This window comes from Xiphophorus hellerii, chromosome 10 (assembly GCF_003331165.1).
Source record: "Xiphophorus hellerii strain 12219 chromosome 10, Xiphophorus_hellerii-4.1, whole genome shotgun sequence".
Lineage (NCBI taxonomy): Eukaryota > Metazoa > Chordata > Actinopteri > Cyprinodontiformes > Poeciliidae > Xiphophorus > Xiphophorus hellerii.
Window position 1 is genome coordinate 14,575,177 of NC_045681.1, and position 275,296 is coordinate 14,850,472.

Here is a 275,296-nt window from a genome sequence, read left to right on the forward strand (position 1 = left end):
TTCACAAGTTGCTGGCAAGGCAGTTTTTAGTATTATTATTATTATTATTATTATTATTATTATTATTATTATTATTATTATTATTATTATTATTATTATTATCAATTGGTAATGTAACCAGTGTAAGTATCTTCTCCATTTAGGCATCCTAAATGAGAAAATCCACATTTATTAAATAAACTCTAACTTTAATTGACTGTTGATTCTTTTTCTTTTTTTCATTTTTCTTTTTTAGCATCAGTTAGGTATACAGCGCTGTGAAAAGGTTTTTGCCAAATTGCAAATTAATTCTGCTTTTATTCAGTTGTTCTGTAATGTGACCCTAATCAGGCCATTCATGCTCAAACCTTAATGTGTCTGAATTACAACCAACTCTTTGAAGCAAAGTGTAGCAAAATTCCTCCACACAGACGTAAAAGATTCAATGGCAGTTATAGGAAATAATTTTAAAAAGGACATTTGTTTTTACTGTGTTTATCTTTTGTAAGATATAAAATTGTATGTGATCATTTAAGATATTTGGGAGTAGCAAAAAAGCCAACAGAGAAGAAAACTTTGGCAAGGCAACTTTTTTCCCTTTATTGCAGATTGATTTTTTGCAATTGGATTTCATCAGAAACTGATCCTCTGCATATGATTGTTCTTACATAGTTTGAAATGATGCATGTTTGTTTAACTGATTACACTGAAACCTTCACTTAAGCCAAAAGGATTTGTCATTTTTACTTGGCGCTTCACAGATCCATTTCATGTCATGTATTTGTGTATTTTTAATGATGTAACATGCTCTCTGGGGACGTACGAAACCACAAACTTTGTCACAGCTTACATTCAACAGAACCTGAAGAAAGTAATAAATCAGCTTTTTTTTCAAAGGAAACTGGGTCTCTTGTGAACTTGCTGACCAGAAGACCAACATGCATGTGCCACACATGTTCAAGGAATTGCTGGAGATGTTTTTTTTATATACATTTACCCACAATCTGGCTGATATACAGTATCTGTTGGATTTTCATCACTGTTGTAAATCTAAATGCTCAGTGAAATAGAAAAGGTTTGAACAGTTCTTATGTGTCGCTACCTGTATTGGGGGGATTCCATGGTCAACCAAGCTAAGAGCCGGGATTGAAGCACAGCGGCTGGGCTTGTTTACTCAGCTGTGGGGCTCCCTGGGTCCAAGGGAAATAGGGGATGTGTTCAGGGCCTCATTAATCATGGCAACCTCGGAAGAGATAAACAGGCACCACCCAGCAGGGATGCTGTGGTGAGGTGGATGGAGAGGTAGCACAAGAGGAGCTGGGGTGGTTGGGAGACCAGGAGGCGTGAGGATGGGGGGACGAGGACAGGAGACAGTACACTTGGACACTGGGGGATACAAAATAACACTTGCTCTTTGGTTCCACATCTGCATAGCTATGCTGGCTTGTAAATCTGCTGTCCAGTCCATGTCTGGCAGGATACAAATGCAAAGGCCAGTCCAAGTGAACAAACCCACTGTGTTGAATTGTTAGTATGCAGAAGTAGAAATATTGGAGTGTTTCTGTGATGCTCCAGGATTCAGTTGTTCTGTTTGTCTTTGAGCCATACACTTACAGCTCATTGCAAATGACAGCTGTCCATTTAGAAATTCAACATTCTCATTTGTTTACTCACAACTCTGTCTCTCTCTCTCTCTCTTTGTAATTTACAATGTACCTTTGCCTTGACAACAAAGAATTGTGGATTTAGAACATGGCTTCCAATTGTATAGATTGGAAGCCATGTTCTAATTTTGAGTCCAAAATTTGGAGTCATTATGGACTCAAAATGAGTAAAAATATACATGGGTAATGAAGTATGCATTTACCATTAGGTTTTTTTGTTGTTGTTTTGTTTTTTTTACCAAACACAAACTTTCTAAAAGTTAAAAAAATCCTGCTAATTTTGCTTTGTGGGCTATCAATAAGATTACATTACATTATAAGAGATTTTGGCAGACTTTGATATAAATGTTTAAATATTCAAGTCACATTTGGGCTACAAGGGATTCAATCCCTACATGTTTTAGCCGGAGTTTTACTGCAGTGACCTCCAAACAACAACAGATGCTGCTGTGGATGGAAAAGCAGGGTTGGAAGAAACTTTAGATTTTTAACTGGTAGCACTTCTGTTTCTATTCCTATTTGAGTTATTACACTGGATTTGTGCCCTTGCATTTTTGTTACAGAAATGAATAAATGTCACATTCTGCTTGCATCATCTTAAACTCTTAACTGCTTTCCCAGTACACCGCTTTCCCAGTGCTATGATCTCAGCATAGCATTGAAGTGCTATGCTGAGATCATAGCACTTCAACCCACCTAGACAATCTCTCAATGGGATATTTTATCAGAATTTCTTCTCTCTGGTGTTGACTGAAATGATGGTGAAAGCATTGTGGGGCTAACTGGTGTGGCTGGTTTCAGTATAAATCTGTGTAGAGATCGTTTTTATTCATTTCAGCAGGTGGTTGTGCAGGTAGTGTCTCTGGCACATAAAAATGCTCACAATTGAAATATATCGCCCAGGCCCTGGTTTTACAACAACATGTCTTGGAATGATAACTGCTGCGCTTTGATAATTAAATCTCACCATACCTATGTACCCAGGTTCATCGATTTTTGCGCATTTGCTTGAAGGCTTTGCCGAAGCTCTGGTAACACATCTGAAGAAGGAATTTGATCAAAATAAATCATGAAAATAAAGCTGCTTCTCCCATGGGTGTAATTGATTTTACAGAAAGGTTTGGTGAGTAAGTTCTAAAACACAGAGAATTCTGGAATAGGTATCACTGCATATAAGCTGACAAATTCTTGACTCAATGCATTACTCATGCTTAGAGGAATATACATGACTTTCACAAGTGTCTCTTTGGGGCTGAGATAAATTGAAGTGATAAACTGTCCTAACAAGAAAAGAGGAGAGATGATTCAAATCCAGAACAGGGAGGCGTTAAGGAGTTATGACAAGCACAGGACTTTTATTTAACACAAATATTCTGTTCTAGCACGCTCAGAGCACCATTGATTAAAAGTAAACTTCACAGATGGCAGTAACAAAACACACAAGAATCTGACAGCAAGCAAAAGGAAATTGGGATTAAGGAAGATGACAACTACAAATCAAAATTAGGTAGAGGAAACAGCTTCTAGAAAAAAAGTTAAAAAAAATAGGAATTAAACGATATCCACAGCCAAAATTAGAATGAACATGTTTTCCCCCAAGATTGCTATCTGACCACGTAAGTATTTAAAATGATATTATTTAAAATACTTATCAATGATTCAAAAGCTTTACATATGCATCATCCCATTTTTTTTTACAAAACGTCTTCCTCTTTTCATGAGTCAAACACAGAAAATCAATTAGAATCTTTCCATCTGCTTTTAAACATGCTGAGACAAATGTTAAAGTAATAAACTAGTTCATCTAATAAAATTGAGGTGGAAGATAAAATGTCGATCTAGGAATCAGCCCAGGGTTTGACTCGGGAGCTGTGATGCCTCATAACCAAAAGGTTTGTGTTTTTAAGAAGTGAGCAAAGTAACAAGTGAAGTGCTCTTATGGATGTAGGTGCATATTTTACAAGATGCATCTAATTCTCTCTGGGGTCTAGGTCAGGTCAGGATGCTAACCAGGTAAGCCTCATGGTCTTTAAAACATCCATCCATCCATCCATTGTCTGTACACCCTTGTCCCTAGTGACATCAGGAGTGGCGCTGGTGCCTATCTCCAACCAACGTTCTGGGACAGGTCGCCAGTCTGCCGCAGTCTTTAAAACAGGTATTGTTATTTTTAGCAGTGTGACCAGGGGCTAAGTCTAACATCAGTACCTCAATCAAGTTTTGCAGCTCAATCTACCCAGCAGTAAATGCTGGTCTGGCCAGATGTCCGGTCTGGCCTTTGACTTGATAAAACACTGCAGCAGATGACATGGCTACCAAATCATCACTTACAGTCCATGTAGCTCTTGAAACTCTGAGTTTAGCTGCAGTCTCAGGCTTGTTTATCTGCCACATACATTTCTTTCCCATTTCTCTAAAGGCTGTGATTATCTCAGTTGCTTGTGCACCACAGTTTTTCCTTCCTCTAAACTTTTCACAAATATGCTTGGATTCCGCACTCAGAACAGCCAACATCCTCGAAGAAGATCTTGGTTGTAGCTTAACCACTTTTTAGAATGTGACAATGGCTGCTGGACAACTGTCAAATCAGCAGCATTCCCATGATTGTGTAAGCCATAATCCCTGCATTAAAAATGTTCTTTCTTGACCTCATGAAATAGGTTTTCAAAATTTTGATATGAAGACAGTTTTTGTAGTGCAATAAAATGTTCATTAATCAGTCTGCATTGTAGGACAAGACCGCTGTGATAAAAAGCACAAGGCCTGCTTCACTGATTAATGACAACTTCCAGCTTTCAAAACTCTAACCACAAATATTGAGCTTATTTAATGTCACTGAAATGTTAACTCGACCCTCATGGCTTGAATCCCACCAGATCTTTCCTTTTTCTGTATCACTTACATGCTTCTCCTCTTTCTCATTAGGAGAAAAGTGTATTCATCTGTGAAATAAAGGACAGAGGAGAAATAGTGCTTCTGTCAATCTGTCATGAGGACGAGACACACGGTCACAGCACCGTTATTCTATACCCACGCTCCCTCAGAAGAAGAAAAAGAGGACCTTGATGAATTTTTTAAAAATGTTATTGCTTGCTGCTGCTCGACTCGGCCTGCACTCTCTCATCCTGACAAGCTTTTTTTCTTTATCAGAGCAGGCAGGATTTCACTCATCTTCTGCTCAATGTTTCATCAGAAAGAGGAAAAAAGAAATTTCAGCAATGGGGTGAAGAAACACAACCAGTCAGTTTTTGAGAGCTGACAAATGCAATAAACTGAAGGTTTATTTCAGAGCTCTCTCAAAATGGGTTTTAAGATATTATATTACTCTGTTTATATAAGTATTTCTTAATTATAGTGTGTGTGCACATGAGTATTTACGTGCCTCTGTATGAGTCTGTGTGCACATGTCCTTGTGCAAAACGCTAATTGCTCGTGATAGGCTCGGAAAAGTGACATCATTACCAGATTGCGTGGATTTCCTCCAGAGGTCAAACGAGTGGGCGAGACCGAAACGGTGCTTCGAGACGTGGAGAATAAAAGCGGAAATCTGGAGGTAAATTATAGGCTGCGCGTTCTGATATATTCAGTGGTGAAAAGGAGGAAACTATTTTTGATTCTCTTGCAATCTGTGATTTTGTATTTCTTGAAATATTCACAAATAAAGGAAAAGTTTTCTAATGCATCTTAAAAAGGAAGAGGAACAATAAAACCTTAATGATTTATTAATATTACTTTACTATTAAGAAACGTCCAGAGCACCTAGCAGTGAGCTCATTTATTTTGTTAAATTTGCTCAAAACTTAAAAACAGAGGGATATACAGTATACAATGTTGCACCTACAGTTGTTTGTGACCCCAGGCTGCTCTAATTTCAACAGTAAAGCATAATGAACGATCAAATTGTATTTAAAAAATGTTGTTTGCATCTAAATAAATATTTCTGCCTCAACTAATAAGATCCCCTTCTTAACCAAAAGGAATAAACTTGAACACTAATTAAAGTGCAACGTCAAAGGAACTAAGGTGAAACATTAAGATACCCAGAAATAGTTTTAACACATAACCAGATGTAATTGTATTTGTTTTTGCTAAATGTTGCATTTTCAGAATATTCTGTTCTATAGTGTAAAAAAAGAAAAAAAAATATTAACTTATAAACACTTAAAAATAATATTTAAAATTTTAACAGCTCAATAACAAAATAATCACAATTTACTGGTGTCAACATAATATTTTTTTCAAATGCTTTTAAAGTGTACCTCTGAGGTACCTGATTTTATTTTTGTTCATTTTCATTTCTATGCATAACATAAAAAAAGAGTGATTAGAATCACTATAGAAGTAAAACAGAATAGGTAACTGAAGTAGAAAATGTAACTTCATGTTATTTAATTTCTTAAATAACATGAAGATAGAAATGACTCATACAATAAATGACTCATACAATAAATAGAAATGACTCATACAATAAAAGCATGTTCACAACCAAACCCCTGAATAAAACACAGTGCAACCTATTGCCTTCAGAGATAATGTTTTGTTGAAATGCAAACCTATCAAGACATTGACTTCCACTTAAACTGACAGGCTGGGAAGGAGAGCACTAATCAAAGAAGGAGCCAAGAGACCGATGGTGACTCTAGAGGAAACCTCCACAGCTCAGGCAGAAGAATCTGTTGACAGGACAACTATTAGATATTAGTCATGCACTCCACAAAATCCGGCCTTGATGGAAGAGTGAGTCAAACATTGTTCCAAACTGTCTGCTGTTCAGACAGTTTGGGCGAACCTCCTTCCCAGTCTTGTAGGGGACACAGCAAATATGTTGAAGAGAGTGTTCTGTTCAGATGAAACAGAAATCCAAAATGCCTACATGCAAAATATTTTTCATGACAAATACGTTTTGTCTCCAAATCACCTTGAACACATCATCCTCCTGGTAAAACATGGTGTTGGAGGTATCATGCTTTTGGAATGTTTTTTTTCTTTCTTTCTTTTTTCAGCAATACACTGAAGTATGTTTGTAACATAACAAATTGTAGAAAAAGTTCAACACTTTTGCTAAGCAATTTTTGTGGATGTATGTCTGTGAATACTTTCATTGTCTCTGTTCAAAGTATATCATAAATTATATAATAGAAACAATGCAATTACCTTAAATAATAAGTCTATAAGACTTTATTTTCTTTCTATCACTTTTTGAACATGATAGGCCAGTTGCAGATTTTTATTGGTTGTGATTATTTACATTAATTCTATGTGGATTTTTCTTGCTTTCCATACCATTTCATCATGTGTCCATTTGTTTTGTTTTATTTCAACGAGCTAAAAATAGATATCAGGCATCAGTCCTTTAACAATTTCTAACATAATTTCCTATCTTTCTTTGAACTAAAAATATTTTCAGTTCCATGTTTGTCTTTTTCTGTGCCGCTATAGCTTTTGAATAAAAACATCAGCTTTTAACAGTACAAAACCAATAGTCATATAAAAACTAGATTATATTTGGATTATGGTCCAGTGAAGACGATAAAACCCTGTTAGGTAGAGTTCACTCCTTGACCCTATTGATGTTGTAGAAGGAAAAGAAAAGAAAAGAAAAGAAAAGAAAAGAAACAACATTAAAAGTTGTTGCTGTTTTCCTATGGCTCTTGGGTTTCTTTTACTGTTTAGCAGTTCACTGATGCCACCTAGTGTTCAGCAAAATAACTGTGCTTTTGCAGGGGCACAAATGAGCAAAAACAATTACATTATTTACAGGATAGAATAATGTACAACATACAACTGTGATGACTGAATGATATACAAGTTGGAATTTATTCTGGATGTTCTCTAATCAGCGCACTTTAAAATTTAACAAATAAGCTATGCAATTAACACCAGAAATGTAAATAAACTTTTTAAAAGAGCCTACAGCTATTTTGTTTTTAAATAATAATAGAGATAATAAAATAAGTTTAGTCCCACAGAAAAGAAGGTGGTGTCTTTATACATGTAAGTATATGTGGTTTCAATTTTACATACAGTACCAACGATATTTGGTTAAATGTCTCTTAGCAGGTGACATTCAACCACTTGCAAATCTGAATATGTTTTTGGAATAATTCTGGTTGGATATTTGACCTCTCCTCTTTGCAGAACCGCCCGGAGTTCAGGTTGATTTCCTGACAAAGACTTATGCTTTATGCATATTATATAAATCTTCATCAGTGTTGAAATCAGAGCTCTTCCACAAACCTAATGTTACCCCTCTCATAAACCAGCTGTGATATGAGTTACAATGGGAAGGGAGGAGGGGAGGGACAGAAAATGATTTAATTTCAGTTCATTATGTCCTGTGACTCATTCATTCATTTTCAACCATTTTGATAAATTTACCTTCCTAAAAATCTGTAGATTCTTCCCTGCGAAAGCCTTGCAATTTACATTTGCAATTCAACACTTATAAGTCAACTCACACAGCAGTTTAAAATCAGTTTTCACCGACTTTATTTTTCATAAATTATTGTTTACTACTGTCTAAGGAATTAAAACACTGCCTTACCGAGCTGTTATTGAGTCAGTTTTAACTTTTTCTGTATAGTGTCATAGTTTGAAAGCCGGTCACTAATGGAGAGGAGAACACTGAACCAGCTGGTTTAATGGACAGGAAGGCTGATTGGAAGTCTCACTTGGGGCTATGGTCCATCAGTCTGGTCGTAATATAAAGACTAAATATTACAGGGACAGTTTTGTCCATGCTGAAATCTTGTTTTGAAATAGATCTTAACTGAATTGTGCTATTCTTTTCTCACTTGTTCTTAGACTCTGGAGACACTTTTTATTTATTATATTTTATTTTACTCAATGTTCATTATTACTATTTAATCACACATTTTAAAATATCTGTGTCAGTAATTGATTTTTTAAGTATTTTCAAGAAATGTCCGATATTTTTTGTTGTTTTGCATGCGTCTGATTTTACATACATATTTAAACATAATCTGTTCTCTCTTATCTACAATACAACTTAACCCATAAAGTCACCTTACCTTACTTTTGTTGTTGTTGTTGTTTTTGAGATCAGGGCAGGTTGTGTAGTTTCCCATTTAACTAGACACACCTTTAATCTGTAACCAACACAACTTATTCAGTATCAGTTGTTTTCTTCTGATCTATTTCTTAGGTTGGATTGGGTCATGTCAGTTAGACGTCTGAACCCTAGGTGGCATCAGTGCACCACTTCACTGTAAGAGAGGCCAAAGGAAAATTCAGCATCACATAAAAGTTTTAGTTCAAGTATTTCAGCAGTGGCTCAGCAATGTTTAGTTAATGCCACTGCAAAGGAAATAGCATTTTTGAGGCTTTACCAGGAGAGCCAATCAATGTGACTGGTTGTTTCTGCAAGTATTCTGTTAGAATTTAGCTGCACAGCAACGTAAGAAAAACATTCGAAATATATGATTTCGAAATCAGTCTCTAGTTTGAGTAAAAATATTTTTTTTTTTTTATCTACTTTCTTTATTCTGTGGCAAATTTTACCCCCATCCAATAGAAATTCTGCAAAACAGAAAGTGACCTGACAGAGGCATCTGCTACCACAATTTGTTCACAGGCACAAGTATCAGCTTCTCAATTTCCTTCTATAAAATTGTACCATAATACATAGAGTATTATGGTATAATGGCTGGTATGGTAAAGCACCAGCCATTAACAGGAACACTGAACAAGACAGACAGATTTGCAATCTTCTATTTTCTAATAATATTTACTCAAACCAAGTATAACAGCGGTGGTTTATGTCACATTACATATCGTTGCCTGGGGACGTCACCATAAACTTTATCGCCTACCTTTACCATCTGCTCTCACATTTAAAGCTTGTAAGCCTCCTGGTAAGGTTCATTCTACAATCAATGGACTTCACTGAAATGCAAAGCAGATTTTTCTCAGAAGAAATGTATTTATAATTGTTGGTCACTCTCTAACTTGACTAGACAGAAGGGGTTGTCAAGGCAGAGTCCACCAGGTGTGATGATCATTGAGGTTCTGATCATTATGCTTTGTCAGGCACACCACTTTGTGAGAAACAGCAATTAAAAGACAAACTCTGACTTTTCTTGGGTGTTTAGAATTTTACCTATTCTGTGAAACCAGAAAGGTTTAATTTGTTTCAATTTCTGTTTCAATAAAACATTGCTTATTGAAAGATGAGTTCGATTTTAGCTTCCTTGTGTCATAGTATGTACATTGCTTTCTCATTTACGCCCCTTTTATCCTTTTATTATAAATTTATGTCCATTACAATATGGTCACTAATCCAGATTATAAATTTTTTTATGGATAGCAGATATACAGTATATATATATATATATATATATTCTGTTTTTATATTTTGTTTTAACATTTGTATTATATTCTGATTGTGTGTAAACTCCCCTTACAGTAAGATAGCACAGTATCCATGCATTTCTAGCTTTTCCGGCAGCACTGCATTCCTCAGAGTAAAGAGAAACCATTTACTAAATAGAAGTTTCTTGAAGGTTAGTTAGTTGCTCTGGATTGTATTTATGAGTGTGAGAGAAATGTGCTGAAGACCTCCACCATAATCACTACTATATTGGTCTGTCACATAAAATCACAAAATTAACACTCGTTTGTAACCACACAAATTTAAATGGTGCCAATACATTTGAGAGGAACTGTATCAATATAAAGTCCCTCCCAGCAAAAAAAATAACAGCCACAATATCTTTATAACACAACAGTTCTCCATGTGAAACTTAATACCAAACTCAATCAGCAGGACAGTCAACGCAGTTCCTCCAAAGATTTTAAATGTCAAGTGCATGAATGGCTCATAGAGAACCATTTGTTACGCAATGAAGCAGGTAACAGCATAGCAGAGACACAATGTTTTCACTGAACCCCTCCCAGATTAGATGTCCTCTCTGACATAACTACAATTCAATGAGTATCAGTGGCATGATCAAACACTTTTAAATCAGAAAGACTTGAAAGAAAGAGAATTTAACATGTATCTGTAAAATTGGGCAGTGTGACTTCACTTCAAGTATAGACGTAAAAGGGTTTAAACATCTTTAAAGTCTCGTTTAATTCATAAACAAAAAACAGGTAACGTGAGATTTTTCTGGATAATAGGGGAATATATCAATATTGAGTGAAATTACTGGTGTTAATGACAAGGTTTGATTAAATAAAATAAAATTTAAAAAAACATCTGCACCGTTACCGGCTCCTTTTACCAGTGTGCCACATCTCCCACGGGAAAGCAGTGCAAAGGACATGTGATATACCTGCTCTCATCTCTGTAGAATGCTCTGACATATGACAGGAATGTGTGGGAAACAAAAAGAACGTATTAGTTGAAAGTGGGAACAACAGAGCAAGCAAACATCTTGATGACCTACAAGACGAAGACATGATTTAATATCCTCTCACTCATTATCTTATGGGAAATTGCTTCACCTTGAGGATATATTGGAAATAAGGCCCATTTTGCAACTGTATGTATACTTCAGTATCCTGCTCTGCAACTATGTGTGAGATCCCATGTGCATTCCTTCCTCTGTGTTGCCAGTAAGGTGATTACGGAGTATCATTTCCTCTTACTGTTGAAATCCATTTTCTGGGTCAGCGGACCCTACAAAGGACTGATTGAGTCTTAAAAAGGGATCCCCTCAAGCGTACATTTGCTCCTCTTGTAATGGTGAACGCCAATGGAAAACAAAGTAACACCAAAGGAATTTAAGTCACCAACACTTTCATCTTTGATATTTTACCTCCTTGGTGTTGGCCTAGTACATAAAATCCCAATAAAATACAATGAAGTTTGTGTTGGCAACATGACAAAATGTGAAAAAGTTCTTCTGACAGGATCATGAAAAACAAACAGATTCAGTCAAATTGAATCGAGTATCAGTCAGTCAGAACTGTAACAGAGAATCCAATTTGATCTAGTTCCAAGCAGTCAGTTTGAGAAATCATGAAATGCCCTAGTTAGTAAAATGGCATTAATGGGTGAAGCAGGCTGCACCGATTCTTCATTTCACTCATTTCAGTAAAGTCCCTCATCCTATGAAAGAAGAATGGAGCAGTTTCCTTTCAACAGTCATAAATGGCCCAGGATGAGATGAGATTGCTTAGTGCACTTTTAAAATTCAATCATGTACATGAATATAAATACAAAATTATATATATATATATATATATATATATATATATATATATATATATATATATATATATATATATATATATGGTTAAGAAATTGATTTGGAGAAATCATCAAGTAAGTTCTTAGAGTTCTGTTTCTTTATATGAAATGCCAAATGCTAAGGAGTATTACAAGCTAGAAAATACAGACAGGGTTTTGTAACTCTTAGCAACACTCACTACTCTAACAATGTCATTTGCAAATAAACGGAAAATTTAAAACATTTTCTGAAATGTCCTCACTGCATGTTCCTGACTTTGCTTTGCTTAAATAATAAGCTTCTTCTTTATTCAGCTGCTTGGTGTTACTTCTTTCAGAGTCTCAGTTGCCACTTTGTATGAATAATTAATGACCTTTCATTAGCAAAAACACTAAGTAAATAGTTTTCTGTAATTTGGTTTTGTGTATATTTTAGTCTGTGAATCAGAAGATGTTTTCTCAACTCCAGTTTCTGTGCCACATCCTGAAATGTCATTGGGCAAGGTACTGAACCCCTAGTTCCCTATAATATTGCGTATTATGTGCATGTTGTGAGTGCAGATGTATAGATGTCACTCATGGTGTAAAAGTGTTTTGAGGAGTCTTTATGACTGGAAAACCACTACTTAGTTCATTTATTTAAAAAACGTAAATCCAATAAACTGTTTAGTTTCTGTCATCATTTCTGCCTCAGAATCAGTGATGTGTGGCTCCGGCAGTGGCGAAGAAGGAGGAAGAATAGGAGGATGGGAGGGATCCATTGCTCCAGTGTAACGAGATTCCCAGCTAATCAGTGACTTTCCTACCCTATCTCTGCTATCAGGACACTCTGGAGGCTCGGTAACACAGGATGAGCTGATGTCATGCTTAGATGGGCAGAGAGGGGGAGGATGAGTGTGTATGTGTATATGTGTAGAGGGGGCAATGTGCTTTGCAGATTTTGTGTTCATGAAAAGATTGATTCCTGTCTGTGTGCATGTTTTTTTTTCTCTTTTTTTTTTGTATCCACAGACACAAAGTTAAGTCATGTGAGGATGACTAACCACCCACATGAACCACATGACGTAAGACAAACAGAACTAGAGAAGTGATTTCAAGAGTGTGTTTGAACTCACAGAGTCAACACTTCTGGATTGAGTTGATCGTTTGGTTTGTACACACACAAACCATAATAGTTGTCTTAATGGGGGGGGAGATTGTTAGGTTTTAGAGGTGTGCATCAGATTAAAGGTGTATTATATAATTTGATTTTTGTCAAATGCTCCAACAAAAATGGACAAAAATTAGCATTCTTCTCTCAAGGAGGCAAAGTGTCCCATGACCTTGGAAGAGGTCTTGATTGTTAATTCTTCTGACTTTCTGAAGTCTGAAAAATGATCTGTTTGAATTATTCAGACTGAGTATTTTTTTTAGGCTTTGTGTACTTTCTTAACCTATTTTACTTTGTTCTAATCAATTATGACTTGGTACAGCAGCTAAAATATTTACTCAAGAAAGATTATCAATATTTTTCAAATAATATTATTCAAGTACAAGTGAAAAGGTGTTTTTCTTCTCATTTGTACTTAAGAGTAAGAAAGGTTCTCAAGACAAGACTACTGAAGTGCTGACTTCAGTGTGGAAAAAGACACGCAAGAAAATTCTCAAATTCTGATATTTTAAGCAATAACAACTTTATGCACAAAAACCCAACTTTCCACTTCCTGTACAAATCTACTGAAGGCAGTATCTAAAATAGATGAGTGACAGTGAAGTCTAAAATTATTAATACCCAAAGTGGTTTTAGGTCTCTTTTTAACAATCTTTGAATTTCCCCCAACATATTTTCTCTAACTAGAAATAACAATAATGCTTTGGAGTGGCCCAGTCAAAGTATTGACTAGGTAGAAAGATCTGATTGAAAATCTGTGGAGGGAGCTAAAGATTAGGGTTGATGCCACAAAGAGTTTCCAGATAAAAGGGAAAAACATAAGCCTTGTAAGCAGTAATTTTAAAGCCTCTGTGCTCTTAGCAGTGTGTATATGGATCCGCAAAGTAGTCCATAATTTTGGTGGTAGCTCCTGCTGGAACCCAATATTATCGTTCTATTTCAGTCTGGATATGGGAGCATTGAAGAGAGACTGTCTGGTTGATTGAATGCATTTTACTTGTGTGTGGATGTTGAGGAGATTAGTGGAGTAAGATGGGACTAGACTACCAAACTTTAAAACCTATTACCAACATTTTAACTAAATAAGGAAACAGACAGTAGACCATTTTAGTATAGTTAGGTATAGGTAGTTACTTGCATGTGGAGTAATGTGTTCATGCTTCTCAGGGCCAGGTGAGCTGCAGTAGTCTGTAGAGAGATAACTGGTCCAGATTGACGTACAACTTCATCTGAGCTCTTTGAGAGTCTGAAAATTGACTATAATGGTGATTTATTTGTTATTTACTATTGCTAGAAAGATCTTTCCTTTTTTACTTGTTTATTATTATCATTAAGGTTTTGCCATACGAGTTCATTACTTGTGTTAAGATTGTTAGGTAATTCTTATGATCTATTCCCTGTGGAATTTTACTTGTATTCTTAGATAGATGTTAGTTGTTTCCCCTTGGTTTGCAGTTTTTCTGTATCTAGTTCAACTCTCTTTGTGTTCTCCGCTCATTCACAGTTGTTCCACATTCCTCTGGTGAGCCTCACCTGAATCCAATGTCATTCTCCACCTTTACTTCTAAACTATCTAATTTACTTTGTTTGTCACTGAAACTGAAGTCAAATTTCTTGCTAATGCAAGGCCAGTACTACCAATTCTGCTTCTAATTCTGGTTCATCCTGTGACATTGTCTGTGTTCTGTGTACTGTTGTTTTTGTTGAATACCTGTATTGTTTTTTTTTTTTTTTTTACACCGACTAGCCTGTCGATCCCTATTTCTTATCTGCACTTTGGTTCTGATTTTAACACACATGGCAATCATTTTAGATTTTATGAAACCTTAGAAGCACAGTTAATGAACAAAATATGTTCCAAAAATTGGGCTATAGCTACCTAATTTACCAGGTATACATTACACAAAACCTTTCTGTTGGAAAATTTGTGCATAAAAATCATAGAGTCAGGGGAAATACCAATCGAGTTAAATCCAAATCCTTTCAGGCAGATAGTCACACATGCAAATTAACAAGATGGTAGACAGAAAAATATGTGTAATGGCAACAGGTAGTTAGGTAGGTCCACAGTGAGACAAAAGGCAGAACGGCAACATATCCCTGGCTTCAACTAGAGGTGTCTATTACACTGGTCCACATCACAGTAAATGGAAAATTGATCTCATCCCCTCAAACACCACTGACTTAATACCCTGACATGAGGCTGAGAGAGGCCTGATATCAGTGCAGATCTACCTGAGCAGAGCAAATAGTGTGGCATTCGACGGGAGCTGCCTCCTGTCTAGAGAACTTAGTTTTTTTGTTTTTTCAGTAGAGAACTATTGGTTCTCTATTCAACTATTTCAAACTGCATACTCAAGAAAAACAGACCAAAAATGATGAGAACAAGATAGACTATTATTTGAAACTGCTGAATGTTGCTGTTTACCACTTCTTTATGTCCAGACTCAGCCTTTTCACTAAAAAAAGATATATTTAAGATATAAATCCAGTAACTGCTATAACATCAGAAATGTTATGGATAATGAAATGAAAGGACATCAGACTTACATGCCACATTTCAACTCTCAGAGGGTTTTCAAAGATGCTTTACAATGAAAGTAGTCAGAGCTAAAAGTTTCAGTGCCAGTTGTGGGTATTAGGTGGAGTTAGAGTCCATTCAACAACCATATCATCATTATGCAGAAAGTGAATACCTGATACTACCAACATATGCAAAACTGAGAACCAGTCTTTGTGGAACTTCAAAGATAAGTTTATTTTTGTTTGTTTTTTGCTCTGGTAAAGCAACAGCAAAATAAATAAATAAATAAATAAAATAAAGAACAATATATAGGGCTATTTTTTATAATCTCTAAGAAACTTTTTATAATTTGAATTTTACTTTTTTCCTTAAGAAAACTTGTAGAAAAGTGTCACTCATAGGTGGAATCTTCCAAAAGCCTCAATTATTATGAATGCTGTGTTCATCAAGGTAGCATTTGAAAACCCCACAGGCATTAGCACCCTCAAGGACAAAGCTTATGGTAATGGAAGATAAACCATGTCATCACTGCTCCTGCTCGATGATCAATGTGTGCTCCTTCAAAGGCAACCATTGATGTTCTTGGCCCAGTAAAGTCCCAGATGGTAGATGATGGCACAGGTGCCAGCCACACATACCCTGTTGCTAACTTCAAAGGCAGTGTGGAGTGTCAAGTATTCGGTACATGTAGGAAACCAGCTTGTTATTACAGATGCAAAGGGTCACCTTCCATGTTTTGCTTTGGCAGTCACTGCGCTATGTTGAAGGTCCCTATTTTGATTAGAAGATGTGTAAGTACAGGACTGTCTGGCATAGTTCAGACTGTCTGGCATAGTTCACCCTCATAACTTCTGCCAGCTTACAACCATTTTAGTGGTAGAAAAATACAATAAGTGTTCATTAGGTTGATTTCAGAATACCTTTGTCTGACATTGTTAGCATTTGAAGATATCTACTCACACCACTTGCTAACAGTGACTGCTGAGAAAGAAATTCTTGAGCTATTTTCTAAAATACTAGGAGTTGTCAAAACTATCAGAGAAATTCCACTGGACAGAGATTCAATGAAACAGAGTGTGTGTTCGTAATAAATAAATAAATAAATAATGTTCTGACTTTTTTTGCAAGAATCTTGTCAAGTCTCATTCTTGAAAACTTAGTGTATCCCAACTGCATATAAATTACATCCTAAAATATTTATATATACATATAGTATCATTAGTTATTTGATTTTTTGAATAAAGATATGGTAATTCTAAAGTTTGAGAACTAGGTTTTCCTATGGTGTTGTTATTATCGAGCCTTTATTTTTTAAGGATGCCAAAAATAAAACTTAGGGCTGCCGAAGTACCCTAATAAATTTACCATAGCAAGATTTTATAGATACTCAAGCTAAACACAACTATCCATTCATGCACCCATTCAAGCAGTGGTGTGTGTTGGTCTGTTGAGAAGATCTGCTTACACCACAGAGTTTACAAGGCTTGGAGTAAATACAAGGAAAAGTACATCTACACAGAGCAAGAAAACAGTCCAATAAAGTTTTGCAAAGCCGTGAAACCTCAACAGAAAATGTCAGGAACAAGCTAAAATAACTTGCTGTTAATCTGTTTCTTTTTTTCTCCCCAAATCAGTGCTAACTATGGCATCAAGGCAAAACCATAATAGGCATCTTTGTCATCAGTTTGCCAAACGGGCCAACCATCAACGCGTCCTGCCTTTGAATTAACACAAGCAGTTTTGATGTAGGAGAGGCCATGCCCTGCAGGCTATCTCACTGGTTTTCCCCTTTTTTAGATAGATAAACCAGCTGCATCACTATAAATGACATAACACTGGCTTTTTTTGTCCTCTGAAATTGGTATGGAAATGAAGTGGAAAATGGGATATAAATGGAAATGTGGGTTAAGAGGGTGCAGGACCCAACAATAGGATGGTTTACTCAAAACTGGCACTATGTGAGCAGTTAGTGTGAGAAGGAAAGACAGAGATGTCAACAAAGCCCCTCTGTGTCTTTTTACAGCCATCCAATGTTTGGAATCAAACACTAGCTCTCCCAACACTCTTTAGTCTCCAAGCTGTTCCTCTTGGTCACAAAAGAGGACTCCTTTATGCTGTCAATATCTAAACATGAATTCGTGTAGATATTTTCATGTGTCTGTATTTATGTAAACATTTTACAAATGTAAAAGTAGGGGTTTTAGCAAAACTAGTTATAATTATTTAAAATCAAACAATCCAATGGAAATATAAAACAAATGTGGCTACTAGCTCACACCTGTTCAGTTTTGTTTAATTTATTTCGTTTCCATGCAATGACTGTTTTTGTTGTTGGTGTTTTTTCTTCAGAGTTGTTTTGAAAGAGTGAAATTTGTATTTTTTGTAAGCAGGGTAGAAGTATTACAGCCTTCTTTTAGTCAGCTGAAGGGTTGTGTGGAGCAACAGTTGGCTTAGTGGCTGTGCTAGTTTACTCTAGAAATCACAATAGATTATTAAAGTTTGCAATTAGTTAGCAATGAGTTAAAGATGTTCTCATTAAAGGTTTGTAACTTCCTTGTTATTTCAACTGAAGACTTCAGACATATGCTGTCATCGAGAGTGGATCCAAATGCATACTGACTGAGGTATTGAGTTGATGGTCAAGATTTAATGAAAATATAAGAAAAACTTACAAAAATCCATGAGAGCACAGAGGGTCAGAACAAAAATCAAAAATCCAAGTGAAGTAAACCAGCAAGGAGACATGAGGAGCACACAGGACTGAACAGAAAGGTAACAGGAGGAGCCAGCAAGGAGTGACTGAGGATGAGGTACTGGGAGGTTGAATGCTGAAATAAAGGACCAGGCTAATTGACTAACAGGTTACAGATGTAAAAGGAGAGCACAGACAGCAGACTGGGGAGAGAGTGAGTGAGAAAATGGCACATGGGGCAAGAGAAAATACACTGGGGAACAGGAAATAAATCTAACACTAAAGAATAACTAGACTTAAGAAACACAATTAGAGTAACTAAAAATTACTGGAAACGAGAAGTAAACATAACTTGAAACACTAATAAGCACTGAACTAAAGCAAAACAGAAGCAAGACTGATCTAATCAAAGAATACAGAATAATCAAGATAGAATGAATAAATCAAACTCCAAAACAACTAAACAACTAGGGATCATAACATATCTTGTAAAAGAGACAAATAATAAAAAAAAAAACATCTGCAGATATTAACTGTTTGTAAAGTTCAAACAATAAACTCTCTGCATAATTTCTAATTAAACAACTCTGATCAGTGAAAAATTTTTTTTAATGACTTTAAAAATAAATCTTGACAACTTGGTATTGATGCCTTTATGTTAAATTCTATTCAGTTCGTGTATATAGCCCACATTGTCCAGACGTTTTTTAAAACATACAGCTCTAACTAATATAGAGATATGCCTATTAGTAAATACCTTCTGCCTAACTTTCAGCTTCAAATTTCAACACTGTAATAAAAAAAAACTAACTGATTCAGAAACAACACATCCCAGCTAGCCTATATGTGGATCAAACCTTTAAATAGAAAATCAAATCAGCATTTTGATTGTAAAAATACATGTTAGCATGTATTTGTACATCTGTGAGGGAGCGGTTTGACTCAGCTTTTGTGTTTGTGTTTCTGGCAGCTCAACCGGGCCGGTGCAGCTGCATGGCAGCCTTAATTCTACAGGGCCACCAGTCAAAAACACCCCTATAAATGCTATTGTGTTCACCTGATTGATCTTTCACAGGCCCAGGGCAGGCCAGACAGGCTGACTTAGAAGCGGAATGGCAAAGGAATGGATGGTGAACAAACAAGCAAGCCAGTGTGTGCTAGAGGAGGTTGGGTCGCAGGTGGCTAGAAGGCACGCTTGGTTTGGCGCACCAGCTCTCATCACATGCCAGCAGTGACATTTCTGGACTATGGCTTTTACACAGGCAGGAATCCCAGCAACGGTGCAGTGCAATGAGGGAATGAAGAGCGGGACCTTGGGACGGTTTTACAACTCACACGGGCAAAGAGGGAGGAAATGCACACATCTATAGAGGCATGCATTAAACATGAAACGGACAGTTTCTCATTTTAAAGATCCCTTTCAGTTTTGTTGTGCTTTCTTAAATGCACGCCAACTGAAGGAGGACAGAGGCAAGTGCAGCCTGTTAGGAGACTGAACAGAACTGCCAGAAATTTACAGGGTGGTGCATGAATGGCAGTCACATTTTCTTCTCTAGCCAAATTCTATTACTGGGATCTATAAATTAAATTTTCTGGAATAATGTTTAAAGTCTCCACCTTTTATTCTTACACTTTGATCTCAAAAACAAAAAGTCAACTGTTGCTGTTCCAGCTGCAAGGACTTGCGAAAGATGCCAAATCTGTTAAATCTTTTCACATTTTGTGAACTGCATTTTATTGGGATTTTATGTGCATAACAGACCAACACAAAGTAGAAAATGGGAAGTCAAAGTAAAATGATATGTGGTGTCTAAAGTGTTATGCAAAATGTAATCTGCATGTGAACAAAAACTATTGGATGTATTTGTATTCAGCCCTATTTTCCTCTGATACCTCTTAATAGAATGTAATGAAACCACCAACCAGGCACCTTCAGAAATCACATAATTACTAAATTAAGTTCACCTGTGTTTATTTTAATCTCAGTATACATCCAAATTAGTGAACAAATAGCATTATTAAGATCAATGGAACAGAGGACAGGGATATTAGGTTTCGGTTATAAAACATAACCTAATCATCTCACAAATCTCTGATCAGTACATCATTTGAGTGGAAAAAGTATGAGATAACTGCAAACTTACCAAGACAGGCATGATTCTTGTCTGATTCTGATGTCCAAATTTGCTTTTTTATATATATTTTTACTCATGTTAACTATGTCTGATTTTAAAAACTTTGGATATCTGTTTTATGAAACAGAAAGATAAATATGTAGAGCAAGGGTCTCAAACTCCAGTCCTCGAGAGCTGCAGTCCTGCAACTTTTAGATGTGCCTCTGCTGCACCACACCTGAATAGAATAATTAGGACATTATCAAGGCTGGGAGAACTGATCTACACAAGGAGGAGGTAATTAAGCCATTTCATTCCAGCGTTTTGTACCTGTGGCACATCTAAAAACTGCAGGACAGTGGCCCTCGAGGACTGGAGTTTGAGACCCCTGATGTAGAGGATAAATATTTGTTTTCACAGAACTGTATCTCACAAGACTTGCAACTGTAATTATTGCAAAAGGAGGCTTTGAAAAGTACTAATTCAGGGAGTCTAAATTCAAATGTGCATCAAGCTTTTCAGATGACATTTATGGAATCCCTGAGGGAGGTTTTTATTTTACTATCTACTGTATACACTTGCCAACACAAAAAGGCTCTTCTGAGAATATCTGTATATATGTGCATTCCAAACTTTTCACATTTTTGTATCATACATTGTTACTCTGTACCCTGTGATATTTTCCTTCAACTTTGCAACAAAGAACTACTTTGTGTTTGTCTGTCACAATAAATCTCAGTAAATTCCTTGAAGTTTGTGGTTGTAAAAGGATCAAATGTAAAACTTTAATACTTTTGAAAGGCACTGTAATGCACTAAAGCATGTCTGCTTAGAGCAAATTGTTGAGGGGCAACATGATATGCAGTGTTTCTTTACCTTGAACAGAGGAATCTTTCAGGAAGGTCATGAGTTCAAATAATTCAACTTGGCTTTTGAAGGAAGTGTTTGGAGGGGGAAAAATAATGCAACAAACAGAGCGATCTCTATTTTGACTGAGGTTATTTTAAGGTGTGTATTGTTTTCTTAGGAAACACTGTCCTGGGTGTAAACCAAATACTTTGTGTTTCACACTGCAGGCAGGACATAGGACAGCCCTTGGGGTCAAGATTTGGCAGCAGAGATGTGAGATATTTGGGAGCTTGCACAGAGGTGTTATTATTTTTGGTTGTCTTGGAAAAGAAACTATCCAAAGGCTGTTTTTGGGCACCGATACACAAGAAAGGCACAAGGGCATGTGAGACTCCTGTGCTATTGTTTCACACAAGTATTTGTATTTGCAGCAACTTTCCAGGTGGAGTGATACGAGAGAGAGAGGTTTCCTTCTCTTTGCTCATTCCAGCCAGGACAGACTTTCTGACCAAGAGTTAAATGTGACTGCTTGTTTTTTTGGAAAACATGGGCAAAAATAATATGAGCTGAAATAGAGAAACATTATCTCTTTGTAAGTAAATGGGATAAAAAATGTTTCATTCCGCACCAAAACACACACAATGTGATAACGCCTCTGGTTCTAATACACAAAAGAACGATTAACAGAAAAACTATAAGAAGATTCCTAATAGCCATTGAAAAAATGAGTAAATGCTCTAATAATTTAACACTTCTGGGAATAAAACAGCGTTTTTCCCTCCCAAATGTAAAGCTGGACACAGCTGTGATTACTGTTGCCTGGAACGTGTGACAAATACTGGTATATTTTGTGATATGGCGCACTTCTATGGTTTAAGGAATACAAAAAAGAAATAAAAACGCTACTAGTGTACGATCTGTTTTGTAATGGATGCATATTCCTCTTTTTAGTTTGGTTTTATTAAGGAATATTTGAAGTTTATAAGAGACCTGAACAAAAGAAAGGCTAAATCACTTGGTTCTGTATTTGAGAAGATTCATTATGTCTTTTAACAATAAATAGTTGATTGTGAAGACAGCACAAAATTATGAAAACAGAAAATACTTCATTGTATTTTGAATGTTATTTATGGTAATGAAAGGATAAATTGGAATGGACTCAAATCAGTACCAGTGCTTTTCAACTTTTACAAAATCAGAGAGCAGAAACCATCCACAAAATCTCTCACTGATGCATTTCTAATTGTTAAAAATCTGTTGTGGTTGTGACTGTTAAGATTGTGCATTATGCTTCCAGTAAATCTGTATGTGATGTCCTTCTATTGTCAGGAATCCTCATTTGTATATCGGTCACCATCAGCCTTATCGGGAGAACTAGAGGAGGAATGAAGACTAAAAGCTTCAGATAGAGAAAGAGACCCGAACCCAAGAGGTGTTGTCGACAAGAATTTCTCACCGCATCCTCCCCCAACGCCTCACCTCATGAGTCCTCTCTTTAAATTTCCTTTTCCAATCACTCTGTGTGTGTCTGTCCAACCATTTCGCATCAAACTTGACTTTTCTTCCTAAGTTTTTCATTTTTTCTGAATGTCTTCACATTTTGCCTCCATTTTCGACACTGTGTCTCTCCATAACTACAACGTTTGAAGCTATAATAACATTTCATCCATCCATCAAGCACAGCCAGCTTTGATCAATAAGCACTTTGAGTCCACTCCACAGCGCTGCACGGGTCTTAAAATGTCTCCCGTCTGTCTCCGTCAGTACTTATCTCACTGCTGACGAAGCTATATTAGACTCAAAGGTGGATGACTATTACAATAGATTTCACAATGCTTTTCAGCACTTTGCGTGTGTGCGTGTGTGTGTGTGGGGGGCAGGGTTCTGTAAATGAAATACATGGGAATCGATCGATAGCCACTGCCAATGGTCTTCACTTTTACAATTCATCCTAAAGGGTCTAAAGATGTTGTAAATCTTGTGTGATTTGTAGCAACATGATGTTGTCGGGTTAGCGGCATATATCTCGACAAGTACTCGTGGAAAAGGCTTTCTGCTTGCTTTTGACTTTCACTCAACAAATACAAAAGCACACAGTTCTGACAGCTTTGGTTTAGATTTTAATTCAGTTTTAGTCAGGCTCTTTACTCATGTGTATTAGTTTTAGTCACACTTTAGTCTGATGCTGTGTTTTTAGTTTGAACACTTAAAGAAATTATTTACACAAAGAAAAATAATTTACAGAGGATCTCAAAGTGTATACACCCATTTTAAAAGGCCAAGTTTTTTGGGACTAACCAAGGCCATTTTTACGTTGTTTCATGACTTTTATACACACATTAATGTGACTTTTATTCTGTACAATTTAACTCTAACTAGGATTTTGTTTTATTTTCTCACCAAAGGGCCAAGTGTATGGCTCCAACGGTTAAAGCAAGTCTTTCAGGTCTTGAAACCACATCATTACACTGTTACCACTGTTTAACTGTTATTAAGATGCTATGTTATAATGTCTTCTTCTTAAACGCTGCAATAGATTTTACATCAGATGTAATGGAACACACAGCTTCCATACCCATATTTTGGCCTACTTCATGTTGACAGAAATATCCTATTTAGATTATTTTCTTGGCTAGCAAAATTTTGGAAATCAGTTTCGCAATAAATGTGTTTAATCACAGTTCATTCAAAATTCAGAAGTACAGGAGGTTATAACCGTTTGACATTTGAAAGCAGTTTTTGGGAGTGCCCATAAAAAGCTTGAAAGTAGTCAATACATTGTTTGCAGCTTTCCCATCAGCTCAGGCAGGAACAGCAGAGTTTTTAAAAGAGATATGACGTAATAATAATAACCTTAGTTTACCATATATAAAACCTTATTGAGATCTGCAACATGCATTTGTTTTGTTTGAAATTCTTGGAAACATAAAATGATCAAATTAGTAAATAAGAAAACATGACCAACTAACAAAAGCAATTGCAATTGACAAAACACTCTTCTTTACGGGATTTGAGTTCACCAAATTCTCTATCAATTTCGACTCTAACTGAAAGTCCTTTCACACAGACGGGGCAGCATACTGCAATGCTTTTTTACCCAGATCTGTTCTAACTCTAGGAACAAACATGTGGACGGGAAAGAGGACAATGCCAGGTTTGGGACATAATAATAAAAACAGTCAAGTAAGTCGTCTCAGTATATATAAAGGAGCACATGTGACTGTCTACAAACAGAGAGAGAGGGACGACGAGCAGCTGCATACAAATGACAATAGTGAACATAATATCCACAAAATAGTTCGCAACAATACAATTTCTTAATATATTGTCCAGGTGAATTCATAAACATCAAGTCAATATAGTCCAAAAGAGGAAGGAATGTTGCTGAGATGAAATAATCTTGGACTTGTTGAGTAAAACAAGTCTTATTTCTGTAAAAGAAACATAGTTTAGAAGAAACATAATTCCATTTATTTTAAATCTGCCTTGCACGGTAGGGAAATGCATCAGCCATAGTTGTAAAGAACAGATCTGATTCAATATTTATAGCCTGTTATATACATCTAAATGGGCATCTAAATATCATTAAACAGGAAGTAATCTGTACAGTGCAGATGGGAGAGGAGGAAGGGTAAGACACAGATGGTCCTAACGTACTTCATGAAATATCTCTGAATCTCAGTCATAGCTGAAACTGAACGCAAATCCAATCTGAACTCTTCTCTCCACTGGTGCCATGAAGAGGGAGCCGGTAGGAATTAATGGCCAGTCCTTTAAATTTATTGCCTAAATTCTCTGCTTCCCTCTTTCCAGAAAGTCCTAAATGCATATTTGTACGCGTGAATGGTTCAGGAAAAGTCATTTTTGTCAGGTATTGCTAACTTATCAGAAAAATACAATTTTAATTATTAAACTCAGTATTGTTCCTTCTAATTGCGGCATCTTTTTTCTGCTAATTGTTCAGTTTTGGTAGATAGTTTTCTTCCCATTCCATTTAAATAAAATTCTTTGTTGATTATTTTCTTGTTTTTCCGACATATGTGTCAGAAAAACATGTATGTCCTTTTCCAGAAGGAAAAAAATACAATTATTACACAATTTTGATTCTGACTTACATCCAAAGACTTTCAACATTTATTTATTTGTTTGCCAGTTTTTCAAAATCAACAAAACAAAGTTATCTTTCTTTTGTTGAAAGTTATTGAAACTATTGACAATTTTTTTTTTCCTGGAACCTCTCAAAGTAGCTAACTTTGGCATTTATCTACTTGGGATAAAAATACCTTCTTACAAATTTGTAAGAATTTGAATTTGTTTAAACAAATTCTTATGAGAATAAAGATCTCTTGTTTATGAAACAATTTGATGCCTTCTGGTTTCGGTGTTCACACCAAGACTAAGGGGCCCCAATTTGACCACTAAGCCCAAAACTTTCTGGAGTCACCCTGATTCTCTCTAAGTTTTTTTTTTCCTTTTCTTTTTTATTTGTAAAAAGAAGCTCCTGAAACAGGTACAAAGTTGGACAAGCTGGAAATATTTCACTGCTCTTTTGTATAAAACCTTGGAATGTGCTTTCACTCATGGCTCAGTGTGGGTCAGCACCAAGGGCACCATCATGTCATAGGACAGGAAAATGTGTTACTGACAGAATCTAAATGATATGGTTCTACACACACACACACCAAAACAAGATTCCAGTGATTACTCCTGTATATGCAGCCAGAATACATCATTTAAAAAGTTTCTCTTGTATTTACTTTGGTTATTTTTGGAGATCAGAGACGTATATGGGGAGCAGGGGCAGAAAGAGAGGGCTGTCCTGGGCCCCATTCACACAAGAACTGTCCATATGCATTTTAAATGCTGTGGTTTTCTTGTGAGGTAGACTTAAGCCACAAAAATGGGAGAATGCATATCCCTGTGCTTCTAGGAGTCAGGTTTAATGTTCAAGGTTTTTCTTCCAACGTTCTGATAACAGCCTGTCATAACTACAGAGCCAGGGACCTGAAAGCAGGTAAATAACAGGAGATTCTTTGAGTTTTCCCATGCAAAGGCGACAAAAACATGTTAAGCCTTTCATGCCAGGGCAAGTTTTTATGAATGGACATTTTTTTTCCTTCTCTCTCGCTCCCCTCTTCCTTTTTTGTGAATGAAAAACAACTGGAAAATCCAGTAGAAAAAGCCACAGTCTGCTCAGAGCTCATTGGCTGCTCGAGTGTCAGCCCCGCCCATCGTTGCTAGGACCCCGACGATCAGGTATCTGATTGGCTCACACTGGGAACCGAGACTTCATTCAGAAGTCGGTGAATTCAACCGGACAAAAGCGAGAAATTCGAGCCCTTCAGAGGAGACCCACCAATCAGAACCGTCCAGTGGAGCCGACCTGGCAGAACGAGTCTCACCAAAATTAGATCTGCTGCAGAAATAACAGCTCACTCCACACTTTCAAATCTGTTCCACCGAAAGCTGATCAAAATTCAGATGAAGTTGGGGGTAGGGGTCTCGACGTGAACGCAACATCTGTTTCTCTTTACACTTTCTGGACTTGGCTGTTTCCAAGAACAAACCCGGGGCAGACGTGGCAAGAAATATTGAAAAAAAAATGTTGTATGTAGTCGGCAAAATGCAATCATTCCGTATTTCTCACTATCAGAAAGGCGATTTGTTATGTAAATAAAAAAAAAAAAGTAAAAGTCGCGTTATTTGATGAATGAATGCGGGGGAAAAGTGGTTGTTTATTTGCTTGTGAAATCAACGCGCAATCACTCACTCACACACACACACACACACACCCGCATGTGCACAAAAGAGATTTGTAAAGAGGGCCGCAGCCCGCTGGGTAATCACTCGCCATCACTTCCCCTCGGCATTTTTTGTGAATGGAGCTCATTATGCATGCAGCCTCCACGCAGCTCCATTCACAAACAGCGCTCCCTCCTCTTCCCTGCAGCCTGCGTGGATCCCACTCCAACTCAGCGCAAATGACCGCAAACGGTTAAACGGATGGATTATAAGATGGATGGATATTTGGACCAGCAAGTGCCTTACCCTTTAGCAAATGTACGTATGTCTCAACGCGTTTTGTTGCTTTATTCTATAAATGTGTTTGTTTTTTTTGCCTTGTTGTTTCGCTGCTTGTCGCGGCTTTATTCGTGTTCGCGTCGCGTCTGCACGAGTTGCGATAGAAAAAGTGTTTGTCTGCACTGATTGCAACTGCCAGGAAGGAAAAAAGCCTCCACTAAGTTACGCCTGTGCGCATTTAAAAGTTATTGTCAATTTATTTTGCTGGTTTAGTTTGTTTCAAATAATTATTTTTGGTCCAAAGGTCCCCCCCCACACCCCCTAACTGACACATGCGATATTGTCTTAGGCACGATGAGTCCTTTTAAAATATGCATCACAAAACATATTGCTGCTTTGTGCGCTTTCATGTCATTTCCCGGTCAGATGTGCCCAATTGGTGGACAGTAAAGGACCGCCGCGAACTGTTTTGATACTTCTGTTGTTGAAGTGCTCGACTGGATTCTGTTAACATCTATTGCTTTTGCAGAAGTCGCAAGGAAATGGGCCCCTAAATAGACTGTTGATGGCAGCAAAAAGGAAATTCATGGACACAGAATTACCCCCTCAGGAATCTGAAGGTAAAGGACGCAGAAACAAACAGATTTGGATTTGGGGCTTCCAGTAGCTGAAACGATGTCAGTGTGTGAGAGCGTGAAACGTAATTATTTTCTGTTCTATGAGAAATATTCACTCTTGCCTTTCTTTTCTGTTTTCACACAGACCTCTTCCAGGATTTAAGCCAACTACAAGAGACTTGGCTCACAGAAGGTGAGACATCTCAGTGTTTTGTTTTTTTTTATTTAATTTTATTTTATTGTATTTTTTTTTTATCTGTGCTGATTGTGATAATCATGCAAACTGATTGAATGTTTGACACAAAAACTTGAGGATTTGAAGTGGTTCCTAGGCATTGATCTGAGTCAGTCTTGTTAAGAAACTGATATATCCTATTCTGATGTGACACACACACGCCCCCCTCCCCCCCACACACACACGGGGCTGGTCGGACACATACACAAACTAAGAAAGCTTGAGGCTGTAGGTTATAAAAACTTAGCATGCTCTTAAATTTAAACATTTAAATGTATAAATTTAAGTATAAATATAAAAATAGAGGCTAAGTTTATAAAACAAATTAAAAAACTGTGAATAAACATATACAGTACAGACCAAAAGTTTGGACACACTTTCTCATTGAATTCAATGAGAAAGTGTGTCCAAACTTTTGGTCTGTACTGTATATTTTTGTATTTATGTATCTTCATTCACAATTGGCATGTAATCCTAAACATATGGTTTGATAGCTGTGTTAACAATAATAATTTTGCATTTCTGATCCTCCTAATTAATGAAACACACAATGTTTTCATGTTTAAGAAACACGTAACATGATCACAATATGACTACACCAAAATTCACTTTTAAAAATTTTTTCTTTTACATTTCTCAAGCTAACATGTAAACATTTGACGTATGAAAGGTGTGCCCCATGTATTTTCTGCCTACTACACTGCGTAATGTTTCACATGTGACACACAAAGGAACATCTATCAAATCCAGAAAGTTTTCATCCATGTGTTTTATAAGTAAGGACACAAAAATATTTACACATGTGAAATACCTGCTAAATTGTTACTACACAAAATACTTCACATGTTGTTTTAAAGAAATGATTAATTTCACATGTAGAACTCTTTCTCACTCTGCAGTGCGTGCAGGGGAAGGGGGGTGAGATGCATAGTGTTAAAGTGCTTTGAGTGGTTGGTGTCACTAGAAAAGTGTTATAAGTTAAGTCCATTAAGTATTTTACTGTATGGGTTTTTCATGGGAATTAGCTGGAAGTAAGACCAAGAAGCCCCTTCTGCTTAGGTCTCCATACAATCTTGGGCCAGCTCTGCTCGCGCACACTCACAAACCACAATCCCTCGTTTTCCCTACTAAAGAAAAAGCAGCCCAAGTGAGCACAGACAGGACATTATTAGCTTCGAGCACATCCTACTTTGGCCATGTTGGCATGTGAAGTGCGTGCCAAACTGCAGCCAATGCAAACAAACTGCCTGTTTGGCTTGTGTCACTCAAACGCACATAGCAACGAAATGAGGCCCAGTCAGAGACAACTGTCACTGAGCTGACCTAAGAAGAGCGCCGCTGACGTGAGCTGTAATACAGTAATTATGCCGCCTGTGAGGAGGGAAGGAAAAATACCACAAGATGTGGGTCATTTGGAGCATTTGTTGTGGTGATCTGGGCCCAAGCAGTGATCAGCACTGAGACTGTGGACGTGTGTAAAAGAGGACCATAGTCTGAGGTGTAAATTTTGCTGTGTCTGTTGCTTTGATGTGCTTTGATGTGGAGATTTAAAGGGTGAATGCCGCTCAGTTTTGACATTTATATTCAAATGTGAACCACATCAGACTCTTGAGTCCTGTTTAAAGTTCCTTCTACGTGTTTTTTATTCAAACTGTTGTTGTCTCACTTGCACAGTGATGAATCTGGCTGTTTTACATTCTTGTGCCTATAGGAGACTGATCCTTTGTGCTCACCTCATGTCTTAATTGAAAGCACATGTCTATGCATTGTGACCCACAGAGTTTCCGTTAATACGTTTGGTTTATATTTAGAAAATACCTACACTGAAGATGAATTAAAGGCTGGGGGTTATTGTGCACCTTTGTCAATTTGTACATCACTTTCATTATCATGCTTTGCTATTTTTTCACTAGCTCCTTTCCTTCTCATAATGATGTAATAAACTATAATGTACTGATGTATTACTATAAACTAAAATTCACTGTATTTTAGTTTTTTTCCGAATGTTAGTTAAATATACTCACATCTCATACAAAAGTGTGAGGGCCAATTTAGATTAAAATGTTTCCTGGTACACTCAAGTGACCTATTGAATTGCAAATGTCCAGTGATCTTTTGTCTTTTATAAAATGAAATTCCGGTGTTGAGTCCTGAAACTCATAAAAAAAAATTGTTAATTAGAGACAGAAAAAATGTATATATTTTAATGGTTACCAGGGTAGAAAAAAAAAAGATTATTAAATATACTGCAATCCCTTATATCATTCTTACATATGTTTTTTATTCCTCCATTTCCTTTTTGTTGAAAGAACTGCATTCCTGGAGGCCTCAACATTCCCCAAAATTCATGAAAAATTGTCCTAGCATTGATAATGTGCATGTATTAAGTGCAAAAAAAGTGAATAATTCCTCTACAGCACCCCCTATAGGTTATACCCCACTGGACCGGTTTAATGCATAGGTATGAAAATTAGAACCAAATATCAAAAGCAGTGCAAAAGCTAAATTAATTGCAAGTGGTTTTTTTTATCTTCCATTTCCATCTCTAGCCAGACTAATTGTATGTTGAAGAGGCTAGATCACTGCAGAAAAACAGGCTGAAATCCTTCATGATTAGATGCGAACTGTTACCCCTTAGACCTGTTCAGAACTATGAACAATAATATTCAGATTTAAATAATATTATTAATGTGTGTTAAATTAAATAAATAGCATTTTTTTTAAACTTTCAACAGTCTTTAAATCTTTGCACAGCATTAAGGGTGGATGAAAAAAAAAAGCCTACTAAGGATTGGGGTGGGGGGAGAATAGAAAAAATGTTCCACAGTGCACATTAAGCTGGGATCCCTTGCACCAGATTTACCAAGAGCTGTAAAAATTGGTACTCATCTAGAGCTCTCCAAGATCATACAACAAAAATTATTTAGAGACTTGCCCTAAAACAAAGAAGAAGTTGGCCATTTTGAACCAAACCCCTAATTTTGAGGTTCGCCACATGTCTCTTCATGCTTTGGGGGTTTAGAGTTTAGCAAAGTTTCAGTTTTTCAAAGACAATCTGGGCCCTAGCTGATGACAGACTTCTTAAACTCTTGCCATGAAACTTTAAACTGCTATTCTCACTGATAACACTTGACTCTCAAACCTTCCCTGACTGACGTTAACCTGGTCTGCAACCACACTGCACGTACATATTCTGATATTATCTAAACTATGGTTTTGGCTGTAGCGTGGGTCTGTAGCAGCATGGGATGCTTAATACATCTAAATTCCAACTATATCTTCAAAACTTTGAAAAAATTGCATATGAAAAATATTTTTCCAATCAGGAACATATATTTATGCATATATTCATTGGTAGTGGCAAAATGTAGTTACAGCGCCCCCTAGAAGATTTCAAGCAGTGAGTTCCTTTCCGTACTCTGACTAACATTTTGGAAACTTGACACAATTTGATAAATGTCAGAAAAAAAGTCCTTTGGAGCCATAGTTCGAACTATGTTAGCAGACCTGAAAAGCATAATTAGCCCATTAGCAGGACTTTGTACTATGTGAGTGCATGAGGAGGTCATTCAAATCATTTGATTTAGGCTTGTTGGATGTTTGACACATCCAAAGGTTGCAAGACAACATCCTTTGAGGAAGTTTGACACCCCTGCTCTGAGGATCAAAGGCAGCATTTTGTTAATGTCCATTCAGGCCAACTCTTAAGAAACTTCTGCTTAGCTCCTCAACAATGAATCAATATCTTCTAAAAGCTTTGGTGACTAAAACGGTCGATATGTGAAAGATGTTCTAAAAATTCCAACCTGTTGGGGTTAGGGTTTTGCCAATGCTGAGCTCAAAATCATTTGACATAAGCATTTCGGTATCCTTTTGCTATGCTTCCATACTTAAAAGTGATTTAATCCCAATAAATGTATACATTTTTAATAAGAGAGAAAGACTTAATGGAGTTTTAAGAATTTATGACCAAGTAATTTATTAATAAGCAGAAGAGTTTTTAAGATGTTTGAATACCAAAGTCAAAAAGCTTGAACTTATTTCTAACCTACTGTGCAGTTATGACCTAAATCACTGCCTTTCTGAGGATGTCCTTGTACTATCTGTGTCATGTTTGCATATAAGTAGATACTTTTAAATGACTATTTTGGGCTTTAATATGTAACACATCCTAACAACATTCCAAACAGTGTTTGTAACCATTTGAACTTGTTACATAAAGCCATCTATGACTCTTGTGAGATTTTACAGGTAATCATCAACTACACCAAACAGTGACAAGGAGTATTAATCTCTTTCAATTTTCAAATGATCCAATGTTTCCTGAAGAACAAGAGACTGAAAACAGAGCTGTAGCTCTTTATTTCCTCTCCCATTAATCATCCAAACAGTCTTGGATTAATCTGGTGTCACTGTGAATCCAACTTCATACCAAGCAGTTTAAGTCGGCTCCACTTCCTGAAGTTTTGCGAACAGGTTGTGTCTTGTGCAGCAATTAAAACCATTACTTCTAATTGTATAATATACGAAACCCTTTTTTCTGATTTGACCTGCTAAATAAGTGAGTGAATAAATCAGTTTGAAGCACATCTTTGGAGGAGTTTGTAACCTTTGCGGCAGTTTTAATGTGTTCTGGGGCAGAGTTTCCCTGTTTTTAAAGATAATAAAATATCAATGGTAGTATAAAACAACACAATGGATTGAGAATGAGTCACTCACAGCTCACTGGCAAATCAGTAAAGTTAAGCAACAGAGATCAGACTTTGTGGAAGTGTCTGCGCCATTTGAACTCAGCCCATCTTAAGGGGAAAACAGTGCAGCATCCACATTGACTTTTACACCTTTTCTCATGCAGTGTTGAAAAGCTGCAAAGCCACTTCACACCAGCATCTGACTCAGACAAAGACCAGAGTCATAAAGCTACAACAATAGGTGTCACTTCAAAGGTGTCTGTAGACCTCTCTTGAAGGTTCAGATAAAAAAAAAAAAATCACTTTTTAACTGAAAGTTGCAAATACAGATGCCTCTATTGCTAGTGACATCCCTGATTAGAACACATAAAAAGCCTTAAAGGAAATAGCTGACATAAAGACTGGCTGACTCCAAATTGCGACTGTTTTATTGTGTTTCTCAAGATAAATTTCCTCTAACCTTGTTTTTCACAGTGATTACGCTAATTGTAGATATGTTGTATTTTAAATAAATAACCATCTTTTTGCAGCTATATTACGACTTTTGTAGATCAAGATATGTCTGCCATATTTGAACAACATTTTATCCTACATTACATCCAATATCCTTATAGTAAAATCAAAAATCACTGGCTTTATTATTCATAGTACAGTTACTGAGAATTGCATGTCGCATTTGTGCAAATTATCAAATCATCCTTATCCTTATGGATATAAAATAACAGATTTTCTTGGTGATCATTAGTGGTCAGTATGTCATCTGCATTGCACAGAAGTCATAAAATACAAAACTTAGTACAGTTTTGATCCCTGTTTTTTGAAATATGATTATTTATACAATGACTACTGTTCCCAGAGGCAGATAAAAATTACATTAACTTTTCATTATCAAAAATATTCTTGGAAAGAATATGTGCAGCCAATAGTTTGGCCCTTCAAATTTGGGGATAATAGTTGTTGTCAGTAAATTTAGCACTGATATTTTTTTTAACAGTTTGACTTTATTCTAAGTTATAAGTTGGATTATGTATTTTATTTTATTGATTTATCACTTATAGTAAAGATCAAAAACCCTTTTTTCCACCACTTCATGGCTTATCTCAGCTTTGGATTAGGTCATTTACAGCAAAGGGGGGAAAAAAGTATTTTTTTAATGCCTTCAATGGAAGAAATAATCACTTTAAACCCAGTAATAACATGCTCTTTTCATCTTTCTGATGCTTAAAAGTCATTATTTCCTATTATTGAACAAAGCAGCCTTTTAAAGGATACAATGTCTTGAACTCACAAATAGTATGATGGCTTATTGTTGAGTCTTAGAGAGTGATCAAGGCAACAGAAAGCAGAGAGATGGAAGTGTAACCCTATCAAAGCGTTATTTAACCCTAAGTACTGGCTTGTTTTCAGCTTCCCCCGGCTAAGACCTTTCCTTTCCTGTTGCATTAATTAAAGACCCTATCATGACTGATTGCAGTTGTGACGGATCCACCGCAGTTGTAAAAGCTGGTTAGCTAGAGGGAGATTTTCTTCTTTTTTTTTTTCTTCTTGTTGTTCACCAAATAGGGGAGGAAGCGAGAGAGAAACGGAAAGGGCGAAGTTCTGAAAGACAAGAGTTCAGGAACTTGTCACATCTTGTCTCATTTTGGCCTTTAGGTTTATATGACTTTGGCTGCTTGACTCCTCCCAGGATCTCCTGCTGGGAAAGAGGGGAAAAAAGTTATTCAAGGTGGTTGGAAGCATCTGGGAGAACATGCGTCTGGGCTCATATAAACACACTTCTCTTCTTGTGCTGACTTGCATCTGAAAGCTCCTGACGGGGTGTTCCTGGAAACAAATCAGATCCACGTGCATGCTCGCACACACACACACGCGCGTGCGCACACCCCCCCCCACACACATTCAAACTCAGGAAAGTGTACAGACACAGACAGTAGAGGTTGCGATAATGTCTGAAGTTCATCGTTTCTTTTCTGCTGCCTTTAATTTTATGGGGTCCAGTGTGTTCTGTTTTGGACATGTTGAAACTAGTGGAAGTGATTGATTGGTGGGCCTGCAGAACTAAATACTGGCCTTTGCTCTGTCACATGCAGGCCTCCCCTGAGGGCAAAGGACTAAAAACTTAAAAGGAGATAATATCATTATAATATAGTAAATCACAGGATGCAGCGTTACATAAGAAATCTATGTGATTTATCAGAACATGCTGCAGAGCGGAGTCATCCGGTTTCCTCTGCAGAGGAAGGAGTGTGACGACATGAAAGTGGATTTGAATTTCTTATTTCCTCTTTTTGTCCTCTGTCTGCGAGTTTTGGTTTCTGCATTGTGTATCATTGTCTGGAAATCCAAATATTGGCAGAAGGGAGAGAAATAATTTGGCTGGGTCAGATTTTTGCCTCTCTGGTGAGGTTGCAATTATTGCAAAGTCATGGATGTGTCATGGACTTCAGAAGTGTTTGTTAACTCTGAATTGCTTTAATTTATTTTCATTTTTAGAGAAAAAGACAGATTGATGTTGTCGGGCTACTCTTCTTACCACAAAAAAATATAGTTCCAAATACTTCAGACGCACCAATAAAATAAGCTGTCTTAAGTGGAAATATAGATGGAATGAATTAAAAGAAGCACAGACATCTTGTTTTCATAACTGTGGAGGCAGAAAGAGTGTTATGCTCTGCTCCAAAAGTCAACTGAACTGAAGTCAACATTTAATGTGGAGTTTGTTGCAGTTGCACCTTTGCATGGAGTTTGGAATGGCATTACATGAGTTATAAAGCGTAGTCCCTGTAACAGAATCATCAGTAACGGCTTTACTGGGGGGAAAAACATTGCTTTAATTATTGAGATTGGTCTGATTTCACTGCTTGTAATGCATTCTGGACTCTGCTGTTAGACAGTAATCAGTGTCGGTAGTCCACTATAAAGTCTATACAATTATATCAGCAAGTCCATTTAAGCCTTCATCTTGAACAAAGACATGCTATAGAAAGCAATTAACAACTTGCTTCCTCTTCTACTCTGGTAGAAGAGCGTTGGCATATTTCAAATGTAAAATTTTGCCATTTTAATGTGCTCTAAAAAAATTCAGGAAAATGCCCTTGGCGCCCCACGCATAAAAGGTTTACCAGATTTTACCAGATTTTAGTAATTGATATGAGCCTGAGCATGTGAGATGTATTTACTTTGCTTGTGATTAAAAACTTAAATTTCAACTAAACGTACGCGTTTTGTTTATTTTCATTCATCCTAAAACTCAACTTGTTTTGTGAACAACATTTCAGCTCATTAAGCCATAAAATGTGTAGCAAGTAACTTAAAGAATATGTCATAAAAATGTCAGAATGATAATAAGACAAAAAAGCAAAAACGATTGCTTTTGTATTTATTTGAAATACAAAAGTTTTCTTTACACACTTTCTGTTTTCTGTAATCTAAACACAGTACAGTAAGTAAGTAAATGAGTGATCTTATTGCATGTTTTCCAAACTTACCCCAAGTTTTCTGCAGCACTATTCAAATTCCCAAACCAAATTGCTGTTGGTTTAAACAGTATGTAAGGTTTGGCTGTTATTTCAATGAAATGGCCTTGCCCTTCACAATACTAAAGGGATGGTGACAAATAATTTAGGCTTTTCCTAATGAAATGGTGAAAACAAAGCCCAAAGCTCCAGAAAGATCATCATGAATAGGATTTTGAATTAGAAGGTGGTGCAATAGTACTGCTGCACCTGGCCTTGGCCTCGCCAGCTTTGCTTATTCAGTGTGATGAGTTTCATTGTGGAAGAGTGCCTAATCAGGGCCTCTGAAATTCAACACCACTGCAACAGCATCATACGAGCTAGATCAGTGTATTGATTCATCTATTTTTACAAACTGGTGTAAGGTGGTCTTATAATATTTCCTGACATATTTATGTGTCCTTGAAATAAATCTTAAAATAATTCCTGCCCGTTTGTCAAAAATAAATGCATATTTGTGCATGTATATGTATCCAAATAACTACTCTAATTTGTCATTTTTGTTGTTTTTTGGTAGAGTAGTATTCATAACATTACTTATTTAAAATTTTCTTTTTTTCATTGTTAGCATTACTTTATCTATTTATTTGTGATACACTAATATGCTAAAAATGGAACCCCTTCTCCATGCGTATACATGATTCCTGATTTATTTTTTGTTTGCTCTGTTTTTGTTGTCTCTTCCATTTTCTCTCTGCAGTAAAATAAAAGGGAAACTTTCTTTTATGGTCACCGCTCACCTCATGACTAACTTTACCAGTTCTAGTTTCTGTCTTATACACGCAGAAGACAAAACACCAACTATTCTCAGAATTTTGTGCTCCAGCAGTTTTCCAACAAAGAAAGGTTTCTCTCTGGTTTAGCCTGAACCCCCTGTTTTAGCCCTCCTGAGCTTTTGCTGTGGAAATTTGCAGAATAGAGTAAAAATCACCCACAGGTCAAAAATAACAATTTTTGTTTTGTGTGTTTATACAAAAAAAGCTGTTGTGTTTTAGAAAAATAGAAAGCTGATGGAAGCGTTGGAGCTCTCAGCCCTGTTTGTCAGGTTGACAAAGATATCTTTGTGAAATAGACACCAATACAGGAACATTTCACAGTAAAAATGAACAGTTTTTTAAATGTGAGCTGCAGTGGGAAAGTTACATGTATGATTCAATAACTTGTTAGTTGACTATGTCACATTTAGTCCCTCTATGGTTGGTGCAGCTTGTGTAGGTAAAAATGTGTGATCCGTGTAAGAGCTCTGTGGTCTTTTGAATTGATCTGTCGATTGAAAAAGCCGCTGCAAGCTGTGAAAATCTTTTAGTGGAGGTCATCTGAATGAAGCCAAGACTCAGATTTCACAGAGCAGAGACAGTAAGGCGGACTGAGGTCAGGGTGTGCAAAGAAATATATTAAAGTTAATTTTTGTTTTCGTTTCAGCTCAAGTTCCTGACAGTGACGAGCAATTTGTTCCTGATTTCCACTCTGAGAACTGTGAGTACTTTAGTTTTTTTTTTTTTTTTTTGTCTGCTTGGAACTATAAGTGTGAACAATTTGCATTTGCATCCAAAGCTGCTGTAACATAGAGAACATGTACTTAGCACATCAAAAAGCTTGGAGACAAAGGTGCAAAGGAGAGAAAATGAAGAGAGTGCAATCCAAACTACATGAGAGAATGAACGTGTTTGTTTTAGGCTCTTGTTGATATTCCTTGACTACAAATAGGCATAGAAATAGACTCTTCCAGATGTAATGATGGTATTTAAGTCAATTGAAGCTGAAACAAACTGCTGGACTTTGGTGTTGATGTTCACCTACAACTTGGAACATTTTAAAAATCTTTCTGTCTCTTTGTTGTCTCTGAAGTGTTATAAAGAATTATTTTCCCAACTGTCTTCCTCATTGTGCGTGGCTGCAGGATAAACCTTAGTATTGGTCTAAGTTATTGCTCATATTATTTTTCACATTCATCCATTCGACTCTGGTCAGCTTTGAACTTGGGAAGGACTGCTGAAGCAATGACTCACTGATGTTACAGTAACCTCTTTGCCAGGCAAAACTATACAGAGACAGAAGGCCTAATGACCCAGTCATCCAGTGAATCTGGATCCCAGCGATACGCGCCACCGTCGTTCATTTGCATACCTTTGAAAAGCTGAATGGGTCACAGCCCAGGAAACCAGTACACAATTATTCAGGGTGCAGGTACAAAGGTGGTCCCTTTGTACCCATCGGAAGGTGCAAAATGGAAAAGCAAATTCCTTGGCCCTACAACTGAGCTGCTATTTGAATGAGTTTTCCTTTCTTGTTGTTCGTCCTAACAATGGCGATTCAGGATCTGGGTGGGAGGACGTGTTGCTCTGCAAACAGTTTTTTTTTTTTTCCAGCGTCCCCTACTCTAGCATGGGTGCTGAAATGGTAAAGGGAGAACTGCAAGACCAATCCCTCCTCCAAAGTGAAAACTGTCCGCTTTGGGAGCTACCCATTCAATCAATGGTTCCGATTGAAACCATGCGTCTTTTATTTCCAAACACTGGAAGATGTTTTTTTCCTTTCTTGCCTTTTTAACAATTCTGACTCCCTACTGATCAGCCACTGGGTGACACATGCCCTGTCTACTGTGGCTGTCTACTGGCCAACAATGTGGAGGAGGAAGTGCAGATGAACCTCAGGGCAAACAAGGGTCATGTCGACTTAACCCACTGGCCTCAACACCCAATCAGCTGTCAGAGCTTTCTAACGGCTGACCTGAGTGTGATTTGCAGGGTCAGAAGGGCTCCGGTTTGACGGGCAGCTCAGTTATACACAGCAGAGTTGCTCCTGTGGTGAAACTTTCCCCTGCTGATTGTTGTCAATAACAGAATACCGATCACTTTAAACTTTGATGGAGAATTTTAAGTGACAGCTGCATATGCACGTACATGAGGCATAATATTATGCCTCATGCATCAGTTTTGGTGCCACAGCTACCTGTTAAGGTGTGCTGCGGTATCTGGCAGCAAAATGTTAACAGCAGATAAAGCCTTGTAGGTTGCAAAGTTGGATGTCCATGGAAAAAGCCTTGTTCACCTCACAGAAGCACAAGTATATGGCCCAAATCTCTACAACTAAAACTTTGTTAGATTCTTTAAAAATGTAATCATTTTCCTTTATAACATTCGAAAGAATAAGGTTAGCATTATTCCACGCATTAGAGTCCTGTGTTTTGTTTTTATATACATTTTTATATGTATATAATCTCAACCAAAGCAAAGTTATCAGTCATACAAGTTCGAACTTAGCAGTTTATTTTTTTACTTTTAAACCAAAATCTAGCATGATGATGGGCTTTCAATTACATATAGAGGATCTGTCAAACTGGGTTCTTTGATAACTAAAATTTAATTTTCTAAGGGATCAAAGGAAATGTGATTCACCAGATGGGACTTCTTCCGCTGCTTCAGGGTTTTGGGGGGTTTTTTGCATGATTTTTGATAGATATTGTCCACTGCAGACAGGGAATACCTCACTAGACCTGCCCTGATAGAGATGTTATGATCAAGTAGTCTACCCTTCACAATTTTTCTCTGATACAGTTGCTTACCTTCTTACTGTTGTTAATTTTTCTGTCCTCTAACAGATAAACTTTTAAATTGGTTATAATTGGTGCCATAATGAAGAAGTGGTCCGCGTATATTGGTGTGCATCTTCATCATTGCTTGTTTCATAACATATTTTTTTAATCTGTTAACTTTGTCCTTTCCCATACCAAAGTAAAAGGCTTTCTTACCTTCGGCTAAACGTTAAAAACAGGTGACTCACCTGTTTTGGAAAGTCTAAAACACACACAAACACACCAACACAAAAAAAACTTAGAGCAGAGCATTAATCCCAGGTGACCGGGAGTATAATTGAAGCTTCCATTGAAGGCTGTGCCTTGTTAAAATAAACATTGTTGTTTTCTGAGTCAAGTCTTTACCTGCATGGGTGTGGCAATGTTAACGGGGGCAAAGAGAGATAGTAAGAGAGAGAAGGGGAAAAAAAAGAGAAATAAACACATGTTACAGTGCTAAATTAAAGAAGAGGCGGGGAGAAGCAGGGGGGTAAAGCTAGGATTGAGCAATACTTTCACATCTGGTAAATCCATCTCTTCTGGTCCTTTAGTTCAGGGCTAACAAGCGAGCTCTGTCTGGAAGGTTATGCAAACAGCCATGCTGTTTTTTTTATGTACTTGCAGGGCCGCCTTTGTTTATGTGTGTTTTTACTGTAAACTAGCGCTCCATGTTGTTTCCACTGGTTTAATGTGATTGCTCTGTAAGTGTTAAAAGAGAGATTTGATTATAATTTTGTGCCCATGAAAAAGCGAGAGAGCATTAGGGGTTTGTCTGTGGAAGCCGACAACCCCTTCAGGGCTTATCCGCGCCTGACGCCAGGCTGTCAAGCAGATTTCTTTGTCTGTTTGCCACCTGCAGGGAGGAAACAAAAGCTCGCAAAGGTGTCTTTAATTTATGGCTCAGAAAGTTCATTAAAATAGTTTGGATGTGTTGCTAATTTGGTGTTCTTTTTTTGTGTAAAAAGCATTAAAACGCACAGTTGGAGCGCTCAATGAGCCTTTCCCTGCATCTCGAGCCTGCTCTTCTCCGTCCAACTATGTTGTTTACACTTGGAGCAGCTCGAGAGATGTGACCCATTCATAAATTTTCTTCACTGCGTGCGTAAAAGGAAGTGTGCCTCCCCTCTCTCCCCTCCTCCTCTCCTGCTTTCTCCCCATTGCTCCTCTGCAGAGCTCTCCTTCAGTCTCCATTCATAAAAAAAAGAGCCCTACAGTAAAACTCCTGCTCTCCAACTGGATACTCTAAAACCCTCCCTCCCTTCCTGTCTCTGTACAAACTGAGTCAAATTTAAAAATCCGACACACACACACATGCACACACACACTCCCCCGTCTTCCTCCCCACCCCACCACCCCTTTCTCTTTTCTCTCGCTACCTCTTTCAACGCACACACACGCTTTGAGCATTCCAAGATGTGAACTAATCCTGTGTTTTTCGGAGTTGTGTAGGGTGATTGTTTAGTTTTGTGCCTTGCCGTAATTATATAGGAAGTTGTGGCTATAGAATGCCGTTACACTGTTTCCCTGAGAGCATAGTTGGTAAGGGGAGGATTAAAAAAAAAAAGGAGAGAAGAGGAAATGAAAGTAAACTCCTTCACTACTGATAATATAGGATTCTCGTTAGTGTCGCTCCAGTTGCACAATTCCATGCTCTTAAATTCGTCTGGTGATTCATTGAACTGGGGTTTTTGTAAGTTGCCATTGCAAATTTCAGTTGACTTTCTCATTAATAATTATAACTAACAGTGTTCACATTAACCTTCCTGCCATGTGCTTTAAGCAGCGTCCTGGTGGTAGATATTATTCATGGGAGTCATAAAATCACATTTCCTTTCAGTGGACTGCATCCAGATTACAGAAAGTTACTATAAATGGCTGGTTGTAAAGTTTGTGTTTTAAATACCTAAAAAAACGTTGACTAGAAACTACAAAATGGCAGGAGATGGCAGAGGTAAAACAACTTGCACCTCTGAAAAGCAATGTAATGCCTGTGATATTGTTGTTGTTTTTTCAAGTAAAAGCATTTTTAGTGAAAATATATTTGCAGGTGTATTTTAAAGTCCAACTCATGTCTGATTGTACCTCTTCTGCATTTTATAAAACAGCCTTTCTAAAAGTCCAGATGTAGCAGTAAAAGCTGTCCTGAGACTCTGACAGTACAAATTATTGATCACTGTCAAAAGCAAATAATCCTAAACATGATAATTGGAGAACTAGAGCTGTTCAACATATTGCAGCACAATTATTATTGGGATAGTGAGTGCAATTCTGCAATCACAAAGGACAACATGTAGGTGATTTGGTAGAATGTCATACTGAAAGTGACATGCATGCAAATTCAGGATGCCACTGATTTGTTTGAACTGTTGTATGGGCTCAATGCCCACACCTGACATATTTATGGAGGCTGAGACCTTTGCAAAATAATTTAAATGCCAACTGGTTGTTCTTCTAATTGTTGAAATTGTAAACAATAGTCATATGATTGCATGAATTTTAAGATTAAAATCGTGTGTTTTCTTCATTGAACATAGAATTCTGCAGAATTTGAAAAAAAAAACAGACTTCAGAATTGTATGGTGTCCAATGTTTTATGCGACTCATTGAAGGCAGGAAGTATCTTTTTTCACACTTAGCTTTAGGGTTGCTGTTTCTAAATATCTGTAAGTTTTATCGCAGCTGTTTTGATCATATAGCGTTCTGTTGTATTTTTTTCCCTTATACTTGTGTGTAAAAACAAGAGGCATGATGTTTATTAGAGCATGGAAACTAATAATCCTACTTGTTTTGCAAATTTAATAAAAGCGATTTATTCATAGATAGTTGTTGTTTCAGACCTTTGACTTTACCTAGAAAATATGAAGATTGTTCCACTTACAGCTGGTTCCTCATTGGTTTTACCTTTGTCTCGAGGTAGAGGTTATTGACTACATTACTAATGCTAAAACAAATGGAAGAAAAGTATGTGGTGCTGGGAGAAGAAAGGCATTATGGTTCCAGTGACTCGTGCTCTAACTAAACCTTTTTGTCGTTTTGACTCCGTGGACTTTGCTTTGTCATGAATTCTTATCCCTTCCTTTTCTTCTGGGTGGGTTTTCTAGATCAGAACTAGAAGCCTCTTCACCTCTCGTATAAAGAAAAAGAAAAAACATTAGCCTCTGTGTTCTGCCACTTTCCAAAATACAGCTGCTATGCAACAACGTCTGCACAAACACTCAGGTGACTGCCAAAAACACACAGATTTACTTCGGGAGGTGAGTTGAATTTGTGCTTATTTTCAGGGGGAGTGAAATAGCTGATTTCTCTCACGTGAGCAGATGATTTCTTTTGACAACCCCTCATCCGCCGGTGCACACACAAACACACACTCCCTCTTTTCACACACAAACCTCGTCCCCGCTGTTTTATGAATGGGCTGGTTGTGAAAGACTGGCTGAGGAAGCACATTGAGTTAAGGGGAGTGAACCTTCATTCATGACATTGACATGAGTTATTTCTCCACCAGCAGCACCTATTTGTGTAAGTGTAGAATTGTTTTCTTTTTCTTTCTGTCAGATAATGTCTCAGAAATTTCTCATTTTCTGCACATTCTTTCAAAGTAAAAATATAACTTCAGCTTTTTTTTATTTGGTCTTGTCATCATTCAAATATTTCCTTCGGAGTCTCGGCAAACATGCAAAGCTACATGACATTTGCACCTTTCCTACCTATGTGGTCTGGTCTTTGGAGAATTTGATGGTCAGGCATATATTTGTTTTACAGCTTTCAATGAGGGAAATAAAAGCCTCTCAGAGTTGATTCAGAGTGGCGTTGTCAAAGCTGAGGGTGGGGGCACGAGGATTAGAGCCGGCAGCACAGCTTTGTGAATGGATGGCAGTGTGCGCTTCATTACAGGAGAGTTGGAGGAGGGAGAAGAGACCTTTTTCATGCTGTTTATCCCCAAAACAATCAAAGAACTGTTGATGTTCTGCTGTGCATGTTGTTGTGGATTAAGAGACTTTCTGCCGCTGAAGTTTTGTTTTCAGTGAAAATAAGCAAAGACCAAAGTTAGAGGATTCTGCAAAAATAGTAGTAGTTGTATTAAGAATTTTCTAAAGTAGTGGGATATATCAACAATTTAGCAAATAAATGATAAAAATAAAATATTCTATTTTTGCACAATATCACAGGTCTGCTCTCCTCCTTTACAGTTGTACTCTCTACACTTAAGCATTTTTGTTAAGCTCACAATGTAGAGCTGTATGGGGATATGAACCTCTAACTCACTTTTTCACAGTCTATGAGCATAAAACTACAAATTTCTGTGTGTTTTATTTGTATTTTATGTGATGAACCAATGCATAATTAATAAGTGAAGGGAAAAGGATGCATAGTTTTCTTTTTTTTCATCTTTACTGATAAAAATGTGGAAAGTGTAGCACACATTTTTATTTCGGCTCTTACCACGTTGTAGAATACTAAACCTATGACACCTATTACATACACTAAACACCTACAGCTGCAGGAACAGCTGTAGGTGTTTAGTGTATGTCCACACCAGCTCTGCACAACAAATTTGAAGTCTTGCCACAGAATTTTACTCCAAACTTTGACTGGGCCATCCTTTGGGCTGATCCATTTAATTGCAGGTCATTTTCCTTATGAAAGTTGAGTATTTTGCGACCTCTAACACGATTCTTTTTTTTTTGTAATATTACTCATATATGACTCCATCCACTTTCCCATCAACTCTGACCAGCTACCTTTCCAATGTTGAAGAAAGGCATCCCCTCAGCATGATGCTCCAACTGCCATGTCAACTGGTGGATGCCGTGCGTACAGATTCATGCGCAGTGACATAGCAATTAAGCTACAAAGTTACCGTATTTGTCAAATTTAAGCACAACATCCAAGCATACTAGCATTAGCACCTTAAACACAACGTGTGCGGCAGTGGATGAACATAATCATGGCCTGCTGACACCGACCAGAAGGTGTTCAGGATGAGATGAGAGCCATCCTACAGGGATATTGATCCAGGAGCACAGAAGGAGGAGATGGAGAGGGTTGATAGATGGCTTGATAAAGATAAAGCTCAGATAAATCAGCTTGAAAGCAGACGAGGGGAAGGAGAGGGGTTAAAAATGTGCCACGAAGAGTTACGGCTGAGATCCTGATCGAGAAAGCGAGGGTCAAACTAGAGGGCAGCTGGGGTGGAATTTGCAAGAAGAAGCTGTGGATGTGGCATTTATGCTGATAATCCTAAGCAAGGTGTTCCGGCATGGATCCATTATCTCTTGTTGATTTCATTACCTCCGCAGGTTGCACCTCATAGAAAACCAACACACACACCCCTTCGACACATGTAGCACACAAGGGTACACAGTTCATTATTTCATTTCAGTAACAGTGTGGGGACTAATCGATGGCTACATTAAACATTAAGAGGGGGGACAGATATATTGGGGGGAGGGAGGAGGGATTGATTGAGAGCAAAGAGTCAATATTGAGGCACATTAATTACATCCAGGCCTCATCTTTGATGGGACGTCCCTCTCGCTGCACGTGTCCTGAGACAGGGATCTATTGTATCTGGTCCACTAAACTGCAGCAGGGTAGTGAGATTTATAACCCAATGGCCATTTATAAAAAGCTAACGCTGCACAGTTGAAAGTGAATTGGACAGCTGGGAAAACATAAAATGGCAGAACGTGTACAGTTAAATCTTAATTCTCTCGAACCACCAAGGAGAGTGGGAATGAGGTGAAGTTTCCGGGTTTAAGGAGCAGGAATCGTTCTGAGAAAAACCAGAAGCATTCTCATTGAGGAAGAAATGTTCTCACCTCTCAAGAGAGAGAGAAAAAAAGAAAACAGTACTGCTCTCTGCTTCGAGTTCATTAAAAGGAAGTGAAACTATGATGTGTGCAGATTTTATTCTTCAGCTCCCTTTCCCAGGATTAGTGTCATTCACGTCTACATCCTGTTTGGTAACGCGGTGAAATGTCCCATGGGTGTTTTAACAGTCAACAATGACCCAAAAACGTCTCTTCAGGCCTGTTGTCTGCTTGGATGTTACCGCTGCACTCTTCATCAATCTAGTCAGGCTTGTTTGGCATGTATCTGACAACCATTCTTTAAAAATTCAAGGGGACTGAACCATTATCAGATGGGAGTGGACGATCCGTAAATCAGATAGAGCAGACACTAATGGATCCAGCACTCCAGATAGATACTGAAGCGGCTCTCGAGCCTGCTGGCTCTCAGAGACGAGGATGAGCTCGTTAGTGCTGCCCGGCCTGTTTGTGTCTCTCTGAATGTGCAGTGACCTGAGAAGCATGCACACATGTCCAGCACATGTTTCCATGCACCAGTGGATTGGCTGGTCCGCCTCTGCAGCTGAAATAGTCTGGATTAGAACTGTTTCCTCAGTTACTTTCTCTCTCCCTCCTCTGGTGATACACATCATTTAGCACACGCTACAAACTTGGGACCTTTGTGTAAATATGACAAATTTCTGCTCTTGAATTCTCGTGAAAAGAACAGATGCTTATGGAAATCTGTGATTGAGCTGTTAGTCATTTGTCTGACTGGCCTAGTCTACATAGCAGCAAGGCAATATTTTAGCAATACTGCAATGATTATTGCTTACTATAGCTCTAATGTGTCACAGTTGAAAAGTGATGATGTTGAATAATAAATTTACTATTAAATAATGTAATTTGTCAGAAAGATTAATGACGAAGATCAGGGCCTCTGGTCTAATGTTCTTTGGTGAAATGTCCCCAAAACACTAAAACAGAGGATTTGATTGGCATAAACCAAATATAGAAACGAAGAGCTCCAGACAACTTTAAACCATTGAGGTGCTGCAGTCATTGTTTGGGGAATATTTGTTACAGCAGGATCTGGCCGGTGTGGTTCTTGAGGAAAAATGTGACGCCATTTGTAAAATAAATAAATGAAACTGGACCATTGGGCCATGCTGCATGATAATGATTCAAAAGGTGGCAGTAAATCCTCCAAGGACTTGCTGAGAATTACAAAATGGGAAGTCCTGGGCTGAGTCAAAAATCATATCTTAATTTTTTTGCTCTAGAGAAACAGGATGTACATGCAGGGAACACCTCAGACATCTTTCATTTGGCACTTCAAGCACAGACTTACACAACTTCTTGTCACCTCAAAATTAAACCAATCACAGTCAACCAATCACAGTTTATTTTAAGGACACCTTTTATACATTCAGGTGTAACACAAAGTGCTTTACAGAGGTCCAGACAGCACATTGAATATTTGCCCATGATAAATGACCCACGCTTGTATCACACTTTATCAAGTCTGAGGACTCCAAAGTGCTTTACACTACAATCAGTAATTTATCCTTTTAAATACACATTTACACACTGATGGTGTAAGCCACATTGTAGCCGCAGCTGCCCCGGGGCAGTCCGTAAGAAGTGAGGCTGCCATTCAATTGGAACCACTGGGCTCTCTGGTGGTGGTCAGAGAGCCCAGTGGTTCCAATTGAACCACTTATCTGTGTACTTGGGCAGATGGGCCAAGTGTCTTGCCCACCGCTTACCGAACGAAACCCCTACTTTCTGCACTATTATGATCAGAGATTGAAAATGTCTCTAACCTCTATGTATTAAGCTGGTCAAACATGACATTTGCAACATCTGTGACTTAACATCATCCTTTTTATAATCAAAGTCTCATTTTTATTATCCTTCTATTTACCTACCTCCAATGGGAACAACCCCATGTGTCTATATCACACACAGGCTGTGTAAAACATTACATCATGTAAGATAAGAACCAGATCTGGAGATAGCTTGAATCATATTTGTTAAACCAGACTTACTGAGAGTTTGTTGGGGGTTTTAACTGCACAGTCGCATGCTCTGCACTTGACACTGATGCTCGCTTCCGATGATTGATTGTGAGCAGGGCTGTCGTGCGCTGCAGAGTTCCAGGGGCTTAAGACTTGGCCAAGCTGGAAATAAACATCCAATGTAAGACTCTCCAGATGCTCTGTGTCTTCTTGCTGGATTTCTGCATAGTGAAGGCCCTTAATGGGAGGAAATAATCTATCCAGAATTAGATGAAGTTGTTTCATATTCAGTCACTTTATAACCACAAAACTGTTGCATATTTTGTTGAGGTTTCATGTGATAGAGGAGCACAAAGTAGTGCACAAATGTAAGGTGGAAGGAAAATGTTCCATGGTTTTTAAAATATTTTTACAATCTGAAAAGTCTTGTGTTTGTATTTACCCCACTAGCGCTTTATAGGGGCACTATTCACTACAAGATATTTGTAAGTATTTCTCTACCAACTTCACAGATTGAGGCTGAAAATTTTGGTCTGGACTTTGACTGGACCATTTTAGCACATGATCTTAACCATTTCTCTGTAGTTCTAGTTTTATGTCCTGCTGCATTATAAACCTCTGCCCCAGTCTCAGGTCTTTTGGATCCAGCAAACAGGTTTTCTTCCAGTATTATCCTGTTTCTAACTTCATACATATTTCCATCTACTGTCAGAAAACTGTGCTTAAGGTTATTTTCAGAGCCAGATTTTTTGTCACATATAGCATCTTGCATGAAAGCAAATAAATTTAGTTTTGCTGTCATCTAACCAGACCACTGCCTGGCCGCTACATGGCTTGTTGCAAAATATAAACAGATTTCTTATGACTTTCTTTTTGTCTTTTCTGTAAAGATCACCTGCTTGAGTGGAAATGAATATCTGATTGGTAACTAAGAGTGACAGTTAAGAATGGAAAACAAAAGCCATGTCTTAGTAGGTCTGTAGGGTGACTGTGGCTCAGTAGGAAGAGTGGACAAGACATTTAACTATGTTGCGTAACAATATAGTAGGCCTGTCGCGATAAACGATAAATCGATTAATCGTACGATAAATTAAAACTATCGACGTCATTTCAATTATCGGCATTATCGTCTCTCCCGACCTTTTTCTCGTTCTGTTGATGACACCGAATGAAAAAAGGCTTAACTCCGGTGCTCTCACTGACTCCTTCCTTCCTCATTTCCTTAGTGTAAAGCCCAGCGCACACTACACGATCTTAGAGCTGTCAGCCGATTGTCGGCCCATTTTCAAAACCTGACAGACCACACATGAGCCGACAGAAATCCTAGGTATAACGGTTCGATCGGGTTCGTTCCTGCCGTGTGGTGTCCAACAATGGGCACAAAATAATGGCTACAAGTCCAGTGAACTAATTTTAAAACCAGGCATTAATCAATGCTTTACTACAATCTACCTGCAATGCATGTGGCTAGTGTCAGCGTAAAGTCCTGACCGAATGAAAATCATTATAACCTATTTACGTCACGTTAACGAAGAACAGCTGAAAAGTTACCGGGTTTATCAACTGCGGTAGCAATTTCGCTCCAACTCCTCCTCTTGTCATTTCTATATTCTTTGCATGTTGAATAAACATTAATGTTGTTTCCACGTCGGCTGGACTTCGGGTTGCGCCGTGTCAGCTGTTTGGGATTCCCCAACGTAATTTCCCCTCAGAAAACACGGAGGAGAATCCGCGCTTTCTGATTGGCTACCTGTCACTTTCAACAGGCTGCGTTAAGATCCCAGTCGGGGAAAACCCCTGATTTAGATCGGAGCGGCAACGAGGATCTACCGTAACACACCACACAATCTTAGGAAGACCAAAGGTCTAAGATTGTTGTATGGGGAAAAATAGGAGCAAAAAATCGTTTAGTGTGAACTATTGCATCAGGTAGTCGATGTGCCCGTCTTCTCTATTTAAATCTAATTATTACTGAAGGGCAACATAGTATACAGACTTCATAATCTGCACTCTTTGGGTTGAATGCAGTGTTTATTTCCACTTTGGCTTTATGTTGTTTAGTTTTTATCAAGTACATTTTTTGTTAATGGAGACTGAGAATCCATTTTGTTTTTGGTTGTTTTGTTTATTTAGTTTATCAGCTCCAGTGTTAAGTATTCTTTTGAAAATAAAGTGTATCTATCTTTGGCAGGAAATCACATGCATTATTACGTCATTTCCATTAAATCAGTGTAAAAAGGTCTTCAGACAATATTATCGTTTATCGCAATAATTTTTTGAGACAATTAATCGCTCAGCAAAATTTGCTATCGTGACAGGCCTAAATATGTGCAACAATGTATGAACCTGTGTGCATGTGGGCTAGAATAAGGTGATTCTAGTGTAGAAAATAACCTGCTTTAAACTTCTTCACCTTGACTGTTCTGCTGTGTTCCTTGCTGTTTGTTCTCTAATGTCCTACAGTGAATCTCTGAGTCTTTCACAGCTGGATTTATACTGAGTTTAAACTAGACCCGGTTAGACTTCTGAATATGTTTGTTTGCATTGGATTTGATTTGGAAGTATTAAAACAAATCGGAATGAACCCATTTGCCCACACCTTTTAGCCTTTTATTCGCATTTGTTTTAAAACACAAAAATTGGAAAGACTTCTTTTTTTTTTTAAGTTTTAAAAATTCAACATATTACAAATTGAGTGGATATTTTCACACCACACTTGCATGACTCAGTTTAGACCCCTATTGTACAGAGAAGAGCTTGTGTGCATGTGTGTGTGTTTGTGGCAGGGGGTGGTTGTTGAGCATCCCTGTTCATGCAGTCTGTTTGTGGTAGGTATCTACTGAATGGGAGTCCTACCCGTGTAATGACCCATCTACTTCCTAAAGCACTCAACCATGACCATCACCTTTCACCCTGCATCCTCCCCTGTCAAGAGCCAGTATTTACATATGTAAACGTCCATCTCAGCCTTGCTTGTTGCAAGGGGGGGTTAGGGTGTCACTACTCTACGAAGGAATTAAAACAGGGTGCAGAAAGAGACAGCAAAAAGAGTAGCACAAAATAAGGAAGGTGGAGATAAGATGGGCTTTGAGTGAGGAGGGGTCTCTGACCTTATCTTATAGGAGGTGATGGGAAGCCGCTACCTTCGTGACACAGTGCTTTGTCTGTATTATTTCAAAATTGTCCGCGTCAGAGGGCAACAACCATTGTGTTTGGAATCTGTCTTTTCACTTCCAAACACCCTTCACTACCTCAGGGCTCAGAGTGCGTAAGCTCACACAGAGGCCCTTCACCTTGTGTGAGGAAATATGAGGATCTCTTTGGAAGGGTAATGTAACATGTCAAGAAAAAACTGTGATAGGAGGTCATATTGCCCCAAAATAAAAGCAGGAAGAGAAGGAAACCTGAAGAACATAACTTTGCCTGGATCTGTTTACAAGACTGCCAGCACTTTATAAACTTCAGCAGCAAATCTGACATCATTTAGACAGGAATATTTACTGTAACATGCACGACAGTTTATAATAGTTGCTGGAGACCAGAGCTGGTATTATTCTAAGAACTATTTGTGGACGTGGCTGCAAGGTTACTGTTCTTTGGAAGATTTTAGGTTTTATAGATGTTTAGTTTTAGAGATGTTCTGCAGAATATGGTCTTTTGAGGACACAAAAAATATATCCTAAACCTCAACCTGCTCTGAGCTCTATAAATACTGAAAGCTATCTAAATAGTTGCTACAAGCTTATATTATTTCAAGCGTTTAAATGTAAGATTTTTTGAAAGAAAAATATTACCAATCGTTAGCATCAATGTACAGTACAGAAATATAAGCATGGGTTCAAAAACTGCTTAACTGCAACATGTGATCAAGCAGTGGGAAGAGTTTTGTTGAAACAGTCCAAAAATGTCAATGATAGAATAGTATCACATGAACTTCTAAGGATGTAGAGCAATGTACTTTAAAATGTACCAAAAGTTGTTTTTATTCCAAAAATCTATATTTGGTCCTAAAAAGCATTAGCAGGGCTTGTCTAACTAATTTTAAGGTTTATTAGATTATATTAATGTTGCACACTGAACATTATACATTTATTTTATCACTCTTACTGATCAAAGTCACTGGCCAGTGCTAAAACTGCCCTAGCCCAAATAACAAATAGAAAGACGAGATACTAGGCAGGTTAACCAATCAGATATAAGCATATATTTGCTGTTTAAATTTTGACATTTAAAATTAAATGTAACTTGAAATAATAAATACATATCATTTTATCAAATCACTCAAAATCCACATATAATTATTGAATGATATATTAGTGAAAGTGTTAACAAATGTCTACTGCACTTACAAGAAATTCATATCTTGGAAGCTTCATGGTTTAACATGGAGGTTTTATAGAACTGACACATGGAGGCTGCAGTTTGAAGCAATCTGGGGTTCAGCCTCTTTTTCCAGTGCATAATAGTTGGGAGGAGTCAGAAAATAAACCAACAGCCTTGAACTGAAAAATGTGTATCAGAACCGTTATAAAAAGGGGAAACATTTGTGTTTGGTTTATTGATGTTTTGTAATTGTTAGGGAATTATGAAAAAAACATGTTGAGCTTCAAAAACTTGGTAGAAAAAGGCTGTAGGACAAAGAAAATATTCTGTTTAGTTAAAATGACATATATCTTCACTGAACTGGAACCAAGCTGCGCAAAAAGTATCAAAACACAGAAACATTTATGGTACCATCTGACATTGTTCAGGTTAAACAAGAACATCTTAAACTGAGAAGGGCAACATCAAGGGCAACATCCCTCCCAGTCGTATTAGTTTGCTCTGCACTGTGAGTCAAGTTGTGCACACTCCCTTTAAGGATTGTTTGGAGTTCATGACCGTGCCTGAGAAGAAAAGAGGGGAATGTCAACAGACAAACACACTCATATTATTAGAGCAGCAGTCATGTGCCGCCCTCTGTGTGAACACACCGGCAGACGCTGTGCCGGAGATTCAGAGGAGGCAGGAATCCCCGTCGTGTCTGTCTGGGAAATCTGGGTAAATGCTCTCTAATCCTGTTGATCCTTGGCTAAAGCCAACACTTCCTCACCTGCCCGCCTGCCATGGGAGAGTGACTACAGAGTAAAAATAGGAAGGTCACGATGAGGAGAAGTGCCACTCGACTGTCGGTTTATTATTAAAAATGTGTGATCTTTCCAAGGCAAACTGATCAAAGTGAAATGAAAGGAATGTAAGAGCACACATTCTGACGAATTTGTTTATCTAGGGTGGCAAAAATGATTTAAAAATGAAATATGATAAATTAGTATGATGAATTGTGGGGAGTTGACATTAAAAAAAACAACCTCAATCCAATATGTGACCGGTTGCCTTATTGAAAAAGTACAATATACCTCCTGAGCCTTTTTACAGTTTGTCACATTACATCTACCAAAGGTAGTGTACTTTGTTTGGATTTTATGTAACAGAGTACCACAAAGTAGCATATAAGTATGAAGTAGAAAAGAACCATACATAACAGAAAAATTGTCAAAGGTTGTCTTTTGTTCATATTCGTTCCACCTGGATCAAATCACTTTTTGCTTCAACTGTTGCTTTATAACATCACTCTATTTTTATTCTTTCCACCTTGCAGTTCCCATGTTGTTTTGTGTTTGTCTGTCGCCTCACAAAATTCACTGTACCATGTAGGTTTATAAGAGGGGACAAAGTCCAAGAGGTGTGAATGGTTTTCCAAGGCACCATTTAATCTTCTGTCCTGCTTTCCTTCTCACTTTCTACCTCACAGCCATTTTGTGCTTCATTCAGTGAGCCAGATGTTTTTTTCTTCTTTTTTTTGTGAATGGAGGACATTACTTTGTAATTACCTGGGCTGTGCTTTCAGTGTGGCCTGTTCTGTCAGATCCACGCCCACGGCAGACACACACACACGCACACCCCTATTCAGCAGACAGATGAGCTGACGAGCGCACACACACCCCCACATACACGAATGCATGCCTCCCTTCCCCAGCTGGAAGCGCACAGCTGCTGCTGTTTACCCTGTCGGGACCAGAAAAACATCCTGTACAGTTCTCTGGGTGAAAACCTCCCCTCACATAATAAACACGAGCCCTCTGCACAGTTTGAAGCTCCACTTTGGGTGGTTTTTGTGGCCATCGAGGCAAAAGGTCGCCTCCAGCAGTCGGGCTTGATAGACAGTTCAATATGTGGCCGTTTGAGGAGACTCTTTATGGCGCATGGGACTTCACCGGGTTATGTAAGATTATCTGTCAATGCAAGGAAACAAAGAGATGGTTAGCATCTGGTTACAAACAAGAAAGAATGCTGAGCCACAGATTTACTGTATGTGCCCTTCTGAAAGAGACGTGACGTTTGCTTTCATCGGCAATCAGGCGTCTTTCTGGCCTCCATAGCTTTCTTTCTGACTTCGACAGAGGAAGTTTTGGCTGCTGTTGTGTCTGGATGAGAAAAAAAAAGTGGGCAAGGACACTTCGGGCTCCTGGAATGCGGTCGTGTGCAAGCATGTGTGCTTCCTCATCCGTGTTTATGTAACTGTGTATTTATACGTGTCTGTTTGCTGCCCTGTGCTTCCACTGACAGTCGCTTAAATGTTTTTGTTTTTTTCCTTTTTGCTGGCACATAAAAGACATTCCAGTGCAGGCAGGAGAATTACCCTTTTGCCTCAAAGCTCAGCGACAGTAGTATCGGGGCAGGGTTGAATCACAAAAGAATCTATGAACGTCTATTGTTAGTGTGTATGAGCTAACCTTGTGTCTGCTTTCTGTTTATCGTCTCTTGTAGCAGTGGCATTTCACAGTCCTCCAGTCACCATCAAAAAGGAACCACAGAGCCCTGGCTCTGACCCCAGCCAGTCCTGTAGCCACAAACAAACCTTCAGCTACCCCAGCGGAGAGCAGTGCCTTTATGCCAGGTATCATGGTTTGTTGCCTTGATTTGCAGAATAAAGCCAAAGTTTCCATGACCATCAGCACTCTCTTTGGAAAAGTCAAGTACAGCTTTGCTTCTTCTGTAAATTTTAAAAGGACAAGTAACTGTAAAGCTACTTGTATTAACTGTATTAATAGATTATGCTTAGCGTGAGCATCTCCAGCCTCCTGCAGGTGCTTGGCAGTTGGGTGTTACCAAAATGCCAGTGTGAAAAGACATAAGAAAATAGACTTATAGAAGCAAATGTTGCTGTCCATCACTCTGGGAATAGTTTTAAGGCTATTCTCAGACAATTTGAAGCCCATTATTCTCCAGCGAGAGAAGTTATTCACAAGTAGAAAATATTTAATATGGATGCTAATATTCTTGGAAAGTTCTGCAAATTCTCTGTGCAATTTTCCACAGACATTGCAGAAAAAATTTAAAGTTCTGCCTCAGACTCCACATTATTAAATAAAGCAAACAGCTACTCAGTTTGCTCTTTCTGTGCAGCAATGGTTAGACATGAACACTACTAATGGTGAGCATACATCAACAAAACTAAAACCACACATTATTGACAGAAGAGCACTAACCCATCTCCCATTAGCGCTGTTTGTTGTATTGACTGCAACAAAAAATAAATACATTGCTCCTTGTTGTGACATGAATTCCTGTATGAATTTCTGTCCTTTTTATTAACAGTGCCTATGAGCAGAAAAGGGCTGCGGGAGGAGCAAAGAGCTCCTGTCCAGGGACTCCCATGTCCCCAATGCAGCAGCATTACTCCCCCAAACCTGCAGCAGCTGGACGGCCCGACGCCGGCTACCTGAACCCAGCTGCCACGTCCCAGCCCCTTCCCAGCAACAATTACCACATTAACAACAGGTTATAGAGGAAAAAATGCATCTTTTTACTTACTTACTTAATTTTCCATGTTTTGTTACATAGATCCAGTAAAGGATCTAATATAAGATCTTAAAGTTGAACGACGTGTTTTTATCTTCCAGTTCCAGGTTTCAGGGCACTTCAGCAGACCCTATGTGCCCCCAGTTTCCCCAACCAGCACAGGCCTTTCAGCGCATGACGTCTGCCCCAGCTGGACATGGCACTGGAGGATGTGGCGTGGGAGGCGGTGGAGGTCCAGGGAGCGGCGGTGGCGGGGGCGGTGGTGGGGCGTATCATCGGCAGCACTCTGACCCTTGTGTGCCATACCTGCAGCAAAGCTTTAAACAAGAATACCTGGACCCTATGTATGAGCGAGCAGCTCACATGGCAGGACCGGGCCAAGGACAGGGTCATGGGCACGGACCCCACCAACATCCGCACTCACATCCACAACCACATCCACACAGGTTTCCACCAGCCCACATGATGGTTAAGCAGGAGCCCACAGACTACACCTATGAGCCTGGTGAGTGATGATGTCTCCATACTAAACTGTTCAGCTTTTAGAATATATGTTGCCGTGTTCAGATGCAGCACCATGTAAAGTTTAGTACCTACCTCAGAAACCCTTTGTGTAACAGAAAACTAACACTGCACATCACTCTGAAGCCTTGAGACATTGTGTGTTAGAATGACCCGGTCAAAGTTCCAATTCAAGAATCTGTGGCAACAATAGAAAACTGATTTTGACATTTTTCTTCCATATGGCTTTCACCAAGACTTCTTATAACTTTCAATACTACTTATCCATAAGGAACAGCTTTGTTGACGGAATACCAAATTGCAAGCAAATAAAGGCAAACTTTAAAGCCATTATCAGTTTTCGAGGAAATATTTGAAAATGATTTTGAGACAAGTGAGATTTTTTTTTCTACTTAAAGAAAAAAATTTAATGCGAGCCCTATAAAATCAATCAATATTGGTGAATACAAGAATGTTCTTGTGTAGTAAATCCATATTTTGGTCGCTTTTTTCAAGTTTATTTTTACATTGAGATGAAAGGTCCATGGTGAGCGTGGCTAACTAGAGAACAAAATGTACAAGAGGAAAACAAACTTTTCCCCATGAATGCCGACTGCCTCTCAGCCTCTAAGACTCCTCCTTTCAACTCTCTGACACTCTGCAGCGAAAAGAAAAAAAAAAGTTTAGTTTCTTCTTTTGGCCACAGCTTTTCTCCGCCCTCTGTGAGAGAGAGGCAGAGGAATTTCATTGAGAAAATGGAGGGCACTGGAAAGACTAGAGTCCCTCGCGGAGTGCTCCGGGGTTTCAGGTTGCACCAGTGGCTTCCTTTTTCTGCAGGCAGATGAACTCATAATGGAAAAATGAGTGTGCCGGCGGTAACTCAAACCTCTCACTGGCTGGTCTGCAGGAGAGGGTGTGTGTAAGGAGGGCAATGCTGAAGGTGGGGCGGGCGGTGGATGGGGTGGGGTAGCCAGCTCAGGCACTTTAACGTCAAGCCGTACAAGCAGGGAGCTCATCGGCTCGCTTCTTTCTGAGAAATCCAACACTTGGCACACATTCTGTCCTCATTCACCTGCATTCAAGATTCTCCTTAGCTGACTGGGAACCTTTCAGTGCAGATCGCCTGCACTGACTTGAGTTGAATCATAAAGTAAAAAGTGTTCCTGCTGTGCTGAAATCACCATATTTGAGACAAACATTCACAATCTTAAGACAGGAGGAAGAGGAAATTACAGGAGGATGATTTTTTGTGGATAACAGCTATGTGGAGAGATTTGAATTTGGTGGGGTTTCCTTAGAGGTGTCTCTGATTTAACAAACTTCAGTGTCCAATGTCAAAAAAAGGTTCATTGTTCAGCGTAAGTTAAATAGAGAGTCCTGGTTAAAAGTTTCATTCCTACCCCAAACTTGATTATTCAGATGATATATAAATATTTCTATTTAAATAATGATTAAGTGGCCTGATTAGTGATCAGAAAGGTCAATAATGTGAATATCTTGTTATACAGTTAAATCTTCATTTTTATTTTATTTTATTTTTATTTTTCACCTTCTTGTCAAGACAAAAGGGTACTATAGAGGAAGCTAGTTGTGACTCCAATCTGCCTTACATATGGAGCCCATGTGCATATGATACTTTAGTTTGGAAAATAAATAAAACAAAAACCTTTTTATCCCAGTGTTTTTAGTGTGTTAATACCCCCATAGCTCTATTATACTTCTGCTTTTAGTTTTGATGGCATAGAAATATATTGTTAAATCATCACCTACTAAACATTCAACACAGTAGAATGTATCATTTCATCAAATAAGCCAGACTTTATTTTCCAGACTTCTACCACAGCAGCAGAATTGATCCAACTGCAAGTGAAAAATCACAGAAATAAGCCAGTAATAGTTTTACCTCATCTAATGTTGTTTGCACTAATAAAGATTTACTGAGCATCCCTTGGCAGAATGCTTAAAACTTAAAGTGTAACTGACAGCATGATCTTTTTTCTTGCTAGCATTTAAATTTCATTACCCCACATTGTGAGCTGATCCTTAAATATGGAAAAACTAATAACACAAGTTAGTGGTGTCGTGGCAAAAGTAACGTACCCCTTTCTGAGAAAGGTGAACACTAATCCCAACATAAAAGTGGAGCACGTCAAAAACAAGACAAACATACTGCAAAGATGTGCCAGGACTTGATGTTCCACAAAATCCCCTTTGTTTTCCCACATCTAGACGTGTGGAACATGTTTTTTAACATGCCACCATACATGGCAAAGTAGGCCATGTTGTGACAGCAGCTTATCTGGGTGATTATCATTCAAGGCTCCAGATTGATGTACCTTTAAAGAAAAAGTAAAGGACATCGGCTTTGTGTGTTGTTGTTGATGTGGGCTGTTAACATGCTGTTTAAATGGGAGGAAAAATGCATCCCAAAGCTTTAACGTCATCCTTTATAATGGAAAAATAGTAATGAGGCTGGGTTTTTTAGCAAATGGAAAATAAAGGCCGGACGCTATAAACAAAGACGGACACATGCCACCACTTTGCACTCCATTTTGAAAACAGAGTCATTGCAGTGTTTCGTCACTGCTGTCGTGTCACTTGAAAGACACAAACGGTCTTTCCACTCAGTGCACAATTAACCCCGGTGCTCTCACTCACACCCTAATCTACCCATCACTCCCTGTTGTTGCCAGACATATCATTTACACTACTATCCAAAGTTGCTGCCCCGGAATGGAGGGCTTGATTTTCCCCAGTGGCGTCTTATCGCAACCGCAGTTCTGCAGCTGCATTCCCCCGGAGTGAGTCACTACAGTGAGAGCCACAGTCAAAGGGCTGTGCATTTCAGTTGATATCCACTTGCTTTTCTCAGTGATGCACTTGTCGGATAGCTGAAAAAAAAGAATACCAGTAAACACACAGAATAGCCACTGACTCATCGTCTTTGTGTGCGCACAGACAGGTATAGAAAAGGAAAGCACACTCACAAAGGTGAGCAGCTCAGGTAAAGGAAATGAAGCACAATGGCTTTGTGTAGCGAATGCAGCTTTTTGAGTCAATCGATGATGTCCCCTGACAAGGTGCAAGAACAAGGTGCAAGAAAAGTTTAAATATCCTGATCCTTATTTAAATATACCCACGGCAGCAACAGGAGTGAAATGATGTATGTTTCATTTGTTCTTATAATACTAGTGGTGTTCAGACAATAAATGCTTATTACACACCACATACTCTTTCTCAAATGGGTACTGCAACTTACTACTGTTTAATAATTTTTTCCTAACTTGTCAACATTTGTAAAGACATCTGTAAAAAAAAATTTGCAGATCTATAATTTTGTCCAATTTGGTTTTATGCTTGTACTGTAATTCTGACTCAGCTCTGTCTTTGAGACTGAATCCCTTTACTACAACACCTTGACTACTAGTGTACCTTTGCCCAATTCCAATTTTGAATTTGATTATCATAGCTGCTACCACTACTGCTTTCTTCTGTGAAGAAATAAACCCCACACGTTCTTCAGAAACGTTAACAAACGTTTCTGAAGAACATCAATGAACATTAATTTCAAATCTTGACACAGATTCTCATTTGGCTATTCTAACATGAATATGTTTTGGTCTAAACAACTAACTCCCTGTCTTTGCACAAGAAAGTGCTCTCTGTGGCATGTCACTTCCACTACCTTGCTTAATATTGGGGATGCTATGTTAGGGTGATGTGCAGTGTTAATTTTCTTCCTCAAATAGCATTTGTACTAAAGAGGTCCATTTTGGTCTCATCCAACCAGATCAGGTTTTTAACATGTTTGCTGTGTCTTCTAACTGGCTTTTGGCAAACGCCAAACAGAGCCTCCTACGATTTTTTTTTTCAATCAATGGCTCTCTACTACCCACTCTTCCAAAAAGGCTAGACTTGTGTACTACGCAACTAATAGCTTTCCTATTGCTGCTGATTTTTGCAGCTCGTCCAGAGCAACCATGAGCCTCTTGGCTGCTTCTATGATTAATTCTCCTTTTGTCCAGCATGTTAGCTTAGGTGGACCGCCAAGTCTTGTTTGGTTCAGAGTTCATCCATGCTCCTAGATGAAGGAATGCCATTGGTGCTATTAGATCATTAGAGCTGTTGGGATGTTATTTTATATCCTAACTCTGCCTTAAACTTGTTCTATGTGTTCACTAACAAAGTCTAAGACTGTCACAGTACATCGGCATTTATTTATTTATTTACTTAGTGGTATCAAAATAAAAGGGTCTGATTGTGATTTCTTTTCACACTTTTAGATATCATCCTTGGATTGGACATTTATTAACATCAGACCAAATGGATGTTCTGTTCTTGCAGTACATCAGTCTTAACTGAGAAATGCAGCTCTATTTTGGGGGGTATCAGTGATACTGAGTGTAGTCGCCACAAAATTCCGCAAACTACATATTACAGTGTTTAACCCCTGGGCATAAATAATCAAAATTAAGTTTAGGTTTAAGAACAACAAGGGAGGAGGGGATGAAATAAGATCCATCTTGTGTTACTGTGGCTCTTTCTGTTTCTGTCCCAGATGTGCCTGGTTGTCCCTCCATGTACCACCACACCGAGGGTTACCCGAACCCCCAACACAGCAATGAAGGTAACAATGACTTTTCTCATTGTCTTGATCGACTTTTATTGCAAAAAAAACTCTTTACATTTTGTCATTAAACTCTTTTCCCATTTTAAAATCTAAAAGCGTTACAGCTTCACGTAGCCAATCGTCTCTTCTGCATTTCTTTCTACTATGAACCTTCACTCATTACAGCTCTGTGGTCATTGGGTAACCAGTCAACAGTGTCCATGTTTCCATTGGCCAACCAGTGGTGTGTTCATGTTTCCATTGGCAGAGGCTCAAAGCTCACCCCTGCCTCATGAATCCTTGAATAAACACAACTCCTGGAAAAAGCAGAATAGTTCCCCAGCAAAAAGGAAAACAGACCCTCCCTTTGCTCCCACTGTTTGTTGGACCATTTTTGGTCAAATTCGGCGTGTCAAAGCTTTCTTAAATGCCTCAAAAACTACTTCAACTACGAAATGTGCATTCCTCTTTTGAAAGTATGTTGTGAGAAGAATGTTCACATTTTCCCTCAGTGTTATTCCAGTGTGAATACAGCCCCTTTGTATTTTTTGTGAGATAGTATTTAAGGTTTAGCACACATCCTGATTGCACAGTTGAGTTCTTCTCAGATCAAGGGTGCTGGAAACTCTGACACAGCTCCCCTCTTGTCTCTCAGGCTATCTGTTCGAGAACGACTCCCGTGTTGTCCCAGAGAAGTTCGAAGGTGAGCGCACACCCTTCATTCCCGCACATTTACACACCTCAGTCCCAACAGACGAGCTGTTAGCTTAGGGCAGCAGGTACCTCAGATGAGGTCACTCCAATCTCTATGTCTGCGTTGTAAAGAAACATGAGATCCCTGACTGAGATGTAAACAGGTTTGTGCACTCCAAAGCTTTACTAAGTGGATTTGGTTTCATCATGTGGAGCTCCTCTGTCACACAGACAAGCAGTTTCCCATGGTGTGGCTGTTTGTTGATGCTAGAAGTGATTGAGTGAAAAGCCTGAGGTGTCAGCGATGGTTGAACCGGTGAAGCGAACGAGTTCTATGAGAGACAACGGCGGTAACTTAGCCACAGTTCTCATGTTGCTACAGTTGTGTACAACATATCCAGTAACAAGTAAACAACTTGAAGCAAAACTGGAACATGGGTACGTTAACCTACTTACAGCTTTGTTCAAAACTGAGTTTTTTTCCAGTTCTTAACCATGCTACATTTAGTTTTATGTTCTCCAGTCTTTTCTGATCATTTGTCAAATTCTGTCTTAGTACAGCAGTTTGATGCTCTGTATGTAAGCCATACTGCCTACATTGGGAACATATATAAAATATTAGTTAACATCAGGTAACTGATGTTGCATCAGAAGAATTTCAGACTTGCTCATGATCCATAAAGGTCCATTTGATGCTTGATTGTTTTAGTAACTCTTAACTTTGGTTCAAACTTCTTGCATTCAGTGAAAAACAAAATTAACATTGACCTTCATATTTCAGACAAGTTTGATCTTCACGAGGGTCACTTTCTGCAGAGGTGTACACCCTTTGCTTTGTTTTGGTCTTGCTAGGTGATTACATAAATTACTCTCATTAAACTGCTTCCATCACCCTATTTCCCCACATTATCAATGAAAGTAAAAAAAAATGGTGGTTGGAAAGATAATTCATGAAAAAGAAATAAACAATAACAACATTTTTAAATATTGACACTGAATACAGCATAACATAGTAATGAGTTTTATTTCAAAGTGTTGTTTCTAAACAATTGAGAAAGTCCAACACTCTTAAGTAGCTCAAATGCTGAGCTACTTTAGAGTGAGAGCTTTTTGGTTTGTTCAGGAGAAGGCAAAAAAAGTCAATGTTTCTAGAAATTTTTTTTTATTAATGTTTTATGGACTTTAATATTGAAATAATTCACACAATATACATATATATATATATATATATATATAAGTGTATACGTTTGGACACACTTTCTCATTGAATTCAATGAGAAGGTGTGTCCAAACTTTTGGTCTGTACTGTATATATATATATATATATATATATATATATATATATATATATATATATATATATATATATATATATATATATACTGTATATGTGTGTGTTAGAAGCCTGGGAATGACGTAGAGAAGCCAAGACACCCGAAGCATCATAAAAGCACCTATGTGTGACTACAATGAGTCCTCTCTGGCTACTTCTCCTAAGACTGAAGCTTTTTTCTATGTTCCTCACGTCCAGGTGAGGTAAAGCAGGAAGCAGGCGGTGTCTTCCGTGAGGGAACGCCTTACCAGCGACGCGGCTCTTTGCAGCTCTGGCAATTCCTCGTTGCCCTTCTGGACGATCCGGGAAATTCCCACTTCATCGCCTGGACTGGCCGCGGCATGGAGTTCAAGCTCATTGAACCAGAAGAGGTAGATTTGAATTTTGAATTTACCTCAAGAAAGCAAAGTTGGACGAGCCATGAACAGTAGTTCCAAATGCGATTCTTACCACCAGACTTCAAAGTGACTCCTCAAAGTCACAAGGGACATTCCTCAAGTCTCCCAGAAGAGGCCCAAACTTCATCAGTTGCCAATTTCTTTTAAGCAAACAGAAACAAAGATATTAAACTTTTCTCCATTTCATTTGAATATGCAGACCTTGTTCGCTATGGATGACTGGAGGAAACAGATAGGATAAAGTAAGAGCAGGGCAAAGAGGGAAAATGGAAATCACATGTAATTAATCACTTTGTTTTGATCAATTTTATGTACAAGGCATTTTTTTTTTTTGCTTTCAGCAGATGGTATTTTTCCTGTGCAATCCAACATAAACGGTTGTGGTCTTTGAGAAAGAAAAGCTATTTGCTAGTGCTGTAATTTGCATACATTTCAATGGACATTCCCTCAATCCACAATCCCTCATTTTAATGTAGGCAAACTGAGTCAGCACATAGAGACACTATTTACATGGTGAAGCTGTTTTAAGAGCAAATCTACATCTAAGTTCATAATCAACAGAAACACAGGACGTGGGAAAAAGTGGAAGTACAGACTCCCCAATTGTATTGTGACAGTCAGCAAAGATCAACTTGCTATTGATGACAACTCATCGCACGATCTATATACAGCTCTCTGGAAAAATTTCAAGTCATGTCTCATTTCTGTTTATTCTTCTTTCAAGCAGTCAGACTTTCTTATGAACCTGGATGGTCTTGCTCAGTAGTCACCCACACTTTCTAAAGGTTTGTCCAAGGTTTTCATTGGACTTGACATATTTAAAATGCTATGAGCGTTTAAATCATTGCGCTCAATACTGTAGCTGCATAAGTCTTCAGATTTGAATTAATATGGATTCGGTTATGTTTGTAGAAAGAGATGAATAATTTAAGCATTCAGTTTCAGGCCCATTACTGTACAGCACTCTGTTCACAGTTAGAGTTAATGGCATTCATGACTAATGTACAACAGAGATATGAGCAGAACAGAGAAGTTATTTTGGGATTAAATCTTCTCTACTTTTTTATCCAGATTTCAACTGTTCAGAGTGGCATCAGTCCACCTCCCCTCACCGACTCTGATCCCCACAACCCGCTCCCCTACCCGCTACCCATTTATTATTCATCATATGAAACACTGAATTGATAAACAAAGGACAACCACCCCCAATCTCTTTCACCTGAGAGACATTTACACAATGTTTAAGTCTGCAGTTTGATTGGTCCATTTAGGTAGGGTTTTTCGTTCTTTCTTCTTTTTTTTTAAGACAAACAGGTCCATATTGCGTTTTCCATTATCTCTTTACTGTACATTAAAAATGAATGGGCTAAGAGTTTTACAGGAGCAATTAGGCCTGAGAGCGTACTGAGAGATCAAACGGGGCAGCTGGGTGATGAAACTCGTCTTCTTCAGTCGAGACTCTTAGCGCCCCCCCCATCCCTTCCCTCATGATTCCTCTGAAGTGTTTGTCTCCCTCTCTCCTGTGTGTTCTACTACCAGCTCAGCTGAGAGTTTAATTTAAGACTGTAGCTATGTTTTACAGCTGTTCATTGACAGCCATTGCTCCCTTTTTCACTGCAAAACACTGCGGGACTCTGGTTACATTCAAGTGGTAATGGGTTACATAAAAAGGAAGTGAATCCACATGTGGGGACTCGCCCCAGTCTTGGCATGTTGACGCAGTTGAACTTAAGACCAGACGGGAGTTTGGTTTGCCACTGGGGGCCCTTAGTGGTCATAGTGTTGAATTACACCTGTGATTTATGAACATTAAAGGAAAGAAAACTGGAAAGTGGATGACTGATTTTTCTTTTCCCCAGGTGGCCAGACTGTGGGGCATGCAGAAGAACCGTCCAGCCATGAACTATGACAAGCTTAGTCGTTCTCTGCGCTATTACTACGAAAAGGGAATCATGCAAAAGGTACAAAAACACACCTGCTAACCGGGAATGCAAAAAGCTTTCATAACCTTTAAAATTTTCCACATCTTGTCACATTATAACGACAAACGTCAGTGGATTTTATGTGACAGAGTAGCGCATAACGGTGTATAATTGTGAAGTGGGGATAGTGATGCATTCTGTCAGAAATGAAAACTAAAAGGTGTGGCATTCATACAAATTCAACACTCAGTTCTTGAATACGCCTAAATTAGATTCAGTGCAACCAGGCTCCATAAGAAAGCAAGTCATTCATATGTTCACATGTCTGTAATTACATTTCTGTATAAATCCACCTGTTCTGTGAAGTACCTCAGATGTCAAGGAGGAAGTTGTGGAGAAATTTATAAGACGGCTAGGTTATAAAACAGCATTTCAAGCTTTATTGGTTTGTGAACATTTCACAAATCAATGTTTGTTTCATAATCTAAAAAAAATTAAAGAGTATGATGCTGCTGCAAACCTATAAATATATGGTGGATGAGACCAAAGGAGGCTCAAGAGACTTACTGTAAAATACATACAGCTTTATTGCAATGAAATGTGGTGCTACAAATTTGTGGACATCTCAATATAAATGCACCTTGATGGATTTCATTTTAATTTGTAAAAAAAAAAAAAGTGAAAACCACCTGTAATATTCCTTCTACACTACTATTATCCACCACTTTGTGTGGGTCTATTGCATTTCATCCTTACTAAAAAAAACATTAAGTTTGTTGTAATGTGACAAAATGCCACTCAGTACAAGGGATGAGGAGACATTTACAAAGCCTTTCTGTTTTATTCTACGCTGCTCAGCATTCATTTTTCCCCCATCATACAATCTCATTTGAGTTCTCACTCTCTCTCCAGGTGGCGGGGGAGCGTTATGTTTACAAATTTGTGTGTGAGCCCGAGGCGCTCATCTCCCTGGCCTTTCCTGACAATCAGCGGCCGAGCCTAAAGGCCGAGTTCGAGCGCTACGTCAACGAGGAGGACACGGTGCCACTGTCGCACCTAGACGAGGGAGTGCCCTACACCCCAGAACAAGCCCCCCAAAACATGGCCCACCAGCCCTACTCCAAAGGCTACATGTACTAAAGCCAGCCCACCCGCATTTCCTTCTACACCCACTTTCAGAAAATCCCTTCTCTTGTACCAACTCATCATCAAGCACACCCTGATGCCCCACCATGCACCTCTTGCACATGCCCACCCATCCACTTGTATATAAGGCTATGGTGTTTTTGTTTAAATTAATCTCATTAGGGATTTTTTTTGTTTTGTTTTCTTTTGTTTTTAAAAGCTGCATTCCTCCCACATCTGAGGCCTATTCAATACTTAAACATTAACGTGGTTCAAGAGATTGCTTAATAATAAATACTCATAATAATACCCCTCAATTTGAGTCCAGACTGTTTTTATTCTAGTGATGATTTGGATTATAAATAGGTAAACAAAGGCCAACCAGACATTTTGATTAAGACATGGGGGTAGCATACGAGGAGTTAGAAAGCAAAAACAATTTCCAGAAATTTTAAAAGATTCCACTGTAAATGGCCACATTTGCCTTTTGGAACCCATAAAAACTCCTGGTGTAGAAGTGAACTACATGTCAGCCTTTTCTATCTGAACAGTCGATTCGCCCAAACCTGGCAATAAACTTCCTTCTGAAGTTTTCTGAAGGATAAAACTTCAGAAATATATGCTGAAGATTGCCTGCTGATGGTCAGTCCTAAACATTCACCACGTAAACTAGAAAAAAAAAAACTACCTAAAGATTTACCTAAATAAATTAGGTAAATCCCTAAAAAGATTCAGCTTGTGGACCAAAGATCTGCAATTATGTCTCATTTAATGATTAAAGAATTTTATCTCTATTTATGAAGGCATCTATTGTATTTTTCAGTATTTCATTACGGAAAAATGAATTTTAATATTCATGCATGTTTACTGAGATGCTGGTATACTGCTTAATCTTTTCCCGCAGTCTGTCACATTCCAACCACAAACTTTAATACAAATGATTTGGAGTTGAATGTGATAAAGCAATACAAAGTGGTGCATACTGTAAGTATTTTTATTTTTAGTAGTTATATATATATATATATATAAAATGTTTTGTGCATTTGTATTAAACACTTTTACGCCTAAGGCTCCTAATTAAACGAAATGCATTTTAAAGTCACCTAATCCATACATAGAGTTCACTTGTAATTAAATCACTGCATAAATCCAGCTGTTCTTTGTAGGGTTAGGGGTTTTTTAGAGAACTTTAGAGAACAAACAGCAACAAGAAGACCTAAGAACACCACAGAAGTGTGGAAAAAGAATAATCCAGGGCTATAGGTTATCAAACATTATTCCAAGCTTGAAACATCTCATAGAGCACTGTTCTATTCATCATCTGTAAATTAAGTATGGAAAGCCTACTAAGACATGAATTTCCACCTAAACTGGCAGGTTGAGCAAGGAAAGCATTAGTCAGAAAAGTAGCAAAGAGGTCCATTGTAACTCTGGAGGAGCTTCAGAGATCCACAACTTGTGGAAGAATGTTTTAGACACACCAATTAGTCTTGCACACTTTGACTCTGGGGTCAAAGTGTGCTCATTACCTACAGGCAGAGGTGACCCACCACCTGCTGGTCACTGTAGGTATAGCAAATTCTTTTAGGTTTCATCTCCCTGAAGCTTACAGCCCTTTCTCAAAAACGAAGAATTTCTGAGAAAACTATAATTCAGTTCATAAACAGAAACTCATATTCACTATAAAAGGAGGGAAAGCAACAAAGAAGCTGAAGAAGCTGGCAGTCCAGAAAGTGCTACATCTATGCTTGTTTAGTGGAAGTTAAAGCACTGGTTATAAAAAGGAATGCAAGCAGCAGAGATAACGGCCTTTAAAGGATTGTGAAGGTTCCAGAGTCCGAAGGAAGAGTGGAGAGGCACTGAATTCAAATGGAAAGTGTGAAGGCTGACAAAAACTAACAGTGTTGTTACTTTCACCGACTTCAAAAATGTTTAGTTTCTTCTATTAAAAAAAACTTTTTTCCCCACCCCTCACAAAAATCAACAAGATTCCCTTTGACAAACATCCCTGTCTTCCTCTGTACATGACAACAACAAAACGGACCAAGTTTAGGTTCCAGCAGAGGTCTGCAGTGTTTTCCATTCTGTTCCATCAGGAATAATTCACTTACCAACAGGATTTTGCAAAAGTCAAACTATGAGTCAGATGGCAACCGTGGAGTGGAGGGAGCTTCCCCTGGGGTATATAAAGACTGAGTCATATCTGTGTTAACTGTCTGATAATCATCTCCAGCTGTGACATGGTAACATTGGAACAGGCCCACTGCAGGAAATCCAGTAAAATAAAACTTATCTTGACTATTAAATATCGGATACAATAGATTAGTTTAGCTTTTTAAATTACTTTACAGCTGGAAGTGGCAGATGAGACGAAAAGATTTGAGCTTGTAACGCTGATGCTGGAAGAGCATTTTGGAGATGGTTGTGGCTGACGAGAAAGCTCCGAGTAGTAAACTGGGCTCTTAAAACTTTGGCTAGTTGTTTACCCTCACCTCTCTGCCTGAGTGCCGTTGAAAGGAAGAATTTGTAACATTTTTTCCGTAAATCATGATAAAAAACCTTAATTAGAGCAGGTTTACCCCATGAAGACCAAACTTACACTCATCTTAACCACTTTAGCTTGTAAATGTGGATCTTTTTTTTCTGTTGTTTCTCCACAAATTAGGAGACTAATTTCAGTTTTCCCATCACCTAATTTGGGATTCTTGACACTAAATCACTAAAATATATGGTTAACTAGTAACAGCAATAGGGTTGAAAAATATTTTCAGTTTGTTGTTACGAGGACAAACCATAGTATCAGGATTTTGTGTAATAGACGAACACAAAGAAAAGGCTGCAGAAAGATTAAGACTGGCTTTACCATCCAACAAGATGATGACGGTTAAGACCAAAGGATATTATGGCCTAGTCAAAGTGCAGACCTAAATCCGAATAAGAACTAAAAACCATGTTCAAATTTTTTTCTTCCACTTCACAGCTGCACACTACTTTGTGACGGTCTCAGATATTAATAAGTTTGTAATTAGAAAAAAATAGACAAGGAATAAGCAATGCAAGGAATTAAAATGGTTTTGTTCATTTTAATAAAAATGCAGAACATGTCTCCACTGATCTAATTAGTTTCAAAAGTACCAATTAAAAAGATAAAATATGTTGCAGAGAAACAAGTATGATAATCATTTGAGATATTTTGACAAACTAGAAAACCCAAATATTCATATTTTGTTACACCTATTTCCTACTGAAATTCCACTTTTTTCTTTTTACTTAATGACAAAATCAGATAGGCTTTTTAAATTTTCTCCATATAGTGGGGTTGGGGAGGAAGTCATTTGTTTTACAGTCATCCATACACTGATGAAGATATTTCCCACAGTTATTATACAACATATCACACATTTGACCATCCTCTTGTTTTGAAAAATAAGAGCTAATCACATTGAAGATAAAATGCCAAACTCGATTTGCATCAGGACATTCTTTGGACTCAACAGTTTACAGAGTAAAAATAAATAGGTCGTCACTTTGGAATATGTCCTTATTAAAGACTTGAACTATTTGCAAAATAAAAATGCTTTCTAATTGCTGTTTTGTTTCTTTAATAAGTAAAAAACCTGACATTTGCTGATATGACATGAACATTTCTGACTAAATTTAAATCATTGAAAATTTTCGAGTCAAAGAAAGAAAATTTACAGTTTTTACAGGTAAAAAAATAAAAAATAAAAAAAATAAAATACAAACCACAACTGAAAGCTGACTTGTGATGGGGAACCCTAAACCCATCAGTGCTTGTCCAATCCTGGCGCAGCACCACAGTTCTGGAATGAAATCCATACTGCGGATTAGCGACGTCTGAAGGCGCGCGAGATTCTCCAGGCGTTTGGCTCCTCGTATCGATTGTACAGCGGCTCGAGGCGCTGCTGCTTCTTCTGCTTGCTGAGGCGAGTGGGATCGGAGACTTTGAAGAAGGCGGGCGCGAATTCTACAAGCCAGCGCGGATCGATGGTGGTAACCTCCCTCATGTACTCCTTGGTGGTCAGCACCAGCTCATGGTACACAACCCTGTTAGAAAGACGCAGGATGTTAGACAACGACAGCTTTAAACGCATTTTGTTTTCTGTATTATAGAGAGCTTTGATTGCTGTTCTCTGGATGTTTAAACATGTTAACAAAACATTTTCTTATAAATGTAGACTCTTTCCAACGGGCATATACAAATGCACCTAGAATTATTCAGAACCCAATGCAAATTAGACTTATTAGCGATTTTGCAATGACAAAACTACACAAGATCTGCTTAGACAGTTGAATAAACCTAATATTACGGAAGTTTTTCTTAGTTCAACTCATAATCCTACTTTCAGTGAGTGCTGCTGACTCAACGTGATTTCCCCCTCTCCCCCGAGCAGAATCCTTCACCACGGCAACCTTTTGCTCATTTTCTTTGGTCTCACACACACCTGATGCAACCAATAAATGTCTTCATTGTTACATCAAGTATGCTTGAGAGGACTCTAAACCACATGGAAACATTTCAGAAATGACGAAGACATTTATACCCACATAGAGGACTGCCAAACAAGGAAAGAAAAAGGCCCTGAATGTTCCTAAATAACTTATTGGAAGTACAGAATAAAGTTTGAAGTCATAGGAACTGTGGTGATGCCACCTGGTGGCAGAAAGAGGAAGTTATTAACCACTGCCATCAGATTCCTGAAGAGACAGATGGTCAAATGCCTCCTGAGAAGGACCTGGAGAAAGACAAACAACATTAATCCACTTCAATTTGCTCACAGCTGCCATAATATGCAAAACAGGTTGCGTGATTCTGTTCTGTTGAGAAATGTACGAGAACCACTGCAGTGATGCTCTGAAGCCACATTAGAAAGCTGCGCATAAGGAGGGAAAGATTGATTCTAACAAAAAAAACGGAAATCCTGGAAGAAAATGTCAAATCTTAGACTCATCAAGCCTTCAAACAAAGCAATGATGCCAATCATATATCAAAATCATCAAAAGGATTACCGTAATTTCAAAAAAGGTTCTAGAAGATGCTAGTATAGTCACTGTAATTACCTGACATGACCTCTGTTGAAATCAAAACTATAAATTGGAAGCTTTCGCTAAACACCCTGCCAGGAGCTAGTGTGAATCACTCTGCAGCAGCAGGTCGCAATAGTGAAAAGCAGTTTTAAGCCTCAAACAATCATGACTGGGACTGCAGTACTCATCAGAAGCAACATCAGGAGGAAAAAGTTGTGAAGTTACTTGTGATGAGCCATTCAACTTGTTCGTGTTTCATTTATTACAACTGTTATGTTCTATATTTTGCCAATAAACCTAGGTGACAATGTCTGCCAGCCAGGGCCAGCCTGGCTGTGGCACAGGAGGTTCCATAAATGGGGAAAGGAAAAAAACACTAACTATAATTTTTAAACTTCCATCCATTTTCTTACACCCTTGTCCCTAGTGTGGTGAGGAGGTGCTGGTGTCTATCTCCAGCTAACATTCCAGGCGAGAGGCGGGGTACACCCTGGACAGGTCGCCAGTCTGTCACAGGGCAACACAGAAACAGACAGGACACACAACCATTCACACACACACTCACACCTAGGGAGAATTTAGAAAGAACAGTAAACCTGACAGTCATGTTTTTGGATTGTGGGAGGAAGCCAGAGTACCCGGAGAGAACCCACGCATGCACAGGGAGAACATGCAAACTCCATGCAGGAAGACCCCGGGCCGGGAATCGAACCCAGGACCTTCTTAGGCAACAGTGCTACCAACTGAGCCACTGTGTAGCCACTTTTTAAACTTAAAGGCAATAACATAATTTCCTAATATTAAAGATTCTACTCAAGTTGGCTGAATAAGAAAGAATATGAAATACTGCATTTATAATAATGATACTTTACTTAGCTCCAGCTCCTTCACAGGTGAAGAAGGTTCCCGCATAGATCTAACTGATCACAGTATTTTTAATATTTTTCATGTATTTTTAACTTATGTTTTAGTGATTTGTTTTTTCTAAACTAAAACTTCATATACATATGTAAATTGGTGAAACAGTTTGGGGGGGGGCAAATAAAATCTTTCCTAGGGTGCCAAAGTGGCTAGAGTCAGCCCTGGTTCCCGTCCATGTGTAGCGTTTTTTACCGCCTTAGTGTTCATAATGTAGATGGAAAGACCTGCAAAGTTGCTAATAACGAAAAGATCTAAATTATGCTAACTGAAATTAGCATAAATAGACACTTCGTTTCTATGGAGATCTAAGATGCGGTCGTACCATTCAGGCTGTCTGTTGAACAGGGCACTTGAGGGATGGATGTAAACAACTTGCTGGTCTATGAGGGTCCTGTAGCCCTCCTGGGGATCCTTCTTAGCAGCATTCCTGAAGAAACCGCTGCAGATAGCCTTCTGGACCCGCACCGTGGCTTTGCCGCAAGACACCACATCCAGTTTATGTCTGGAGGAGGAGAAAGACGTTCGATAAACTCCCAATCACACAAACTAGCATTCTACCATTTGACAGTGAAGGTAAACTGAACCTGTCCATAATCCCCAGCATCTGTTTGCGGATATCCTGGGCTCGGCGCAGGGAGCGAGCCTGGATGAAGTTCTCGTAGCACCAGGGGTTGGAGAACTTGTTGTTCTTCCAGGAGTTGTAAACGGCCAGCAGAGTGAGGTGGTCGCCCTCAGGCTGGTGGAACTTTGCCTTTTTCTGGTCAGCCAGGGCCTGCTTGTCCTGCGTTTAGGAAAATCATTATTGGGTTAACTGGGTTCAACTATTTCACATAAAAAACTAGACGATGTAATGGGTTTAAGAGAAGGGTCAACAAAAGGATTCGCTTGTGGATTTGCAAAGTATTACAATTATTCCCTCCTGAGCAAATTTGTTTTTCAGCTATTTTTTTCAGAATCTCAATGTGAAAAAAAAGGGCTGAACTCATTTATCATGCACTGATTTTTACTTAAACATCCCAAATGTTTTAAGTCTGTGGGTACTGTACCTTAGGTCTGTAGAAAACGTTCTGAACAGACAACATCGAAACAATGGTCAGCATCTCTTCACTGCAGCCCAGGTGGACGGACATGATCAGCATCTTACACAACATGGGCTCCAGAGGAAACTCCGCCATCTGGAAGAAAGACAATATGGTGCCAATGTTTAATTTAAACAAACAGCACTTTAAATATTCAGAGGGACAGGTATGTGTTTGCATCCTCACCCTTCTACCCAGGCGTGTGAGCAAGCCCTCATCATCCAGAGCTCCCAGAGTGTAAAGCTGCTCCATGGCTGTGATCAGAGTCTCCATGGGAGGAGCATCCATGAAGTCAAAGGAGAGGAGGTCGTTGATGCCCATGGCCTAAAGAAGAAAAAGAAATGTGGTAGAAAGATCAAAACTCAGCTAATAATAAACAGGTGTTAAAATATGATCGATGTAAAATAAAGACTTTGTTTAACCTTCAGAGACAGCACAGTGCTGGCCAAGTTAGTCCTCTGTATCTCAGGAACGTTGGTGGTCAGCATCTCGTCCCTGTACGCTCTCTCCGTGTAAAGCCTGTAACATTTCCCAGGACCCGTCCTGCCGGCGCGCCCCGCCCTCTGCTTGGCCTGGGCCTGGAAGGAAAACGGATCAAACGAGGTTTTGCTTCAGTGTCCTGAACGACAGCAATCAGAAAGCCTCACGCACACATTCAGAAAATCCAGACCCGGCTCACCTGTGAGATGGGAGTCACCACCAGCTGATCAATGCCAGTCTTGGAGTTGTAGACCTTTTGCTTGACGAAGCCCGGGTCCACCACGTAGTAGATCCCGTCGATGGTCAGAGAGGTCTCTGCGATGTTGGTGGCAATGACAACCTGAAGAAGTGGAGGATTTATTTGCAACGGATTCCATAAAGAAAGAGTGTGCAAACACTGTGCAATGATTTAACATCTTAAGTTGGCTGTTAATTTACTCTATTTTTCCTTGGCTCCCATTTCATTCATTTCCATTTCCACATTTTTTTTTCTTTGTTAAACCACTTAACTCTAAACTACGAACCACTCTGATTTAAATGTCTCAAGTTCAAGTCAGCTCATCAGAAAAGAAAAATGTGCAACAAGTTCAGAAGACAGATGTTACGTTTTTTTTGTCACAAAAATCCAAATAAAATATATTGAAGTTTGTGTCTAATGTGACAAAACAAAAAGTTTTAGCTCAACATGAGTTTGTAAAACTAATTTAGCTTTGTTAATTAGATAATTTTACTTTAAAAAACAATTTTATTAGAACAAATAAATAGCGCATCTTTGTCGTAATTAAGAAAGAATAGAAATGATCAGACAACCTCAAAATGACACATATATGGATCAACACCAACATTCATGTCAAACCAGACAGAAACAGAGTAGATTTCAGGATTATTTTTGCAAGAGTGAAAATAAACGTCTGCAAATGCTATCATAAGCTCTTATATATATATATATATATATATATATATATATTTAAATAACCATTCATGTTCTTTTTAGTTTTTTTTAAAGGTACCTTTCTGCTTCCTGGGGGAGCAGGGTCAAAGATTCTGGTCTGCATCTCGCTGGGCAGAGCAGAATACACAGGGAGAATGATGAGTTCAGGGACATCGGGTCCAAGGGACTTCATCCTCTCGTAGAGAATCTCACAGGCGGTGTCGATCTCTTCCTGCCCGGTTAAAAAGACCAGGATGTCACCTGTGCAGAAAGAGGATACACAACAACGTTTACAGTGTGATATTGAAAACGGCACCAATGAGTTTTTCCCTCGCTCTCTGTCATGCCTGGAGGCTCGGTCAGATGAATCTGCATGACGGTGATGAGGCTGGCGTCCAGGTAGTCCGTCTCAGGTTCTTTGGTGTAAAGAACCTCCACTGGATATGTTCTGCCCGGGATGGTGAAGATGGGGGCTTCGTAGAAATACTGGGAGAACTTCACGGCGTCCAGCGTGGCTGAGGTTACGATCAACTTCATGTCTGTGCGCTTCTGTACCGTCTAAAGTGAAACAAATAATCAGAAAAGTTCTCCATTTCCACCTAGAAAAAACCCCTAAAGAACCGTTCTATCTGGGTTGCTTACCTTCTTGAGGAGACCGAACAGAACATCAGTGTGGATGGTTCTCTCGTGAGCTTCGTCCAGCATGATTATGGCGTACTGGCCCAACTCGGAGTCGATCAAACACTCCCTCAGCAGCATACCGTCTGTCATGTACTTGATCACCGTCTCAGGGCTTGTGCAGTCCTCGAATCGGATGGTGTAACCCACCTGCAGGAAACAAATAGAACCTCTAGATATTAAACAACAGATGTCTACAACATAATGAGAACCATGTACTGTAGGAGCAGCAAGTTACCTCCTGTCCCAGACAGCAACCATACTCCTCAGAGACTCGCTTGGCCACCGACATGGCGGCGACACGTCGCGGCTGCGTACAGCCGATCTTCCCCCGCGTGGTGTAACCTGCCTCTGCCAGGTACTGAGTGATCTGGGTGGTCTTCCCGGAGCCCGTCTCTCCAATGACGATCAGGATCTGGTTGTCGTGAACAGCCTGCGAAGATGAAGGAGATGTTACGGGAATCCCAGCTGGTTTATGTTCTCCAAACATAAACCAAACCCAGCAAATGGAAATGGATGCAAATCAACCAGCTAAGAGCTTGATTAGTCCGGCTAAACCTGGTTATTAATCATCTTTTTAATAAAAAAAATACCAGCCAGTGTAATATTTAAGTGCTACTAGGTCAAACAGACAACACCACTAAATTCAGATTGTTGCTGAATCTAGAAAGTGAAGAAGTAAATATTATTCAGTGTCAATTAGGTGCTGAAAAACAAAATCAGAGGAACAGGGACGCAAGTAGCTATTTAAAAAGGAAATAATTTTCTACAAAATATTTGTAAAACTCATTATGTCTACAGTATATGTTACAAAATCTTAAATATTCTTTTGTTATTAGACACAAAAACAGCAGTGTCTAATAACAAAAACATCTTTGAGACTTTATTTCCTACAATAGTTTAAGATTTATTCATGCAAGGATGAAAATGGATCTGAAGAAATTCAGTTTCAAAATTCTACTGCTGTGGAACTTTCTTTGTCTGGAAATGTCTGAAAGTTTACTGAAATCGTCTCTGCTCTGACAGATAATTAACGATCGCTCACGGGAAGAATAAACAGGGAGCAGACTAGATCCAATATCGGGATCGGATCCAAAACTCAATTCATTCTTGAATCAGCCATTGAGCCTGGGCCGCCAATCCGTCCACCAGTCCAGACAGGATGGTCCTGTGTTGCTGGTGGTCATATCTCGACTGATTTGACTCTGGATGACAGTAATATCAGAATGAATAGATTTATTTGATTAGATATGGCCCATTACTTAAGCTTTAAATATAATGATGGAGCCTGTTATGGAAGCCTGACGTTACTGGACAGAACAAAGACCACTCTGCTGCTTAATGTCAGTTTCTTTTCAGATATTTTAGTGCTGAAAAAAGAAAAACAGAAGATGGATATCAAGCATTTTGTGAAAACATTTGGAACAGCAGCAATCATCTTAAACTGTTACAGTAAAACCAGAGCTGTAGAGAAAGACAATGAGATCAGAAAATAACATTCTGGTTATTTCATCTCTATAAGTTAGTGAACAGTAGAGCACCTGAATGAGCTGCTCCTTTAGTTTATAGATGGGCAGACTCTCCCTCTGCTCCAAGATGGAGAGCTGAGTCTTCTTTCCGTACGAGGCCTTGTTCCCTCCAAAAGCATGTTTCTTCCATTCTGGAATGTCATTGGGCATCATTCCGATTCCCCTCATGTTAGCAGCGATCTGCCTACCGTCCACTGCGGGAGAGGATTAATGTGTTTGTTATGGACAACTTTAAACATGGCAACTAAAACCATGACACACCAGACAGATCCCAGCTGGCTCGAAAGGGTCACAAAAGGGACGATAAACAGAAACAAACTATAACGAATGGGAGCCAAATAGGGGCTGCAGGAAGTTAGACGGGCATTTCCTGCACAACGAGAATAAAATCTCTCTGAAAACTAACAAAACTAAAGAATATTTACTTCCAAAAACCTTATATTAATCTTGTTCTTTAAGTTCTAATTTAAAGATGACTTCAGTAACAATCTGTGCATCCTAGAAAAGGCTTAGCATGGATATCTATGGGATTCCTAACCGTCTGGCAGCGGGTCGACCCAGTGTTTGTTCAGCCCCATGGGGATGGAGTCCATCTCTGCCTCTCGAGCCGCCTGCTTCAGCTCCCGCCTCTCCTTAGCCAGAGCGCTTTGCATCATGGCTGCCTGCGATAGCGAGCCGTCCGGATTCTGGGAACAGAGAAGGAACGTCGAATCACAGAAAAACATTACCCGATAAATCCAGACATAAGTGTGTTGATGAAAGTGCCACATCACAAACTGCACGGAAAAGAAAAAAAAACACTACAAACCACCAAAATAAACTAAAAGTAAGTGAGCTCTTAATTTATTTAGCAAATAAAAGACGACCCATGCTGAATGATGAGCACCTTGACAATCTTGACGGGGCTCATGTCCATGCTCTGTTTGGTGTGTCCCCTCAAAAACGGTGGTTCCTCTTCAACAAGCTCGATTTCCAGGTCCTCATCTGTCGACAGTGTCAGAAAAGTCACATAAGGTACTTCAAAAACTTGTTTTGCTGAGTTTGAATTTGCTACAATTCTAGCAAATTAATTCAGAAACATTAGGTGATGTGGTAGTGATCTACGGGATAATCTGGAAGTAATAACTGGTGATACTACACAACATGTGATGTGCCTATGAATGCATCCAGTTCTCTTCTCTCACTAAATGTGATTATGAGACCCAGAACTTTTATTTTTCCTCTAAAATATGAACACTTTTTTTTGTTAAATGAGAAAAAATAAATAAATAAAAATAATAATAATAAAAAAATAAAATAATAAGAATAATCAGCTTTGATTTTTTTTTTATCTGATATTCTTTTGTCAAATATATTTACTGTGTGAGAATGAAGGAATAAAAAAAATTCTGTTACCCTCTTCATCGTCCACCTTAGGGAGGATTCCCGTCTCATCGTCGAAATCTGGGAACTCTTCCTTGGACAACACATTCGCAGCAATCATCTAAGTACAGGAAAGCCACAGGAATAACGTGAAAAAATGCTCTCGACATCAAACAGGCTCAATTCAAGATTTATATCATTTTACAGTTGGACATATAAATCTACAAAAAAAGCAACAGTTCAGGAATAGTTGGGAGATAACATAGAAAATAGCATCAGCTGCAGATTATTTACTAAATCAAATTGTGAATAGTATCTGGATTTTCCTCCAGTATTGGTGCTGCTTTGTAAAACACTCATCTGTTAACCCCAGCATGCTCATTCATATTTGCTGCCCCCTCCCCTTCTGTGTAGAACGAGGCACCTTAATTTTTTTTTTTTTTAATCTACAAAAAGGTCAGGACTCAAGTGAGCCACAGAGTCCTGACCTGTTTGATCTCCCACTTCTCCGGGTCAGAGATTTTGGTGAGCCTCTTGCGCTCCAGCGTGTCGTCCTGCTCCAGCTCGGGGGCGTGGCCCAGGTTCAGGTTGTTAGGCCTGTCGGGGTTCCTCATGGAGACGTCATCGCCTCCTTCGGGGCCCATATTCCTTCTCCTGTTGGGGTTTAGATCTTCTCCTGTGTCCTGGTCCACATCCTGGCAGAATAAATAATAATAACGAGGCAAGCTGGTAATAAAGTTTATCACTTACTCTAAATAAGATGTCAGTAATGTCTCAACATCTTTAAATTACAATCTTAATATCTAATTACAAACTGATATTTTTAAAGCTCAACACCACTTTTTTTTATATAATTATGCATGTATCTTATTACACAGTAACAGGCTTTGTTCTTACCTTCATACTGAGGCTCGTCTTGGAGCCGGTGAACGACAGCACTTTTACTTTCACTCGTTGGCCCTTGCTGACGACGTCCGCCACATTCGCAACACGTCCCTCTCTGCGCAGCTCAGAAATGTGGACCAAACCCTCCCATCGTTTTCTAAACTCCAAAAAAACAAATGAAGAATGAGTTCAGACAGAGTGAAATTAAGCAAATTGAAACTTTTACTTATTGGTCATTTTTAGTAAGTAATCTTTGGTGCTGGCTTCTTTCATGCTGACCTTAGTCCCTCCAGCTGAACAAAGCATCCAAACTGCATGATGCTGGTCACTTTGCCGTTATAAATGTCGCCAACAGAAGGCTCCTCGGGAGGAGGCCGGTCCACGTGTTTGTCTTTCCAGCGATCAGAGTCTTTATCCAGGTCTTTCCTGGGGCTGGGTGAACGATCAGACCAGCGGGAAGACTTGTCCTTTCTTTTACCACGATCTCTGTCCCGATCTCTGTGCCGGTCACGGTCCCGGGAGCGAGACCTGGATCTGGAACGCGATCGGGAATGGTGCCGCCTCTTCCTGTCTCCTCCCCGGTCCCTGTCCCTGTCCCGGTCTCTGTCTCTGTCCCGGTCCCTGTCCCTGTCCCTGTGCCTCTCTCGTTCTCTACTTCGGCTGCGATGCTTGCTTTTTTCTGATCTGTGGGACGAAAGGGGAAATCTAGATCAAAGCAACTGTAACAACTTTGTCCTTCCATTTTAGCAAAACCAGAACTTTGAAAAAGTTTCGTTCTTGTTTCACATAGTTACAACTAAATGTGTCTTACTTGCTCTTGCTGACTTTGGAGTCTGCCCCGCTGACACTGGGCATAAACATCTCTAGTTCCTTCATCGCATCAGCAGCAACTTTTACATCGTCTTCATCCAGCACCCGCTACAAATTTTAAACAAAAACCGATTTAGATTCTCAGACTTATGACAAGATTTGTTTTTCTGACAACATTTTTGGAAAATATAATTTATCTTTGGTGAATACTTTGGTTAAAATAAAAATAAATTCCTCTGTTTCCAAAAAAACGTGTTTACATATAAAACACTACAATATAAAACAATTTTCTTTACTTCAAATTTTTAGTTCAAAAACACAGTATAATCATTACACACAGTGGCATATTTGTCAAGAATTTATATCATTATTTTGACAAATATTATATTTTGCAGCTAATAATTTTCAGCTACTTCTGCATCTTCTTCTAAGCTCCTTCCATCCATTCAACTTTAAAGCAATGTGCTTGGATAAAGAACTTAGTGAGCTTCTTTTGCAATAACTTAGTGTTAGTCAGGTCAGAAGTTTTCTTCTTGAATGTGTAGATATTTGATTTCAATTGACTTATGTAGTATTGAAACTTTTTGAGAAATTTTAAAAATTGTTTTTCCATTAGGTGCGGGTCATTTTCATAAACAATTAAACAAAAGAACTCTAGAAATATATTAATCCTTCATTGTTGAAATTGGATTATTGAATAAGATACAATTATGGCTCAGGCTAGTTGGACTGTAAAAAAAATAAATAAAAGCAGCACATTCATTCAGAGATAATACTGTTTCTATGACAACGTATAAAGAAATAAGGACAGTGATGCAAGAAACACAAATGTGAGCTTTGAGTACCTTTGGTGATGGATCGTTGGGTTTACACAGAGCAGGAAACAGCTCCTTCAACTTGTCTTTCTCACTTTTTGGCTTGACTGAAACATCAGAGGCTGCAGGGTCAAGAAATGAAGAAATATTTAGTTAGGAAGCCTTTTGATTCAAACAAGTGACAGGTTTACTAAAAATGGCCGCAATGTATCAAGTACGATGGACCTGTTAAGTTCAGACTTACCTTTACTTGTCGATGCCTTAGACGGAGGTCGCATCGTCTGGATGAGTCTGAGCAAGTTGCCGATGAGAGAATCCTGCAGTTAAACGCAAGAAAGCAGGGTTAGTGAAATTAATGAATCGTTTAGGCAACAAGTTCTTACTTTGGCTAATAATTCCGCGATCCGCCGACTTACAGTGAATTCTGCTCCATTGTCGAGTAAAAGTGCTTTGAATCCATCGAAGCTCGGCTGTTTTTCAGCAAGACTGATGACAAACTCGGCTAGGACAGTGAAGCAAAAGGCAATAACGTTAGACTGGACTTGGTGTTCACATAAAACGGTTTCCAGGGGGTCGGGGAAATAAGGCAAAAGAACGGGTTGTAAAAGCTAACAGAGAAGCTAGCTGGTCTAGGTTACGAACTGGGACGAAAGTTAAAAACACGCACCTAAATCCTTGTCATTAATTCCCAGATGGTTGTCGAGCTCCGTGCAGACCTTCGACACCAAGGACAAATATTCCAGCTGCGATAACTCGTCAACTCCGACGTCTGCCATTTTCCACGGGTCTTGTTTGTGTTCAACAACGTTGACGACGGCAGACATATTGGATGTAAAAGCAATTTCCTTTTCCGTTTTAAGCGGAAACACATTTCCTGCGCTACCCACTGACGACCACACGATGGCGGCAAAGACGTAAAATAACATAAATGGCACTGTATCTTTCACGAAGAGCAAGATGTCCGTAAGTGTAACCATGCCCTTTTTTTAATGGGGTTTTCACCTGTGTGACCCAGTTAAAGCTGGAGTGTGGGGTGACCTTGTAGTAGGGTAAAATAAAAATAAAAAAACTGAAAAAATCTGTCTTGTAAACAAATTATTCCACCTGAGGTGTGGATCTTTGCAGCTCCTCCAGAGGCACAATAGGTCTGGAGGCTGCTTTTCTGATTAATGCTGTCAGTTTAGCTGGCAGCTATGTCTCAGTAGGTATGGAAAAACAAAACAAACTCGGGAAAATTATTTCAGAAGATAATTAAAATGTTTGAATTTGTCATGTCTGACTGCTCTTTGGAAATAAGTCACAGCATTTAAAGCAGATATAGATAATATTCATAATGATCTGTCTCACACGCATTTGTATAGTATAGCCTGAAGCACACAGAGTTGCAATAACTGCTCCTTATTTTGTTATTAACCCAACAATGGAAGGAAATTTTAAAAAAACTCAAGAATCAAGTGGATCCTGATTTTATTTCCCCCTGTTAATAGTAAACGTGCTTTTTTTTGTATTGGTTTGTCAAGGAGTTCTTTTCTGACTTGATGAGAATAAGCACCAGCAAGTAATCATACAGCACTGTTGGTCAGTAGATACGAAGTGGGCGCTGACATAGTTAGTGCCTCATTTTAGCCAATGCTAATGCTATCACACATAGCTTCTGCAATATTGGTTGTTGGATAGTGAACAATCAGAGAGACTACCAAAAGAGGGTTTTTTTCAATATAGGAATTTTGTAAGGCCTATTCCAAAAAAAAAAAAAAAGCTCAGTGTTTTTAAACAGTGTTATACATCTTTGTTACTTTTTTAAAAAGGGGGTTGGGAAATAATCTCCTCCATCCATTCGCTATATACCCCATGGGACAGATGTTGTACATGCCAAACTTTGGCAGCAAATTTTGAGAAGGATACAGCAAAAACTGATGGAAGTAGAGAAATGACTTTCTTCATTTGAACTTGTAAAGAAAAGAAAATCTTGGAAACCTCAATACATATTTTAACGTTATGCCGTAGAGTGTTTATGTACTGCCAAAGGCATGGATATATTTGGATAAAATGCATTCTGTCTAAAATCTGGCTTATTCAGAGCACCACCTTTTATCCATGTCTTAACTGGCCATGATTCTTAAGTTCAAGCTCAATAAACGTGTCCCTAAAAGGTGTTTGTGTGAAGGCAAATCTCCTATAATGTATTTGATACTTAATACCAACGTGGGAAGCTTTCAACAGTCATATACGACCTAGGTTCCCCATTTATATAAATCAATTCTTTGAAAGAAGTTTATATCAAACTATGAGAATGATTGATGAGAATCAAAGGCTTTTAAAACACCAGGATTTACTTTAAAAACTGTAAAAGGTTTTTTATTGCTGTTTAATCTTTAAAAATGGATCAATCCTTGAAATCACAAACACTTACTTCACTAACTTTTTTTCTCTGTTTCTTTACCTTGGCCAGCACACAAAGTGTCACTGAAGGCAATAATGATTCATAGTTTTGCACTCGCTAACACGTTTATCTCCCTTCAATTCCTAGGAGGGTTTTACCGACGCTGAAATGTAGTTCCTGAGTTCAAGAGTTCCTGTATCGCTTTATATGGATTGTCAGGGTCATAATACTGTGGGATACCAAGAAGCAGAAAGCAGAAACTCTTTCTCCCTTCTTTCAGAGATAAACAGGCATACAATACTCAGCCAATCATTTGGATTTGAAACATACATTTTAACCGAAACACAGGGTACTCTGTGTAAACTTGATGCAATGCACCTCTTGTGATCTTCCTCTTGGAACCAGTTTACTTATTAATTTATTCAACATGGCAAGAATATTTCATAATCATGAGGATAGTACAGCCTGATAACCTTAAACTATTTGAGATTTTAAGGAGAACATGAGGCATAAGTTCAGGACAAATGATTGTTTCTTCAGTTTGCATTTGTCAGATTTCATCTATATATTTATTCCATGCGCCCCAAGCATTATTTTGGGCATATTTTCACAGGGTTACTGTAAAGTCCTGCTCCCATTAGTAGACTTTAATCTGTTGCTCCAGGATTCTCCAATCTTCTGCAAAAACTTAGATGAAACCTGCCTTTTGAAATTTACTCCAGTTCTAACAAAAGAGCATTAAAAATAGTTTATCATGGACTATGGTTAAAATGGGACCCAGTAGTGTTGAATGGATTTACCTTGAAAGGACATAGCTTTGAAAGAAACAGATTTTCTCACTACTGTACTGACATAAATACAGCATGATACTTTATTATTAAAACTCTCAAAGGGAAAATTAGGCATTTAAAAATAAATCTGAGATGTTTCACAGGAATTAACAAGCTCAGTGTGTAACAGGTGTAAATGGCTTAGTTAAGCTTCATCTCCAAGGCAACAGCATCTTTCACAAAGCATTTCTGTCAGAAAAGAAGCAAATGCAAGCCTTCTCTAGGCTCCTTCTGGCAATTCATCAATGTAGATCTTCAGCTCTATTTCATGTTGTATACAAGTTGTTATTGAAAATAATTACATCCCAACCTGGTTACCTTTTTATTCAATACAATTCTTATGATTTAGAAAGTTGCCCTGTAATTGTAGCCTCGGTCATTAGTTAGCCTGTCTAATTAAATGGAGATTGTTGAAATTTTAGGTTTCTTTTAGTCAGAAAATTGTAAAAAATTAGAATATACTATCATTGATTGTTCAACTTGACACATCTCCCTCATTAACATAAGTCAATTTCTGACTGTTTTCTCTCAGAGTAGATCTAGGTACGTCTGATCATTTGAATTTGTCTTTCACTTTTATTTCTCTTCTCAGTCGTAATTTCTTCAGACCTCCAAAGGACAGAGGACATTTTGATAAGCAGTACAAAATGAGAACATGATGACATATGAATTGGCAAAAGGGAGAATAGACTTGGAGATGGTAAACATCAAAGAGTATTTAGAAACAGGAATAATTAGATTTTCGTTTTCAGCTGCATTATGTATTAGTTTTCACACTGTTTTTATGATCTTTAGTTGAACTGTGGATTTTAATGTTATTTGAAGTTATTAGGGGCCCAAGTTATAAATGATGTGGATGGAGATAAAAATATTGGGGTGATGGCAAACAAGTCTTCCAATGTCAACGACTAGGAGCTCATCACCAATTAAAATAGAAGTGGAAACATGCACAAAGATAGTTGTCTAATCTACTGCCAGTAAAGATTTTTGCATTGATTATTGAGACGGGCATGAATTATTTTTCAGCATGTTATTTTTAAAAGAAATATAAAATTAACAGATACACTTCTCTTTTTCAAAAGTAACACTCCTTTAAGTTGCCTTATGGTCTTTTGAGAGACACCTTATTTCCCATTAAGAGCACATTTCTTGGCAGAATGAAAAACAATTTTACATCTAAATCTGCCACGGGTGGCTCTGTGGGATTATTCACTCTGGCAACTTGCTAAAAAGAATGTTTAAGCCACCTCAAGGCTTTCTCCATGTTGCTTTATGCATATATGGGGGTAATTCGGGGCAGCGCTCAGCGTCAGCAGTCCTCATTTGACCTGATTTGAGAGCCAGCGGGGACATGTATGGGTTGCAGGGAAGGGGAGTGAGAGTGGGTGACCTCACACTTACATAATCGTCTTCTTGTGTATACAGATCACAAGCGAGACGTACAGAACAGTTCTTGCATAAGTACTGCAGTACCATAAGCTCAACTTCCCATAAATTCACAATTCACACTGACTGACTGAGGTTGATTGTGCAGAAGATGATATCATTTCTGTATTTTTGTCTTAAAAGATGTTTTTAAAGGGGAGGGGGTAGTATGTAAAATCAACTTTTTTCAGCTTTATGTCATGTTATAACGTTATTCCCTCATCAAAAACATACCTGGGGTGTTGCTTTGACTATTTTATGAATGTCTGAGAAATCCTGGAATCTTCCAAAGTCAGCCATTTTGAGGTGGCTAACCACTCGCTCATACCAAGTGCCACCTTTCCCACAAAGCTCCTCCTTGGAGCTGCAGTCTCCAGCCAAGCTTCTGCCTCACAGAGCAGCTCTTCCTCTCTCAGTTCCACCAGCAATTAGAAAACACCTGGTGGAAATGTGAGTCTGCTTAGCTCATCATACAAACTACTTCTCAGTGCAATGCTCCTAACGGTTGTAAACAGCATAATTGTTGTAATGATATGCGGAAGGCGGAGTATCGGAAAGAGCAAGAGCTTTTTAAAGTCTGATTTCAAATAATTAAATTGCAAAGTTGTTTTATAACAACTGAAGGCCGTGCTTTCAGAAGTTCACTATGTGCTTGGAAAATTGGAAACAGCATGTCTCTAAAGAATCAACAGATCAAAACAGCAAGATTGATATAAAAACAACTCCGGTGAGGAAAATAGTCTAAATATTATCAAAAGTATCAACTCTACAGTTTCCCATAGCTCTACAATCTTAGCCTTTATGATCACTGTTTTGGTTTGTGGTCAGCAGACTGGCGTATTTGATTTACTCTTGTAGCTAACATAGCAGAAGGACAGACTGTGAGAATTATCCAGATGGAGGAATAAAAGAGGAAAAACAGAGCTCCAACATGGGATTGGGTCCAACAGATTCCTTTGCACACAGAGAGTAGATAGAAATGCATTTAACAAAAACAAGTGCACAAAGTTCTTTTTAAATTGATTCTGCAGCTCGGAATAATGAGATCTGCTGCAGTCTGACATGCAAAGACCTGGCACAATATGCCATATGCAGTCTGGTACAGCTGTGCACACGCCTCTGATCACCAACAAGGAAAAATAACAATAATAAAAAAAAAACAGGGGAAGAAGGCTGGGCAGAGGGCTGGGGTGTCTGCAAAGAGTTGTTGAGGTATGAGCATGCTCTGAAACTGACAGCACAGCTGGCTGCAAAGTTTACTTGCCGCTGAGTGGAAAATCCCTGATATGACAGGGAGCATGACATGTGTGCATGACAGAGACACACACCAGAGAGAAGGGAAGAGTAAAAGAGGAGAGCGATCTGAGGTGGGTTGGGCTTTTATTCAAACAGCCGGGAAGGGATTGGTTGGTAGAAAAGCTGCCTTTGTGAGGTCACACCCATCACAACAGCCCCCACCTCCAAGATGGACTTCAATGACAGGAATCACTCTTGTCACTTAGTGATTGCAACAAACATATGCAACGAGCTAAAAAAAAAATCAGCTACACAGTTTTCCAAACAAGTCAGAACTTTGCCGCCAAACAGTTAACTATCTTTTTGCAATAAGGGAGTAAAGCCATTTTAAAATGCAATTAACTAGACATAGCTACAGACAAAAGGTCCTAAACCTTTTCAAATTATAACTACAATCTTCATAGTATTTTATTTTTATTACTTACATGACAGACCAATGCAACATAGTCCATAAATGCATACATTTGAAGAAAAAGATACATGCACCTTTCAAAGTAGTTGCAAGTCTTTGGGTATGTCTACCATTCTATGCACCTAATGAATAAAATGTCCACCCATTGTTCTTTGCAGAGAAATTGGATGTCCGTAAGATTAGACTGGAAGCATCTGTGAACATCAATTTTGCTTTATGTCTGGATTTTGAATAGGCTACTTTAACCAAAATATGAATCTACTTTGATCTAAACTTTTGCTTTGTAACTTTCTCTGAATGCTTAGGGTCATTGTGATGCTGAGGGGTGAACCAAAACTCAAGAATTTTGCATCATGCTGTTTCACTGTGGGCATAGTGCGTGTGTTACATGGAACATTAGTTTGCCGCCACACAAATGTTTTGCATGTCGGCCAAAAAGTAATTTAAATTTAAGTAAGCTTTGATCTCATTTTGCCAGACCACTTTTCACCACATGTTTGCTGTATCCCTAGATCACCCAGTCATCCCCTTGCTTCCATACAGGCAAGAGTTTTGGAGCAATTAGTAGGTTGAGCAGTTCTCTGAAACAACATGAAGTAGCTTACACAAACACAAATGCAAGACATCGATCTTCAATCTAAAGAAATTCAAGAGCTGGAGTGAAACAAAGTCATTACCATCTATCAGCCTGGGACTCCAGTGAATAACTGTGAGAGGGATTATTGACAATCAAACAGAAGGTAAAATAAATCTAAGAACTAAATTTTAAAGCACTGCGGGGTGATGTTCATCACCAATAAAAAGACAATGGCTTCCAAAGGGGACGTCCTAAACCTCTGGTAAACCTACAAAATAATATTCTTTGTACTGCCAAATAAAAGTGAAGCTGTTTGGAAGATGTATCCTGCTACACTGGAACAAAACTAGAATTTTTTATGTTTTATAAAAAAAACACCACACAGACAGACAAGCATGGTAGTGGAAGTTTGTTGGTATGGAACTCCTTTGATGCTTTGGGTCTTGGAGGACTTGTAATAATTAATTCTGATCTCTGCCAGAATATCCTACAGGAAATGTCCAGCCAACACCGAAACAAAGATTCGAAGCTCAACAGCAGCCCCACCACCAAATGGCTTAAAAAACTAACTGCAGGTTTTTGAATGGCTCTCTATCCATTGCTGCTTGACCAGCAAATGGTGATGTGCTATGTATCTGTGCTGGCCTCCGTAACCTGGCTTCTCACTACAGACCCTTCTCTTAAAACAGTCTTGTACCCATCAGATTTCAGCCAGGATCCTTTTTGTTGAAATCATAATGCTCGCTTCTGGAGAAAAAAAACCCTCGTCATATAGTCTCTACATACTACGCGTTATGGTTGACAAATTTTTGAAATTACAATTTACAAAATTGGAGCACAACCTTTCATTTTAGAAATTGAAATCACACTGAGGGAGAGCTGGTCAACCCACAGTGTTGTATCTATTAAACCACACAGCACATCTGTCAGTAAGTTAGACAAGTTTTGATTTTTTCAACAAACTGAGCAATGCTGCCAGGGTCACTCCTGATAATGACTCTGATTCAACAAGACAAATCTTTATTCCTCATTTAGTCATTCTTCTCACGATTGTTCTTACAGTTTTAAAAAGAAAGATAAACAAACAATATTCCTCTAAAATATGATGCTTAACCCATAACAGTAATGCAGCCTTGATCCCCTCCACAATGTAATGCACAATTTCATATAACAGAGACAAAAAGGCAAATGTTTATTTTAAGATTTTTTATTGGTTCATTCCAACTGTCATTGATGATTTGACAGATCAAAGAACATTTCAGACGTATTCTGAGTCACAATAATTACGTAAATAGAGAGCAAAATAAACCAGCGACAGTTAGCATAAAAATAGCTTCCTTTTAAAATCCTGACAACAAACATAAAGGTGTGAGAGCTTCACACTAACGTTTACAAAGCACACTGATTGTCTGGACCTCATTTCAGCAGTCCACCACATTTACCTGACATCACACCACCCACTGGACTCAATCTGGGAGGAGGAGCACGGGTAGTGGTGGAGAATTGGGTTTTGCGGGAGGAACCGGTGAGCTGGTGCGATGAAGGCGTGGGTGGTGTGGGAAATCACAGTGGATATTTTGAGGTTTGTCGGTGAGACAGGACGGCATGTAAATGTTCAGCTCAGAGGGTTAACTAAAGCTTGACTGCGTTTGTTTGTGGATATTTGTTGATCCCAGCACTTTGTGGGGTTGGGTTCTGAATATTGTTCTTTTGTGTTGATCCCAGCAAAAACTGAGAAGCACAAACAAAGAAAATAATTAAAACGATTGGGTCTAAAAATATGCTCAGACTGCTTATTGTCTGGGACATATTAAAACAAACGCCAGACTAGAGATTGTAGGTAAATTTACTGGATTTATGAAGGATAAGTAGGGAAAAATATACCCATGATCTGGTAATAGACCAGAACAAAACAGGCTGAAGAACATATTTTTAAAATTTCCACAGTTAATGGTCACGCTGCTCCTGCCTCTTTAACCCATCCTCTTCTAATCCTTTTGCATAGTGCAAGCAAAGTGGTTTATATGAGTAGGAATTTCAAACAAGATGTTTATTTCATTCCATATGGTAAATGGCCTGTACTAGTTTAGCATAAATATACTATATATGTGACAGTGATGTATACAAACATGCCCTTACTGGCTGAAATTCTCCAATAAGGTTTAATTACATTGTTTGAAATGCAGAGCTTGCAGGGTTTGTATCTGTTATGGCAATTTGTCTGACTAAAAATGTTTTGCATATGGAGACATTGTATTTTTGAAAGAAAGCAATCTGGACCCGCCAACTTGCGTATGTGGGTCCAATATTGATTTTGAAGGCAGGGGCTTACAATGTTTACCCTTATGTGAGACCTATTTTAGCTTTGATGATAAATCCCATATCAGTCAAATCTGTTAGGCATCCTATTTGTGTTGGTCCTAAATTGGAATTAAGAAAATCAATTCAAATTCCACAACTTGGGTAGAGAACATACGGATCCTGTTTTTCACTTAAAATTGTTCTCCATCAAATGTATAGGCTATTACTATGGAGCTATTGTATAACTTCTGTAGAATCCAATAGGCAGCCAGTTTTTGAGCTTATTTCCAAAGCCACCATACAAATTCTGTCCGGGGAAGATGGAGTATGCCTTTTCAATGCCCTCATCAACAATATATTCCAAGTACGCTGTTGATATGCTACTTCAAATGTTGTCAACCATTTGAATATTAGCTTCATATTTTCCCGAAGCTGTACTCTATTTTTTGAAAGAAGCATGAAATTCATTCTGATCTCCAACAAAGTTTGCAGAGACCTCCTAAGGCCAGTACATGCACTGCAAGAACTGAGAAATATGTTTTTACCCAAGGCTGCAAGAACAAAGTTCTTTCTAGCCAGGACTTTTCACAGCAACTTCACTGATATTCAAGTGCAGAATGACTGGTCTACAAACCGAGTCACAGTTGTCCCATACCCCATAGAGCTCTCCTACTGCTGCTGCACACAACCTTTATATTATAACAAATACGATTCTGCTCAACAACAAGCAGCAAGAGCAGAGTTAAGTCATTTTGGTCTTACAGACTTGCAAAAGCATACTTCAGAGTCCAACCTCTGAAGTATGCTTTGGACTTCATGCAGGTGTGAAAAAATCAGAATTATTCATAATTCTTTAAAAAGTTGGGTGTATGCTGTTGGGATTGAAGCAGTGGTTTTAACCAAATTCTGTGTCAAAAGTTAGGAGCTAATTTGTTGGACCAGAGAAAAAACTAGAAGGAGCCTCACTGTTTTGAAGTTTACAAAGACCTGGTCAGACTTTACTGAACCCTATCTACAGGAAGAAATAATAACATTATGCTGCATAACAAGGTTGAAGTCAGTGACAAATGTACAACAAATATTTTAAATCAAACTATAGCATAGATCAGAAGCAAAATAACTGTCAGACATTCAAGAAGCTTTAAGTTCTCACTTATGTTTTGTTTTTATTATTATTGTTTTATTTTTATTTGTTTTATTTTACTGGGAAAAATCGGTGCCTCTGATTGCCTAGCACCTTTTAAAACAACAAATCAGAGCTGAGCTATGCCATTGCCATCTTAAAGAGCTTTCATTTCATGTACGGTAATTGGATTCCTAAATGTGACTGGTCTGTTTTCACTGGTACAAGGACAGACTGTCAGACAGAAAAAACTGGTGCTTTCTCAAAGACAACTCAACAGAAATGGAAAACCAACAACTAATCCAATTTTTCATTCTGAAGAGATTGGCAAAAGGGTGAAATACTGTAAGTTCCTCATGTTTTATTTTCTAGCTTTTTGTGCTGCATAGATCTGCACTGATGACCGCCGAAAAGATTGTTTTCAAAACTGTTCATGGAAACGCTGCTGGCATTTTGATATCACTTCATTGCTGCAGTAAATCCTGCTCCAAACATTGTGTCTTAACAGTGAGGGCCAAAGTTCTTGGGGGAAAAAAAAATCACTTGATCTTAGTAGATAAACTGCCTTCTTGTACTATGGTCCTCCCAAGAAATTCAGAATACAACAGATGGAGGATCAGACATTTACGTACAGAGAATCTTTAAATAATATGATGATGTGGCACCATGCTGGTTATCTGGCTTTGGAAATCCAAAGCACTTCTTAAATGTTTTATTGATTTTTCACAGTAAAGTAAGGTAAGATCCAGCTCTAGCACCAGTTGTAGAATGGGAACAGGGGGTATGTAGTTTATCCTCTTACTAAAACACTGTTTCACCTGCATTAACTTCAGAGATTCTTTACATGGATTTTTTTTCTCCCCTTTCTGCTACAGTCTGAACCTTTCAGGTTAACCTCAATGGCTGTTTTGTATCTTGAGAGTTTAGTCCTTCATTTAATGCAACATATATCTAAAGAAAAAAATGTTATTCCACAGGATGCAAGTCATCAGATTCCTCCTTTAGGACAGGTTGACAAACTGCTACAGAGACAGGAACTTGGCAGTTCGCTTGAGACCTGGCAAAAATTCACAAACACTGACAATGGGTGGCCGAGCTGGCTGCCACAAGACAGAGCAAAACAAGGTTGAATGTTATTTCCAGAGACACTAAGCTCTCTGGTAAAAACATCATTAAATTACTGCATCTTCACATCATAAATGGCTAGGAAGCTAGGAGGCACAGAGGCAAGGTTTGGTGCTGCATAAAGGCTCAGAAAGGTACATTAAAATTTATGTATCTTAATTTTCAGGGTGGTTGATTAAACAACAACAAAAATGAAAAAGTGACAACAAGGTTATTCTTTTAAGCTACAACCTGACAAATTAAAAGACAAACAAACAAAAAATAAATAAAATTTCAGATGCTATCATAGGACAAATTTATATTAACTTTATTTTATTTTGCACCAAGATTTTTTTCTTGATTTTCTGGATTTTGTCCACCAAGAGCATAAAATAAACGCAGTTTGTTAGGTCTATAAAGCATCAGTATAAATAAGTAATCCATCTAACGTCTTGTTTCTCGCACTTTCCAGATATGCAAAACAAGATACACGCGAGTCTGCAGAACTCATCATAGCGTCTCCAGCAGCCACAGCAGTCAAAGTGCAGCCATGACGAGTAAATGTAAGTTCTGTTTTCTTTGCAAAATGTAATTAGAACTGTCAGTATTTGCAATGTGTTACTGCTGTAAGCAGTCTGAACAAGATTCTTTAGTAAAAAATAATAATAATAAGTCAGAGAAAAAAATGTAACCCAAAGGGTGCCACTTTTCAGCTTTGTAAAAACACAGCTTAAAATTAGCATCATCATTTTGAATGAGGAGAACTCATTGCATAGTAATAATACTTAAATAAATCAATAAAGACACAATTTACTCAGTTGTTGGCAAAAAAAATAGCACCACCGGAATTCAGTAGAAGCATTACCTCACACTAATTGCTGCATAAAAGACATGTACTTGTGCACTCCAGGTTTCTGATATAGACATGCAGAGTTTTATGTGCATGCAGCAGTGAGCAAATACATTGCTCCCAGATCTGTCAGTTTAAGTGGTTAGCCTTGATTGCACTGGATTTTACTTGTGTGTACGTGAAACACGCTGAAGTTTAAGAGATGTGAACACCTTTACAGCAAGTTGCCAAGAAGCGAGCAATGCTTTTGATTTCACAGTAGGTTCGTGCATGTAAGTAAGTGGATGGTGTAACGTGATTGTGGGCATTTGGTGGAGTAGCAAACAGGTTGAACCACAATGAGAGAACGATAAGCACCCTTTGAGGCCAGTTAACCATCTGAAGATTAAAAAAAAAAAAGAAAAAAGGCATACAGTACATTGTATATCTTTCCTAAAACAAATTTCTTTCCTCGACACCTCACCTTTCTAATTTCTAACCACTACTAAAATTTCAGCTAAAATCTGCACACTTTCACTCATTTATACATATACTTTTCCATAAAACCCTTTGACTATAAATCTTTATGCAGATGATCTGAGCAGCAAAAACGTTTCCCTACCAGATTTTCCCTATTTTCATGTTTTTTAATCCACGTCATAGCCACCAATATCGATGTTAGCAGCTCTAAATACAATATCAATAATTTATATCGTCAAATCTATTTCAGTAATTGAGTCCAAAAAGTGATTATGTAGATTTACACACACAGAGTGATATATTTCAAGGGCTTATTTCTGTAAAACATGATGTTTATATGGGTTCATGCTAGTAAAAATAAAATAAATTCCACTTCTCTAAAAATTGGATTACATATGAAACAAAGTAAATAAAATTTGGATACTGAAATAATGGTTTCTGAGTTTTAAAAAGAATTGGGACCACTGGCTTGATAGTCATTTATAATCACTAAACTACAAAAACTCATTGCTAAAGGAACTGACTTTCCACTGACAGCTGCTCCTGAACACTTTAGTGGAAAGTTGAGTCAAAAAAAAAAAAGATGCTATCGAACACATAGTGATTCCTTCTGGTCACAAACTTTTGAATGCAGATTACCAGATTTGGTACCTGCTCACATTTCCAAAGGTGTAAGGCTTTAATGATCATAATATCACTGTGTTTGACTGGCCAGCAAACTCTTGTGATATTCAGCACCACTAAAACAATTTCACTTTGAGTTTTAATACTCTCAACTTATTTTGTGCCCATTTTGTGGATTCATTGCAGCACCTGAATCTTCCTTCAGAAAAGCCTCAAATCCTCCCTTTTATAAAAATGCAGATTTTAGAATAAATCACCTGCCGTAGTATGAAACAAATTGTAGGAAAATGATGAGGGATGAGGGCGATTAAAGCAATCAATAATGTGAACGTTTGAAGTGATTACAAAAATCCAAACTCTTCATCTGTGCCAGTTATCTCCCTTATCCTGTAGTAACACAGCTTTTGTTGATTAAAGCTGCTGAAGTTTCTCTTTTGAAGTATCTATTTTATGTTATTTTCTTGAAATTCATTTTTCTCTACCTTGCAATCTTGCAGAAGATGAGGAATGGTTGCCAAGCCCCTCCTCCCTCCCACCTTTTTCTTCACATAAGTCTGCCTGTCACTGTGATGAATACATCTGAGGGAATAATACTGGTCTGGGACAGGACAAATGTCTATTCTACACTCACTGAGGCCTTAAAAGGTGCTTTTTGATGGGTTTTGAAGAAAAAGTGAAGCAGGTCAACCAAGACACACCATTGGAGAGACAGTCACAACAAAGCGCTGACACAGTTTTTCTTACACACAACTCAATCCTCCCACAAAGACATTGGCATGCACGGTTTTACACATGCAAGGCCTTTCTTTATTCCCATCAGTTGAGAGCATCATGTCATCAGCAGATGGATAGGGGTGTGTGGGGTCTGTGTGTGTGTGTGTGTGTGTTGGGGATTGGGTCAGGTTCCTTTGCCTCCACACTGACGAAGACTGATGCTGGGTTTTAGATGGGAGTCATGTGCTTCTGTATGTCCAGCCTCAACACGAGGGAGTGTTATTTATGGCTGCAGAGATTTTGACTATAAAAGGGAGCGAGTGTAAAGAAAAAACAGTAAGTTTGCATAGCCTGGTTTTGAGAAAAGTCAAAATCTATCCAGTATTTGAGATACTGCATAGTGCATCATGTACTTACCTGGAAATGTTAAGCATCATGTTAGAAACACGTAACAGAAAATATAACCCTGTGACTACAAAAAACTAAGAAAGTAAGGTTTATTTTAAAAAATGGTAGATGTAATCATTAGTCAGAGTAAAAGGATATTTTTAGAGACCTATAACAGATTTTTTTTTAAATCAAAAATCTATAAATTTTCCACCGCGTCTTTAACGTATAGGGTAAAATCTAAATTATAATACACAATGACTAAAACGAAGTGTAAAGGTTAATCTGAAAATTAACATAGTTAAGAAAATATATTTATTTCTGTCCTTATTTATAAATAAATATAATCTAAAAACTTTTATTTTTCTACATGGATAACTTTTAGAGCCTGAACCTAGTCAACTTAAAGTGTCGTGCATGAAAAGATAAAAAAAACAAAAAACAATACTCCATCGCAGTGAGAATGTCATTATTCAAACCAATCATAATTTTCTGCAAAATTACACTCTTTTTATCTTAAATTTTGAAATACATAAGAAAGATCAGCAATAAAGAGAAAAAGGCCAGATTGTTTTAACATTTTTTGGATAATCCTTTTACCTGATATGAGAGAGGTGGGCTTCAATAGCAGCACAAACTCCAACCCGACAAGGATTGAAAACACTCGCACCTCCTCATGCGATACAAATTTCCCTCCCTTTGAGGTGTAAACCATCTACCAAAACCAGGTGAGCGTCATTCATTTTCACTGGGTCTAAACTTGGAAACTTAAGTGTTTGGTAACCTTGGTTAAAATTAATTTTCTTCTAGAAACCCATCCAAGACAGAAAACAGACACAATGCACAACTGCACATTGGGAGGCCAAAAAGACGAATAACAAGGATTTCCGATCTAATGTTCACCATCATTTATTAGAAAATGTTCTTTTTTTTTTTACCTGAGAGAATCCTTCAATAACTTTCTTTACCCAGTAACAAAAAGTATTTTGTGTTCGTGTGTGCATGCATGCTGATTGGGTCTTGCTGGTGCTCTCAGGGAAAGGTGCATTAATCCCCACAAATGTGTGAAGAACTTTCTGGTTAGATGTGAAACTCAATGAGTTATTGCACGTCATTATAAATTATAGTAAACTTTAAATAATTCTTTTAATATTCTTTTTCTTTCTTTTTTGGGGTTAAATTTTTTTTTAAATATACATAACTTTATATGCAATTTATAAATATGTGCATTTTGAGAATTACCACAAAGACTTTTCCCTTTTTATCGTGTTTGGGCCAGTCAAAGTGCTCTTTAAGTTAAGTGCTAATGTAAAGCTAAATCAGGTTGATTTTGAATCTTCATCTCAAAAAAGTGACAATTTTTTGAGATGTTTGAGTTTCTCTGACTCGGTTTCTCTTCTGAGTCAGAGAAACTGACTCAGAATCAAAAGCATTAAGGTTTTAGTAAACATAAGCTAAAGCACAAATCTAAGAACTAACATTACATTGACTAAGTGACAGTATATAAAGGCAGCAAACGGGATTAAATTTAGCTGCTGGTCCTAATTTTAAAATCTAAGTTTCTTGATGCACCGATCCCATTAAGGAACCATGAGCAGAACCCAAGCATGCACGCGTACACTTAGACTCACGCATCACACTCTGAGCAATTCACAGAAAACAACACATCTCGCTGAATCCTTGTTTTCCACAACATCCCAATGAACCCCTCCTACTTCTGTGGGATACGGACTGCTGGAAAGAGCTCCTGCGCCTTTGGACCGGCCAAAAAAGCTGGGCGGTAAGGCCAGCGCCGCTGAGCAGTCAGGATATGTGCCCACACAAGAGCAGCAAGGGTCCTTGGGTCATGCAAAGAGCCTCTGGAATTCAAGCCAGGTCAAATTTGATTTTAATTAGTCAGACTGGCTCTTTGTTACAGTGAGCTTGTCTTTCTTTTTTGGGAAAAAGATTTAGGAGGGGAGATTGCATAGACATCTTGCTGTTTGCATGTCTCAACAAACTCTATATTTGGCATAGGGAGGGGCAGGGAACCAAACACAACCAATAAGAAAAAAAAATAAAATGAAACAAATGACATTAGAGACAATCTTCACCTTTGTCCAAAGCATCAACATGTGAGAATAGATCAAAATTAGTTGGGGCTGGATTTAAAGTTTCTCAAAATCATCCTAAAAAAGCTCACTTTGAGCTTAGTAGGTGGTCTGCAGATGGAAGAAGCACCAATCAAATGGCCAGTTTTCCCGTGACCTATTTACTTAACCCATCAATGGTAAGGATACCAACGTTATGGATACTGACAGCAGTCAGTATCCATAACATAACTTTTATAAAAGTTGTAACTTTTATAATTCCTTTTGTGTCAGATACAAGAGAACTGTGGGTCCTTAAAGAATTTCTTAGCAATTGCCATTATAAACTTGAGTGCATTGTATTATAAGTAGGATTGAACTGGAATTGCAATTTCATTGAATTGCAATCTGTCCATCTGATTGAATTATATTGAACTGATTATATTTCTAGATATAAATTGGGTCTTTTTGTTTTCAAACTTCCTTGATATGAGATTTGTTGTGAATTGGTGCACATAAACAGATCTGGGAATAGGATATCAGTAGCAGCCAGGAAAAGCCTGATTGGTGCATCTGCAGTTAAAACAGAGCAAACATTTTACCCTTGAATGAAACAATGGAAAGTTCAAACTGCTGTCATCATCTAAGACCCCATTTACACGCCATTTTATGTATCAAGGGCAGAATGGACATTCAATTTTGGGGAAAAAAATAATAATTCTCCCAGAACCACATATACATAAACCAATAGAATTTTAAAATATTAGTGTAACTGGGGCCGGTATAAGCGGATGTTGCAACATTTCCAAGCTAGCTTTTGGAACCCAACGATGCTTTGGACAAATGGTCAGATCCATTTTACATTTTGATGACAACAATGTGAGTGCTTAGCAGCTGAATTAGCTGAGATACATGCTAGACAAAGAGTCCAAGTGTACCTCTTTCCTTTCCTGCAGCTAACTGAGCTGCTGTCACCACTCGCATCATCAGTTTTAAAGGACAATATCTGAGCACGCACACACAAAAACCCACAGCCACACATGTAGCGCTTCATGTCGTCATGAGACTACAGAGGGTATAGGCTTTTTATCTCTTTGCAAACAAGACGAGGCACAGGGGGTTATGATTAATGTCAAGGGGCACTTTTGATTATGGACCTGCATGCACATGTGACAGCGTGCACACATAAAAAGTTGTAAAAAGCATTACACATTTCTTCGCTTCTTTTGTTGTCTTCACTTACATGACAATGGGATGGAGCGGTAAAGGTGACTTTTTATAATGAATCTTGAGTGTTTTTGTATGGTTTTGTATTTACATCATTGATCATGTTTCCCCTCCCCACCCCTGAAAAAGTAAAAAGTAAACAAAAACTAAATCCAAACCGAAAACATACAAAAGTACAGAGTATTGCACCTTGCAAACGGGCAATATATCCTTTCAGTTTTTTTTCCCCCCCTAATGTCTGTGTGACACCACTATCCTCTCTGCTGGTGAGTGGAAGCTGGGTTGTGGGTGCCAGGTTAAGGTCCAGTGCCCCCCTCTTTCAGCTACATTCAGTTCCATAAAACAATCAGCCATTACAGAAGCAAACATCCCTCAGTCTCTGGGCCGTTCACATTTTTTTAAGTCATGATCTACAACAGAGTCAGAGAAGTGCTGAGTGATTTTAGCAAAGCATGTCCGTGGGTTCATCTGAGATCCAAATCAATAAGAGGGCCCCAAACCTTGAGGAAAAACCAACAGACGCATCTCAATAATGTAGAATATCATAAAAAAGTAAATTCTTTTCAGTAATTCTGTTTGCAAAGTAAAACTCATTTTATAGATGTATTGCATACAGTGACAGTTGGTTGATTATAGCCTACAATGAATGAAAACCCCAAATTTTGTTTCTTAGAAAAATATGATATCACTAAAACAGGATGTTATTTTATGGCCATGTTATGCTCAGCACAATTATTTGGAAAACTCCAGACTTGACAGTTGAGCAGCAGAAAGTGACGGACATCTTCTGCAAGAGCAACAAAAAGCTATAGCTAAAAAAACTGGATGCTAAGAGTGTTTCAACCAAGCTTAGTAATAGAAAGTTCAGTGGAGGGACAAAGCTTGAATATAATTTAGAGAACTTTGGAGAAGCTAATCTTGTTTTCTAGCTGTTATGTCAACAGTAAGGGGCCACGACCACCCGCAAATAGATAAAATCCTGAAATACTTAAAAGCCCTTGTTAAAAATTCCTGAAACTGACTATTTTACACCAAACACCAAATATACCTTAATATGCAATAATACGCACCATGGAAACTGTCTTAGCACTACCACAGGAGCCAATATCTAAATTCTACCTTGTCTCTGTACTTCAGGGTATAGCCAAACAATGGCAAGATAAATCAATACTACTCCTGGATTGGCTGCTTTGCAAATACCAGACAATAGAGAGTCAAGTAGCCTTGCTCCTAAGCTGCATTTTTAGTAAAAAAAAAAAGGTGAAAAAAAAGGTGAATAGGCGGGTTTTCTGCAAATAATTTGGAGTTGCATTCCACAGAAAAATCTGAATTGGTGAATATGTCAATAACGAGCTGAATCTTTTTGTATTTCATGCAAAAAAAGCCCTGACCAAGTATAATAATAATAGTATAGTAATAAGCTGCTTCAGCCTCAGTCCATGACTTTCATTTTGTAGTTATCCCTTTTACTTGTGCATCTTTCCCTTCTACTCAATTTTCCATTAAAATGCCTGAATACAGCACTCTCTCGTAGCTTACCTTCCTTGTAGAGCCTGTCAATGACTATACTGTCAGCTGTCCAGTCAGTAGTCTTCCCCATGATTCTGTAGACCATAACATATTGGTGCGAGATTCTTCCCCCATTTTTTTTTCCAGAAAAACTGGATGTGTTTTTGTTTTTTTTTTAGCTTTGAGCCATATTCATAAACATTAACTCAGAAATAAATATTTGAAATTTATCAATGTGTGCAGGAAGTCTTGCATATGATTTCTCTTTTGAATTGAATTACTGAAATCAATTAACTTTGCAATAATAATCTAATTTATTGAGCTGAACTTGTATACGGATGCGTACACACAGGCCCAATACGTAACTCTCTGTTCCTTTTTAGTCTATATGCATCTCTGCAATTTTACATGTGCCTGCAAAACACGATGCCTCCCAAGTTCATATGAGTTTTGTGTTGCGTGAGGTATGACAGGCTTGTGTTTCAGTTCTTTTCAGTTTTCAGTTTAAGGTTGCATTATTTTCTGCTGTATTCCATTACAAAAAGAGAAATATATATACGTATATAAAAAAAAAAAGCAACTCCTGTTTTGTTGGTTCTAAGTTCCTCCTCTGATAAAAGAGGACAGACAACTGGAGAGACACTAGACAAAACACATCAGTTGGCTTCTCAACACAAAAGACAGATGTGGGCAAAAGAAGTGAAATTTCTCCAACGTTACACTGCACACATGGTCAAAAAGTGACTACAGCCATTTTCTTTTTCCTCTCTCTTTTACACGGAGCAGTTAAAGCATCAAAATACAAAGAAATATACGAAAACAAGGAAAAAGAAAATCTCCAATAATTCTGTTTAGGAGTCTTTTTTTTAAAGTCCTCTCTTTTTTAATTTTGTTTTATGGATTCATATCATTTCAGATTTTATTTTGTCCCATAAGGAAAAGCAGCATTTAACCCCCTCATCGACACACAAAAACCATGTCAGCTCAACAAAAGGACATCAGATTTCTTACACTCCTCTTTCAGTTGTTTAACAAAGAGGTGATCCAAACCTCGATCTCTGGAATGTGGGATATCTTTTCCGACCCCCACAGTATTAAAATTTTCAACTGGAACTGAGAGGAGGAGGTGGGGGCGGGGGCTCATTTTGGGTCCTCGGCTGGTGTGGGAGAAGAGGTTGGGGCACCTAAATTGGGGGGGACATTGCATATCCAACATTTCCCCATCCACAATTCCCACTTTAATCCAAGTTAAAACGGCATTTTGTTTTCTTTAGCTTCCTTGCGTCTTCAAATCTCTCGATTTCGTCTCTACTGCTTTGCTGTTCACATTCAATCGGTGGCACCTCTCTGAAAGGCGGTTATAGCCAGCCTTGTCTCACAAGGTGGAGAGGCCCGGAACCTGTTTGGTGTCAGGGATTCTTGGCCAAACCCGTGGGGAAACAGCAAGGTTAAGAAAAGGAGGAAAAACAATTTGGAGGGCCCCAGATCTGAAAAGTAATGATGATGATTACGAGAAGACGATAAGTGCTACACAGCCCTCCAAACCCTCCCATGCAGGGGTCTCTCACAAACCTCCCCGTTTTTTTCTGGATTGTCGGCATGACGCCGACAACAGGAAAGGTTTGGGCCTGAGGCCACTGTGGCTGTCAGCCTCTGTTATACAGAGTGGTCAAGGATTCCCATTTAGGGTGAGTTGGGCCAACAAATGTGTACAGATAAAACTTTGAAAAGGAAAGGGTGAAAGTGAGGACCGCTCCAGTAGTGCAAAAACTCCCACTAGCCTGGCTGAATGGGGATGTAATGACGGCTTGAGCTCAGCTCCAAGGTAGGCCATGAGGATGGCAGAACAGGAGAAGTGATCAATCCTCAGAAGCTGTAGATGTGCTTAAGGAGCAACATTCCAGGTCCTCTTTAGCTTTTCATTGCGGATGCTTATCCATCTGGTAGAGGTGTGAGTTATCCATTATGTACAGGACTGCTGCTTGACATTTAAATAGAACTGATTCTTTTATAGGAGGGGAACCCAGATTTGGCATGGACCCAAAATTGAAGGAACAGAGTGGGTTTTTATAACAGATGCTGTATTCTTTAATAGTCATTCAGCTGCCTCATGTATGATGTCTGCCATGGATGTTTTACACATTAGTAGTATAGTGACAAGAACTGGGATACATAAGACATTTGATTACAATCATGACAAAAAGAAATTCCACCTTTGTTGCCATGGGGTTTAAAAGTAAGTCTAGTAGAAATCAATTCACCAAGTGTGACCCAGAAGCCTCTTCAAAATGGGAGTTCTGATAGTTAGCTGGTTGGGAGTCAAACATTAGCGGACTAGCACAATGTTAAGGTAGAAAGACATCAGCAAAGAGTTTATGGAAGGAACTGTTGGTGCTGCCAATGTAGGGATGGCTATAAGGCCATTTCTGAACATTCTACTCTGAGTTTATGAACATGATTTAAACTTGTAAACTGCCCAAAGTTAAAAACAAATTCCGCCCCAAAATGAAAACATGCAATACTCGTAAGAACTGTGAAAACCCAATGAGCATTTTAAATGTTAAGTTTTATAGCAATATCAAATTACAGTGGCATGACTTAGGGTTCCTGGTCAGCAATGAATCGTAAGACTTCAGGAACAAAGTCCTTCACCAACTCACAAGCACAGTGGTGGAAGGGGGATGATTTGGCCTCAATTTGCTGTCTCGGTAAAAAGGCGGCTTGATCATATATTCCTCTATAAAACAATGTATTGTAGAGTGAAATAAGAATTATTCTGTCCGACAGCAGGAGCATGGCTGAAATTTGGACTCACCAGGACAGAAACACCAAACTCAACAGGGAATATTTTTGCTGTAATGAAAAGTGGAGGATAATCTACAGTGATTAGAGAAACTAATAAATCCTACAGTTGATCATTCAATGTAGTTTTTTTTCTATCACTGTACTGATCAAAGGTGGAAATCAACACTGGTCACTGGACAAATATCAAATATATATATATTTTTTTTACATCAAAAATCAATATAGCAGAAAAGGGCGCTTAGGACTATGAACTATTTAAAGCCTCTCAAATGTCTGAGTGGCTGGCGCAAATTTTAAAATTAAAATGACAGTGACCTTGTTAGAAACTTTCTTTTTCCCATGATTGCAAATCTAATGTGGTGACCATCAATCACAGATATCCTGTTTTGTTCTATATCCAGTGGCAGAAATCATGGGCGAGCTGTGGAAAGTTACTCGTTTGCAGACGCCCGGTCTCTGTGTGCTAATTCAGCGGGGGAGGCCATCTGGGAGGCCATCATGGACGCTTGCTTGCTGTGCCTCGTCTGCTCCTCTTGCTTGCTCTCAGAGGTGGTCTAAGTTGGGGGTGCCCACCATTCATTGGTTGCTCCTATAAGTCAGTTTCTGTTTTTACAGAAGGGGGTGAAAGAATGATGCTTGGTCCCAAATAACAGAACACGAGATGATCCGAATGTGATGGGTACCACTGCCCCCCCTGCAGGGTGGGGAAAGGTGGTCGGCCCTCCTGTCTTTTTGTACAGTTTTTCATTAGAACCAAGTGAGAGAGTTAAATGTGTGTCTGTGTGTGTTCTTTGAGTGTTTTTGTGCCGCTATGCAAAACAACAACAACAAAAAGAAAAGTCTGAACTTTTGTGTTAGTCCACATATGAAACCAGTTGAACGGTGTATGTCTGGCTGTGGGCAGCTGCCCTGTGTCCACAGAGGTGAGGTAGTGCCTGACACCGTGGGGCGGCATGGCCGCCCCATCCTCGGGGTGTGTCCGTATTTGAGGTAAATGGTAGCCTTCTTGGCCTTTTTGCCTACTCTCAGTGACTCCCATAGATTCATTTCTTTTTTCTTTTTTAAATTTTTTTTTAAAAAAGGCAAGTGTGTATGGAAGCCTGGAGGGGCCACACTGAGCTGAGTCCACGAGGAGAGGACTCTGTAGAAACCCTACGGATTAGGGCTTTAAATCCACACTGTCGTGCAGTGTGTACAGTAAAATGAGGCATTTATGTTACTCTGAGGTGAAGTTGTGTGTTTTCATATAAATGTGTGTGTCAAATGAAGACAGAGGCAGACGGGGTGCAGAAGATTTACTTCTGACCCCAGTCCGGGTATTACAATGCATTTCCTCTCCCTGCCTTCACTCCTCCTTTTTCTGCTTCTCAAAGGGAATATCTCCCTCCTCCCATCTCGTTTTTCCTTTCCTTCTTTCAGAGTCGTAACTCCTTGGAGAGAGAAGCGCTTCATTGTCATTCATACGACGGTATGAACAGACAGTGACTGCCTGCACATATGTATGTATGTACGTATGTATGTTTGTTTGTATGTGTATGAGTCACAGGAGCCGGTCCAATGACAAAAAAAAAAAAAAAAAGTAAATATGGTCTGCCGCCTTTTTAAAGGCTGACAGAACATTTTCATCGAACTGGACTAGCCTTTTTTATATAAATATAGCACCTGTTTCAGTGGGATCTTAGAGGAGGAGCAGCTCCAAAACAAAACAACAAGACAGCAGTAACGGCTCAGATTGAGTTGATTACCTGGCAGCCGAGTCCAGTTGCTTTTGCTTCCATCGGCGCCATTGCACACCAAAGAAATGTGGAGAAAAAAAACAAACAAAAAAAAAAGGAAATTTTAGCTCGCAGTGTTTGCTGATTGCTCACATGACTGTGAGAAATTACGCTGTGTTTTCTGAACTACTGTTTTAACACTTATTCAGAAATAATACTGAAAGATTCTGACCAGCTCTGAGGCTGTTTCAAAACGTGAGCACTGTGAGAAGCATTAAAAAAAAAGGAAACAAGGAGGGGAACCTGATCCCCACAAACAATGCTGCCCTGAAGAACTGAGGTGAAACAAGCTGTGGCTCTGTGTGTGAGTGTTTTTATGTGTTTGTGGATGTGTCTTGGCAAATGGCAACAACTCTTTCTGGATAAAACAGCTTGCTCAGACAGAAGGGCCCCCACACGGATGTTTAAACAGGAGATGGTGTAAGAAAGAGAGGGAGGAGGTTCTTGTTCCATTCTCCTGTTGCTGGTGTGTGTTTTCTTTCCGGTTATATCCAGTTTCTTTGTAACCACAAACTGTGAATTTGATGTCGGAGAAACGCAAATTCCTGCCGATGAGACTCTCCATGTGTCTCTGTGGCTTAGCCCATCTCCTGTTTCCTGTTTCCCATTGCACATGCTGGCATCTGCACGTGTCACACTTCCTGTTCCTCGAAGACCTCGAGGAAAAGCGGCGGGAACAGTTCGTTGGGACACTCCACCTTCATGTGAAGGAAACGGCTGGCGTGGCATGCACCGATCATCCGCAGGTCCGTCACCTTCATCAGGAGTTTGGGCCAGAAGTGGGGAATGTTGTGCTTGCGGTAATTGATGTAGTGCTCGAATGCCAGCAGGTACGTCTCCTGGCACTTCTCTATCTTTTCCACAGACGTCAGGCCTGAGCGATCTGTCAACAAAGGAGACAAAGGAACATTTAGAAAGCTCTGAACTTGGTAGCGTTTTCTTGACTTGTTATGATGATGTGTGGCACTGGCTACAGCAATAAATCACTGAGAAAGCCAGGAGCAGGTGTACAAATGTTTTACTCAATAATGCTACACCAAAACAAAAAAAAAAAACAGTTCAATGACAATATAGCAGAACTGACAATCCTGGTGGCAGTTAATGGATGGCTTTGTTGAGAAAAAATGTATGTGCAATTCAGAGAAGCTATGGGGACGAATTTTTGGTTGGTCTCAAGGAAGTTCTGGAAGTGACTCAGAAAAGAAATCACAGGATATTCCCTATGTCTTGTTTGGCATAGGGTTTGAGCTGCTGACCCACACAAAGGACCTTGTTGGGTAATGTAAGGATAACTGTGAGGATCTCCTGTAGAAGAAGCAAATTTTCCAAGTTCAAAATTTACTTCCTCTACATGACTCAGTTAGTAGCGGATAGCTCCTCATCAGCACGTTGCCTGGAGTGCAGAGCATTTATCCTCAGATGGTGAAGACTCTGGGCATTATTGGCCTGGTTGACAAGCCTCTTTTCTGTTACATGGAGGACTGGGACAATGGCTCTGGAGTGACAGATTAGGATGGTGGAACCAATCTTTAAGAAAGGGGACCAAAAAGTGTGTTTCAATTACTGAGAAATCACGGTTCCTCTTTTCCTGGGGATGGTTTACACAAGACATTTCTTTAAAAGATAGTTTCTGCTTTTTAAACACCTAGTTCTAAGCACTATGTACAGTACTTAGTGGGCTTATACATGTTACCTCCCAGTGAGAAGTACGATTGAAATTTTTATTTAAATAACATTAAATAAGACCTCATGTACTTACTACATGTTTCATTCAATGGAATGTAAAGCCATTGAAATAAAATTATAAATTGAAAGATGCCTTTTTTCTTTAAGGATACCTGAGCTCATGAGAAGCACGGCCTGCAGAAGCGCCACTTCCGTGTCGTCCAGGTTGAACTGCGCCAGGCTTTTGCCCAAATCAAAGATGGCGTCAGACACCACACCCAGCCCTCCGTTCTTCAGCTGCTCACGCTTCACAGCTATCTCCCCGCTCAGCGTCAGCGTCTCGCTTTCGGGGTCATAACGGATTGCTGCACGCAACGACATGATCTCCATGCAGCAGCCCTTCAACAAGATGATTTGGTCTTCACAAGGCAGCTGGTGATCAAATAAAAAAAACAAAAAAAAAAACATTTATCATTCAATGCAAACATAGAAATGTGACGATATATTCTGCATCCATTTACATTTATGTTGTTGAAGAAAGTTCATTACAATGAACAAGTTTCCTCACTTGATCAACACAATAACATTGTGTTGGTCAGGACAACACAATGTTATTGTGTTGCTAGCATAACATGAAAAATGTTTCATGTTATGCTAGCCCTTAAATCATTGCACTTTATGATAGTCTATGTGGGTTATTGTCTATGGGCCAAAAATAAATGTTAGTCAGTAACTCTAACCCGTAATGTCTCCAGTATCAGAACTAAACAAAGGGTGGCAGCATTTATTTTTTATGCTTTTCAGCTCTGTGACCAACTCCATGAAAACATGCTCCCTCCATTCCTGTGTTTGTGCACTTTCCAGGCAACATCAGAGCACCACATCCTTTCACTTATGGTGTTCTTATATGAATGAAGACATTTATAGCAACAGTGTTATTTCTATGAGAATATTTTAGGGAAACAAAAAGATTGTTCAGATCCGTTGTGTTCTCGTGTGGGCATGGCCTAATTTCCTCAGTTTCAGTGTTACACATGACGAAAAAAGAAATAAAATAAAATTCCCAGCATCAACCAAAGTTTAACAGATAATGAGGGAGACAAATAAATAATAGTAAAATAAGTGGTTCAAGAACAGAAGAAAAACGATGGATGAATACCAAGCATGTATTTGTTTCCATGAATAAATAGATTATTTCAAAATCACCCTGATTTACATGGATGTAAGCCCCTCTCAGCTGAATCTCATCTCGTTACGTGTGCAGAATGCGTTCACTGAATTAATCTCACCTCGGTGCGAACTCTACTCTCCCTGTGTCGCTGCTGGCACCTGAGCAGATTAATTGACATTTGTTGCCTTGATCTATCTTGTAAATTTGTAATCATAGCTTGTAACTGAAGCTCACACCAAACACTTACAATGCATTTATGGCTGTGTCAATTTAAAGGAGCGGCAATTAATTAGTGTTTTTTTAGTGGGTAAATGACTGCTGGCCTTGTTTCTGTGCATTTCCTATCAGGGCTTCAGACAGGCAGCATGAAGAAGCCTCATGGCTCAAATAGGTTTTTTCCATAGTCCAATGTTATCAGATTAAACAGCCTAATTTATAGTGTCTTTTATTATTTTGAGATAAAACAAGGCAGATTCTGACATTGCTATCTACTAAGCTTTAATTTTCATCTCAGTTAACACAATGAGTTTTTTTTCTTATTGATTTCAGTGGTATCATCTATCAAGGAAGAAACAGCTAAACACACATTTATACTGAAAAAAGCAGATTCAACATCAGTGCCTTCGATTTTTGTTTCTAAATGTTGTACAGAATTACAGTTGCAACTTCTTCACATCTGTAGCTAATTATGCTACAAATTCCCACTCACAGGCCTATTTAAATCCATCTGCCCCATCAGACAATAACTCTTTAATCAGTGCCCAATAATATAATGCCTTGTCACTGCTTTATCAGCTGTTAACTAATTAATATAACCCAAACTGACTATCATATGTAAGAAAGCTTGTTCCCTGAGGTGTCTACCTGTAAGTCAGTGCTGGAGGAAATATTGACTAACACAAGTGTCTGTTCGCTTCACAAATACAAAGCGACAAGAAATAAATCCTTTTTGAAAGAAAGTCATGAAGTCTGTCAGAGCCGAAACATACAACCAGAGCCACAGAAGGACACTTCAGATCAAGGCAGACAAGTCCAGATCAAGTCCAGATCAAGTCCAGATCTATATCAGACTGAGAATCTTTAGAAAGATCTTAAAATCAATGACAACAGATTGAAAATGATGAGAGTGTGCAAAGGTAGTACAGAAATAACTGAAAGACTTGCAACTGCGATTGCAGCAAAAGGTGATATTTGAATAAACTTTTGAGAACCACAAATCCTTCTTTTACTTCTGAAGTTATGGAAATCCATAATAGAAAATCCCAAGATGAAACTAAATGTAAAGCAGTTTAAATGTTTAAGAGGTTTGAATAAATTTGCAATGAAATGCATTAGCCTTTCCTTCAGACAGATTAAATGATCTGCTTGACAAATTGTACTTATTACCCTCACATCTCTATGAGCACTTACAAACACATACAGCCTGACAGGGGCATTCATCTATGCACAAACTGGTCGTCTGCTGCCAAATAATCAACCTTCCCTCACCTCAGAGAACATGGGCAGTTTTTTGGCAAAGTCGACTACTCTGGTGATGGCAGGGGTGATGATCTTGGTGAATTCGCTGAAGGCTTCCAGGTCCACCTTGTCTCCGTCGGACGTCGGGGCAACCGGAGATTGGCCAATCTTCTCTGGCTGCATTGGAAAAAAGGCAGTGATTAGCGCTGGGTGTTAAAGAATCCTTAAGAGATAACACCTGAATAGGACATTCTTAAAGATCTCAATTTTCAGGGGTATCTGTCAAGACATACCTTACAAGGATCAAAACCTTCATCATGGTCCTGTAAGAACATTGTGCAGCTTTTGTTTGCCTTTGCGGTGCACAGTTAAGGCTAATAATTTTTGTGCATTTTTTATCATCACTAATTAGTTTGACAAATTCCTTTGGGTTGAGCTCTTGTGACAATGAAACACATTTCTCATCAAGGTTAAGGCTGATGTTTCACAAAGCCCCATCCATTGCTCACCTCAAAATAATTGCAAACCAACCTTTTCCAGTTTTTAAAAAAATTTATTTGACAACCACACATCATTTATCATTCATGTTCTTCTTCATAATTACGCTCCACTTTATCTTGGTCTATCACATAAAATCTCAATAAAATACACTTTCGTTTCAGGGTCTAATGTGACAAATGAGGAAAAGTCAAGGCTTTGCATTCAGAAATCTGTGTAAATTGAGGGGTGATAATGATACATATTGTGTCACCTTCCACTGAATAAAGCATGTGTCAAAGCTATAGCAATTAATTTAAGTTGGGCTCCGGCCATGAACAGGATAAAACTAAAGCATGAGAATAATCATGGTAAACAGTAAGTCATCAATCATGAAAGACAGAGATGGATGCTGTGAAAAAGCCAAAAACTAAGCATAGTGTTTGTAGGTCAGGGACATTTTTTACATCACTATTGAGAAAATAGCTGTCAAGGGAGACGCAAGAGAATCAGCTGCAGGTTATACATACTGAAAGCATAACACTCCTTCCGCAGTCTTTCAGTCATATTTTACGTTGTTTAATGGCTTTTGTCTCTGCAGAGTTCATCCTTAACCCCAGTGTGATTAGAAAAGTGCGGAGAACCTAAAAAATGGCAGCAATAAGCAAAAAGAAGTCTTCATAGTAAGCTCTGCAGATTACCTAGATTAATGCAGGGAAAAACTTTTGGAAGCTGATGGGGATTAATCACGATGCTTTTCTATTTCCAAATCAGTCCGATTTCTAAAATAACTGAGGAGCCTTGATAGTACTAATAGAAAATGTCTGTTTTAAGATTTATGTGGAATGCAAGCTTACTTCTTTGTCTCTTCTTGGGTCTTGTTTTCAAGAAAAAAAAAAAAAGGTGGACTGCTCCAAGGTTCCCACCCATTAATTGCGTAAATACTCCACACTTTTCCAGACTCAACTTTTCAGATTTCATTTGAAAGTACACTACTCTATTAATACACCATCAATTTCTGACTATGGAAGGACAGAAGAAAGGATAAGTGTATGGAATGGAATGAATGAAAAAGAGAAGAGCACTGGAGGAGGAAGAAAGCAAGGAAAGAATGAAGGTGCAAAGAAAGGACACAGTGTAGGAAGACAAGAAGGAAAGAAGAAAGAATGCTAAAAAGAGGAAAAAAGTAAATAGAGGGTGGAAAGAAGAAGGAATGTAAAGACAGAAAGACAGGAAGAACATAAGGAATGATGGAAAAGAAAAACAAAAAGGCACAGGATGGAATTTATGAGACAAGGAAGGAAAAAATAAGAGGGAGAAAAGAAGGAAGGCAAGAAGAAACAATAGAATGGAGGAAAAAATAATGAGAACAAGAGATGAACAAAAATAATGATACAAGGAAGGAAGGAAATCAGAAAGAAAAGAAAGAAAACAAAACAAATGAAAGGAAGAAGAGAAAGAAAGTCAAGTTTCAGAAAGTCAGTCATGAATCTGCGTAGTCAAAACCAACGTTTGAATGAAAATATGTTTTTAACAGATTTACAGACTGAAAAATACCAAAGTGTCTCATGGTGACCTTCACACAGAGTTTCCTCTTGCTCGGTGAGTCAGAATGTAATTCTAGATTTATGGGCAGTTGGGGAGCACAATCCATTAGAGTTCAAAACAAACTACACTAGGACGTTTAGGAGTAATTTATACCAGTACTTAGTTTCCACCCAGTATTTTTGATGCTGTCTGCAAGACTCGCTCATTTTCCAACACAAAGCTGAAGTTCCAGTTCAATATTATTCTAAAAATGTTCCAACAGCATCAGTCTTAATTGTGGATTCCTGTTGGGGGATTTCTGACCCATGACTAGGTTTCAGAAAATTCATGAAATTTTTTTATGAATACATTGAGATTATTGAAGTTAAAAACACAAAAATTAATGTATTTAAGATAATACATAATATTTATTTGCCCATCTTCAAGACCTCCTTGTTTATGTCCAAGGGATATAGATGGAGCAAAAGAGAAAATTTAAAAAAATGGACTTCAAGTGAATTAAAGAATCAATCAATCAGAGAAATAAAAATTAGCAGCTTGCACATGATCCATGGACCTAAGTGTGAATAAAGTTCAACTGATTTACTGACAGGGGTTGGGGAGGTACCTTATTATTGCAGTTTCAGCATTAAAGTGCTGAACTGTTGACATATTATATACATATTACATTATCTCTGGAAACTTTGTTCATAATGAGCTTATTGTACGTCTGCTTCAAACCAACGGCGATTAAAACTGGTCACTCACAATGAGTCAAGTTCAAAGCCAATTTCAATAAATAAAAGGTGCTTTGCCACAATTTTGGCATCATGGATCAAGAATAAAACCAAAAAATGTATGAATATACAATGTATGTAAAAATGTATGAATTCCCAATGACATACAGATGGGTTTTTTTTTTTTAAGATGAGATAAAACGTTCAACAGTTAGAAGCCAAAAATTATAAACACAATGCACACAACATCTGACAGGATGATGAGATCTCCTCTGGGAACCTGCAGGTCTGTGGTATGGAAAGTGTTTTTTTTTGTGTGTTATTTTTTACTTAATCTGCACTGAACTAAAAGCAGATGTTCAATGGGCCCTAAATTAGATCAGTTTCTGTTTCTAATTGCAAAGACTGAAAACAGAGATTCAGATTCAATATTTGGCAAATGTTTCTAAGAGCAACAGTTTAAAGTTTAGGACCTGTGAAAAACAGGAGATTTCTGTGCGCTGAAGGGTTGTGGAGAGGTTTTATATTTTATTTGGCTCAGAGAATAGAACAGAAAACCGAGAAGGATGGTGTGTACAAGATGATCCAACACTTAAAATGAAAAACTATTCCCACAGTTTTTGTTCCATAGAAGTTCATTCTGGATGCATCCAGCTGTTTGAAAGTGCTACTAGTAATCTTAGCTTTGACTTTCAAACAGACATCACACTGCTGAGTAAAGCTATCAGTGTGGTTAGTGTTGCTGGCATTACATAAAACAGCAGCTTCTCTGTTGGCATTCAAGGGAAAGCACCTTAACTTAGAGATGTCCGAGAGGCTGACAGCATGTTCAAAGTCAGCATTTTTCATGGCGGGGGCCTCACTAACACTGAAAAACAGTTAACTTTGAGCTTTCTTCACTCAGAAACAGCATCTACACTGAAAGATGTGGGTTGTCAGAAGAGCTGGAAAGTTCCTGAATCGGCAGAAATACAGCAGACTCAGCCGATTAGGTGGATTTGATTGACTTACTCAACTTAGTGGACTCACCGGTAACAACATCCCTCACACTGAATGTGTTTGTCAACCGCAACATGCAGCCCCACGTCAAAAGGTAAAGCAAACCACGACTCACTCCAGCAGCAGCAGAAGAAAGGCAATTATTTGTTTTTACTTTTCTTTTAGGAATAAGGAAGTGAAAAATCAAACAAATTCCTTATCTGTGTAATTTATCTCTTAGGGACAAGAAAACATCATGCATTCATTTCCCAAGAAGTAAATTTAATTCAATTACTTTCTACTTTTAATTATACCTCCTTCCTTCTAACTGGACATTTTTCAAACCAGAATGCTATCACCACCTTAATCCACAGAGACTGATGCAAATCAATATAATAAGCTAAGTTTACAGTCTCAGCAGGACCTGGTGACGCCTGGGCGTGTTGTGTTCACTGATGATAAACTAATCAAATGCTGGCAAGTCACCTGTCAAATACAAAAGTCACAATTTTCGCAAGCAAATTTTAAATAAGGTGAATGAAAGAGATAAAAATGTAAAACTATATAAAAAGAGAACACAAATACAGATGGTAGAGTCTAAGAATAAAATTAACAGGCATCATGACTCAATGTGGTTTAAATTTATATATATATATATATATATATATATATATATACAGTATATATGCATAATAGTGTGTAAAATATAAGCAAATAAGAGCTTTTCAAAAATTTTACATTGTGATGTACAGTACAGACCAAAGGTTTGGACACAACTGTGTGTCCAAACTTTTGGTCTGTACTCAGTTCAGACCAAACGTTTGGACACACCTTCTCATTGAATTCAATGAGAAAGTGTGTCCAAACTTTTGGTCTGTACTGTACATGTACATTCCTAAACCATGGCAACCAAATCTGTTTTTCCAAAATTTAGCAGGTCTTATCTATATTACAGAGAATTGTGTCTATTTAAATGAGTAATGAATAACTTACAAAATGTTACTGTACAGATTTGCTTTTGGTCTCTTGGCCTTATTAGACTGAAAAGCCTCCTAAAATATTATATATTTGTTGTAACTAAGAGAGCTCAACCTGTTCACGCTTTGATTAGTAACAAAATCAAGTGCATGCACAGACTTTTGTTTCTGCTGCTCTCAGGTTTGTCCTATAAGGCTTCACACCTCACACAAACTCAGGCTACGACCTTGTGTTTTGGCTCAGGATTATCTGAAGCATTCAGCTTTTATGCACCTTCAAACACTTTCAGAGCCAAACTCCTCCCTGCAGCAAGCTCCGACCTTTAGAGGAGACTCTCTTGGATTAATATTTTTTTTTTGCATTTGAGTGTCAGACCATGAAATATTGTACATCTAAAAGAAAGTGGAGTTATCTGGGCAAAAATGGAAACCAGAGCAACGTGTTCTTACCAGGAATTTGCGGTTCTGTTTCCACTGTGCGCCCTGAGCGTTGGTATGCCGATGGGCCTCTGTCACCAGCCGGATCAGGTCCCACTCGGCCACAGTGGGCTCTGGACGGGTCTGCAGGGACTTCACCATCTCCTCCTTTTTGCGTTTCTCCCTGTTCTCCTCAATAAGGCGCCGTTTAGCCACCCGCTTTGAGTCATCCAGGACCACTGGGGAGGAAAAAAGAAAAGATTTAGGTTTAGTTACATTACGTTTAAAGGTAGTTTTTTACTACAAAACACATTTCAACCACAATAACTTGTGAGTTAGATCACTTATTATTTCCAATCCAAACTTTAATATCAATTTTCTGAATGCATACCAGCATCTACAATCCTTAAATATGTTCAAATTCTGCCAACAAACTCATGTTTCATGAGATTTTATTAAAGCCTTTGTATAATAGCTCAAGCTCAGCCTGAGTGAATGGAAAGCATCTATTTTCATGCCTTGGCACAAACTTTGAGTTGGACACATAGATATACTATCATCTAAACTGTTCCATTGTAACTCTGGACATATAATTAGGGACATTGACCTTGCAGAAGGTCAACCTCCACCCCAGTCCAAAGTCTTTCTCAGCACCCAATATGATATTTTCAAGATGGTGTAAAGTCTGCTCCACCTAACTGGGTTGTGGGCAACTGTAAACAGGAATTCGGGATTGTATTTAAGGGTAACAGATTGATAGGGGCCGAATACAAATGTGTGCCATTACTTTCTAAATTTTCTGTTTAAAGAAAAAGTAAAACTATTTAACTTTTGTTCTACTTTACCATGATTAAAAATCCCAATAAAATACATTGAAGTTCATGTTTGTCAAGAGACAGAATGTGAAAAAACCTTTGGACTTACAGTCCATGGCCATTCCCACTGAGATGCACTTCTTAAAGCGACACAGCTGGCACTGGTTGCGGGTGATCTTGTCAATGATGCAGCAGCCATCGTACTTGCAGGAGTAGGTGGGGTGGAGGTTCTTTTGAATGGTCCTACGAAAGAAACCCTGCAGGCACGACGAAAAGCACACAGAGAGGGAGACTGATGAATGAATGAATGCTTCAGGCAGAGTGACAGTCGGTCACATACGGTGGAGGCCTGATGGGAAACAGAGCAGGCAGAGATTAAAGCGGTGGAGGACAAGAAAAGGACAAGATAAAATGAAAACCTTAAATCCCACGTCCTACAACAGCTCAGTAAAGTCAGGATCAATCAGTCCTCCTGCTGGTCTTGTTTGTGAGAAATGTTAACACACAGTATGGTGTAAAAACCTTACATCAAGCTTTAGTTATTTTATCTTAGCTTCCACGAAGGAATAAATTTCCTATAATCTTGTATCAGATCCAAAGATCAAAATAAGCTGATTTTCAGCCTGTCTGAGGGTTTTTTTTCTTTTTCTTTTATTTTTTTTACTTTTATTGAAATCTTCTTGCTGTGAATCACATCCAAAACATAATCTCTCCTAAGCATGCAAAGATCACTGTATTTTTACACTGAGAAAAGCCTTGGCCTGTAATATGAGCACAAAAAAATAAGCTACAGATAACTGACGGAGGTGAGCGTCTCTGTGGACGCGTACCTTGCAGCCCTCGCAGGTAATGCAGCGGTAGTGGTACCCTGTGGCCTTGTCGCCACACACCACACATGGCTCATCCTTTTCGAGGTAGCTGGGGATGTACCCTGAAAGAAGAAGGAACACAAGCATAAACATAAAGGGCAGGCACGACGAAAGGATGGCTATTTAAACCAGAAACTGTGCGCTCATCAAGACTGTTGCGTTTGTATCTTTTAGGATGCTTACAGAGTTTTCAATGAAAACATTCGGAATCTTTCCAGGCTCATTATTCTAGCATTCTCATTCCTTTACTTTCCTTTTAAAAACAATGTTTATAAAATTAGAAGTATACAAAACCTTGCAACAAATTTATTTTGGAAATAAATTTATTTAATCCATTAATATTTGTGAGGTTAACATGTTTAAAATAAGGACAGAAGGAAGGAAAGAAAAAAGGAGGGAAGGGAAAAGATCAAAAAAGGAAATACGAAAAGAAAGAAAAATGCAAAAAAGAATTTAGGAAAGTAGGTGGGCAGAAAAAAAGGAGGGAAGAAAGAGAAGTAGGGCACCTGGAAACAAAGAAAGGAAGAACATAAGAAAGAAAGTGGAAGAAAAACCTAAGAAAGAAATTAAAGAAGGACACAATACAAGAAGTTAAGATGGAAAGATGTGGGACACAATGATGAGAGAATGGTCACAACATTTAGACAAGAGCACAGGAGATGCAGTCTGTAAGCTCAAATATCTTTCCCCACTTTTTTTTTACACTTTGAAAACACAAATCAAATTCTACAAGCACTGTGTGAGGAACCCTAACTTTAAATGCTCCCTCTCTACTTCTAAATTAACTTCCAGAAATTTAATTAAAAACGTTCTAAATATCTTTAATGGGTTTAATTGGACATGAACTATATGGAACTAGTTACACTTGTTTTGACACAGGGAATAAGTCATAGGTTGGGAACGGAACAGCTCGTTCTCCTCCTATACCGCCTCCAAGACTGGGGAGAACCAAGGAGTTTGCTCAGAAACACAGGAAATAGCAGATTTCCAGACATTTCATGTGCCGTATACGTGGCCGAGCAGCTGGGAGGGGAGGAAATGGTCCAGTGCAAGTCACAAATAAAGTCGGTGTGGGCACAAACATACACAAACTGAGTGACTTCATCATGCGTTTTTAGCTCCACAACTGCTCAGAATTTTTCAGCTCCTTCTGATGGATATCACACTGTATCAGGACTGAGGCGGACAGACCTCTTTTACGGTATGATAACAACCCCAAACATGAAGGGAGAGAGGGAGGTAGCAGAGTGCAGACGGTTTGGCCCCTGCAGAGTCTCAGATTACATCCAGACAGAAGAATCGGAGAACCTGAATCCACTGATAAAATTGAGATTCGTGCAACATCTTAGCTTTTTTTTGCATGTCTGTAACTGCAAAAGTGCAGTGAGGAGAATGGGCAAGGTTATGTGTGGTCAAATAGTGGCCCAATTCTTTGTCTGACTTTAACTTATTCAAACAGATTATTAAATAAAAAGCCTTTCCTTCTTTACTCTCAGCAGATGCAGCAGGACTGCAGCTGTGTGCGTGTTTGTATTGAGGCGTGTTAAGAGCTGTGACTGGCAGTGTCAGTTGCGCCCTGCTTTTTGGCTTTGCTACAGATTCCAGATGAGGAAGAGGATGAGGAGAAGAAGGAGGGGCAGTGCAAGAAGAGGATGGTGGGAAAGCGAGGCAAGAGTGAGTGCCAAGGGGGCACAAGAAGTCACATTTCAAGCCAAATCGATTTGAACAAATACCACCAAGTTCAAGCTGATAGAACCCCACTGGGGATTGTAATAAGAGTTTAGACTTGCTGAGAGGAAATAAAAACCCGCAGAACTGAAGAAGAAAATATAGAAGCTCAGAAAAGCATGAGGAAAAAGATAAGGAGAACATCAGAGGTAAGCCTGTGAGAGGAATGTCAGTGCTGCTGCCTTGGCAGGGCCAAACAGTGGTAGACCAATCCCAAAGCTAGTCTGTGGCTGCTTTCGGAAGCCAAGCCCAAAATCAATACCGCTGCAGCTCTCTGGATGTGGCTGTGCCCCCTTTTTTGGAACAGGAAACTCAAGAGACATCAATGAGGGTCGCTGCTGCAGAGGCAGAGCCCAGATAAATATTCAGTCTTCAAGAGGTTCGCGCCAGAAAAGCTGCTTTCTTTGTTTGGATCGGAACGTAATGGATCAGGTGTCTGACGGAGTCCCGTGGTTCTTTCTCTGAGGTCCTGACACAACAGGAGTCCGGGCGGGACGACATATGAGACTGTAAACACTGAGGACATTAGGGGATAATCCTGACTACACACACTAATCCCCTGCTGCTGTATGAACTATACAATAAAACTTTAATAGCATAATAAGCAATTACCCATGCTTATAATGTTAAAAAAAAGAAAAAAATTAATGAGCTCCTAATTTCAAAAGGCTTGTTATCCTGTCTTGACCTTAGATCCTACACATATTTCAGGATATGCGGTGATGAAAAAGGAGGATTTCAATCAATATCCCAGGCTTTAAACATCTCACAGAGCTCTGCTCAGCTCTGTAACTGCCACCATCAAGTGCTGGTAGTTACTGAACTGACTATGAACTCTAAGGCGTAATATAAGACTGCGAAATGAGCGTGGCATGACCCAAAGCAACAACAACTGTTCCTGCAGGTCAGAGACATTAATCATACTCTAGTGTCCATCTTTTTGAGAAACATGAGCAGAGTCTGATGAAGATAAGATGCTGAGGATGGTGGGCAGCAACTTTGCTTGTATTTAAAGCACTGAATGCTTTTGGAGAATGTACGCGAAGATTGACACACGGAGTTAAGTCCAGGTAAACTTCCAAGAAGAAATCCTCACAGCTGCCAGGTTGCAACCTATACCTTTTGGTTTCCACAATCGCAGTTCCTTGAGCTGAAAACTCACAATTAGGGGTGGATAAAAATATCGTCTCATCAATGCAATTGCAATTATTTATTATCCAATTCAATATCCATATGGGAAACTCTGTGAATTGCCAGGTTGCCAGTGTTGTTCGCACCATGCTGAGCAACACTTTGATGAGCTGCATACACACTTGCTGCGCTTCCAACAAAAGATGCGTGGAAGCAAAGTGTCTTTGTGTGTGGGGGTGGGTGGTGTGTGTGTGTGTGTGTTTTCTTCTCAAAACCTTTACCGTAACACCAGCAAAGAAGACTATTTTACAAGAGCAACCTGAAGAGAAAGAGGCTCAAAATGATGGCATTAACGGGCTATCCAGCAGTGATGCAGGTGATTCAAACCACATGCTGGCTTGGAGGGAAAACAAAAACATATCTGGTGCTTTATTTTCCTAAATAAATAATAAAGCTGTTCCTCCCACCGTAATTCTTTCACTGCGTCTTTCTTCGCCTGTTTACCTCTCTCCCTCAGTTCCCAGGATTTGGAGCTGTCACTCTCACAATAAACACTGACCAAGGCAGAGGCAGACGAAGCAGAGGGCTATTGTCTATCAATGGCAGATGCCCAAAATATTTTTCTCCATATTTGAAAGGAAAATGTTTACAAGGCAGCTTTAAATAGCTACCACCAACCTTTGTACAATTGCACAGTTGCCTAGATTCACTGTGAGGAGCTTTCCTATATAAATTATAAAAAAAATGTTACATTCATCACTTATTTGTTTAGTTTTCTAAAGTGAACATCTGTCTGCATCTGGACAGCCTTTAATCTCTGGATTAGGGATTCATGAATCTTAGAAGATTAAATCAGTCACTCACCAGTCATACTCTTCACCGAACATTGGCTGTTCTTCCTCTTCCTCTTAGGGCCATTGAGCCACCTGAGGGATGATAAAAGAAACAGAAAAGGAAATCAGACTTTGATGAATTTTCTGTTTTACAATGAGACCACCTGGTTTGTTTCACAGCTGTTATATTAAGCAGTCACAGAAAAGTTACATACACACAAGTTAGCGTGAGGTTCCCAGTTTCTGTACAACTTTATCCATCTATTGAGTTTCTGCCTCGTTCTAATGAGCCACCACAGCAATTTCCAGAAGCTGAGGCGTGGTCTTTGACCAGAACACTGCAACATCTTGATGATTTTCTTTTCCAAACATTTTGTTTTAGATTTGCTGCTGGTGCCGTATCATTGTCCAGTTGAGTACCCAGTTTGGACCATGCGCTAATTGTGTGACAGAAGGCCTCACTGAGGCCAGTATGAGTTTTTAACTGAACTAAAAACAGATATGTAAAATTTCTCTATAATGTAGTTGTCTATATCAGAGTCAGATGATCCAAAATTTATACATAAAAAGCCAGAGACAATATAAGCTCATCTGTATAAACCGTCTCTGTACCAGCCATCTGCGCTCTAAAATCTAGAAAGTAACAAGAGTGTTTTCATGGAGCAATGGAGCACTCAAAGCCAATACTATTAGGAGGCCTTTTATACAAGTAATTGAGTGTATTTTAACAGTAAAAGCTTTCCTTTTGACTGTGCTCTCAAACTAAATTCAATAGCAGGAAAATGACTCTGCGGGAAATACACAAATAAGCCCCTTAAAGCCCTTCAATTACATGGCTACACATGGGGGAAACCCCACACTGACAAAGCAGGGGAGAGAACCACTCCACAGGCACATCAACACACAGCACATCAGACGCACAGCTGAAACCACGCCAGCAAAGTTTGAAAGACATGTTGGAAACAGCCTGCTCAGATGGGAGGGGATGGAAGGTGAAGGAAGAACACGATCCCATAAAGACCATGCGTGACACAGTCAGGTTATGCAGTCTGTTAATGTCGGAGGTGTTTGCAGTTCAAAGAGTGTGTAGGGTGGTCGGGCTCAACCTCAGGGAGAACAAGGAGTACCAGCAGAAATTGCACACCCTAACCACAGAGATTTCTGCAATAATTAATGTTTTATGCCCAGTTTGTTTATTATTGTCGCACATAAGGACACCATGTGGAGCTTGGAAAGCCACTGAGGCAGCATATAATATGTGCTTAAATAAATAAGCTATAAAAACAGTTTTATTTGCCTAATTAAAATTGTAGGTGAAGGTATCATTAGTTATTCAGTCTGTAATAAATGGAACAATAAAGACTACAACCAAACATAAAGTTGCTATTCAATTAATATATCTGCTTTGATTTCTCTGCAATATTTAATAAAAAAAAGTTTCAAACAAGTTGCATAACTTAAGTCATACTAAAATTAATGTCACTATAGAAATTATAAAACATATTTATTTTTTTATTTTTATAACTGAATTTTGCAATAATAATTCAATTTAATTAGTACATGTTAAGTGTTATCTAAATTACCATTAACAAGATACATTCAGATTCATTAATGGACTAATTACATAAAAAATACACATTAAAATTAGATCAATTTACTGTTTGTCATAAATAATTTATGTAGTAAATATGAATTAATTGTATTTAAATATTACATATATATATATATATTTTTTATATCCATTTATGTTTGTCTCACTATGCACAACTATAATTTATTATATTAACTGTTTGTCTTTGAATTAATAACTTAATTAATAATAACAGCTTTTATCTAATTTTATCTAACAGCTTTTGATCTAATCCAAAAACATTTCACTTCCTCTATTTCTTATTTAAGTATCAACGTTTCCTCAATTTTAGAAAATCTGCTTCTTTCTGTTTAAGTGTATTTAGCATTTTCATTCAATAAATATATTATTAATTTTCAATAGCAAAAGTAGCTTCTAGTTTTACAAGTCCCGGTGTGACGGTGCAAAGATGGAGACAATTTTCTTCTAATGTTTGCAAGGTTGATAACTTAAATTCATAATGATATGATACAGAATAAAAAGTCGAAAACAGGACTACATATCTAGACATGCTTGGTGTTTAACCTCCCAGTGGGAAAAGAAATTTAATTGCCTGTTAAGTTACTATCATTGTGCCCTAATGCTGCCCTTTACATGTTAGACTTTAATTATAGCTTGGCCCTGCTTATGACTCCCTTTGCCCTTTTCAAAATCTATAGGATGGATTACAACAGCATAAAATAAAGCTCTTAAACACCCAATGGAGCCTGATTTATTTTGACTGTTTTGTTGGGAGCGTCTTAAAACTCTCTTGTGGCCCAGTTGATTGAGATGATGATCCCATTCTGTTAGGATGTTGAAAAATGCGACTTTAGCAGCTTTTAAACAAAATGTAATTTGACGAATGTGATCCACTGAAGAACATTCTCACATGTTTGAACTTTTCCACATTTTAAAATGTTGCAGGTGGAAACCTTAGGGTATTTCACTTGATTTGAATTTCATATACAGACATTAAGTATTGCTTGTTTACAAATTTGTGGAACTTGTAAACGAGATGCAAAGTTTAGCCCAAAATTATTGATACCCCTGGAAAATTCAAATCTTCAACTAGTGAAGAATTTTGTTTCTTTTATGAAATTAGACAAAAATCTCTCAGAAGATAATACCACAACATAAAAGGAATATCGATTTTTTTAAAAATATCTCCAAATAAAATATTAATAATTGCAAAGTTAAAAATTACACCGTTTCTAATAATTAAAGGAAAGCTATTTACTGAAATTACAGTAATTGAACCCTTATTGAAAGGGTTCAATACGGGTTGAACAGATTTGTACATGTTTCCAGTATTTATATAATTTCTTTGGCTTTTGACGTTGGAAGACCTCTTTGCCATCACCCTAATCTTCAGCTCGCTAGATTCATTTTATATCAGATTCACAGCTCTGACTGGGATATTTCAAAACCTGTTACTTCCAGTGAGAAGAAACATGATGGAAAAACTAAAAGATTCCTTTATTCCTATTCAAACGGATTATTAATTTGTAAAGACAACCGTTTCGCTAAATTTCTAACAATTCTGCTTATCCCAAACTGAAATGGAGAGTGTCTGTGGATATCAATTTTCGGGTTTTGCCGCAGATTTTAATAAAATTCTGCATAAATTTGATTTGATCTAAAACAAATCAAATTTAGGAGCTCTCAGGAGCACTTAACCCTCCTGAGTGTTTCAAGCCTTTTGTGGTCTATAAGGCTTCTTTTTTTCCTGGGCTTGCTTGATCCACCTTCATAACACCAACTTTTTCAGATTTTAATTTTTAACTTTTGTTTTATTTCCATTGACTTCAAAATGGGAATCAGTTGTTTTCAAGGCACCGTACATCTGTTTTTCACTTGACATCAGTGTTGTGTTTACATTGAGGGTGAAATTGTCAGTAATAGTTGTGACAGCACAGCAGCATCAAGATAACATTTGAGTTTTTAGCAAGTGCGGGTAACAAAAAACAAACTGTATCCGTGTAGGTGCTTGGGGCGACAGCCCCTCAGTCTGTCAGTGGTGTGACAGCTCAGACCACCACTGTGACAGTGTGTTTATGCCGTCAGAAACATCAACAAACAGATACTCTTTTTTTCCAGCTTTCTGTCACTCCTACAACTGTGCATTTCTGAAGAAATCATGGTGTGGAAAAAAAGATGAAAATCACAGTTGCCACATGCTGCGGTTTGGTTTCCCTCCTCTGAGTACCACACTGTTCTATTTGCAAGCACACATCTGTTACATCACTGCACAACAGCCGGAGAACTGGCACAGTAATGATATGATTATAAAATGATAATACAAATCTCTGGCTCAGATAGAGCTCTTGCTGTAATCCTCTCTATTAAGTTCTGATTAAGCCCAAGACAGAACCATTACTGTTAAAAAAAAAAAAAGAAAAAGTTTTGCTGAGAAAATATATATATTTTTTAAAGGTTTTGTGATGTTATAAAAAGCAGGATGTTAGCAAACCGTCTCATACGGCTGCTGAACATGTGCACACGTAAGTATCTCAGTTTGGAAATAAAAACAACATGCATAATTGAATATTATGCACAGCATTATTTGCTGGAGAGCCTCAGAGGGCTTTCTGATTCCAGCACTCTTAGACTCTCAGCAGCAAGCGCAATAAGCCCCACAAACACACTTAACACCCCACCAATTACATAGCACACACTTGAGAACAACGACAGAAAAGATTAGTATGTCCTAAATTTGCGCATAACAAACACAAACACACGCACACACACGCACACACACACATCCACATGTTGCTCAATAAGAGAGTCACCTTTCTTAAAATAAAGAGAACCAAGAATATAAAACCAAAAAAAACTGCAAATTCTCAAACTCACAGCACTGCTGAGCAGATGACACAGCGAGACTGTAAAATATGCATGGCAGAGGAGTGGCTCTAGCCGAAGCTACAGATGTGAGCTGGGGCGCTGCCTCCATGCATCTCTAACATGCGATGCTATGTTTAGTCTGGTGACCCACTCAAGTGCACTCTGCCTCTCCCTTCTTATTCTTTCAGTCTGTTTCACTCTCTCTCTCTCGGCTACAAGAACAGTACCACCCATTCTACCCTGACTGGAGCACAGCCAGCCTTTTTGCTGGTGACCCAAATGGTTGCTGTGGATTGTTTAGAAAGGAGTTTATTGACCCGACCACCTGCAAAAAACTAAGAAAAATGTGTTGCTTTTTTTTAAAGGGGAAAAAAACATATATATCGACCTAAAAGGTAGATATATAAAAATGACAGAACACAGAAAATAAAAAAACCTAACAAACCCAACAGAAATGGGTTTGTTATAATAAATAAATATTCGAATGGTTTACAACATTTTGTAGACTGACTTTATTGCATTGCATTATAGAGTTGGAATCTTGATTTTAACACCATAAACAACCCATAGCCGAAGGATGAAAACATTAAGTTTATGTCATGAAAACGACAACAGCTTGAGCAGCTGTTTGTGAGCATAAGGTTTATCAGGTAAAAAAAAAAGTTTTATTTTACAAATAACTGTCTTTTTAGTTTTTCCAGTGTCTGAGCCAAACAAGGCAAAATAACAAAAGGATGTTTAGTTGCGGATGCAGCTGGGGCGTTTAACTTTTACTCTCATTTGCCATGTGTGTTTTTTTGTGTGTGTATATTAGTTTGATGTGAATCTTTACACAACATGTGAGATAGTTAGTTTAAGTTGATATTGTCAAATCTGTTTTAAATTTAGTGTAAATGGACTGTTCCTGCTTTCTATACACAAACAAGCATGAACATCAACATTTAATTTCCCTAATCAGTTGTGTGTTAATTGCATGACAACTGTAGAAGAGAAGACACTTCTGCTTTTATTTCTTTACACTTATATAATATTTCTTCTTATGCAGGTGAGCTCAACTAAAGTCTAAGCAGCAGCATTTACAGAAAAAGGACAAAAAAAGACACTTAGTACAGAATTATATCCCTAATAGTGTCTAAATGAGGCCCCTTGTCCTATGTCTAGAGTGCTACAGTCGCCTATTGTTGTCCCTGTATGTTATCGGCTCACAGCTGAGCCTGTCTCGGCCCATGCATCAAGCGCTAATGAACACTTTATTCCCTCATGCGTCCCCTCAGTGTCTAAAACACAGTCCAAACCAGCGAAGGATACAACATGCTACTGGCTGTGCTTCTACACCACACGTGTCAAACTATAGTCCTGGAGGGCCACTGTCCTGCAACTTTTAGATGTGCCTCTGCTGCACCACACCTGAATAGAATAATTAGGTCATTAAGGCTCTGGAGAACTGATCTACACAAGGAGGAGGTAATTAAGCCATTTCATTCCAGTGTTTTGTACCTACGGCACATCTAAAAACTGCAGGACAGTGGCCCGTGAGGACTGGAGTCTGACACTCCTGCTCTACACAAATGTACTTTAAACAGCAAATAAACATGGTTACCCACAGCTTCACAAGTCATGTACCGAGGCACAATGGTGACATTAAACCAGCTTGAACCTTCTATACTGAAGAACACCATCAAGAACTCTGATGGTGGACAATAACATCCAGCTCTTTGGTGGGAAAGAATCGATATCCTTCCCACATGGTCGTGATCTTCATTATTCCAACATGTATTCCAGTTTAGTAAATGCACTGCACAACTGGGTGATTCATTTGACAAAGTTTATGATGTTTTTTTGAATGAATACTTTCCTGAAAGTACTAAATGCCACCTCAAATCTTCCAACGCACCAATACATTTCCAAATTACTGTCCAAAGTCAGAGAAAGTGTCAGTCCTCCACCAGCCTAAGTTGACTCAGAGCACAGTTGTGCAATGGACATTTGTAGCCATTATATGCTAACACAAAAAGACCGGAATTTGAACACTTCAGGCTCACTCATCAACTCTTGCTAACTTTACATGCATTCATTTTTATTGTAAGGAAAATCTAGAAAACAGAAAAAGCATGTAAACATCACATAAAAATGCCTCTGCAAACTAGTTGGTTCAAACCCAAAATCACCAAGAGGAGGTAGAGAAGGCCAAATATTCACATATGCTTGAAAAGATGTTAATACCCTGTTATGTTTTTCACATTTTGAGAAGTTACAACCACAATTTTAATTGCACTTCTTTTGAATTAGATAGATAAACACAAAGTGAAATAAAATCGTAAACTTAAGGAAAAATTACAACTTTTTTAAAGACATAACCTCACAAGTGTGTTGTGCATCTAAGTTCAGCCCTTCTGAGTCAATACTTTTGATGCATTTGCAACTAAGATTAAATCACACTGTCTCGTAATTATGTGACTTCTAAATACAGTTTATTACACATGATTTTATTTAGGGATTTCTAAGTAAGAGAGTATCACAATAACACACTGAATTTTTGTGTGTATTCAGAAATACCAGCTTTGCCTCTTTTTAAATGAAGGAAATGTTTCTTGGGTCTCTTGCCATAACACAGCTGACTAATAGCGCACTATAGGTGAGATTTAGGAACTCTATGCTCGATATGACCAGAAATCAAATGGATCCTGTAAAGATAAGTTTACATCACAGAAATAGTATGAGAAAAACATTCTAGTAGTTTTTATTGTTTCAAATTATGGCTCACATTGACGCTAGAAGCTAGGCTGCACTCCATGAATAAATGCAAACACGGATGATCAAGCGGGAAGTGGAATCTTCCGCTGTGCAAAATGTAAAAGCATAAAAAAGGCCTATTATAGCTCATAGACAAACCACGTTCTTTAAGGATGTGAGCTAGTGCCATAAAGTTGTTGCATCAAAGACTATGCAGGCTTACATCAGCTGCTGTAACATGTTTGGAAACGTGATGCAACACCCAATCCATATTTACCATGAAGCCGGAGCACAAAGCTTCAAATTAGTGTCAAAACAGCATCAAAGGTAATTGTCCATCAAGAAGTTTTCTGTTTGTGTGAAAATCAGACCGATAATCATTCCCATTTTGAACTAGAATAACAACATTCACATCGTACAACACGGGCCTTACATCCACAGAAAGCACCGACCAACCAAAACTCATCAGCAGTGAGCCTTTCACTGTTAATTATCTCAACAATGCAACAAATTGCAGCTAGAAAGTGATGCTGGTGTTAGGAGAGAACATTGAGCTGAGACACCCTTAAAAATAAAAGTTTGAAGGATTTACTCCCAAAAACACAACAACAACAACTGTCACCCAAGAGGGAGAGCTGGTATTCCTCCAACAGGTGTCTGTGTTGGCTGAGGAACGCATCCGAGCTTTACACAGTGAAGGAAACCTGATACCGCATTACCGCACAGACACTCGGCCAGTTCATTTACATGGTAATAAAACATTTACTGCTTCTTTTTTTATTATTGTCATGAGCCATTTCATGGATAACTTATGATTCACTCAGGATTATCTTCAACATGTATGATGATAAGCGTTTTGACTTTATTACAATGTAAGACAGCAATACTATATTAAGAGAAATTTATAAACCGATATAGAAATATTGTTACGAAATTTAAGTGGCCACATATTTTACCATTCTCTGCTATTGTTTAATGTAGGACTGCATGATTTTAGGAAATCGTGTGATACGGTTGAATACTGTGATCTACATTTTTTCAGCTCTTTCTCAGATGTTACTGTGATGCTCTCAGCACTCGCTTTGCACTGTAGTCTGCTGCGAACTGTCATAGGTCTTCAGCACCAGATTGAATAGACCACTGGCAGTCAAAGGGTGAATTCATACACATTTATGTTATAGAATATAGCGGCCAACAACACACACCTGTATATTCTGCAGTCCCAATGTAATGTGATAAAACTGCTATGAAGCTAACCTAAATTATTGGTTAAAAAAAGCAAATAAAAATAGTTTCCCCACACAGACAAAAAATCAGTAAGTTTTTACCTGTAAAGACATCATGTGAAAAGATGTTTTATTCTGTGTTTGAAGATTTCATTTTTGTTTTCGTGCACTGTCCGGCCAGTAGGTGGCAGGGTGTTGACTAATACCTATACAACAAAACGGCATTTTTACAAGTATTCCGGCACATATATAATAGAAAATGTGTTTTGATGCTGTTCATTTTAGTTACCGTTATGTAAGAAGAGGTCAGATATATTTAAGATTTTGAAAGTCAAAGGTCTGGTGACATTCATCTGGGGGTAAATTGAAAGCTAACAAAAAGTTCTTATTGCCCTTATTTTGCAAAAATAAGTTTTAATAGGCTGGGTGATCACCATGCCTGCATTCTAAGCTAAGTTTTGTAGCTAGGTAAATACTGTTTTGCAATATTTAATCCATGAGACAAAATTAAGAAAACAACTGAGTCGAAGTGAGACCTTAACAAATGCATACCTTAATTTGCATTAATTTAATTAATTCCCAGTCAGGATCAGAGCAGCACCTTTAAAATTCCCACACAAATCAGCTCAATAAGTTCAGAATTTTCCTCCACAGAGTTTTTAAATATCAAAGTAGACTGATGATAAATGATAACCCTTTCTATTGGACCCCAGCCCCAAGACTTTTCCTTTAAAAGGCCCCTGTTGCCTTCCTCTTGCCCTCCGTGTCACTAATATTGTTTTTTCAATAAGTAGCAGTAGCTTAGACAGTACAGTGTTTGTTTGCACTCAGCTCTGCTACTCAAGAACTGAATGTAAAGGTCAACATATCGAGGCTAAAAGCAGCTACAGGCCAAAGTCCACTTGAAACCGTTCACACATGGAGTAAAAAGGCCGGTGAGCAAAGTGTGTTTTACCGCTGATGCTCCAATAATGTAAAAAGTGCCTATTAAAAGAGAAAAAAACAAACAAAAAAAACTGGTGACATGAAAAGAAAAAAAATGTCCAAAAGACTTGAACTCACTGTTTCTCTTCTCCCTCTGATGGGTTAGAGTCCTGCTCCTTGGGCATGTGTTCCATTCACCTCAATTCCATCCAGCAGCCAATCATGAGAGACTGAGGCAAGCCCCGCCCTCCGAAGCACGCTCGTCATTCGACGGTCCGGAGGGGTCTGTCTGTAAAGCACAGAGTCGTCTCGTCCCTGGAGTACCTGGGAGGGGAGCAGTGGAGGGCGGAGGGTAGGGAGTGAAGGGGGGTTGACCCCCTGTGAGGTTGTTGCTGGGTGTGAAGCTTCAGGACACAGAAGAAGTTGGGGAAACCGCGGGGGTAAATCTGCTGGCCCTGCAGCCAGGGCTGGAGGTGGACGTCGCTCTTAGGCAGACGGAAGGAGGAATGGGAGACACCCTGCAGGAGAACACACAAGTAGAGAAAAAGATTACAGCATCTCCAGGAGAGAAAACAATGGCTCCATCGTCCCTGGATTTCTGCCAAGTAGTAATAGTATTTTTTTATAATTTTAAATTGAAATATTAACATGCAAAAAAATAAAAAAATGCTTTCCTGATCTTTGTGGGTGTGGCCAAATGACGTCAGAAATGATTACATGTAAGTTTATTGGTTGGGATTTACTGACTGTGGTGAAGTTGGAACTACTACAACAACGCTTTATGGCAAGAAGTAAAATTTTGAAGCCAAGCACCTCCTACATATCTCCTTATTTCTATATCAGGGGATTTCAGAGACACTTTTAAACTGTCCTTGCGACAAAAAACACATCAACAGGATTCTTCGCTTAAGACGACACCAACCAGGCAAGAATTGTTTCTCTGCTTGACAGCGCAAAAAAAACATCACACTAACGGTTGCAAACGAGAAGCAAATGAAAGATTCAAAAACAATTCCAAAGCGACGGCCAGCAAGAAACTTTGTTCCAACCTTTCTCGTTACTTATCACTAACACATTTTCACAAAGACAAACCGCAGTGCGAATGAGAAAGCAACACCTTCACCACATGTTGTGCCTTCACGGTCTAATGCTCCAAAGTCCCCTGGATGCAAATCTCATATTTCATCTCTCACAGCATGACCCTGGTCAGATGAAACTGGCTATATCTTGAGCATGCAGCAGAAGGAGGGATCCTCTGAGTCACATACCAAATCAATAGCGACAATAGTAAAGAAGGTGGTCTGCAGGTCAAAAAGTCTCCTGTCTTTGTTCTCCAATTGACTAGTTCCTGAAAGCTGAAATCGTAAGGAATGTCTCCTACCATACATGCTTAAGCAGTTATTATGACCAGTGTAATCTGGAAGCACTTGCAGGGTCTTGATGTCTTCTCTTGTTTTCTTTCGACAGCTTTATCTGTTCCTCTGTTAATCCCATTATTCAGTATCTTTCTAATCCTGAACAGTCAGGGACTGGCCAGGATGCTGACCTCAGAGAGAATGGATATTATTATTGCTTTCCTGACTCAAACTGATTTTCTTGCAAGTATTTATTTTTTCTAAAGCATCTTATCGTGCAAGCAAACCTTCAATAGGAGATTTAGAAATGAATGATAAGCAAACATTTAATGACAAAGCAATAACAAAGAGAGCGAGAGAGAGAGATACCACGCTCTGGTAAACACCACACCATCAAATAGATGATATTTAGAGAAAATTTGACTTTAAATCAAATTCCAGGGTTGAAGCAATCACATCAATCAATTTCAATTAATTGCTAATGAGTTTTTGAATGCTTCACAAATCTGAAATTAGGAATTTTAAATTACTGAAGTTGAGCATGGGGCTGCTGTGCAACATAACAGTTCTATATTTATTCAAAGTGTGAAGGTAGTTTCCTCTCCACAGCCACATCTTGTCAATTAAGGTATATGGGTACAACTTTAGACAGAGAGGTAAAATAGAAAAAAGACAGAGCCCAGAAATGTAACCTCAACTTTAATGAAAACTGTTCTAAGATCCACAAATCAACCAACAGGTTTTGGTTATTTGGATGCTGGGATCATTTTGTACCTAACTTTTTTCAGGAATCAAAAAGAGCCATCTGCCACATGAAATTCACAACTATGCAGCTTTTGTACCTTCCTTCGGGATATTTCTTAGGCCCAAATTAATTATGGCAAATATATTAGTTCTTTTGTACGTCTGCAGGGATTGCTAAGCATCTCACAATAAATGATTTTTTATTTTGGTTCCCTGCATCATGGTATTTTTAGTTTTGTTAGAAAATAACAATACCCAAATACTTGGTGCCAGAGATACAAATAACAAAATTACCCAATAAGGGGAGTTCAATTCTCCAAATTAATCTGAATGAATGGCAGTCAAAATTTAAGACATAATTAACAGTAATTGCAGAACAAACTGCCATGGACAATTTAGAGGTATTTAATATTTTTAATGAGTAAAATTCAGGATTAAAATCAAACACACTTTAAAGATCTGTTCAAAAGTCTGCACAAACACCTTGTTCTGCAGGGAAGCACTGTAACAGACAATATCTACCAGCTGGTAGTCTCTTATAGAGACATTGGTCTTATCTGAGCTTGTAACACTTATATTTAATATTTTAACTTGTCTACAGGAAGATTAGAATTATCTGCATTTCTGACATTCCCACAATGTTTCCTTTAGATTAGGCTTTTTCTGGTTGGTATCAATTTCAGTCTAAGGGCTGACCTTCCATAGCTCATCATTTTATGGATTCTGTTTTTTTTCCTAAGAATTATGGGCGATGAATTGGGGAAAAAAAACAAAACAAACAAAAAAAAACTGAAAAAATATGTGCTGTTAGTTCTTTAGAATAGAACAGAATAGAAAAATAGGAACACCATGCATGTGTAGTCTAATAAACTTTCCCCCCCCATGCATCAGTCTCAGTTGTGTGTTTTTATTGGTGCACTTAATTAAAGGTTGTGTTGTGTCTTCATTCCATGCCTCATCTGCTGTCTCTTACTTAAAGTTTAAGATTGCAGATAAAACCATTAAACCCATCACTGCAGAACAGTTTGCTTTGCATTTTTCAATCTAAGCAGGTTTATAATAAGATGGGACAAATAACACCCAAAGAATGGTATATTTATGAAGCTCAAACTCATTTAAGAGAAAAAAAATGAAGGCAAACTTTCAATTTATTTTTATTTATCTACTGATTGAAATAACAGTTGAAAGAATGCAGTAAATTAATGGTACATCTTGTCACTATTACACAGACAAATTACAACCAGAAGAATCACCAAAACATCTACCTCTGCAGCTTTCAGTAAAACAACGACCTCCAGAATAAACCCGAACGCATAATATTTCTGCAAAATATTTTTGCAGAGTCTGCGGATTTGGAAATCCGTATAAGTCTGAGCTTCAGGCTCTTCTACCCGAGCACAACTGCTGAGAGTGGCAGGGAGGGTGATGACATAAAGCTGGGAGGCAAACCGCTAATGGAGTGTCCTTTATCAAAGGGCCTCTCTCTATCACATCAACTTCTGCCACAAGTGGAACCAGCCTCAGTTCGTGTTTGTGGCAAATACAATTAGTTGTTTATCACACTGGGACAATGAGGGGAGAGGAAAGGGGAAGAAAAAAAAGGGTATTGTTCGATTAGCAACTGCAATAACATTGAAACATTAACTCTCTGGTTAAAAAACGGCCAACCCACTTTAAAAGAAACTTCAATCTTTTCAATCTTGTGTTTAAAACTGTTTTCATCTTGCTCTCCATTAAAAGCCAGGCTGTCAGGGAACATTATGGAAACCCTTTGATTTGTTATGACCTGCATTTAGAGAGACAACAAGAAATGGGGACTGGTTCTGACTGCCAATGAGTCAGGAAAGACCTAAAAACACAAACAGATTGCCCTGAGAACAACACTACTCAGAGTGGCAGTTGTCACTGAAGGAAGACGACCCAGCATGTCAGTGAAGTGCTTGAAAAGAAAGTCAGAAGACGATAAAAATCTAAGAGGTAGAGACACCAGGAGAAGACTTCAAGAGATAACAGTGGATTACAACAGTGAGTGGATTACAACTAAATTTCTCCAGATAAATTTTTGTCTGGTGTGTAATGCTGATTCTATTTTACTTTTTGCTACAGACTTTAGCACTCTATCAAAATATGCTAGTGATATTACAATTAATGTTGAAACAAAGTAAGGATCAAACATAGAGAACTGATATCAGACTTTGTCAAAATGAAAATTCTCCAAGAGTTGCCTTAGAAAATGTTTGCAGCACAACTTATCTGCTCGACTCACAAGTCGCATAATTCTCACATTTTCTTAGCTACTGTGTCCTTGTTTGCTCTTGCTCCCATGCAGGAAGTTCTGCTAACATTAATATCCTCTACCCGGGGGTCGGAGGATGAAAATTCATTTTGCCGAGATAAGGTGGGAAAGAAAGCAAGTGAGATAAAATTGATTTAAGATAATACACAGTTTATAAAATGGGGGTGGAAAAGTTGATGAAAAAGTAAGGAAAAGATTATGCAAGTCAACGTTGGAATAAAGATGATGCAAACTTTAATCAGAGAGCAACAAGACCTGTCAAAATGCAGATTTTAGAGGTATTCAGCTTTTTTCCCCCTAGAAGCAGTGAACACTTACTAGGTGCCACATAGTATATTTAGGTAAAGTGATTTGTAATAGTGATCACCTTTTCAAAAGTCTTACTAATGTTTTAGTGGCAACTAAATAAGTAAACATCTGTGGGGCCACAAAATCATACCAGTGCTATATTCACATCAGGGCAATTTATTTAGGGTCAATTGTCATGGATCAAAACTGAACAAAGTAGGCCAATGATCGATGAAGTACAACAAAGCTCACTGAGTGGGCAATGCTACAAAGAAAAGAATCACTGTGATATAAAAAAAAATACAAATCTGACATTTATAATTAAGGATTTAAATGATTATGATTTTAATTAAACAGACCAAATGTCTAATTGCCCCAAAAGCCGTAAAAGGAAAGCAGACAACCAACCAGTGAATGAACCACAAGTCCTGGAGAAGTTGAGGAACAAAAAAAACCTACATATTTTCTTCTAACGGCTGAAAAAAAAACAATCCATGTCCCTCATTAAAAAACAAAGAGGAAAACAGGGATGGTGGAAAACAGGGATGGTGGGATGGTAGTGAAGCAGAGGCAAAGTGTTACGTTCCGAACTGGTTTGCTTTTGCTTTTAGAACAGACACAAATCAAATTTGCTTTCAGAACAGACTCCCAGTTTTACTTGACAAGTCTGAGTTGTGGTACGGAACCAGCACAGCAAGCATGATGCCCATTACAACTTTATTTATTTTTAAATTTATTTATTTGCAATGCAGAATTTAATGCTGCAGAATATACACAGACAGTTTAATAAGTGAGAAGGTTTAAGTTAAGGATGATCGGAGAGACAAAGGTTAACTGAATGTAGAAGTAACATACATTCAGTGAGTGCAGCTTCTCAGAGACTCAACAGTTTGCCATTAGTTTTAAATGAGGAAAGACGTGAATGGGATTAAATATCCCTGTGCTGAGTGCAACTAAATATTTGGACAACTGTAGGTCCGCTGGATCTACTGGACAAGTAAATTCAAAAATAGTTGTAGAGCTAAACTGTATTCTAATCTACAACTTTGGTAAACTCTGACCCAATGATTCATATTTTAGACTGTTACTGTCCTTATGAGGTGCAATAAAGTGAAAAATATTAGAGGTGTATGCCCTGGATTTTTACAATTTTATTTTAAAAAATAGTTATCCCAAACTGTCTGTAGCATCTTAACTAAGATTTCTAAATTAGCAGTGTTTTTGTACATTTCCCACAAAATATAAATCTTTAACTCAGATAAGGTTGATAAAACCTAGATGTTCCATTACAGGTAAAAGTTGAAGGTTTAAACAGACAAATCAGAGCTTTGTTGTACTCTGTTCAGCCTTCTTGTTATCTGCTGAAAGTTCTGCTCTCTCTTGTTCCTTTGAAGTCTGTAATAATTGCACATACATAATTGGCGCTAAATTTAAAATCAAAGGTTGGATTTTTCTGACATTTTTACAACGGAAGGTTTTGAAATTGCAACAATAGATGAGTTAATTTGACAGCTTTTTCCACATTTTACCTACTCCTCATTATTCAACAACATCAAAAGACAAACTAAGAAACATTAGACATTTGCAATATCAAATGTTACAATTAACTGTAATTTGAAACTACAATCCCCTAACTGTCTGATCACAGAAATAGATTAAAATCTAACACCTCAACAAAATAGACAGCAAGCTTTGGAACTGTAAACACACGACCATTGTGCAGTTGCTGCCAAGCAAAAATGAACAAATTGACACAATTGATGTGCTCAGAATAAACAAGATTCTTTTGTTTATGTCCTTCCATAAAACTGTCCTTGTGGAATTCCTTCTGCCTACGTGACGGCTGTTCGGTAAAGTAGGTGGGCTATAAAATATGTGCATGGAAACAAATAAATAGATGTGGCTGCAGAAAGCATACCAGACATCCTTTTGAAAGTGGTCTGAGGAATCAATCAGTGCATGATGAGTCTGACTAAACGCCCTCAAACTTGCATGCATTTTTATTGGGATTTTTTCTTCAACAGTTAAACCAACATGATAAACTATTAACCCTTTCATGCATGAAAGGGTTATGATCCTTTGTGTCAGGATTTTTTTCTCCATTTTGTTTATTTTCTTAAGGCATAAAAAAGGTAGGAAAAAGAATTTGTCAAAATTTGTTTATTATTTTTATTTTATTTTTTAGGTGATCAATTGTAATTTTCTCCAAACACAAAGTTGTTATTTGAAAAATACATCAGTAGTATTGTTCTTTAGGGGTTATCTGATGTCAATAGTTTTTTTACGTGCAAGAGTCGTCTCCAGTAGAAGGAGGGACAGGGTCGGTTGGCATGCTTTATTGTCTGTCGGCCATATTGGATTTAACAAAAATAATTTCTTGCATTTGCAGCTGATGGCCAGTAGTTGATAGCTTATTTTATGATGCATTAGTGTCCACTTCAGTGGTCTGTGTGCATTTATAACATACAAATCCACAAGAAACAAGTAAAAGGCTTTTAGATAGCTATCCACTATAGTGACTACTATGCATGAAAGGGTTAAAACTGCGGCATGTATTTTTACAAAGAAGAATATTATAGATGGAACTATCATATTCTTCTTCTTTTGAGAATAAAAACTATCAGAGGCTGCACAAGACCTGCCACTGGGGTGGCGGTTAACCTTCCAGCAGAAGAAAAACCTTCAACATACAACAAAAGGATCTTTTTGATACAAACATATTCATGTGTTAAAGTGGCCTTGTCAAAGTCATGTTGTAAATCCAATTAAAAACCTTATAGTAAGACTGGGGCACTGACATTCTGAGTTGACTGAGATTGAGCTATTTTGCAAAACAGAAAGGGCAAAAATGTCAGCCTTTACAGAATATGATTTATATAAAAAAAAAAACATCTTTTCATTCAATACAATTTCACATGTTCAATGTTTGTGATAAATACTTTTGCAAGGCAGCGTAAACCTTTCGAGGATCACAGTGCATTCTTGGTCAGCCTGAAAAAATTTATCTTGCGAAGACAACCTTTGTTAGACTTCACACCCCCGTACCAGACGTGGGGTCAGCGACCTCAGCTCATATTGCTGACCTGACTAATTAGAGGTTAAGTGACAGGGCAGGGAAGCAGAGCTGACCTGTGGATGTGGTGAAAGTGCTCTGATTATAGGTTAGACTGCAGTGAAAAGTGGGGAGGAATAGTCCAGCAGCGACAGACATAAAAATCTGCTTCTCTGCTCCATTTCAGTTTATTCCACCAGTTTGCAAATTTGTTGCTGGAGAAACTTTAACATGTGGCTTCAGGTGAGGGTGATATGTGACCTTGTTGTGTTGACGTGTACACGCCGCCATTTGCATAAACTCTAGATTATGTTTACAAGTGATTCAGCGTTTAATACTTTAGAACCAAAACTATTAGAAACTCTACACATGTGGCTATCTATAAAATTTGTAAACAAAGTCGAATCACTTACTTTCAACATCTGACTGCCGGCTGCTGCAGTAGCTCTCTGTAGCATCTCTTAACTCATCATGTCGCCTCTAGTGTTGTTGCTGCTGCTGTCAATTTCTCACATTGGCGAATTCAGAATCTTTATTTTAGGCAAGCCGAACCGAAATACAAACACACACACACAGAAGCGACGTCCATGTTTGAATTTTCCTACTTTCTGAGCACACATTTTGTTGATCCTCAGCAATTTTTTGCTTAGTGGCCTGTCAGCAGCAGTTGTTCAAGGAGAAGGAGAACAGACTGGTGCCTGGCACCGAACCTGACGAGGTCAAAAACATACATTTTCATGAGACATCTGCATAGTTCTAGGACACAGCTATCTGACCAATTACCTCCCTCTTTCTTTCATGCCTTCCTTTTTTTCCTGCAAAGTCCCTCATTCTTAACATTTTATTGCAGATTTACAGTAAACAGGCTATGAATCTGAAAGAGTTGCATCATGATGGAGGGAGCAACAGATGTTTTGTGAGCTTGCTAGTTTGCAGGCAGCTGAAGTTTTAGCCTTCATTACAAAACATCTGTTTTCTGACACTATGACAAACATGTTGCTTGTAAAAAGGAATATAATCTGGACACAACCCTTAAGTAGTAATAATAATAATAATTAAAAAAATGCTGCATAGCAGTGGAAAACCAGAACATCTAAAACTGACAAAATGTCTTTAAAATGGACTGGAAACAAATGTATAATTTATTATTTTGTTTTAGGAACATACCTAATTGTTTTAACATTGTGCATATAACGGATCAGAAAACTGCAGCTAGTTCAAACATAGAAATAACAATATCTTTATTGGAGAAATTGAGGAGAAGTTCTCTCTGAATTTTTGCTCTCTATAATACTGACAATGAAATGTCAATGCAATCAGAGGAGATTTAGTTTGTTTACTTGAACTGCTTACCACGTCACAAGAAAAGAAAAATCAATGACTCAACAGAGTGCGCTTCAAGTCAATGGCAATGTGCATTAACGGGTTAATTTTTAATGTTTGCCAGTCCTGAATAATTGTATTATGTCCAAAACATTCTAGTCATTTTTTAAAAATAATGTTCTCAGTAAATGATCAGAAAAATAGTTAGGTTTTTTACATTTACAACCAAAGTCACTTTGTTTTTGTTTTCTTTCTTTTTTTAACCACTTTGTTATGGTCTATCACAAATTCTTAAAATACATAAGAGATAATGGTTGTAAGGTGATAAAATGTGAAAAAAGTCTAAAGGGTGTGAATACTTTTTCAAGTCACATTTCTACTTTCACATATGAATAATTCCTGCATAAAAACAAACTGAATGACCCACCAGTATCATAAGCTGAAAACCTAAGAATTCAGCCAATTAAATTTAAAGCCACACATTAAGGAAATGGGAAAAGAAACCAACTCCCCTCTCACTTCTACTTCCTCTTCCCTCTGATTCCTTCCCTTTCTTCCATTCATTGGCAAAGACAAAACACAGTCCTACAAAGTGCTAGCAAAACAAAATAATCTCCTCTTTTCTTCCATTTCCCTTCAACAGTAGTTACTCTCTCCTCCTTAAGGAGGGTAAGAGCTTTGCAGTACCGCTAAAAGGTGGAGATTTTAGGAAACAAAGGAGATTAACCGCAGGAAAATGTCTTTTTTTCCCCTCCCACATCAGCCAAGACAAACACATGTCCACCTGTTTTTCAAGGCCCACCTTAAGAGAAGCAGCAATCTGTCTGAAACTGTTTGAGTGCTTTATTTCCTCATAAAAAAAGCACAGAGATGGACGATTTGTCACAATTACTGCAGAAATTAAACCCAATAATACAACTTGATAATTATACATCTAAAATCTGGCAGGTTGGTGCTTAAATACTGTATTGTGTATTAGTTCGTACTTCACTCTGTTTCCAGACTGAGATGATAGTGCTGAAACAGATGGCGAGAAAAGGTTTACCTACACACACACGCACGCACGCACAGACACACAGCAATCTATGCTCTTTATCACTCTTTTCTGCTTCGACTGATTCCCCCTGCCTCATCCGCCCAAAGAAGCTCTGTTGACGGTGTTTGTGGCCAGCAAGAAACTCAAAAAGGTCAGTGTCCTGATAAAATTCTCATCCCCTTCTGCGTCAAAACACACCCTGGATTTGCCTTGATTTGCTCAAACTTTGTTTAAGACCAGCATCCTGGTGAACAAAACACCCGGCGCCTCTGGTGTGAACATGTAAAAAACAGCTGGACAACTTCGGGGTGATTGCTAACAATTATACCAGGATGTCAATATAGAAAATAAAACTTAAGGACAAGGCTCCAAGCATTTGGCTGAAACTGTTTATTTTAAAACGTTTTTTCTACCACAGCTACAAGAGAACCTTACAACTGAAACTAACTCACTAGTTGTAGCAGTAGCCTTTTAAAGGTTTTCTCAAAGAACTGCCAGTGGCATGATGTTGCCATCACCATGATTCACAATGGGGATGTTGTGTGTATAGTTATGAATGTGTACCCCATTATGTATGGAGGCCCAAAAGCTCAGTTTTGCAGAGGACCTTCTGATACTGAAGTCATGTTGCAAACGTTAAATTTGATCTCCAACGGCTTTTTCTCAGCAGTTTTTTTTTTCTTGTCGTATCTTCATAAAGGCCTGATATGTGGAGCAGCTGAATTTACACTGAGGTTAAATTACACACTGGTGGACTTTATTTATTCACTACGTGGCTCCTGATAGCAATGCATGACAAACTTCAGATATTTATTTGTATTTTATTTACAATTTTCTTCCACTTTGTTGTCGTCTATCCATTAAAATACAAAAACATTTCTTACACAGCCCTGTTTCCGAAATTTGAACTACAAAAGCGTCAAAGACACAGACACTGCTCAGTTTGGTGCGCAAAGTAAACTTATTTTACAAAAATGTATGAGTCAATACTTAAACATCATGTCTTTCCAAAGTCATCTGCATGCACTAAACTGGAAGCAGGAAGATGTTGACAAACACTTCTGTACACATCAGCTGTGTGTGTACGTGTGTGTGTGCATGAGGTGGAGCCCACAATGAATTATTTGTCTCGCAGGAGAGACGTTTCCTGCTTTTTAGAGTGTCTGTTCCTCCCTCTGCGGCTTTTAGTAAGTTCTCCTCCTGCTCTGCTAGCCGGATCAAATTGGCTGATTTGTAATTTGCCTGGTGACATTTATAATGCCCAAAACCAACACCGGGTACATGTTCAGTGTTTAAATACTGATTCATTGCACGTTTTTCTTTCATTGACGAATGTGTACAACTTGTGAAACTTATGAATAATGAACAAACTTGCTGTTTGTTTCACCAGCAGGTCCTCGTTTCCTCCAACTACATACTCAGTGTATCATCTATAACCGTGTTTTTCCCCACTTTTCCTGGATATCTGCAGAAAAAACTAATTGAGAAGAAACCAAAGTGCTCACTTTCTCGACCATGAAAAAGATGTATGCAGTGTGAGGAGGAGTGCAAAGCTTCTGCAGCTTATACTGCCAGGTAAAAAAAAAGACCAATTTCTTGCTGATTGTGCCAATGGTGGAAAAAAGGGAGCTTTAGTTTCCTGTAATATTTACAGCTTTGTATAATTTTTTTCATAAAAATGCTCTCTGCATTCTTAATCAATAGGAGTAATGGCTCTGGTATTTTAAAATGACTATGACTGTGTAGGTTCTACACATTTTTATGAGCACATGAGGCACACAGTTGCACTAAAAGAAAATAACATTTCTAAACAGGGCCTTCATGTTTTAATCAAACTGTGTTTTTCCCTCACAGAGAAAGTAGTTTTGGAACAGGATAACAGCTGAAAAGAAGCAGGATTTTTGTGGCTAAATTCTGACCACATTTGTTGATATTGGTTGTGTTTATCCTGCACTAAACTGGCCAAGAAACTAAATGCCCTATAAAAGCAGCTTAATTTTGGCTAAAGTACCTAAATTTATATATATATATATATATATATATATATATATATGTACAGTACAGACCAAAGGTTTGGACACACCTTCTCATTGAATTCAATGAGAAAGTGTGTCCAAACTTTTGGTCTGTACTGTATATATATATACATATATATATATATATATATATTATTATCCAGTTTAGGACATAATAGCTTTAGTATTAACCTATGTCTGTGCACCTGGTTTGGATTTAGGCGCCAGATGCACCTCTAATAACACAAGCCCTAGTGAATCAGATGAAAACGTGCAGATGATCAAGCAACAACGCAAAGCCTGTAAAACGTCTGATGAATTTATCAGACTATGGGCTGAGGTGAGGCATCTCAGAGTTTCACAGAGACGAAAACGATCAAGCTGCAGCTCTTCTTTACTGAACTATTGCCAAGTTCTGGCAGGAAATGGATGGAAAATGAAGCAAGAGGACTATTTCTTTGTCAACCCTCACCTTTTTGGAAATAAACAACTGGATGTTCTAACAGGAAAATTATCCCGGACATAAAATATTATAAATCTAATATTAAATCTAATATCCAACCCAAACTGACCAATTTAAATGAACAATATTTGATAAGAGGAGTGGGCAAAAAGGCAAATGTGACGATACCAAAAGCTCATTTATAGAAGGGCACTGTTTCTCTTAAACTTGCTTTATGACATTTACTCAAATATCAGTGAGGGTGTATTTAATTTAAAGCCTCTGTGGATAAAAAAAAAAGATTCATTCCAAATTGAACAGTTTAAATGCGTCATCGAAAGCCCAAAATGAACATGACATATATGCTGATGGCAAGTGGATGTACACTACTGGCCAGCACTGCACAAGTAAAGGTGGAAACAATAGACACCAAGGCATATGGGTTGATCTTGCTACACTGCACTCCAGCATACAGGGAGCCATTTTCTGCACGCCTTGTGCTCTGAATTATTATCCCCACTGTTGCTTTGCAAACAGAAGACTCCTTCGAGAATACGCTTTCGACAGCACAGACTCCATCAATTTAGCTTATTCTGCAAGGAACAATAACATAGATTTTTCAGTTTGGAATTTGTGGAACGAATCAGAACCCATCTTCACACAGTCCTGATCCGGCGATCCGTGTTTAGCCTGTGAGGCTCGTTTAAGACACGCAGCCTGTGCACATTACACCTTCCCATTCCCACATCTCAGCCACCTCTGTAATGAGCAACAACTGCATACTGTAAAAAAGACCACAGACACACACGCGCAAAAACTCACAAAGGACCAACAAGCTCATTTCTTGCATATGCCCTCTTCCCACCCCTCCCCCTGCCAGCTTCTCCCACCCACTGGTGTAATGAAGCCTACGAGGCCTCTTGTGGCCTCTGAGAGCACCAGGGCCATAACAACACCCACCTCACACCTCTGTCTTTTTCTGGCTGCAAACAGCACATTTTGTGAAAGCGGAGAAGGTGGTAAAAGGGGAGGAGAACAAGATGGGGCCACAAAGGTGGAGCAGGCAGGCTGGAAGGTGATTTTCTTGGCAGAAGGTTGCGTTTGGGAAAGGGGCCCGGATTCCCGACCGGCTCCCCCCGGAACGTCTGTGTGGTCCAGGATCTGATTAGATCCAAACCTTCTGTCATAGAAAGGCAATGTGCAAGGGGCACGGGGGCACAGATGCCCGCTGAAGTGCTTAACTTTTCGACACATACGCTTTGAATCAGGTGGTGTGCGCATGCGGTGGCACACTCAAAGTTCAGATCTGCTCTTGCTCTCCTCAAGGTGAAATCTGATGTTTTTTGGATTCATAACGACAGAAAGCAGCGAGAGTCAAAATCTGTCAGAGAACACAGCATTTTTTTTTTTCTTTGTTTGTTTTGTTTTGGTTTTACTGCTAACAGCCCTGAGGAATAAAACGGAAACAAACTCTCAGTGTTTAATCTGTTCTGTAAATTCCCCTTGTTTTCTTTACGTGAATGTACTGCATGCTCACAAGACACACAGGTACAAAAACGTCCTAAATGCATCAGATTGAGCAGTGTTCAGCCACCATTTCCTGCCGGCAGGTATTTCCCTGAATACTGTGACAATATGGCAGATATTACTTCTTCAAGCCAAACAACATGTTGTGGGACAATTAAGCTTACGAAAACTTATGTTTGGTTTGACAGATGGAGTCTTTAGAACAATATTTTGACCTTTACATTATTATAGTGCAGTTATACCATCATGAGTAAATCACTGATGTATTATGTGGAGAAAAGTGAGAGTTGCCCAATCACTACATGGTTCACCAATATAACATTTTCTGCCTATACTGCTGACTGCCAGAACAACAACGCTGGTCAGATGGAGCAAAAGTTACATCTACCTGAATACCTCCAGAACTTTAGTGTTTGATATAAAGTACATATTTTCTTTCTCTCTCTGTGGTAAAAATTACAGACAAGCTGGACTGAAAAGCAGTTTTGTTTTTAAGTCTCCAAGCTACTACTCTCAGAAAAACATTTCTCCCACCCACAAAACTTTTGCCTTATGAACCCTAATTCAAAACTGGAGGCTTTCCTCCCATTACTTTTGTCTTGGAAGGAAAAATATGTTCTGCATTGTTGCCCAGTTTTCACTGTTCAACTTCTGGTCTGTGTTCCTTTTGTCTGCCTTTTATAGTTTACGCCTTTTTATAAATTTTGGTGTTATGGCCTTAAGAGCCTGAATACAGTTTAAAAAGGAGAAGTTGTAAAAATGACTAAATACACCCTTCAAAGGACTCAACGTGCAGCAGATGCATGTATGAGGTAGTGATGCAGGGGGATGGTGATGGTTATTTGATTTTACTTGGTATGACATAAATGCAGTAACGTATAGTAACATAACAGAGCTGCTAGTGTCTATCTCCACCTAACGTTCCGGGCAAGAGGCGGGGTACACCCTGGACAGGTCGCCAGTCTGTCGCAGGGCAACACAGAAACAGACGGGACAGACAACCATGCACACACACACTCACACCTATGGAGAATTTAGAGAGACCAATTAACCTAACAGTCATGTTTTTGGACTGTGGGAGGAGTACCCGGAGAGAACCCACGCATGCATAGGGAGAACATGCCAACTCCATGCAGAAAGACCCCGGGCAGGGAATCAAACCCAGGACCTTCTTGCTACAAGGCAACAGTGCTACCAACTACGCCACTGTCCAGTCCATTAAGGAATCCATGGGAGCAAAAAAAAAAAAATTCTGCTTCCTGGGAAAGGTTCTGGAGTAGAAACAGACTTTGAGAAACAGAGCATATAGATGGGTTTTATTCTCCTTCAACTACCTTTTAATATATTTGGGCTCGTTTTGTAAAGAGAAATGTTAACGTATAAAAAAGGAGCAGATTTTGTCTTGGGTTTGCGTTCAGGCAGGCTCCACGAATGCCTCAGGACCTACCAGTCATTCTGTCCCATTTCTCAATTCATCATCTTAGCGGTTTCTTTTCCCCTGAATTTACAAGATCTGCTTCTTCAAGTAAAACCAGAGTCCCGTCTTCTTCTTGCGAGAAGTGTGTGAGAAGCACACACTCACCTACACACGATCCAGGAAACACTTTCGCTCATTTTACTTCCCACTATTTATATAGCTTTCCCCATTTGCACTGACGACCTCGGAGGAGGAAACGGGGTGAACAAAAAGGCAAGATATGTCAGGAGCTCCTCACTGCCACCGTTTGCTTTGTGTCTCTGCCTTGTTGGCTTGGAATGTGCATAATGATCAGTTTGGTCCATAAAAGATGTGTTGCAGCAATTTGGCAGGGCATTTGTGGCAAGAAAGGTATTTCAACATGCCTCTTTCATTACTTTATATCCACAATATGTCATAAAAACGTGCCAACAGTCTAACTTGTTATGGCATAAACTAAATTTGTATTCTACCTATAAAAGACGTTCTGCCTAAAGCAATAAAACTGTGCATATCAACTCTGAGGATTCCTGAGTGATCTTCTTCTGCAGCAATAAAAATGGAAAGAAATATCTCAGTAATGATGCACAAATAAATTGTTCCTTTTCCCTTTGTTGGCAAGTGAAAAAGAAAAATCATCAAAAATGTGAATCTCTTGAAAACAAAATTTTGGTTTGAGTGCAGCAAGAGTCAGATATAGTTTAGCTGTGAGCTATGGCTGGAAACCGTTCAGAGGAATGCTTTCCAACTACAGGAGATGTTTTTGACAGAAAACATCTCCTGAACAAAAATGTCTCTGAGAAGCAGCAGTTTGCTTTTGATAAAAGAAGAAAAGCCGAGGCTTTAAAGAAGACTATAACAGCAGATAAGAATTTGTTTCTGACCACATTTAAGTCTAATAATAATTCCAGATGTAGCATCTTTAGACCCATCTTTTGTTTAGTGCTTTGATGCATTAATGGAGGAAAAACTTTAAATTCCACTTTTTTTTCCACTTTTCTATCAAATTTAAATTTTTAAGATAAAACATTTGTTCTAAAATGATGCACAGATGAAATAAAAAACGCTAAATGTAGTTCATCCAAACCACCCTGCCTCCCTGAAGTAAACACACCTGATAACTGGCCACAGCAGATCCCATCAAGTGTCGTTCACATCACTGTGGATGAACTTTGACCCACTCTTCTCTGCAGAATTATTTTAATTCAGGTGGACATGCTGGGGTGTTTTCGATTATTGTCATAACTCAAGTGTGCATGAGCTTAAGGTCGGGAACTGATACCCAAATATTATTAAGCTTTAGGATTTTCTGTGGAGAGCAGAGAAGGGTTCAATCAATTAGAACAAATTGCCCAGATTCTCCAGACCAGCACACTACTGCCTCTGATTCGTCAGTACAACTGAATCTTTTGTCTCATTATTTTACAGAATGTTCTCTAAAAAGTCTTTAGGAATTATCAATGATATATTTTATGAATGCAAGACTAACCAATATTTTGATGTGCAATGACAGCACTTGGAAAAATGAAGCATTTCAATTGTTGATTTTTATGTTTTTATGATGTAAAGCAAGAACTGCCCTCTTGCTGAAATGTGCAATATTTGATTGATTGATTGAGATGGGTCTGTGTGATCTTTTTATTCAATATTAATTTGACAATGAAACTTTCCCACCAATGTCATTGGTGCCCAGTCTCTGTTATTGTTGAACCACTGGCATTAACCGAGGCCCACAATACTTTAAATGCTATTCTAGGATCGTTTTGCCTACTTGATGTTGATGAACAGGTCCAATGAAAGTGATTTCTTGGGTCTGACCAATCAGCTTTGAGTGCGGATTCCAAAACTGAACAAAGCAAAACAAAAAAAATCCTTAATCAAAGCTAATTTATGATTGAGTTATATAGAACTACTGAATTTGTGGTAAAATTTAGACTTTACCTTGAATAAATATTTTTTTTTGCCATATCACCAACCATGTGCGATAATAATATTATTTAATAATAAAACCTTATATTCTGTTAGTTCATGTCTGAGCAGAAGCCAGTGCCTCATTTTTATAGTAGTGAGGAACCATGGAAACGACAGTCCGGTTTTACCAGATGCAGAACAGCCGTTACAGTGTTCAGGTAGCAGCAGAGAGGCCCCTTCATAGAATCTGTATTCAAAACAAGCTCATATACAAATGTTTCTAACCATGTCACATACACAGCGCGGCATGCAAGAGCAGAGAAAATATGCACTAGGTTCAGTCTCGTACAGGTGTACGAACACAAGGTGAGGATGCTGAAATGCCCCCTGGCTCACTGCTCCACAGGGCATCCAGCCCGCTCCTCTTCACCAACAGTATTTAAGCAAAAGCATGGGCTGGCTGACCCCTGAGCGCTCTCCCCCGTACAGGCTCCTCTCACTCAAAGAGAAGCTGGAGCAAACAAAGAACGGGGGAGGAAGGGTCAGTAGAGACATCAACAAAGACGAAAGAGAGACGGAGAGAAGCAGCATGGCTGACTTCACGCCGCGTGCTGTGTAGTTGATTTACAGAACACGTATCGAGGTGAGCGCAGTCATACATGCTCACAATAATTGAACAGAGACATTCTAGCAGCACAGACCTGCAGCTGATAACAGATGGGACTCAGACACCCATGTTCAAAAGTTTTCCTGCTTTAGAAATTGATCATTGAACTCATTACTGTAGCAAAAGTACAATCCTAGAATATTTTATGCTTTCAAATTAGACGTCATGTTCGTCAATAATTTACTGGATTAACAGATTCAATTACAGAGCTGTCAAAATATGATTTACTTTTTAAATTAGTCCAATTTACTGTAATTTATTAGATTTATTTGTTGTTATACAGATCAAATATGAAATACAGATATCAGAAAATGATATACAGCTTTCAAAATTCTTCAGACGTAAAAAATGTAAACTAAACTTACCATCACTGAAGTAAATCTGTTAGAAGCAACACAATATTGGTGACTGGGCCGGATGTAAAACTACAGCCAAAGCTGCAATGGAACAGTTGATATCGAAGCATCATTGATGCATTAGGAAGACCTAGTCAAAGTCCAAACCTAAATTCAATGGAAAAATCTTTGGCTCAGTATTGAAACATGATTTTCACAGAAGCTATGTATTTTCTAAGAAAAATAAAAGAAAACAAAGTTACTCCTCCGATGTTACTCCTCCGATGTGCAGATTTGGTAGAGACATATCCCAAAAGAATGCGGCTGTAATACGCCTCGACAAAGTATTCACTCAGGTGGGGTGAACACAAATGCATGAAAGCCTATCATAAAAAAATCCCAATGAAATGCACTGGGATTTTGTGGAATTATGTGGCTACAATGTGACAAAATGTTCCATGTACTCTGAAGGCTGCAAGTGAAAAGTGGAATTATATCATCATGTGGTAGGTAGTATTGTTTTTAATCCTTCATTTATCTCACTGACTCAACCGAAAGCATTCAAAACAAACAAATCGCTGTGACTCGAACACCCTCACTTATCTGCTCCAACTCGCTCCGTAGGTCACATACAGAGTAACAGCCAGCAATAGTGATGAACTCACAGCCTGCAGCTGCTCCCACTGCTCCTATTCGTTAAGACGGATTTGGCCTGAGTCAACATGAAGACGTAAAAGAAAAAAAAGAAAAAACAGCAGAAAAGTGGGCTATGTTTCTCTGAAACGGCTAAGTCATGTCTGTGAATGAAGTTAAAACAGGGGCTTTTTACTCCAAAGTGACATGAAGAGAGCGTAACCTCAGCAAGCCCCATTACATCCAGCAGCAGAAAAAGGGATGAAACAAAAGCAAAAGCATCATAGGTGGAGATATGATGTGGGAATCAGATGCAGTAATGGGATGCTAAGCTACAGAGACAGATTGAGGATTTCTGTGATTTAAGCTGAGCTAAGGATTGTGCTGGAAGGAAGATTCTGTGTCGCAGTGACACAGAAGGCTGGAATCACTGAACGGAGGTGGAGAAGTGTCTGCGATGTTTCCTGACTCGGTGCCTAAGTAGACCAAAATGTAACCAGAGAACACTGAGCTAGGCGGTATCTAATGTTGACAAGGGATCATTGTTGTGTACACTGTGCCTGAGGCCATGAGCAACACTTCGCAAATAGACCATGAAATTTCAGTTGAGCTTTGGATTCTCAACAGATATCCTCAGGATATCAGGATTCTCAACAGATATCCTCAAAAATGAGAGTATTCAAATGTGTTTTTCTTTTTTTTTCCCCAGTATAAATTTAGAAATATCTGTTAGTTCCTTAATTTAAAAAAAATAAAAATATATCTAGATTTATCTTAAAGTAGATATATTGTGTATTTGTAGCCCTTAAATTGCACTTTTAAAAATTTTTTTTTACTATTAGTGGTGGAAAAATAATACTGCAGGTCAGCCTAAGCTCACCATGCCATGTTGAGAGATGGTGTTGACAGCATCGTTCTGCGGGGTTGCATTTTTTCCAGCAGGGACAGGTCAGAGTTCATAGGAAAGTGGATCAGGACATTGCTTGGTTATAACAAAAATATCCCTTGCCCCCTTTACTCCCATAGCACCACTCAAAAAACACCTCATGGGACACAGTCTTAAACCTTCTCCAGACTCATATTTTGGTTATTTTAGTATGAAATGACCTAACTTATATCAGCTCTATTGTAGAATCTATTACAGAGTTGTTAACCATATCTTCTCACAATCTGCAGGCCACCCTTCACCAGCTGCCGGGAGCTCATCATGTGACCTATCATTACACTAATGGATGGTCGATTAAGGTTAACATGCCAGCAGGGCTCATATCAGTCTGATCTAAAGGTCAGAAGGGAGCCATTATTAACATAATCAGCAGGCAGACTGGTGGTCTTGCAGCATTTTCTTTATGATTCCTCTTCACTTTACCTTCTGGCAATCTGCATCAATAAAGCTCTAAGCGATTATTATTCTATTTCATTACAAACAGCATCTGAAGTATCTCTGGGGTGTCTTGTTGCTTCCCATCCCTCCTAAAGAAATCATGCAAAAAAAATATTTTCTGGAGGATCAATGTAATGCGTTGGTTTCACATCTAAAGATTTTAACATCCTTGTGTTAAAAGGCCTGTTAGTCATTTTGTGTAATGTAAAAATAATCCAAGCCACAGGGGAGGAGTAAGATGGTAAAGTTAAAAATGCACCACGCGACACTTTGAATTATGCAAATTATTGTTGCAGTTGTTTAATACTGTAAATTTGGCAACAACTTAAAAATGTTACAACTGAAAAACTGAGAAAATGATCTGTGTTACTTGGTCGTTCCTTTGTGTGGTCCATCCAAAATTTTGCTATGCAATATTAATAAAAATGTGAGCTCTTTAGTCAAGTTTATCGTTCTGCCTTAAATCAGCCAATGCCTGAATAATAGAACAGTGACACACTGCAGACATAATTTACTTTAACATGGATGCTTGGAGCAAGTAGTTTCCAATATCCCCGCTTTAAGAGGATCGGGGATTCCAACCTGGCAGTTTCTGCTGAATAAAGTATCATAGCTGGAGGGGTCCCACACTGGCTAAGTGCTGCACGCTCTCCACAGAGGTGGTATAATAGTAACTTTTCTGTGAGAAACGGCATGCTTGAGGGGGACAAGAAAAAAACCCCGGCATTTTACCAGTTCGGACCCGAACGCCGAGCTGTAGGATTCGGTTTTAATCCTTAACAAGAGTTTCAACTAAATGTGCAGATAATGTCACATTTATGCCATTAAAGGGTAAAATCGCTCAATTCTCTTTTTTTCCTTATTATTCCATTTTGAGAAGCATAAAGTTTAATGGACACCTCTTTTTTTAAAAAACCCTTTCAAACTGATCCATTAAAGAACATAAAAAGCCCTAAAATAGTTTCATACTGAAGAATTGAAGTGCAAAGTCTTTCCCTGTGGTAGCGGTGTGTTCAGGGTGATGTCTTTCCCGCTTCACAATTACGCAGTACTCTGTGCTACCTCATAAGTCCCAACACAAATACATTGGAGTTTGTGGTTTTAATATGAAAAGGTTTAAGGAAATATTTTTGCAAGGCAGTGTAAAAGAACAAACAAAACACAGAAAACCAGAGCAAGCAGCAGCAGCGGAATGATGATAAAAGTTTTCCATGGAATTTGCTCTGAAAAGCAAATATGTATCACAGAGGATCGTCTTAGAAAGTAAATCAATCGGCTCTCTGCTTTTCACCCCATTTTTATTTGCCCAGTAACTACTTTCGATTCTTTGCTAGACTTGCTCCCGGGGAATAATTCAGGCTGTTTGGCTTTGCAGAAAATAAATATTAGTGAAATATCATGCCGAAACATAATCATCATTGAGGTGGCAACAGCTAAACAAATCCTGTACTTGGGCCTCCTGAAAACATTTTTCTCCTGCACATCAACCTTTGTTTGCTCTCCCTCCTTTCAGGCATTTTAATGTTTGTGCTCGCAGAGCAAGGCTGTAAAGGCAAACATGTGTTCTTTGATTGTGTTGAAGTTTTAGCTGAAGGTTTAGATCCAAGACCCCCTTTTGGTTTGATGTTTACAATGAGGCTGAAAATGTTTGGATTATCCATGAGGCTGATAGGTTGAAGGACGTGGCCTCTCCGTGCCATCATCCATTAACAGAATTAACTACAGATCAGGACATGATAAAAATTGGCTATTTACTAGATTTTCACAATAGATTTGTGTATATCTGACTTCAAGTGAACACAAACAACAGATTCCAACTTGTCTTTATTTATTAAATAGATCAAACTACAACAAAGAACTAAGCATACCCTATGATGAAGCAGCATGCAGATTCACTGATAACTCCCAGCAGCCAGTTACTGTCTAACTTTATCAGTCTCTCACATTGTTGAGGAGGAATGTTGGACAAATATGATATATGATATTGCTTCAGTTTATTGAAGTTTATTTGCTTCAACAGAGCTCTCTTTAGATCCCACTCCAGCATTTCATTCAGATTTAACCCACTGTGACACCGTTATCCTTGTCTTTTTCAGCTGTTCTGTTATAGATTAGCCATTGTGTTTGGGATAGTTCTTCCGTTGATCACCTAGTTTGGGTAAAGCTTTAGCTGTTACAGGTGGCCTACTTTTGCAGAATAGTCTGGTGTACAGAGGAGCTCTGGTTGACATATTGGCTGGACGGTGTCATGCAAGGCTATTTATGCCGTCTTCCTAGCCTCGTCATTGAATTCTAATTTCAAAGCTCTGTCTAGGATTTGTCCCATTGAACTTGATTTCATAATATGAATCTTGGCTACTCAGCAAATAGAAGGCGTAATTATACACAATAATCTTGAGTTTCTACCCTGTTTTAGAACTGTCGTCAGGGTTGTAGTTTAGCAATTGTGGCAGAGGAAGTCCATATCGGGCACGCTTCCAAATACTGAGCAATTAAGGTCAGAGCAAGAGGAATTTTTACCACATTTTGTTGCTTGTAGAGATGCTGTGGTCGTACTTTGTTTACAGCAAACACAATTTACGGTAAGCTTTATGGCATAGCTTCCTTCACAATTGAGCTGGCATAATATATAGTTACGGCCAAACGTAACATATATACAGTACAGACCAAAAGTTTGGACACACTTTCTCATTGAATTCAATGAGAAGGTGTGTCCAAACTTTTGGTCTGAACTGAGTACAGACCAAAAGTTTGGACACACAGTTGTGTCCAAACTTTTGGTCTGTACTGTATATGAACTTCAACAGAGTCTATGCCTCCAACAAGCAATCATTTCTCAATAGCCAAGAGTCTAGACCCTGTGTGCGAAGCAAAGAGTAGAACAAGGGGAGGCGGTGGTTTACATAGCAGCATCTGGCTGCTACGTAAATCCCTAAAAGTAGCAAAGTGGTAATCAGTTTTCCTTTTACATTTTTTTTTCAGTTTCAGCTTAATTTTTATGTAACAAACAGCAACAGAGGAGGACATTTTCAGTAGTTTTGTATATCTGATGATGAATTTAAATACTTGGTAAAGGCCAAATCAAATAAACATTAAACCTTAGAATGTATGACTATTACTTGTCATCAGATGGCCAATCTGCCTTTATCAACAATCTGATCAGTTCAAACAGGGAACATTAAACACATGAAAGGACAGAGTCTGATTGCACCCTTGGCATGTTCAACCCTGTTGTCACTTTTTTGAGAAAAGATCTGTGCTGACTTTAGTTGAAGCCAATTTGTAACACAGTTGCAATTATATATTACAACAACACAGCTCAAAAAAAACATGACTGATGCACAACCACAATGACTCATAATCACACCGCCTGAGGTTCTGCTGGAACTAACAAGAAGTTAGGACAGACGGCCCAAATAACGAGCTGGATGAACTCGTGTGTCACAATCAAACACACTTGCAGAATAACGTCAGGTAGCGCAGGAGACAGAGCGGCTACGCTGCCTCTCCTCTGCACTGTCATCTAAAGAGGCCAGACATGCATGGCTGATGTCAGATGGGAAACATTAAAACAACATGGGACCTTAGGGGCCCCGGGAAATAAGGCCTGGTGCCATCCTGCCTCTCCCGTAAATGTGCGTGTGTGTCCCCTCAGTGACCTCTGACTGCAGCGGCAAATCACATTGTGCAGTCTGTATAATTATCTATCTTATTAGTAAAGGACCTGAGTTATCTTCATTAACGGCCATGCTGCCTGACTTGTTGAACAGTGTCTATGTTTAATTAATTACAAGTGGAATGAGTGTCATCAAAAGCTACTCAAACCTTAAGAGTATCGTAGCCTGTCATTAATGACTGTGTTGAACATTTAATGTGAGGTTGTGTGACGCTCGGACGTAAAATGTTGGGACATCAGTGTGTTGATGGGTTAACATGAGTCTGTGTTTGTTTCAGTGGTTTGTACAAACAGGTTTGATCACTAAAACTCATACAAATGTGATTGTAGCTTCTGAACAGTCAAGAATTCTTTAATCTTATGAAGTACTGTAGTCGCCACAGTTTAGAATGTAAATCAAAATTACGTCTACAAAAAAGGAATTTGTCTTTGGTGTCTAGCGCTCACAATGTAAAAACACTAAGTGTAACAGAAGCCAGGTAGGGACAGTGCAAACAGGCTTATTTTGTTTCACAGAATAGTTAGTGACTACTCAGGCTGTAAGGTGTTTATTGTGCTCATCAGAGCCAGCCTTGTGGAAGAAAAGGTCAATGTGCAGGCTGCTTTTTGCAAATTGCACTCTGTAGTTCTGGTCTGAAAGTAAAAGGCTGAACAGTTGGTGTCCAGGATGTGTGGGGTCTGCAGAGATGCGTTCTAAACAACAGTTTTCTTTTTTGCTCATTCTTATCTCATTTTCAGACAGGATTATTTTTCTAGGGTATTTCCTTTGGTCATATAATAAAAGATAAATCCATACATTGTATAAAGACAGGTTCATAAAAACTGGACTTTTGTCTCAACTTTAACAACATACATTTTATTTAAGACAGCGAGATGATTGAAACAGTAATTCTAGACACTTTAAAGCTGCATTGCTAATGTAGTACATATTTTAGAATAATATTAAAATAAGATGACAAAGTATTTTGATTTTAGTTAATTATTTCATCTATGTTGCACTTATTAGCCTTAACTTTTAATTTTACTCAATATATTTTTTAAAAATTGAAACTAAATTGGTCATCTGACATTACCAGAGAAGTCAGTGTGACAGTTTTAGGCCATGAATTACAGTTTTCTAACCATCTAAGTTAGTGTTTCTAACTTAGAAGACAAGAAAATCTGAATCACAAAATTATGTTCTTTAATCCTGTAATTATACAAAGGTTAAGAGAAAAAACGTGTAGTTTACAGCAAAAGCACAGAACTGTGCAAATGAAAAACTAACAAAAAAAACCAACAATCCGACATTTTCTTTTCTGAGCATCGGGTTTACAAGAAGAGCTGTAATTATTATTTTGAAGTAAATAAATTACGTTTTGAAAGCACTGTAATTTATTCAAGACGATTTGGCTCCAACCCCTCATAATAGGTTTGCACACCTTTAACACTGATGAATGATGGGCCCATAAATCTTAAAGCTGACACAATCAATCCTCACATAGTGGAGGTAATCCTAGTTCTTTGCATACAACTTTTTTAAACTCTGTCTTGCTCGCTCACAGAACAGCAAGGTTACTCAGGATCATTCCCGTCTATACCAAGCAAAGATAATATTTGTATAAGGTTGACACTTCTGGGAGTACAACAGAGCAATAGAATTCTGTGTGCACAATAAGGTCCAAAACAACTTAAGCATAACTGATTTTTTTTTTTACTCCAGCATGTGTTGCCATGTCTAGTTAACTGAACTACTGGGCCCTGTGCTGTAGGTGTTGGTTTACAGTTCCTAGTTTCTCTCCCTATTAAAAGAAACACTACCATTTATTTTCCTGGATATACCACGTGCACATATTTGAACACAATGAAATGAGGTATAAAACATAACAAATAAGTGTGAGCAAGACACTGTAGGGTCATTAAACCAAAGCCATCACATCTTTTCCCATAATTTGAATGGTATCATCCCAAAGCAGGAGATACCAGCGAATGAGCTTCTACTAGGAGATCCGGCATTTATGTCTGCAAATGCAGCAGAGGTTGGAAATCTGGTTTAATAAAATGCTATCCTTTCTAGTCTTTTTTTGATACATTTAGATATCAGTCTTACTCTTACAAGACAAGATCAGTATCATGAAAACCACACAGTCATCACAGAAGATCAATTTAGGTACTAAGGGAGTTGAAAGACTATATTGCTACTGCTTTGGGTTTAGTGGAAGCAAATGCAAGACACCCTGGATGTAGATAATAAAAGCAATATTAAGTAAAAGCAATATGAAAATTACTGAATTCACATTAAATTTACTGAAACTTTTTATGACATTATTGACTTTCAAAAATGCTGGCTACAAACTTAGAATCAATAAACTGATAATTAACCATCCCAGTCATTTCAAGGCAATGGCTCAAGAGTTTTAAACTGTTACTTTTTCAACTATCTTTTGCAAGACAGTAGCTTATTTTAAGCTACTAAAATAAGCTTGTAATTCTAACTAAGGCTTGGATTCTGTGTGCTAACAGTTTAAAGAAACGTGAAGAGGTTTCTCATCTAAATTATTGTTTCTTTTGACTTCTCTGTTAGAGTATACTATAAACAAATCCCAAAACTTTTGAAATATTGTTTTAATAGAGTTCTAAAATGTACAAGTTTCTAAAGTGACTGTATCATACAGCTTCATTGAAGTGCAATACAATGCCAGTTCAACTTCAAATGGCAGCCAGGGCATTAGTGCAAGAGATGATGATGGGATTGTGATGCACTTTAGGCTCACCAAAACCCCAAAAAGTCAGAAAAACAGGATTTATTGTTTTGTGATTTCTCTTGGGTACATGAGCGCACATGACCTGAGTTGCCCTTCGCCCAGTTTGTCTACAAGTGCATATTGATTTACATAGACAAGAGGGAGCTGTACTGCTGTACTCAGAGTGCTTCTCGCTAGTGTGTAATCTTTGTGCAAAGATGTGCCAGAAAGGCTCTCCATACATGTGCGAAATTAATAAAGATATTTTTCTGCAGATTTCCAAAGCAGCTTTCAAAACAACCATCAAAGACAGAAAGAGATGAAATGTACTCACTTGCCTTATGGGAGAAAAATGTTTTATCTCATGAAACCCCAATCTAAGATAGCAGGGACCAAAGAAACACCAGGAGAATTTTACTTTGGTTTATACAGCTCTGCTTAAAGCCAGAAAGACAGTAGTAAATCAAATGCCTATTTGATATATAGGTATTTGATCTGATCTGAGTGGCTAAGCCATTGTACTGTGGGGAATGGGAAAAAAGAAACTATGTAATTTAAAAAATATCATGAATTAGTCAGTGAAGGAAGGGGATCATTTTAATTTGATTTTATTTTATTTTTCTAAGGCATGGCTTTATTTCACTCATGCTTTGTAACATCTGTTTCTTTTAATTTTAATAAACTGGCTCCAATCAAACTGCTCCTGCCAAAAACAATGTCCCAATTACATTTTAAAAGTGCAAAAATTAAGTTATTTTTAATTGTTAAAGACATGTTTCTTATGACTGAAAGTAAAAAACATTTTGGACAGGTCTAGTGACTGGTAAAAAATGCATCAGATATCAACAATCTTTTTCAAAAAATGTACTACTTTTTTCATTCAATTTATAAGGTTTTTCTTTCATTATTGTCTTAATCTTGACTTGTTTACTGTCAGAAAGAGAAAAAAAATCTCGAGCCATATTAAAATCTGTCATTAGTATAACTTGAGGCCTAATTACATGTGTGTTTATTAAAATGGAATTAGAAAAAAAAAACAATAAATCAGTATATAAAAAAATATAGCAAATACATACATTTAATTAAAGGTATTTCAAATAAAAGTATTTAATCATATAGTCTTATAATGTATCAAAAAGATAAATGATAAAATAATTATTTACAAAACATCACAATTGAAATGTTATTGGAAACAAATTCATTTACAAAAAAATATTACTATGTAAAATTTGAGTTAGCCTCAAACAGAAGTTTTGTTTTACTACTGTGACCTGTTGCGCATGGAGAAACAATTTTCCTATTTAAAGGACAATTCTAATTAGTAATTCAGTCTTGGAATTTAATATGCTCTGTGCAAATTTTGATCTGTGCCTTTGGTTGACCTCCTTTTTAAAACAAGAATAAAAGCTTTTCAATGACCTTGTACAAAGCAGGACTGCAATTCTTCTGCTTCAACTGTACTGATCTGCATGTTTATAAGTTCAAATTTCCTCAGTCGAAAAATTTAAAAAGCATCTGTGTGTTAGACAGTTACCAATCTAAATAAACTACAGAGGCTATAAACAGCTCCCATCTGCAATCCTTTCGATTCCCTTTTTGCCGTCGACACGTGTTCCAGGCCACAACTTCCTCGCTTAAATCTGCAAGTCGATTGGATGAGAGCGGCACATACCCCCGACACGCCTACTGCAAAATTCTTACTGAGGTTTCTGGCACCAGTTCTTGGCCTCTCTGCAAAGTCAGCTGGAGGTTTGCATTTCTGCCGTGTGACTCGGCACACAAACAGGCCCGTTTAATCATTAAGAAAGAGGAGGACTCATCAGCGACTGAGTCAGCACATTAGCAAATATCAGAAGTGGGTTGTACCCTTCAGGACAGCTGCCAGGAGTGGCACGCTGCCTTGGTACACACAGAGTGTTTTTATTTCACTATTATGTCACTGATGCACTCAATGAAACACGCTTGTGATATGAAGTTGATCAAACAATTTGTCTTTTGAAGCAAGAGCCTAAAAAACCACATGCCAGTCTCTCAAGCTGCCAAAAAAAACAACAAATATTTCAATTTAAACTTCTAACCTCAGGAACCCAAAAGTTGTTTTGGGAAGAAATTGGGCTTGTTCTACTCAACTGATGTCCAGGCTCGAATCAAACATAGGAAATGCAAAAGTTTGATTTTATAAAATCGCACATGGTCCCTAAAGGTGGGATAATTTAACTCGACCGTTGTAGCTCAGGTGGAAATGTCAGAGCGACAAGAACTTTGGACGAAAACAAACCTCTTAAGATAGTCATAAGCAATCCTAAAACAGGCAAAACAACTAATGAATGTGTATTAAATGTGGCACTTGGTTCTGAGAGGCACTGCTACAGATTGCTTTAAGACATACAATGACCAGAAACACTGCTAATGATTGTGTGTTTGTTTCCTTTCAATTTTAGACTCACTCACATGTTTAAGTCATAATGTGCGACGAAGAAAACACAGTCCAGCTTCCTTTCTGAGCGGCAGCCGTTTCAAGGGATTAGAACTCGCTGCCTTGAAGCTGTTTAGAGCATGTAAGCAAAGCGCAGAGCAGGACGCTGGGTAACAGTGGTAGGGCGATCATCGATTACAGTAATTAGCAGAGAGGAAATGGGGCTCTTTTTCTTTTTTTTTTCCCTTCTCGAAGCCAAGGAGGGGAAATGAAGGAAGAAAGGTAGGGAGGATTAGGAAAACAGATGTGGCAGGAAAACATAAAATGATAAGAACAATGCAGTCGTGGCGAATGTAACATCATAACGAGATCATGCCAAAGGGTGGAAAAACTAACGCGTGCAAACTTGATTGTTATAGCAAGGCTGTAATAGCATTCATACAATGAGTATTGATTTAAAGGGGCAGAATTATGTCAAATGTTACAATGTTATTCCCTAATCAAAACCATACCTGCAGTGTTGCCTGAATTCTTCCATGCATGTTTGAGAAAGCCTTTAATCTTCAATGGCAACCATTCAGCTGCCCAAAACACGTTGGTGGACTAAGTGCCGCCTTCGAGGCGCAGAGTCTGCTCAAAGCTGCAGTTTCTATGCTCCTCACAGAGCAGTCCTCCCCTGCCACTGCCCCACTCAGCTCCTTCAGACTAGCCAGCAGCATTTAGCAAAGACCTGGCAGAACTGTGCATCTGCTAAGCTCTTTATAGGAGCTACTTCTCAGTACAACTCTGATAAAAATGTTGGTAAAGAGTTAATAGAGGAGACATGTAGACATGACTTCCTGAAGGCGGAGTTTCAGAAAGAGCAGAGTTTTTAAAGATACAGAAGCCCAATTTCAAAGCATTAAATAACAAAGTTAAATTTCTAAAATAAATAATAACAACTGAAGGTAATATTGTTACTTAATTCTATAGGAATTCAAATAAATTCAAGACAATCCTAAAGGAAAATGTGCTAAAAGCAGCAGAGAGCTTGAAACTGCTACTTGCCATCCAGCAGAACTATAATCCTAAGTTTACAACCAGAACTACAAATGAATGGTTTAGTTAAAAGCAGTCTGAGTTCAAGTCTAGACCTAAATTAGCAATTTATGGCCAGACTTGAAAATTGATGTTCTTCATTCAATATGCCTGAGCTATAACTGTTTTGCAAGGAAGAACATGCAAAACTTGAAGAGACATAACCAAAAAAGGGTGTGTAGCTTTAATTGCAGCTAAAAGGAATTCTACACGTACTCTCTCAGGGTCTGAATACAATTTCATGGCACACTCTGTATGGTACCCAAAGATTTTGTTACTTGCTTTGTACAAAAACATCCAAATTACACCTCCAAATTAAAGAGCATTCACCAGGGGAAACCATTTGAGAAATACGGCAATCTTTTTAGGTTCCATTTTAGAGTCTAGATGACCATGTTAGCATGTTCAATGTAAACTCTCTAGCAGTCTAATTAAAAAATAAGAATAAACAAGGTTAGCTTGTCATGAAGGGTTGCCAGGAAAAAATATTCTCTCTCCTAAAGGAATTTGCTTAAAGTTACATCTGAATAAAGCATTTATAGAACAATGTCTTTTGGTCCAAAGTAAAGGAGATTAGCTACATACGTTTAGGAGAAACTCACCACTGCATATCAGCACAAACACCTCATTCCAACTGTCAAACACCACAAAGGAGGGGTGATAATCTGAGCTTGAGTTCAACAACATGACCTGGACATGATCCAGTCACTGACTCAACCATGAACTCCTCTGAATACAAACGTATTCTAGAGTCAATTGTGAGATAATATACCTGGCAGTTGAAGCTTGGTTCAAACTCAGTCATTAATTCTGTTGATAATCTAAAACAGGACGCAAGGACTCTCTTCAAGGACTGTAAATTGAACAAATAATTTAAATGATGGCAATCATGACAAATTTTCATTAACATTTTTCTAAATTTCTATTTTGAAGCCCGCCAGAACATTTGGGTCCAAACCTGACCACTATTTGACTCCTACAAATAAACCCTCTTTAAAACATTTCTTGAAATGAAATGTTAATTTTTTCCCCCTAAGAACTAAACTATAAATATCACATTTCACCTCCATGGTAAGTGAGCACTATCTGTTGGTGCCAGAGCTCAGCGGTGGGCTGCCATGATCAAGCCTCATATAAAAAATGAGTCTAAATGCAACTTAACAATTTTACTTATTTTTGTTGCCAGACCTTGTTTAACTGCAACATGTAGTGTGCAGCCAAGGTTCTGTTCAGGCCAAGAATGTGACGGGAAGAAAAGGAGAAACTGAAACAAGGTCCTACAATTCAATCCCTGGGGTAATGTTTATGTATGCAGATTGAAATAAACTGGTAATCCAACATACTCGAACTGTGGGTGGGCTCTAATAAGATGCTGCATTTGTTACAGGACTTAAATGTTGTCTAAATTAACATTTTTGGACAGAAAAAAACAAAACAATTTTGCTCCCATACTTTCTGGAAAATATTATGACGATATGTGAAAAACCTTGAAATGAAATCATCTTTTAATACAGCAGTATATAAAATTATTGGTTTTTTTTTAACTCACCCTGTGGGTTTAATGTAGGATTTTGTTTTTTCTGACATAGATAGGTGTATAAGAAGATTGATTTTTGCATCTTGTTAGCCATTTCTGAGTTAATTTGGTCGTACGATTTTGATAATTATCCTCCTGAAAGACTTTACAACGAACCGTTTTCAGTTTTCTGCCAAGCTTGTCTTTCTGGCAATGTACTTAACAGTAAGCATTAGGTGCTTTTACACAGAACTTAAATGTTGCCATCACTAAGAGTTGTTGCAGATGTTTGTGCTTGAAGGAACTCAGGAAATGCAACAACTGTGAAGATGCCTCTGACTGACGACTGTTGCTTTATGACTGTCACATGACTGTCAAAACATGCTAACACATCAATATCTGGGCAGCAGAGAGGATATTTCACAATAACATGTCCTGAATGGCACCATCAGTTGTTGGCAAGCACTGCTAATTCACCTCATTTGCCCTTGCGGCGGTTCTTTAAATCTCTGTCTGGCTGTAGGGTTAGAAAGTCATACAGACACATTTGAGTCACTGATTGAAGAGAGGGTTTGAACTTTCTCCCTTTATTCTCCCTTTTTCTTTTTCTCTGTTCTTTGGTTCTGCTCTGCATCCATAAAACCTCCTTTACAACTCTCCTGGGATTCTGGGTCAAAGTTCAGGTATTATTACAGCTTTTGAGCTAATCAGCTTTTGCCAGCTGAAAGAAAAAACAAAAACACTTTATTGCCATGGTTACACATGGCAATAAAGCGCACGTGACTGAACCCCATCACTTCTGATCATCACACGGTGATCAGTGTCAGGTGTAGGTGATTCGCTGCTGTTAGACTGAACATTACATTGGTATTCAAAATGTGAGCTTCAATCACTTAGAATATACTAGGGAGAAAACTTTGCATTATAAACAGTCTGCTGTGCCATTTAAATCAAACTGATTTGCAGTGACTACATATACTTCACACTTATGGAGCAGTTGTTTTAGAAATGTTATTTATTTTCTCTTGATGTAGATGTGTGCAAGTTAGCCATTTTTTAAAAATTGGCTCGGACCGTTTCCCCATCTCTCCCATTTTGAAGAGCGGCTAGGGGGCTCTGTTTCACAACATACCCCGGGGAGACAGGCAGTCGTGGACTACCAATTAAAAGCTCCTCGACACTCCGCTGGAACTTTTTTGAACGCCATTTTCACGTGGTAATAGACCAGATGGAGACCTGAAAAGCCCCACCAGGCTTCTAGCTGTTGGTTAAAGAAACCAGGCCCCAACTTATATAACTGTCTCCCTCCATGACTCCAGTTTTTACCTCCCACTCTGTCCCCGTCTGCAGGATAAAATGGACTTCATCTGCCCTGCAACTGCCTCCTTCAACATCCCTCTAATGACATTTATGACCTGATTGATGGGACAATGACCAGGCTGCTGCTTGTGTCCATGTGTGGCTGTTTGATCAGTGAAAGCCCACCCCGGAGCATGATGTTTTTCTCCCGCTTCGAAGGCCGAGGCCTGATGAAATACAGTAAACGTGCAGGGGAGAAAAAAAACATCGACAGAAAACCCAAAAGGAGGAAAATCGAGAAGAGAAACAAGGAATTCTTTATGCTGTCTGCTAAAGCTGACATGTTTAAACACACAATGTTTATCCATGATGAGGCAGTTGCTGCTTAGGGATAAAATATTGTGTTTACAATCCGACAGACCTGATGTCGTGTGGGACTGCAAAGGAGCCTATTCAGAGCAAAAATAATAACAGGAACACATTTAGAAAGAAGCAAAAACATACACACACACACACAATACGAACAGTCTTAGCAAGCAACAATATAACCAAGTGGCAGCAGAGTAATTCTGTTCGCTGAGCTGGATGAAACAGAGAAATGAGTCACACGAATCATTGCATCCAATATCATTGAAATGAGATAGACTTTTAGAGAGGAAGAAAGGCTTGTTTATTCCACTTCATTACATAAAATGACTGCGATCAGAGTGAAATGTCTCCATTACTGGATAAATGTATCAACAAGGATTCCTGCAGACTCATCCAGTGAAGGGTTGCACTCAAGTACACAACAATCAATAGGACATAAATTTATGTCCTATTAGTGACACATACAGGTTGTTTTTTTTTTTTTTCCTTCACGAATGAACTAAAGATAAATGATCAAACTCAATGAGAATCTAGCAAACAACTTCCCACAGCTTGGTAGGTATTCTTGTGTTTTTCCACAGAGCTCCAACATTGTTGCTCGGTGACCTGTTTCTTAATTACCATAAACACACACACGCTAGAGTTTATTTTGAGGTAATCCCACACACACTTCTGCTCCAATAAAAACTCACTGCATAACCAAACGTTTAGAATCAGTTGATTTAACTTGCATCCTAAATCAGGTCCAGGGGTTCCTACACATTTTTCCCTGCCTTGATTTCAGACTTTTATCAGACGATGGTTAGTAATTGTCAATGCTTGGTATAAACACAGAAGTTCTCTATGAATTTAAAGCGTATATTTATGTTGAGGTACAGCTTTAAATATAAAACCATGGAGGGGAAAGGTTGGATGACTCGTTTGATGGACTATTACAGCTTTTCAACCACATTTAAACAAGAGCAGATGTCCTAATGTGGACGCCTCTTCAACTCTCACTTATTGAGGTCTGCTGAATTTATAAGCGAACCCATCCTTATCCGGTATGCAACCTGCCAGTGCTCTAACACAACAGCTCATTAACGCTGAATGGGTCTGAAAACACAAAGCAAAAAGAACACACCCTCAAGGAAAAAAGAAAAAAAAGACCTAAGAGCAGAGGCGCAGCTAGAAGGCTGACATCCTCAAGCACAAATAAATGCCACAGGGCAGATGAATGAGTGTGGAATTCAACCAGCACACCCGGGGGCCTTACTAGTGTGTGACAGCTGCAAACAGCCTCGATGAGCACCACTGAAGTGTAGTGGTTAGCTGAAGACTTGAAGCTGTGCGTTTTTTCTGCTAATGTAGTCGATCTCCCGGTTGGCCGAAGGTTGACAGAGTAAGAGGAGAGAGAGAAAAAAAAAAATACTGCTCACTTTAGTGACTGCAATGGAGCAGGCGAGCCACACAAAACAGACTCTGTCCATGTCCGGAGCCTCTCTGTTTGTCAGGAAACTATTCCCCCCCGGAGCCACAAGCAAATAGCTCCCAAGCGCTGGGAGCTATTGATCAACAAGCTGTGGACAGGCTGGCAGCAGACGGGTAGTTAGCTCTGTTGATGATAATGCTCTGACGAGCAAAGCCACTTTCAGGATGATTGAACCGGAGTCCCTCAATGTGTGAGTATCGCTCATCGACTGCTACGGCTAAAGAGGCAGTTCAAACACAGCAGGAAGAGTGAAGGAATGCGCATGGCCTGAAGCCAATATGCCTGGCTTTATCTTCATGTTCCCAGTGTAGGTCATTTGAAGAAGTAAAAATAAGTAAAGAAACATTTTCTAAAGCCAAGGCTGTGCAATTAACCTACAATTAACACTGATAGGCACTTTTTGAAATCATTTACAGGGAGTCCTAAGCTTATTCAGTTCAACCTTTTGGATGAGATTCAAGACAATCTTCAGGAAACATGAGGAAAAAGTCCATATTCCTTCTACTTAAACACTTACGACTGTCATGTCCTATGTAATATTTAATCAAATCCTTCTTAGAATGGACAACCAAGTATTTATCTTTATTAACGTTTTTTTGTTTCAATTTAATTTCAAAGAGCCAGAACATAAAGTGACTTCAACTCAAAAGCAGGACACAACATAGCAAGCGCTTTCAAAGAAAGAGACACACTTGCTTCTGACAATAGGTTAGAAAACCTCTAGATCAAGAAAAATAATTGATCAAATATAAATAAGGCAAACAAAACTTTTTTTTCCCCCTCATGTCTCTGCTGAACAAAAGCATCCCGATCACCATATTTCAACATAAGGATGGTGTGTTCAAGGTTACGTGCAGCTTCAGTTTGATATAAGATGAGCATTTCAAATGACGTCTTCACGTATTGCCTCTACAGTTATTTATATATAAATGTAAATCAGAGGGGACAAGTCACATCCTCAGGGTCAACTTGTCGACGGAAGAAGTCACTGAGAGAAAATACCATTCTAATTGACTGCCTGTGTGTATTGCACTAATCCAGTGCCAAGATTGAACATATGCCAAAGTGGTTTGGTAGAATGTGCAGCTGGATCCTGTTCAGAAATAAAAATAAAATTAATTGCATGAAGTAACAGCGGAGTCATCAATTCTCCTCCTTAACTTGGCATGAAAACGGCATCTCTGACCAGTAGTGGTCAGGATTTTTTTGAGTTTTCTTATAAAGGACACTTGCATAAGTGCATATACTGTATGATGACAAATAATCACATATTTATATTCTATTTTAAAATGCATGAAACAGTGGCACATTTAAAGAGACCAATCTCCACTGAAAGAAAAATCAGTTAGAAAAGTGAAATTAAAAAAAACAAACTGATTATTTCTTTGTCTTACACTCAACCTGACATAACTATACAGGTCTTCATAATTCAGAGTGGATTCTGCATAGTCATCTGAAAAAAAAAATAAAAAATTGACAGAGATGCTTGCTGCAGTAACATATGCTGTTCTTTCATCACTTGAGCGCTACTCTGCAGTGACATTACTCCACCTAAAAGTAAACTAGTGGTTGCTGTGCAAAAACAAACAAAACTCTTTGAGTCACCTGATAAAATATTGGCAACTTACACGGCGAGAAGGCTAAGCTTTTTTCATTTAGTGGAAAAAAAAACAGAGTCTCTGTGAGATGGTTGGGGGAAAATGGGAGTTTACCTGTCAAGCTTTTCCCAAAACAGATCCCACTGAGGCCACTAATGCGGTAATTGAAGCCAAATCCAGCCTATGTGCATGTTTGTGGTTGAACATGAGCCATCATTACTGACTGTCCTGGATTAAAAACAACAGAGCAGGTGCACCAAAGGGAAAAGGGCTTCAGAAATACACATTTTCTAGTTCAATCCAGAGGTGATTAATTGATATTTAAGGGGAAATCTTTATTGCTTCTGTAGAAAAATTTGCAACTGCTGAATTTCTTTCACAAAGACGTAACAACCAACTAGTGGAACCTGGCTAACTACCCAGTGTAGGTAGAAATAAAGAGAATAACAAGGATTTTTTGTGATTTAATCACCTATGAGTAAAATGAGTAAAAAAAAAAAAAAAAAAACAGCCAAAAACAACTTTTAAATAACTATTAATAGCACCAATAAAGCCTGGATGAAACTCTGAAGAAATTAAGAGAATTTTCAGGGGTTTTTTCACAGCCAGCAACACATTTCAATCAAAACTCCAAAATCTGTTTAACTATTTGGATCTGTGGATTATAACCTCTATAATTAACATTAGAGACTAATATCATTCAAGTCAGTGCAGTTTGGTGCATAGCAGTATACATCTTTACAGATGGTTCTTCTTCGTATTAAAAGCAGGGTATAATTATGAAGTAAAGGACAATGCTTCTTTTCTACACTTATTACAAAAAAAATTTTAATATAAATATTTTCAAATCAGTGATTGGAAATATTTTGAATTCAAATCAAGGTGGGGACTGTGTGTGATTAGTTTTCAAGTCCTGCCAAAGATCCTGAACTGGACTTATGTCTGGACTTTGGCTAGGCTGTTCTAACACATCAGTAAACTTTGATCTAAACCAGTCCCTACATTTAGGGTTGTTGTCCTGCCCAGTATCTTCTTTCACATGTTTGCTATGTTTCCTTTGTCGCTCTTGGCAGTTAGCAAGCAGAACTTTTCATGACTTTCTGTCAGCAACTGTAAGACAACAGAAATGCACGCTGCAGTTTTCTGACTAGTTGTAAAATCTTTTGAAAACAGTGTGTATTTACTTCCACTTCACATTAATGCACGACTTTGTACTTTCAGGTTTGAAGTTGTAATGTGGGAAAATGTAAGGAGGTTCAAGGAGATTGAAGACTTAATAAATACAGTGAAGTTTGGCTGAACTCACAGCTTCTGTAAACGTTCTCTGGTTGCGACTGCTTATTAAACGGTTATAAATGGGGTCTGGCTTGTAGCAATGAGAAATTCTTCTCTAAAGCACGTAACGCTGATAACAGCTTTACATGTCCTTACTCGCTCCCCGAAAGTCGTTGAAGACAGGTGGAAAGTGTAAGAGAGTGGCAGATGTGCTTAAATAAAAATATACCGTACATTTAGCTAAACCTGAACAGAGCACTGGAGGGTTTTAGCCAGAAGCATAACAAAGCCAGATGTTACTGCTTCTTTTGGTTTGAAAATAAATTATTTTCAATAAGTGGCGCTTTGTTCCAACAGCGGCCGCTTACGGACACATCATACATCATATTATTTTTCCAATTTCTCTCTTGCTTTTGACATAATCAACCTGTGTGCAACGCGCACCACAAAATACCTGCGCTGTCTGTGTGAGCATGCACGGCTGCAGCTACATCAGAAGCGGGACTTGTAGCACAAGGTGAGATTTATGAGGTGTTGCGCAGGCTTGCTTTTAGCCCAGTGATGTGAGACTGATCCCACCTCCTCGCCTGACACCCCTCCTGACAGACACATAGGCACTTACAGACACACATTCGCACAGTCAAAAACTCAGCTGCACAATACGCGCGCAGCACCCAACCGTTCGTATGCGCACATCGACCCCTAACACAAACATGCAGACCACATGTAGGCAGAGTTCAAACTTCCTGGGGCGAAAACATGCCTTCTAAAATGTCCCGTTAACCTTGTTTCATCACAACAAGAACAATTTTCCTACTAAATCTCACCTCCCTCAGAGGGTTTCTGGCTAATGTACGCAGAGATATTGTACAGAGGGGGCAGCTGTGATGGAAAGGACCCATATGAGGGTCCTTTAAAAGGTCACTGCTTCGATGACAGATGAGAAATCATTTTCAAGCTTTTACAAACATCAGTCTGAGCAAGATTTGTTCATTTTCTATCTGTCCTTCACTAAAAAAGATTATATTCATGATAAGAAATGTTAAGTTGGGGGGCGTGCCGTGGTGGCGTAGGGGTTAGCGTGACCCTTATTTGGAGGCTTTGAGTCCTCGACGCGGCCGTCGCGGGTTCGACTCCCGGACCTGACGACATTTGCCGCATGTCTTCCCCCCTCTCCTTCCCCGTTTCCTGTCAGCCCACTGTCATATAAGCCCACAAAAGACCCCCTGGAGGGGTAAAAAAAAAAAAGAAATGTTAAGTTGGAATTTATCTTGCAGTTCATGGCTTATAAGGGTAAGAAAACGAACCGTCAGCCATGTTGTGAAAAAATGTTTGCCTCCGTTTCAGATTTCATTTTCTCTCTTTTGCTCACACCTAAATGTTTTAATGGAACATAGATCATGTGAAGCTCAAGTTCTTCAGCTTTAGCTCAAATTAACAGCTAGCTTGGTTGAAACGTGAACAGAACCAGGTGTTCTGCCAGACATTGATCCAAAATACAATAGCTGACTGGTTTTGAACTTAGTAAAGCAGGCCTTTCAAAAAAAAAAACTACCAATTTAAATCAACTACCAATTGTGCAAGACAAAGTAGTCAAATATACAGCCAGAGTTATGCCAGAAGCTAGCTAAGGGATATTTAATCACATGCAGGTAGGGAGCAATAATAGGTAGGGGGTGTATTTGAACTAGTAACTTTTTTTTCCCCCAGAAAATCTGACCTTTTTCAGAAGTTCTTGTTTTAATTATGGCTCTTACATCCTTTTCTGGTAAATCAAACAGAAAACAGATCTTTAAAAAGTGATAGCTATATACCCACTTCCTTAGAGGTAACAGTATTCTTCTAATCAGAGCTAAAGCAAGAGTATACCGCCATATGAGTCTGCTTCCTATATAAAAAGATAACTGTCATTTAGAGTGATAATGAATAGCTATATGAACACCACGGCACCTTCCCGAGACTGCGCTGTGTGTGCATACGTGATTAACATATGTTTATTTCTGAAAACACATCTGAAGACAGGAAGAACAGAACCTACCAATCATACTGTACGTGCGTGCGGTTAGTGATTCCCACGCCCCTCCGACGTGTCGTCCACCTCGTTTCTGTCCTGGAAGAGATAAAACAAGGACAATTTAGGATTGCGCAAAAGCTGAAACAGAGTAGAAAACAATACAAAGGCCAGTAATAGTACCCTGAAATCCCATGTGCTCTCATCCTTCAACAATTTTCTTTCTTTTATTTGTTTTTTTTTTTTTTTTGCTTTCCTTCTTTTCTCTCCATATGCTCACCTGGTGCTGATCTGCTTCAAAAAGTTTCTCTCATCCATTGTTTTCAATCATTCTCTTTCTACCTTCCCTTCTCTTTCTACCCATCTTTTTCTTCACTTGCTTCTTTCTCATCTTGAAATCAGGAATCTCTGACTTTTCACACCGCAGATAGATTCATCTGAGGAAGTCACGTTTTTAGCCGACGGAGAAATATCTTGCTACGGCCAATGTAACTGGCTAAAAGTCAATCAAAGATAAAATAGTACTGTAGATTATCACAGTGTTCAGGTTGTTAGTGCTTACTTAGACCTTTTAAGTCCTTGCTAATCAATGCTGTGGGAAAAAGTTCAAATTCTATATTCTATCTTATCATTTCCTGTCAATGATGTGGAAATCTAACTTTCATTTGATATTTATATGGTTGTCCTAGACCAAATAATGGATACTTTAGCACTTCTTGCATGTATTCCAATGAGATACAACTTTGTATTTACGTCGCTTTGTGAGACATGTCATACGACTTGAAGCTTTCCAGCTGACCTGGTGAACCTGCAGTGAACTTTGCTTTTAAATGAGTGTCATTTAAGTGTGATGGATGGCACTTTTTTAGTTTCCAAAACATGACTATTACGTATTTCCAAACAGCTGAATTTGTCTTTTTTTTTAAAACAAATATGGATTTTTTGAGCCTCAGAAAGATGACCACTGCATAGCAACAAGAAAAGACGTTTCAGCGCAGGTTTACTCCGGTATTTCTTTTAAAGCACCTTAAATGACGAAGCAAGGCAATTTTATTTGTACAGAACATTTTTAGCAGCAGGGTAACTTGAAGTGCTTTACATGATTAAAATAAAAATGAAACAACATCACAGCAGTGTTTCCCAACCCTGTTCCTCAAGGTACATTGCCCTACATGTTTTAGATGTTTCCTTGCTTCAATTCAGATGACTGCAGTTCAGCAAAAGCCTGTTAATCAGCCATCAATTTTAATGACGTGCGCTGAAACAGGGAAATGCCTGAAATATTTGGGGCAGAGTGCCTGGAGGACCAGGACTGAAAAACACTGCAGTAAACAGAAGTGATGACAGGTTGAGAAACAGACCACAATTTATAATGTTCCAATTGTTATTAGTCCAAGGCAGCTCTAAGCAAATGGGGTTTAGCCTTGATATATAGGGACTGAGTGTTTCAGCATTTTTGCAGCTTTCTGGAAGTTTCTTCCAGATAAGACGAGCGTAAAATTTGGATGCTGCTTCTCCGTGTTTGGTTCCGATTCTGGGGATGAAAAGTAGACTTGATCGTCTAATTGACATTTTTATACAGCCATGTCAAGGCAATTTTTTAGTATTCATTAGACACGATAATTTTAGTACTTTCAATGCTGATTGAAGCTGATGGCAGCACCAGGTCAATCCACCCCTTCACCAATTCCTGCCCACGTATTGTAATTCTGACCCTTTCCACTTGACTTGACTTTTTCTGAACCTGAAACACTGCAGTTCATACCTGCACACTTAACAATTGTGTATTCATTTTCTCTCTCTCCCTATCCCTCTAGGTAACTAATACGGCACAAAAAATCATTCTTACATCAAGGGTTAAAAAAATATATATGTATATTTGGCAGAGGTAAAACCAGGCCAGTTGCACTGCCCTCAACAGGCTGAATTCCAAATGCTGTCCCTGTAGCACAGCATGTGTTTACTCTGAACCACAGGAAACATCAAGCAAAACTGTCAGAAACCGAGAGAAAGGAAGTCACTGTGCATCACTGTTAGCTGTGTGTTTAGGTTAAAAATGCTATTTAATAAAATGCAAAAAACAGCAGGATAGTATAAATACACAACAGGCCTCTAGTTGGAGCCATCAAGTAAAGCACAAATGCTTTAGATTCAACATCCTGTCAACCAAATCATCAGCACAGCTGATGTGTTTCGTCATGGGTTCAACAACAAGGTCATTTGTCACACAAAGCAGCTGTTTTGTATGCAATAGTGAAAAACGAGAACAAGAGTGAGAGGGGAAACATGAAAAATGAATCTTCGCAAAATATGGGACAGAACTGTGAGAGTGAGAAAGAGAAAGGAAAGCATAACGCCTGAATCTGAAAGTGCTTCACAAAGGTAGGAGGAAGAAGGAAGCTGTTCATGTCTTTATGGTCCACTCAGACAGGAAATGCTTGAAGGAAAGGATGGGTTTCTCCCTGTGTGTGTGTGGGGGGGAGAGGAGTTTGTGTGCATTTAGGGGTGTACATGTAGAACTGAGTGTGTATGCAGTTTTTTTCACATTTGCAGAAATTACATTACAAAACACACCGCAATCTTATAGCTTAATCAAAGATAGTGGTTTGCATAGTATGGAACAAATATTGAACTTTTCCGCACTTTATAATGTTACAACCACATACTTGAGTGTATTTCATTAGGATTTTGAGTGATAGAGCAACACAAAGTAGAGGATAATTATGGATGCCTTTCTGTTTAGACTTTTTCATCTGACACCTCTAAATCCAGTCAGTCGCCTTCAGAAATTGCCTGGTTCATAATTCTACTAGTGTAGCATTTGGCCAAGAAGTTGCTGTTCTGTGAAGGCCAAATGCATTTGATAGGGAACATTAGAAATCTAACAGTAATATGAAGGTTAAAGAACACTGCTGACAGGTCAGGAATGAAGTTGTGGAGAAGTTTAAAGCATGACCAGGAATCAAAACAGGACCATATGCCAAACGTGTAAAAATTCAACTTCTTGGCCAACATGCAAAATATTAAGTGTGCAGGAAAACTAACATTGCATACAACCAAAACCAAACTATTTATACAGAATCATAACAAAATTATGCTTTTTTTGTTCAAATTCATCAAATGCAAAAAAAAAAAAAAAAAAAAAAGAATCGTTATTGGCTTGTGTTTGTCTGGCCCCAATGGTTTTACCAGAGATTTTATTATCTGATTCACAGACCTCTGGAGGGGCAATACATATTTATTCTCAAACAAACACCTATTACTATCAAATCTACCAGAAAGTTTATCTTTTGGCCTGCATAGACTGCATATCAGTGGCATGATGGTGGCAGTTGCATGACAATGTATGACACCTTATTGAAATTTTCCTTTTTTTTCTTTTTAAAAATGTCTCCTTTTCCTTCCACTTCACAACTGGGCACTACTTTGTACGGGTGTGTCACAAAATCCCAATAAAATACACTGATATTTATGGTTGTAATGACATAAAAGGATAGGAGCCTTAGCAAAGGGTGATCAAACAGTGGGCCAAGGTTAGTAATAAACCATCGCTGTACAGTAATTCATAAAACAGAAAAAAAAAATCCATAACCTCCCACACTAAATGCATTCTCTGAGATTTTTATTAGAAGAAAACAGCCAAGAGCTAAGGGCTAAAGAATTAATGTTTCTGAGGAAATGCCAGATGGGTAGATAATTCAATAGGTGGAAGTGTGAGAAAGAGCCAGAGCCACTAAACACGACTACAGTAATTTGTCTAATTGATCAGGTTGAGGGTCACTGGATCAGTTTGCTCAAAGGATTCCTGAGTCTGCAAGCGTAGTCGGCAGGTGGATGAACAGCGACACAGTGGACAGGGATTTCTACAAGCTCGGATGAGCCAGCAGCTAGACAAGACAAGTGCATTAAAGAATATGGGTCAGATGTGCCACAGAGGCAGCAGATCAACTCCATGAAATCAATAGGACAGGTCTGAACTATCACAACCCTGTGCTGGAAGTGCGTGACAGCAGTCAAATCCCACCTGTCTTCCCACAGTGTAAGGTGGCCAAAGATGATGGAGTGGAAAACACACACACAAAAAAAATAGAAAAATGAGGACAGAGCTGCTCCTTTAAGTCAAGTGCTGGGATGTCTTCACAAGAGGGCGAGTTTCAAAGAGAAGCCTCTGCCAGTGCAGCCTTTTCACCAGCATCCTGACCTGAATGGCTTCTTTTGTCTTCTGGAATTCCACTGGCAAAGTCTCTAATTAGCCGGAGAGCTCTTCCCATGTGTGGGCACGGGAGAAGAAAGAGCAATGAAAGGGTACAAGGAGGGAGGCGGCTTGGTGTGAAGTAAACTGTGCAAACAATAAAGAAGCTGTCAGTGTGATGCTCCCCTGCACAAGCTAAAGCTTATTATTTACTGATCTGAAAGGAGGAGAAGAGAAAAGACTGAGCGGGAGAATGAGGACTGAATCGTTGATTCCCTGAGCTGCAGTGGTGTAAATCTGACAGGTGGTTAACCAATGCTGGGTTGTCAAAAGCCCAATATGAATACCCAAGATGGTGTTCACTTTGACCCGACAGGGTGTGGCTAACCAACAAAGGGTTTCATATATCTTTGCCTGTCAGCAGCTAAAGAATAAAATGATGTAACGGCATCCTGATCAAACTTGCTCTAAAGGGCACTTTATTGATTTCCTCGCATAAAAGTGTCTCTAAGCTGCAGATGAAGATCATTGAGAAATGTTCTTCATTAGAAATATTTCACCTACCAAAAACTAACTTGGAGACTTGCGGCATACTGCATTTAGATGTTACAAAGTTAAAAACGGATACATTTCTGTGAATTGTGAATCGTGCAAGGTTTTGTCGCTCAAGTCATGAAAGACAAACTTAGTCCACCTTAGTTCCTTTTGTTCTTTAGAGGAAAACTTTAAGAATTAACATTAAATAATTAACATTAAAAGGGTAAAACTGGGACATAAGTATTAAAAGTCTGTTCTACAAAATGAAGTGACTGTCAGTTCATATCCTCATTTTGTAAACAAATTTCTAGACATTTTTTTTTTAACATGCTAAGATCTTGTTATGGTTTTAATCCCAAAATAAAGCAGTTGGCTCTTATGTAATATAATCAAACTTAATCTCCATTTGATGATTAATCTTTATCAGACTCACAAGAGCATATTTACTAACAGAAAATAACAAGATGTAAAAACGTATTGAGAAAACAAAGTATATAGTCATATTATGAATGGTTTTGTATGGCAATAGAGTTGCACAATGTATGAAATCATTGACCAAACCTCAATGTTTGCAACATTAAAGTTGCAAAAAAGTGTGTGGATAAAAAAAAATGGTAACCAATAATTTAGATAGCCGGCAGAATGGACTTTCACTTCCACTAATGCTGACTGGTGATAAAGAATAAAGAACTAACCGACTGAAATTCAAAACCATGTGGAAGGGGAAGCAAAAGCAGGCTTTGTACAACCAAGCATTGAAATATTGCCTGCAAAACTTTAAAATGCCTGCAGCAAAGGAAGACCAGTTACATCATAATGCCAAAAGTATCACCTGTCTGTTTTTATAGCATGAATGTGAGCAACATCCCATTCTTAATCCATAGCATTTAATAGGATGACTCAATCTTTACACCTCTGACAGCTTCATATATCCTGGGAAAGATTGTGGAGTGTGTTTTTGGGACTATTCTTCTTGAGGTGCATTTGTGAGATCAAACACTGATTCTGGATGAGATTCTCTCTATTCTAATTTATCCTACAGATGTTGGCTTGGATAAACTGAAAATGTAATTGTTGTTTTCACTATAAAATGTTTATGTGAAATAAAACAATGATTCTCCAAAAACAGACCAAAATTACAGCCCCGTCTCTCTGTACATCACTAAAAACCGACAAATACAGGAGAGTTCTCCAGATTACATGACAGAGGTAACAAGACAGATCACCAACTCCTGTTCTGCATACCTGAAAATGGTAAAGTGCACCATATCACTTTTTTTTTCTGTAAGATCATTTCAAAATAAATAACTTCATATTAAAGAGGAACAAATCAGTAATCATTTATTCCTACAATTTTACAACAAAATAACTGCAGATAAACAGGATTCAATATTGTTTCAAAACAAAAACAAAATCAGTATCAAGTGGGCATTTCAAACAGTCTTTCAATGCTTAAATTAGCAATGAGAAGGCCGGCATTATAAAAAAAAAAGTAATTCACAAAATTAGTAAATAGTATGCATATTCCATAATTGATAAAACTTTAAATGGGAACAGAGTCACTTTTTTGTAACGCATTTAGCTTCCTGTTGGCATCTTCTGACATTTAACTCTTTGCTGTGGCAACCTGAGTGAATATCGATATCAGTTCAAATTTTCATATTGGTGTTTCCCTGGTCATAAGCATACTTGGCTGACAATTTGAGCTCTCTCGGGAGGAACAACGTGTTGACAATTACATTTGTGAGGACAAACAGTCAAACTTCCTGTTAAAGCAACCACAAATACCACAAGTAAATAATATGGAGATGAGAGGTTATGCACTCTTAGCACTATGCAGAATATGGGTTTCATGTTCTTTGCAGGGCTTTCATATGACTCAAATGCTTAATGCCAGGAAGTAGCTTCCTAACAAGGATGTTTAATTATCCAATAGCTCTAAATTATCTATACCAGCCTGAAATCACAGCAGAAATTTGAGACTGAGGCGCTGCGATAAAAGACTGAGTCTTGTGCTCACCGTGACTGATTGTTTGATGTTAATCTCCCCACGCCTGCCCTCCGAGTCCCAACATCACCACATGCTTACACTTTCAAACTGAGCACCATAAAAGCTGCCCTGTAAGTACAGTTTATGGTGTTTTTTAAGGTCTGGCTGTAAGCTCTAATTTAGGGAAATTATGGGATGTTATTTCAGAGGCTTTTAAGCAACTTAAAGACTTTTTTCCTTCCCTTTTTCTATTTTTTCCCCCACCGAAAAACCTCCTTGATTTATAAAAATCTCATAGTGTAGCTGATTCACCAGAGAAAAACTTATAGAAGCTCAAATGCTCTGTACTCCTAGAGATGTGACTTTGATGCCAGTGAGTTGTTTTGAAGGCTTTGTGCTTCTTCCTCTTTCTCCAAGTGTCTGCAGAGAGGAAGAGTAAAAACACCGCTTGTGAGTGCTTAGGAAAGTCTAAAACAGAAGCAGAAAAGATTCCTGCCTCTTCACAGGACACTCAACTGAAAACATCTTGAGGGTAAATTCTGACAGTGGGCCCCAAGTTCACCACTACACCCCGTCTCTAGTGGCAAATGCAAAGCTTTGAACTGCAGCCTGGGATGGCCGAGGGGAATTCGGCTGCCTGTCAGAGCTATGAATGATGGCGGATGGAAAATATCAGATGCTGCTTCGCTGTCCTGCCTTTGGTGGGGAGAAGAACCCCTCACATGGCAGACTGAGTCATGCAAAACTAATCACTGCAAGTAATAAAGAGCTCCAGCTCTAGCATTGCAAAGTGTTAACATAAAAACATTTCATTACTCATACACGTCCTGCAGAAATACGGTGTAATTTTTAATAAAATTGGCAAACAGTGTAAGAAAAGCTGTCTTGCATAAATACTCCTCTGAGGAGAAAAGCAAGGATCATCAACACAAATAAAAACAAAAGAAGAACTTGGGCACAGACAATCATGGAAACCCTTGTGACTTTACACTTGTCCTATGGTCAGTGATACCCTCTGAATAGAGGGTAAACTACAAAAGGTTGTCGCTACATAAGTTGCAAAGTGGACTGAAAGGGAGAAGTGTGGAAAAATGTGCAAAAGTGCAGGATTGTTCGTGGAGGTGCAGGGAGGCAGACTCCAGCTGCAGTCAGAGCTTCCATAATCACAACACACAGACATGTACAGGACATGGTCTGTCTCTTTCCTAACGTCAAGTCATTTCTGAACCAGAAACCATGTCAGTTGCATCTTGATCATGCCCTGACTAACCTCCTGTGTCCACAATGAGCAGCACATTCATTTCCCCACTTACTGTAAATATCTTATTTCATTTTGGCAGAAGACCTATTGTCAGCAACCAAACAGCACAGAGACAAAACAGCATCAAGCATGTACTCATTAAATATCAATATTTAATGTAATAACATTGATTCTCATAAAAGGTCCAGGAGTTGTTAATGCGATTGCCGTATTTCTACTTGCCTGGACAGAGAGTGCAGACAAGCAGATTCAAAATTGGGTTGGGAAAGGATGTTGAGGGAGACTATAAAGCAACAATTAACCATGAAGAATAAATAGTAAATTCCACGATTTTAACAAGCAAGTCTAATGAGAGCTCTTCAGTAAACCGTAAATGTTCACAGCTGAAAACAATCCCTGAATTAATTCCAGATTAGACGCATTTTATTCTCAAGCAACGGGATTATTGAAGAACAAAAAATATACCTGTTTGATTCCGATACTGTGCAAAGATTTTTTTAAACACAAACTGATCTTATAAAACGATTTTAAATATATGGATATAAAATGTGCTATCACCTCAGTTAAAAAGCCATGTTTCATAAATTAGTTCAAGATCAATCACTTATTTTCAAAGTTTAAGTTCTGTTTGAAGGGGGATTTAGTCATTTTATCTTCCCATTTAACATCATTACAGCAAATGGTTTTAAATAAAGCTTGACTCACTCGAATCCTTTAACTAAAACCATTCTCTGTAGTGAGGTGACAAATGCTTAAAAGGTATCAGACAGAAGAAGTGTACAAAACAATCTACAGCATTTTTATACCACATGGTACAGAAAAGACAGTCAATAATAAAAGTGACTGGTCTGCATTACTGATAATAAATCAATTGAGCTGAATAGAGGGTAGACCCAGTGACTCATGTGTCCTGATTGCCCCATTAGTGACCTCAATGACCCCATTAGTGTTTGTTCTGTGCCTGTTTTTTTCCAACCATGTTCAAACTTAGGAAGCTTTTTAGAGGAGAGGTGAAACATCTTCAAGAAACAAGAGAAGAGGTCCAGCTGCCTGACTGTCATTTCCTGAATGATTGAGAGTCTGCACCAGTGTACAAGATAGAAAACGGTTAGGGAGGCAGCCAGGAGCCTGGGAGGAACACTAAAGGAGCTGCAGGTTGTATTCTGAGGAGTAGAGAGGTAAAATAGAAGCGGATTCTTTTAAAGATCCCACTCAGGCCTGGCTAAAATTCCTTCAAACCTTGTGGGAAGCATGTGTTGCGGTTAGAGCTGGCCATTATATCAAATCATAATCATCTTTACAATGCTAGAGTGTGCGCCAAAGGGGTGCTTGGAAGCAAAATTTGATAGGAGATATTTTAACTGTTAGTTACTCCTGCTCTGCATATCAATAATGTATCTAGCCATTTGGATGGAGTCCCACTTCCCTTAATGATGTATGTTTTAACGGCTCAGATGTTAAAACTCATCTAGAATTGGAGGACACTGAGTAAAGAAGAAAAAGCGTAATGAAATTTCAGTTAAAAATAATCAAACCTATAATTACAGCTTCCATCAATAATATTATAGTTAAATACATTCCTTCATGTTTGGATGAAACAAAAATGAAACATTTGGCAACAGCTCCACAAAGTTAGTCTGGCACAAAAACACCACACCACATCACCAGGAGATGTGCTGGGCAAAAAGTGATGAACAGCTGCAAATACCAGACAGTGTAGACCCAGATCCTCACAGTGTCTGCTAGAAAACTGAACATGAAGAACACCAAGATGAAGAGACCTTCAGAATCAGAGAGATTTGGAAAGGTAATAGCACAAATATTGACCAGTAAAGGATGTTGGATGCAGACGGACTCCTAAGAAAAAGTTGCTGCGTTAATGGTGAAACAGGTTTTGACTTTATTAATCATGGTCACAAAAAAACTGAATTTTTTATCTGGAGAGTGAACATCTTTGGCTCCTGCACTCTGACCCTCAAAGACAGAAGCTACAGCAAGAGTCCTTCAGGCTTGCAGTGTGTCAGTATTTTCAGGTTGTGGATGGGGTTGTATGGGGATGTCAGTGCATTCACAGTATCAATTCAAGGTCGGTCGTTTGGTCTCCCTTATGGGGCTGGGTTCACCACATGAGCAGTCATAAAACTCATAGTGCTCCGTAGGAAAGGGCTGATGAGAGACGAGGGGGACGACAGGATGGAGAGATAGGCTGGGAGAAACGGCAAAGAGCGGAGGACACAAGGCCTTGTTGACGGGAGCCCACACTATGCACGGTTCAAGGAGACAGGAGGAGGGGGCGGGTAATCCTTAGGTCACGACACACAAGGAGAAGACAATGATACAAGGCTTGTCAGAAGGAAAATTTACTGTTGGCACAGAGGCTGCAAATAGTGGAGCCTCTGTGCCCACCATACTGTATTTGCATAGAGGATGGGTTGGATAAAAAGAAAGCAACAAGGGAGACAAAAAAAAAAAAAAAAGAGCCAGAAAATTCAAACTGTAGAAGTCCTCAAAAATATATATGGCTCTGATGAATCTGTAAATGCATAGTTAATATCTCCTACAACTATTCATGCTCTTACCAAAGCAAAAGAAGCACATAAAAAACTAATGTGATGTCACGAATGAGAATAAAATGTTTCTTAATGTAAAGTGAGATGTGACTGAGCTTAATAATCAGAGGAAGAACATGTGTATGTATTTATACCGCACCATTCATTCAAATACAGCCTGAAGTGATTTGCATTCGAATCACAAACAATAAATGATTGAAACAGAGAAAAACACACTGATTCATCATTATCAGTGCAAGGCTCATCAAAATTTCATGTTTGTCATGAACCCAAAGACTGATTCATATTTTGAACACATGAGAAGAGATGTGCTACAAATGGTTAGATATAGATAGTCAAACTGGTTTTTTGTTGTTGTCTTTTAAAGAGCATCAAAAATTGTTGGGTTCTGTGTTGTTTATTATTGCATTTCTTACATGTCAAGTAAATTTTAGTAAAACACATTGGACCCCGATGCATTTGTGGGTGTTTGAGACCACAGTGATCTGCAAATAGCTAAAATTAGCAAATACTTCGGAGCCCCGTCTAAAAAACCCTGTTGACTGCTTATTTTATTGGTTAAAACACCAAGCATTCCTTAATACATATTAATGTGCAGCTTCTGTAGCACTACCACAGCAGCTGGCAACCATGGGCTTTCTTACAACTGCTCTTGGGGGAACAGTCAATCAAGGAAAATAAATAAAAATACCACTCCTAGATTGACTGCTTTGCAAATGCCGGCCAATAGCGTTTTAAGTATGAATGTGCCGAGGAATTTCAGGTTCTCAAGCTCCATTTTCTTTAGAATTTTTCAAATGTAAATAAATAAATAAAAATGAATAGGCAGTTTTGCTGGAAATAATTTTGAGTCTCCTTCCACAGAAAAATCTGTGATTACTGAAAAGACAGGCTTCCCTTGTAATCTATTTATTTTTGTTCCTTAAAGATATTTAGAACTATTTTGCCCTTACCCTATGTGACTTCAAAATAGGGGCCACAGAAATAAAGATTTCTGAGCAGGGGTAACTTTTGGAAGTATGATCACCGTCTGTGTCTTGTATGGAAGACATATTTCACAGAATCTTGTAAGAAATACTGATGAGGAAGCAGAACAGTTGCCTGACAACAGCTGGGTAAAAATCAGGGCCCAAATCAAACAGGAACAATCATCCCAGAGGCTAAATGCGATTAGTGTCCACTGGTAATCTAGGACCTATTCATTGCTACCTCGGGTAGGTGACATATGTGATTCAGCGGATTAGTCCGCCCCTTCTCACTAAGCAGAGGAGGGGAAATCAAAAACCTCACATTAGGGAAGTAGTGAAAGAAATCTGAGGTAGAAGATGAAGGAATATCAAAGAAACGGAAAGGGGAGCAGGAGCAAGGAGCCTAACACTCTTCCATAATTAAAGCAGGCAGTGCCTTTGTACAGCCATATCATTAACATAACCCAGAATGCTGCAGGAGCCAGCAAGCTCTTTACTTAGTGTCTTTGGAGAAGATACATGATGAGTGGGTGGGAGGTATGACTAGTCAGATGCAGCAAGATTTCACTACAGCATGGTCATAAGATCCTTTAATGCATACGACCACACAAACACCGCTGATGGGGGAAGAAAGATTTGGATTTAAGGACGGGGAAGTTAACTGCTTTCTCTGGTAGTGAATAATTGATACATGGCTTTGACGGACACAGATTTGACATTACTTTTTTAATCCCAGCTCTGCACTCATTGTTTTAGACACCCCATTGATCAGTTCTGTATTTCACTTTTTTCTATTGTGTTGAAACAGCAGACAGAAGCAAAAGAGCCTGGTTCACTTGTAAAATACAGTAAGATTAAAGCCAGAAAAAAGTGGAAGTTGGCTCCACTTTTGATTAAACGAGACGATCCATCTCGTCTAGTCAATGCAGTATCAATAGGAGAATAAGTACAATCTTAAAAAAATAGTTTTCTCAATAACTTTTACCAACATAACAACCAGAATAGCTCAAGATGTCCACATCCTCTGTGTTAGAGAAAAAGCATATCCAACAACAGCTCCTTATCAACCTTGGAAAGCTGAGGGAAAATCTAGTGCCCATGCAAATACACTCAAAAACCCAATTTTATGCATCTTTGCTTCCTCCTAATTTTTTTTCTACTGTCCTTTTGTACATTTTGAATCCTAACCACATAAACAAGTGCAGTTTAGAGAGAAAATGCTCTTCAAGGCTACTCTCTTTCACGTTTCCTCACGCCATCGTGGCCTCTGCAAATACAATTACACTCAACAAACAGGAATGAGGAACGCAACTAAACATGTTGTTGAACTCAATGAACGTGCGAACAAAATGTACTGAAGGATTACAAAAGGAAACATCTCTGAGTAAAAGTGAAATAAAAAAAATAAAATGAATTGGACCCGCTGTGGGTCAAAGCCAAGATAGCACATCCTTTATAGTTCTATTAGTGTTTCCTTAAGCTTTCTATTATCAGGCTGTGTTTTTGAGAATGGTGTGTCAGACATAACACTCTGCGTGGGCGTGCGCGTGTGTGTGTGTGTGGATGGATGTTTCTTCTGACTGGAAATATTATTAAACTGATGTTCACCAACACTCTTCATCCAATCAGACATAAACCTTTTTTTCCAAAAGAGAATGGGCAAGAATATCCGTTTGTACAAAGCTGGCAGAGAGATTCTTCACAGCTAAGTATTTCTTTGCATAGGCCTGTTACATAAAATCCAATAAAATAATTGCTGGGTATTACATTACACTCATTTCCCAAACTGTTTTGATTTGTTGAAAACAGTGAGAGCTCCTGTTAAGTCTCGTACCCTTTACGTGACCCAGCCAGCTTTAATATCTAATAAAGAGTCAGTTTGGCTCAGGTGTACATGACCCTGATTAGTCCTACCTTTGGAATGTTGCACAGGTGTACAGGACTTGCCCCAGTCGACATCTTACTCAGCAGACCGTTCCCATACCGTAAAGAATTTCTTCTACATCTTGAACACATTGAAGTTATGTGAAGCAATCCACAGTGCAGACACACCCTCACCCTCTGCTTGACTTTAGATTTTGGTTTTACCCTAAAGCATAAGCAATGTATTGAACATCATGTTCCAAGTCATGACACTGCATGTGCAGCAGCAGAGGGATCATTAATCCTCCCTTCTGTCTTTGTCAGACTCAGATCAGAGTTGAGCAGGAAGTTCGTCTGTAATGAGGCTGTTTGTTCTCGCTGTTCAGGCAAATCCTGCTTGAATTGCCTCTACATAGTGAAGAAGTCACAAGGCAGAGCTGCCTGCAGATCAGATAGGGTTTCAATCCACATATTCTTTATGTTTACACTGGATTTCTTTTCTTTTTTTTCTTTTTTTTTGCTTCTGAAATGGACTGTGAGACAATCTAAAGAGAGATCAAAGAATTCCTCGAGCTCACATAAAGTTAGGATTTTGGCAGTACAGTCGATGCATTACTGTCCCCCAGAGTTTACGATGTTGAAGCTGCACCACATAAAGAGCAAGAAAAAACACAGCAGTTTGGTGGGAGGAGTTATCGAATTCAACTTAAATTAGGCTGTATCAATTCTAGCCAGTCCTACTTACTTAATTTATGTCTTGGAAAACAAACAGTCCTGTGGTTCTTTGAAAACAACAATCTAAAGCATGTATGACCCTATGTGTTCACAATAAACTGTCAGGGTACATCATTTACATATTTCTTAGTCCACCTTCTACATCCCTCAAAATTTTATCCAGGATTTCAGTGTATTATTAGCCTGGCGGGCCACAGACTTTACTGGTGCCCCCACCAGGCTAAGTATTGCTTATTTAAGTTTTTTTTTTATGTTTGCAATTTTTAAGTCTTTATAGTTTGTTCAGATATTAATCTTTCAAGAACACATAACTATCAAGTGATATTTTCAAATTTCCTGTCAATTTTAAAAAATTTTTAACTCAAAAACACAATGGGCCACTGGATGAATGACTGCCTTAGCACCTAACCACCGGACTTAGCGAGTTTTCTGGGGGAAACCTTGTCATCATAAGGTTAAGATAATTGAAATATGATATTTGTTAGAATCTTCCAGGTCTGCTTTCTAAGGATGAAAAAATAGACTTTGTTCCCCAACCTAAGACATCCGAGTTTCAAGCTGATCAGTTAAATAAAATGAAAGTATTTAACACTAATTAACACAACAGATTTTTTAAATTCAAAAATGTTAAATTAAGGCCATGTCTTACATAAAGGGGACGTGGAAATGACAGCTTGAAAGATGTCCAACAGACAGTCATTGAGATCCTTCACCTGGCATGTCATAAAAGGTAGTTGCAACATAAACTAGTTATTCGGACTGTATCCAAGTTGCTATTGAAAAGTTTGGTGGAAGGTAAATATTTTGAAAGTAAAAGCAGCGTAACCAACAAGTACGGCTGCAACTTTGAAAAGTTTGTTAAGCAAAGTCCAAAGTTTGAAAGATATTAACAAGACGTGGGTTTGAAGTTTGAGTCAGTCTATCAAGAGACTTCACACAGAAGCATCTGGGACATGGGCTACCACTGTCATATTTATTGTGTGAAGCCACTAGAAACAATGTTGGAAGACTCTTACTGGGCCACTGAGAAAAGGGAAGTAGACTGTACTGCAGAACTAGGACATATTTTGTTATAAATACATTTCTATGGTCAAAATATTTTTTTTAAATCTAATTTTCTTTAAAAGTAAATTGAATTGCCTGTAAACCATAATCATCTAAATTTACAAAAGCATTTTAAGTTACCAATATAATAAAATAATTTTAATATCTAAACTGAATTGCTGAAATAACTTCTCAGTTATGTTGTCATTTATTTAAAGTGTTCCTGCATTTATTCTCAGTTTTTCTACCTAGCCATTTTTTTTACATCCGAATAATAAAGTTAAAATAAATGTAAAGGTTTCTCTGTTTCGTGACTGAAAACAGATTCCTGGTGAAATATTACTTTTGAAGAGTAGAAATTACAATAAGGCAACACAGATTATAAACAGAGCTAAATCAGAGAAGAGCGATAAATATACATCTGTTCATGTCCAATAAATGTACCCTCTCTTTCTGTTCTCACAGCTGCCGGAAACTCTGTTACACAATAGCAGAGGGATAAAGGCTCAGCAGCTAAACGATCACAGCTGACCTGGACTATCTTTGAAATCGACACCAGTTCAAGCCAATTCAACCCAAACCCAAACACCCCCTCCCCCCTCTTAGTCCACCCAGCTACCCAATCAGCTCACCAAATAAGCTCAATAACAGCTGAGTAGACTCTGGCCTTGGTACAGATGGGTCTCTGAGAGGCAGCAGGAGAACTGGCAGTACTGGCAGTCTCGTCGTCAGACTCGTCGCTCAGAAAGATACTCCAACTGTGTACATGCACTGCTGTTGCTTTTTAAAAACCGGATCAACAACAAAGCCGGCTGCCACGGAATGTCAATGTTGCATGTACAATGTGACTGCAGCGACCAGCAAACCACATCCTGCACAGACATGTAGCCACTACTGTATATCAAGGTTTTTATTTATTTTTTTCTTTCCTCGGGGATTTAGGCAACACCTGCAAGAGTCACATCACGGGAAAAACTATTTTTCAACTGTTTAAAGAAATATATGATATTTCTTGGCAAATATATGACTCGCTGAAGCTTTAAGTTATGGGAAACAACCATAACTTATGGATGAAGGATCCTCTCCGATTTGATTTAAATGCTAACTGACTCAGTTCTCTGCTGTAGGTCTCAGTAGTGTCTCTAGATTACATGGCCAATAGAGTTTGACCTTTGCTGTAGGCAAAAAACAAAGTGCTATCAGAGTCACAGGGTGACTAGAATGACCAGAAAAAAAAGGCATAAAGAGCTCCCCTTTTACAGAAAACCTGACGCCACGGAGGTCATGCATAATTGATGGCTCAACATATGAGCTCCCATGTTTTGGTTGGGTCAGGTGTCTCCAACAGAGAGCCAATCCGTGCACAGTATCTGTACTCGGGTGTTTTGCATTCAGAAAAACTGGAGTCATGACAGCTATATAATCTGTGATCAAACCTACGATAAGCAGGAAACCCATTTTGTTATCTGCCACTATTTCCACATAAGATGCCTTATAGAGTGATGGAATCCAGCGTTTCCTGAAAAGATAGAGATCACAACAAAAAAAAAATTATAGAGTCATGACAGACAGTGATGCATTCTAAGCATTTACTTCCATTTTAATGATTATGTCTTAGACCCTTTTAAAAACAATAAATTAAAGTTTCTAAAAGTCTTATGTCACAAATATAATTTTGATTTAAATAACTTCCTCTATCATCAATTTGCTGAAGCCATATAGCAGCGGTCAAGAACCTTTGCATTTTGGTCCTCGGCTCAACTAAAAGACTTGTTTAAACCCATAAAAGCAACATGTCTTTTCAAAACAAGATTATATAGATTTCTGATAAAAACGTCAACAACAGGACACAACTGTGAGCTTTTTAGATATATTTAATTTACAGAGACACAATTTGTTCTTAGGTATTAAAATGAAGAGCATAAACGTTTACCAAAAGATAAACTGATCTTTTTTTAAATCTAAGTGATCCATATTTGTTAAAGTCAACATTAAAGAGTTGCATTTGCAATCTATTAGAATGTGTTTTGAAATCTTAACAAAAATGTAGAAATTCTACACAAATATTGCATTAAAATGTTATATTAAAAACCATTCCTTGGTATTTTATGCCTTTGGGCAAATGCTCGAGCTACTGAGGAACATCTAATGAGCCACTTGTGGCTTCACAGCTGTAGGCTGTAGACTGCTGGACTTTACAATCAAAGGGAAAACTGCTGACCAAACAGTTCATCAGCAGGCAGTCAATGACACTCTTGAGAAGGAAGGTAAAACACAAAAAGCCATTACTCAAAAAGCTGGAGCCCATTGGGTATACTTTTCAGTGATACTCTAACTTGCTGAGATGCACCTCGAAACGCTCAACAAAAGACGGAATCTGAAGGAAGAAGGAATGGATTCAGATGAGGAATGTCAACGTGACTCAGGCCTGTAGCGACTCCCGGAGAAAAAGGAGATATTTAAAATACAGGCTGCTGTTCAAACACAAATGTCTAAAACAACAATAGCCCTGGAGGACATTCTGTGGTTGCTGGCACTGAGATGTATTTAAAACACAGGGTGTCAGAAGAGCTAAAGCACTTCCAACTGCCTGATGCAACCACTCCCAGCGCGCCGTAACAGGCCTTTGTGCCGCATGTCCCGCTGAATTCTCATTTTGTTTATGTTACGTTAAGCCTTTGTGAAAGACGCTACATTTGTTCAAGCTGCAAAATGTTTTGAACCACAGTCGTCATGGCAATATCGATGCGAGCAATAAATAAAAGGCTGCTGGAAAGCAATATACCGTAGGTATTATATTTTAAATGCCATGTGCTCACATCAATCACATGTTTTTGCAACACATGTATGCATGTAAGTAGAATTTATGGACCAAGAAACAAAAACTCACAGAAAAAGTTAAACTAAACAATAATGTTGTAACTGCATGCTTTGGCACAGAAGATGAGCGAACAGACATCATAAAATCAAGGAAACAATCCAGAAAGGTTAAGGATAGTGCTGTGGAAAGGTTTGACACAGGGTTGTGTTGAAGAAAACCCGATGAGGGCCCTAAACATGCAGCCAGAGTTTTAGTGGAATGGCTTGGATTAAAGCATGTTCGTTTTACAATGCTTCTGCCCAAAATTCAACTGGCTTTCACATATGCTCTCCAATAACAGTAGAAAGAGCGTGTGCTGTCTCTGCAAAGTAGAATAAGCAAAATATTCAGACTCTCTTTTCCATACTGGATTAAATGATTAGCAGGTCTTGTTTTGTAAAACCATTTATCATTTTCATTTCACTTTGTAATACTTGGTATGGTTGACAATCACATGAAATCGCAATAAAATGCATTGAAGTTTGTGGTTTCTCGGCTGGAAAGCAACCCTAAGAAATATGCAATCCTTAACAAATGAAGAGTACATTCCAGAATCAAAAAGAAGCAAAAAAAATCCCTACACGACACTGTGTGTTAAAATAGTAAGGCTTTAACGAGTTAAAAAATAAAATAAAATCTCTGTTGGCCGTGATTGGCCTTCCCGAAAGACCACAACAAACTGAGCCTGTAGTTCACACTCACTGTACACTGATGGGTAACAGAAGGGGGTTGATGAATGAGTCAGGACAGTTTTACCAATCGAGAACAAAGACTGGCATCGCTTCAATGGAACAAAGGACGTGTCTTGACAGAAAAGTTGATGTCCAAACCTCTTTAAGCCACACACGATCGACCTAAACACTGTTCAGTCCCCTGTGAGCGTAGATGTGTTTGATGCCTTTGTGTAAAACTTAATGAAAGCTCGGCTGGGACACAGTCCCCTTTTGTAAAGATGATAATCAGAAACTCTGTGGTCTTTGTCTTCACGTTGACTGCACCATCTCACGTCTTTGAATACTGATGAGTACAGTGTGCATTTACAAGTTCGCAGGTACAACAAGGCGATCTGGAAAAAGACAGTTTCAGCCTTTATCATGACACAAGCAGCTGTTGAAAGGTTCCAACACATTTCTCATATTCATTGTTTTGATCTGTTTTCGTACTGCGCAGAACTTTGCTTTGAAATGTGCTTTATAAATAAAATTGATTTGGCTTTTTGTGTAAAAATTCCAGATTTTAAGGAATGACGGATGGAAATCATGCAACTTTTGGACAGCGAGAGTGAGACTAAAGTTCAGATAACACTTGTGGCTACTTTTCCAAACTCTGTAGGAACCCTGGATGGATGTTTGTGATCATCAGCTACGCACATTTTCTATTGCTAAGCAGCCATCGAGGCTGGAAATCTAAGCCAGACCAGATACAACGGACGACCAAAGACGGATGAGCCAGTGAGACATCTTGGGGAGGACATGCCAACCAAACTCAGTAAATCACAGGACTAATGTGTAGCAGAGCTCGTCAGAATAACATCACACACATGTGGGTGAAAAAAACAGATTCACTGCTTTGCTGAGGATCTCGGTACATGTGAAATCCGAAGAACACAAACCCACATGAAAGCTCAGAGGAGGAACCCCTGTGCTGACAAGAGCTTAGCTTCACACCCCAGTAAAGTGATCAAAAGGGCCAGCTGTTGGTCTGTGTGTACAAAACAGACCAACATGTTGCATACAAGAGGATAACAGACAAACCAGACAAGTAAATGAGACAGGAGGGTCATTCAAAGGTAAAGGAACACCAATAGGACTCGGGTGAAAAGAGGACATAAGCCTTGGGCTCCTGGAAATACATCTGCAAAAGAGTTTGATTTTGCACAAATGACACAAACTACAAAAGCAGAAGGGGAGATTTTTGATTTAAAATACTGATTTTTTTTTCAGCCATTCCTGCCTTTAGTACATCCATAAACAGAGGGCACACTGTGCTTTATAATAGCATTTTATAGTATTACAAATCCAAGTGGATATATTTAGCAGCCTTTTTGCAGTAAAGGAGAAGCTTCCAAGGGCAGTATTATGTATTTTCCAGGAACATGGCACCCTTTTATAGCGCAATCAAGTAACTATGTTACCTTCAGTTGTTATGAAATGTTGTATATGTAAATCATGACTAAAGAAATTTGACTTTGCAATTTAACACCTTGAAATTGGGCCTCTGTCTCTTTAAGAAGCTCCTGCTCTTTCAAACACTCCGTCTTCAGGAAGTCATCACAATGTTTCTCCATTAAGCCTTTAACAACGTTTTAACCGGCTTCTGGACAAAGTCAATTTTACATAATGCTGACAGTTTAATTTTTAAAAAACTACTTTTTTTTACATTTTGAGTCTTTGCTCATAATTTAATTATATTTGACTGTTCAAATAAGGCTTAGTTTTAACCTTAAAAGATTCACTGTAGATGTTTTCATTATTTTTCTTTTTTGAACTTTAGAAGCACGACTGAAAAATAAAGCAAGAATAGAGATAAAATATATTTGAGGAATAAAGAAAATATGCTAGTTTTTGAGAAATGGGGTGGTGAGGTAGGGAAGACCATCAAGATATAAAATAGGTTTTGGGGCAATTTTACACATTCACTGCAGGTAAAGTACAGCAACAGACATATCAGAATATTGTCTTTAAAACAGCATGCTTTATGCAGGCATTTGTCAGTGTAAAAAAAATACATATTTTGATGAAGTATGAGATCTTAATGCTGTGCCTTCCTATTAGCAAAGCAAATACTGATTAAAAGCTGTCAGCTGCTTTATCAGAAAGTGCAACAAAATAAATTATTCTAAAATTTTACTAATTTACTTAGAGGGAGGCAATAAAAAAAAAAATAACTGAAGAAACTAAAGTTCAAAACCTTCAAAGGGTAACCAGTCAGTCTCAAACTTTTTTTTTTTTCCTGCACACAAATGCTCCCTGAGGTCAAAATGTGGGGTGATGGAGCAAAGGGGGCCCAGGCTGCTGCTGTGGCAGCCTGCAGTTGATTTAGGATTTTTGAAAGGAGGCCAAGATTCCAGAAGGGATACTGTAACCGAGGGGGCAGGCCATAAAAACTGCCAAGAACAGAGCTATTAAAAAAAGGAGGAGGAGAAGACAGGGATGTGGTGAATATTAAATATCTGCATGAGTGCTTGAGTGCAGACGATCGAGAGCTACAGAGTTAAAAGTCTGAGAATGAGGCAATGGGTGAATCTCAATTGGGAACATTGGGCGAGCAGTGCATGTAGGGAGCCACACAGCAGTTATAAAGCTGCATGTAAGTTATATGAAAGAACTTATTTAATTTTATTTATGAAAGCAAGGAGTGAAAGCACAGGAGACAGCCAAAGAAGTTTGATTTTTAATATGTACTTTAGACTGAGTAGGCAGCCAAATTTCTTTCTTTAAACAGATTTCAGAAAGGCACAAGAAAAATCCTGGTTATTTTTTATATAACACAATCAATTCATTTTAATTTAGTTATATAGAACATAGTGGAATAAAAAAAACTAAATAAAAATAAGTTTCAATTCAGCCACACCTGAGGGCGACTATGGCTCTGTGGGTAGAATAGCTGTCTTGTGATCAAAAGGATGTAGTTTAGATTTCAAATTCCACATGTCCATGTGCCCCTGGGCAAGGCACTTAGCCTCAAGTTGCCTACCGATCTGTGTATTGGTGAATAAATGTGTGGGAGAATGAGACTCTAGTGTAAAGTGCTTTGAGTGGTCAAAATGATACAATTTCAGTCTATTTACCATGTACATACATTCCAGTGAATTAAAATCAGTTTATTATTCAGATTAGCTTAAAAAGTTTTTTATCCAAGGAGACCCAGATGATTGCATCATCTCACCAACTCGCAGCATTCACTCCTCCTGGACGAGAACACAGCACCAGCAGACAATCACTTGACATTACAGGAGTCCTTCATACTGAGCATGCATGTAGCGACAGTGGAGAGGAAAAACTCCCCTTTAACAGGAAGAAAGCTCCAGCAGAACCCAACTCAATATGAGCGGCCATCTGCCAAGTCCGACTGAGGTTTTGAGAAGACAGAACAGATTTACACAAAAGAAACAGAAGAGCTGTTGTAGGAGTATTCATTATATTACTGAAAAGCAAAAAGTTAATAGGAGGGCATGGACAAAGTTTGGTATTATATCAGCAGACGCCCTCCTCCAAGAAAGTACTACAGCCGAACAGAACACCAGACCAGGCATAGATTCAGAAAGCTGAATCTATGCCTGTTTTTAATGTGCTTTAGACTGAGTAGGCAATGACAAAGCCACATTTCTTTCTTTAAACACATTTCTGAAAGGGACAAGACAAATGTCCCAGCTATGTCCCAGGCATAGCTTCAGAAAGCTGAAGCCTTGCCTCTTACGTGGGCTCATTTTAAAATCTATATTTGTAAAGGGGAAGAGTTCTGACAGAGGAAGGACTTGTGGTTTTGAACTTAAACACGTTACGAATGTGACTGCAGCTTAATTGTCCAATAAAAAACATAAATCCATCAAGTCCTAAAAAGTAAAAAGAAAAAAAAAACCTTACACAGAGGCTCATAAATTTCAAAAAAATTTATGAAATTCGTTAGACATCTATGCAATGTTCACCAGGATTCCTCTTGAACTAAACTCGTCTGAGCTTCCAGCTATTCCGCTCAGGCTTCGGGAGCTGGAAGATGAACCAGCTTTGTGAGTCTGTTTTACATTCACCTCCGCATTGTTTTTCTTTTACGTACTCTTTATCAGCGCCATCTATTTTTAGCAGGTTTACAGGAACACCACAGCTTAGTACAGTATGTTCCATAAAATACCAGCCTCTCATGACCACATCCCCAGACATGCCTCTGCAACCATCTCCTCCTGCTGTATGTCTGAGTGCAACAAGAGCTGGAATCCTTCTAGACTGTGAAGAGTCACAGAGAGGTTCAGGCGCAAACACTCAACGCAAAGAGACATGGACAGAAGAAAGAGTTAGCATTAGCATTTCAAATTTAGTCTTTAATATTATCTCAGTTTGTCCTGATCACAAGGACTGACACATTCCTAACGTAGAAATGCCATCAACAATGACTTGATGGGTAGAGGAGGCTATATGGAGTTAGAATTTTATTGCAATATTTTTTGGTACTATTGTGGTAACAATACAAATTATGATTGAAAACCTATTTATTGTTTCTTTTTTTAGATAATTGTATGGCTATGGCAGCATGATATTGTCACAAACACAATTACTTTTCTTAGAAAAACCTTCCCAATTGAAATTGTTTTCTTCAGAACACCACTTACTTAAATGTGATTTATATTGCTGAACGGCACACAGGAACTGCATTTAGTCATATTTTCAATATTTATTGATATTTTCTGATGCTTTAGTGGATAAAATAGTAAAAATACCATTCAGATGATTAAGGCGTTTTATATTTAACATCATTAATTGAAAGTCATCGAGGCAACGATAAAATTGTTATGACTGGTAGTTTTTCATGAATGATAAACGATGGGGTGAATGTGCACTCCTTATAATCAATCTGAGAAGGGTTCTAAAGGCTAAATACTACCTTCTGATAGCCCAAAATGTAGTCCACCAAATTACCTTTCAGAAGATATATGATTAGTAATTAGAGTCCATATGTGTGTAGTTCAATCTCAGTACAGACACAGCCTTTCAGATAAGGAGTCAGAGAACATTAGTGGACAAACAGCACCATGAAGACCAAGGAGCACACAACGAGGAGTTAAGGATCTCACTCATTGCTCAATCCTAGAATGGAAAGATCATGGTGATATTGCAAAAACATGGATGCTGAACTAAACTGGCAGGAGAGTACGAGGCAGCCAAGAGGTCCGTGGAGATTATTATAACTGCAAAGGTCAACCGCTTAGGTGGGAGAGAACTATAAGACGATTGCATTAGTAACAGCAACTGCACTGTAACAGCTTTTATTTCAAGGTGTTTTTTGTGTCTTATTTAAGCACCCTTGTATCCAGCGGTCCCCCATTGTGAATAGGCTTTTCACTGCTAAACTGAGAGACATAGGTTTAAACAAAAGAAGAAAAAAACAAAACAAAGATCAAAACTAAATGCAGGTTTTTTAACAAGACTTGCCTGCGGGTTTATTTACAGAAGCTAAATATGGTGGGCTTTGTTTATGGGAAACAGAGTTTGACTTTCTATGCGTGGAAAAATAGCCTGTTGCCGATGATTTGGTCTTTAATGTAAGTCACAATTGCTTATTTTCCTTTGAAGATATAACTGGATACACCTGTGATAGATAAAGCATATTCATGTGTTTTAGTGGCCTAATCAAAGTCCATTCCTAAAGCCAACTGATGTTAAAAGGTGCTCTCCATCCTATCTGACAGGGACAGATTGAATGGATTATCTTTTGTCTCCAAATGTGCAAAGCTGGTAAGAAAAAAATCAAAATACACATGTGCCTCTAATTGAGGCAAAAAATGTTGACCGACAAATTATTTCCTAACAGAACCGAGCACAAACTCAAGTCAAACTTTTCAGATATTTTTATGTAGAAAAAAAAATGAGAAATGCTGAAACCTATCATAAAATCCTAGTAAAACTTTAACATGTGATTGCAATGTGATACAACAGGAAAAAGCTTAAGGGGTATAAAGACATTACACATTATGATGCTTTATTACACATTATTTAGGTTCTTTTTTCAAATAAGTGAATTTTTCAATGCAAAACCAGAATGGATCAGCTTGTAAGGAATTTCTGCTTGGAAAACAAATGTCCTCCAATGGACGAACTTATGCAAACCTGGACAGAGTTGATGTAATTCCAAAATGTCAACTGTGTTTAGTGACAGCACTAATAAAAAGGATTGGGTAATGGGAAATTAATGAAAGCTGAAGCATAATTTGTTGCTGCTAAGCAGGACTGGCAAAACAGACTGGCCAAATAACACGAATTACTCAGTTCAATATTGGAAATCTTCTCTAGCATTACGAAGCAATGACACGTAAGCTAAAGCTCTTTCTTATGATTTCATCTAAAAGTCAAAATTAATCAGAATCTATTTTCTATGCCCAAACTTATGGAAAAAAAAACAACCTCAAACTTGAGAGGATAGGGTTTGTCTGACGAACAACGAACAATAAACATCCGCACATAAACACAGCTGCAGAGAGGAAGTGTGTCAAACCACACTGGCACAACTTCAGCTAAAATAACCTTGACAGATTTGGATGGCGTTCCATGTAGGCGTGGCTTTGCCAAAAGGCACGTGGTCAGTTTATGTAACAGAGATAAAACCTGCAGCCGTCAGCTTGAAGGCAGAGAAAAGAAAAGAAAACTGAAAACAACAACCTAGGGAAATGAAGCAACAACTAAGAGGACAACATGGTTATTTGAACCTTCAAGCTTCCTTGCTCCTATGTTATCGCGGATGATAACACTGTGGGTAGAATTTCATCTGACTCCATGTCTTTGTTGATCTCTGCCAAGTGGTGAGGGAAAAAATGTCTTATAATGGGTTCAGGTAGCCTTGGCGTACTGAAACCACCCAGCTGCGCAGAAAAATGTGTCCTTAATGAGGAGGCGCAAACCACGGCTCACTGATCTGGAACTCACCCCTAAACACAGAACAAAAGGTAGGCACCCGCACATTCCTGCGCCCATCCCCTGAGTACCTGCTGGAATTTCTAGGAGAAAACCCTGCAACGTACAGTACATGTTTGTGCATGCATTTCTCAGCATGCATGGCGGAGCGGCAGGTTAGATGTCTAAAACCACAAACTCTACAGAGCTTCATAAATATCACAGTCCAGACTCTTGACCTTCACTGGAGTTCTGTAAAGTTCACTTCAGCTGTGTATGACCGACAACAACGGCATTATAATCCTCTTCATTACATTATTTTATGTCCCCGTAGATGGTTGTCTCATTTTTGTTGTTTTAATCCTCCCCCATGTTGTCGTCTACCAGGAAGAGAGACCTGGTCTTGTCACCCATAGCTTCACTGATTTAAAAAAATTGCAAGGAATAATTTCTTGGTTGGAAGGTATTTGTTTGGCTTAGAATATAACAAAAAAAAACATATCATGCAACTCTTGCAGTTCACGGGTTTCATCAAAAGTTATAAGTTCACTTATGTCATTTTGTTTAAATACAAGTCTTCAACAGGCAATGCTCAGGCTTTTAAATACCTAAGTTACAAACACCGGGAATCACAATAGACTGTAAGTAAATCAAGCTTATTTGTGTAGCACATTTCAGCAATAAGGAAGTTCAAAATGCTTATTGCAAAACATAATACAGTAACCAATTATGAAACAAGCAATAAACATTACATTTTGCCAAATGCCGTCAACAAAATCATCAAGCAAATATCTATCAAGGTTCCAGTATTTAATTTTTTTTTTTTTTTTTAAAAAGGCAACACTACACAGGTAGGGTTTTAGTCTAGATTTGAAGAAATTTAGTGTTTCTGCTTTTTAAATAGAGATTTAATAGCTATTGAATAGGAGGTGTCCCAGGATAGAACCTTGGGGTACTCCACATATGACTTCTGTCTCCACCAATGAGAAGTTACCTATTGACACAAACAAGTCTCTGTTCTTTAGGTAAGATTCAAACCAGTTCAGTACTGTACTAAAGTCCGACTCAGCTCTCCAGTTGTTCAAACAGAACCAACACTGTGGTTCCTCCACAGTCTGTATTTATGTGGATGTCTCTGAACACTTTGAAGAGGGCAGTGGTGAGCGCAGAAACTGAACTGAAATACGTCAAAGTGGTTGGTCATTGTTAAGAAACTGTTTAATGTTGAAACACAGCATTTTTGGCAAGCAGAAACATTTTAAAAAGTGAATTATGTTTTTGTCCTCAGTCATTACCAGGGTTTCTGTAACTCTTCAAAAGTTCAAATTAAGGCTTTTTGAAGCATAAATTTAAGTCCTATATATTTCTAAAGATTGACTTAATGTGCCTACTTAAACTAAACTTGTCTAATAAGTTGAATATAACTTTGTCTATTTATGTTAGTGCCTTTTGGGCTCTGGTATGCAACCAAGCATACAGTAAATTTCATAGACCTCGTTAAAAATGCACTTTCCCTTGGCGAAGGACCTAGAGGCTAATAAAATTAAAGCACTGATTTCAATTCCCTACAGTAGGAAAATTAAACTCAAATTTATGTAGGAGCAAAATAATACACTTTGTATGCATGTATGTGTGTTGACTAAAACGATAAAGACGAACATTTGATCCAAAAGATGAAGACACAGACTGTACTTTTTGGAAACTGTGGAGCAACTTATTTCTTACAATGCGCTTGGTATTTTCTATTATCAATTTTTTTTTTTTTTACTTGAACGGCTTTTTAAATTAGACTTTCAAAAAACATGGAGAAATCTTGATCATCTTTAAATAGTTGTAAGCAAGGCTCATTGGAAGTAAAACAGAAACATTTTGGGTGGATTAAAGTATTTGCACTGTGCTGCAACGCTGCCAACGTATTTGTTTACTTGCTCTGCCGCTCACTTTCTCCTCACTCTAGATTAAATGTACAGTACAGTGATATTTTTACACAGTCTTAGGTCACTTGTTGAACTTGTAAACGTGCAGGCTCGGCTTGTTTTGCACTCAGCTTGAGGCTAAAGTCTTTATGAAGTCTTCGCCACACTCCAACCCATTATCTCTAATCCCTTATAGCTGAGAAAGAAGTAGAGCAAACTCTGCCAGGGCACGTTACACACAAGCATGGGTCAGTCTGGAGTGGTGAGCACTTTGAACCCGTCGTCTCCCAGTGTGAACGGCACAGCCCAACATGCAGCGCACATATGACTGTGTGACACATACGACACAGTGCTGGGCCCCAACTCACGCAGGCTTCAGGGAAAGTGGAGGGAGCAGATAACACAAGCAGAAAAAGTGGGGCAAAAAGAGAGGTAAAACAACTATTATACCCGTGTGGGTCTCACACTTATCAACGAAGAAAAAAAAATGCATTAAATAAAGCCTGATTTCATCTTTTTAATACAAATTAAAGGATATATAGAGATTTCTATGAGGGAAAAAAGGTATTCCAATCTGGTTATTGCAGTGGAAAATATAAATTTAACCCTTTTCATTTGAAATATTTACCATTTATAAAAAATCCTCTTACACTGGATAACCCTGCAGCACTCGTAGAGTAACTTATAATGCTTGAAGGTATTATTTTTATATGGTTCAATCTGTCAGACTGGGTGCCATTGCAGTTACAGGAAGGAAAGAACAAATGAATGAATGAATGAATGAATGAATGAATGAATGAATGAACAAAAATATGGAGGAACAGAGGGAAAATGTATGGAAACCATGTTTAAATGGTGGCAACACCATGTTTTGGGTATACTATTTTCAGAAGATGGACAAAGCTAGACACTTTGCAATTTGCCATTAATGTCTTAGAATGACCCAGTCAAAGGATGCAAATTGGGGGCACAAACTGACAACTGACAAAATTGTTTGCAAATTGTGCTTTTCAGTAACCACAAAAAAAAACTGAGTTTGAACATAAATGTTAGGAAACTGGAAGTGATAACATGCCAGTTGATGCTCCACTCTGATGCAACACAAGACCACAGCATTATTTCAGTGAACTTTAACATTTAGCGACAAGGAAGCAAGGCATCCGTGCACTGTTGCACTGCAGCAAGAAAATCCTGGGCGTTAGTCATGGTCTGCATGGAGTTTGCATGTTGTCCCTGTGTACGCAAGGGATGAGAGTGTGCGCGTGTTAGTCCTGTACGTCTCTGATGGACCAACGATCTGTCGGTGTACCCCACCTCCATGGAAAAGCGGTTAGGCAATGGATGCAAAGCAGAAGTTATTTGTATCAGAATTTAGTGCATTAGAAATTACACAAGAAATTGCTGCCCTTTCAGGCTTCTTCTGTTTTTTTGCTTTTTTGTCACACTTAACTGTTTCACATCAATATAATTTATAATATGCGATAAATATAACCTGAGTAAATAACAGAAAGTAGTTTTCATTTATTTATTAAGAACTGCTGACTTAGAAGAAACACAAAAGCCTCTCTCGCAAAAAAAAACAAAACATCTTAATGACCTCAGAGATTTTTGGCAAAATTTTCTGTAAACTGACAAGAAGGTGTGAATAAGATGACAGCCACACCACATGGTGGTATTAGGATGGCCTGGGGCTGAGCTTAAATAATGATGTAATTAACGCTCCTACAAATTATACTCTCAAACAAAAAATCCAGAAGGAAAATGCCCAGGCATCAGTTTGCAAATGTAAAAAAAAATAATAATAAAATAAAAAGTACAATTCAAACATTTGTTAATTTTTATAAACCAAACGACGGTATTTCAAAAAAACAGAACTGAGATGTCAGCAATCATTACAAAATGCTGACCGCAGACAATCACACATCTCCTGAATGTGGGTTTTGAGTCTTTCCTCTGACACCAAACACTTACCCCACCTCTAGGACAGAGGCAGACATGATCGCACATGAATTCGTGAAATGACAGAGCCGCGAGACAGCTTTAAAAACAGGAACATTTTGTACTTTGTTGAAAGGAGGCATAAAACCACTTCCTTCTGTGAATGACAAAGCAGTCCAAGAAACCACACTGTTTCATAAAACAGCACATGCTCCTTTCCTTGGTTGCTCTAGACCAATATTACAGCTACACACCAACAAACCTTACCATGAAAACCTAATGAGCATCCAATCTGCCAACATCTTCACTTAGAAACGTCTTTACCGGATATGGCCAGCCTACCCTTCCTTGAAATGTCATTCTGCAGCATTGTCCAACTGAATCCATCACAACCTTTATTGGCAAGTAAAACTAAATTGGTGCAACTCTTTTCTGTCCGAACAACCGAGGGCTTCAAGACAGCTTATTGGGTTAGTTTATCGATTATTGACAAAAAAAAAAGCACGTTTAAATGTCACCTCCAGAGAAGGAGACAGCATTCCTAAAGAAACATCCATCTGGCTGTTTAGGGTATCTTTTTAAATGTCACACAGTGTCGCTTCCTCACAGCATCATCTGTCATAAAGTTCATCAGCCGTCAAACTCAAAGCACAGGTAACATCGAAAAAAAAAAAAAAAAGCATATGGTGGGGGTACCCAACCAGGTGGTGAGTCACACTGGCAGAAAACTGAAGCAATTCAGCCCCTGGCTCTGATCCCCCGTTTCTAATACACATTCAAAACATGCAGTTCAAAAGTGATTTATGTACAGGTTCAAACATAACGGGCAGCTTGCTTCATGCATTTTGTCGGTGTCTATGCATATTCGTCTGTTTGATTACATGTGTGTATATATTTGCATTTGCAGCCAGGAATGCGTGCCCAGATGGGCATATGCTCTTCTGTGTTTGTGATCCCGAGCAGGAAGGAGATTTTCCCCAACGGGAATAACAGATGGGTAGGGACAGGCGATCTTTGCGCCACCTGAGGGTTTGATGTGCGTCCGTACGATCTCTCAGTCCACTGACAGAAGCTGCTTTTATTAGCTTCACATTTGGTCATCAAAACACCACAGAAAATTAAGCCTCCACTAACAGTGACACCGAGGACATTCCGACGGCAGCAGATGTCTGAATGTGAGCATCATTTTCACTTCCAAACTGGTTGTGCTCAGTTTCTCCTTGGGGGATAGAAGCACTATGAGAGGTTAGAGTATCAACACTACAGTAAGCGACAGTCAAACCACAGGACCACCAGTGTCAGTATGGAATAAACTGATCAAATATTTCCTGTTTTAGTCAGATGATGCAGAGAATGAAACTTTATCATTGCTATATCATAACTGATTGCAAAAAACAACACAATGGCTGAGATGCAAATTTAGCAAACGAACATAAGAAAAAGCTGATTGTATTGATATGAAGAATTTGAAATGTGAGGTATTTTCTCCAACAACTGACTTTCAAACATCACTAAATCCAATCACTCAACTCCTTATCATGCCATCTCCCCACTCCATCCATCCCTAACCCCACCCACCCAATCATCCAACCATCTATTTATAAATCAAACCACTCTTTCCATTAACCTACTATCAATCATATCAATCAACCTACCCATTAAACCATCAATTTTTTTTTGTCACCCATCGATCCATTAACCCACCCATCAACACAAACATTGATCCAACTCTCCATCCATCTATCCATCCAATAACCCACTAATCCATCATTTTATCAGTCAATCCATTCATTTCATCGATCTACTTTTCTACCCATCAATCATCAACCCACTCTTCCATCCATCCATTAATCCATCCATACCTAGGGCCAGCATGCCAGTGATCCATCCATCCATCAATCCACCAATTAGACCATCCATCTACCTCCCCATCAATCAGTCTACTCACTCAGTCACTTACTTTACCCTGTAATACTGTGAAATCGACATTTTTACTTAGAGTTATCCATACTGGGAGAACCTCACACCAATCCGTGCCTACTGAAGAATGATAGTTTTTTTGTTAAGCCTCCTACTTAATGACAGGGAGCCAAGTTTTGTCCATTCAGTGGAAAAGAGGAATTTTACCATGTCTGGCACATAAAAGATAAACTGAAACTTTCATCTCTTATCTAAAGTCATCTTCAGCTATTTAAGACTTTGCTTTTAACCTTTGGGACATAGCCAGGTGATGCCAAACACACACTAATCTGGCTTTGGAGTTTCAGGGATGAGCTTCCCAAATCTCTGACTTCAATGCTGTTGAAAGTTTGTGGACTATGACGAAAACCAACAGGTTCAAATGAACTTTACCAGTTCCACCAAGGAAAGTGGTCTTCTTGGTGGCCACAGAATAATCAACAGCACTTAAAAAACAGATACTTAACCAGATATAGGTGAATGTCTATATTTAAGATCCACAATAAATTTAAACTTAAGCCTAATTCATGTTTTTTTTAAATACATTGTACTTCTGAAGCAAAGTGTATACCAAAAAAATGATCTGTTTCCAGACCTAAAATTTGCACATCTCAAAATACACTTACTCACATTTGCTCGTATAAACTAAAATAATCTCTTCCAGCTCACTGAAAGCATAAAAGAAGAAAAAAATAGGCTCTCTCCAAAATTAGCTGCTTCTAAAAACAAGCGTCACTCTTCAGCATCACTCAGCAGCTGTCTGAACTGTGGGGGTTTTTTTTTCCACTGAACATAACCAAGTTCTAAATCTCTGGGAAAACAATCACAGTAATCACATCACATCAGTTCCAGCTGCCAGAATCTGTCAGTTAATCTTTAAATTACATCCAAACAATCATTCCAGTCAGTAAACCAACAGCTCAGAGGACCAGCTCTGGACTTTCTGCCCCATCCTGCAGACATGTTGGGAATATTTATTCTGCTGCAAACTCAAAGTCCAAACAGAATGATGCAAAGTCCAGAGCAAACAAAGAACATGACAAAAGAAAAAAAAAATCATGCTTCTTGAATATTGTAAAGCATATTGGAAAACTAAGCGAGAAAGTTGATGATAGCATGTGGCTAATAAAGATGACAAAGCTGAGAAGTTCAACACTTTGCAAGATAACGCTCTTGAGTAATCTTGGTGATTGCAGAATGCTGATCTGGGAAATATGTAGAGTGGCCAGGTGCCAGCAGACTAACCGAAGAAGAACCTGTTCCTCTCACAGTGTACTCTCAGAGTCCTGTCAGCACCCAATGATCTCTCGCCCTTCAACACCATAAAAAGGTTTGATGTTTCAGCGGACACTTAATACGGAGCCAAAGCAACATTTTTTTTCCCCTCAGAAAACAAAGGGCATGCAATTATAGGAGAGAACAATGAAGCACAGTCATGGTTAAAAAAAAAAGTAAATCCTCTTTCATTTAGGTTGCTACATATCAGGATGCAATAAAAATCCAATCTGAAGCAAACAAAAACACAAGGAAAAAAGTCATTCATTGATTAAAAAAAAAAAACAATTAACTTATAATGGAATCACTGTGTGCAAAAAACCTAAGCACTAAGTTATGTTTGATGAAACTTCCTACTATATAAGAAGTTAAGGAATTTTACTATAATCAATATGATTCTTACACTATTATTAAGTAACCCTAGATAAAAGCGGATGTAGGCTGGACTTCTAACCTGCATCGATTTTTGGGCTATTGTAGGATTTTTTTGTTTTATTTTTGGAGTATTTTATCTTATTTATTTTTTACGCTTTTTCTTTCTTTCAAACAAAAAGAAAGATGAAGCTGTCATATGCAGAGGGTATCACATTTGATTGTAGGTTTTTAATGTAAATATAGTACCTTCAAAAATAAAAATTTAAAATAGCGGCCGCCCCGCCTGTGCGCCAGTCGCCTTTTGGTAAACTGTCACTGCAACTCCCACATTACAATGATCTGTGTTCACTCTAATGCATCTGCAGGAAAGTGGAGAATTATTTGCTTAACAGCGACTTCTTCAGCCTTAATAATCATCCACGACAATGAAAACACTTCTCACCTTGGTTGCCAACTGCCTTCACTTCAGAGCTGCTCCTCTATTTTCGATCCCAGCCTTCGTTCCAGCCAACGTCTCTGCAAACTCTGCAAAGAGAAACAAGCAGTCTGGTTCAGCCTCGTATATCTGCACCATCTAAAGCAGAATCTAGTCAGACAGTCCACACAGTGAGGGAGTTGCAGGGGAGTCCTATGAGAAAGCAGTTCCCCGAATGCTGCAGATAGAAACGGCAATATGAAGTCCACATGGCCACTGATGCATGCATGAGTGGCCTCCCATGTCATCCATCCCATGACATGGGATGAGTTCAATCCCAGTGAGAGGCGCAACGTTCCTCTGTCCATGAAAAGCAATGGTAGATTTTCATGTCACCAGCTTAGAGCTAAAAGGATTAGCAATCTAATCCTTTAACGAAACGACGCGGACGAACCGAGGAATCAAAGAGCGTTAATGGCGTGACTTTAAAATAGTCAACACAGTGCACATGCTGTGTATCTGGGAAGGAATTCCTCACACTTGGTATTCCCTTAATCTGCTCTTTGGCTGTTTTACTTTGGGGGCAATAGGAGAAAGAGCCACAGGACTCCTCAACTCAGATGGAAGAATCTGTCTGTTACCTATTTGTCGTGTACTTCACAAATCTGGCTTTAGCCGACAAGCAGCACCTTTAAAATAATGAGCTAGATGCCACAATCCATGCTACAGAAAATACAAACCAAACGTCTTTAAGCAGCTGTAAGCTGTCATATCAGAAGTTTTCCAAAAATACTTATACAACAGCTTTGTCAGTTCAAATTTATTGTTCTCCTTCACAATACAACACATGTTCACACAAAAGGGAATAATTACCCAATGTCATTAACATCCAGACCTTAATATCTAACTCTGCTCAAATAGTGCATGAATGCAAGCTCAACCTTCAGGCACAGTGAGCAAATATTTTGTTTTTCTTTCTCATCTTTAAAGAAAACCTTTGCTCTTGATATGAAATCATTTCATCAAATGTTATTTTGTGCTCAATTATTTATTTTTTTACTATGAACAGAACTGATTCCGCTTCTTTGCAATGGATCTCATAAATTGATCTGGCAAAGGCAAATTGAATTATGTCACATCTGTTCCTTTTCTGGGCTACAATGCACTCTCAGATGAGCATATCAGCAATTAAACAGGCAGGAATATGCTTCATGAGAGTATGTATAATTGCATTGCACATGTGTTATTCTTCTCATGGTTATTTTGAAAATGGTAGTAAAATGCTTTCATTTGCATGAATAAAAAAAAAGCAAAACAAATAGCAGCGGTCTGTAAATATTCAGGCAGACGTGGAGTCATTTATTACATACAATCTAGTCAGGGACTCTCCTTATCTTGTAGGTCCCTGGTCTCTGTGTCCAAGCAGGCAATGCATTTAAATGGCTCACTCAACTCGGATGTAAAAGATCTGACCCCAGCTTTCAGCTGTTTAACCTCTGCCTCACAACAAGCCTCCTGGGACATTTGCATTCAGTCCTAAACGGGGCTGCAAAACAAGGAACAGAAGTAATACAATGTTCCACTAACAGAAGATAGAAGATACATTTTGCATTCTTAAACACTAGATCATTCATTCAAAAAAAGATAGATGGGTAGATGGATGGGGACAGGGTATAAATTATTTCATTTTATTTTCCAGACAGGACAATACAAATCAGGAAACCCGTACAGGGTGTTAATGTAGATCCAGCACACAGTCTGCCAGTTAGGATGTTTGGCTTTCATGCGTGCTTGTTAAAAGACATCTCGTAAATTCACAAAATACAAAGAAAAGACACCAGTATGGCCCAAAGTACAAACAGCGATAATCTCGCTATTCTAAAAGTGTCTTTTCTAGCAGTAATCAGTTATAGGCGACATTGCCGTATCTGAATCAGATGACATTTAGACTGACAGCTTCACAGCACCGACACCTTTTCCCAATGACTTCTCCAGCCGAACACAATCCTATCTTGGTATGAAGAGATAAAGAAATAATTCTTCTTGACAAATATATCTCTGTGTCAAAAGAAACCCGAGCCAGAATTGGCGGCCTTTAAAAGTTAAGACTTCACAAGCAAAACTGAGCAGAAAGAAGTTGTTTTCTTTTTCTTATTTTAGCATTTGATACGTGTCAAGTTTTTCCTTTCTATATTGTTCAATAATACACAACAGTTCTTATAAAAGATACATGGACAAATGTAGCGAGTTGAGATTAATATTCAACTGTTGGCATTGGTTAAAAACACACTTTATGAACAAAAGCTAACGCAGCAGATTACCCAGAATGCACCATATTGAAATATGGTGGTGGCAGCATCATGCTCTTCTGTTGACGCCAATGAAAGAAGAAGACAAGCTAGAAGTCTTTAGGCAGCCAATATTTCACTTTAGCAAGTACGCCTGGTGACAGCTAAAACACTGCAACAATATTTTTTATACTTTTTAAGACATTAACAACAAAAAAGTGCATTTGTCTTCAAATACAGATGTTGGCATTTCCCTTTTGACTGTTAAGTCAAGGTAAAAGTCTTAAGTATTACAATTCAAAACCAAACTGACCTCTCAGATACAGAAAGTGTTGAATATTTCTAGCATAGCATCTTTAATTTTCAATATAATGAGGCATAAAATGGACATTGTCTTCCTAAGTGATCCTTCACTTTAAAATCCATTCCTGCGGAACTGGTCAAAGGTGGGCTGTTATAATCTGGATCATTAAATCGAAGATATTGAGGTTTAGTCTCCCATGTGACCTTCGGCTGCGTCTGAGTGGACTGCTCATTTTCTCACATGCCGTTACAGTCTACGGCAAGTCAATGTGGACATGCATCTTATTACCCGGTTAATCCATATGCTAAACCAGCTCCTGGCCACCCAGATGAGGATAAATATGTAACCACACAAGTAGCACTGACAGAAATGCTGTCAGTCTTTAATGTGGGCAAGTCAAAGCTACAATGTGTGTTTTGTTTAGGTTAAACACACAGTTATATAACGCAAGAAGGCAAACAAGTAATGTCTGGAGTACTCAAAATGTGGGTAAGTAAGTAAGATCAGTCTCCTGAGAATTCCTTTAGAAAGGTTTCAGTTTTTTTCTAAATATACAAAGCTAAGTTTCATCATGAATGTATGACAGACAGATAGAAATGGAAGTTTGACACACTAAAAAGACTTACGACATGAAGGAGGAAGGGAAGTAGAGGAAATAAGAAAGGACAAAACATTTGGATGGGATAGGAAATTAAATCTGGATATGTAAACCTTTTCCCCCATTCTTATTATTTTGTCTTGCTATGTTACTTCAAACCTGGAAAATACTAAAATTAAATTCAATACCTTTCCATATTAAGAACACTGTAATATAAAAAAATAAATAAATAAATCTGCTGAAAAAATGAAGTATCCCACAGTTATGAATGGGCCAGTTGTCCATTTAAGACATGCTGCAGTTTTCATAGCTTGTGGTTTGTAAACCCCTAAAACTTTACCATTGCACCTTTCCCGTGGTTTCAAGTTATTTTTAATGAGATGCCAAACACAGTGCATATATTTCTGTTGAGGGAGAATGGGAAGTAAAAAAGTTCTTCCGCTACCCTCCCTCCTGTTACAAGCTTAAAGTCAGCTGTGTATGATAGCTAAATGGGGGCAACTCCAAAAACCTCTCCTCTCATTAGAAAAAGAAAAAACTGAACTGTGTCTAGAACCCTTTGCTAATAAGTTAACTCTGATTTGAGTCATTAAAACAAGGATTTGCCACAATCTTTAGGTTCACAACAACAGCCATCACTATGGCTGTCTCATGTCTTCTGTAAAGGTAGTAGATGTAATGTCCTTTTTCAGTATTTAATCTTCTTCAATGTAATAAAAAAATTAAAAAAAAAATAAAACATTTGTCATGTCCTTAGTCATTTTCAGCACTTGTAAATGCAACATTTCACAACACAATATCAGCTTCAGAAAAAAAAAACTAGATGGATGGATAGTTATAATTACCAAACTTAGCAAGACCTAAAAATAAAAAAGATCCATGTTTTAATGAGTTTTTTCAGTCAGTTGAAGACCCTGGCTTTGACAGATGTATTTAAAAATGAAAAAAATAAATAAATAAATATCACCAAAATGCATTTCGGTAAAAATCCAGAGGCATTATAGCATCACCAGGTACTGGTACCAATTTGTGCAGTTGACTCATAGTTTTAAAAGGGAACAGAGCTAAATGAGCTTGCCAATAAGGCACCAACCTATTTACCGCAAACAGTAAAGGCACTACACCGAAGTAATGGTAAAACAAAAAAAAAAAAAAAAATGAAAGACTTTGCTTGATGTGATTATACAACAAATTCCATAGTCGGAATTCCTGAATTAAACCGTGGAGTAATCTCGTTACAACATAAACACAAACACACTTTACAGCTTCCTCTCCTGTGGGTTTACAGGAGAACGAAGTCAGAGGGGACTCAGGCTGCCATGCCTACGACCGAAACTCTCCAACAGAAGCCTGCAAAGTGCTCTCCATGCCAAAGGAAATCTTTAAAGAGGAAATGTTCTAGGCTCTTTGACACTTCACCAAACCACCATCGGAATCACCTCCATATGTTTGCATATTATGCAAATCACACTGCGCTTGCTTTAGTGTAAGAACCTGCTCTCTCCCCCACTCTAGATTTTACAGTGAGGAGTTTAACTGAAGCGTTTCAAAAACATTTTTAACTTCATAACATATGGGTCCGACACATAACTCATTAGCACTAATTCCAGCTCTAATCCAATTGTATTTTTCTCCTCGGCTCTGTGTAGAAAAGGTCATTTCCATGTGGAATTAATCCGGAGAGCTTTACTTGTAGAACGGTGAGGTCGGCTTAGCTGTTATGTGTGGCCTTGCTCACATACAAACACTCTCACTCAGTGCTGTACCAGAGCCAAAGTGGAGATTGATCAGCTGGGCCGAGTCCAAATTAATGCTCGCCCTCTGCAGACATGCCAAGCATAATAATTTTCTCCTGTTTTCCCACTTTTTCCCCAAACAGTCAAAGTGGAGACTAGAAAAACATCCACGCTAATCTAAGGCCAAAAAAGGAGGGAGAGAAATAGATGCAAGCGTTTCTTGTCTCGACACTCTTCGCAAAAAAAAAAAAAAAGGAAATGCATGCCTCTCAGATGTCTGACCCATTTTCTACTCAAAACTTTCTCTCTTCAACTTCTCTCTAATTCTCCCCACCACCTCTAATCTACAGTAAGAATGATCTCAGACTTTTTCACTTAAGCTGCACTCATGCATTTCAATCCAATGCAGTGCCACAAGAATTAAATTTACAGAGTGAAAACTGCTAAACACCAGCATGCCAGCCTGAGAAAGAATACGCCGCTAAATGGCAATAAGTGGGGCAAGAAAACACACCCTGCTGGGCCTGGCTAACAGCTGTTTTGAATTCTCTCTGGGCTTTTTATGGGCAATGTGCAAAGCAGACACTTGCACTGTATGTGTGCATCTGCATGCTTAATGAGAAGCCTGTGCTCCAATAATCAGCTCAGTAATCAATAATTTAAGCCCCGCAAAAGCACTGCTGCGAAATACTAATAGTAAAACCTGTTAATGCATTCTTATCGGAACATAAAACACTTAGACATTTTTTTTTCTGTTTCACCATATATTAATTTTTAGAACTTGGTTTAGAGGTTTCAGTGTGCATACAGCTGCTGGCCATAGATTATATGACCAGTGGGAACATAATACCACACTTTAAACTTTGAACTGTTTTATGAATGTTGCCAGTCTGTGCAATAATGAGGAGAAAAGTCTCTCGCTGATAAATATTTCCACGTCACACACATTTGAAAAAAGGCAGTGGGGATATGCTGCTAAGACAGTCAGGGATTGTTTACACCTCGATCCTTCTGAGAAAGAGTCGGATTTTCCACAGAAGGAGAGCTGCGTTGCCACATGCCTGTTGCATTGTAACTTATGTTTGAACAGCCATGAGTTTCCTTTGAAGATAAGGCTGCAAGTGTAGCAAAGAAACGTACATGGAAAAAAAGGAACTGTAAATGGCACCTTTGACATAATCTGAACATTGTTATACTATCTGAACTTTTTTTTTTTTTTTACATTCACTCACATTGAAATGGCAAAATTTAACTTTTTTTATTTGGATAAAGTAGTTCATAGCTGCCCAGTGAAAGTCAAAATTTTTGTATAAACTGAAATCTAAATTTTAAAAAATATGTTGCGCCCTCTTCCACATGGTTGCTGTGTCTTCTACATGCTCTGGATCTCTACAGTTCCTCCAGTTAACCCAAGTTTCTTGGCGTCTTCCCTTAATAATGCGCCCAGTCCGTTTTCGTGGGAGCATTTCCAGCTCAGTTATACTGTTTACATTTTCAGACTACTGACTAAACAGTGCGACAATGCTGGTCAGAACGAGAGGAGAAATTACAGCATTTAGCAGAATCCTGCCAGAATGTAAGTGTTTTGAAATATCATCTTTGGTTCAAAGTGGTTATTTTCCATTGCGGTGATTTACAAGCTGACTGGCCTCCCGACAGAGGTCTTTTAAACCACACCTCACCCTCCCACCAAGACGGGGTCCCGGTTTACTGCTCCTGACTTCATCCTCCTCAATACATAAATCACCCAAAAAAATATTCGTTTAAGAACTCGACTTGGAACAGTAGACATTTTGAATTCAGTGTCTCAGATATAAGGTCATGATTCTTCAGCGGCTTTCTTGGCAGCTATGTCCTTGCACTTTTTTATTTTCACATATTTCTTGAAACAAAAATAACTTTTGGGAGCTAACTAAATAACAGAAAAGGAAAATCTGTAGAAATTACTACGTATACCCTCACCCCCCCAACCACACACACACCATTAGGGATTTTTAAATGATGCTCAACAAGGCAGCAGTTGTGTACAAGGTCCAGCTTAAGCAACACATACAGGGAGGAAAGTGAATGAGTGTATCTGGGTTCCCCTTCCATCAGCTAACACTTGACACAAACACGCGCACAGGAAAAACAAGTGGATCTAATGGACTGTGAACTATGTATTTTCAGTGCAAACACTTGATACGACACAAACAGTCCAGCTTGTTTCCAGTCGTCTGATTTTGGCACGCTCACTCTGCAGGGTCATGTCTGCTGCTGACTCTGGGACTAGATGTGGAATTAGGGAAGGGTCTGTCACTTCCAGGGCTCCAGCAGGACTTCAGCCAGCCTGGACACGGGGCAGGGACGCTGGCTGGAGAACACAAACTCCGATCTGAGCCTCCTTTCAGCCTCATCGTTCAAGCCAGGCAGTTATACAGCAAAACACTCTGTGATAGCTCTCTTTCACACCCCTGTCAAGTGTGTTCCTGAATGGGTTTCTGATCAGTCAATCGCTGCTATAAAGGTAGGAAATAGCAAGCTTTTATGAGAGTTCAGTTTATCCTGAATATTGAAAGGAAAAACAAGATATTTGAGTTTCCATGGCAGTGGGTCTGTTGCTTCATTCTATTTCAACAGTGCACAACATGGTGTCAGACTGCTGGCATTTCACTGCCAGGTGGCCGTGGCCTACTGTCTTTTCTTCCAAAGACTCCAGGTCTCCTGAGACACAAGAGGATGCCGCTGTCAGCGTCGACTCCCAGGGGAACATTACACTGCAAGGTGAAGCTCCACGAATAACTTCCCCTGCTTCCCGAACAGATTGCCCAGTCTCTCTTACCTCCCTATTGTGGCGTCCAGCTTATTCTTTCTTTGTGTATTTAAAGATAAATGTTTTTTTCCAGGTATGATTAGATGAAGAGATCATATTTCTCTAATTTCAGCTATACTCTTCATAAGGCTCCTGTTAAATCCCAAGTGGAATTTAAAATTGTGGCTCGATGATTTCTATTTCTGTCCTCAGTCCCATAAAAAAATTTTTTTAACTCCCTGGAAATCTGCAGTATTTTGTTCTATATGTTTTTCTGGTTATATAGAAAGTACACCTGGCCCAGTGCTCTTTATGCTCAAGGAAATTACAAAACTAAAGCACACTATAGAAGTTATACATGAAAGCAATATGCGTTCGTAAAAGGGTAGTGGTCAGTCAAATTTAACACGAGCTAAAAAAAGAAAAAAAAAACAGCTGCTTTCATGAGTTACTTGTGGTGTGAAAAGATTTGTCAATAAGCTTCTGTGCAAGTGTGAGACAATCGTGTCCAGCGCTCACTGAGGCTAAAAGCACCTCAAGGCGATAGTGCGCACTTATCACATGCAGGAGGCCCCCCAATTGAATATTGAGTTTCTGGGCCAGCCACATTCAGGGAAACACGAGCACGTCTCCGAGATCAAACGCTCAAATGTGGTACTGAAATACAGAGCACACACCTCAAACATGTCAAGATATACTGCTCACATATGTATGTACCCAACAGATCCGTGTCGACACGTATAGGGTTCGTGAATCATAATACCTGCAGGAAACTGAGTGAGTTTGGACTTTCCACCAATATTAGGCGACTGGCAGGAGTTGAGACAACTCGCGTGAGGAATGTGTCCATCTGCCAGATCAGCAAGTCTCCGAGATCTTGTGCAAATGCATGCACACGTGCACAAAGAAAAGGCGCGCGCCAACGCCTCTGGGAGCTTGGCATTTACTTTGCATTCTGGACCTCCCACTGTGGTGCTCTTCATCCCACTGCTTGGCAAGCAACAGGTATGGATAGAAACGTGTTTTCTGGGTTTATTGTACCCAGTGCTTTATCCCCCCAAAAGTCAACTAGTATTAAAATGCTGGTTTGAATTGTTAAAAGTTTTAATCAACAAGCAGGCCTCTTCCTCAGATTTTTTTTTTGCCCTTTTTTGAAAAGCAGTTTTTCACAATTATTTAAGCACAACTTTCATCAAAATGTATATTTGCAGCTCTCGATCCAATATAACTGAGCTTGAGCTTTTTGCCAATGGCCATGGATGAAAATGTCAATCTTGATGTGCAAAGCTGTTAAGCGTGTCATCATAAGTTATTGATGAGGACTGCTGAGAACGACTACATCTACAATTCATCCAAACTACTCCCTGCAGAAAGAAAGCACTAAGTATCAAACAGGATCCAAGTCATCCAGCACATAATCTATTTTCTGTTTCATCTCCTTCAGGAATGCCCCCAAACCTTAAGTCTCAGAGTCCATTCTTACCCAACTGAACTCTGACTCAGAAACACACGTTTTATGTAATCATGCATTTTACTACTGGCTGCATGGTTGAGCAGCGGTTAGCACTGTGGCCTTGCAGCAAGAGCTTTCCAGGTTCAAATCCTGGTCTCGAATCTTTCTGTACGGAGGTTGACTGTTATCATGAATGGATTTTCACTGGGTACTCCGAGTTTGTCCAATAATTCAAAAGTATGACTCATTTCTTGCTCTATGTAAATTGCCCATAGGTAGGTATTTGAATGTGATAACCTGATTATTAATCAACCTAATCCATGTCACAAAGTAATTATTCCATAATTAAATCATGGACTGCCCTTAAACGCATTTCTGAAGCTGAATTCAAATTTGTAATCTACACCCAATTACTGCCTCACCACCAGTATCAAGATATCACTCAAATAGTGTTGCTTCTTGAGGAGATTACAAAGAGCAACACATCTAAATAAATTAGGATAAGAAACAAAGTCACTTGCACCTATCGTTATGGATGAAAACATTAAAGAGTGGTGAATCTCCCCAGAATTGGTCAGTCTACCAAGATTTCTCAAAGAGTGAGTGCATAAGGGAGCCATCCAGGGAGATATTAAAGAACCTCTAAAATACCGCAGGCGCCAGTTAACTCGGATAAGATCAGAGTTCATAATTCAAAGATAAGAAAGAGACCAGGCAAGAAAGTTATCCACCCTACAGTTCCGAGGTCAAAAACTTTGCTCACAAAAAAAAGAGGATAATGGCCCATTTTATATTTACACAAACACACCTTGGTGATCCATAGAAGTTTTTAAAAATATTCTATGGACTGAAAACACAAGTAGTGGAACTTAGACTTCCAGCCATGTTTTCCATGTGTTCCTCAATTGATGAATAAAGGCTACTAGTGCCATGGAAAAAAATAACGAGTCCAAGATCTCTCATTTTGTCAGTAACTAAAACAAAAGTTTGCATAGCTGCTGTTTTTCAGTTCTCATTTGGCACACGCAACATGCTAACTGACATCAGAAATTGAGTACCATAGTGCTGTTTTTGCATTTCATATAAGGGCTATACTACCTCTATGATATTCTCAGATGAAACTGTGTGATGTTGTGGTATTTCAAAGTACTTCCTTTTACTTTAACAGCACCTGCATATGGTGAGACACTTTTCAAAGCCATGGTGCAAAGGCTGATGTGCACCATGACTTGGATTTACCTTGTGTGTTCACTGTAAACTGTCTTGCTGCTCCACTTACATGCTTGTGGTTTCCTTCCTCAGCATTCTTGAAAATTAGATCATGAATAAACATTAGGATAATCGAGTTTTGAGGTTTGGTAATCATGTCTGCACCTCAATGCAACAAAAAAAAGCTACCAGGTGTGAGGATTCTGTGGAAATTTTTCTCCTCCCCCCAGACCCTTATAGGGACAGAATGGTTTGGAAAGCTTTTTTCTCTTACTAAAATTATGACCTGAAAATTATTTTCTGTATTAACTCATATCTGAGTTTAAAATGCATTTTATGATCTGAAACATTAAAGTAGGTACTTAATAAAACAACAAAAACAACAACTTAAAAATCAAGACTTTTACCATCTAAAAATGCGTGTGACAACAGATTACAGATGTAGTACTGACAATAGAAATGAAGGGTGATAAACCACAGGCATTCTAATAATAAACAGAAAGGTGACTCACTTTTGTTTCCTGTTATCAAGCATCCTCCCTGTAACCTATACCACACCCACCTGCAGTTGTAACTTAATGACAAACAAATTTCTCATTATTTTTTACCACAAGCCACCTGAACAAAGCCTCCACTCTGAGGAACTGACTCGGAGACCTTGGAGCTGGTAATTTCATTAACAAATGCAATTTTCTGGGCTCAGCTTGTGTCTGACTTCATTTTCTGTCAAACACAATTTGCTCTATATAAGCAGAGAGAGTAAAGTAACCACCGCTGGTGCACATGCCTCCATCTGAAAGGTTTGGAAATATGATGTTGGGGGAAGAGGTGGGAGGGGACAACAAAAGTTTCCTCAAACAAAAAAATGCTTGGTGTGCACTAACAGAGAGGCCCGGGTCACCATGGAGTCATGCTTCAAGGTAACCCAGCTAAACTCAGCTGATCTTTGACCCCACTGGTAGTCATAACATAAACCAACGTCTAATTCCTCAACCAGGGAAACATCTTGCATGCATACACAGTCAGAAGGAGAAAAGTCTCAGACTGTAAAAACCAGACGTGGCACTGAGATCGGGGGGTAGACTCCGGCTCGGGTAGCAGCCTGCTGTATATTATAAGAGATCTGCACCGAAAGCAAAAGAAAAACTTGCCATTGCTGAACATACTGAAACTGGAAGTCAATTAACTATTTCAATTTCATTTTAATAATCAAACTGGAAGTGAAAGCAAGGAAAGGACTGATTAATGAGGCTGGAAAAGAGAAATCAGAAAGCTCTTTTCAGCAAAGAAGTTTCACGCAAGTATAGCAATAACTGAGATTAACTGATTTTATACAGCTTTGATTTGCTCAAGATAGATTTCAGATTTATTTTTTCTCCTGAAGTACCAAAAATACAAGGATAAGACGTGGAATCTTTATTTTTATGTTTTATATTTTTTCTCATTTAGTTCTAAATCCTAATTTATTTGCCTAATGTATTGCATTGTTTAGCCCACTGAATTAAATCACATCACACCGAGTTAAATCAAAACATACTGAATCATGGCTAATGGAGAATCAAGTCACATTAAATCAGTGTTTGCGGCTCGTATTTTACTTTTTTAATTTCATTTTTAAAACAAAAAAAATTACGTTTCTAAAATGTTTTATACAGTCTCATACATAGTCATCCTCATTTCCCATACAAAAAAAAATAAATGTTCCGTTTCAGATCCTATTGTAATACCGGGGTGAATTATTAATACGAACAAATCATATTGAGGTTTATGGTAATATCTGTCCCAGAAGACTTCTGGTGTACAACAGCTTCATCCACTGCTCCGCACAGTTTCCTTATAGAAAATCTGAATGTTTCCAATCAAACCACCAACTGTGGCCCCGGAACACTTCTTTGGGTCTTTCCCACCACACAAGTATTGCAGGTGCTTGATGCAACCAGTGGGTTAATACCACAATCCTGATACAAGATTATAATAATAATAATAATAAAAAAACACAATGGATCAAAGGGGGATTTGCAAAGCTTTCCAAACCAACTGGGCAGTGGAACAGGCCCCATTCAGAGTCCCTCAAGTGTGACAGATTACAAAATCAGGAGCAATAAAAATGCAGCTTTTCTTCTCCACAGGAAACACATTCAGCTTCTAATTCAGGGGTTGAAGGGAATTCGAGCAACAGTAGCTTTACAGGGAAATCGAATCTCCTTTTTTTCCTGAAACGAGGGTAATCCGGGTTAGTTGCTATTCAACTATACAGTGGGACAACAGCAATGCAACAGCATTAAACTCCCTATTAGGATAATCTCCTCAAAGTAATCTATTCTCTTTGCTTTTATGCACTAATATAAGGCTGAACAATATAGAGTTTTTGAGTAGTAGCCACCACAGAACAGAATTTTTTTATTTTTCTGTCAAGAGTTTTGTTTCGCATGAATAATGTACCAATTAATAAACATTTTAATCTCTTTAAAAATCAACACATAAATGTCTTGTTCCTATTTTTTTTTTTTTTACCAACGATAAGCTTGAAAAACATGTTGACCCCAGCTACATTCAGAAAAATATAATAAATTATAAATTACTAACAGAATGAATTTTACAGGAGAGAAAAAGAAAACTCTGAAATATTGCATGTATATAAAAAGGTTTTACTAGTCTTCTAAAATGTCAGGTTTTTATCATGTGAAAAGATGTAATACTCAAATCTTTGTAAGTGGTGCAAGAGCATTTTTAAGTAGGTGTTAAATATGCCCTCCACAAATCAACTTAAAGCAGTAGAAATGTTAAATAGAGAAATATAAAGTTTAAAAACTGGAAATAGGGTGCTGTTAAACTATCATGAGCACGTCCCTTCAGAATGTCAGGTTTGAGGTCAAAACCCCACTGATATATAGAGCTCCTTCACTAAAATCCCTAGTTACAGCTAAAGATAAGTAATCCCACAACATGATTTTTTTTTACTTTTCGGTGATCCTTATTATTATGTTATCATGACCACAATATACCCATTTTCTGCTACTTCTGGCAAGGATATTTCACCATCTCGCGAATCATCTCAAAATACCGTCTCCAGTGGCCTGCGCAGTCACCAGTTCTCAATCCAAAAGAGGAACTATGTGGTGAAATGGAAGATTCACGTATGCGATCGACATCAACTGTGCAATGCTAATATAGGCCAAAATCTCTGAGGGTTGTGGATGAATATGTATCAGGATGTTGGACTTTACTCCTGGTTAATCTGTGTTAATCTTGCTGCAAGTGTTAACTGGAGAAGAATGAAGGATGACCCTGAATCAAAACATGCTTAAAGAAGTGGTTTGATAGTTTTGCACAACTTGTACAGTAAAACTAGCTTATTGTAGCTCTTTATGGTAAAATGGTAAAGGATTTGAAATTGTACAGTGCTTTATCAAGTCCACAGGACCCCAAAGTGCTCTACACTACATTCACATGCTGATGGTGACAAGCTACTGGAGAGAAGCCACAGCTGCCTATAACACCACCAGGCCCTCTGACCACCACCAGCAGGCAAGGTGAGTGAAGTGTCTTGCCCAAGGACACAACAACAGGTGGACAAAACTGGAAGCGAACCCGCAACCCACCTATTTGGGGACTAACTCTTCAACCGTTGTTCCTACCGTCTTTATCATTTATGCTTTTTATTAATCAGTTGAATTGCAAAGGAATATATAACATGAAAGGTGTTTTTAAATGATTTATTCTCGTCTCATTTGTGTGCATAACGTCACCGTGGGTCTAAGGGTTTTTTTTACGTCTACTTTGACATGGATGACTGAGACAAAAGCCTGAATGAGTTTGTCATCTGTCTTTGTTTCCTGAAACAGTTCATCACCGCCAATCACAACTGTCAGCACTATCAGACAGGAAGTGAGATTATATCTCAGCGATGCTTTGACGTTTAAACAGCCAAACTTGAGCTCATAAACTCAAAGCATCATTTTATGTAAATACAAAAGGGATACATGTGTGACATGTGCTCACTGGTGAGTGTTGCACTTAACAATTAATAAATATACACCTTTTCTCACTTTATTATTTTCAGTGCTCTTCACTAGTCCATATGCAGGAAGGAACTTTGATTGTTAGCTGATTATTTACAGCCTGAGAGGTAAACAGAATCTGAAGATGTTATTGCCACTGCAACATTGACTCTCGAGGGACAGTGCTTGTATTCCACAACATCGCGTTGTTTATGACAGAAGGAAAATTAGCCGCTTTATTGTTTTGGGAGTTGTTTTTTTAAAACCGTATCTGCAAATGAAGCAGTGACTTCATTCCTCCGCCACTTTCATTAACCAAAATGGCCCTAGCAGGCACAGAGCGAAGGCAGTCCTGCTCCAACAAATGTCATCCTGGCAAAGGGAAGCCTCCTGGCTCCCGGTGCCAAGCATTCCCATTGATGGAAAGCCAGTTTGTGAGTGGCCCCAGTGGTATTTCAGCAGAGCCAAGTTGACTCGTGCTAATAAGAGCAAAAGGCGGCTCCGTAATAATCTGTCTCTCTTACCCATTTTTGGCCAATAAAGGCAGTTTTGCCAGTTTATTATCCCTGCTGCCTCAGAGGAGTTGTTTGATGTCACGAAGACGTAGCGACAGATAAGCCGGTGGGTGGGAGGGTTGTGGTAACCATCTGCGTGGAAACCGCTGCTCAACAGACACAACTGAAAAACCTCTAACAGAATAAAATGAAACTCAACCTCCTACGAGAAAAAAAGAATAGGGAGGAGCCAAAATGAAAACAAACAAACCACAAACCTGGAGCTTGCCGCCTGCCTGAGATCTGATGTAATGCCTCTAAAAGTGTGTTTGTGTGCCAGAGTGCCGATGTTACATTATTTCAGTGACAGTGGGACCCTCCGGTGGTCTGTGGGAAGGCCAGTGCGAAGCCTGCTGATAATCTCTTGTCGTGTTCGCCATGACGGCATGCTTATCAGCAGTGACGCTTTCGTACGGCAGAAAACCCCCCACAACATCATACAGGAGGATTTGCCGCATTCCTTTCTCTTAATGTAGTTTGACTTGCTAAATGACATTGGCCTTAGTGCCAAATATTACAGCAGGAAACCACTTGGAATTTCCTTCATGACAGGAAGGCCACAGAGCATACAGCACCTTTTATTTTCACTCAATCAGCTGAATATTTCACTTACAAAATAATCTCATACTGATTTCTTCCACTTAAATCTATAGCAGATCTGGTTAGCCTGTTTTTGTCTCCTCTTTTGCATCAATGTTTACATGAGATTTTAAAGAATTTTTATATTTTACACATTTTGTGCTAAAGTTTGATCAAAATACAAGTATAGTCTGTTCAGCCTATACCATGTGACTTGCTTCTTTTTTTGCTTCACAATCTTCTCAAAACTACAGATGCCAAAGTTCCTTGTGCACCTTATTCCGCCACATGTTTTCCTTTCTCTCAACTTTTCACTGATTTGCTGAAAACCATCACTAACAGATGCAAGAATCTTTGGCAACAACCGTAAATTCTTTTTTTATTGGTTTTATGTAATACATTAAAATAAACAATGCATACACTTTAATGAGGGCAATTTAGTAAAAGAAAAAAGTAAAACTTTGATAAAACCCTCAACTTTCCTATTTTTATCAGTTCATAGCAGAAGTTTTTTTTATCTACTTATTTCAAGGGAATACCCATTTAGAATTTTTTTCATTATAGTAACAAGAAGTGTTTTCTATATAAAACTTTAAAATACTATACTGAATCCCAAATCTGCATTGAAAATATTAAGTCTGGAGTTCTTGTTGCTTGTGCACTTTCTTCTTCCACACTTTTACAAACCAGCCACCATGTAACTGGTGATCAATTTTACACCGTTTTTAAATAATTCCAGCAAATGTGAAAAGTTCCTCTATCACGTTTTTAATATGCAATTATGTTTATGTGATTACATCCCAATATATTTAAACTTCAATGTGTATTTTAAGTTGAAGAGAATTTGTTTAAAACATTTTTTAGTCCAAGTATGTGGATTAATTATGCAGCAGGCCGTGAGAACCAGGGTCGGAAAACACTAATCAGGAGTGTTTGCATTTCGCAGAAAATATGGGGCATGAAATTCAAATGATGATTTATCATCTCTAGCGTCCAGCGCACCCAAGTTTACAAGACAAAATAAATAAATAAAAACAAAAAGATGAAAGAGGAAAAAAGAAAAGAAAAAACAGTGGCAACAAGGGTCAGAAACAGTTGGTTAGCAGGGCTTCATAGAACTTGGCACCTGCTGATTCATCCATTTGATTCAGTTGAGTTGGACACATCTAAAGTGTCAGTACAATTTGACACTCCTGCAGGAGGCAGTTATCGTTGCTTTTAACATCACCTTTTTTCTTCCACTCAACTTTCCATTAGCTATCTTTACGTTAACAGCAACCTTTTTCCAGATCACATCCCTTTCTAATACTGAGAAAGCTCTGCCACTGCACAACCTCTTACCCACCAGTTTTAAAAGTGAAACAACAACCAACATAACACTTGTGTCATGTCAGTGGCATTTTTCATACCAAGATACCACAACAAAGATCCATCAAACTTTGTTCATTATCCACCGTCTTACTTCTAAAGCCATCCCAAGAAAAATATATGTGAAACTAAGCCTTTTGCGCCTGGACATCTCCTGACACATTGGATTTCCCAGCATCCTGCCTGCCTCTCTAAGCTCTGACATCACTGAATATCAGAAACAGAGCAGAGCACAGAGTTACATAAGAGGATGCTCTACAGATCTAAGCGTTGATCGCTCACGCCCTACCGCAAAGTAGTAGGTGATTTAGAAAGGAGGAGAGGAGAAAATAAGACACACAGAAAAGGTCACAGAGAGAGAGGCCCTTCTGGAGAGCGGCATTCTAGGAGGAACCGAATAAGGTCACCCTCATCTTCTACAAAGAGTCATGGCCTTGAGGAAAAGAGGAGGAGACGAGGCCAGGTCACATGGGGCTCCATCCATCCTCGTTTTTCCTCACGCTACCCTGTTACATCACTACGTCAGAAACCAAGCCAGCATTTTCCAAGTGTTTTCCCTGGAAGCATTGAAACATTTCTGCACCAAACGAAGAGCAAGACCTACATATTAAATTTTGGATTACAGAATATTAAAGACTAGCTCTAAAAGACATGTTAGCTGCCACTTGCTAGAAAGTATTCAATGGATTATTCCATCGCAGAGCGATATGTGAATGACAGATCTGTATAGGGTTAATCATCAACCCAGAAATAGAACGGCTGGATTTATACTGATGGTTAATGTTTAATGAAGAGGGGCAGGACATAAAAGTTACTTAATTTAAGCCATATAGACTGAATCTATTTGGTTTTAATGCTCATTCTGCCATTTATTTTCTACTGTTTTCACCTTGCAGAGTTAACGACGCTCCGGTGCATCTGTTGCATGCTGAATTCGGCCGCAGTAGCAGCATGCAGTCTTTAGATGGTCACCATCTCTCTGCACACTCCAAAATGAAATTAAAGCAGCACCGCTCAGAGAGCTCACATCCTTTCGAGAGTTTGAATTGAGTGCTAACACTGAGCGATTTAATTATTACACAGCCTGTGGTGCAAGGACAAGGACTTTTAAAGGGGAAACGGTTGCAAATGTGTGAGGCAAACGATGGCCAATATATTTTTGATCTGCATTTATGATGCGATTGATTTCTCTGAGGATTCTCCTCTGGTCTGGGTTAGGGAGATGGCGACGGAAGGGAAAGCAGAGAGCGCTACCAAATTTTCCCCTGGCAACATTAAAATCTTCTCTGAATTCATGGTGAGACAATTTGCAAAAAGGTGGGGTCTCTCTATTATTCAATAAGCTTAATGCTTTGCAAAAGTATTCATAATAAACTTCACATTTTGCCACATTACAACTACAAACATTAATGATTTATATTAAAACTGTATGTGACATACACAGTATGATGCGTAATTGGGAAGTAGAAGGAAAACACATGGTTTAATACATTTTCAAAAATACAAATCTGAAAAGTTTGACTTGCATAATTCACCCCCTATTACTCTGATACACCTGAATAAAATCAAATGCAACCAAGTGTCTTCAGAAGTCACTTAAATGGAAAAGCATGTTTTTGTGTGTAATTTATTCTCAGTCTGCAGAAAACCACAGCTGAGAGAACCAGTTGGCGGGAAAACTCTTAGTCACGTATTCCACAAACCTTGACTTTATGGAATAGTGCTAAGGAGCAGATATTGTTGAAAGAAAACTATTATGAATGGTGATGGCAGTATCATGCTGTGGAGACGCCTTCCTCCAGCAAGAGCAGGATATTGAAAGCCAACAGCAAAGATGATTCAACTAAACACCGGGCAAAGTTTGTTTAGCAAAGTCAGGGATGCTGGGCAGCAACAGAGGGCAATCCTGAAAGAAAACATGCTTAAGGCTGCAAAGGACTGATTCATCTGTCAGCAGGACAAGAGTCCTAAGCATGCAACCACAGCCACTATGGAAAGGTTTAATCAAAGCAAGTTGACATGTGAGAATGACCCAGTCAAAGTCCGGGAACGAATACAACTGCAAGCCAAACTTCTCGGATTCCATTTTCAGAAAATTTTAAACTCCACTTCATTTTCATTACTTCGCAATTATGCATCGTGTTTGTTTATAACACTTAACCCTATAGAAACAAAGTTCAAGTTACAACAGAGTCGTAACTTGAAAAATGTCAGTGAACTTATGCTTTTGCAGGGCTGAGGCATTCAATAAAAACGGCAGACTATGAGCATTGCATAACTCATGCAACATGCAGCACACAACCTTTTAGAGAACCTTGTGACTAAATGCAATTTACCTTCAAGTTAGTTTGCATCTATAGAAAACATTGTTAAAGAACTGGATACAGAACAACAACTAAAGCATTTTTCAGATGCTCATAAAACAATTTCTACTACTTCTGAGGGAGGGAAACTTTTATCAAATATTAGAAATATGAGCCGCCTGACAGTGGTCTGCAACATTTGGTGAGTGGGTGCATCTGCCTTCAAGTGTGTGCACGTGTGCAGGGGTGAGTGGACCATGCGCGCCCCGGAGTACAGCAGGCAGTTCGGTCCCAGTCTGGGCCCAGAGTGGAGCACGCGATCCCGGCGTCAAAACACCAACCAGAGCACGGCTCCAACTAGCGTTCCACAAGCGGCGAAGTGAGCGTTAAATAACAGAAGGAGCGTTCAATACGCCGTGTGAATGTGCGAGTCAGTATGCGGGGGTGTACGGGTGGGTGTGCGTCTGTCGGCCGCAGGGCTGATCTGTCAAACCAGCCCGGGCTACACAAGCTACCGCCGCCGAAGTGCCTGCAGACCACGCTGCCACGGAGGCTTCGAACCCCCGAAAACAACACTTACCGTCCCACAGTTTCCCCGCGCGCCGTGGACCCCACGTTGTTCTGGGAATTGGGTCATGAGGCGGAGACGAAGCGGGAGAAAAAGTCAGCCGGGTTCCTCCTGGTTGCTGTAGAAAGTGTGTAACGGCAGGGCTGGATGGCTCTCCCCCCCCACCTCCGCTCTCCCGAGCGCCAGTCCTCCGCCTGGCCACTACTGTTGAGCCTCGTACCGTTTAAAAACAGACTCTCCTGTCCGCTTTCCAACGACGCTTCCTAGTTTGATTCCTGTTTTGTTGTCCTACAGTTACGTTTGGATGACCTGCAACGCGTGTGTATGCGTGTGGAGTGGAAAGAACCAAAAAAGAAACAGTACGCTGTCGCTCCTCCCTCCGCTGCACTGTGTGCTGTAGGCTACAGTAAGAGGAGCCGCACTTATTAAAACTATCTACTGCTCTCTACAGGACCCGCGCTGCAAAACACGCACTGACATGTCCGGTGACAGGCGGAACATTCTCTTCTCGACTCGCCTCTGTGGTCCTTATTTATTGACTTCATCATGACTGAGCTCAAACCTGCTCCTCCTCCTCCTCTTGCTGCTGCTCTTCTGTTTGGTAGATGCTATAGGTCGTCTCGGATTTTGGCAGATAAAAAACGTGTGAGGTAAGGTCAGTTAGACGGAGGCATGTAGTTAAAATCCGTGGTTTTTACAAGTTCTGACATTTTAAAGCGATTGTCAAGAAAAAAAAAGATATTTAAATATTTTTTGTTTAGAAATATTTCTGAGTTATAAATTAAAACAATTATCATGGTTTCATTTCTTCTTGCTTAGATGATTTCATTTGTCATAATGTGTGTGTTTGTTGGTGGGCCCAAAATGCAGACAGGAGCTGGGTTATGCTGAATGTTATCTATCGATAAAACTGAAAGCTTACAAAAATGACAGTGAACACAGGGAGCCAGAGGCAAAAACAAGAATCCAGAACACAAAGCCAGCAGGATAATCCGGGGGAAGCAACGAGGTTTTACAGGAAGATCCAGCAAGGAGGAATGAGAGAGAGGTGATTAAATACTTGGAGTGTGAATGGTGGACCAATAGACCGGGCTAATTAACTAACAGGTTGCAGGTGTGAGGGGAGAGAGAAAATTGCACAAGCGGCACAGAGACAACCCAACAGAAGAACTAGGAAAATTAATCTAACATTAAAGAATAACTAGACTTAAGAAACATAGTAAAGTAGAGTAAGAAAGAATGACTTGACACGAGAAATAAACATAAACCAGAATCACTAAGAAAGGAATGAACTAAAGTAAAAACAGGGGTAAAAAGACTGATCTAATGAAAATAAGAAACTAAGGAACACAGAAATAAACAAACTCCAAAATAACTCCAATAAAGCAAGATCCTGACATTATCTTCCTTAGCAAAACAATAATACAAATAGCTATAATTAATAGTCACTCGTGGCAGTACGTTTCTAAATGGAACCACAAAATGGTTTTTTTTTTGTTTGTTTTTTCCTAGAAAGTGTAATTTGAATAGTTTTATGTATTATTATCATTATTATTATGCACTTTCATTATGTGTGTCCTTTTTTTCATTTATATGTTGTTTTTTCTCTTTTTCATACTGTTTTGTTTTTGGACCACTTTTATTATTTTCCTGTAAATTGCCACATTTTTCTTTGACTATGTGAAAAAAAAAGTTATGACATCACTCAATTTCAACGAAAGAAAACAAGGAAATACTCAGAAAACAAACAAAAAAAGGCTTGGAACCCACACATGTTTAGATAAAACTGAAAACATGGAACTGGTTTTCAGGTGGAAAAAAATTTATGTTGATGAAAAACTAAAAAAATAACTCAGTGTTAAAAAATGAAATATTAAGTCATTTGTCCATGGGTGTCAGTGCGTGTGAGCATGTTTTTTCTTTTGTTTGTTTGTCTTTGTTTTGTTGTTGTTTTTTGTCCTGTATGTCTTTTTTGGGAGATACAAATCAAATCAAACATTATTGCAGTTATTGTTTTTTTTTATGAAAGAGACAGTGCAGATCTATGTTAACTCCTGCTACTTTCATTAATTTGTTCAATCTATTTATCATACACCTACTCACACTTATCATAAAGCAACTTTGACAATGTAATTCTGTGATATTACAGAAACATTGAGATGCTTGAAGTAGTTGTCACTGAAGTGGACATCTGGTCTGGACCAGAATCTGGATGACTGGATGGATGAATACGTGAATAAGTGCAACGACAAACAGATGGATAATAGCCCTTCTCTGTGAATTTATTCCCAATGCAACCCATTGGAAATATGGAGGAGCATCTGGGATGTTTGGGACTTTGGTTTAGGTTTACCATTCAACAATATGACTCAAGCCAAAGCCTCCAAAATATGCCAAAAGGGAATACTTCCAAATGTCTTAAAAGCTACTTTTTTTTATGCAAAGAGCTGGAGAGCTTTGTTTATTATGTGCTAAAACAACCTCAATGACTGAACAAACAAAATCATTATGACCTGATAAAGTCAGCAGTAAATATTCAATTTATTTTCTACATTGTTGTGTTGGACTTATGTTGTTTAGTGGGACGTTTACTTTTAATGACAGAGGCACACTGTATTACCGTTGGAGGGAAATGTGTAATCAATAAAGGTTATAGCTTAGTGTATATTTCCCTCTATAAAACAACTAAAACAAATGCCAAATCAAACTCAGGATGAGAAGCACAGTCATTCACACTAACAGACTGTGCTGTTGTAAAAATCTACAAAGAACATGTAAGTCTGCTATTAAATTGTCTCCATATACAGCTTTGGCAATTGTTTATGGTCATGCAGTGTGACATTTACAGCTTAAATCCTCAGTATGCAATATAAAACATTTTTTCAGCCACGTTACAATATTAATACTGATGTGTTTTGTCTCCATTAGAGTTCAGATTAAAAGCGGATTAAGACACAATCTGTTTGGGTTGGAGACCGGATTAACCCTTCGACTTATAAAAACAGTGATCCCGTTTAAGCCCTGAAGTCCCCTGATTTCATTACTTTTAAATACACATAGTTGAAATACGTGTCTTTCAGATGAGTTGCTAATGAATGAACGATACAAGTTCTGTGATTCCTGTATGTGCAGTGTCTTCCAGACACACTCTCCTTTTCTATTTCGATTGTACATGTAGTTAGTGAAATTTTATGTGATTTAAAACACTAATGTGAAGTGGAAGGAGCAATTCAAGTTCTTTTAAGTTACTTTATTTTGCACATAAAAATCTGAAAAGTATAGCATATTTTTCCAGTCGCCCTTACTTTGATGCCTTTAAGTAAAAATCCAGTGCAACTAATTTACTTTAGAAGTCTCTTAAGAAGTCGATGGTGTCTATTTCTGTGTGTGATTTAATCTCAGTATAAATCCAGCTGTTCTTAAAAAGCATCAAAGGTTTCTTATAGACCATTAGTGAACAAACTGCATCACAAAGACCAAGGAACACACCAGACAGATCAGAGATGAAGCTGTGGAAAGTTTGAAAAAAATTTTGGGCTGCAATGCAGTATCCCAAGTGTTAAACATTTCATAAAGCTCTGTTCCATCCGTCATCTGAAAATGGAAAGAGTATCTTACAGTAAACCTACCAAAACACGGCTTTGCACTAAACTGACATGTTTACCTGCCAGGAGTCCCATGGTAATCTCAGAGGAGCTTCAGAGATCTACAGATCAGGCGAGAGAATCTGTATGTTGGACAATTATGTATCCTGCACAATAAGAAAAACCTGATCTTTGTGTCCGACTGTCAAAAAGAACTCATATTTTTGAAAGAAGTTCACAAGAAATCCTTTACAAACCATGTAATGGACACAGCAAACGTGGACTAGGCGCTCCGGTCAGATGAGACCAAAAGTTAAGATTTTGACTTGCATGCAAATTACCGTGTGGTTGAAAGTATCTCCACTAATCTACTACCAAGCTACTTAGAAACTAACTGCCATTGGTAAGTATAGCAGTGTCCGCACCATGATATGGGCATGTTTTTCTTCAGCAGACATGAGGAATTGCTGGTCAGAGTCGATAAGAACATGGATGTGGGAAAAAATGGTGCAATAGTGGCAGAAAAACCTGCAGAAGAGGTGGAGGTTCAGCTTCCAACAGGAAAACAACCCTAAACATAAAGCCAGAGCTACAACTTACACCAAAGCATTTTTACGTCTTAGATGTCTTAGAAAGGCCCGGTCAAATTCCAGCCGCAAATCTAACTGAGATTGTGCATGAAGACCTGAAATTTTTATGATCATAGAAATTCCTGTCCAATCTGACTATGATTGAGCCTTTTTGTTTGAAGTATGGTCTGAGTCAAACATGATTTGTATTAAAACGGGTTACTACTAAAGTTCTTTTGATTTTTTTTTTGCATCATAAAAACTAAAGACCTTCTCTGTCTGAAAAGAAGATAGTAGCGATGCCTTTATTCTAAAATATCTACTGTGTTGTGGGCTAACAAATGCAGTACTCATTTAGGTGTAAGATGAGACCAAAATGATTTTGTTTTTGTCTTTTGCAATGAACTTAATAATTATTAAACCTTTTATAATATTCAAAATTGCATTTTTTTTATGGACCTCGTATAAATCAAAACTCAAGAATGCATGGATTTAAATCAGATGGGAGTAACCATTAATTTACAAACAGGTGAGCCTCTTCTAGGCCAAAGTATTTTTTACTCTTAATAAAACAACTTCAACAAACCACTCAAAGAGAGTATTAGCTGTGCTTCTGTTCTCAATTTAATCTACATTCCTGCTTTCAAATTGCACTTACACTATTCAGCTTTTCACAAATTGCATGCAAGGTGGTTTATAGCTACACCTGTGACATTTACCAGTTGATCCACCCTTTGAAAGACTACAATGACAAAGACCAGTCTTAAACCTTTCTGAATATGAATGCAGAACTTGAGCCCCATCGTTCACAGTAACAAAACCTCTTTGCAAACTTTGAATGTTTAGTCTGACAGACACCACTTCCCAGTTCTCTGTAGAATGAATTCCACCTTTTCCCCTTTTTTGCAGTGAGCAGTGCGAGTTAATCTTACAAATGGCTGTCAGGCCTGATACCAGAGGGGCTCTGCTTTGAATAATGGATCCGTCCATCTGCAGTTCTCGCTTAATTGCAGTAGTACAGAGTCTAATCACTGATAAAGATCTCTGTTAAATAAAGCGAATGTGTTGTTCCCTGATTTAAACTGACAGTGGTAAAGGTTAGAAGGTTAGAACCTTGATAATTGCCAAATGTGTCTCCGGAGAAAAGAAACATACGCATTGAATTGTTTTACTTTGTGAGTTTCCTCTCCCCAGCAACACTCTGCAGCCCATTCTGGGGCACCCAAGCCGTTCCATGAAGACCGAAATTGAGAATATTTAAAACCCTTCTAACCCTCACATAACCCTCAACCATTAAAAAGTTTTTGCTTTTGCAAAAACAGAAGCTCAAGTGAATTTGAAACTTTGTTGGAAAATGTGTCTTAGCATCTTTATTTTCTTTATTCAAAATGAACTCTACACGGTCTTGCTGCCCTGATGGCAGCATACTGTGGGAAATGCCTCCAGCTGATCAGAGCTGGACGCAGCAAATACCAAGAACTAAGAATCATTTTACATGGAACTGATTATACCAGCCCATGTGAAAGACAGATGTGAGGTGGCTGTGATATTTTTTCTCTGTTGTAAAAAGCTTTGAAGGTAGAACGTGGGTATAGGATAGGTAAAAAAAAAAAAAGGATTTCACCCAAAGGATTAATAAAATAATTTTACTGGCACTGTGAATCACTGTCTTCTCTCATAAAAGCCTCTTAAAGCATTTTATAGCATTTGGTATGAGAGGTGCTCGATATTCAGGATCCTTTAGACATTTTTGGCCCAGAAATGTACGTAGGAATATATCTGTGGGAAATTACACATACAAACAAAGTATTTCTCAGCTGGATTGCCCAATAAAGAAAATAACAGGACAACAAAACTGGAGCTACAAACACCTACATAGTAATATCCCAATTTTATTCTTTGCTAACTATCGGAAGGCACCTTCTGAAATTTAAGGAACAAGAAGAGAGAAGAAACCAACCCTATGAACTGTATTAAAAAAAAAAAAATCTAATGTAACAGGCTGCACATCATCAACTCATTGGTTGAGATAATAAGCTCCTACGGCTGCACCCTGTTGCGTGTGAAAAATTACCAGCCCCATGTATCTACATTGTCTCATGCAACAAATATGCGGCCCGCTGTTAGCCAGTCAATCACTGGATCCTACGACCTCTACAGTTTTCATGTCCAATGTTTAAATTTTTTATATTAAAAAAAACAAAACAGAATTGAAAGACAACACAGTCGAAATCCTATAACCATGATTTATCTCCCTGACGGAACTATATTTATTTTTGGTTTTTTAAATGAGGAGAAACGTTATACAGTTATTGCCAAACGTCATACAGTCGCAATTGCCACATTTTTTTAACCCACATGCAGAAATACACATTTTCCTTTCTTGTTTTTTTGTTTTCAGTCAAAGATATTATGAAAAAGACAGAGATTACGGCAGAGGAAACATTCCTCAATCTTCCCTGAAATTCTACATTTGTTCAAATGAAGAAATATTCATTCTGCCATGGAAGAAAAACCCATTACCAACACAGAGGGCTGCAAATCTTAAGCGAGTGTGCAGAGTGTGCACGGGAGAAAGGAATTACGAACCATTCCTTATGGGGGAACATATGTTCTGTTCACTTTATAGGGAAAGGATCATTCATTTACTTTTGCAAAATATAAGATACTAAAACATTGAGAACATGATCATTGTAAAGAGAAAGGCTAAAGTTTCTCTGAAAAACATATTTTTTTTTATTAGAAAACATGAATTCACAAAGAAACAAGGCAAATCTGACTTTATACATTTGCTAAATGTATAAAATCAGATTAACACAGTATCTAAAATCTAATTTTTCTCAGACTATATTTTAGGACACATTCAAAACCTGATAAAATAAGATTTTTGAAAAAGGTACCTTATTAGTAGTGCAAGCAACTTTAAAAGATTAAACTGTGTCTTTTTTTTTTTTTCAATTTTGTGACTATTATGGTCTAGCCTTTCCACCTGAAAGTGTTAAACATTGTTCCAAGTTGTCAAGAGAATACATCATTTATGAAAACGAACATGAAGCCCACACAAAAGTAACAGTTGCATGCATCACAGAGCAGAGAAGTTATTAGAATCTTGTAATATTGGGGACTATGCCAATCCCAGAAACAGTTGCATTTTCATACAACAGAAGCAGGAACATAACATATTGCATGTCAATTAAATAAGAAATATCTAAAACCCTTCAGTTGTATTTTTTATAATTAGCTTCTGAGTAAATGACTAAAAATAATTTGTTACAGTAAGCAATTCTAAGCTTTTGTGATACCATTAAAATTTTACTGTAAACTAACAGCCTGTCTTCATGGGATTAGGTTTACCTAGAGGCAAACTTGTAAAAACTATGGAGATTGTCTGTGTTGTTAATCCTGTGCAAATTGGCCAATTTGTAAATTGGTCAATTTGTAAAGTAAAAATTCCCCCGCAAATTACGTATTACAGTTGCTGAACTCAGAGATCCTGTGGTGATACTAACCCAAAGAGAATAGGCATCTCTGTGATTTGGATCCAAAACATAATCAGGCGTTTTTGTTTTTCTTTTTTGTTTAAATGGCACATTTTTATTTGCTTTTGGCTAAGAATGGAGGCTGCATTGGAGTGCTTTGAAAACCTTTTGGGTCGCATGCCAGCCAAACCTGTTCAACTTAAAATATTGTGTTAAAAACTGCACTGACTGGACAAACTACAGTGGACACAGATCAGCAGACGTCAGCTCCCCACATTTCCACAGTCATCACTGACCAGAAACCTCCGACGGGATCTCGAGCGACTTCGATCCGATGCCTCCTCTCTCGAATAGCTTCAGACTCTGACTTGCAAATGAAATGCAAAATTTTTCTTTCAGCTGAAAAGATTACTTTGGATGACTAAGCAACAGTCTAGTTCTTTTTTTTTTTTTTCATTTGCCCAAACACAACACCAATGATGTCGTCTCTGATTCAAGTAGTGGTTCAGTACAAAGAAGGCGACAGCTACAGGCCGTGTGGGTTCTGAATCCGCCTAAAAATAATGGGCTTTGATTTATAATCCTCCCAAGGTTGTGTTAATACTTGCTGCTTTTGCATCTTTTTTTCCCCAAACTTTTAATTGGGATTCTTGGATACAACACTGATCAGCCAGTTTCTTTAGTTTTGATCCTTTTGCAGATACTGTTCTTCTGAAAGGTGCAGAGTTAAAGTTATTATCCTGATGCTATATACCATAATACGGTCATAAAATATTGTTTCTGTCATAAAACACTTCTCTGAATTTGAGGTTTTTATTAGCTGTGGTTTATTATTATGAGAAAAAAACCCACAAAATATATTTCTGCCATATACTGGAGCTTTCATATAAATGTTACTTTTTGATTGAATTGCAATAAATGCACAGTTAAGAAAACAATGTAGGGTAAAAACTATTCACCTGGCAAAGGCAGCCTGTGTGCATGAGGAATGTTAATGAGCCTGAACAAAGCAAGCTTGCCACTAAGATTGCTGTCGCAAGCATCAAAAGGTTTTAAATTGGACTGAACAATAAGTCGAATTCAGCTCCAAATAACTGGAATAAACTTCCTGTCTTTCTACTGTACTTTCCTTGTTGACTTGCTTGTTCAACATACTCCACCTATGTCTTGTCCTTTTGTAGTTTCAGTACTATTTATATCTATATCTATATCTCGTCTTAAAAAAAAAAAAATCCTGGAACTCATTTTCCACCCGACTCGATTTTTTTGTTGTTTTTTTTTTGTGCTGCACACCTGATGATGCTGACTCATGTTCAGTAGGAAATTTAAATTTCAGACCTATTTCTCATTCTATCTATTTTTTTTTTCATCCTCAAAGGGAACCACACTTTGATGTTCCTTAAATCTCATTACAACCGGGACTCGGCAACAGCAAAGACTGATTTCCCCTGGTTTTCCGGTGGTGGGGAGGAAATGATGGGAGACAAAAATCCCCATGGAGCTCAATCTAAAAGGATGAGGCTGGCCGTGAAAGAAACCTTTTGAAACTCACGCAGCAAGTGTCTCATGCCATCATGGAGGCAGACGTTATTTAGCAGTGATTAACAACACACAGTGTTACATTTTCAGAAGGTGGCGGATCTGCATGACAGAAGGAAACAGAAGTTTCACACAGACATGTCACTTACAAGGGCACATATTTTATCTGCACACATTGCCTGTATGCACATGTTAGCCACAGTATATTTGTATAACAATAGTGTAGTGTTTCCAAAACTTTTTGAGTCACGAAAGCCTAACCTGCATAGATGGGTTATAGAGAAAGGGATGAGAACTGACACGGTTTTGTTTGCCAGAATGGGGAACTCCTTGGCATCAGTCAGCCATGATATGTTGATATGTTTTCATAGTGGAAACATATCAAATTTGAACAAAATTCATTTATTTTATCAATAGTTGTGAGAAGATTCAGCCTAAAACTTTGTCACAATTGTTCCATGTGGAGCACAGCGTATGTTTTGGTCCCATTTCCTCGTAAAATTAACTTTTTATGCATCTCATCTTCAGAAAGTCTGCCATACACCGGGATATTTCCAGAACACCAGACAGAGCTGCCAGCAAATGTCATGGCAACGAGCACTTCCTGGTGCAGAAAACACTGCATCGCAATGGCTTGTAGATGTTGCTCTTTCACCGTGTTTACAAATTCTTTGTTGTTCCTGAACGTGGCACCTGCTCCATTGGTACACTTAGCAGTTTTGCAACTTCAGTCCTCCTTGTTCAAGGTACTCTGACGCAAGTAAAAAAAAAAAAATCCTTTCCTGTTCTTTTTTCAGAAAGATATTCCACGGCATATTTTTTGCCAGTCTTCATCCATTTGTAGTGCAAGTTTGCCACTAATGTGCAGTGTTTCCAAAACTATCTTTTCAGCATCAGCAGACATGTCTTCAATACATCTCGAAATTATATCATTTGAGAGAAGGACTCAGGCTATTCCTTTAACAGCACCGATCATCTTTTAAGAAAATTTTGTTATGCAGTTTTGATTTAGTAATGAGTTCAATTATTTGGTTGCTAGCTCACTGCAACGTGTTTTCTGACTCATCTCGCTGGCCGGTTCTCCATTTGTTCACACAGTTGAACAAAATAGTCTTTCTTGTTTTGAAGTGGAGTGGATAATCTTCCATGCACATCTGATAAATTCTCACAGCACACTTCTGTGCTGCGGCACCCAACCAAGTAGTTGGGAAACACTGCTTTTAGGTAACTTTTTTTTAAAGTCACTTAGCCAGTAGGTCATTACTTAGAATCTGTTATGCCTGTGTGTGGTTTTTTGATGTATACATTAATTTTCTTTTATTGATGTTCCTGGCCATGGGGAATGATTGGAAACGACCCTAATAAAGGTCAAAAGCTAAAATGTGCTGATCTTCTAATAAAGTTGTGTTAAGTGCCCCTGAGTCATTCACTTCACCTGTGAAGTATTGGCAATCTTCTTTTGGCCTGATCTGATGCCTGTTGATTAATTTGCTCTTATTTACCAACCACTTTCTGCTCTTGATTCATGGTTTAATAAAAAGTGTGGAAAATGAAACATCTGAGGGCTCTCTTTCAGAACTGTAGAGCCAATAAATAACAAGCCACCTTAATTGTTAAGATCAAATCACGATTGTCTTTGAATAGTTGTGTTCGGCAAGCAATAATATATTAAATTTTCATTCAGCACATCATATATCAAAGCAACTACTTTGTGTCTGACAGCAGCAAATCTGCCGTGGTGCAAATGATTGCAGAGATAAACTCAGCTCCAAGCATTGATCTGAGTTTGGCTCACACAATAATCTCTCTTCGGAAACCTTGCACTGTGTTTATGCCCTGCGCTCTGCCAAACTGGCTGCAATGAAGCATAATTTTTTTCTTGGTTGTCAGGAGTGTAGACGAAGCGGGAATATGCTGCAGTTTAAGAAGGGTGCACGACCATTGGGAGAGCTGAGAGCGGCTGGGCTGCTAAGATGGAGAAGTCTGCGTCGAGCCGCCTCTCTATGCAGAGACTTCAAGCAGAAAGAACAAACATTTATCCAGCACTGACATTTTAATGAGTGAGAGTTCTGTGTTTATCAGAAGTTTTAGAAAATGTGCAGTTTGAGGTCTCATGAAAAAAATAAAATAAAAAGAACTGTCTCTGATCTTTGATTTTTCTAATTTCACTGCAAGCATGAATGTGTGAATGAACCAATAATAATGTATATATTTGTGTCTGGTCACAAGCACTTTGCAATGAACTCTGTTCTGTTTTGAGTGACTGAATTTGATACACAGCAGAAGATGAGTAGAAAAACAATATGTAATCGTATGCACCAACCCACTGCTCTTCTTTAGCATTAAAAAAAGGGAAATTGAGAGATTGGGTAGAAAAACGATTTGAAGGAATGTCAGTGGGAGAGGGAGTGCAGCAGACTGACAGGAAAATATAGAGTAATTACATAAAGAGCTTTTAACCAGAAAACAATTTAAAAACAATTTAAAAATTCCAGCAACGGTCTCCAGCAGTGCCTTTTCTGACAGTTCCTTTGCAAAGAAAAAAGGAAAAATACTCATAGGCCTTGAACTCAACGCAGAGTACGGAATTTAAAAAAAAAAAATTTCAATCTGAGTAAAAAGCCATGATACGGTCAGGTTTGCAGCGTCATTTCAGCAGCATTGAAACTGCTAACACTATGTGGCTAACACTAGTTCCCTGTATTTTGTCTGTGTGGATTTAAGTGAACACAGAAATAGCGAGGGCTCTATTACACATGAGTGCACAAATAAACCGACAGCTTTTATGTGTTGCATACTTAGGCATGAAAATATTATATAGAAGCCGATTATTTTTAAAAGAAAAACAGTGACTAAAACAGCCTAAAACCCACCAAATGAATGTGCTTTTAAATTTTTTTCTGTGATATGCTGTCAGTATGGAAATGCGTTTAAACTCAGTAATGTGTTGAAACGGAGCTGGTAATGGCAGGGCAAACCGAAGAGAAGTAGAGAAGTGTGTCTGTGGATGTAATATTTTTTCTCACCATCTGTGCACAATAAAAGTGGCACTCTGGGTGAAAAACATATATCTTGGATGAACAATCTACCACAAAACCATAGAACACTACAACACTTTTATGCTCAACTTCTACAGCATACTTGACATTGCTTTTTCAGTGTTGTGAGAGAGGCATTGCAACAATCACAATCAACCAAGAAAAGTAAGTCAGAATAAAAAAAAACCAGAGGCACTGTTTTAGAACACTTAATGCTTCGGAGCTTAGATTATTTGATTTATACTGCAGTTTCTCGGAACAATAGCAGAACCACTAATATTTATGACCTAAAGCCACAAAAGAATTTGAGGAGTTTCATTTAAATATGTTGCTTTGCAGGTTAGATAAAAAATAGTAATTCCCCTAGGATGTTTTTTTAAAAACCTTAATAATAATGAAGTTCATGTTTTCAAGAACTAAAACACAAATAGTTAACATGTTCTATAAGAGGGAGCATATATTTTAGCAACTGGAACATCTAGCATCTATGACTTTAAGATAGTGTAACTCTTCTGATATTTGACCTGATTATGTGATCCTGGCATAATTTGAGAGTGATAAAAGAAACGAGAGACAAATATTTATTCAGAGGCACTGTAAAAGACTAAAAAAGAAAGCATTTCCAGAATAAATTATGATTATACCCTCCAGGAAGGGAACATTGTGGCTAATGCTTTTCTGGGCAGCTTTGCTGGTCATTTGCCATTTGCTTGAGGACCGCACAGAGATGCAGTGTGTCAGCCTTTCTCAATATAGAAGTGGTAGAAGATAAACCATAGTTCATGTTGAACCTTTAAAGTTGTGGTTTGTAATTCTCTACATGTTTTTATTTTTTATTTCTTATTATGTTCTGCATCAAAATAATTGAAAAATGAGAATCGGACAACAACAGAATCTTGAATTTTTCCCTTTAGAAAAACCTTTAGCTCTCCTCAAGTGTTTTCTCTCTCTCCCTTTCTCTCTTTCAGGTCTTCAAAAATAGAAAGTCGGTGTGAAACATGGCTTTCATTGTAAAATGAAGTGACCCAACAAAGGCGCTTTCATCCGCACTGTGGGGAACATTCGCCCCCATATTTTACACACTCCGTAGGTAACTGAGAACTGTGAGCTGAGTGGGGGGCATCCATCCTGTTTGCTTTCTGTAGGTCTCCATGGTTACAAGAACTACAGCAAACAGAGGTGAAATGTGTGTGTTTGTGAAGAGTGAGAAAGAGCACAAAATGGCATCAACAGTTTGCAACAGGCACAAAAATCACAAGTATGTCTTCTATGGCACAGGTGGGAGGCCATCATCTTCTTTCAAACAACTACAAAAGCTCAATAATGAGATCTATTATGACTGTTGTCCTCCTCTGCACACTAGTGCCGCTGTTTGACAGAACCTGCATCCTCCACTTGTTCCTTAGAGTGCATGTTTGAGTATTTCTGAATATCTTTTGTCTGATGATGAGAAACTCACATATTGATCTCCAACACATGTGAACTATATTGAGATACACGGGCAATATTAGTGAAATTAAGTCTCCAAAAATCCTAATATGTCATCACTGGACATAGAACATGTTCTTGCTCCTGTTGACAGTAAAGTTATGAAAGAAGGAGATTTAACTTTCATGGAATGTGGGCAAGGAGGAAATCACCGCTCTAAAAAAATGTGAAGCATAGATTAAAGTTTGCTAAAATAAATGTTCACAATGATCAGGAAGTACATGCTGAGCACAATACGGCAGACGATCTGTTCAATCATTTCTACCGGGCAACAAAGCCCCTTCTATCTGCATGTGGAGATAGAAAAAAGAGCTTCTCAATAGAAAACTAAAAGCAGAATTCTGCAGCTCTAAAAAATCTTTATTGTTGAATGTCTGACTCTAATTAATTCTGCTTATAAAATATAGATTTTGAACTAATATGCATTTTTATATGTTTTTCAAAAGTAGTATTAAAACATATAAGTTAATATTCAGCATACTGTGATATTTATTAGGCTATTTTTGTATTCTTATTTTTACCAGCAACAGAAAAAACTAATCTTTAACAACAGGAAGTCGAGTTTTAAAGTTTCAACTCACTGTCCTCAAAGCACTTCAGCTTCCGCTTTGCATAACGTGATTTGAGAAACATGTCATGAAGACAAACGTCTCGAGGATTTAAACAGATTCCCTGCTGACGTGCTCCTGCAGGACTGTGGAGTGTAAACATGGACACGACGGCAGCTCGTAGGACCAAAACGGGAGGATCTTTTTCTGGCTCATTGAACATAGATGTAGGAAGGCAGACTGCGAAGAACATTTTGCTCTCCTTGGTTGTGAATATAGAACAGGACTTATCAGCCTCCTTGCTGGGGTAAATCCTCTGCACCTGCAGGGCTATTCTCCAAGAGACTTAGAGCAGCGCTTTGATCCGGCTGTATCCATTCAGCAAACAGTCGTGTCTCAGTAATACTGAGGGTGTAAATTTGATGAACGAGTCACATTACTTTGCATATATAAGTGAGAGTTAATTTTATTTGTGCTATAATTTGTGCTGTGGGTAAAAGATGGGGGATTAAACATTTATTAATGTGTGCCATCACTATGCCTATGCTTGATGGAGTGTGTTTGTCTGTGTGTTTCTAAAAGAGTCATCTTTGTTCGCTAAATGGAGGAAGATAGAGTAGCCAAAAAGTGAGCTCAAGTAAGATTAATACTATTTTTACTTTGGGATGGTTTTCCATGCTCCAAAATAGCACCAAGACTAATAAAATCATGGTCAGCTGCATGAAGAGTAAAAAAAAAAAAAAAAAAAAAATCTGCTCACTAACATAAGGAGTTTTGCAGAATTACAAGGTTTGAAGAAAGAGTTTCTCCGTGTTGCTATGCTCAAGGAGGTTGCTAAATTTATCCTGTGGCAAATAAGGCCTCACTCATGTTCCTTGAGCCTAATCCCAAAACAACCACACACAGTAAAAATATGGGATTTTTTTTTTTCTAGAAAGATATCAAAATATTTAAAGTGAGGCAAATTATGAGGGCTAAAAATGAAAATGATCACCACAGCATTAATTAAAACTTCTGGAAAGGAATTTGGATGGAGATTTATCAGGGCTATTGCGATTGTTAATTAGAAAATATAAAAATGAAAAAAAGAATGAATGAAAATGTTAAAAAAGCATAAACCAAATGTCGAGTTTTAATCTTTTTTTTCTTCTTTACACTCTGACTGGCAGCATGCTCCAGTTGGCTGAAGGATTGAGAAGGGATAGACTCTATCAAGCTGAGCTCCACAGAAAGCAGAAGCAGTGAAGGGTAGTATGTCCTCAGTGGCATGTAGATGAAGTCTAGTATCCATTTTGAGTTCATTTTGTGCATCTAGTTGTTCATCATGATGATTGCAAATGGGTTCCCAACAAACCAAAGTTGGTAATATATTGAGAGATCATTAATACACTACGTAAATGCAGCCTCACGGCATCCTTGCAGCAGCGTACACTGGAATAATTTCATTTATGAAGATCTGTTCATGATAAGATTGACACCACAACTTAATACAAGAGGTCTCTTCTCTGCGGAAGCTCAGATCCTTCGTATGCAAAACAACAGCATGGTTTATTTTACTAGTTTGTGGATGATGAGAGTTAATGTTGTCAGAAATGCCACTGGGCTCATTAATCTTATTAATGAGGCATTAATTAAAGCAACATAAAATTCACTGATCAGAGCCCGGTGTTGTTTTGAGTTAAAGAAGAAACATGGAGGTCACTGAATCGGGCTCTCCATCTTCAAAGATACTCCACCCACCTCCATCATATACTTCAGGGACAATAATGCTTCTTTCTAACAAATGCATTCATCTCCACTGTTGTAAAAATGCAGCAATATGTCAATCAAAGCTTCATCAATGACACTCCACAAATACTTACCTCTGTAACAAGTGAAAACATAGTTTGTCTTTAAATATTATCCAAGGCTGAACAGCATGCAGCTTATATATAGAATTTAAAATTAAAATGGCTGTTTTTTCTATTTGTTGAATGCTTGCGAAGGCCCCATGGAGACTGAGAGACAATATACATGAAGAGATCAATCATTGCAAAGTTATCTTTACAAAGCAACACACCTAGGAGGGGAAAAAGGAAAAAGGTAAGTAGAAATTAAAGCTGCAAGCAGCCTCGGGCGGCCCTCGCAGCAAGCGCCGCTCCGGCCTATTGGCCACCGCGGGGGTTCCGGCCACCGCAGAAGCTCTCGCGCGTTTTCCAGAGCCGCAGCCCGCTCGCCAGCACGGAAGCTCCGGCGCAGTCTCCAGCACCGCCGCCCGCCAGCCGCCGCAGAAGCTGTCTCGCATTTTCCCCGCCCGACCACCGGGCGACACGCGTGAATGCGTTCGGCGGCGATCCCCGACGACTGTCAAAAAATCTGGTGCAGATCGGTCGATGCGTCGAGGAGATACGGCCGATGTATTAACTTAGGGGGCGCAGTGGAGCCAAATTACATCTCAATCCCGTTGGGCTCTTTAGAGGTGAACAAAGGTCATACATATCCAGTTTGGAGCCAATCGGATGACCCATGTGTGAATTAGAGCCAAACGTATGAATATGGCGAGGGACTGATATTCGCCATTTGGCCACGCCCACACGGTTCAGCCAGAAGCGAGCAATGACAGAGCTCATCATCCGAATCATCTTGATTAGGTCAAGAGAGCCATAAACGGAGCTTTCCAAGGAAAAAAACGGCACTTCCTGTTCCGAGGGGGCGGGGCTTAGATGACGTCATAATATGATGACGTAGGATCGACGGGCATCCCACCAGAATCACTCAGGCCAAGTTTGATGCGGCTCGGTCAAAATATGTGGAATGTAGAGGCAAACGTATACGAACGGCGTTGCCGCCATTGAAAACTCTTGGCACTTTAAAGCAAGCGAGACCAACTTCCTATCTGTCATCCAACACAGAATCACCTTGATTAGGTCAAGAGAGCCATAGATGAAAGTTTCCAAGGAAAAAAATAGCACTTCCTGTTCTGAGGGGGCGGGGCTTAGATGACGTCATAATCTGATGACATAGAATTTTCAGGCATCACACCAGCACCACTCAAGCCAAGTTTGGTGCAGCTCGGTCGAAACTTGTGGAATCTAGAAGCAAACGTATGGCATCGGCGTTACAGGTCACTTCGCCACGCCGCCGCACCCAGCTGCTTCATCGCAGCTGGTCAGGGCTTGGATCCACAACACACCAACATGTCTTCTGTCTCTGGACACAGTTTAATATTGATTAGGTCAAAGGGCTAAGATAGCGACCGTTCACAGTAAAACATGACACTTCCTGTTCTCAGGGGGCGTGGCCTACGTGATGTCATCATTTGACCATATGGTATTGTAGGCCACCTGATGACGATCAATCACTGAAAGTTTGGAGTCTCTGTGAGTTTTTGTGTTAGAAATACCAATTTTTCATTTTTTCCTGTGTATTACAAAATCGAAGAATTTCATCTGCAGGGCAATGCTGCCCTCTGGTGTCGAATTACTGAAATAATGAAACTATTTCAGTGGCCAGCAGAGGGCAGCATTGCCCTACAAACGACGAACATGTACTGTTTATTATGTAATTACACAGAAGATCTCTCTAATTCATTCTGAGGGGGCGGGGCTTGGATGACGTCATAATATGATGACATAGCATTGTCAGGCATCACAACAGCATCACTGAGGCCAAGTTTGGTGCAGCTTGGTCGAAACATGTGGAATCTAGAAGCAAACGTATGGCATCGGCGTTACAGGTCACTTCGCCACGCCGCCACACCCAGCTGCTTCATCGCAGCCGGTCAGGGCTTGAATCCACAACACACCAACATGTCTTCTGTCTCTGGACACAGTTTCATGTTGATTAGGTCAAAGGATCACTCAGGCCAAGTTTGATGCAGCTCGGTCAAAATATGTGGAATGTAGAGCCAAACGTATACGAACGGCGTTGCCGCCATTGAAAACTCTTGGCACTTTAAAACAAGCGAGATCAACTTCCTATCTGTCATCCAACACAGAATCAACTTGATTAGGTCAAGAGAGCCATAAACAGAGCTTTCCAAGGAAAAAAATGGCACTTCCTGTTGTGAGGGGGCGGGGCTTAGATGACGTCATAATATGATGACATAGCATTGTCAGGCATCAGACCAGGATGTGTCAGGCCAAGTTTGGTGCAGCTCGGTCGAAACATGTGGAATCTAGAAGCAAACGTATGGCATCGGCGTTACAGGTCACTTCGCCACGCCGCCACACCCAGCTGCTTCATCGCAGCCGGTCAGGGCTTGAATCCACAACACACCAACATGTCTTCTGTCTCTGGACACAGTTTCATGTTGATTAGGTCAAAGGGCTAAGATAGCGACCGTTCACAGTAAAACATGACACTTCCTGTTCTCAGGGGGCGTGGCCTAAGTGATGTCATCATTTGACCATAGGGTATTGTAGGCCACCCGATGACGATCAATCACTGAAAGTTTGATCCCTCTATGTGTTTTTGTATAGGAAATATAAGAGTTTCGTGTTTCATGGCGAGTAGGTGAACTTTGACCCCTGGTAGCCCCCCGTCAGCAAGCTCATACAGTCACCAATTTGATAACTTTAAATCAGACATGCCTTATGATCAGACTGACCGAGTTTGAAGCCGATCAATCGAAATCCCTAGGAGGAGTTCGATCAAATGCAAAGGCTGTAAACGTCAAACTCGAGGTCCAAAATGGACCTTCAATACAAAATGGCCGACTTCCTGTTGGGTTTCGACCATGGCTCTAATAGACTTTTTTGTACGTCCTGACAAGATACACATATGTACCAAGTTTCGTAATTCTAGGATAAAGCATGGCTTGGGGCTGTTCATTTAAAATACTCTAGGGGTCGCTATAGAGAAATTAGGCCACGCCCACCAAATTTTTTTATGAATTCCTGTCGGTGGGTGGATAAGGATCCATCCTAGTGAGTTTGGAGCAGCTGGGCCCGAAATTGTGGAATTCAGAGCCAAACGAAATTCGACGGCGTTCGCAACGCCGCCACGCCCACCTGCTTCATCGCAGCCGGTCGGGGTTGGAATACTCAACACACCAACATGTCTTCTGTCTCTGGACACAGTTTCATGTTGATGAGGTCAAAGGGCTAAGATAGCGACCGTTCACAGTAAAACATGACACTTCCTGTTCTCAGGGGGCGTGGCCTAAGTGATGTCATCATTTGACCATAGGGTATTGTAGGCCACCCGATGACGATCAATCACTGAAAGTTTGGTCCCTCTATGTGTTTTTGTATAGGAAATATAAGAGTTTCGTGTTTCATGGCGAGTAGGTGAACTTTGACCCCTGCTAACCCCCCTTCAACATGCTCCAAAACTCACCAATTTGATAACTTTAAATCAAACATGCCTTATGATCAGACTGACCGAGTTTGAAGTCGATCAATCGAAATCCCTAGGAGGAGTTCGATCAAATACGAAGGCTGTAAACGTCAAAATCGAGGTAAAAAATGGACGTTCAATACAAAATGGCCGACTTCCTGTGATAGTTGGCTTATAACATTAAATGTAAGTTCTGAGTCTTTTGGTGAGCTCTACAAGTGTACCAAATTTCATGTCTCTACGATGAAGTACGTTCATACCATTGTGTCAACAGAAAATTGCTAGTTGCTGCCGTTGAGCAATTTTTTTTGCGATTTTTGCGCCAACCTTAAAATTCAAAATTTTTAATTTTTCTAGTTGCGACCGCCAAGTTTGGTGAGTTTTTGAATATGATAAAGCCCCCAAAAAGGCACACGAAGAGGTGGGAAGAATAATAATAATAAGAAACAGTACAGATACAATAGGCCTTCGCAGCGCTTTGCTGCTCGGGCCTAATAATTACAAAGAAGGCAAATGCTGAATTTTAGCTCTGATATCTACTTGTATTTGAATAAAAACACCGTACAAAAACCTCACAAGGACCTTGTAAAAAAAATAGCTTAATTAGTCTCCACACAGATGGAGGACACGGACAGTTAAACATGCCAAATTTCTTGGTCAGTTTAAAGGTCCTTTTTTTTTTTTTAAAGGTTTTGTTGGCTCTAGTGGCCTTTATTGAAAGTAGTTCTACAGGAAACAGAGTAATGAGAGAGGGGAAAGACATGCAACAAATGTTGCCAGGCCAGGAATCGAACCTGCGACCACTGCCACGAGGACTAAGGCTAATATGTGGTTGTGCTTTGCCCCTGCGCCACCACAGCAACCCCCAAGTTTAAAGGTCCTTTCACAGAAAATGGAAACATAATTTCATGATGCAACAAAAGCCAGAGGTAACGGGAGGAGAACCCAAGGACAAGCTGAGCTTGGAGAACAGCGATTGATTAAAAAGACTGCACAGACAGATGCACAAACAAACTGAGATGAAAAGACAAGATATTGTGAGGAGGGGAATAAAAGAAGAAGCTGGAGAAACAAAGATGAAAAAATTAACACAATGAAGGGAGCCGGGGGGATTAAAGCTTAAAGAAGATGGAACGCTCAGTGAAAGCAATCAGAAACGTAAGACCAGAACTCCAATTAAAAAGGAGCCAAACAAATGAGTGAAGGTGTGAATAGCTGCTATATAAATTATAAGGTGTTCAAATATTAACACTGAGAAGAGGTCCAAATGTAGTCAAGAAATAACAAACACGAAGTTCTTTTAATGGACTTCCAAGATGACTTCATGCCCACAGAAGTTGGTTCAATGTCACTGCAACACTGTATGCCATAAAAAATTATTTTGGATCTTTACTCCTGCACACTATGTTTTTCAGTGAACATCCCCCTCTGAAACCTCAGGGCATTTTGTTCAGTTCAATTCATTTTGGTCGTAAGATTTAAATACACATACTGATCAGACAACGTTTGATATACTGAAAACAACGTTTCAACACAAACACCAAACTCTAACAACAATGGATGAAGGCTTTGAGCAACATTATGGTCATCACTGACCAGAGCAAACACTTTGGTGAAAGACAATGGCAGATCTACTTGCACAGTGACTACCAAGGCCTTCTGAGTTGGTCATAGAAGATATCTGGGAAAAATGAGTGCTTCAGGACTGGAGTGGACTTCATTAGGGATGTTCTTTAGACTGACAAGCAATATTTTCAAAGAGAAATGCTTGAATGAGTGCTTAGTTGTGTTTAAAGTATGCGAGACACTTGGACTGCAGCAGAATTAAACCTTGTTGTACTTCCATTGAATATCTATTGCTTGATGAAGCTCCAATCAGGGTAGGTTTGCCAAAAAGAACTTAACATATAAAGATAGAAAAGATTATTTTCTTGGCTCTGATTGAAAACCTTTTTCAGTTCTAGTGAAACAGCTACACTGTTTTAAATGCAGGCAATTAAAATGCCTTCATTTCCCCCCTGAAATCATCCATGTAAATGTGATAATAACTTTCTGCCTCATGGATTGGTGTATATAAATGCTCCACTTATGCATGGATTAATTTATAGTTGTGAACTGGAGAGAAATGTTCGACTTTTGCATGCAAATTAGCAAATAAGGCTGCTTGTATTTAACTGATAATATGCAGCCAATATAAAATCGCATTCAACAAATTAAAATATTAAAAAGGTAATTTATTTCAGTAACTCGGTTCAGTAAGTGGAACCCCTTATATTGATTAATTAAAAACACACTGATATTTTCAAGCTTTTATTTTTGTGAATTATAATTTTTCACTTACATCTAATGGAAACGTTACACTTAATATTAGAATATTGCATCAGACTAGTAATAAAACATATGTTTTTAATGTAGAAACACTGACTTGATGAAAAGTAAGTTTAATAGCTGCTTAAAATTTGTTTTCAAAAGGAACTTTTAATTTGACAAACAAACCTCATCGGAACATATATTCTGATTAAGTGAATGTGAAAGTATGCTGTAGATCTCACCGAGAGTAAAATGCAGCCAATGATGTGCATTACCGTCGCCGCAGGGACTTGCTTAGGAAGACATTAATCAGACACAATAATCACACGGCATCATAAGCCAGTGGGATCTCTTGCAGAAATAGAAATAGCTATAATGAATCCACCAGAATGATTAGATGGAGAGAAAAATCCTGCTGTTTAGAAATGCTGGCGATGTTAACAGTAAATAACACAAATGGTTGTTGAGCGAATATGACAAATGTCCCCAAAGATGCTCAGATTCTGCTTTGTAACCAGGTTGCAGAGACAGAATTATAGGCATGGGACCATCCACTGAAAAAGTCATGTCAGGCAATCAGGCAAACTCTATTTGTTCAACTCATTTTATTTCACAATAGTCTTGGTGCTTGGAAAGAAACAAACAAAAATAATAATTGTAGATTGTTAGAAATGAAAATGTAGATAAAAGCCAAGATCCTAAGCAAGTACATTATCTTGCAACAGTATTCAACACCCCCCCCCCCCCTTTTTTTTTATAGCATTTTGCACATTGCTGGTACACATTAGTGTAATTTATTAGGTTTTATAAGTGTAAAGTGGAAGGGAATTGCTACATTATTTTAAAAAATAATAATAAAAACAAATAAATAATAATAATAGTCAAACCCCCAAAAATGTGGCACATATACGTATATATTCAGCTTCCTTTTTTCTGTTACGTCTTCATAAAATCCAGTGTAACCAATTGACTTTGAAAGTCACCTAATTAGTAAACAGAGTCCACATGTGTGTAATTTCGTCTCCTTATTAATGCAACTGTTCCATGAAGGCCTCAGAGGTTTGTTGGAGAACATTAGTGAACAAACAGTTTCAGACAAATCAGGGAGGAAGCTGTGGAGCGTAAGGCTGTGTTAGCTTATAAAGTGATATCCCAAGCTTAGAGAATCGGGTGAATTACTGCTCAAACCACCATACACATGACACATCATCCTGAACATATTATTGAATTAATCATGACAGGTTGGCATCATACAGTGGACATACCTACTGTATGTTCACTTGAGTAAGTCTAGTGATTCTTGGACTTGCCCAAGAATCACAGGATGACACTGTGAGCTACAATTGCATAATTTAGATCAATACATATTTGTATGTTTGAATGGCCCTATCAAAGTCCAGACCCAAATCCAACCTAAAATCTGTGGAAATACTTGAATATTGATGTTGTTCCACACTTTCCATCCAGTCTCAACATGAGGTATATTTTTTAAAGTGATTAAGCCAAAAGGGTCTGTTGATGAGTAAAACTGTTAGGAATGTTGCTCACCAGACCTGCAGCTCTTACTGCAACAAAAGGCGGCCCTGTACTGGGAGCTGAGTTAGCATTTATGATTCATATTTGCTGAAAACCATTTTCACTCCAATTCCCACATATCTATTATTTTGTGTTGGTCTGTCATTTGAAATTCCCATAAGATTAACTGAAATACGTGGTTGCAATAGGACATAATGTGAAGCTTAGGGGATATAAAGACCTTTGCAAAGCTATGCATGTTATATTTACTTCATACAAGACTAAGTAGGAGGTATTACATGACGCTTCTGCCAAGAAACAAACTCAACTAATTTGAACCTCTCTCTGAGATAATACTGAACAACCAGATAAAATTAAGTTGTATTCATAAAGAAAGAGAGCAAGAAAGAAATGCTCTGGAAAATTGCTGACCTCTGCTGTTTAGTGTGGCGCGAAGCTCTAGGTAAATCAAATTTTGATTCTGTGAAATGTTTGTTTAATATATACGTTCAGAAACCGCAAGAAGCAAACAAAATGATTAACTCATGCATTGCAATCAGAAGATTCTATTTGGTGCAATAGGCACTGCAGCGAAGACATATCTAATTCACAAACAATTTACAACTTCTATAGCATCAAATCAGAATAGAGGAGAAAGAGCACAAATACAAAACATGAAGCTTGTTCCTCCTGTGTGCTACTGCAATGTTTTACTTTACAGAAGTGTTTGTGATTCCAGCATAGGTTTCATTCATTAGTGTCACATACATACAAATGCAAGAACTCGGTGCAAGACAAAAGAGCAGATGCTAGTTGAAAGAAGTATCGACAACAGAGGTGTGCAAGTGCTCCAATGGGGAAAACCAAATGTACTTTACTCCTAGAATTACTTTACTGTAATTATATTCATATTTTCAGAGAAGTTGATCTTTCAGTTAATAACTAGACTGAAAGTAAAAGGTCTAATTGTTGCGTCACATGAAATCGCACAATGTTTGCGTAATATGAAATAGAATGATAATCTGGTTGACGGAGTTAAGTCTGTTTCTCTCCATACACATCATTTCACCAAAAAAATTTTTACAAGCCAGACACATTTTTAAAATAAGGTAGGACAATCTTTTGTGCCAGTAACAACAAGTTGACTTTTTGTTTTTACCTCTTTTCCCTTTTTAAACGTCTTTCTAATTTGGTTTGTGTTTAAGATCATTGTTAGGATTTGGGGTGTATAAGAGGAAATATACCAGCACCTGTGTGAAAGAAAACTGGCCTGAAAGTTGTGGGACCTGAGGACGGCGGTCACAGTTTCCAATTAATATTTTAAATCTTATGGAAATTTGCATTTTAAAAAAAATTTTGCTAATTCATACACTGTACCAGTTAGCCCCCAAATAATCATTTAAAAAAGAGAATATAAAAATAAGTGTTAAGTTAAATTTGTGTGTGCATGGATATGTGCGTGTTTTCAATTCAACTGTGATTTAAAGAAAAAAAAAAAAGGACTGCAGCTTTTTATGTAATCTATCAGTTATCAGTGGGTTGCACATTCTATAAGTGCAACCCACTCAATACCAGTTTTGATAGAAAAGGTAGAGTTCCCCATGATTTTTCAACCATAACATAACATTTAATTTGGATTTTAAGTCCAAACAATGAATGTTATGCATTTCTTACATGTTACCAGCCTATTTCTTATGGGTTATTTCCAGTTTCTATTTTCATCACAGAAAATTGTAGAGAACACCATACATTACTGCTTCCATCACAAGATTTGTCGTGAGCTACTGTCTCATTCACACTGATAACATTTCAGAGCTCCGAGGTGCAAAAACATCCAAATGAACTTCCTTTTTTTATTGTTATTATTTTTACCTCTGGCGTCTTTGCTCTCCTCCCTGCATCATTTCTCCTGCAATGCAGAAATTTTCATAGTGGCATATCCAGCAGTTCCAGGAAGTGATTAAAAGAGCGCACCATGGTGGAGAATGTCCTAGCGTAAATCATCTTTAGAGTGACAAAATGTGAAGAATGAGGGAGGGATGAACAAAAAAAGAGAAGAGGTTGAAGTGCATTGTCTGTTTGTGGGAGCAGATGTTGAAGCAGGCTACTGTTGGGAGTTTCAGCATTTTAAATCACTGATGTTTTCAATTTAGTTGTGGATTCATGGAGACCACACAGGCAAATGAGCCCAACAGCAGCTCATCTGATTTGCATTAAGTAAATGCAGCTGCTGCAGTTCTTTCAGACAAATATTATGAAAGTCTAAAGCAGAGAGCTGCCAAATGAAGAGTGTTGGAAAACAGCGACGCGGTCCAAAGAAGTGTGAACAAATGATAAATAGTTAGCAGCTGTCAACACAAGAAGGGAGAGACTCAAAGATGCAGCTTACACAATCTCACTGGTCATTAAAGAAGACGTTCAAGTCTTCAAGACATTTTTCTTAGTGGGCTTTTTTTTTTTCCAACAAGCTGAAGGAGTGACAGCCTTCCTCCAGGATGTGATCCACGCTGACATGATAGATTCCTGCATTTGTTTTTTTGTTGTTTTACTTTTTCTGACTGTTCTCTTTAAATCTGGGAGTGGCTGTGTGTGAAAATCACAGTAGATTAGCAGTTTCTGAAATACCCAGGCTGGCTCCTACAACTCTGCTATGGTGCAAGTCTCTTTGTTTCCTTTTGCCCACATTCTGATGCTCAGTTCAAGTTTCAGTAAGTTATGACATCTCAAGATGTCTAATTGCATTGAGTTGCCGCCATGAGGTTGGTTGATTCACTGCATTCACTTAGAAAACACTCCGCTTTCACTTTCATGATTTATTAAAAAGTTAACTATTGTAGCAAAATAAATGTTAAATACCCTGAAAATATCCAAAAGTAAAACAAATTTTTTTTTTTTTTATGGCGTGCTCCTGGATTCAGCAACTTTGTTTCTAATCTGCTATTGAATTTCTTTATTATTAGGGTGTGTTGTGTCGGTTTTTGAGATTTTTTAGCTGTCTAAATGATGTCAGACAGGTTTAACTAAAACTGTTTTCTGATTCCACCGTTCTGGCAGTTATCCAGGATTGTGAAACTAAACTTAAAATATGTGATTATTCAAAGTCAAATCATGATTTAACAAAGAAGGCAAAGACCTTTTTCCTCAGTAATGATAATAAATTAGTTTTTTCAAACACTGAAGTAAAATAAAATGTGCTTGGGAGAAAATATTCTTTCAAATCAATGTTTGGTGCTTTCACAGATTCACGAAATGGTTAGGGTTAAAAAAATAAAAATATTTTTGGCTTTTGACCAGCCACCCAGCAATCAACACTGATCATGTGTAAACTGTCAGGTCACCACGCAGTTCCTTGCATCATCTTCAGTGAATATTCAATATATTACTGAAGACAGAGCAAAGAATGTTTAGCATGACATTTTTCTGCTTCTTTGACACTTCCAGCTAACATCGAGAGCAATCAATCACTTGAAATCAACCACTTTGTAAAAATGTATCAGGTGATCTCTTAAATGTTTTTCCAATTTAGTAGATAACCTGTACGGTAATTTAGATACAATTATTATATTTCCTTAAAACCTTTATTTATTAAATTAAATCCAACCATTTACTATTTTCTTTTTTTTGTGACTTAACAGTGATAAAATTTACAGATGGAGCCTTCAAGTAAACTCTTCATGCCTAGAGCTCAGAAAAAAACAAACACGCCTAACCAAAGCAAGAGGAAAATACCGACTGGTTTTTAATCTAAGACAGTCTTAGCTTCAAATGAAAAGAAAAGTAGTGCAGTTTATTAAAATGGGTGGTATTCCCTTTATCCTCCATTCTCAATATTGCCTCTGTTCTATGGAAAGCTCCTGCTGATATTTCTCACTGCTCTATATTGGTTTTGTTGGCACTTGAGGTCATATAGATGTTTTCAGACAGGATTGTGTCAGAGAAACCAAAGGTTTCCGGAGAACCAAACCACTAATAGACAACATAAAGCATGCCCTGGTTTTGGGGTAACTACATTTACATATTTGAGAGTCTGAATAAAACTGTGTCCTCTGGAATTCCACAGAAATCATCTAAATACCAGTGATAAAACGGTTTTGATTCTGCATTGTTGATTCTTCTTCTTTTGTGTGTTTCTTTTTTCTATTTTTGCAAAGGTCTAAAATCCCACAGATCAAAAATATTGTCGAAAAAGCTGAAAGGGGCCACCAGTTATCGACAGTAGCAGAAAAGAAAATATTTGGTCTATAAATTTACTCTCCTTTTTTTCTTGTGGACAAAAGTCTAATTAAATATCTCACTAAGCTGTAGATAATAATTACTTATTTAACGGTACATCATGAACTGTAGCATTTGAGAAGGGAGATTAATTATACTTAAGCATTTTTTTTACCTAGTCAGTGAGTATTCTACGTAGAGACGACTAAGAGGGATATATTATAAAAGCACTAGGCCTGTCACGATAGCAAATTTTGCTGAGCGATTAATTGTCTCAAAAATTATTGCGATAAACGATAATATTGTTTGAAGACCTTTTTACACTGATTTAATGGAAATGACGTAATAATCCATGCGATTTCTTGCCAAAGATAGATACACTTTATTTTCAAAAGAATATTTAACACTGGAACTAATAAACAAAATAAACAAAACAACCAAAAACGAAAATAAAATGGTCTCCATTAACAAAAAACGCACTTGAAAAAAAAAACTAAACAACATAAAGTAAAAGTGGAAATAAATACTGCATTCAACCAAAAGAGTGCAGATTATGAAGTCTGTATATTATGTTGCCCTTCAGTAATAATTAGATTTAAATAGAGAAGATGGGCACATCGACTACCTGATGCAATAGTTCACACTACATGATTTTTTGCTCCTATTTTTCCCTTTACAACAATCTTAAAACGTTGGTCTTTCTAAGATTGTGTGGTGTGTTATGGTAGATCGTCCTCCGATCTAAATCAGGGTTTTTCCCCGACTGGGATCTTAACGCAGCCTGTTGAATGTGACAGGCAGCCAATCAGAAAGCGTGGATTCTCCTCCGTGTTTTCTGAGGGGAAATTACGTCGGGGAATCCCAAACAGCTGAAACGGCGCAACCCGAAGTCCAGCGGACATTGGAGATGATATGTGGAAACAACATTAATGTTTATTCAACATGCAAAGAATATAGAAATGACAAGAGGAGGAGTTGGAGCGAAATTGCTACCGCAGTTGATAAACCCGGTAACTTTTCAGCTGTTCTTCGTTAACGTGACGTAAATAGGTTATAATGATTTTCATTCAGTCAGGACTTTACGCTGACACTAGCTACATTCATTGCAGGTAGATTGTAGTAAAGCATTGATTAATGCCTGGTTTTAAAATTAGTTCACTGGACTTGCAGCCATTATTTTGTGCCCATTGTTGGACACCACGCGGCAGGAACGAACCTGATCGAACCGTTATACCTAGGATTTCTGTCGGCTCACATGTGATCTGTCAGGTTTTGAAAATGGGCCGACAACCGACAGCTCGTGTGCGCTGGGCTTTACACTGAGGAAATGAGGAAGGGAGGGTCAGTGGAGAGCACCGGAGTTGAGCCTTTTTTTCATTCAGTGTCATTAACAGAAAGAGAAAAAGGCCGGAAGAGACGATAATGCCGATAATTAAAATGACGTTGATAGTTTTAATTTATCGTACGATTAATCGATTTATCGTTTATCGCGACAGGCCTAAAAAGCACATTTATCCTCAGAACTGCAACATGGAAATTTAAATTGGAAATTAAATGTTTAAATCTGATCTACTTACAGAATCTAATGTGATACTAGCACTTAGTATTACATTAGCCCATCAAAAAAATGTCAGATTACTGGGATTTTACTAGAGCAAAAAGAGATCACTAAGTGCATTGCTTTGACAGGTATTGACATGCAGCATACACATTTCAGTTTATCATAATCGTTTTGTAGACATGGTATTTTCAAAATCTCAAAAGCACATGTAGCATATTTGTAAAGATAATTTACTATATTTTCAATAAATGTAAATGAATTGTGACCAATAAGATCAATGGGCTAGTTTTCACAGAAGGTAAGTGCGACTCATGAAGGAGCAGACAGACTAGAAGTTTGCAGTTGCGAGTGCCTTGTATTTATAGTGTGAACACAATTATATACATATTTACAACAGTGGAAACATCCAAATGGCCATATATGTGCAAAAAGAAAGAAAGAAAAACAAAAACCAAAATTTATCAATCCCACAGTTCCAACATAAATGAACCCACACCCTTTAGTTCATCTACCCCAAGCTGGGGTTGATTAGAGGTCCCAAGCACCTGCATCTGACCAAAGCATGTGACCAAAGTCAGATCAGAGTGGGGACAAAATTGTTCATTAGCTGCAAGAAGCCTCTTACCAGACTGGCAGGAGAAGCAGAAGTCTTCCAGCACCAAATCTTCCAGCAGTAAATCTTTTCTTGGGCTCTAGCTCGCCATCGAACCTGGCCTGAATAATAAACAGGACCATTTATATATATATATAAATAATCAAAACATTCTAGTGTGCACACAAATTCATTAAATGGCACTCTTTGCACTATAAATAATTCTAAAACAGTCAATTTCAGTCAATATGCATTTTCAATAATTATAAAATTCAATGTAAATTACATCCATGAAAAATCCAATAAATATGCACCATATAAATTAGTCAACATGAAATGTAAAAAACCCCAAATCTAAACAAGTGCTCAATAAATATTTAAGGCACCTTATTGTCCATCAAATGGGTTAACGGTCAGTCATTTAGCAGCTACACCAACAAACAGTGACAATGAGCTAATGCTAAATCACACACAGAAACACTCACCAATTCCGCAGTTTTATCTCACACAGATTTTTTTTCACCTCCTTTTTGGCTCTCGGTAGTTGGCTCCTACAGTTCAGCACATTATGTAAGCATTAAAATGAATGACAACGCTCAACTAACCTGCAGCTCTGCTCCTCCCAACGCGTCCTAATGTTTCATACCTCCCGGCTCCTGCGATGGTACATGTGACACTAATTCCCAACAGCGATTGGCTGTGTAGAAATCTCGCGAGAATCGCTGACATTACATTAAAGATATCGCGAGATGTGAGATAAAGGGGACAGGGAGTGGAGAAACCGGATAATGGGGGAATGGAAGTTAAAATTTATACCCGAGTTACACACAGTTTGTGGAATCTAGAACTAGTGAGGCTCAATATAAAGACTTGATGAAAGCCTTATGCACTTATGTCTGCATATCACACAGTTCTGTGAGCATCTCATAGCTATAAGCTCAAAATATCCACCAAAAGCGACAGTCTATTGAAGGACAGCTCTGTCAGCCTTCTACTCTACTTTATGATTCAAACATTCAGACCTAGAAACAAAAATCTCAAGCAGCAATTTATTTTATTGGAAGCTGTCCTTCAGAGCATTGACTCTGTTACTGAGGCAGAGAATATGAATGGGATGCTTCTATGGGCATTGTTTTCTTTCATTTCTCTTTGAAAAGCTTACTCTAAAAAAATATAAAAATCACATTTCATGCAGTGAATATAACATAAAATTATTTTTATTTTTCTTAGGCTATAGACCAGTTCTGACTCATCCCTATTTGTCGTCGACATTTTTAAAAAATTGTCAGTGGATGTCAAATGCACATTCCTTTATAGAAGAAAGTGTGCTGATGCAAATGATGCTTTGGGACATAAGCTTTAATGCATTTTTTTTCCAGTACGGAGGGCTTGTCAGTGCAGAATGGTGACTGATAAGGAAAGAAATCATGTGTCTGCTTGGCACTCTAAAGATGTCAACCAATCTGTCAAAGGTGCAAAGGTGTAGGATCCCAATCTACAGTCTGACAGAAAATGTAACATAGTGCACAGAAACACCTCAGATTTGATCTTTAGGCTGCAAAAAACAGCTCCTATCATCTCCTGTATAAATCATGCATATGCACACAAATATGGGAGACCTTTTTTCCACACAAATGTTCAGGGCTAACAGTAAAGAAGTCAGCATGGAAATATGTGCAGCCAACTCCATGGCTTTTATATGCACATTTTCACACTAAAGGACATGTTTGCAGACTCTTACAGGGTCTTAATTGTTACCGAATTAAAAACAGACATGTCACACTAGAAACATGTGATAAACATGTGATAAAGACTTGATGGATGCTTAAAAAGGCTGGTATTAAGTATTTTCAGGCACAAAGTGCCACTTTATATCACAATCAAGTAATTTATTAACTTCAAAATGTTGTATATGTTACAAGACATTTAAGGATTCATCAAACATGCATAAAAGAATCAAACAACACTCCAGGTACACTTTTGATGATGGAATAACATTATAATATGATATAAAGCTAAAAGAAAGTCAATTTTATGTAACACCCGTGCTTTAAAGTGTTGCAGACAATATGTTTGACAACAATGGCCATACAACTGCTGACCACATTGGGATTCCTATGACAACTGACAGAGGAGACTTTTCTGAAGGAAAAAAGACACCTCGTCCGTCAGTCCCTTGGACAAGCTGTGTGGAAACTTACCCATATGTCTGTCAGATATATCAGATCATCATAGATTCAGCAGTTCCCATTCTCAGGGACCTTCAGTTTCCAGTCCTGTGATTTTCTAACTCAACTCATAGCCGTAGCAACTCTTTTAACATTGTTTTAACCACATTATTACTTATTTTTTTAATAGAAATAAATCTCTGCTCTTCATTTGCTCTGGCAACATACAGATATCGTTGTGTCCTCTCTGTGTTAGGAATTACTTGCTCATAATGATGTTGTGTGAATTAGTTCTGCTAAGAAATGACAATCTTTGCAACAGAAATCATACAACGAGAAACTTTAACTTGGTCCAATGTGGTCAGCAGCTTTATGTCCTTATCTATTGGAGAGACATGTTGCTGTCAGTGCACATCCTGTGCAGCTCAATTGTTTGATGACACTTTAGAGTAAAATTAATCTGTCAGTACAGTGTAAATATGTAACTATCTTGTCATTTACCACTGCTCACTTTTTTTTGCACAGTGTGCACAATTATTAAAAACTAGAGCATTTCCTGCACATTGAAATTATTGCTATAATATAACAACTAAAGAGGGGGAGAAAATTCTACATTAAAATGAGCTGTTTGTAGGTTTTGAGTATCAGCTTTTTTTTTTTTGCAAATTTCTTCAAAATGATCAGGATTAAATGCTAGAAATACAATCAATCTAGATGTGTGTTTCTCTTTTGCAATTTAAAACTACAACAAATGAGCTTTTCGAAGATAATCCAATTTTTAATTGAGATGCACCTGTATGTGGTCATTTAGAAAATTTGTGTGCTACAAAGTAATGTGGAAAACTAGGAAAACAAACAAACAAACAAACAAACTATAACTGCTTCGTAAGCTTTGAGTGACCTGGCTCTGATGGGCGTTGAGCACATCCTGCCACATCACTCAGAACAGGAAAGCGGCGTAGCCCCAGACTGTCAGGGTCCGTAGCTACATTATCCCTCCTGCCTATTAAATATTAAACATCCATCTATATTATTGCCCACTGAGGTCACAAATCTGAGCAAATTACATGAATGTATGATAGATCGGGGGGAGGGCAAATGTTAGATCCATTTATCCATCATGTAACAGTGAAAGTTTAAAAATATAATCACTTGATACCGACAGTGAGGCAGATAGAAAGAATGTAAATCCATGAAGCTATGTGGGGCTTTTATAAAACACATTACATCAGACCAGCTAAACGGAGCTTCTAAATTACATGTCAGGCAGGGATCAAATTCATTTGAGAGCTGGGAGCGATTTGGGAGCTGTAATTTCCCTTCCCTGTAGTTTTCTGTTTGTAGACATCCATTTTAATTTGGCATTAGAAGCATCTGTTTCTCATGAATAGCTAATAGCATGCTTAAAGGGAGAAAATCCCTCAGCAGTTTTTACAAGCACAAATGTTGTGTGCTGCGTTCAGAGTTGAGCAGAAGTTAGGCAGCTGAAGAATACCTACAGAGCATTATTAATGTTTGCTCGCTCAATCTGAAAATCAGCAAAGGTCACAAGGATGATGGAGTAGCTGCGTGGAAACAATCAAAGATTCGATAAAGGAGTGTGTAGGCTGTTTTTTTAACTCCACAAGCTCTCGTCAGTGTCTGCAGTGCATATTAATTCATCTTTCTCCTGCTACAAGTGCTTTCCTCGAACTCTCTCCTAATGGACTAAAGTTCAGTTAAATTACATTCTTATTTGTGTTGTCACAACTGGTGACCCTCAATCTATTTTGATAGCCTTGAAATGTTGTGCTGAAAAGAAGTTTTTGAATATTTACATGCACTTTTTTTACCATTGTTTAATACTCAGTCACTAAATTTTTACAATTCCAGGTGGTTAACATAAAAAATATATATATTTATGTTTGCTAAGTACCAAAATATTGAGCAATGTGTATATGTTTTGTTGCTTTCTTTTAAGTTCGACATTTAAAAATACAGGCATTATGGTGACATTACAGAATTCGGGAAAGTCGCCTTCTTAGTTTCTTTTAGTCTACTTAGTAATATGCTTATTCAGCAGGTCGACTCCTCTGATCTGAGGTCGTATGGCTTTCTAAGCTTCTGATTGGTTAATTTTACTTTTGGATATATTTTAAGTCATACAGCGGTGGGAGCCTAGCATTGTGTGGGTGATTTGCAGCAATGACCCAAAATGTAACATTAACTCAGATACAAAGTGGTTAAAGGAAAACAAATTCTGTGATTTGGAGTGCCCTTTACAAAGCCCTGATCTTAGTTGAAAAAGAAATTGTCATAATAAATGAAAAGCAATTGGTTAGGATGTTCAACAACGACTGACGGTTACCACGATCTGGAAATTTCTGAAAGAGCAGTATCAGACGGTGCTGACCAAAGTAAAAAATTGCTCCAAGATCAACATGTCTGAGCTTGTTTGGAACTTTCTGGAAATACATAAGTTTTATACATTAGAAAACTTCAGCCACCGCCAAGTATGATGGTGGCAGCTTCTCGCTGTGTTGCTATTCTTTGTTAGTGTAACTATTTGATTGCACCGTGTAACAACGAGGAAAGTGAACCATCTGACTTAATTGGGTGTTACTTAACATGACAACAATCCCAAAACATATTCTGAGGTTCATTTTCGAATAACATTTAAAAATGGCTGATCCTCCCCAAAATCTCAACATTAATGAAAATCTATGGTCTGTTATGTATAAAATTGTGCGTGTTGTAATTACTGCATTATTTTATTAGCCACTCAAAGCTTCAGCATCACTGATGCATTGAAAATTGAATGTTGACCCGCTACTGTAGTCAAACAAACAAGAAACATCAAATTACAGTTTTCTTTAACAAAAACCCTGGTTTTACATTTCACCTGCTAAAGGAGGCAGAAACAGGATATTCTCTTTCTTACACCTTCCACGTTCAAATTAAAGTGAAGAACGTGGAGTATGATTACCTTTGGAGTGTTACAACCACTAGAGCTGACAGGAGGGGCTGCTGCTGGTGGGGTCATTGTGTTCTGGATGAATAAATGAGCTGCAATAGCTTGGTATGCCATGGGTGACAGCACTCCCCACCTCTTGGTCACCGAATGGCAGTGATTACTTCACCGATTCAGTGCTGAAGTGATGCTCCAGAGCTAATCAGACAGTAATGAGGAGGTAGGAGTAAGAGGTACACGGGGCCATGCCTCGGCTGCTAGCTTGCATTAAATAAAATAACACATGGAGACATGTCTATAACTGAATGCTGATGAGAATTTTTAGTTTTGCTTTGTTGAAAGCTCTGATATCTTTGATCAGGTGACTGACAACAACAATTCTGAGATCTTACAAAAATCCAGTTTTGCTGCTTCCAGTGTACTTTGCTTTTAGATTTAAATAGGTCTACAAAAAGGGCTATATAATACTTCTTGGACAAGGTTGAGGGTTCGGTGGATAAAAGTGGAACTGCTGGAAGTGTGTTCCTTAACACTGGCATTGACTCAGTTAACCATAATGCTCTGCTTGATAAATTATATGGTTTCAATTTTCCCAAGGTTATCAATAAACTTGTGAAGTAAAGTTTGTCCCTGTGCCAATAATCATATTGAGTTTCAATGTGCTTGAGTCAAGTCAATTCAAGTCAAGTTTGTGTGTAGCACATTTTGGCAACAAGGCAATTCAAAGTGCTCTACATGATAAAAACATAACTCAATAATCAAAGAAGAAACATTATATTGGAGTGAAGCAAATAATGAAGGTAAATCTTGGCTGACATTTAAAATAAAATAAAAATCTCTTGAGACTTAAGATTGCATTGCATTCATACTTGGAAATTGTGCTGAAAGAAATTGACACTTTCCATGCAGTAAAGTACTTGGTTTTTCTGCATAAAATTTCAGTGATATGTGAAGAGATGTATGCACCTGAACTTTGCCTGAGGCATAAATTATGCACAGCCCTCTCCTAAATATGGAGACAGTATTGATCAGGCTGCAGCAGGATGCTACAAAAAAATGATGGTAAAGTTTGCTTCTTTTTTGACAAATATCACAAAAATGGTCCAAAAGCAGATTTTAAAAAATGCTTGAGACATGGTGTTGGCATGGCAATAAATTAGACCAGTAGTAGTTTCATTTAATGCCCTTTTGTTCAATCAGCTTTTTTCAGTCTACGGCTCTAACTCTTGGAACTCCTTGAGCCCTGATAACAAACTGGACTCAGACTGAAGACATTTCAGAAATGAAGTTAATCAAACTTAAAATTTAAACAGAAGTCAGGTTTGTCATCATAACTAACTTACAATGACATGTATTGACTTTTTACCAGCTCCAGATGAAAAAGCAAAACAATTACAAACTGCTGGTAGGTATTTCTTGAAGTCACTTTTTTTTTCTTTTTTTCTTTTACAGTAGACTCAGAAAATGTCTTCATGATAGCTTTTAAAGTTGGTACAAAATGTCCCCCAACCTACTTGTGAAAAGAGAGAGGGTCAGAGGACAGAAAGTTATAAATGGTGAAGAGACAAAATTAACGCCATATGCAGCTGATTCCTCCAGGGATCATTAACTGATGCTTTGTTGTTGTTTTGAAATAGATAATCACTTCAAGACAATAGCTCTGAAGCCTGACCTTTTGAACTCAACTCACACATCTGATTTATGATTTCATACCAAAGAAAGAGTAATTAAATCAGAGCCTGGAGGAAAACGATTTTGGAATTGGTTCGTGGTTTATTTGAGTCGTGAGTCATTTCAACACTTCACCAGCTCATCCTGTTCAGGGAGTGTAAAACAATCAAACACAACCCTTGGAATGTCCTCAGACACATTTAAACATCATTTTGATGCCAACAACAGAACTGCGTGTCAGACTGGTTTCAATGAAATGATCGCACATGTTAATTAATGTGTGAATGTTTCAAAGGCTCAAAAACATTAAACATGATATAAACGTTCTTTTGAATAAAACTGTAAAGTTGTAGAGGAGGATCTTCATGTTGTGTGGTTGAAAAACAGGATTTTAATACTTTACATGTTACCAGACTTACGTTTGATTTCTTTTTAACATGCAAAGTGATGTTTTTAATGAATACATAAAAAACAGTTTTACAAACATAACTATTTTTGCAACAGCCATTCATCATTAAACAGACCAATTTTCTGTATTTTATTTTATTTTTTTAAAAAAACATCATTTCAGAACATACAGTTTAAATGTGTTTGTTTTTTATTTTTTGCTTTGATTGATGAACTTGTATTTTTTTTCAGTAGCAATCATGAAAAAGAATTATACTATTTTAATAAAAGTGCAGACCAAAGTCCTCACATTATGTATTTTTAATAAAATATTCTTTCAATAATAAAACAGGCAATCATAACTACGCTATTACACATAAAAACACAGATGAAATCTAGTTATCATCCTTGACAGCTGGTGATCATTTTGCTGCAGCACGCACATTAAAACCATGGGCACATGAGTCATCTAACTCACACTTTGAGAAAAGTTTATTAATGCTGACTGTAAAAATCACCTTGATGTGAAACACTTCCATTGTGAGAAAGTGTTTTACACAAGAAGCCTTTCAGTGCAACACATGCCTTACGAGTTATATTTTTTATGTGTTGGGTGTGTGCTAAATGTCAGTGTTCCCTGCAAACAACTTAACTTAAATGTGAGACCAGTCTCAATTTCTTCACAGGGGGATTTTTCACTTTCATCTCACTCAGAACACCAAGACGTCACACAACAAAAATAGACTAGATGTCCAAAAAAGTCTTGTTGTTCCTTTATTTACCCTCATCTCAAGGCACAGAAGCTGATTGGATTTCATTATTTCCACTCCAACGGGCCAAGACAAACTAGGGGTTCCCCTTTACAAGGAGCTCTGAAACAATCATACTCATTAACCCATTTACTGCTGAAAATTGCAGCCAGCAATCAATGGAGAACAATAATGCTTTTTTATTCCAGCGCAGATAACAGGAGCCTCTCGATCAGTGCAGCTGTTTGGATCTGTAAACAAGCTTGTTAAGAGCTCTAATTGGCTCCTGAATCAGGAACGCTCGACTGCAGACTATTTGAAATCGATACCTTTGACTTCAACACTTAACTTGGGATCAACAGTCATTCCTGGATAAACAGTCATTGATTAAGTTTTCTTACTCTTAACAGCTTCAGTTTGTCTTCAGCCTCTTTAACAACAATCCTCAAGGGACAGCAGTGCTTAATTGGCCGACTGCTTCGATACAGGCTGGAGGGCCTCAATTATTACAACGTATGCAACCACTGAAGTTTGTGCAAAAGTTTTAAACCCTCCCTCATTTGTTGCTCAGCTCAAACATATAGGAATATCTATATTCCTTACAATCAGTCAGGCTATCTTGTACTACTGATACATGTTTTCTGAGGGTCTTATAAAGACATGACATTGTCATCTGGGCTTTCCTAAATTGTATAAATGTTGTGCAATGTTTGGGTGTTTCTAAATTCAGGGGCTGCATCCTTAGATGGACCCAATTCATGACGACCCGGTCCTTCGTCAACTTCTGTGAAGACCAGAACTGAGCGGCTGTGAAATTGGACTGTCTAGCATTAAGTTTTATACCCACCTTTACCTTGGCAAATGTCCTGTTGCCTAGCAACCATGACGACTCTAAGCACAGGCTGATAAAAATGGAGCTTGGAGCTATCTTTTATTATTTCTTATTAATACATTACATTTATTCACAATTTTTTTTTAACAAAAATTACTTTTAAATATAATTTTGCAAAATGACAAAAGTCTAACAACGAAACTGCTTTAAGTGTTACATTTTTGTACACCTATGTTTTAAATATACTTAAATTTAAAACTGTACTCTCTCCTGCTGTATCTCATGCTTTGTCGCTGTTAAAAGAGCCAAAATCTCAGATTTGTCACCCAGTGAGTCTTTCAAATTTGTACAACCTCTGTCACATCGCTGTGGCACAACCAGCCTTGAGATTCGGCCTTTGAAGGATGCAGTTTCTGAATTTGGACACACCCTTGTTCTACTTGAACTTATGACTAAAGAAAGCAGTAACGAATGATCTGAAAAGATTCAAAACAGAATAAAAACCATCTCATTTAATGTTAGAAAGTAAGAGGGGAGGGAAAAGATTAAGTTTCTTTTTATTAAGAACATCAGATCACATCATGTTCTTACTGGGTTTAAGAAACAGATGGATTACGCTCATTGAACTGGCTCCTTCTCCTGGGTCGATGATTTGTACACTGGTCAAGATTGGCAGATTTTGAAATCCAGAGTTTGGATGGACCAAAACAGCTGCATAGATTAACTTATGACTTTCTTTCAACAATGGCTGTCTTCTTGCCACGTTTCCTTAGGGAGATGGTTTGCTGATTGCACAGCTAAAAGTTCTCCTTTCAACTGATTCGCCCACCTGAACTTTAGATCTCTCCTTTTCCAGCCTGTCAAGTTAGACAGGCCTATGTCCTATGTTGGTAAGCTTTGCAGTAGTGTCACTCTTTCAGAAAAGGTTCAAAGCCTTGGATGTTTTTTACAACCTTGGCTTGCTTCAAAAAATGTGTAAAGTCTTTAAATTGGGAAACACATAAAATACATTTGACTTCTTATTTTCAAAGAGTTAAATTAACAGAATATTAAATCGCATCCAAGAATTTTCAAAGTGAGATTAAAGTGTTTTAATTCTCTGTAGGTTACCATGTTTATTTGGGACATTAGGGTCAGCTGGGGATTCTTTCAAAGTCTTGCAGGATAACGAGGGGGTTGCTCATCATGGTTTCTTCTGTGAGCGAAGAAGACAAAACTTACAGACACCTGAAGGAAATCTTATCAAAGCTGCACAGTCGGACGTCCGCAGAAAATGATGAGAAATGTTGCATCCTTTCAATGCTCTGCATTGGAAATAAAAAAAAAACAGAGATAAAAGAAGAAAGTCACAGTTCCTGTGTTCTGCTGACGGTGGGAGGATAAAAGGCAGAGAGAAGGCCAAGATGATGAGAGGAGAATGAGATTCAGAGAAGCAGATTAGTTGTAGCTGTAGATTTCATAAAACTAATATCAAAGCAGCAGCTGGGTGGGTGGACTGGGGTGGGAGCAGGCAGAGACAGAAAAAAAAAACACAGAGAGATCCAGTTAGCATAATACAGGAGGATGCATGTGTGTGTACATCCGTTTGCACGTATACACTCGTACAGACTTCATCTACCCCGCCGTATGTCTGCTGAAATCCAAATGAAACTCAGCTGGCTGACAGTTCCGGGTAATATTTTATACATCAGCAAACTGAAATTGGGGATAAATTCAGAAGCTCTTCAAAAATGCAAACTCCATCAAAGAGTTTGCCTCTGAATCTATATGAAGACGCAGCTGAAGAGATCAGAAAACTGTCTGCCCCTTTTTCTTATCATGAGGTGATAAAAAAAACATCTTCTTTATTCTTCCTCTATAGAAACAAACCTGTTTTTGTGACCAATTGATTCATCTGTCTGAAATGAAATATGTTAATCACTCATGTTGTCATGAAGTGCGGGTGGTGTTGGTGGTGAGGCAGAGGCAGCGGACCCAGGTTAGATGAATTATGATGATTTAATAATAAATAAGTCCAGTAACATGGCAGCTCGCACAGAGACACACCGACGACGAACGGACTAGACATTGACGTAACATTGACGAGGACCCGACGAGGAACAAGGAACACAGGTGGAGTTAAATACACAGGAGGGTAATCACAGAGACGAGACACACCTGGGAACAATCAAGGGGAGGACAGGACAACGAAGAGACTTAAGGACACAGAAAACTCTAACTAAACACAGAAAAACACAGATCCTGACACATGTTTTGTTTTAAATATCTAAATAATGCTCATATTTCTCCATAAGACATTGAGCTGTGTAACAGTGAGGACATTATTATGTCCTTGCCATTTCCTTTGAACAAAGATGCCCAAATAAAAGATGCAATTTAGGATTGTTGGCGTTATAGGCAGTTAGGCCGTGCTATATTTGTACCACCTTAACCTCTTTCAGAACTAGACAAGTTTGCAACAAGAAATGTGAGTGTATTTTATTGAGACGACATGTGACAGACCAACACTAAGTTCTGCATATCTATAAAGTTGAGAGATGATTCTCAAAAGTTTTTTGGAGGCTGATGGGGGGTGTCAGAGATAAAAGTGTGGGGGACCCTGTGGAGTTTAAAGCACAGATGAGTTAGAAAACACGTCACAGCTCTGTGACATGTTCACAGAGCTTTGCTCTTGTCATCACCTGAAAATGAAAATAGTAGAACTTTGCTGCAAACCTGTAACTTTGTAACTTTTGAGGAGTTGCAGAGAGTTACAGGTGGGATCATCTGAAGATAAGACAACTACATATGGATTTAACAATTCTGGGTTATATAAAAGAGTGACAACCCCCAAAATCTTAATTGAAACAAAGTCCTAAGAAATCTTGTTTGGAATTTGCCCCGAGCCATGGAGGAGACACAGTAAAATTCCAGCTAAAAGTTAAATAAGGTGTGTGGGGGGGGAATAAAAGACTAACACCATCCCATTTCCTAGGTGTTTGAGTTTGAGCTTCTTGTGGGTTATTTATGTTCAATAGATCTTGCCATGCAGCGATTGACTATCGACCTTAATTGCAAATAACAAAATTACAAAAATTTAAATCCTTAAACTCGTAAAACTGCTCAAGACAAAACTCGAAAAAGTGAAAGCAAGTGGTAACATGTACTTTTCACATTTTAGTTTTCAAAATCTTCCATTACGATCCCTCTACCTTACATGGACTTTGAGTTGATCTGGTTCATAAAATCCTGAAGAAATACATTCATGTTTGTGGTTGTAACATGACAAATTGGAAAAAAAGCTTAAGAGGTGTGGGTGCGTTAGTAAAGCTGTAAGGCTATTTTGTTTCCATATTACTGGACATTTTTCATAAAAATTAAGCTGCCTCTGCGTTGATAAACAATCATTAGTAAAATAAGTGAAATTAAATCTTATTTAAAAAACAGATAAAATTGAGCTGCTTTAGGCTCAGCTGAAATCTGACATGATTTCCCATCAGAGATCCTGCAGATTAGCTCAAAGCCTACAACTCTAAAGTGACCTTTTTTCAGATCATTGTACATTTTCTACGCACACATGCACACACACACACACACCCCCAACGCGCGCGCACACCCCCCCACACACACACACACACACACAATCAGAAATAAAACCAATTTTATCAGTAATTATTTCCATTTTGTTCTATAAAATAATGATAGAGTTTACAACTCAAAAAAACTGCAGGAAACAAACAGAGGACATATAAATACCTATTTATTCACATTGATGCTGAAAATTTCAGCGCATATGTGGGATTAACAAATCAAATAGAAATCAAATAGATGGATGTGTAAAATTCAAAAGGGCCATGTTGGCATTTAGCTAATTTGAATCCAATTATATTTGCTTTGTAATTTCCAGTAATATATATACTTATAAATACATACAAATGAGCTGAATTCTCATTCATTCATTGTCTCTGAATCTTTATTGTAGGATGGTTGTGGGTTGTATTTGAGATTTGATTTGCATGATGTCAGCGAGCCATTTGTTGCAGCTGTCCAGTATGTGCAGTGTGGAAATGTTACAGTGGTGAAACAGGCATGAATGTTAGGTTTAATACACACAAGTTGTCCGTTAATGGCTTTCGAAGTTTAATTTTTAACTTCGGTCTTGCAGAAGAAGAAAAAAAGCGTCATTCAAAGAGCTAAAGCTGCTCTACGTTTGCAGAAGACAACCTTTTCTGTCAGTGGTGTTGATGTGACTCTTTTCTTGTTTATTCGACATCCAGAGCAAAGCGTGCATGCAGGAATTCTGACATCCAACACGTCACACAATGGCTGAAGAGCTTAGACATGTTGCAGAGATGTTGATTCAAATAGATTTAAAAAATATGAAGCAGTGAAGGTGAGATATGTATAAAAAGTGTGGACTGACATGTCAAGAGATATCTGAACTAGTTGAAGATACTCAGTGTCTTCATAAAATAAGATATTAATAACAAGGCTAGCAGAGTTTTTAATTACAATGGCTTAATTATTGCATTTTAAATTCATGCCTTTTGCAAGCATTTTGTTGAAAGTGTTAGCATCGTACAGTCTGTGCTCTTCGCATGGACTCACACTCAGGGCCATGCTCATGGATACTTCATCACCAGCCTTTCTTTTAATGATTCACAGTATGCAAGCATGATTTATTTATCACCTGTGTTTTGAGCATGTGCAGATCTCTCATCTAATACCTCGTATTAAAGATAAACATAAAGTCCTACAGATGATCATACTTTTGGCTTCACAAATCATGCATCGGTTTTTATGGGTCATGAAAACCAATGGGTCTATAGAGAGAAACTTTCACACAGGGATGGTCCTTTGTTAACACAAAGTCAGGCAGCTGGAATACGGAGACAGAGAACTTGACGCACGACTTGAGGAGGCTCCACCAAGCTGTCAGGATCCATCTTTATTAGTGTCAGAACTCTGGGTTAAAAGCCTTTAATGTGGAAGATGACAGCCATAGTGACGTGTTAAAGAAAGGGCTGAAATGGCACATTGGAAAAATGAAATATAAATATTTCTGGTGCACTGTCATCAGACAGATATAGCACCATTTCACAACACTTGATGCAATAGTAACCAAATATATTTAGTTGGTGTAAAAACTCTGTCAAAAAGAGTGTTCAGTTAGCTGCATTAATGTTCAGGGGAAAGTCAAGGTTTCAAAGGATGACAACCCCAAATAGAGAACATATTTATGCTGGGATCAACGGCTCTATTTACAAAGCAAGATACAAGACATGTTTCTGTGATGGAGATAAAAATAGAACACATAAATTGCTGATTAACGCAGCATTTCTTGCAGATGATGCATGAATGGAGAGCAGTCGGAGATCTAGAGTGAGGAATAGCCCCCTTTTAAAAGCATACAGAGTAAACTGCTGGGAACAAACGTAACCATCAGATCTCTAATATATGGTAGAGACTGATTCTTTTCTTACATGTAAGAATGAGAACAATAAATTCTAACCCTGTCTTTCCAGCTTAAGCTGGAGGAACGTGACCTCATCTTTTTTTTCTCATCAGACTTCTCACTGCAGCATTTTGAATGAATGAACTAAAAACAGCTTTTGCAGATTTTTATTTATTTATTTTGTAATTTAAATTACAATATTGTAGCTTGGAGATGACAAACACATCACAAATGCAAAAGTACACTAAACCTCACTTTTATGGCACATAGGCTGCTTTTATTACATCGCAGGACATACTTACAGCCACAATAATCTGTTGGCCTTAATCCCATTAGCTTAGCATGTTGGTGTTCCTCAGGGAGCGATACATGAAGTAAAGTCTGTAGAAACGACCAAAGTTAAAGATCAGTGGGAGATGCAGCTTAGAAAGCCGACCACTTGTTGAGAAAATTTACCCTGGTGTAAATAAATGAACAGGGATCAACCCAGAGCTGCAGAGTAACAGTTTGGGGAGACAATAACAAGGTGAAAATTTTCCAGCAGCTTGTAGATTAATAAGCGTCATTTATTTTTGCTTGGAAAGTTTGTGTTGTTTTTATGTTTCTTTGCTAAGTTGATCTGTTTTGACTAATAAGTAAGTAACAAATTGTTGATTAATATGCCTCAATTTGGTTGAATGACCATCATTAATACTTCTACTAATCTTCAGCTGAAATCTTAATTTTAGTGTTTATATGTGATCAATTAAAATCCTAAGAAATATCAGAAATATTTTTATCTATTTTTACACGCAATAAAAAAAATTACTCAACATAGGGTGTACACGTTGTCCCTTATTACGTTTTTGATTAATTATGAGACTGAAGGGCTCATGAACAACAACATAGTTTAATAATCTGCTCATTATTACCAGCCCTGCAATCAGCCACCCAGCTTCCCCGTCATGAGTTATACAGAACAAATTTAACACAAAGTTACACAAGTGATTAATCATGATCAAACTGTTGCTCCAAATGCTGCAGAATGTTTTTTTTTTCTCCTTTTTGCCTCTGGTGTTACTGGTAACTTCTCAGTTTCTCTCATCTCCTTTTGTTTCAGTGTGTTTGGCTTCTTTAAATAAAATGCTTTGCTCTAAAGAAACGTGCAAATGGCTCAAGGTAGCACTGAACAGACTGTGGTAATTGCTCACAAAGTGCCTGTACATGTGGAATTTCAATAAGCATAATTTTTGTATGCACACACACACACACACGCCCCTGCACACGCCCCCGCGACCGCCCACACGCACACACACACTAGAAAAAAAATGATCTCTTTCTATTGCCAAAAATTCATTTTCTTTCAATGCCAAATAGATATAAATGTTATCTGAAATGAACAAAATCCAATTTAGAAAAGAACAGCAGACTTATACAGTATTTGGCTAACAAAAATGCATCTGATTAATTATTGTCTGCTTAATTTATTTCTTTTAATAAAAATACCAGAGGTATCCTCTGGCTCAAGAGATTGTTTCTTTATTTAAAAAGCCCCCCCCCCCAAAAAAAATGCCTAACAGAACACCTTACAAGCCCCAAAAAAGAAAATACCCCAAAGCCAATCATTAAATAGCTTGTGGAAAGTGCCTCAACACCAGCGCACTCTCCCTCAGGCAAAGTGCTCCGGCAAGCCCCCCCCAGCGTGCTCTCGATGTGATGTCACCACTCAGAAACAAGTGGCCCGCTGGCAACTATTCCTTCCCATTTTATCGATCTTCTCAAGTAGGATCTAAGAAATATGACTCAGGGCTTATTTCCTAATGGGACTGCAAATGCAAGAGGAAGAACTGCAGCCCAGCCCGAGTGATGTATGCCAGGGAAGATGATAAGGTTGCTTGTCTTCTCATTGTCAGCTAATTGGCTGTCCTCCACCTAGCTGATGTTGAAGTCAGCTATACGTAGCTCATTCCTCCACCCAGATCCCATCAGGCTCTGTGATCAAAGCCCCCCCCCCCCGACTCCTGTTTGCATCCTTTGCTTAAAATCAAAAAAGTAAACACACAATTTAAACAATTTAAAAAGTAAACACACAAAATATATTTTAGAACCACATAACTTGTGAATACTAACACAACAAAACATAAATCATAATCTGCTCTGAAAAAAAAACAAAAACAGAAGTGAGGACCTTAGAGAATATGAAAGACGGAATGAATTATGTATTTACATTCTTTGATTTACTTTCATTTTAGCTAAAACACAAATAGTTTCCACTTTTAAATCCCTCCATAGAGTTGGTTCCCACAGCTAGTGTTTCCGGTCAACACTTATCCTGCACTTCAACTCATCACTTGATAATTCACCACATACACATCTTTGCTTTATGAATTCAGATAGGTGCAAGACACATTTTCTATTACATTTTGGTCTGAGTTTGCTATTTCAAACATGAAGTTATGACTCTTCACCATCTTTTGGCTGTGTCCTTGGTTGCCATGTGCATACCTTATTTTTTCTTTCGCACTTCCCTTACATATTCCTCAGTTTCTGTTAAAGACATGAATAAAACTGTCGTCAGCTCAAACCTGGACATAAATGAAAGGTAAAAGTTGTGAAAATTAGGACATATACCCTTTTCAAATGATGTTCTCTGTTTAAGTTAACATTTTATTGGCACTTCTTCACCCACTCTTACGGATTACCTGCATCTGTACAGGTTTTGAATGGAAGCGTCTCTAATGGTGCCGGCAGTATTCAACTCAGGTAAAATAATGAAAGAAAATACACTCCACTATCAGTCTGCTGATGGTATCTTTGCACAATATTAATAAAGTTGATAAGATCAGCTTATTCAATCATTTTGACAGGTAATATTTTTTCACTACAAAACTTAATCCGCAAATTGTATTAAAAACCAAACTTGCTTGACAAAATGGATGAAATGTAAGCGGGAAATGTGTGGCTTTGTGGTACACTTCAGCTAATAGAAACCACCTTTGAGAATGTTAACTGGATATTATCGAGGATGTGTGGACTATAGTCACAGATTCGAAAAAAATAAAAAAAACTGCATCTGCTGCTGACATTTTCACCTGAATTTAGAAACTCTGTGACTCCATTTAAAAACCCTGTTGGGTTTTCTAAATTTACCAGCTGATGTTTATAAATCCTGTTTGAAAATATACATGTAAGTCTGGATGGAGAAAATTGAACAAAGATCATAAATCTGTCACTGTTGTGTAGTTTTTTGGGCAAAGGTTCAGTTTTGGTCTCTTCCATTACCAGCAGTTGCCAATTCATCATGTCTTGGTACATTTTGAAAGCCATCATCTGAGAATGGAAATATTATGTATTGAATGTAATGAATAGAGTTACTCAGTCTTTGTGCTCTGATTCATCATGGACGATTTCTGTAAAACCTCTTAGATCTTCACAGAAAATCTGGATTTGTACTGAAATTACACACGGGCGGATTCTCTGACTGAAACGGCATGTGAAAATGATATGAAAAAAATGAAATAACTATTTTTATTCCACTTGTAAATAATATGCAGGGTTTAAAGAGTTTGAAACTGCTGAAGGATAAATACATTTTCTCTGACAAACTAAAATAACAACACTCAATATCGTGACCCAGCAGTGCAAATGTAAGCCACAACTTATTTGAAAGAAAAAAAAAATCAAAAATCTGATTTCTTAATTGCAGAGAGTGTTCTCTTCTCTAAGGATGGTATTTTATAAAATGGATGTACTTGGGAGGTATGGCTGCTATAAAGCTGATCTCATGCTCCTCATGAATAAAGTAAGCACTCAGGAATGGTCTGAAAACATTACTGTGAAAAATAAGGCAAAGAGAAAAGGTGAAAGAAAGGGGTCAGGGAGGGAAGAGGACTAAGAAAATTTAGAAGAGAAGGAGAACAAAACCATTCTGAGACAAAACCTATGACAGCAAAGCAAAGGGGAAAACGTTCAAGACAAACAAAATGGAGCATGACAACAGAACCTGAGCATATTGAAGGAATAAAGATGGGGATGAACATGTAGCGTCCAAGATTCCTGCAGCAGGTTGCATTATTCATCACGTCCGCAGATTCATGCAGGATGAATCACTTCGCTCATCATTTAAACGATACCACCGATGAATTATTCATATGGAAAGTTGTGGGTCTGACCATCCATAAAGAAAGGGTCAAACTTCCGGAAGACAACATCGTCTCAGAGGTCAGTGGCGTTGCGGCTTTATCCGATCTGCGCCCAGGACAAACGGCGGAGGGGTTCACGTCAGGTAACAATTTAAAGACGAGAGCAGGAATGGATATTAAATATTTTACTGACCTCATTGAATTTTTCATGCAGTGCAACATCTGTCCGCGAGTAAACACAGACTTAAAAAAGGTGGGCGGGAGATCAACATGTGAGATTGTGAGGACAAATAAATAAAGACAGCTCAAATTTTATTTTTGTTAATATCTGCAAATTTGTGGACACGTTTCAGAGGCTTTTCTCTGCTGCTTTAGTGGTGTCAGTTCTGCTTGCCTTTATGAAGAAGCAAGAAAAGAATGTCAGTGAAGGCTTGAAACAAGACCAGAGACATACATCATCCTTTAATCATTTAATCCCAGAGTTTCATGAATTGTTGCCTGCAAAGTTTGAATAATTTTATTTTAAGATCCATTCGTCATTTTATTGTTGTTTAATTTTCACTGTGGTAGTTTTGCAAGAGTTTGACTGGAATCGATGTTATAGTTAGAGTCACTTGAGTTATTTTGAGCTACCTCTGTGGTTTTGCTACTGATACAAAAGTGTTGCAAAGCTGTGCACTGTCCTGAAAAATGCTCAAGACAACATAGGAAGAATGAAAACAATTTATTGAATAAAAATGGGAACAAATTAGAAAATACTTGCAAGAAAACAAGAAAAACAGCAAGAAAATCTTTTTTACAGATTAATTTAAAGTAAAATTGGTAACACTCTATTTGATGGGTTGTGAATAAGACTGTCATGACACCGTCATAAACATGAGTAAGTCTTCATGAATATTTATGACTGTTGTCATAAAGTGTCATTCGGTAAATCATGACACTTTTAATACAGAGTTGACATTATTCAAAATGTCTTCGTTATGTCAACTTGACAATAACCAAGAAATCATGATCTGACATAAATTTGTTACAAAAATATTACTGATTAAACTTTAAAAATTATGTAGCTTTATGTTATTAAAGTTAAAGTTAAAACTAATAATACTAATAATAATTAGTCATTTTTCAATATCCTCTGTTTTCTCACCAGCTCAAAGATTCATGTGTATAATTTTCTAACGTCTACAGTTTCAATTAAAGGTTGTGTTTCTCTCAAATATTCAGTCCGATATTATGGTGCTTGCAGTAAAGGATTTGTAGTTTCATGACTTTCACGCAGCATGACTTGCTGTTCCAGTGCGTGTGCTCGTAGGCCTCAGGACGATGTTTGTAATTCCAGATTTCTTCTGGTCCTCCTGACCCTGCTCCTGCGCCACTTTAGAAGATTAAAAGGGAACTGAGGTCGGGTAGAAATAAAGATGTCAGTGAAGAGAGACACATGTTAACACCTGGTGTAATATATCTCACTAACGTGGTGGAAATGCCTCCTGCCCGTGGAGAGGTTTTCGGCTTTCCATCTCGAGCATACGCGGAGTGGCGGCAGGGTAATGTAATTGAGACACAGAAGATGAAATTAGTGCATCCTTCAGAGGGTACTCATGATGAGAGTGGAGACCGTTGGCAAGAATAACTCCCAAGTGTCGGAAAAGCACACATACTGAAGAGGGAAGTCTAGTGTGCTTTACTTGAATTAAGAACCTAATTAAATTATCAAAAGGATTCTTTTAGTATTTAATAAAAATGGGACACAGATACACGGGGCACACTTAGACATTTAACAGCCAGGAGCCTCACAAGGAGTGGACAAAGTCAGAGATTCAAGAGCCACAGTGGTCAGATGAACACATGTGCTACATATGTTTCATTCCTTATGTGAAAGCCAATCCTGAACCAGAGACAATGGTTTTATTTTATTTTTTTTTATTATGTGGGCATGTTTAGCTGAGAAGTTTTAGCATTCACTAAGCCACAGCCATTTGAAAACCAGAAAACAGCAACTACCACTACTTGTGGTAGTTTTCTCACTTTTGTCCAACTAGCTAAAACACAATTAAGGGACATGACCAGTGTCTCTGACTCCATCCTTGGAAGCACTTTACTGCTTTTTATGGATGAGGCAGCCCAGTGGTGACGCTATTCCTGTGATAAATAGCTTCTGAGGACCAGGGAGGGGACTGTCCCGGGGCGGAGTTTTAACACAGCCCATAAAGCCACACACAGACATATCCCCAAACTATTAATATTAATAAACAACTCTTCTTTTACATTATTAACGTTCTATTTCCACCAGAAAATAGGATTTACGATGGCCCTGTGACACACAAAATTTAAATCAGCAGTGTAAAATTTGCTGGTCACCATTGAAGCGGCACCGTAAATTGAGGAAAGGCTCCGGAAATGCCATCATAAATAAAATACTGCAGCTTAAGGGACAAGCCTAATTAGCTTTCACTTTGTTGCAATTTAGAAGTGCGCTGCAGGGTGTTAACCCGTGACTATGATTTTAATTAATTACCTGGGGCTTCCTGAGCATCCCGGATTGGCTTGTTATTTCTCTTTCTTTGTATTTTTTTTGTATTTTTTTTCCTCGTCAAGGACATTCTGCTCCGTTGTTTTCCCAAACTGTGGAGGTGTTAATGTATTTGGGGAGTTTTTTGCAACTCATACTGTGTGAGCACAGTAAGTGACAAGAAAGGAATGAAGAGAAAGTAGTGATGGGGCCTGAGAGGGGATCATCGGGGGAACATGGCTGCGGTGAAGACAATAGGAGACAAACAGCAGTCAGTGCATGTGACTGTGAACAGATGGTGAGGATTTAATCAGTGGTTTTTGTTATCTGAAGTTGTGTCAATCATCTTAAGCAACACATCTCAGAGAAATGGGCAGAAGCTTGGTCTAGACAGAGTTAAGACAGCAGCTTGGCAATCATGACTCAGCCTCAAAGTGGATTTCTGCTATCAACTCAATTTAAATAAAAACTCCTCAGCAGTTCATAGGGACATGATTTAATTAACCTAACCCCCCACCACACACATAATGTCTGCATTATTCAGAGGTGCATGCTAAATTCTGCCTTCCTTTTCACTTTTTTGATAAAAAATGAAGTTCATAAAAAAGTCAAATAAAACTAAAAAAAAAACATTCTGGGGAGTAAACATCTCTAAATATCGCTTTAAATGGTGAATGAGTGTGTCATTCAAGTTCAAGATCAAGTGTTTTTTTTTTTTTTTGTCCTTTCAGCTGTGTTGAAAAAGATGTCAAAACAAAACTTCATCTCCGTCTGTGGAGTCAAGGCAGAGCTCTGCCAACCAAGAACAGCCCCTTTAGCTTCTGGATTATTCATTTGTTGGAAGGTCCACTGCTGCCCAAGGCCAGCTTTTTCTGCTGATGGTTTTTCTACTTTTAAATAAAACTCAGAGTTTGGCTGCCTGTCAGGTGGCCAAGTCTTGAATAGAGTCTAAAGGAGCTCACTCTTTACTACTTTACTATTCATTTATTTCATTTGGGTCACTTGGAAATGTCATGTTCCGTGTTTTTCTGTGTGTTTGTTTCGAGTTTTCTGTGTCTCTGTGCCTCCTTGTTGTCCTGTTCTCCCCTCGATTACTCCCAGGTGTTTCTCATTCCCTAACTACCCTCCCGTGTATTTAGTATCACCTGTGTGTCTGTATCTTTGTCGGGTCCTCGTCTCATTTGGCGTCTAGTCTCTGTCATCTGTGTTCCCAGTCCGTCGTCTCGTCCTTTGTGTTAACTGTTGCTACCGGCGTCGAGCCCTGGCTTCCGCTCGGCCGTGCTGCCCGTTGTTTGGACCATGTTGGACTGTGTTATTATGGACATTTATTATTAAAATCATTTGTTATCGCATCCTGGGTCTACACAGCGTCTGCCTCACCACCTCAACACCTCAACACCTCCATTTCATGACAGGAAATCCTGACGTTTCATGTCAGTTTTCATCACCAATGAAATCTAATTTTGCTTTCATTTCTTTTTAAACTCCTTGAGTTCTCTGCAACAGCCCTTCATACTAAATTGTTGTAAATAGAGCACAAAATAAATTGTACAACACAGGACATATTGTTTAATTGCCTGTAAGTTGAACTCCGGGGCTCAGGGGAGAGTAAAATACCAGTGACTCTGGTTCAGCAGAATAGAATTTTTAAAAAAAAATCTCACCTCAATTTTTCTAATTGCTTTGCAAACAGACTAAAATTAGCATAATGTTTTTGTACTTTAGGGAAGCGTGTGAAATGTTTCACACAGAAATAGCAGGAAGGAACATTCAGAGATGATTGGATTGTTTGCAGCTGCACTCATAAAAATTGAAATCCATGTTTCAGACATGGTTAAATCTATAATATGCTGCTGGAAACAAACAGAAACACCTGACATCAGTTCCTGAATTGCAGATAACAAAATTAAGAGATTACCAGATAGAACTGTTGAATGTCATTTAAAAGTGAAGGTTTAGAATGTAAATTAAAACTATTCATACTCTTTGAAGTTTTATGCTACAAAACAAAACTTTGATTATTTTATTGTGACTTTATGTGATAGATCCGAACAAAGTACATAATAACACTGAACATAATAGTAAATATGTAAATCCCACTTTTTAACGTGGTGGTAGCAGTGTCATGCTGTGGGGAATGTTTTTCTTTAGCAAAGAAAGGAAATTGGTCAGTATTGAAAATAGGTGGAGCTAAATATAGAAAAATCAGGAGTATAATTACCTACTGTGGTGAACTTCATCTTCCAAACAGAACAACAAAACTAAACATACAGAAAGATGTATAAGGAAATTATTTAAATCAAAGCGTATTCCTATTTTAGGAAGGTCCAGTGAAAGCCCAGACTAGAATCCAAATGAGAATATGTGGTAAGATTTTAACATTGCAATTCACAAACACTTTCCATGCAGTCAGACTGTTCTTGAGATAAACTGCAGAGAGACAATGGGTCATTTTCCCCCTAATTTTATACTTGGCAGTTATACACTTTCTGCTGGTGTATCACATAAAATCCCAAAGAAATATGCTTAGCTTTCTGGTCCAACCTATCTCTGTCTTCCCCAAGGGCAAGTAGATTTGTAGCAAGAAGTAGGACATAAAATGTAAAACTTTTTGAGTTAAGAATACTTTTAACTGATGGTATAAAAGGGTTTCTGAGCAAATTAGTTCTGCATCATGTCATTAGTGCATGTGGATATGAGATAAAATACAAGAAAACGTGAAAAAAAAAAAAAAAAACTCTTGCATACCATGGCATTAGATATGCCCTTTATTCAAGTACTTCTGCGAGCAGTACAGTGGAAATATAGCATGTTTGTAAAGACTGAGCTCATTTATACTTGTTTATATGCAGCAGAAAAACTGGATCATCTTTTATTCATTGAACATATGTAATAAAACAACAAGGTAAAATGGAAACCTTGTTCTGGTTCATTTGCAGAACCTAATGCACATGGCTGGCAAAGATGAGGGAAGAAAAACTCATGTCA

The 275,296-nt window shown here is 38.4% G+C and overlaps 3 protein-coding genes across 6 annotated transcripts; 1 reads left to right on the top strand and 2 right to left on the bottom strand.

Annotated features, from left to right (window-relative positions):
* Nucleotides 1-26,534: 26,534 nt before the first annotated feature.
* etv4 (ETS variant transcription factor 4) lies at nucleotides 26,535-66,832 on the top strand. Of its 3 annotated transcripts, none has more exons than XM_032573953.1 (13): nucleotides 26,535-26,660; nucleotides 27,118-27,227; nucleotides 27,718-27,808; nucleotides 27,951-27,998; nucleotides 37,669-37,722; nucleotides 54,441-54,570; nucleotides 55,272-55,454; nucleotides 55,577-55,980; nucleotides 60,535-60,603; nucleotides 61,241-61,288; nucleotides 62,810-62,982; nucleotides 64,869-64,970; nucleotides 65,844-66,071. In XM_032573953.1, exons 2-13 carry the CDS (start codon nucleotides 27,171-27,173, stop codon nucleotides 66,069-66,071), a joined length of 1,587 nt encoding a protein of 528 aa, XP_032429844.1. In that variant the 5' UTR covers nucleotides 26,535-26,660; nucleotides 27,118-27,170. The 3 variants fall into 3 exon arrangements, with proteins under 3 accessions (XP_032429844.1, XP_032429845.1, XP_032429843.1); XM_032573954.1 differs by lacking the exon at nucleotides 26,535-26,660 and adding an exon at nucleotides 26,756-26,774; XM_032573952.1 differs by lacking the exon at nucleotides 26,535-26,660 and having other exon boundaries at nucleotides 26,995-27,227; nucleotides 65,844-66,832.
* A 2,287-nt stretch (nucleotides 66,833-69,119) lies between these two features.
* On the bottom strand, nucleotides 69,120-81,436 carry dhx8 (DEAH (Asp-Glu-Ala-His) box polypeptide 8). The gene is made up of 23 exons (XM_032573951.1): nucleotides 81,263-81,436; nucleotides 81,012-81,097; nucleotides 80,840-80,912; nucleotides 80,626-80,717; nucleotides 79,782-79,888; nucleotides 79,250-79,654; nucleotides 78,983-79,127; nucleotides 78,574-78,780; nucleotides 78,119-78,206; nucleotides 77,610-77,707; nucleotides 77,262-77,409; nucleotides 76,736-76,917; nucleotides 75,433-75,627; nucleotides 75,159-75,344; nucleotides 74,864-75,074; nucleotides 74,596-74,777; nucleotides 73,785-73,925; nucleotides 73,528-73,683; nucleotides 73,292-73,429; nucleotides 73,073-73,201; nucleotides 72,611-72,807; nucleotides 72,349-72,528; nucleotides 69,120-70,124 (listed from the first exon to the last, which is right to left on the bottom strand). The coding sequence occupies exons 1-23, from the start codon at nucleotides 81,417-81,419 to the stop codon at nucleotides 69,905-69,907; spliced, it is 3,723 nt and encodes a 1,240-aa protein (XP_032429842.1). The 5' UTR covers nucleotides 81,420-81,436; the 3' UTR covers nucleotides 69,120-69,904.
* A 7,273-nt stretch (nucleotides 81,437-88,709) lies between these two features.
* On the bottom strand, nucleotides 88,710-222,196 carry thrab (thyroid hormone receptor alpha b). 2 transcript variants are annotated; one of them, XM_032573955.1, is made up of 11 exons: nucleotides 221,746-222,196; nucleotides 202,009-202,091; nucleotides 168,510-168,581; nucleotides 128,726-129,105; nucleotides 119,280-119,341; nucleotides 115,518-115,618; nucleotides 114,797-114,944; nucleotides 113,906-114,111; nucleotides 108,790-108,936; nucleotides 106,304-106,562; nucleotides 88,710-105,348 (listed from the first exon to the last, which is right to left on the bottom strand). In XM_032573955.1, the coding sequence occupies exons 4-11, from the start codon at nucleotides 128,779-128,781 to the stop codon at nucleotides 105,098-105,100; spliced, it is 1,230 nt and encodes a 409-aa protein (XP_032429846.1). In that variant the 5' UTR covers nucleotides 128,782-129,105; nucleotides 168,510-168,581; nucleotides 202,009-202,091; nucleotides 221,746-222,196; the 3' UTR covers nucleotides 88,710-105,097. The 2 variants fall into 2 exon arrangements, with proteins under 2 accessions (XP_032429846.1, XP_032429847.1); XM_032573956.1 differs by lacking the exons at nucleotides 202,009-202,091; nucleotides 221,746-222,196 and adding an exon at nucleotides 184,275-184,360.
* Between the last annotated feature and the right edge of the window lie 53,100 nt (nucleotides 222,197-275,296).

What these genes read in the sequence shown, in the direction of transcription:
- etv4 (XM_032573953.1), top strand. Translation starts at nt 27,171, where the DNA reads ATGGATTATAAGATGGATGGATATTTGGACCAGCAAGTGCCTTACCCT. An exon ending in TGTCCCAGAGAAGTTCGAAG is followed by an intron (nt 61,289 to 62,809) that starts GTGAGCGCACAC and finishes CCTCACGTCCAG; the next exon opens with GTGAGGTAAAGCAGGAAGCA. An exon ending in AGCTCATTGAACCAGAAGAG is followed by an intron (nt 62,983 to 64,868) that starts GTAGATTTGAAT and finishes TCTTTTCCCCAG; the next exon opens with GTGGCCAGACTGTGGGGCAT.
- dhx8 (XM_032573951.1), bottom strand. Translation starts at nt 81,419, where the DNA reads ATGTCTGCCGTCGTCAACGTTGTTGAACACAAACAAGACCCGTGGAAA. An exon ending in CCAACGATCCATCACCAAAG is followed by an intron (nt 79,889 to 80,625) that starts GTACTCAAAGCT and finishes TAAAATTTGTAG; the next exon opens with CGGGTGCTGGATGAAGACGA. An exon ending in TCATCTGACCGAGCCTCCAG is followed by an intron (nt 74,778 to 74,863) that starts GCATGACAGAGA and finishes CTTTCTGCACAG; the next exon opens with GTGACATCCTGGTCTTTTTA.
- thrab (XM_032573955.1), bottom strand. Translation starts at nt 128,781, where the DNA reads ATGGAACACATGCCCAAGGAGCAGGACTCTAACCCATCAGAGGGAGAA. An exon ending in TCAGAGGGAGAAGAGAAACA is followed by an intron (nt 119,342 to 128,725) that starts GTGAGTTCAAGT and finishes ATCATCCCTCAG; the next exon opens with GTGGCTCAATGGCCCTAAGA. An exon ending in AACTGCCCATGTTCTCTGAG is followed by an intron (nt 106,563 to 108,789) that starts GTGAGGGAAGGT and finishes TTTGATCACCAG; the next exon opens with CTGCCTTGTGAAGACCAAAT.